Raw genomic sequence first — 242,933 nt, 5'->3', positions numbered from 1 at the left:
GCCTCCCAGGCTCAAGTGATTCTCCTGCCTCAGCCTCCGCAGTAGCTAGGATTACAGGCATGTACCACCATGCCCAGCTAATTTTTGTATTTTCAGTAGAGATGGAGTTTTGGCATGTTGGCCAGGCTGATCTTAAACTCCTGACCTCAAGGGATCCACCCGCTTCGGCCTCCCAAAGTGCTGAGATTATAAGCATGAGCCACCACACCCAGCCTGACAAATAATGACATTTATGATCCCTTACCTTGAGCCAGGCTATGGGTAGATTCTTCCCATTAAATTTTATCATTTAATCCTGACAGCAGCCTTATGAAGTGAGTATGATTATCTCATTTGAGAGATGAGGACACTGAGGCTCAGAGAGAGCATGTAACACACCCAGAATGACACTGGTGAGTGGCAGCTGGGGCTGTTGACTTGAAAGTGTTGACTACAGCTGGGTGTGGTGGCTCACACCTGTAATCCCAGCACTTTGGGAGGCAGAGGCGGGTGGATCACCTGAGGTCAGAAGTTTGAGACCAGCCTGGCCAACAATGGCAAAACCCTGTCTCTACTAAAAATACAAAAAATTAGCCAGGCATGGTGGCGGGCACTTGTAATCCCAACTACTTGGGAGGCTGAAGCAGGAGAATTGCTTGAACCCGGGAGGCAGAGGATGTGGTAAGTCGAGATCATGCCATTGCACTCCAGCCTGAGTGACCTGAGTGATAGAATGAGACTGTCTCAAAATAAATAAATAAATAAATAAATATTAAAAAAATAAACTGTTGACTACTAGTTAACTACAAGGCCTTATCACTGTGGACTGTGCACAACCTGAAGGCAAAGCCCAAGTCACTCTTCCTTCTCATCACACCTTTCCTGCGCATAATGCAGAAAAAGTAAAGGTAAGTTGGCTTAAAGTATAACCTTCCAAGTGTCTCAGAAGTCCTTCAGATCCAGAGAGCCAGAAAGTAAGTTAGTTATTACCTAGGGCTGAGGAGGGCCAGGGATGAGGACTGACTGCTAATGAGTACAGGGTTTTTTTGGGGGATGATGAAAATGTTCTAAACTTAGATTGTGGTAAGGGCTGCACAACTCTATGGGTATATTCAAAACACTGAACTGTACACTTTAAATGGATGAATTTTTATGTTATGTGACTTATATCTCAAATGTATAGATATATATGGTTTTTGTTTTTGTTTTTGTTTTTGTTTTTTGAGATGGAGTCTTGCTCTGTTGCCCAGGCTAGAGTGCAGTGGTGCAATCTCGGCTCACTGAAACCTCCGCCTCCAGGGCTGAAGCAATTCTGGTTCCTCAGCCTCCCAAGTAGCTGGGACTAAAGTCATCATACCCAGCTAATTTTTTGGATTTTTGGTAGAGACAGGGTCTTGCTATGTTGCCCAGGCTAGTCTTGAACTCCTGGCCTCAAGCAAACCACCTGCCTTGGCTTTCCAAAGTGCTGGGATTATAGGTATGAGCCACTGTGCCCAGCTCTCAAAGATTTTTTTTTTTTTTTTTTTTTTTTTTTTAAGATGGAGTCTCTCTATGTCCTCCAGGCTGGAGTACGGTGGCATGATCTCAGCTCATTGCAACTCTGCCTCCTGGGTTCCAGCCATTCTCCTGCTTCAGCCTCCCGAGTAGCTGGGATTACAGGTGAACGCCACCAGGCCTGGCTAATTTTTGTTATTTTTAGTAGAGACGGGGTTTCACCATGTTGGCCAGGCTGGTCTCAAACTCGACCTTAGGTGATCCACCTGCCTCAGCCTCCCACAGTGCTGGGATTACAGGTGTGAGCCACCGTGCTGGGCCAAATTTTTTTTTTTTAAGTCATTTAGACACCAGTGGAATTGGATTTGGGACTGCTTTAATCTAGGGATTTGTTTTCTTTTGTTTGTTTTTGTTTTTGTTTTTGTTTGAGACGGAGGTTCACTCTTCTTTCCCAGGCTGGAGTGCAATGGTGTGATCTCAGCTCACCGCACCCTCTGCCTCCGGGGTTCAAGCTGTTCTCCTGGGTTCAAGCAATTCTCCTGCCTCAGCCTTCCTGAGTAGCTGGGATTATAGGTGTGCACCACCACGCCCAGTTAATTTTGTATTTTTAGGAGAGACGGGGTTTCTCCATGTTGGTCAGGCTGTCTCGAACTCTCGACCTCAGGTGATCCGCTCACCTCAGCTTCGCAAAGTGCTGGCATTACAGGTGTGAGCCATCGCACCCGGCCATCTAGGGATTTCTATTCGTGTTTCTGGACCCCACACTATCTGCTTTGCATCATAAACACTCAGAGATGGCCAGGCGAGGTGGCTCACACCTGTAATTCCAACTCTAGAGGAGGCCAAAGCAGGAGGATTATTTGAGGTCAGGAGTTCAAGAACAGCCTGGGCAACATTGTGAGACCCTACCTCCAAAAAAATATATATATATATGTGTGTGTGTGTGTTTGTGTACATATGTATATATATATGCCAGGTGCAGTGGCTCACACCTGTAATCCCAGCACTTTGGGAGGCTGAGGCAGGCAGATCGCTTGAGGTCAGGAGTTCGAGACCAGCCTGGCCAACATGGTGAAACCCCATTTCTACTAAAAATACAAAAAATTAGCCAGGCACGGTGGCATGTGCCTATAGTCCCAGCTACTTAGGAGACTGAGACGGAATTGCTTGAACCCAGGAGGTGGAGGTTGCAGTGAGCCGAGATCACGCCACTGCACTCTAGCCTGGGTGACAGAGTAAGATCCTGTTTCTAAAAATAAATAAATATAATAAAAACAAAAATTAAAAATTTAGCAGGCATGGTGGTACACACCTGTAGTCCTAGCTACTTGGGAGACTGCGCCGAGAATATTCCTAGAGCCCAGGGGTTCCAGGCTGCAGTGAGCTGATTGTGACACTGCACTCCAGACTGGGTGATGGAACAAAATCCTGTTTCCAAAAATAAAAAATAAACACTCGGGGTAACCAAATCCCGTGAGCCCTTGAGATTGCCTTCCCATCTGTTATGTGCAAAAGGCCACCTATGTTCACGTGTCCTGTACCTGCATCCAGGTTTTCAAGAAATGCTCATCTGGTCCTAGGTATGTGGGGTGCTGCATCAGGGCAGCTTGGCACCTGACCTCTGGGGTCTTTCCCTGCTAGCCTTTCTCATTTTGTAGACTTCTAGTTCTGTAACTCCATGCCAAAACAGTGATCCCCTCGACTACCATGGCAGGACCCCTGCTAAGGGGACAATATTGGGAAAGTATTGGGGAACACATGATGGGACCAGAAGGATGAACAGTCCTGCTTAGGATTCCCCTCCATTCTCAATCCCTGGGGCAGGCAGTTGGGTTCTCACCTCCTTCACCAGATGCCCCTGTTGTTGCCCCCCACCCTAAGAATGCTCTGACACATGGACACAAGACACCCATCCATCTGAGAGATGTTTAATGTATCTTAGGTTCAAGGTACAAAACACAAGGCAGGTGCTGACCCTTGGAAAGTCACCTGCTGTCAGCCCCTGCTTAGCCAGGCATCCCAGCCCCCAGAGCAGTGGAGGTGGCCCTGAGATGCTAGGTTCCTTCTCTGTTTGGGGAATGTTCAGGTAGTGACATTGCAGCCCAGAGGCCACTATGTCCCCTCCTCAAAAAACCCAGACCCAAGGATCAGAAAGGTCCAGACTTAGACCAGAGCAGCAGATCCCAGGGTGACCCCAGTTAAGCAACAGGCCTGAACTGAAGCCTGACCCAGCCTCCTGGCCTTGGTCTTGGAAAAGGAGGAACTATTACCCCAATACCTGGCAGCAAAGGGAAGGGACTAAAGCAGGATGTGGAGACAGAAGTTCCCACCGCCCTTAAAAAATGGACTATGGGTAGCTGACCCAACAGGGCAGCAAAGCCCGAGGGTGAGGCCTGCCCGACCTCCCACCCCGGTTCCTCTCACGGAGCCTCACTGCCAGTGCTGGGGAGGGAGTGGGGGCAGGGAAGGCTGGCATCCACTGAAGAATAGGAATGATGCCCTTGCTTTGGGAGCAGGAGCAGCTGCCTATAGAGTCCCTGGAAAAACCCACTAGGGAAGGGAAAGCAGCAACCCAAGTCTCTGGGCCTAGCCCGTAGAAGGCCTGGACTGGGTCCTGAGCCACAGTAGAGGCCTTACTGAAACAGAAAGTGGCAGGGGTTAGGAGCAGGGAGGTGGTGAGAAAGGCCCCTGTGAAGACCAGCTCAGGTGACCCCTCTGACCAGCCCCAAGGAAGCCCAATTACTACTTCAAGCCAGGCCCCTCTGGCCCCATGTCAAGTTGCAAGGGCTCTACCCGTTGCCCAGGGAGCATTTCCTGCAGGGATTCCACCTTCTGCTCCTCCCTGAGACCCTGGGCTACAGCCGGCTGCCTCTGTTGAACTGGATGCACCAGTGGGAGGTAGTGGTGCCTGGGCTGAGATGGGTGTGGTCCTTGTGGCCCATGAGGGGCTGCAGCTCTTGCTGCTGGGGGAGGTCGGCGCTGCTCTCACTGCGGGAGCGGCCAGCCTTGGCCAGGCTTGGGGGGAAGGCAAAGCTAGGGCGTGGATCAGAAGGCAGGTGGAGAGGGGCCTGGGGCTCCTCAGCGCCCCGTGGATGGGGAGGCAGGCAGGTCAGAATTGGGGCCTGGTTACAGGGAGGGGATGCTAGGCTCTCCAGGGATGAGATGCTCTGGTTCCAACCGGTCTGCATGTCCACAGGCACAATCTTGGTGGTTTCCGAGGACACGTACACTGCCAGGTCCCCCTGCCCACTCTTCCAGGGGAGCTCCTTCTCTGCACAGGTTGGGGAGGGGGGAATGATTCGTGGGCTTGGACACACCTCAAGGTTTCCTGAGGACAGAGAGTACGCATGAACTCATTACCAATACAGTGGAAACCTCAAGTATAAGCACATTCTCACAAATTCATGCCACAGTTTCCATCTGCCGTCCATTTGTGCAATTATCTGATGAATGTCTTGCTGAGGGGAAGTACCACAGCCTGTTTTACTCTCCACTGTGTCTGCAACACCTAGCACAGGCCGGCCACACAGTAGTTGCTCAAGAAATCAAACATTATTTTCATCGAACAAATGAAAATAAGGAAAGTTGGCGGAGCGCCATGGCTCACGCCTGTAATCCCAACACTTCGGAAGGCCAAAGTGGTGGATCACCTGAGCTCAGGAGTTAGTGACCAGCCTGGCCAACATGATGAAAACCCATCTCTAGTAAAAATACAAAAATTAGCCGGGCATAGTGGCGCATGCCTGTAATCCCAGATACTCGGGAGGCTGAGGCAAGAGAATCGCTTGAACCCAGGAGGCAGAGGTTGCAGTGAGCTACAATCTCGCCACTGCACTCCAGCCTGGGTAAAAGAGTGAGACTCTATCTAAAAAATAAATAAATGGCCAGGTGTGGTGGCTCATGCCTGTAATCCCAGCACTTTGGGAGGCCGAGGTGAGTGGATCACAAGGTCAGGAGATCGAGACCATCATGGCTAACACAGCGAAACCCCATCTCTACTAAAAATATAAAAAATTAGCCAAGCACGGTGGCAAGCGCCTGTAGTCCCAGCTACTTGGGAGGCTGAGGCAGGAGAATGGCGTGAACCCAGGAGGTAGAGGTTGCAGTGAGCCGAGATTGCGCCACTGCACTCCAGCCTGGGCAACAGAGCAAGACTCCATCTAAAAAAAAAAAAATTAAAAAATAAATAAATAAATGAAAATAAGAAGAAGATAGCGAAAGCAGGAGCCAGGCATGAAGGAAGCCCCATCTCCAGTCCCCTCACCCTACTGTAGCACTGGTCTCTGAAACAGCCTCCTGCCAAGCCCCATCCCAGCCAACCAGCGAGGGAGAAATGCCAGCGACCAGGGAGGGAAAGAAACACCTGGAGGCTGCAGGCCAAAGGTTTTTCTGCTAGGCGTCCTGCCTGAGTACCCACCACAGCCCTTTGGTAGGACAAAGCCCAGGAGTGTGAGCTCATGCAAACCTAACAGGAGGCCAGAGCTTTGCCGCAAAGGGGATGACGAGGTATAGGGGACTTGAGTTAAGAATCCCAGAACTGCAGGGGTGGGGCTGAATTACAGGAAGCCTGAGGTTCTGCAGGAAGAAACCTGGAAAGAATCCCTGTGGCCACCAACCACCCCAGCTCTCCAAAGTAAAGCACAGCCTGTATCTGTTCATTGATAAAGTCCTGAGCAGCCCAGTAAGCTTCTTGCTTGAATACATGTGTGAAATGTATTGATGGTATGATTAAAAGTAAAATGGTATCTCTTGAAAGATCTGGCATATTAAAATGTAATAACAACAACAAAAAGTGTAAAACAAAAAAACTTTTGGTATTCACCTTTAGAGGCTGCTAGGGAATGAACTCTTTGGTCTGAAAACTGACAAATGAAAGAATCAAGCATTTACTGGGTGAACTGTACCTCAAAGTAACCAAATAATTCATGAGGTGAAGTTTTTTTGTTTGTTTGAGATGGAGTCTTGCTCTGTCACCTAAGCTAGAGTGTAGTGGCACGATCTCAGCTCACTACAGTCTCCACCTCCAAGGTTCAAGCTATTCTCCCGCCTCAGCCTCCAGAGTAGCTGGGATTACAGGCACCTGCCACCATGCCTGGCTAATTATTTTATTATTTTATTATTTTTATTTATTTTTATTTATTTTTATTTTTAATAGAAACAGGTTTTCACGGCCGGGCGCGGTGGCTCAAGCCTGTAATCCCAGCACTTTGGGAGGCCGAGACGGGCGGCTCACGAGGTCAGGAGATCGAGACCATCCTGGCTAACACAATGAAACCCCGTCTCCACTAAAAATACAAAAAAATTAGCCGGGCGTGGTGGCGGCGCCTGTAGTCCCAGCTGCTCGGGAGGCTGAGGCAGGAGAATGGCGGAGACCCGGGAGGCGGAGCTTGCAGTGAGCCGAGATCGTGCCACTGCACTCCAGCCTGGGCGACAGAGCGAGACTCCGCCTCAAAAAAAAAAAAAAAAAAAAAAAAAGAAACAGGTTTTCACCATGTTGGCCAGGCTAGTCTCGAACTCCTGACCTCAGGTGATCAGCACACCTTGGCCTCCCAAAGTGCTGAGATTATAGGTGTGAGCCTCTGCCTGTGGATTTACTGTTTTAAAGGAAATTTAAAGGACAGAGAAACATATTAAATGACACTTTGGGGATGCAATCAACAAAATCCAGACAGAGAAAGACTGTAGGACAAATAAGCAGGTTTCTTCAGTAAATACATTGTGAAGAAAAAAAGGAGGGGGTTGGGGGAACCTATGGATCAGGTTCATCAAACTTGATACTTGACATTTTGGGACAGCTACTCCTTTGCTGTGGGGGGTTATCCTGTGCATTGTAGGATGTTTAGCAGCATCCCTCGCCTCTACCCCTCAATCCAAGGCCATCCTCCCCAGTTGTGACAACCAAAAATGTCTCTGGGCGTTGCCAAATGTCCCCTGGGGGAGCAAAATCACTCCACCACCATCCGCCTTGAGAATCACTGCTATAGGTTAAAAGGGACATTGAACAAGCCTACTGTGAATATATATATATATATATATATATATATATATATATAGACAACCAGGGAAATTCGAACAATGATATTTGATGACAGATTTTAGATATGGTAAAAGCATTGTGGTTATATATTTTTAAAATAATCCTTTCCTTTTTTTGTCCCCCAAGAGACAGAGTCTTGTTCTGTTGCCCAGGATGGAGTGTAGTGGCGTGATCATAGCTCACTGCAGCCTCAGCCTCCTGGGCTCAGTTGACTATAGGCACACATCAAGAATCCTTATCTGAGGCCAGGTGGGGTGGCTTGAGCCCAGGAGGTTGAGGATGCAGTGAGTCATGATCTAGCCACTGCACTCTCGCCTGGTGTCAAAGAGAGATCCTAACTCAAAAAAAAAAAAAAAAAAAAAATCCTTATCTGGCTAGGTATGGTAGTTCACGTCTTTCATCTCATCACTTTAGGAGTCTAAGAAGTAAAGATACTTGAGCTCAGGAGTTTAAGACTAGCCTGGGCAACATAACAAGACCTCATCGCTACCAGAAAAAAAAAAAAAAAAAAACATAGCTGAGCATGATGGTGTGTGCCTGTAGTCCCAGCTCCTCGGGAGGCCGAGGCAAAAGGACTGCTTAAGCCGGGGCATTCAAGGCTGCAGTGAGCTATGATCGCACCACTGCACTCCAGCCTGGGTGACAGAGAGAGACCGTCTCAAAAGAAAAAAAAAAAAAGAATCCTTATCTTTTAGAGATACGTACTGAAGTATTTATTGATAAAGTGATATGATATTTGAGACTTGCATCAAAGGAATAGTTGAGGGAGGAGCTAGGTGAGGCTTAGGTGAAATAAGATTGGCTATGAGTAGGTAATTGTTGAAGCTGGGTAACGGATAGATGGGAGTTTATTTTATAGTTCTAAGATTGTATATTTTGAAATTTTCTATAATAAATTTTAAAGACACTTGAGGGTGCCAACCATCAGTGATCCTAACATTATGAGTGAATTAGGTCTCTATACGTACATAAACATGCTTATATACTGTATTTTTGTCCACAATAACTCCATTTTGACGAATTTAGGTTCCTCTCCCAGATCAGGCTGCCACCTTCACCTGGGGCTCTACTTGAGGGCATGGGTCTCAACAGAGCCCATGGTTTGCTCACCACCTCCTGTTCCTCACTAGACTATAAAGGGAAGCAGCATGGCCTTGAAAGGATATGAGTGGGCATGGTGGCTCATACCTGTAATCCCAGCATTTTGGGAGGCTAAGGAGGGAAGATTGCCAGGAGTTTGAGACCAGCCTGGGCAACACAGTGAAACCTCATCTCTACAAAAAATCTTAAAAAATCAACTGGGTGCCAAGCATGGTGGCTTATGCCTATAATCCCAGCACTTTGGGAGGCCAAGGCAGGCGAGTCACCTGAGGTCAGGAGTTCAAAACCAGCCTGATCAACATGGAGAAAACCCATCTCTACTAAAAGTACATTAGCTGGGCATGGTGGCACATGCCTGTAATCCCAGCTACTTGAGAGGCCAAAGCAGGAGAATCACTTGAACCCAGGAGGTGGAGGTTGCCATGAGCCGAGATCACGCCATTGCACTCCAGCCTGGGCAACAAGAGCGAAAACGCATCTCAAAAAAAAAAAAAAAAAAAAAAAAAAAAAAAGAGCTGGGTGTGCTAGTCCCAGCTACTCAGGAAGCTGAGGTGGGAGGATCACTTGAGCCCTGGAGATCAAGGCTGCAGTGAGCCATGATCATGCCATTGTGTAATCCATGATCCAGCCTGGGTGACAGAGTGAGATCCTGTCTCAAAAAAAAAAAAAAAAAAAAGATTATAGCAATGCAAAAATGGCATTAAAAAAAACAAAAAAAAAAAGGAAAAGAAAAGGCCGGGCATGGTGGCTGACACCTGTAATCCCAGAACTTTGGGAGGCCAAGGCAGGTGGATCACCTGAGGTCAGGAGTTCAAGACCAGCCTGGCCAATATGGTGAAACCCCATCTCCACTAAAAATATGAAAATTAGCCAGGCTTGGGGGTGCATGTCTGTAATCCCAGCTACTCGGGAGCCTGAGGCAGGAGAATTGCTTGAACCTGGGAGCTGGAGGTTGCAGTGAGCGGAGATTGCACCACTGCACTCCAGCCTGGATGACAAGAGCAAACTCTGTCTCAAATAAAATAAATAAATTTAAAAAAGAAAGGCTGTGGGCTTGGGAGTCAGATGAGTCAGCTTCAAATTCTGGTTCTACTGTGTGATGTTGGACAAGTCACAAGTCTCTTAATCTCTCTGAGCTCAGTTTCCCCATCTTGGTTGTTGTGAGAGTTGAATATCACCTATGTTGGGCATCTGGTATGAAGAAGATGCTCTGCAAATGCTGGCATGAATAAACTAGTGAAGAGGAAAACTATTCTAGGAAATAGGAAAACTAGTGAATAGGAATAAACTAGTGAATAGGAAAAGGGAGTTGTCTGGAGTAGAGGCCATGAGTGAAGAGAAAGGAAACCAGCTTGTTCCAGAAGGGAGGTGGGCAGGGAGGAAGCCATTACCTGAGACCTTGCCCTCTTGGAGAACCTCACTGGTGGCCCGAGCCACAAAGATGATCCCCTCATCGTCCTCCTTCTCTGTCTCTGAACTGTCGCTTTCCTCGTCCTCCTCCTCAGACTCCACGGTTAATATCACAGCAGCTGGACAGTGACAAGAGCAGAGTCAGGTGGCCTGGGTTGGCAGCTGCCTGTTGGGACTGCACAGTCCCAAGCCAGCTCGCTGTCTCCCTAGGCAGAACACATGTTGGCAGAGACACCTGCTTTCTCCTCTGGCTGTTTCAAGCACTGGCCTAAGAGGTGGGGACTTGGGAGGGAGAGAAGTTGACATTGCAGAGCCCAAGGAGGTGACCAGAGGAAGCTAAGTCCTCAGAGGAAGCCATGAGGACTACACTTTCCAGCTCCCCCATCCTCTTCTTTCAGCCCCAAATCCCACGATCCACTGGAAACATGAGCACTTGGATTGCTGGAAGGCCCATCAACATTCAGCTCATACAAAACTGGCTTTGCAGCCAGGTGCGGTAGCTCACGCCTGTAATCCCAACACTTTGGGAGGCTGAGGCGGGCGGATCACCTGAGGTCAGGCGTTCAAGACCAGTCAGGCCAGCAACGTGAAACCCTGTCTCTACCAAAAATACAAAAAAAAATTAGCCAGGTGTGGTGGCGTGCACATATAATCCTAGCTACTTGGGAGGCTGAGGCAAGAGAATCTCTTGAACCTGGGAGGCAGAGGTTGCAGTGAGCCAAGATGGCACCACTGCACTCCAGCCTGGGCATCAGAGTGAGACTCTATCTCAAAAAACAAAACAAAATTGGCTTTGCAGACAGGACCCTGGGCCCCAGGGTCCACCCATCCTCCAAGGCACAGACCAAGCTCCCCCTTCTCCATGACACCTTTTCCAAGTCCTCGGGGCCTATAACCCATAGTTAGCAATCAGATGACTCCTGTCACACATTGTCTAATTACTGCTTTGAACATTTCCAACTTGGAAATCAAGTCCCTGGAGGAAGAGCCCCAGTTCACAGTGCTTAATGCACCCTACAGCGGGTCATCCAGGATTCTGGCTGGCGAGCCCCAGCCCTTTCCCTCCTCCCTCCCATCCTCAATCCCACACTGCTCCCTGCTTGCCTGTGTCCTGAAAGCCCAGGTCTCGAGGTTTCCCATTTGTAGCCTCAGCATTTGCCACTCCATCCTTCTGAGGACCAAGAAAGAAAACTTGAGCCTCTGGCCCCAACTTCCCACCCCAACCCTGTCATCTGGTGGGGTCAACAGGACAAGTTTTCCTAACCCGAGGGAATTTGTGTCAGTCCCAGTGGTTCTACCATCCCTTGGCCAACCAGGCAAGAGTGACCCATGCCCCAGCAAGAAATCTGGATGCATCAGCCTGGGCTGACTTAGGAGCTCATGGAGCTGCCCCTCAAAGGAATCTCCTTTTCTCCTGCCTTTTTCATCTTTGGTAGGAGGCCCTGCTGCCTCCCAGCAGGTGACCACATGGCCAAGAGGCTGCTCTCCCTCTGAAGGTCTCACCTTACTTCTGGGGCTCCAGGAACATCTAAAAGGGAACTCAAACTGCTGTAGTCATCAAGTCCCTGAGGACTGTCCAACTGGGGGTCCCCCTAAGCTGGATCCTAATACTTGGGGGCTCAAATCTGCATGCTGTCAGCCTCCAGCTCCGAAGAGGAGTCCCTGAGGGAAGACGTGCCTTCCTGCGGCCATTCTTGCGGGGTCGCGGCTTGCTCTTGGTGAAGCAGATGTTGTGCTTGGTGGACTTAAAGGACTCCAGCCGCCGCTTCATGTTCTGCTGGAAGACCTCCTTGTCCTGCCGCTCCTGCGCATCCTCTGAGATGAAGTGGCGACTGCAGCTGGCTTTGTACTGGCAATGACAGCCCCGCCTGGCTATGAGCACGGATGCCTTGGCCTCCCACAGGAACCCCAGGCCACAGCCCCAACATATTCACCACAGGCCCTGCCAGCCCAGCTTTTCCAGAATTAACAATGGATTGAAAAACAAAACAAAAAATACAACAGGAACCCAGCCAGAGACACTGTGTTCTCAGTTCCCTGGGAAAAGCTTCCCTTTATCCCAGAACTTATTCCCCAAAACCTGGCCTTCCCCATCCCTTGCCAACCTTTCCCGATTCTCTCTGGTTTGAAGGTGACCCTCTGTCTTGTTCCGCTACTGTGACAACATAGGGGACATTTTCTTCTTTGTACCTCCATTTATCTGAGCTTCTCCCACACATCCAGCCTACCTGCCCCCTTCTAGTTACACCACAGGATCCTTTCTCCAGCTGGAATCTCCCATCTAGCCATTTCTACAACCACCACCATGATATTCTGGGCTGCACTTTGAACTTTCATAACTATTTCCCCTGACACCCTGGACCTTCTCAGTCCCAATAATTCAGGATCACCCCCATCATCTTTTTTTTTTTTTTTTTTTTTGAGACAGAGTTTTGCTCTTGTCACCCAGGCTGGAGTGCAATGGCATGATCTCTGCTCACTGCAGCCTCTGCCTCTGGGGTTCAAGCAATTCTCCTGCCTCAGCCTCCCAAGTAGCTGGGATTATAGGTGCCCACCACCACGCCCGGCTAATTTTTGTATTTTTAGTAGAGATAGGATTTCACCATGTTGCCAGGCTAGTCTCAAACTCCTGACCTCAGGTGATCCGCCTGCCTTGGCCTCCCAAAGTCCTGGGATTACAGGCATGAGCCACGGTGCCTGGCCATGCTCTTTTTAACCCTTATCAACACCAAGTCCACTACACACTCATCTAGACTGCCTCTGCCTCTACCCTCCCTGCTTAGGACCTTTTCATCATCTACTGGTAATCCCCTGAAATACTGCCCAGCACCTGCCAAATCATCTTATCTTGCCTCATATCCCAAGTCTGGTCCCTTTATCTCATATTTTTTGCTTCCCTGAACCAGTTCTAAGAGCCCCCTTCAAGTCTCCCATCTGTCCTCCTCCTCTAACTCTGCACCAGGAGGCACCCTCTCTCCTGGGGAGAAGGGGTCCATCTCCTTCACAAGGCTCATTGCTGCCCAGCCCCGGCCTCCACATTGCTCAGTTCCCTCCTTCCTGCCTCCAGCAGTTCCTGCTGCCTCCTATTTATCCACTCTCCTGTATCTTCACTCCTTCCCTCACCACTTGGTTCCCTCCCCTCTGTTTTCAAGCTCCTGCCCTTGCCTCCTTAAAGAATGTCTTCCCCTGAACACCATTGTCTCCATTTTGCTGCTACACTTTTATAATTTGATTCTGACACTTTCTCTCCTACCCACTACTTCCTTAAATACCAGAAATGCAACTCCAGGGTCCACAACTCCACAGTGCTGCCTTCTCGCTGGTCACCAGTGCTGTGGGCTCTGCCTAGGTGCTGGCCAGGCCTCTGCACAGCATCTAGCCCTCTTTCTGCCCCAGGCCTGAGGCACCACCTGCCACTGCTTCTCCAAGAGTTCCTTGTCTTTGGCTCTCTTTCCTTTTCCCGCATGTGCACTCCTCAGTGTTATCCTTAGCTCTCCTCCCGCCCCACGAAACACTCTCCCCAGAAAACTTATCCATTCTCTCCGCCCCAGATATCCCAGTGATACAGATCTGTGGTCCCCCAACATCAGTCATCAGACCAGCTGCATTTGAATCACCTGGGGAACTTAGTAAGAACACAGATTCTTAGTCCCACTCCAAACTACAGAATCAGAATCTCCAGGTGAAGCCAGGAAGTTCCCCAGGGGATTCTATGGTAGCCAGGTGACAAAACCTGATATGGAGCTTCCAAATCTCTCTCCAGCCCTTATCTCTCTATTAAACTGTAATCCTTCTAACTGCATACTAGATATCTCTGTCTCTCTCTAATGGTATTTCGATGAAGAACATGAGAAATTGTGGATTGTGTTATCATACTAAGTGGATTCAGAACTAGTTGAGTTACCATACCCCAAAAATGCTTGATCCATGTCAGTCTGGAGGAAAGTCTTTAGTAGCATGCCACAGGGCTCTGTCCTCAGCTCTATCCTGTTCAACATGTTTATGTGGATTTGGATGAATACAAAGTTAACAGTCTTTACAAATTTTCAGATGATATGAATCTAAGAAGGAGACATTTGGTGGCAGACATAGGAACCAAACAATGGGATGATGGACTAAAGCAAGTAAGATGACATTTAACAGGATACACACAAACTTATTCCAGATTTTTGAAAAACAGACTACACATGAACTGATTGGACTGAACCCATTGACCAATCTTATACACAAACACCACATACACACACACACACACCCCCCACACACCAAATCATTGTGTATTTCCTGATGTGACACCACAGAAAATATATAGCATACCTATTGAATGTCCCTGAATCTGATCAGGCCTCTAGATTTAACAACCAGGAAATATAGGGAATGGAGGAACATGTTAAACAACACCACTGGAACACAGTCAGCAAAATCTAGAAAATGTGCAATTCTCCAAGACAAAGTATCCAGCTTCTTCAATAAATAAATAGCAAGGGAGATAGAGAGGGGAAAAAGAACTATTACAGATTTTTTAAAACAAAGAGACATATTTCTCAAATGCTAAGTGTGGACTTATTTAGACCCTGATTTGAACATCCAGCTGGAAAAAAGATACTTATTGAATACTGACTGGATGTAAGAGTTCTTGCCACCTAGAGAGACATACTGAAATATTCTGAGATGATGTGATATGATGTCTGGAGTTTGTTTTAAGATAAAGTGTGGGCGGGATGTGGTAGGGCTGCAGAATGTAATAGAATTAATCATGCACTGATTTTTCAGAGCTAGTTGATAGATCAATATGAGTTATTTTATTCACTCTACTGGAATTTTGAATAAGAAATGTTTTTTAAAATCCCCATAGGCTGAGGTGAGTCAGGGTCTGCCAGCCATTAACTGAGGAAGACCTGGGAGTTTAGCAGCTTCTAAGGACAATGTGGGGCCCCAGAGTGGTGAGCCAAGGCTGGAGGGATCTTGGGCTCTGGGAAGAGAAATAGCAAGTTCTAGAACTAGAATGGTGAGAGAGCTTCTAGGTCCTTCCCTGGCCAGCCACAGCTAGAATAGCAACTTCCATTCTGGGTCTTGTTTTTTTAAGTCCAGAGAAGACATACCAGGAGGTAAGAGATGCTGGCCTGAGGGCAAGACAGCCTGTGTGAAAGGGAACTGTCTTGAAATTTTAGAAGATTTATTCTGCAGAGCTGCAAAGAGTCAAATCAGGACCAGTGGGTGCAAGTTAAAGGAGGCCAATTCTGTTTCAACAGTAGTAAGAGCTTTGATTATTGAAACTACCAGAACTGGTGACAGCCGGCTTCCCATTTTAGAAAGGTGCAAGGTAATGGCTTGCTGCCCTCTTGTGGGGTTGCAACAGATTCTCTCCTGGATGAGCTGGGCCTTTCCAGCTGTAAAGCTTCATGATCTGCATTGGACTAACTCCCATTATTTAAAACAGATGCCTACCTTCCATAGGCTAAGCTGGTCTAGGAGGCTTCCTCAGTGCTCTTGCTTCTGTCTGTGACCCCATCATTCTCCAGTGACCCTCAAGGGCCCCAGTACTCTGTCTCCTCCTCCTCCTCTCACCATCAGAGCCAATCACCTAGGCCTATGTGCCCCTTTCCCTTCCCACCGCCCAGCCCTAATCCACAATATTTCACTCCAGCTTCCCAACTGGCTCTCCCAGCTTCTCAACTCACCCCCTCCAATTTGATCTGCACTCTGCTACCAGAGAAGGTATCCTTAAACAGTGCTTGTATTACGTCAACCCTTTCTCCAAAAAATAAAAATAAAGCAGAGGTTTCTTATTACTGATGAGATAAAACCCACACTCTTTTTTTTTTTTTTTTTTTTGAGATGGAATCTTGCTCTGTTGCCCAGGCTGGAGTGCAGTGGTGAGACTTCAGCTCATTGCAACTTCTGCCTCCCGGGTTCAAGCGATTTTCCTGCTTCAGCCTCCCGAGTAGCTGGGATGACAGGCACGTGTCACCGCACCCAGCTAATTTTTGTATTTTTAGTAGAGATGGGGTTTCACTTTTACCATGTTGGCCAGGCTGGTCTCGAACTCCTGACCTTAAGTGATCCACTCACCTTGGCCTCCCAAAGTGCTGAGATTACAGGCGTGAGCCATTGCACCCGGCTGAAACCCACACTCTTTAGCTGGGCATCTGCAGCTCTCCAACAAGCTGGCACCAACTGCCTCTTAAGCTCTCCTCAGACCACCTCCACCCCCTCAAAATCCCGATGCTGCCTGCTCTCACCCTACGGCGCGGCTTGTAGAGGCCTCCGCAGAGCAGATGATGCATCACAGCATCCTCACGATCCCGGCCGCTGCGTACCGTGTCAATCACCTGCAGATCCAGACATGCTCCACTGCCACTCTCCCTCCTGCCGGAAGCAGGGGACACATGTGCTGGGGAGGGGGCAGGAGGCACAGGCCAGGAGAAGGGCAGATGCAAAGATGCTGACAAATCTCCCCCAGCAGGGATTCAGAGAAAGGGCACAATGGAGAGGAATATGAGGAAGGGGATGGGGCTCAAAGACTCACAGCAGGTTGGTGACAGAAGTCTCTGCCACAGAATTGCGGCTGGGCATAGAAGGCAGAGTGAGACCTGTGGAAGACAAGACGTGGCCTCCCTGCAGGCATCAGGACCAAGTTCAGCCGCCAATCAGATGGAGGGTTGCCCAGGAGTCAGGGGTAATAAAGAAAATAATAATAATGAACACTTAGTTTACTCTTTTGACATGCCAGGTACTGTGCTAGGCACTTTGCATATCGAATTCACAAAATCTATAACATAGGTACTCTTATGCCTGCTTTCTATCTTATTATTATTATTTATTATTATTTTTTTTTTTTTTTGAGACAGAGTCTTGCTCTGTCACCCAGGCTGGAGTGTAGTGGTACAATCTCGGCTCACTGCAACCTCTGCCTCCCGGGTTCATGCCATTCTCCTGCCTCAGCCGCACAAGTAGCTGGGACTACAGGTGCCCGCCACCACGCCCGACTAATTTTTTGTATTTTTAGTAGAGATGGGGTTTCACTGTGTTAGCCAGGATGGCCTCGATCTCCTGACCTCGTGATCCACCCGCCTCAGCCTCCCAAAGTGCTGGGATTACAGGCGTGAGCCACCGCACCCGGCCTATTATTATTTTTTGAGACAGAGTCACTCTGTCACCCAGGCTGGAGTGCAGTAGCACAATCCCGGCTCATTGAAACCTCTGCTTCCCGGATTTTTTTTTTTTTTTTTTTTTTTTTTTTTGAGACGGAGTCTCGCTCTGTCACATAGGCTAGAGTGCAGTGGTATAATCTCAGCTCACTGCATTCTCACTGCAAACTCCACCAGGGTTCAAGCAATTCTCCTGCCGCAGCTTCCCAAGTAGCTGGGTCTGCAGGTGCCCAGCACCATGCCTGGCTAGTTTTTGTATTTTTAGTAGAGACGGGGTTTCACTATGTTGGCCAGGCTGGTCTCGAACTCCTGACCTCATGATCCACCCGCCTTGGTCTCCCAAAGTGCTGGGATTACAGGTGTGAGCCACCGCACCCAGCCCGCTTCCCAGATTTAAGCGATTCTCCTGCCTCAGTCTCCCGAGTAGTTGGAATTACAGGCATGCAACACCACGCCTGGCTAGTTTTTGTATTTTTAGTAGAGACAGGATTTCACAATGTTGGCCAGGCTGGTCTCAAACTCCTGACCTCAAGTGATCTACCCACCTCAGGTTCCCACAGTGCTGGGATTACAGGCATGAGCCACCGTGCCCAGCCTCTTATGCCTGCTTTCTTACAGCTAAGGAAATAGGCTCAGAGAGTGTGACTTACCCAAGGTCACAAGCTTGGAAGTGATAATGGTTGAGCCACATCTGCTGACTCCAGAGTCCAGTTATTTCCCACCTCTCTGGACTGCCTGCCAGACTCTGAATGTCAGCACCAGTGGCAGCTGCTTCCTGCCACTGCCACTTCACCAGACCATGGAGCCAGCTGGGAGTTCCCAACTCCCTGCTCAGGGCCAGCCTGCTTACCACCCCTTTCTGTCCTGCTCTGCTGCCCATCTGCCTACCCACCACGGGCCCACCTGGTAGCTGCTGGCCCACCTGGTCCACAAAGCTGATGGCATCCCGGATGTTGAGCCTGTAGTACACATCCCAGATCTGGTCCCGGATGCGGTAAGCTGACCGTCGCATCAGTAGCTGACTCAGGTATTTCTTGTCAAACTGCTCCCACCTACAGAGGATGCCAGGCCCGGCCCTGAGTCCCATTCCCAAGGCCTGGCCAGGTGGCCCTTCCTCAGACGGGGCAAGGACACTGTCAGCACTGGCCTGGCTTTTTAGATATGGGCCTCAGCCAGAGAGAATCTCAAGGCTAGTCCCGCCCTCATGGAATTTACAGTGTCATGGGAAAGCCTGACAGTAATTGAAATTATTGCAAATTACTGTAAAATTGCAACCATGACAAGAACTACAAAGGATAATTAGAGAATATGACACAGGTATGTCCTAGCCAGGGAGGCCAGGGAAGGCCTCCCTAAACAATTGAAGCCTATGATGAGTTGTGAAGGATGAATCAAAGTTGAGTAAGTGAGAGGGAGGTGAAGGAGTGTTCTAGTAGAGAGAAGGTCCCAGTGGCCAGGCTGGGGGAACGTGGTGGGTCCTGAGGCTGTAAGGCAGGGTCCATGGAATTACAGGCAGACAGTTAAAGACAGAGCAGAGCACGATGAGGCTGGAGTCTGGCAGTTGCCAAACCATGCAGGGCCAAGCAGGCCACGCTGGGGAGCCTTGTCTTAACCTGAGAGCACTGGGATGCCACTGAGGGGTTTCAGGCAGAGGTCACCCAGCCTGAACCTGGCTCTGTCCCTTCTCAGAAGTGTGGCACATCCCCCGTGCTTCCCTGGCTGGTGGGGCTGCTGCTGCTGAAGGAGCCTCGGGGCAGCTCCCTCACCTGTCCCTCCAGTAGTGGTAGCCATGGTGCCCCACAACGTCCTCCACTGCAGCCAGAATGTGGTCAAAAGTCTAGAAGGGGGGTGGGTAGGGGGACTGGATCAGGACTCTGCCCAAAATAGGAGAAGGTCGAGAGGCACAGGCGAGGGCTGGGGTTCTGGTACCCACGTGCTCATGCAGCTCCTGGTTCAGGGTGGGTTTGTGATGCTCACTCCTCTTCACCTTCAGCCATTTGACCAGTGGCTTGATGGTCAAGCCCTATGGACAGGCAGGAGGTGAGCCCTGCCCTATTCCTATTCATTTCCCTGCTGCCTTTCTCTCCCCATAATGAGGCTTCAGCTTCAGTACCCCACCCCACTGCACTCAAGGTCTGGGAAGTCAGGGCCCTCCATCTCCCAGTGGGAAGAGAAGCCCCTGTCCCATAGGCTTCAAGACTCCCCCAGGGCCTGCCCAACCCTCTCCCTACCCAGCCTTGTGGGCACTCCCACCTGCACGATGACTGTGAAGAAGACCACTACAATAGTGGTGGCTACAAAGTAGTCCTTGGCAGGGACCTTGGTCCTATCCAGTAGGATGACGAGAGCAAAGGCCACAGCCCCCCGCAGGCCCCCATAGGACATCACCACTTGGTCAATCTTGTCCAGAGGGACTAGCCGGAACTGATTCAGCACCCAGGTCTGCAGGACTACGCCTACAGCGGGAGGGAGGCCAGTGGGAGCAAAGCGTTGGGAGTGGAGGACGCAGGAGTGGATGGCACCACGTATCTGGGCTGAAGTCTAACAGGGACTGGGACAAGTGAGCAACACGAGGAGGCTTAGGAATTGACAAGGATGTGGACCCAGATGGGGAGATGAGCTGCGGGGAGGGGCGGGACAGGACGGAGAGTGGGAAAGCAGAAGGTGCCAGCAATACCGAGGGCTCGGAAGAACAGGATGAAGATGAGGGTTCCAAGCACCAGCCCAGAATCCCAGGCCCACTTAGAAGAGTCCACAGCTGAGATGCCAAGCAGCATGAAGATGACGGTCTCAGCACAGCTGGCTAGAGTCTTCATTGTATATTTGACAGTTGTGCGTGACTTATGGGAGATGTTGGCCTCCACATACTTCTTACAGCCCAGGCCACACATGGTTACCCTGGGAGAGGATGGAGAGACAGGGCAAGTGGGGAAGGGTTCCAGGGTGCTTAGCCTCTGGGGTTTGAGCATACTGCAGGAGGGGGCATTGCCCATCACAGGATGTCAGACTCTCAAAGCTGAAGCCCAGGGAGGCCTGAAGACTGAGTGGTAGTGCTGGGCTAATCGTCCAGATCTCCAGGCTTCCCACTCAGTGTCTCCTGGAAGGGAAGGTGGGAGGAATGTGCTCTGACTAGCGGGCTCTCTGATGCACCTTCTGAAGTGCTATGGCCTCCAGAGCTGGCGGCCCCAGGCCTTGAAGTCTATTTCCAGCCCAGCCTATACCCAGAGAGTTTGAGGGTGCTGAGGACAGTTCTGGAGGCAGCTCCTGAAATATTGCCTGAGGTTTACTGACTCCCCAGGAGAGTTTGAGGCTCCCACTACCACAAGGGCTCAGGGAAACCTATGGACTCCTGAAGTTCCTGCCTGTGTCCCTATGAGGGGCAACCATCTCCAGTGCCCCCTCCCAGCTATCTGCCTGCAAGGCCCCCAGAACTCACGCAAGAATGGCGGAGAGCGAGGCCATTTCAGCAGTGAGGTAGGCTGCGTAGGCGAGGAGGAAGACCAGCAGCGGCTCGATGATGCGGACCCGCTTGGTGAAGCGTGTGGTCAGGGCCAGGAGGAAGGCAAAGACTAAGCCCACGGCTGCCCCGCCCAGACTGACCACAAACAGGGAGGCTGGGGGAGGAGTGGGTTGTCAGCATGACCCCTGGCCTGGACCCTACCTGGGCTGACAAGACTGCTGCCTGGCAGGGAGTGAGAGATGATGCCCACCGCACTTCCAGGAGCTCAAAACCCAGAGCCAGGATCCCTGGCAAGCCCCTCCCAGACCCCATTTATCTATAGAGGAGTGGAGGAGATGAGGCAACCCGAATAGCCTCCTCTGTCCTGATGTGGGGTGGGAGGGCCTCAGCAACCCAGGGGAGGCAGACCTCCAGTGCCAGCTGGGAGCAGGGAAATACTGACCGACTCCCTTCAGGTAGTCAGTGGCCTGCACGTTGGCAGAGCCCATCTCCACAAAGGAGTTGCAGACCTTGTACAGCACCTGAGCGAGAAGAGGAGAGTCAGCAGTGAGGTGGGAAGGCAGCAACTGGGACTGCTGGGAGACAGTGAAAGCAGACAGCATATTTCTGCCCCCAGGGGACCCACGGGAAGGGTCTGAGTCTGCACAGACCCCTAGCTGGTCAGAGCATGCAGCCTGGGGTCAGGGAATGGCAGTCAGCTGAGCACGCTCACCACGGTGACTGCATCGTTGAGCAGGGACTCGCCAAAGACGATGATAAAGAGAGTCTCATTGACGTGCACCTCCTCAAAGACAGCTAGCACGGCCACGGGGTCCACCGCCGAGATGAGGCTCCCAAACAGCAGAAAGTCCAGTAAGCCAGCCTGCACCCTAGGGGCTATTAAGGGACACATGTAGAACAGGCCAGTCATTGAAGACGACCCAGTCTCCTGCAGCACGCCCTGGGACAAGCCCAAGCTCCACCCCTGCTGATACAACAAGGAAGCCCAAAGAGGACTTGGGCTGGCAAAGACAGCATCAGCCTGCAGATCAAAAGACTACCTATGCCTAAGGCCTGGCTTTGCCACTTACCAACTGTATGATGCTGGTTCTGTCACTGTCATATGGCTTACCTTAAGCCATGCCTCCTCATCTGCCTGCCTCACAAGATTGTTTCAAAACTCAACCCAGCCATTTAGAATAGGGAAAAAGGCCAGGCACAGTGACTCACGACTATAATCCCAGCATTTTGGGAGGCCGAGGCCGGCTGGATCACCTGAGGTCAGGAGTTCAAGACCAGCCTGGCCAACATGGTGAAACCCTGTCTCTACTAAAAATACAAAAAGTAGCCAGGTGCAGTGGTGCATGCCTGTAATCCCAGATACCTGGGAGGCTGAGGCAGGAGAATCACTTGAACCAGGGAAGCGGAGGCTGCAGTGAGCCGAGATCGTGCCACTGCACTCCAGCCCAGGTGACAGAGTGAGACTCAGTCTCAAAAATAAATAAATAATAAAATAGGGAAAAAACACTGTAGCAACAGTAATAATGACTACCAGCAAATGGAAATTGGCTGCCAACTATTTTTGTTAGGGAGAATAACAAAAGAGTGCTTTCTCCCATACCTGTGGTTCCTAGCCAAAGGGATGTGACACAATTCTCAGCAGGGGTGGAGGACTGAATATAGTAAGAAAAGCACCACAGATGGGACTTGAATATGTCATATAATTTCTATGAGCCCCAGTTTCTCCATGAGTCTCCAATTGAGACTTACTAGTCTACAATTAAGACTAATAAAATTTCCTTAGTTAGCCAATGCCTAACATATAGTAAGCACCCAAAAGATATTATTATCTATTACTGTTATTATGATCTGATGTCCTCCCTTCCCTTCCTGCCCCAAATAGTTCACTACCTCAATAGGGAAACCAGGTTAGAGTCCCAGGTAGCAATTGTAAACGTTTTCTTGTAATACCTTGGAAAAAGTGTGAATCATCAACCTTGAGGGTTGAATGAATTTCTTGCGTTAGGAAATAAAGAAGGTAGCAAGAGAGGGCAACCTAAAGGCAAAGAGCCTCAGTAAAACAGACCTGATGCCAGGTGCGGTGGCTCACGCCTGTAATCGTAGCACTTTGAGAGGTCAAGGCGGGCAGATCACCTGAGCTCACGAGTTCAAGACTAGCCTGGCCAACATGGTGAAACCCCATCTCTACTAAAAATACAAAAATTAGCCAGGTGTGGTGGCACATGCTTGTAATTCCAGCTACTCAGGAGGCTAAGGCAGGAGAACTGCTTGAACCCAGGAGGTGGAGGTTGCAGTAAACCAAGATCATGCCATTGCACTCCAGCCTGGACAAGAGTGAGACTCCATCTCAAAAAAACAAGAAACAACAACAACAAAAAAAAAACAGACCTCTTCTGCTAACCTTGGACCTGATAGCAAACAAATATAAGGGGCTCTATTTCCTCATCCATTAAATGTGACAAACTACACAAAAGGTTTGCTATGAAGAGTCAGTGGGATAGGTAAGGAGAGAAAACCCAGTGTAGTGCCAGCATTTGATGGATTTATAATAGTTATTTATTTTTTAAATACCTATTATATTTATTTAAAAAATAAATGTTTTAAAATAATGAATTTATTCTAGACAACATATAGTTAAGAAAATAATAATAATAATAAAAACAGAAAACCACCCTGACCTGGACTGGGGAGAGCCAGGACAGAAGGCCCTTGCAGAAATGATGTGCAGCTGTGCCTCAGGGGAGCAGGGCTGGCAAGTGGCAATGTGGTAACAGAGGGCAGGAGGCAACAGAGTGGTAACGCAGGCTCCCCAGCCTTGGCAGCCCACACACAGCTGGGAGCCAGGCTCCTGCTCAGCTGTTATGCTGCAGAAGCCCAGACTGGCAGAGACCTAGATGAGGCCTGAACCCCATCGGGAGCACTGCCTTGCACTCCAGAGGGAGGGACCTAGGATGGAGTTTTCAGGGCATGGCTCACACCAGCATGGACCTCCAGAGCTTGAGGAGAAGGGAGAGGGGTGATGGGTCCGGCAAAGCCCAGGTCTTAGGGTCACTCACCTACAAGTCCAGCCTGCTGCAAGCCCCAGAGGGCAGCGCCTGTTGTGAAGGCATTCCAGAGTGTGCCTACCACGGCATAGGTGAGGATGGCACCCAAGTTGTCAAAGAACAGTCTGCTAGGCATGAAATAGCCTGAGTCCAACACAATAGGAGGCAGCAGGAAGAGGAAGAAGGTGCCTGGCTCCAGCTGGTACTCAGCTTTCTTGGCCACAGCCAAAACAATGCCCCCTAGCACCAGGCCCAGCAAAATCAGCAGGCAGCTCTCAGGGACCAGAGATGTTACTTTCCGAGACAGGTGAAATACTGCAATGCAAAAAGAGTACAGGATAGATCAGTTTATGGAATATCCTCCCACAAACAGGCCTATGACCTCCCAGGTTTTTTTTGTTTTGTTTTGTTTTTGTTTTTGAAACGAAGTCTCACTCTGTTGCCCAAGCTGGAGTGCAGTAGGGCGATTTCAGCTCACTGCAACCTTCACCTCCTGGGTTCAAGTGATTCTCTTGCCTCAGCCTCCCAAGTAGCTGGGACTACAGGCATGCGCCACCATGCCCAGATAATTTTTTTGTATTCTTAATAGAGACGGGGTTTCACTATGTTGGCCAGGCTGGTCTTGAACTCCTGACCTCATGATCCACCCGCCTTGGTCTCCCAAAGTGCTGGGATTACAGGCGTGAGCCACTGCGCCTGGCCAACCTTCTAAGACTGGGACCAAGGGAGGAGAAATATGTAAGATTTCTAGAATTTCCAATCTCCAGGGCTACAAACCCTCTCCTGCAGTCAAAGTCATCTGTTTCTTAGTGCTCCTGTCACACCATGGTAACCTAGGCCTTTACTGCTTTTTCCCCTTCTAGAAGTGTCCCTTCCTTTATACTTTCATCTTCAGGGGACCTCACCTTTCTCTGACATCCTTATCCATAGCCATTATTTGAACCTCAGCAAATGCTACCTGGTATCTTTTTATATATAAGATAGCTGTAAAAATCAGGGCCTTTGGAGACAAGTTGCTTGGATTCAAAGCCTAGTTCTGTGATCTTAGGGCAAATCACTTAACGTCTCTGACTCAGTTTTCTCATCAGCGAAATGGGAGTAAAAACAATAATGATCTCATGAGATTATTGTGACCACTAAAAAAGACAGTCTGCAGGTGGGGCGCAGTGGCTCACACCTGTAATCCCAGCACTTTGGGAGGCCAAGGTGGGCAGATCACTTGAGGTCAGGAGTTCTGGATCAGCCTGGCCAGCATGGCTAAACCCTGTCTCTACTAAAAATACAAAAATTAGCAGGGCGTGATGGTGGGTGCCTGTAGTCCCAGCTACTTGGGAGGCTGAGGCAGGAGAATCACTTGAATCTGGGAGGCAGAGGTTGCCATGAGCTGAGATCATGCCACTGCACTCCAGCCTGGGTGACAGAGTGAGACTCTGTCACAAAAAAAAAAAAAAAGAAAGACAATCTACTCAAATGCACTTAGCACACTAATTTACAGTAAGCACTCAATAAATGTTACCTATTATAATGTCCTCACTCCTTAACTGGACCAGAATGTATATTATACCTCCTAGGAGCTGTGTAGACTTCCTAGCCCAATGTGCCTTTCATTATATGGGCTCACTCAGGACTGCGTAGTTTTTTAAACTTTGGCTTTAGCAGTCAGAAGATCTCCAAGTCTTCTTCCAGCCTTAGCACATTCTGTGTGATCTCAGGCAAATTATTTAACTTACTTCAACTTCATTTTCTTCTTCTGTAACATAGGAAAAATACCCAGCATCAAGGGTGAGGATAAAATGATATAAAGTATGCAAATGTGCCTAGCATAATGTCAGACACATAGTATGTTAGACACACACCAAATGTTAATTAAATAGAATAGTTCTGTCTGTAGGAGGAGAGAGGAAAAGGGTTTCTAACACTATTGCCACTCCTACTTTTGTCCTCTAAAATAAACTCTTTGGCTCTCCTTTAAGTCCTCAGACCACAGGTGAACACATCTCTCTCTACATGATCCCTGGGGTGCTGGGGAAGCAGACCTCTAAATTAGCCTGTGTGAGACCCTATGCCAAGACAGTGCCCTTTGGAAGCTGTACCCAAAGGGCCTAGAACAGTGCCTGGCACATAGTGAGTTCTACGTAGATATTTGTTTAATAAAAGGGAAAAAGTCTAGCAATGAAGCTGGGGGAAGGTGTTCCTGAATGTTCTACCTTTTCTCTCATTCTAGGATTTTCTTTGGCTTGTGAAAACGAGGCTCTCTTCTCCCACTTCCATAGAAGATGTCATCCAAACTAGAAAAAGAACCATGATTTATGGGGAAAACTACAGTTGTTGCTATAAGCCCTAAGACAGGAACTCTTCTGCAACTCACAGACTTCTCAGCAAACCCAATTGCTGGCTCCAAATCTGAGGCTCCTTCCACTCTTACTGTCATTGCTGCTGGGCCTCTAAGGTAAACGTGGTCATAGATCTCTCTGTACTTGTTACTACTTTGGTCTTCCACTTCTCTCCTTCAGGGACCCCATTTTATCTTCATCTGTTTATGCATTAACCCCAGCCCTGTGATCTAAGCCCCACAGAACCATGCTCCCCGAAGGCATATTGAGTTCTACTTTCCATTATTAATCTTAGGCTGCCACAGCAGAGTGGAAAGTTCTGTTCCTGCCCAGCCCCCTTACCCCCGAGCAGTGTCCCTGTGGAGAATGGGGGCAATTTCTAGGCTCTGGGTGATTCCTCCATGAAGGCTGTATTGGTGAGATTGGAGTACAGGCTGTGCCGGCATCCATGGGGAGAGAGTAGCAACGCTCAGCTATAATTAGTCACCCCCACAGCAGAGCCTGCACAACAGAGAGAAGGAGGAGGGTCTCTGGTGGGAGGAGGGACCACTGGCTGCTCAGAAGGGAGGAGGAAGGAGCAGATGCAAGCAAAAGCAGCTCTATTCAGGGAAAAAGAAGTCTGAAGCACAGCCTTCAATGCTGTCAGGACTGAAGAGGTTGGATGTATGAAAGCATCTAGGGTAGGCAGCACACAGGAAGGCCCCCATACATGGAAGTTTCTTATACCCTGAAGTGGGAAGAATGTGGACCTGAACCGGGCTGGGGGGCCCCCACACACAGGCACAAGAAGGCAGCAGCTTTAAGTGGGCAGCAGGGGAGAGCTGGAGGAAAAGTGGCAGTGTAGTTTCCCAAGGGAATGGACACTCGGACGTGGTCTCCAGGGGAGGCTGCTTTTTCAGAATCAGGATGCCTGTGTTCGTGGGAGAACACCCTCCCCTCAATGTCCCCACACGTCCTCACCGGTGACAGAGGTTTCTGGGAGGCTGGGGATTGGTGGGGGAGAGACCAGACTGAAGAGGGCCTCCTGCAAGGGGAACAGGGGAGCGGAGAGGGCAAAGGAGCCTACAGATGGAGTTGGGGAGAGCGAGGGACAGCCCTTCAGAAAGGTAAATCCTCAGAGCTCCCAGGGGAGAAGACAGGGACCAGGGACCCACAGGAGGCGACGCAGGAACTGGGCGAGAGCTCGGATTTGTGGAATCCAAACCTAAGTCCCAGCACCGTGCAAGAAGCCAGCCCCAATCTGAGGACCGAGGAGGTGAGGGTGTTGGGGGCGGGTCCGCAGCTGACCGTCGACCTGGCGCACGCACACACGCACTCACCAATTTTGGCCAGGCTGGCCACCAGGATCCACAGGGCCACCAGGTAGGGCGCCTCGACCTCGTGCCACTGCCAGCGGAAGAGCTCCAAGCCTGGGGGAGGCTCGCCCGGGGACTCTGGCTTCTGGGTGGGCTCTTCGGCCGCCCCCGCCAGGGGCAGCGCGAGCAGGGACAGGGCGGCGCGCAGCATCCTGCAGCCTGCCCAGCCGCCCTCCCGGCACCGCACGGCCGCCGGCCCCGCGTCGCCGCCGCCACCTACCGGGCGCCCCCGCGTCACAGGCACGTGGGGCTCGCTCCCCCCAATCCCGGCTCCCATACCCCCAAGCCAGGTCCGGGCTCCGAGACCCTGCCCCGGACTCTCGTAGTCGGGGACTCCCTCCTCTTTCCTCCCTAAATCAGTCCCAGCTCCGGAAATTCCCCAGTGCAGCTCTCCCCCAAGTTCCACAACCTACTCCTTCGAGTCCGCGCCCCCAAACCTCCCCAAAACCGCTCCCACCAGATCCAGAGCGGTGCGCGGCCACGGCCCCCCCGGGCAGCCAGCAGCGTGAAGAGCGGGGGTCTGCGGGGGGCGCGGTCAAGATGGGAGGGGCACGGCTCCTCCTCGGCCAGCGCTGCTGGGCGGCGAGCAGCATCCCCCTGGGGCCCAGGCGTGGCCGGGTGCAAACGGCAGGGGACAGTGCTTGGCCGCCCTCCGCGCGGCGCTCCCAAGCTGGGGACCCCCTGCCGGCCCCCGCCCGGACCTGAGCTGCGCACGCGCACTGGACGCTCCCCAAAGCAGTGATGGACAACGCTGCCCCCAACGTCCCAGAAACCCCAAGGCCCAGACTGACCCAGCTCATTCCAGGCGAAGAGGGAGGCTGTTCTTCATCTCCCAAACCAAGGGGCACCTGGCCCGCCCTTTCCAGCACACTACAGAGAACTGTCTCATCTCTTTCATGAAGCTGACAGGAACCTATGGAAAACCCAGCCTCCTGATTCCCTTCAAACTAGGCGGGATGCACCCAACTTTTTCCAAATCTGAGGGGCATTCGGCTCCTCTCGCCCCAAACAGAGGAGGACCGTCTCCACTTTCATTCAAGCTGAGGGGCACCCATCCCACTTTTTCTCCAAAATTGAGGGGAACGTGTTCTATCTGCCCCCTCAAACTGACTCATCCCAATCTTTTCCCTGAAAACTGAAGGGCATCCTTCCCTCTTCCTCCCACAACTAAAGGGAACTGATCCCACCTCTTCCTTCAAACTGGGTGGAATCTACTCTCACTTCTTGCTCCAAATTGAAGGGACCCCTCTCACTGCTTTCCCTAAATGAGGAAACCATAAGCACTCATCCCTCAAATGGAAGGAATGAGGGCCATCTTGCCCCTCAACTGAGGGAGACCTGGCCGGCCACTATCTAAGGAAACTTCTGCCCCATCTGCCTTAACACCCCTCAGAGAGAACGCAGCCTCTCTACCCCCAGACCTAAGAAAGCCTTCCAGCCTTTTGCGCGTTCTCGAAAGCGGGGCGCGAGCTCGGCCTTTCCCGCCCTCCTAGCCAGTGAACTAACGGGATTCCCAGCGGGCCCTGTGAGTGGCTAGCGCCGGCCCCGCCTCCGGCAGTGGTTACCTCCACGCGCGCACTCGGGGACTAATCTTGGCTCCACCCCCTTCCTCGGCCCCGCCTCCGTCTGGCCCCGCCCCTCCAGCCGCGTCCGGTCCGGCCCGGCCCGAAGAGCGGAGCTATAGTGTGCTTGAGTAGAAGCTGCACTGGGGTCGGGACTCCGAGGCGCGCCGCGCGAGCCGGCCGCGGAGCCATGGCGGGCGGGGAAGATCGCGGGGACGAGGAGCCGGTATCAGTGGTGACCGTGAGGGTGCAGTACCTGGAAGACACCGACCCCTTCGCGTGTGCCAACTTCCCGGAGCCGCGCCGGGCCCCCACCTGCAGCCTGGACGGGGCGCTGCCCTTGGGCGCGCAGATACCCGCGCTGCACCGCCTGCTGGGAGCGCCGCTCAAGGTGAGGGGGGCCGGAGAAAGGTTGCGGCGATCGGGGGTTCAGGGTGGGCGCCATGAAAGCTGGTGGGAGGTGCCCCTCCTGAAGAGGCTGGAGCAAGTGTTCTCCTCCGGAAAAGTCTTGGGCTGGGGTCCCAGGGTCCACTCTGCCCCGCCTGCGGGGGAGTCCCCTCTCAAGTTGAGGGGAAACTGAAGAGGGGTGCTAGGAACTTGTCGAGCACCTGGGGAGGTGCTCGAGTTCCCCTCGCCGTCCGTCTGCCAGGGTGGCTTCCCTGGTCAGGATGACGGTAGCCGCTTGGGCCGTAGCGGACCCTGGAGGCGGAGCTGGGGAGGGACCAGCTTCCACCTGCTTCAGGTGAGGTGGGGGCGGGACCACGAGGAGGGGCGGGCCCGGCGCGGGCTACTAGAGGTGGCAGAGGTTTCCTGCGGTGTCAAGAAGCTGGATTGGGGCTTGACTCTGTAGGTCAATGGGAACTTGGGAGTGCCGGCCGAGGAGAGACTTCACGGGGTGAGGGGAGTCCCCGGGAAGCGGTCTGGCCCGGCATCCGCAGAGCGCAGGAGGCTGCACGGGTGGAAAAGCCCTTTGAGTCACCGCTCCCGCCCCCACCCCCGGACACTCGCCGCCCATCGGCCCGCGCCTGGAAGTGAGAGGGAGGGCCGGGCTAATTTTAAACCGCCGGCCTGCCCTACTTTGCTGCCGCCCCGAAGCCGACTTGTGCACAGTGCGGAAAGAGGCCCTTTTCCAGATGGCCAGCCTACCTCCTCTCCCCTCCTTCTCGCCGCCGTCAGCCCCCCGCAAGCAGCCCCTTCCGGCACGCTGTTTCCGGGCCAGGACTTTGGGAGGCGCACTACCACCCCCACAGGCTCCACACCAGCCCGGCCGCCTAGACTGCTGGGGAAGAGAACTGCTGGGGAAGAGAGAGAGTCGGGGTGGGTGCCCTCCCCTGCTCCCAGCCTCAGCTGGGCGCCGAGTTGCGTAAACTTGCCCCTTGGGCCCAGGGTCTCCCCTGGAATGTGCCCCGGGCCCCCAGCCCGCATTCCTCGCGCTGCGGCCAGCCCCGCCTCTGAGCGCTGGCGGGAGGGGGGGTGAGACTATTGGCCTGGGGGGTGGCGCGTGTCCAGGCCAGAACCCCGGCTTCAAGGCCATGGCTGGAAGAATGCAGCACACTGCTCACCGCCAGAGTTTTGACGCAGCCCCCGCTTGTCCTGCCCTATTCGGAGGGGCAAATTGAGGTGTGCCTGGAAGAAGCGTGTGCAGCTGGCGGCCACCTCCCATTCAGGATGGGGGCTGGGAAGACAGGAGTGCTGAACTAAGACTGGTTCCCGCTCCCAGGCTCCCAAAGTCCGGGTCCTGAAATAAGGGTGGAGCACTAGAGAAAATATGGTATTCCTCTTATCCTGCCACTCAAGGATTGGACCTAGCCCTGACACCACCCCTGCATTTTTTTTTTTTTTTTTTTTTAAGACGGATTCTGGCTGTGTCCCCCAGGCTGGCGTGCACTGGGGCTATCTTGGCTCACTGCAGCCTCCACCTCCCGGGTTCTAGCAATTCTCGTGCCTCAGCCTTCCAAGTAGCTGGGATTACAAGTGTGCACCACCACACCCAGCTAATTTTTGCATTTTTAGTAGAGACAGGGTTTCTCCATGTTGGCCAGCCTGGTCACAAACTCCTGACGGTGATCTGCCTACCTCAGCCTCCCAAAGTGCTGGGATTACAGACTTGAGCCATGGTGCCCGGCCCCTTGACACCCCTCTTCCCAACTGGGGGCAAGCCTGGTAGGTCAGCTGCAAGAAAGAGGCTCAGAACCACCCCTTCTATCTCCCTCTCATGGGACCCCTGTCTCCACCCAACCCCACCAGGTGCTCTGACCTGTGTTCCCTGCTCCTTAACTGAAGACACTACTGAGCTCTCGTGGAGAATATAAGTTCCTCATCCCCAATGCAGTCCTTCCTGGTCTCCCCGATTTAATGTTCTCCCACCTGGAGCACCTGAGGACTGCCTCCCCTCCCCCACAGGGATAAGGAGGCGGCACACTAGGTTACCACAAATGCCAGAAGCCAGGACTCCCTGGGGCTAGCAACTCTGCCAGGAATGGTCAGATGCACTGTGATGTGCTCAACCCAAATATAAACTGTGACCACAGCCCCAGAATAGAAGGCTGGAGGAAGAGGGGCTGAGAATAGGGCAGGGGCAGGGACATCAGAGAGCTGAGCGAGGGGGAGCAGGGCTCCTCCTTGCAGGAAATGTCAACAGCTTGTTCCTCCCGTAGTCCTGTAAGTGGGTGCCCCAGAGTCACAGACATGACTCAGGCCTGTCTTGCTGGCCCTCTAGAGGGGAGAGGTGGCCCAGAAACTGGGGCATCCCTGTCCCAAGCTGTAGGGCAGAAATAAGAGGAAGGGGTTCTCTACTCATTGCTTTGTCCTATGTACAGTTGTCCAGCAGAGGACAGGACACAGCCAAGTGGCCTCTGTCCTCCTGTGGGTACTGGCCCTGATCATCCCAGCAGATGAGCCCCGTCCCTGGGGATGTACAGAGGCCAGTCTGCTTTCTCCCTGGGGCTCCACCCACACACCCCATTGGGCAGAGCCTAACCCCTAGAGTTCCCTTGGGGGCTTCCTTCTTAAAGAGCTTTCAGATCTCAGAAACCCTTGCTCATTTCCTCCTAGTCTAGGAGGAAGCTCCTGGCCACAGCCTCTGACTCATCTCCTGGCCCTGGTTGGTGGAAGGGAGCCTGACAGTGCATTGGGCCAGGCCTAGTGTCCCTGGGGGAACTCAGGAGCGCCTTCCACCCCTCCAAAATATTCCCCCAGCTCAGGGACCTGCCTTTGCCCCAGGGGAGAATGTGTCCCTCTGGCCTTGCATCTCATCTCCTAATCTAGAGCTTCCCAGTTCTACCTTCCCTCTGGGAAGTGTCTCAGGAGCCTCTCCCTGATACTCAAGGTCTTACCACACCTGGTATAGCACCGACTTCTCCCTGAACTCCAGGTAGGGGGACCTGGGGTGCTTCTCTGACCCTGCTGCGAAGGCCAGGAAAGCCCTCTCCTCCTGGCAGTGGAGACAGCCCTATAAATCTGGTCATTACTAGCAACTTTGTTTCCCTAGCTATGGCTAAAAATAAGTAGGACAGGGGTGGCACTGTCCTGGAATGTTTCCTGACCCTATCCCAACCCACTCTAGCCTTTTTACATCTCAGGAGCCTTTGGGAGATTGTAGAAAATTGAGGTGTGGGCATGAGTCCTGGTCTCCTAGCCTCCCCTGGGGCTGGTCTATCCAATCTGCTGGTCATTCTGGAACAGAGTGGCTGAGCTGCAGCCTGGTGAGGGACCCTGACACCTAGGTTCTGGCAGAGGTAGATACTATTATCCTAGCTTGTATGGGGTGCGTGTATCTTGGTGTTCCCTTACTGGAACTGGGAAGACCAGTTTGGGGTATTTGCAGAGTCCAGAAAACTAAGAGGATGTCTTCAGCTCTTGGCAATCGTGCTGGCCGCAGCCCTCACTCCACCTCCCCTCTAAGGTTCCTTGGAGCATTTCCAGGGCCCATCTGCCCAAGATTTGGTCAATTAGCCCTGGCTCCTGGCTGTGCACCCTGGGGCAATGCGCTCATTTTCTGATTCTTGGTTTCCCTATCTGTAAAAGGATTATTGGTAGAATCAAATGAAATATGTGGCTCAGGCTGGGCATGGTGGCTCATGCCTGTCATCTCAGCACTTTGGGAAGCCAAGGCCAGAGGATTGCTTGAGGCCAGGAGTTCAAGAACAGTGGGTGATATAGCAAGAACCTATTTCTATTAAATTAAAAAAAAAAAAAAAAAAAAGAAAGAGGCAGCCCGGTGCCTGGCACAGAGGAAGCATAACAAAAGATAATAAAAGTGGATTTCCTTCCCCAAGGCCCATCCTTGTCATCTCATTCAGGAAGTCACACTCTAGTTGGAGACCCACGATAACAGGAAAGGAGGGTCTTCAGAACACAGGGTCCTGTGTTTATAGGAAAGGAGACAAAAGAGGCAATTAACCAATTATTTTCTAAAACAGAAGCCCTTCAGCCTATAATCCCGCCTCTTTTCCATCTTCCCTGTACCCTGCTCTGGTATGTTCAGTCTTACCTGATTACACTGTTATTAAAAATATTGGGTAAGACAGTCCAAAGAAACAAGGGAGAAAAAAATATATAATAGATATATGCAACAGATGTGTATATATAACAGATATATAGCTATATATAGATATAAATTATTGATATCTATAGATATCTACCTGTGTATTATAGATCTATATCTATATATTATATATAGATAGATAGATATCTAGAAAGAGACAGAGAAGTAGACACCATAGTCCCCTGAGCTTGACCCTGCATATAAAACCATATATAACCAGTTGGTTTTGGGTGCTCAGAAAAGCCTGAGCCTCAAGAGTCAAGAGAATAGTGGGCTGGAGGCCAAAGTGAGAAGCTGAGCCTGGGAAGAATGGGGGAAAGACTCCACCCCAAGACAGAGACCACAGAAGTGAGGAAGACAAGAGCCAGGCAGGTGTCAGGGATGTGGGCCCATACTACATGCTGACCTTAAGCCCTGTCAGCAAGGACCAGGGTTTGGGCTTATTCAGGCCTGGCCCAGCCACAGGGTGTGAGAAACAAGACCCAGAGGTTTGGCTCTCTCAGAAGGGTGACCTCAGGAAGGGGCCAGGGTTGTGAGGGACAAGTGCTATCCTGCTGGCAGGAAGTCTCCTGCTCTTTGCTGCTTGCCTGACTCTAGCCTACCACCCCACACTTCCACCCAGGACAGACAGCTGGGTGTGGGGAAACACTGTCCTGGAAGGCACTGGACTGCCTGTTTCCCAGGACCTCCCCAGAAATAGGGCCCTAGCAGGACTGGACAGGCAAAGTGGCTAAGGAGGACATTGCCACCACAGCGAAGGGACAGGGTTGAACCTGCTCAGCTGAGGAGACTAGAGAATGTGGACCGTTGGCCAGGCACGGTGGCTCACACCTGTAATCCCAGCACTTTGGGAGGCAGAAGCGAGCGGATCACTTGAAGTTAGGAGTTCAAGACCAGCCTGGATGACATGCTGAAACCCTGTCTCTACTAAAATTACAAAAATTAGCCAGGCATGGTGGTGCATGCCTGTAATCCCAGCTACTCGGGAGGCTGAGGTAGGAGAATCGCTTGAACCCAGGAGGCGGAGCTTGCAGTGAGCCGAGATCGCGCCACTGCACTCCAGCCTGGGAGACACAGCAAGACTTGGTATCTAAAAAAAAAAAAAGGTGGACCATTTAACCTTCAGGACCCTGCCCCAGATGGATGCAGGTGTCCTAGAAGGAGAGGGACATTCTCTGCTCCCTTGGGATTACAGTATGCAAGGAGGCAGGACAGCATGGTGGGCCTGACCTTTCTGGGGCTGTGCTGCTTCGGCCTGTGTTGGCCAGGGCATACCCGATCTTATACCTGGGTGTGTAAGCAGTTACCAGGTGTAACATGTTTTCCCTTCCCGTTTATCTTTATAGCACTCTGCCCCTCCCCTTTCTTAGCCCCCATGGAAGTTGTGATTCCACATTCATGAGCTTTTTCTGACTCAAATCTGTCTGTCTGCCCATCTGCCCCACTGGGCTGGAAGGGAAGGCAGAGGCAGTGTCTGATTCCTCCTAGGTCCTCTGCATCTAAAACCAGCCTGGTCATGAATGTTCAAATGAATGAGATGTTCTATATGTGTGTGATTCGAGGGGATCCCTGACGGGGGTGACTCTGGGGTAGATGTGTTCTTCTAGGGTCCCAGAATCTTCCAGGCCAAGGGAAGGAGATGTGGCTATGCCTGAATGGGGGTGGGGTGGTAGGCTGCTGAGTCACCATGTGGGAAGAGATCAGGAAGAATGTGGGCTGCCCTCAGCTGAGCTGGCCCTGGACAAGATACCCCAGCCCTCGGGCCTTGCTGCCCCTTCTCAGGCCTGTTCCCAGTAGGCCCTGGAGAAGATGACTCTGCTCCCAGGGAGGGGAAAGCCAGGCCCGCCCAAGGCACCCTGGGGAGGGCAGGCAGCCAGGCAGGAAGTGGGACAGAGAACAGGCTGGAGTGTTTGTCCTATGTCCCAGGTCCCAGGCGGGTGGGGAAAGGGGGTCACCCAAGGGCCCCACATGTTAAACTGTGGGGAAAGAGCCAGGTCAGGCTCTAAGGCAGGAGCAAGGGGTGCTAAACAGAGGCGGGGGCTGGGGCAGGAACTGGACTCCCTTTTTCTCCAGGGGACCAAGGCCAGTTGGAAGCCCTTGGGCGGGGTCCAGAAGAGGGCAGGGCTGACCAAACAGCAGGACAAATGTTGGAATTGACATTGCCTAGTAAGATGGAGACCAGAAGACCCCCTGCCTCTCCAGAGGTGGGCTCTCCCTGGGCCAAGGCATCTCAAGGGCCAGAGCCACTTAAGTTAAGGGGACTTTGCTGAACCTGCATGCCTGTACTGTGCAATGGGGGGAGGTGTCTGGGAGAGGCAGAGTGCCACCCTCTGACACACGGGAGTCACCTCCCTCAGGCTTCTCTACAGGCACTTCTCAAGGGGCTAAGTGCCATGCCCTGTGGTGGGGGAGGAGAGCCTGGGGAGGGAAACATGGACACGTGGATGGAGCATGTGCCTGCTTGTTACAAAGGCAGGCTTTGGGGTCCTACTGTAGACTGAGTCAGATTCTAAAGTGTTTTGTTTCATTTTGTTTTTTGAGATGGAGTCTCGCTCTGTCTCCCAGGCTGGAGTGCAATGGCATAATCTCGGCTCACTGCAACCTCTGCCTCCTGGATTCAAGCGATTCTCCTGCTTCAGCCTCCCCAGTAGCCGGGATTACAGGCACCTGCCATCTTGCCTGGCTAATTTTTGTATTTTTGTAGAGACAGGGTTTCACTATGTTGGCCAGGCTGGTCTCGAACTCCTGACCTCAGGCGATCCACCCTCCTTGGCCTCCCAAAGTGCTGAGATTACAGGCGTGAGTCACCACGCCTGGCCTAAAGTTGGTTTTTTAATAGGTCCCTTGGGTGTCTCTGAGGTCCAGCTAGGACCATTGTAACTGTAGCCCGCCTTGGGGGAGGGCAAAGACCCTGAAATCTGGTGGACTGGGAAGTCTATGGATCAGACACTGTCTTCACCCTCTTACTCACTGAGACACACGCACACACAGACACACTCTCCCAGGTGGGTTTGCGCCTCCCAGCCATCTTAACACTTTCTCTCTGGGGCTTCTTTGTGACTACAGCTTATCACCCCACAGGGCTGTGAGCTTCCTGGAAGGCAGGAACTTCCTCCCATCTTCTCTCCATTCCCCTTCCTCATCTGTGTTTATTAGCTCAACAAGTCCTAGTGAGTGCTTACTGTGTGTCGGGTGCTATGCCAGGCTCTACAGATAAAGCAAGGAGCAAGACAGACGGAGTGCCTGAACCCAGAGAATGAAGCTAGAGGAGGAGACCAGTGGCTCAGATATTAGAATGCTGTGTGGAAGGTCTCGGAGGGGAGCATACATACAGGGTGGAGTGGGTTGCATAGCAACCTAAAGAATAGGTAGGTGTCAGCCAAGAGAGGAGATGGTACAAACAAAGGCCAAGAAAGCCTGGTGCCTGACACAGATGGGCTTTGCACATAGTAGGCGCTTGAGAAGCAAATGCTGAAGGAATGCACAGCTGTAGTGCAGACCCTGTGTCTCTCTGCCACCCCCCAAGTGGTAGGTAAGAGGTCAGGGGTCTTCATACATTTCCCTGCCACCTCTTCCTCAGTCTCACAGCTGTTCCTTTTGCCCCCAGTTGGAGGATTGTGCTCTGCAAGTGTCTCCCTCTGGATACTACCTGGACCCTGAGCTGTCCCTGGAAGAGCAGCGGGAGATGCTGGAGGGCTTCTATGAAGAGATCAGGTCAGAACTGATGGGGCCAGGGAGGCAAGGTTACCCCCACCCTTGCCAGGGGCTGGCTCAAATGTCAGCAGCTGAGACACTCGATCACTAGCCTGGGCCATGGGTCACCTCCTGCCCCAGGGAAGTGTGCCAAGAGAATTCTAAAGCCTAGCCAGTGTTACCTGCTGCCCAAGGTGGGAGTCAGGGGCTCTCCCACATACCTGAGATACCTGTGTTTGCACCAACCCTCTTGTCTGACCAACCCTTGGGTCCTTGGAGGAGCAGCTGGGAGGAACAAGCTGGGCTGGGGCTGGCATGGGGAGGTCTTTGGCTCCCTTGGCTTGTGGGGAGGGATGCTGAGGGATGGGCTGGGAGCTGCTGACGGAGATCCTTGATTTCAGCAAAGGGCGGAAGCCCACACTGATCCTTCGGACCCAGCTCTCTGTGAGGGTCAACGCTATCTTGGGTGAGTGTGTGAGGGCATCCGTGTCCAGCAGCACCTCCTCCCCATAGCCCAGTTGGCTCACTTTCAGGCCTGTGCTGAACAGTGGGCAAAGTATGTTTAGCTGGATGTGCTCTCCCTCTCCCTATCCTGACCTCTCCTTCCAGGGCCAGGGTGGGAGTGGAGGGGGATTCAAGAATGTTAGAACAAGGCCGGGCACGGTGGCTCATACCTGTAATCCCAGCACTTTGGGAGGTCAAGGTAGGTGGATCACGAGGTCAGGAGATTGAGACCATCCTGGCTAACACGGTGAAACCCCATCTCTACTAAAAATAAAAAAAATTAGCCGGGCGTGGTGGCGGGCACCTGTAGTCCCAGCTACTTGGGAGGCTGAGGCAGGAGAATGCCGTGAACCCGGGAGTCGGAGCTTGCAGTGAGCTGAGATGGTGCCACTGCACTCCAGCCTGGGCAACAGAGCAAGACTCCATCTCAAAAAAAAAAAAAAGAATGTTAGAACAGACTGGGCGTGGTAGCTCATGCCTGCAATGCCAGTGTTTTGAGAGGTCAAGGTGGGAGAATTGCTTGAGGCTAGGAGTTTGAGGCTGCAGTGAGCTATGACTGTGCCACTGCACTCCACACTCCACCTGAGTGACAGAGTGAGACCTGTCTCTTAGACCAAAAAAAAGAAAATTATAGCCGGGCGCGGTGGCTCAAGCCTGTAATCCCAGCACTTTGGGAGGCCGAGACGGGCGAATCACGAGGTCAGGAGATCTAGACCATCCTGGCTAACACGGTGAAACCCCGTCTCTACTAAAAAATACAGAAAACTAGCCGGGCGAGGTGGCGGGCGCCTGTAGTCCCAGCTACTCGGGAGGCTGAGACAGGAGAATGGCGTGGACCCGGGAGGCGGAGCTTGCAGTGAGTTGAGGTCCGGCCACTGCACTCCAGCCTGGCCGACAGAGCGAGACTCCGTCTCAAAAAAAAAAAAAGAAAAAAGAAAATTATATATATATATATTAGACTATTCTTTGGTGGAGAGTTGTGGTTGTATCCAAGTAGAGGAAGACAGTGAGTCTGTGTCCCATTGACGGTTTCATACCCTACCTTTTGCAGAAAAGCTGTATGGCTCCAGTGGCCCTGAGCTCCGCCGCTCCCTCTTCTCATTGAAGCAGATCTTCCAGGTGAGGCCTCGCAGTGGGCTGGGAGTAAGTGTGTAGCCCAAGCCTCCCTAAACTCCCCCATGGTGCCTCCAGGAGGACAAAGACCTCGTGCCTGAATTCGTGCATTCGGAGGGGCTGAGCTGCCTGATCCGTGTGGGTGCTGCTGCCGACCACAACTACCAGAGCTACATCCTTAGAGGTCAGCCCCTCCCCTCCCCCATGACCCCTGCTCCAGCGACCCTCGCTGACTCTGCCCATCCCTGTGTCCCCAGCGCTCGGCCAGCTGATGCTCTTTGTGGATGGAATGCTGGGGGTGGTGGCCCACAGTGAGACTATTCAGTGGCTGTACACATTGTGTGCCAGCCTGGTAAGTGGCTCTCCACCCAGCCTTATACCCTTTGCCTAGTGCTTCTCTCTGGGCCTCAGTTTCCCATTCTGCAAAGTGGGCTGGAAGGGAGTGAATCTAAGCCTCTCTTAAGCCTAGAAGGCACTTCAGTGCCTGGGCCTGAAGCCAGGGTCATTCTGCCTAGATTCTCTCTGGGTCCAGCCCCAGCAGCCCTTCCCCTTCCCCAGCAACAGCTGGCACAGGTCTGGCCTAAGCCCCACTCATATGTGCTGACCTCTCCCCTCAGTCCCGCTTGGTGGTGAAGACAGCCCTGAAGCTGCTGTTGGTGTTTGTAGAATACTCCGAAAACAACGCACCGCTGTTCATCTGTGCAGTGAACTCTGTGGCCAGCGCCACCGGTCAGAGACTGTCCCTTCTCCCCCACCACTCAGAGCCCTCTCTCCTACCCATCCCCCCATGACTGCTCCACTTTCTGTGTGGCAGGCGCTCCTCCCTGGGCCAATCTGGTATCCATCCTGGAGGAGAAGAATGGCACTGACCCTGAGTTGTTGGTGTACACGGTCACCCTCATCAACAAGGTCTGGCCAAGGACTGGGTACCAGCTCTGGGATGCTCAGGCTCCTGACCTCCCCACCAACCTCAGCCTTGCCTTCTTATCCCTGCCCTCCAGACGCTGGCGGCCCTCCCGGACCAGGACTCCTTCTACGATGTGACAGATGCACTGGAGCAGCAGGGCATGGAAGCGCTGGTCCAGCGCCACCTGGGCACTGCAGGCACTGACGTCGACCTGCGCACGCAACTTGTGCTCTACGAGGTGGGCCGGGCCCTACGCTCTGAGGGGGATTGGAAGGAAGGAAGAGAGAAGCGCTGTCCCCAGCGCCCCACCCCACCTGCATGCATGTTAACCACTTTCTTACATCCTGGTGCACCTCTGCTAGAACGCCCTGAAATTGGAGGATGGAGACATCGAAGAAGCCCCAGGCGGCGGTGGGCGGCGGGAACGACGAAAGCCTTCTTCTGAGGAGGGCAAGAGGAGCCGCCGTTCGCTGGAAGGCGGGGGCTGCCCCGCGCGTGCCCTGGAACCTGGGTAAGTACGAGCCTCCGTAGATGGTGAAGGGTGGATCTACTAGCCAAGGCCCTGAGAGCTGTCAAGCCCTGACCCCAAACCCCTCAGGCCCCGCCCCACAGACAGCCCCACCTCCCCCACTGGCCCTGCCCTACCGACAGGCCCCACCTCCAGCCCCGCAGGCCCCACCCCACTGACAGCCCCCGCCTCCAGCTTCTCAGGCCCCAACCCACTGACAGCCCCTGCCTTCAGCCCCACAGGCCCCGCCTCACCGGTAGGCCCCACCTCTTTCACCAGCCCCGCCCCGCTGACAGGCCCCACCTCCAGCCCTGTGGGCCCTCCCTCCGGCCTCCGAGCTTCAGTGAACCTTTTTCCTACCATCTCTGTGGCACCCTCAGCTGACACCTCCAGCGAGAGGAGCATCTACAAGTAAGCAGGGAGACAGAAGTCACCCTGGAGTCCTCTCTCCCACTGTCCCTCCGCTTTGCGCCCCTCCATGGGCACTCAGCCTCCTCTGCCCAAACGCGTGCTTTCTCTCTCTTTCCAGACTTCACCAAACTGCTCCCGCTTGGTAAGTGACTGCCAGCGGGTGGGGTTAGGCTCTGACTAGATCTCCTCCTCCTGTGGTCTCCTCTCCTCCGACATTCTGCCTGTCTTTGCCTCTTGTCATGTCTCCCGCCCCCATCTGTCACTCCCTTGTTCTGCTGCCTCCATCTCTTCTGGCACCCTGTCCTGCTCCATGTCAGTCTCTCCCCTCCACTTCTAGTTTCCTCGTGTCATGCCTTGCCCCGCTTCCCACTGTGGCTGGGAAGGAACCCCAATATCACTGCCCAGCTCTGTGTGGGTATGAGCAACCACGGAGCTGGCACCACAGTTACCATCTCTTCTCTCATCCTCCCTACCCAGGGCCCCTGAGAGCCCACCTGTCCCCCAATCCCCTCCTGGGCAGGCCAGTTTGGAGTAAGTACAGAGGCCGGCCTGCCAGGCCTGCCATGTGCTCAGGGCTTCAGCATTGCTTCCCCCAGCAGGGGTTCCACGTGCCTGATGCAACCAAAGCTGGGGAACTCAGGCCTATCCTCTTCCAGACATATGCCCCCTCGGTAACCTAAAGGCTAAGCACTGGGAACAAATTCACTGGGGTCACAGTGGTCCCTGTGCTTCAATAGCAACACCTTAGCAGCCAGAGATGGGGATGTGGACGCCCAACCTGGGGCTCATTCTGCCATGTCCTCAGCTCAGGACCGAGGAGGGAGGGGACCTAGGGTGCTGTGTGGTGTAGGGGTAGAGGGGTAACCTAAGGCTGAGGGAAAGGCAGGGACTGAGAGCCAACAGAGGAAGGGCCAGAAAAGAGACACTGGATTGCACCCATTATTTCAGCATAAACTGAGGGTCCACTGTTTACCACCTCCTTTTTTTTTTTTTTATGAGACGGAGTCTTGCTCTGTCTCCAAGGCTGGAGTGCAGTGGTGTAATCTCAGTCCACTGCAACCTCTGCCTTCTAGGTTCAAGCAATTCTCCTGCCTCAGCCTCCCAAGTAGCTGGGATTATAGGCCTGCACCATGACACCTGGGTAATTTTTGTATTTTTAGTAGAGACAGGGTTTCACCATGTTGGCTAGGCTGGTCTCTAACTCCTGACTTCAAGTAATCCACCCACCTCTGCCTCCCAAAGTGCTGGGATTACAGGCGTGAGCCACCGCACCTGGCCTGTTTACCAGGCCCTTTCCTAGGCATAGGCTCCCAGAAGCTACCAGACATGCTAAGGGAGGGACAGCCTGATATGCCCATTGGGACAGCTATCCCCTTCCCCTGCTCTAAGAGTCCTTGTCTAGACTCAAGACACCAGCCTGGGCAACATAGCAAGACCTCATCTCTACAAAGAAATTTTTAAAAATTTGGCTGGGTGCATCATTCATACCTGTAATCCCAGCTCTTCAGGAGGCTGAGGTGGGAGGATTGGTTGAGGCCAGGAATTCAAGGGCAGCCTGAACAACATAGCGAGACCCTGTCTCCTCAAAAAAATTTAAAAATTAGCTGGGTGTGGTGGCACATGTCTGTAGTCCCAGCCACTTGGGAGGTTGAGGGTCAAGCCCAGGAGATTGAGGCTGCAGTGAGCTATGATCACACCACTGTACTCCAGCCTGGGTGACTGACAGACCCTGTCTCTAAAAAACAAACAAACAAACAAAAAATCAGGACAGTGAACATGAACGAGGTTGCAATTTAGATGTTAAGTAGAACTTCTCCCTGTATTTTCATCTGGGAATGCAGGGTTGGTAGTAATCCTCCCCAGATGTGGAGGACTGAAGAAGGGCTGGCCTTGCTGGGCACGGTTCTGGTCTGCTCAGTGCATGGACTGTTCCCCATGTGTCTGTGTGTGCCTGCAATTGGGGGTGGTGTCCAGGGGCTCAGCAAGGCATGTGTACCTGGGCTGGGGTGTGTCAGACACTGTCACTGACAAGCACCTTCCCTCAGAGCCCGGTTCCTGGAGAATGTGGCAGCAGCAGAAACAGAGAAGCAGGTTGCGCTGGCCCAGGGCCGGGCAGAGACATTGGCCGAGGCCATGCCCAGTGAGGCAGATGGACACCCAGGTGAGTAGGTGGGTGGGCAGGCAGAGCCTGCCTGTTGCTCTGTTGCCCCACAGGGGGCATGGCACTGACAGCTCCTTACCTTTCTTTAGATGCCCGGCAACTCTGGGACTCCCCAGAGACAGCACCTGCACCCAGAACACCCCAGAGCCCTGCCCCCTGTGTCCTGCTCCGGGCCCAGCGAAGCCTTGAGCCAGAGCCCAAGGAGCCACTGATACCAGCAAGCCCCAAGGCTGAGCCCATCTGGGAGCTCCCTACTCGTGCACCCAACCTCTCTATTGGGGACCTGGACTTTTCAGATCTAGGGGAGGAGGAAGACCAGGACATGCTGAATGTAGAGTCTGTGGAGGCTGGGAAAGAGGTCCCAGCTCCCGCACCCCCACTGCCCCTACTCTCGGGAGTCCCTCCACCTCCCCCACCTCCACCTCCCCCACCCATCAAAGGCCCGTTCCCACCACCTCCACCTCTACCTCTGGCTGCCCCTCTTCCCCATTCATTGCCTGACAGCTCAGCCCTCCCCACCAAGAGGAAGACGGTAAAACTTTTCTGGCGTGAGCTAAAGCTGGGTGGGGGCCATGGAGTCTCTGCAAGCCGCTTTGGGCCTTGCGCCACCCTCTGGGCTTCACTGGAGCCTGTCTCAGTGGACACAGCCCGGCTGGAACACCTCTTTGAGTCTCGTGCCAAAGAGGTGCTGCCCTCCAAGGTAAATCCACTCATCTGCAAGGCAGCCCCACTGGAGGCGGGAGGGAATCAGAGCTCAAGGATCTGACCTGTTGGAGCCAGTCACTCACTTCCCACATGGGGAAACTAAGACAAAGAAAGGAGTAGGGAATTGTCCAAGGTCTCCTAACAAGGGATCAGCAGTGCCCCAACTAGGATCTAAACTTGGCCGGGCATGGTGGCTCACGCCTGTAATCCGAGAGTTTGAGACCAGCCTGTGCAACATAGTGAGACCTTATCTCTACTAAAAGTTGGGCCGGGCGCAGTGGCTCATGCCTGTAATCCCAGGACTTTGGGAGGCCGAGGCAGGTGGATCATTTGAGTTCAGAAGTTTGACACCAGCTTGGTCAAACTGGCGAAACCCCATCTCTACTGAAAATAGAAAATTAGCCAGGCGTGGTGGTGGGCACCTGTAATCCCAGCTATCTGGGAGACTGAGGCAGGAGAATCGCTTGAACCCGGGAGGTAGAGGTTGCAGTGAGTCGAGATCGCGCCATTGCACTCCAGCCTGGGGGACAAGAGCAAGACTTCGTCTCAAAGATAAATAAGTAGGCCGGGCGCGGTGGCTCAAGCCTGTAATCCCAGCACTTTGGGAGGCCGAGGTGGGCGGATCACAAGGTCAGGAGATCGAGACCACAGTGAAACCCCGTCTCTACTAAAAATACAAAAAATTAGCCGGGCGCGGTGGCGGGCGCCTGTAGTCCCAGCTACTCAGGAGGCTGAGGCAGGAGAATGGTGTGAACCCAGGAGGCGGAGCTTGCAGTGAGCCGAGATCGCGCCACTGCACTCCAGCCTGGGCAACAGCGTGAGACTCCGTCTCAAAAAAAAAAAAAAAAAAAAAAAAAAGATAAGTAAATAAAAATAAATAAATAAATAAATGTTTAAAAAAAAAAAAATTGGCCGGGCATGGTGGCTCACCCCTGTAATCCCAGCACTTTGGGAGGCCAAGGCAGGCAGATCACTTGAGACCAGGAGTATGAGACCAGCCTGGCCAACATGGTGAAACCCTGTCTCTACTGAAAATATGAAAATTAGCTGGGTGTGGTGGCTCATGCCTGCAATGCCAGCTACTTGGGAGGCTGAGGCAGGAGAATTGCTTGAACCTGGGAGGCGGAAAAACAAAAAGTTAAAAAAAAAAAAAAAAAGTTGGTTATGGTGGTACACACCTGTAATCCCAGCTACTTGGGAGGCTGAGGCAGGAAGATCCCAGAAGCTAAGCTGCAGTGCGCTATGATGGCACCACTGCACTCCAGCCTGGGTGGTAGAGCGAGGTCCTGTCTCAAAAGAATCTAAGCTCATCCCCATGCCTTACACATTCCAGGTTGCCAGTTTGTCAGTTGTGGGATCATTTGGCAATCTAGAGGAGGACCTTGCAGTGCCCTCTTAGATTGCTGTCCCAGCTAGTCCCTTCCTCTGTCTTTTTTTTTTTTTTTTTTTTTTTTTGAGATGGAGTCTTGCTCAGTTGCCCAGGCTGGAGTGCAGTGGTGTGATCTCAGCTCACAGCTCACTGCAAGCTCCGCCTCCTGGGTTCACGCCATTCTCCTGCCTCAGCCTCCCGAGTAGCTGGGATTACAGGCACCAGCCACTACGCCCGGCTGATTTTTTTTGTATTTTTAGTAGAGATGGGGTTTCACCATGTTAGCCAGAATGGTCTCCATCTCCTGACCTCATGATCCAACTGCTTTGGCCTCCCAAAGTGCTGGGATTACAGGCATGAGCCACGGCGCCCGGCCCCCTTCCTCAGTCTTACACTGCCCTTCCCCCAACCATGCAGAAAGCTGGTGAGGGCCGCCGGACAATGACCACAGTACTGGACCCCAAACGCAGCAATGCCATCAACATCGGCCTAACCACACTGCCACCTGTGCATGTCATTAAGGCTGCCCTGCTCAACTTTGATGAGTTTGCTGTCAGCAAGGACGGCATAGAGGTGGGGTCACCCAGCTATGGGTGTGGGAGGGAGGTCTGGCCTTCTCCTTTGGTAGGTGGGCATTTCCTGTCCCTCTAGTGGTGGGCATGGGCTTGGCCTTTCTGCAGGGCAGTCCCCAGACTCTGGGGCCTCCCCTAGATGACTGAGGGTCAGGTCAAGACCAATGCCTGAGGCCTCAGGCCTGCACTGAGTGGGGCATGTCAGGCTCTGGCTACATCCTCAGAAGCTACTGACCATGATGCCCACGGAGGAAGAGCAGCAGAAGATTGAGGAAGCCCAGCTGGCCAACCCTGACATACCCCTGGGCCCAGCCGAGAACTTCCTGATAACTCTTGCCTCCATTGGCGGCCTCGCTGCTCGTCTACAACTCTGGGCCTTCAAGCTGGACTATGACAGCATGGAACGGGTACCTGGATCTTGGAGTGGGACAGACAGTAGGGACAGGTAAGCATCATGACCACGTAGTCTAAGAGTCCCTGGTCTCCCATACCAGGAAATTGCTGAGCCACTGTTTGACCTGAAAGTGGGTATGGAACAGCTGGTACAGAATGCCACCTTCCGCTGCATCCTGGCTACCCTCCTAGCTGTGGGCAACTTCCTCAATGGATCCCAGGTGAGTGAGAGTACATGGGGACTAGGGGGAGTCAGGGTTCTGGAGCCAACCAGGCCCAGGCTCAGAAAGGGTCCTTTCAGAGCAGCGGCTTTGAGCTGAGCTACCTGGAGAAGGTGTCAGAGGTGAAAGACACGGTGCGCCGACAGTCACTGCTACACCATCTCTGCTCCCTAGTGCTCCAGACTCGGCCTGAGTCCTCCGACCTCTATTCAGAAATCCCTGCCCTGACCCGCTGTGCCAAGGTTAGCACCTGCCAGAATCAACCAAGGCTGGACGAGGCATGAGAAGCGCTGCTTCCTGGGCCTGGCTCCTCCCTCTTCTCCCTATCTGGGCTGCTATGCCAGGGCTTCCTCCAGCCACCTGGGTGTGAGCTATGCCTTCTGCCAGAAATGCTTTCCTCTATTGGCCTGGCCACACCTACCCAGTCTTTGGGTCTGTTGAACTGCCACTTCCCCCAATAAACCTTCTGTTCCTCATTCAAATCAAATGGACTTGTGTCTCTTGCACTAGTCTATGAGCTTTTGAATGTCTGTGTCCTCAGGGCCCAAGCTGGCCAGTCTGGCTCAGAGGCAGCCTCGGGCCGTGTCTTATCTACAGGGTATTGGGGGACAGTATGTACACCCCCTTGCTTTCTCAGGTGGACTTTGAACAGCTGACTGAGAACCTGGGGCAGCTGGAGCGCCGGAGCTGGGCAGCTGAGGAGAGCCTGCGGAGCTTGGCCAAGCATGAGCTCGCCCCAGCCCTGCGTGCCCGCCTCACCCACTTCCTGGCCCAGCGTGCCCGCCGTGTTGCCTTGCTGAGGATAGTGCACCGCCGTGTCTGCAATAGGTAGGGGCATGGACCCAAGAGAGGCAGGACGGCCACCACCCTCCCTCAGACAACAAGCAGGACTCACCGTCCCTCCCCACTCTGACCTGCCTAGGTTCCATGCCTTCCTGCTTTACCTGGGCTACACCCCGCAGGCGGCCCGTGAAGTTCGCATCACGCAGTTCTGCCACACGCTGCGGGAATTTGCGCTTGAGTATCGGACTTGCCGGGAACGAGTACTACAGCAGCAGCAGAAGCGGGCCACATACCGTGAGCGTAACAAGACCCGGGGACGCATGATCACTGAGGTGGGTGCCCTTCCAGGTCTTAGTCTTCACTGCCACCTCCTTGGTTTCCTTCACTCCTCCTAGCTCACCCTTCTTCTTTCTTCAGACAGAGAAGTTCTCAGGTGTGGCTGGGGAAGCCCCCAACAACCCCTCTGTCCCAGTAGCAGTGAGCAGTGGGCCAGGCCGGGGAGATGCTGACAGTCATGCTAGTATGAAGAGTCTGCTGACCAGCAGGCCTGAGGACACCACACACAATCGCCGCAGCAGAGGTGAGGCTCATAGCTGCTGTGGGGAATGGGCTCCAGGGCCACCTTGGCCTGACCTTCCTATCTGGCCTCCCTCAGGCATGGTCCAGAGCAGCTCCCCAGTCATGCCCACAGTGGGGCCCTCCACTGTACCCCCAGAAGAACCCCCAGGCTCCAGTTTACCCAGTGATACATCAGATGAGATCATGGACCTTCTGGTGCAGTCAGTGACCAAGAGCAGTCCTCGTGCCTTAGCTGCTAGGGAACGCAAGCGTTCCCGCGGCAACCGCAAGTCTTGTAAGTAACCCCCCACAACCCCGCTGCCCACCTGAACCCCATCAACTCCCTCCAACCCTACTGTGTCCCTGCAGTGAGACGGACGTTAAAGAGTGGGCTCGGAGATGACCTGGTGCAGGCACTGGGACTAAGCAAGGGTCCTGGCCTGGAGGTGTGAAGGTGCTGCATCCCGGAAATCTATCTGGACCCTGGACTGCAGTGCAAGAGATGATAGAATGAGGAAGGCCCAGAGCAGAATTCTGGCCCCAGAACTCTGTGCCCAGGAGCCATGCCTTAAGCAGTATTAGCTGTGTGTGTGCATGTAAGTGTGTGTGTGTACGTGCATGTGCATGTGTGTGAGCTCCTTGAACTCACAGAGCAAAATAAAATTTTCTTAGCTAATCCAACAGGCTTTCTCTTCTTTCAGGGTCCCCACTAGGCTGGGTCTGTAGCAGGAGGGAAATCCCATAGGACCGGCTTTTCCTGCTTCATCCCTCATCACCCACACAGCCATCAGCCACACTCTAAGCCATTTATTCAACGACCCTATAAAGTATACCCAATACCTCAGACTGCTTTTGGCCCCTAGACTAGACCCTCATTGCTCCAGGCATGGGGGGCCGTGCACCTTGACAGAGTCAACCAGGGCCAGTGGCCTGTGGTCACAATGTCAATGGCTATAACCGCTTCATCTGCCGCCGCTCCTGTCGGCGCTGCCGTTTCTCATTGTGCTCTGGTGCTGGGGTGCCACTGTCTGCAGTGAACCAGGGGCCCAGCACATTCACCCACAGGAGGTAAAGGGCCCGGCCTGGAGCCTACAAGAGAAACGGTAACTTGAAGCAAGGTGCAGGGAATAAAAGATGGGGAGGGTTAGATGCCCCTTCTTGGGAGCGTCCCCAGCCCACGTACCAGAAGCCAGAAGGACCAGACATAGAGAGAGAAGCAGCTGAGCACCTGCACAATGGCTGTCAGTAGGATCACATCCTTAAGGTGCCTGTGGATAGAAATAAAGCTGCCAAAGACAGCAGATGGGCCCCAGTTCAACTCCCTTCCACCCTTTTCAAGTTGCAAGTAGCTGTGCTTCTTGGGCTATCTGGGCTCCAGCCCTGGGGCCGCTCACCTGGGCTGGCGGTGGGGGACACTCACTCTGCCATGCCCTGCTCCATGTTGAGGTCCATGCCACCATCCATCAGGGCCCCATCCTCAGAGAACGCTGCCCGTGCCATCGAGCTCATAGAGTGATAGCTGGCCCCATACACTGCCAGACTAAAGCCCAGGGCCAACTGCAGAGCAAGAATGAGGGTATCAAAGGTCAGCCACTGACCCTATGCACTCATCCACCTCCCAGGATGGAGATACTTACCCAGGCCCAAAATGAGGCAGATGAGTAAAAGAAGACCAACGTCACAAGACAGTAGATGGCCTGCAAGCAATCACAGGATCAGGTTGGGGTCAGAAGTTACCTCCAAACCATGGGTCTCCCTCAACTCTGACCAAGAATTAGGCCAGGCTGTGGGATGAGCAAGGTTGTTCTTACAGGGCTGAAGAAAGGGCCCTGCTCCCTGAATCCCAAATATCCAGGCTCTCCTCTAACACCCAACTCAGCCCAGGAAAGAAGCCTTTGTGTGCTTGGAGGTAGGAAGGGCTCTTAAATTCAGCTACGACTCACACCTTCATTTCCTTTGTGTTTTACTAGTCAGTACTTTCTCTGTGCCCAGATCTCTCATTTCTTTTTGACTGGAACTCTCTTCTACAGCCTTTTCGGGTACCACTACTTCTCACCAAGCAGTGCTGAGGACTAGGGGACTGACTATAAGCTGGCATAGAAGCAAGGAGGCAGGCACTTACATTGGCCCCCAGTATGATCCTCAGGTAGAACTTCAGGGTCTCTTTGTTCTCTTCAAATATCTGCTTCTTCCCTCTCGTGCCCACTTTGCCCTTGGGCTGCAGAGGGATGATGAGATGACGTCAGGAGGCCACGGTCCTCCTCATTCTCCCCACCAGCCCGGTTAGCTATAGAGCTCCAGCCGCAACTCAGCCAGGTCCCCGTAGTGCTGAAACCTAGCACAATCCCTGGAATGTCCACCCATCCTCCAGTCCATCCTATCTAGGGGCTGACGCCCTCTCTCCAGCACCCACAGCTAGGATCGCCTCCTGCTCGCCCTGGAATAATTCAACCCTAAGCTAATACCGCCTCTGGATCCCGTGGTAGTCTAGCTTTAGGCAACGACTCTTCCAAGGGTACTCCTGGGCGGAGTAGAATGATGCCTCCCTCAGGCCTCCGCTGGCGTAGTCCCGATCTGGGCTAACGCCCATCTCAGGTCACTTATATCTCTGGCCTGCTCTGGTACTGATGCCCAAGCCGCTCCGGCACTAGTCCTGGTATGGTCCTGCGCCGCCCTCCCCCAGCCCAGTTCTAGTACGGTCTGGCCAGGGGATGGTGCCCCCCTCCGGCCCACCCCGTATCCCTTAATGTCCTTTCTCAGTTTTCACTCTCACAACCCCTGGAGAGCTTGGCTGGTGCGGACTCCGCCCTACACATCCTCCTTACCGCCATGGTGCGAGGCAAATACTCAGCCCAGGGAACAAGGGAGAGCGACCGAAACCGCAATCACTGAGCACCACATCGGCAGCACATGTACTTCCGGCGCAGACCAAAGTGGTCAGATTCTGGGACGGAAATAGGGCTCACTTCCTTCCCAAACCCCTCCCCAAAGGGGCGAGACTACACTTCCCAGAAAGCCTTGCGCGGGGGGGGGGCGGAGGCGGCAGGGATGCGATGGCGGAGTCGCTGCCCCTGGAGGTGAGAGGAAGCCGCCCTCAGGCCTAGCTCCGGACAGGCCCCGCCCTCGGGGTCCCGAGCTTTGGGGAGGGGCTGTCAGATAGCTAGCCCGGCCCCTCCAGCCTGGCGGAAACGACCTGGCCTCCCGATCCCGCGACCTTCTAGCTCTGGGTAACGGCTACTCCTTTGGGCCACTCTGTCCCTTTAGCTTGAGGGACCGTCCTCCCCTCCCCTATCGGCCCCAGGAGATAGCTGCCCTGTCACCTCAGCAAGAACAGGCCCTCTACCCATCCCCTTCCCTTGAGGTGGCTGTCTCCTCCCCGCTTAGTTCTGGAAGATGTCCGCTCCATCTCATCGTCCCGAAGGGTAACTGATCTTATCCCCATTGGTCCCTTGGGATGATCTCTCCATTTCCTACGCCCCGACAGAGACGGCCGCCCCCTCTCCCTGGCAGTGGGAAACAGACTGCTCCCTACCTATCAACTGCAATGATCTCTGAATTCCTTTATCAAGGATAGGCCTGTTCCCCATTCCTAGGCCCCTAGTGATGGCCGCCTTTACCTCTTTCACTCCATGGGATGTTTGCTCCTTCCCCTTAGCCAGGGGCAAGACCACTCTGCCCCATCTGCCGAGGAGATAACAGGTTTTGTCTTCAGTGGCCTGTTGGAATGGCTTCTCCATCTCTTTTGTCCTGAAGGTTGGCAGCCCCCTCTCTCTGCCCATGGGAAACGGGCCACCCTTTCCCACCGGTCCTGGAATGATGCTCCCTATCCTTAGCAAAAATAGGCCTGTTCCCACCCCCTTTAGCTTGCAGTGCTATTCCTTTCCCCCTTAGCTTTAGGGGCTATTTCCATCCCCATAGACCCCATGAGTGACCAGTCATTATCTCCAGTAGCCCCCTTGAGATGGGACTCATGGGATGGCCACTCCATCCTCATCACTGCCTCCTCTCATCCCTCTAGAAAGGCCACCCTCTTCTTAGGTCAATGAATTGTGTCCCTCCCCCACTCACCCCAAGGGATGACAGGTTTGTTCCCCTCTCCCTTTGCTCTTGGGCTGGCTGCTTAGCCCCAGAAGACAAGATGGCCACTGTCTTAACTCAGCTCAAACAGGCTTCCCTGCCTCCCTGGAGGGATTGGGACATGGTCAGTCCCAGTCCCCATCAATACTGTCTTCCCTATGCCTAGCCTCCCTGGCTCAGAATTCTATTCTCCCAGTCATTGTCCTCTCAGTAATGACTACTTTTATTTCCCTGACCCCTTCCCTGAGCATACTCTTGGTGAAAATAGAGGTAGAGGACTGGACTGCCCAACCTTAATTTAATCCAGTAAGCACTGGCTGAGCACTGTGCCTGCGTGCTTGGCATCTGAGAAGGGAAGGAGAGATCACAATGGGTTGGTGAAGTCAAGCTTCAGGAAGGGGATCCCAGGGAAAAGGCCCGCATAGGCAAAAGGAAATAGACATGCTATGTTTGTAGGGCAGTAGGGAGACTGGATTGGGGAAGTTTGGGGACCAGCGAGTCCAATCAGCCACAGAGACCTGGCAGTGCTGATCCAGGAGTGAAGACTGTCCTGAGAGTACTGGTGAACCCTGAAGTTTTACAGCAGGGGTGAGCTGACACTGAAAACTGTTTTATAGGAAAAATTAACCTTGTGACAGTGTGCATAATGTATTAGCAAGGATGAACTTGGAGGTAAAGAGTTCAGGTGGGACATTGTGGAAGGAATCAAGGTTTGAGGTGGTAGAAATCTGAGCTACTGAGGTGGGAAAGTTGCAAAAGTAGAAATTTTAGTAACAGCAATCCAGCAACCATTTATGGAACATCTAGTTGTCACACACACACTATATATATGTAAAATTTAATCCCCATGAGGCTATGATCTAGATTTTTAAAAAGTATCCCTATTTTATAGATATAGAAACAAACCCAGACAGGTCAAATACCTTGTTTAAGGTCACACAGCAGCATGACAGGAAGTAGTGGAGCTGGAATTTGAATGAGTCTAGGTTAGCCTGGCCTAAAGCCTGTGCATTACACCTGTATCTAGGAGCAAGGGACAGAGGGGTTTGAATAGTAGAAAGTGTTATCAGGTAGATGCACTGTTGGCATTGAAAGGGGAATTTGGGAGGAGGGGCTGTTTGGGGCGGAGGGTAGAATATGAGTTTTGGTTGAGATTAAAGTGATGGCTAAACATTTGCATGGACAATTGGCAATATGGACTAGCACTTGGATAATAGGACAATATGGGAATATTGAATTGTTGGTTATTCCTGTGTTGGTAAACAGAAAACCAAAAGACCCAGGTCTGAGCCCTGGGAGCCACAGAAGAATCCAAAAACGAGGCAATTGGGATGCAGGGAGGAAGATTCCAGAAGAAAAAAATATTTAATATCAAATCATTCTAGACCTCACTGGCAACCCCTTCCCCAGTCCCATTTAGGACCTTGAACCTCACCACCCCCTAGGTGGGGGAAAGGCCTGAGCCTCCCAATCTAGGTCTTGCTGGGATCGCATCTTAACAACCAGTGGAGAGGGCATGGTGGCAGTGGAGAAGATGGAAAAAGAGCAGGGTCCCAGAGCCTGAGCCATGAGGGCAGGAGGACCAAGCATGACTTCCTGAGGACTAGAGTGAGCACACCTGGCCTGCTGTGCTCTCAGTCCTATGCAAGACACTTGACTGTGTTCTTCAATTCTCACAATAACCCATTTAAACCTCACTACAATTGCCATTTCGCAGATAAGGAAAACAAAGTTCTAGAGGTCAGTTGGCAGAGTAGAGAGTTGAACTAGGTTTATCTGGCCTCAGTGCCCAGGCTTTTTCTACTCAGCTAGGTGGGAAGTTTGATTGTTATCAGTCAGTGAAAGCCTTCACCCAGCTCAGGAAAGGTTTGTTCACAGGAAAGATACCTGAAGCCTGGAGCGGGGAAGTGAATGCTTTGTGAAACTTCACGTCCAAGATAAAATAGAAGCCAGTGCTCTGGTGCCCTCAGACCCATGGTGCTATCAGCTGGAGTCGGTTCCAAAGACCTCCCAGCTCTGACAGTCCCCAATGCCCTGTCTTTTCCCCTCAGATGCTCACATATATTCTGAGCTTCCTGCCTCTGTCAGATCAGAAAGAGGCCTCCCTCGTGAGTTGGGCTTGGTACCGTGCTGCCCAGAATGCCCTTCGGGAGGTAAGGCACCCACCCTCCCCCGTCCCACCCTCGGGTGTTTCTCACTTCAGCTTACTTGTGGCCCTGCTCATATGTCTCCATCCATCCATCCATCCATCCATCCATATATGCTCATATATGCACATGTATACATACATTCATACGTACTTGGCTCTTGGTACAGTGCTAGGGCTACACAGACGAATAAGACACAGTTCCCTAAGGAGCTCACATTCCAGTGAAGGAGAAAGACAAGTAATATGAATGATCATGCTATTGTGTGCTCAGTGCTATGACACTGGGAAGAAACAGTTTGAAGGGGACAGCCGGGCACAGTGGCTCACGCCTATAATCCCAGCACTTTGGGAGGCCAAGGCACATGGATCACCTGAGGTCAGGAGTTTGAGACCAGCCTGACCAATATGGTGAAACGCCGTCTCTACTAAAATTACAAAAATTAGCTGGGCGTGGTGGCATGGCGTGTGCCTGTAGTTCCAGCTACTCAGGAGGCTGAGGCAGGAGAATCGCTTGAACCCGGGAGGCAGAGATTGCAGTGAGCCGAGTTCGTGCCACTGTACCCTAGCCTGGGCAAGAGAGTGAGACTCTGCCTCAGAAAAAAAGGGTTTGATGGAACATGAAGAAGGACATCCAGAGGAGACTGGCAGCATCAGGGAAGGCTTTCTGAAGGAACAGGGTGAGAAGAAAGGTTGAGCTCTGTGATCAATAATAGCACAAGTGAAGGCACCATGGTGTGGAATAGTTCTGGAAACAATCGCACAAATTCCGTGTGGCTGGAACTGAGTGAGACATGGCAGGAGACGAGGCTAGAATGGGGTCAGGCTGCAAGCTGGCAGATGTGCCAGGCAGCAGAGTTTGGCTTTCTTCTGGTGACCATCAAGGAGCCCGTTAGGCAGGCAAGTGACACAGCGTGATTTGTATTAGAACTTTGCAGTGCAGAATGGACTGGGAGAGTGAGACAGCATAGGGAGGAGGCCAGCCAGGAGGTGAATGCAGACATCTGGGCTAGTTTAAAAGGCAGGCAGTGATGGCTCATTGTTTTAATTTTGATTTTTTTTTTTTTTTTTTGAGACGGGAGTCTCGCTCTGTCGCCCAGGCTGGAGTGCAGTGGTGCGATCTCGGCTCACTGCAAGCTCCGCCTCCCGGGTTCACGCCATTCTCCTGCCTCAGCCTCCCGAGTAGCTGGGACTACAGGCGCCCACAACCGCGCCCGGCTAATTTTTTGTATTTTTAGTAGAGACGGGGTTTCACCATGGTCTCGATCTCCGGACCTTGTGATCCGCCCGCCTCGGCCTCCCAAAGTGCTGGGATTACAGGCGTGAGCCACCGCGCCCGGCCTTAATTTTGATTTGTTTATTAGTGAGGTTGCACTGTTTTTCTCATTAGCTCACCCTTCGTATTTCCCCCTTTTGTTTATTCATGTTCTGTATCCATTTAACTATTAAGGTCTTAGTATTTTTCTGTTCCATTTGTATGGACTTTTTCTTTTTTCTTTTCTTTCTTTTTTTTTTTTTTTTTTTTGGAGATAGATCTCGCTCTGTTGCCCAGGCTGGAGTGCAGTGGCACTATCTTGGCTCACTGAAGGCTCTGCCTCCTGGGTTCAAGCAGTTCTCCTGCCTCAGCCTCCCAAGTAACTGGGATTACAGACACCTGCCACCATGCCCAGCTAATTTTTTTTTTTGAGATGGAGTCTTGCTCTGTCACCCAGGCTGGGGTGCAGTGGTGCAATCTCAGCTCACTGCAACCTCCGCCTCAGCAATTCTCCTGCCTCAGCCTCCCAAGTAGCTGGGATTACAGGTGCTCGCCACCATGCCTGGCTAATTTTTGTATTTTTAGTAGAGACGGGGTTTCACCATGTTGGCTAGGCTGGTCTCAAACTCCTGACTTCAAATGATCTGCCCGCCTTGGCCTCCTAAAGTGCTGGGATTACAGGCATGAGCCACCATGCCTGGCCTGAAATATATTCTTAGTATGTTTGCCTTTTAATTTGATTTGTAGATATGTGCTTTTATTTATGAGATACAGAAATTAAATTTTTTGGTATTTAATATATATATATATTTTTAGTGTGTGTGTGTGTGTATGTATATACATATATATATATATACTTTTTTTTTTTCGAGACAAGAGTCTCACTCTGTCGCCCAGGCTGGAGTACAGTGGCACCATCTCAGCTCGCTGAAACCTTTGCTTCCCAGGTTCAAGCAATTCTCATGCCTTAGCCTTTCAAGTAGCTGGGATTACAGGTGTGTGCCACCACACCCAGCTAATTTTTGTATTTTAGTAGAGATGGGGTGTCGCCATGTTGGCAAGGCTGGTCTCGAACTCCAGACCTCAAGTGATCTGCACCCCCTTGGCCTCCCAAAGTGCTGGGATTACAGGCGTGAGCCACTGTGCCTGGCTTCTTTTTTTATTTGTATTTATTTATTCTTTGAGATGGAGTCTCGCTCCGTTGCCAGGATGGAGTACAGTGGCGTGATCTCGGCTCACTGCAACCTCCGCCTTCTGGGTTCAGGCGATTCTCCTGCCTCAGCCTCCCGAGTAGCTGGGACTACAGGCGCCCGCCACCGCGCCCGGCTAATTTTTTCTATTTTTAGTAGAGACGGGGTTTCACCATGGTCTCGATCTCCTGACCTTGTGATCCGCCCGCCTCGGCCTCCCAAAGTGCTGGGATTACAGGCGTGAGCCACCGCGCCCGGCCCCAGCTAATTTTTATATTTTTAGTACAGATGGAGTTTCACCATGTTGGCCAGGATGGTCTGGATCTCTTGACCTCATGATCCGCCCATCTTGGCCTCCCAACATGCTGGGATTTCAGGTGTGAGCCACTGCACCTGGCCTCTTTTTTAAAATTTAATTTAATTTTTAATTAAATTTTTTAAAAATTTCATTTCTTTGTTTTTGAGAAAGGGTCTTGCTCTATTGCCAAGGCTAGAGTGCAGCGCGCAGTCACAGCTCACTGCAGCCTCGACCTCACCAGGCTCAGGTGATCCTTCCACCTCAGCCTCCTGAGTAGCTAGGACTACAGATGCATGTCACCATGCCCGGCTAATTTTTACATTCTTAGCAGAGACGAGATTTCACCATGTTGCCCAGGCTCATCTCAGACTCCTGGTCTCAAGAGATCTGCCCACCTTAGCTTCCCACAGTGCTGGGATTACAGGCATGAGCCACCATGCCTGGCCCAGAAGTTAAATTTCTCTGTTGTTGATTCTGAACATCCTTTTCTTTTTTACTTCTTCCATTGTTTTCTAAACTTAATGATTCCTTGTCCTGTTATACTGTTCTTCTGTTTTTCTTAAATAGACTCTTACTTAGAGCGGTTTTAGGTTTACAGCAAAACTGTCTCTTCTGCTTTCTGGTTTGAATTTTTGTGTTAATGTTTTTATTAGTAAAATTTATTTAGATTTATGTTATGAGGTAAGAAGCTAAACTGATTAATTTTCAAAGAGCCCAAACACCATTTACATCTAATCTTCTCCTTCTCTGGTTGGAATCCTCTATCCCATATTAAATATGGGTATATAAGTAGATTCTGTTTATACAGTGTCATTGATCTCATTGTCCAAAGGAATTTGATTTTGGACATGTTAAAAGTTTGAAGTGTGAGGATCTAGATGTTGAGATCCACTTGGTAGTTGCATTTCTGAGTGAGGAATTCAAGAGAAATGTCTGGGTAATAAATATAGATTTGGGTGTCATTAAAGAATGGGTGGCAGTTGAAGCCACAGATCTGAGTAACTTCCCCCAGAGAGAACATGCAGAGCCACAGAAGTGCAGGCCACAGAGAAGCCCCAGGGGAGGACACAAGTTCAAGGGCACAGAAAGGAGGAGACACCCAAAGAGGGGAATGAGGAGATCCCAGAGAGAGGAGGGCACAGACATCAAAGGCAGGAGAGCATTTAAAGGATTGAATGAGGCCAGATGTGATGGCTCATGCCTGTAGTCCCAACTCCTCAGGAGGCTGAGGCAGGAGAATCTCTTGAAACAGGGAGGCGGAGGTTGCAGTGATTCAAGATCTAGCCACTGTACTCCAGCCTGGGCGACAGAGCGAGATTCAGTCTCAAAAAAATAAATACATAAATAAAGGATTGAATGGATGATTAACAACGTCAGATACCACAAAAAGCCCAGCAAAATGAAGAACAAATAGTGTCCATGAGATTTGTTATCCAAGGAGGCCACCAATGGCTTCAGCGATATTTGGCATCTGAAGAAAAAGCCAGGTGGATTGAGGAGTGAATGAGAGAAGTAGGAAGTGTAGAGCGTGACCTCGTTGGCAAGAAATTTCTCCATGGAAAGAAGGAAATAAATAGTGCAGGCCAGGCACAGTGGCTCACACCTGTAATCTTAGAACTTTAGGAGGCCAAGACGAGTGCATCACCTGAGGTCAGGAGTTTGAGACAAGCCTGGACAACATGGCAAAACCCCCTCTACTAAAAATACAAAAATTAGCCAGGCATGGTGGTGGGTGCCTATAATCCCAACTACTCTGGAGGCTGAGGCAGGAGAATCACTTGAACCCAGGGGTGGAGGTTGCGGTGAGCCGAGATTGCTCCACTTCACTCCAGCCTAGGTGACAGAAAGAGACTCCTTCTCAAAAAAAACAAAAAAAAAAAAAAAAAGAGAGAGAGAGAAAAAGAAATAGGGCAGAAATGAGAAGTTTAGATGGATTTGACAAAAGGATTCTCTTCTGGAGAAATCTGAAATGTGTTTGGATTTATCAGGGAGACTGGGCGCAGTGGCTCACACCTGTAATCCCAGTACTTTGGGAGGCTGAGGCTGGTGGATCACTTGAGGCCAGGAGTTCAAGACCAGTCTGGCCAACAAGTTGAAACCCCGTCTCTACTAAAAATACAAAAATTAGCCAGGCGCAGTGGTGCGTACCTGTAATCCCAGCTACTCGGGAGACTGAGGCATGAGAATCTCTTGAACCTGGGAAGCAGAGGTTTCAGTGAGCAGAGATCACACCACCGCATTCTAACCTGGGTGACAGAGCAAGACCCTGTCTATAAATAAATGAATAAATAAATAAAGCTTCAGGGTGGTCCGGTGCAGTGGCACAAACCTGTAATCCCAGCATTTTGGGAGGCCAAGGCGGGTAGATCACTTGAGGTCAGGAGTTTGAGGCCACCCTGGCCAACATGGTGAAACCCCATCTCTACTAAAAATATATAAATTAGCTGGGCATGGTGGCGCATGCCTGTAATCACAGCTCTTTGGGAGGCTGAGGCAGGAGAATCGCTTGAACCTGGGAGGCGGGGGTTGCAGTGAACTGAGATTGTGTCACTGCACTCCAGCCTGGGCAACACAGCAAGACTCCATCTCAAAAAACAAACAAAACAAAACAAATCAAAACAAAAACATCCTGGCTAACACAGTGAAACCCTAGCTCTACTTAAAAAAAAAAAAAAAAAAAGTGCAAAAAATTAGCTGGGTGTGGTGGCGTTCACCTGTAGTCCCAGCTACTCGGTAGGCTGAGGCAAGAGAATGGCATGAACCCAGGAAGTGGAGCTTGCAGTCAGCCGAGATCGTGCCACTGCACTCCAGCCAGCCTGGGCGAGACTCCGTCTCGAAAAAAAAGAGGCCGGGCGCGGTGACTCACGCCTATAATCCCAGCACTTTGGGAGGCCAAGGCGGGTGGATCACAAGGTCAGGAGTTCAAGACCATCCTGGCCAAGATAGTGAAACCCCGTCTCTACTAAAAATACAAAAAAGTTAGCCGGGCGTGGTGGCGGGCACCTGTAATCCCAGCTACTCAAGAGGCTGAGGCAGAGAATTGCTTGAACCTGGAAGGAGGAGGTTGCAGTGACCTGAGATCGTGCCACTGCACTCCAGCCTGGGTGACAGAGCGAGACTCTGTCTCAAAAAAAAAGTAAATAAATAAATTAAATACATAAATAAATAAATGCTTCAGGGAGTCACTAGAGGAGGGGTGAAGTTTGAAGTTTGGGGGAGGAGAGAGGTCAGGTGTGGAAGATGGTGGCAGGGACAGGCTTCCATATACCAAGCTTGTCTGGGATAGGATGGAGAGGATATCACCTCTTCCGTTTTTTTTTTTTTTTTTTTTATGTGTGTGTGTGTGTGTGTGTGTTTCTTTTTTTGTTTTTTCAGCATCAGTTTGGTGAAAAAAAGGATGTCACCTCTTCCTGAGGAAGCAGAGAGGTGGGAGTGGAAACATGGAGCTATTTGCAGAGAAGTTCCTCAGAGGCGGCTCCTTCCTCAGCAGCCCCTTTGCTCAGTGGATTTGGAGACCAGGTTGTCTCAGGAGGAGAGTGAAAAGAGACATAGAGGTCAGGGCTTTGGCAGAGAGGACTGGCGCAGTCACAGGACAGGAGGAAGATGGAAAATTACCAGAGACACATGGAGAGTGTGTGGGCAGCCTTTCTCAAGTGTTTCTGCTGTGCCAGGCACTGTGCTGGGCACTGGCAAGGCAAAACTGAGGAAGGCACAGGGCTGGGGAGTGTGTAGTGAGCACAGATGAGTCAAAAGAGGCTGGGGTGCTGCATTTGACGTCTGTGTGAGGTACATCATGGGTGCAGAGAAAAGATCAGAAAAGACTCCATGGAGAAGGAGGTGTTTGGCCTGAGACTCGAGAGAGTAATAAACATTCGCCAAATAGACCAATAGGAGAAGGTGAGGGGTGAGACCCCCTAGAACAGAAAAATCAGCTGAGCAGAGGCATGCGGTACAGGACAGTGGTCAGAAGTGGCAGCCTCAGAACCAGGACTAGGAGGAAAGGGAACGGGCTTGGGAAGAGCTTGACTGAAGCCCTGGGTCCTAGAAGGGCTTGAATGCTTGCTTAGGAAGCTTAGCCTGTGTCCCGGAGGCATGCGGAACTGGCAGAGGGTCTGGAAAGCACAGGCAGAATCGCCTTTTGGAAGGGTCACCTGGTGACAAAACCCAGGGTGGATTGGAGCCAGAGAAACTGGAGGCCAGGACCTGATAAGGAGGAAGCTGGCATCATCTGAGCTTAGAGTAAGGGGACCTCAACTGGGCAGAAGCAGTGAGATTGGAGCAGAGGGACAGATTGATTGCACCATATTAGGAAAACAGAGTAGAAGGGACTTGGGTTATTGTGGATGTGGGGAGTGAGGGAGGATTCTAGAATCACTCTCAAATTTCCCACTTGGGTGACTGAATAGAGGGTGGGGAGAGTTTAGAAGGAGCAGAGTTGGAGGATGGGGTCATGAATTCAGATTTGGGCGTGCCGCATCTCCCTCTGGAGAGAGGTCAATCAGGCACTTGGCTCCCAGGGTCTGGTGTTCAGGAAAATGATGTGGATCGGAAAGACAGTAGTTGGAATGATGGCCCCATGGGGCAAAATGCAGTTGGCCAGGGTACACTTGGAGGGTCGCAAAGATCGTGTGCATATGTGCGCGTGCACACATGTATGTGTGTTGTTGGGTGGAACAAACCACGGGGAACCCACTCATCTGTGGACTGGATCTCTGTTCTTTGCTGACCCCAAAAGAGCCTGAAGAGGAGCAGTCTAGAAGGTAGCAGGAAAGCCAGGAGGGCAGAGTTGCAGAACCCCAGTGGGAGATGGCATCAAGGGGAGTGGTTGCTGGCCATGCAGAGCAGGAGACATGGCAGAGAGATCCCTGGTGGGAGGTCTGAGGTGAAGCCCCCACATGTTGGTGACCTTGCTGGAAGGGAGCCATTGCCAGGAATGCATGATCCTGGCCGGGCGCGGTGGCTCAAGCCTGTAATCTCAGCACTTTGGGAGGCCGAGACGGGCGGATCACGAGGCCAGGAGATCGAGACCATCCTGGCTAACACAGTGAAACCCCGTCTCTACTAAAAAAATACAAAAAACTAGCCGGGCGAGGTGGCGGGCGCCTGTAGTCCCAGCTACTCAGGAGGCTGAGGCAGGAGAATGACGTAAACCCGGGAGGCGGAGCTTGCAGTGAGCTGAGATCCGGCCACTGTACTCCAGCCCGGGCGACAGAGTGAGACTCTGTCTCAAAAAAAAAAAAAAAAAAAAAAAAAAGGAATGCATGATCCTGTGGGGACCAAGGTGGAGGAGTGAGCAGGTGAGGCGAAGGGCAACAAGTGGCCGGACAGCAGGCATGCCTGTGCCTGTGTGCTTCCAAGAAGTGTGGCTGTAGAGGGAGGGGAGAGAGGAGAGACAAGAGGAGGGGGTGCAGGATGAAAGGAGGCTTTTATTTGCAGTTTAAGACTCTGGGGTGTTTGTGGCCTCTGAAGAAGGAGCAGTGGAAAGGAAGAAACAGCAGGGTTCTCAGAGGAGAAGGTGCAGTGGGTAAAGGAGGCCAGAAGAGGTCTTCTGGAAGCAAAAGAGCAGGAGAAGGAGGAAAGTTCAGATGGGCCCTGCCTGGAGGCAGCTGGTGGACATGAACAGGGGAAAGGGAGGGACTTCCCACTTGATGGCCATCTCTGAGAATCCTGGGTGAGGGAGGGTGTATCAGTAGGGCCAGGAGCTGGAGTGGGAGGGGCTTGGAGAGAAAACTTGTCTGGGGTGGGAAGTGAGCAAGGAGGCCATGACTTCCTGGGCGGAGTTCTGTATCCCTGGTACAGACTCAGAGGAGGCAGCTGGTCTCACCAGTCCTGGCCAGGCCAGGAGAATGGGTACAGCAGCATGACTGAGGCAGGGCAACAAGGACCCCAAGGAGATGTCATCACAGGCAAAGCCTCATGGAGCCCAGCAAAGATGGGGCAGTCAGAGGAGCCCAAGGGGGGCAGCCAGGCCCTGAGGCGCAGATAGGATTGGAGTAGGGGTGAGGGCTGGAGGAAGGAGATGGAAGCCAGAGTCAGTGTTTTAGAGCGGGAGCTGCTCCAGCCAACTATGCTCTCCAGATAGAATGCGGACAGAGACAGATGACAGAGCCTTGGGATAACCAAAAACAAGAAAAAGAGAAAAGGAATGTTGACAAAGACCCTTTAGTGCCTCTGCAAAACTCAGCCCCACCTAGGCTGGGAGCACTGGGAGGCCAGGCCACAGGTACCTGGCATCACCCCTACCATGTGCCCGAGAGCACCTGCGGGACCCTGCAGGCAGGAACCATCTCCCAGGGCTCAGGCATGGGCAGGTGGATACTGAGACAGTACCAGTTAGGTGCCAGTTAGGTGCTATGGAAGACACAGGCCCAGCTAGGGTAGGACACTGGTCTTGGGGACTTACTGTCCCTGACCAGTCCCAGCTGTTCCCTTAATCCCAATTTTCTCAAATAAGGATGCCGGCAAAGGCAGCACCCTCCATTTACACCAGCCCTGTCCGTTCCTGTGGGGAGCCCTGGCTACCTGCTGCTGGTTGGTCCCCATGAAGCAATAGCTGAAGAGAGCTCTTTGCGCCCTCCCCTTCTGGAGGGATTGATGAAGTCCTGGAGCAGCCTCTGTATGACCCACCAGTCTGACTCCTCTCTAAAGACCAATGCCCTGGGTGCCAGGGCATACATTTCCCAACGGCCTCCTGGAGAACAGGCATGGTAGCTTTGGAGTCCTGTACTAGGCAGGATGAAGGGCCATTTTCTCTGTCACATGGCTTTCCAAGTCTGTACACAGGCCTGCAGTCTCAGTTCAGGGCTTCACTAGGTAAAACAAAACCCTGGTCTCCCACAGACAAGGTACATACATCAGGCCGGGTGCGGTGGCTCAAGCCTGTAATCTCAGCACTTTGGGAGGCCGAGATGGGCGGATCACGAGGTCAGGAGATCGAGACCATCCTGGCTAACGCGGTGAAACCCCGTCTCTACTAAAAATACAAAAAACTAGCCGGGCGAGGTGGCGGGCGCCTGTAGTCCCAGCTACTCGGGAGGCTGAGGCAGGAGAATGGCGTAAACCTGGGAGGCGGAGCTTGCAGTGAGCTGAGATCCGGCCACAGCACTCCAGCCTGGGCGACAGACCTAGACTCCGTCTCAAAAAAAAAAAAAGGGGCCGGGCGCGGTGGCTCAAGCCTGTAATCCCAGCACTTTGGGAGGCCGAGATGGGCGGATCACGAGGTCAGGAGATCGAGACCATCCTGGCTAACACGGTGAAACCCCGTCTCTACTAAGAAATATAAAAAATAGCCGGGTGAGGTGGCAGCGCCTGTAGTCCCAGCTACATTCTCAGGCTGAGGCCGGAGAATGGCATGAACCCGGGAGGCGGAGCTTGCAGTGAGCTGAGATCCGGCCACTGCACTCCAGCCTGGGCTACAGAGCGAGACTCCGTCTCAAAAAAAAAAAAAAAAAGGCACATACATTACTTGTAGCAGATTCAGAGCATTTCCCAAATGATTTTGCGATTACTCTTTTTTTTTTCTTTTTTTTTGTTTTTTGTTTTTTGTTTTTGAGATGGAGTCTCGCACTGTCACCCAGGCTGGAGTGCAGTGGCAGGATCTCGGCTCAGTGCAACCTCCGCCTCTTAGGTTCAAGAGATTCTCCTGCCTCAGCCCCCAGAGTAGCTGGGATTACAGGTATCTGCCACCATGCCCGGCTTTTTTGTATTTTTAGTAGAGATGGGGTTTCACCATGTTGGCCAGGGTGGTCTTGAACTCCTGACCTCAAGTGATCTGCCCGCCTTGGGGCAAAGTCCAGGGATTACAGGCATGAGCCACCATGCCCAGCCAGCGATTACTCTTAAGAGGCCAGCATCAGGAAGGGAGGACACCAGGGGGCAAGGTGCTCCCTCTGTAGATGGGGCAGCTAGAGCTAGAGCATGTGGCCATGCAGTCCTCTTTGGGTGGGTCTAGAAGCATCTTCCCAGGGCCCAGGAAGGGGGTGTCCTATACCAGGGCCAAAGTCCAGAACCCAGAAGGCCTGCTTCAGCCTGCTGCTGTGCCCTCACACAGAGAAATATCCCTGAAAGGATGTTCCTGGGCTCCGGCAGGTTATTTATTTATTTATTTAAGCTGGAGTCTTGCTCTGTTGCCCAGGCTGGAGTGCAGTGGCACGATCTCAGCTCACTGCAACCTCCGCCTCCTGGGTTCAAGCAATTCTTCTGCCTCAGCCTCCCGAGTAGCTGGGATTATAAGCTCCTGCCACCACACCCAGCTAATTTTTGTATATTTAGTAGAGATAGGGTTTTGCCATGTTGGCCAGGCTGGGCTCGAACTCCTGACCTTGTGATCCACCTGCCTTGGCCTCCCAAAGTGCTGGAATTATAGGAGTGAGCCACCACACCCGGCCAACTCCTGCAGTTTTAAATCCACATGACCTCAGGAGCAGGTGACCTCAGGAGCAGACCTCAGGAGGCACCTCTGAGGTGGCTTAGAGGCTGCTCCCATCCCACCAGCAAAAATGGTGGGGCCCGGAAATGGTCTCAAGCCTCTTCTGTACCCCCAGAGCTAGAAGTCCTTTAAACCAAGCCGTGCTTCTTTATCAGGTGGCCTTGCTGCCAGGAGCCAGCCCTGGACTTGGGCCCTGGGGGCACTGCCAGAGCCTTCCAAGGTCTTTTGTCCGCCTGGTTCATAGGGAGGCAGTGGGAGAGAAGAGACCCTTCCTGGCCAGCCAGGCTCCAGAATGAAGGGAAGGAAAGAAGTCAGGCTGAGCCCCTGAAGGTGCTGTGCCGCCGGAGCTGGGGCCTGCAGGACTTTCAGGGGTTCCTCAGTGATGTGTGAGTTGGGGAAGGAGGTGCTGCCTCACAGCCAGCTCTGCCCCAGCTGCCCCGGCTAGTTTCCTCTCATCTGCATCCGATGGAGTTGTCTAGCTTGCAGGGCTTGGGAATGGCTGGAGGTATGCCCTCCATTCCTCTCTGATATTTTATTGCCCTCTCCACCCTCACACAGTGGGATCTTCCCAGCCTCCCTTTCACCTGAGATCCCTGATCCACTGCCCACGAGGAGACCTGTGGTGAGTGCCCCTCTCATCTGGAATGACCATGTTCCAGAAGTAGGGGCTGGAAGGGGAACCTGGCTGACCCCTGGTTCCTGTGAAAGAGGCCAGGAGCTGGTTCCTGTCTCTTACACTGCTCGTTCCTGTCATTACAGCCATGGGTGCCACTTCTCTCTGGCAGAAGCCAGGCTGGTCTCTCCACACCTGGGAATGCGTCCTGTGTTTCTTAGGAGAATCCTGTTGATAAGCATCTTGCAGGAGCACATCCTGTGAGTCACTTCTACTTTTTGCATTCCTGTTTTTTTTTTTTTTTTTTTTGAGATGGAGTCTTGCTCTGTTGCCCAGGCTGGAGTGCAGTGGTGCAATCTCGGCTCACTGCAAGCTCCACCTCCCGGGTTCACGCCATTCTCCTGCCTCAGCCTCCCAAGTAGCTGGGACTACAGGCGCCTGCCACCATGCCCGGCTATTTTTTTTTTTCATTTTTAGTAGAGATGGGGTTTCACTATGTTAGCCAGGATGGTCTCGATCTCCTGACCTCATGATCTGCCTGCTTTGGCCTCCCAGAGTAATGGGATTACAGGTGTGAGCCACCGCGCCCAGTCTAATTTCTGTATTTTTAGTAGAGATGGGGTTTCGGCCGGGCGCGGTGGCTCAAGCCTGTAATCCCAGCACTTTGGGAGGCCGAGGCGGGTGGATCACGAGGTCAGGAGATCGAGACTATCCTGGCTAACATGGTGGAACCCCGTCTCTACTAAAAATACAAAAAACTAGCCGGGCGTGGTGGCGGGCGCCTGTAGTCTCAGCTACTTGGGAGGCTGAGGCGGGAGAATGGCGTGAACCCGGGAGGCGGAGCTTGCAGTGAGCCGAGATCACGCCACTGCACTCCAGCCTGGGCGACACAGCGAGACTCCGTCTCAAAAAAAAAAAAAAAAAAGAGATGGGGTTTCACCATGTTGGCCAGGCTGGTCTCAAACTCCTGACCTAAAGTGATCCACCCGCCTCAGCCTCCCAAAGTGCTGGGATTACAGGTGTGAGCCACCATGCCTGGCTTGGATTCCCTTTTGATGATGGTCTGTGGGGTACCAGCAGGGAACAGCAGGTTGTTTTTGCAGTTACTGACAAGACAGGTTTAGGGGAGCTTTCTTTTCTGCATCAGGACCATGTTGATTCATACAAGAGCCCTCTTTGAGTACCACTTGCCTGTAACATGGGCAAGAAGTAGGGAGATGGGGCAAGGATTTTAGAATCCAAGCCCTCCTCTCCCTCTCCCCAAAGATCTGTTCCACACAAATTTTACCAATTTCCCTTTGGCTCACTCCAGTGCAATATCAGGAAAAGTTATTTGAAGATATCTCCTTAGCTGGGAGCTCCTAAATGCCTGCACAAGCCAACTTATTCCCACCATGTAGCCCTGGCTTGTCTCTTGGGTCCCACCCGGCTCCAACTGTGCACTCCCCATTCTCACTCCCCTGTTTCTCTACGCACAGCCAGCTCAACTTCCTTGGCACGGGTGAGGTGTGTTCTGTTAGCTCCCATGCACGGAAATGGGAGGCTTCAGTGTCCTTACCTTGACAGATAGATGTCCTCTCCGGAGATATGCTGCAGGGATCACAAGCACATCTTGAACGCTGGAGCATCCAGGGCCCAATACCAGGCAGCTCTATGCACACACATGCACATGCACATACATACACAGACACATACACATATATGCACATGCACACATTTTTGCTTAAACACAGAATACAGTTTTCACATTTTGCTTAAACAGAGAATACATTTTGCAAACATTCATGTGACAGACTCTCTCAGGCCACCAGGGGACTTAGGCCTCACTGCCTGCCCCAGACCTCTGTCACCTGGGCCATAGAGGGTTGTGGTGAGTGACACCTACCTCACTTCTCTCGCCTTCCACTCTTCAGAGGGCTATGCTCTCTAGAAAGTTGGGGAAGCTGGCTGCTTAGCTCATGTCAAGTCCCTGGAGTAGGAGGCTGAGTCCATGGATCTCAGGGCCTCCTTCTGAAAGTCCCAAAGGTTGGGGTCTGGCATACTTTGCCCTCCCACGCCCTGGGGACTTCACTGGGTTTCCTCTAGGTCCCATCTCAGCCCTCCTGTGCTCAGCATGCCAACTCCCCACTCTGTCCCTGCCCCTCCCTCAGCATCCCGTCCTATCCATCACTAACCTTCCTGCCTTCCTCTGATGGTCATCTCATTTGAACCTCAGCTCCCACTTCCTACCCATGCCCAACATGACCACACATGATACCACACACCACGATGGGTCCCCGTTGTGGAAGGGCCCTTCCTTGACCTGCCCTCAACCTCTGGCCAGTGACTTGTCACCAAACCCAATGCCCAGCACCCTCTGAAGCCAGAGGGCTACCCCCAGGCCTGCTGCTGCTCCATAGACAGATGTGCGATACAACATCCCAGTGTCCTCTGCCTCCCTCTCGGCCATCAAGAGCCTGGGCCTCAGGGGCATCTGCTGCATCAGCCTGACCAACGTGGATGGCTCTCCGGCTTCGTACCAGGTGCTACAGTCTGTTGCTTACCATCTGGGCCCACACCTGCAGAGCTTGTCCCTGGGTGGAGGCAGCCCCACAGAGGCCTCCTTTGTGGCCCTGATCCTGGGATGCCCAGCCCTGTGTGTCCTTGATCTCAGTGGCTGCAACAGCCTCTTCACCTCTGGCACACTGCTGGCTCAGCCCGAGATGGCACAGAGCGTCCGGCAGGCCTTGAGCGGCCTCCGTGAGCTCAACCTGGCTGGCCTGCGAGACCTGGCTGACCTCAGCTTCAACCGGCTCAGCAGCTGTGCCCCCAGCCTGGAGCGCCTCTCCTTGGCATACTGCCACCTCACCTTCGAGCTAGGCCCAGTCCGAGGCTCCATCAGCCCCCAAGACTCCTCTCCCTCCCAGTTCTCCTTCCGCAACCTGCTGCGATTTGTGCAAGAGCGGGCTGGCAGGCTGCGTGCCCTGGACCTGAGTGGCACTGGCTTACCACCCGAGGCCCTGCAGGCCCTGGGCCAGGTAGCTGGGCTGCAACTGCAGGAGCTGAGCCTGCACAGCTGCCGGGACCTCTCCACAGAGGCTGTGGCTACCCTGTGCTTCCAGCAACCAGGCCTTACCTCCCTGGACCTCAGCGGCTGCTCAGAACTGACTGATGGGGCGCTCTTGGCTGTGAGCCGGGGCCTGCGGCACCTGCGGCGCCTGAGCCTGGGGAAGCTGCAGCGGCTGACAGACGCAGGATGTACAGCTCTGGGTGGCCTGCGGGAGCTGCAGAGCCTCAACATGGCTGAGTGCTGCCTGGTGAGAGGGCGGGAACTGGCCCAGGCCCTGGGCTCTGTGCACGGGGCTCCATCCCAGCTGGCCTGCCTCAGCCTGGCCCACTGCTCTTCGTTGAAGGTGAGCTCACCATCATCCCCTCCCTTCCTCTCCAGGGCTGAGGACAGCGGGAGGGGAACCGGGGTGGTGGTGGGCCTGTGGCACCAGGAAGGGACTCCCCAGTGTTCATGCCTATGATTGGCAGTTAGAAATGTACTTGGGACCCAATCTGGAGGAGGACAAGAGCCTAGACAGCTGCTGCTGCTGCCAGCACATCTCCCCAAAGCCCCCATTGTGGGCCTAGGAGGTCCAAGTGGCCAAGGTGACCCAGCCCACAAGGCGGCCAACAGCTCACATGCCAAGTGCATGTGGTCTGGGGAGGGGCGCTAAGGACGAGTGTTCCGAAGCTGGGAGGGCTGAAGAAAGGGGGTGATGGGCAAGGAAGGCAGGGAAGGAGCACTGAGGAAGGTGTTGGGGCAGGGCCTGTGAGGGTGATGTGACAGGAGCAGCAGGGTCATTTCGTAGCCAAGGCCAGGCCCTTTAGCGGGGCTCAGCGCTGTCCCTCTGGGTGGCGCCCCTGTCTTGGCAGTGTCAGTCTGTCCCTCTTTAGTGGATTATTTCTTCAGCCTGTCCATTTGACCAGGGCATTCCCAACCTAAAAACCATCTCTCCACCTTGTTACCCTCCAAGTGTCTCTCTTCCTGGCCTTACTCCTCCTTCTCTTTGGCACCAAGCATGTCAGATATGTGGTACAACATCCCCGTGTCCTCTCAGCTGCTGCCTCCAGGCCTCACGTTCTTTTGTCCCTCTGTGCCATCTCGGGCTGAGCCAGCAGTGTGCCAGAGGTGAAGAGGCTGTTGCAGCCACTGAGATCAAGGACACACAGGGCTGGGCATCCCAGGATCAGGGCCACAAAGGAGGCCTCTGTGGGGCTGCCTCCACCCAGGGACAAGCTCTGCAGGTGTGGGCCCAGGTGGTAAGCAACAGATTGTAGCACCTGGTACGAATCTGTTCCCCTCTGTGCATCTCTCTACAAACCAGCCTCCTCTACTCTGCCCTTAGCTCCTGCTCCCCATCCCTAACTGCCCTGTCAGCTGGCAGCTCTACCTCCATCTCATACTTCTGGTTCCAATTCTAGAGGGAGCGACTCCGATTGGCTTAGCAGAGTCAACTGGCTGGTCCAGTGAGCTGTGGTCTGAGGTGGCCTCATTCACTCTTTTGGCAGGGGCTGGGAGCATAGGCAGGGTGGCCACCCTAGGCCCTGCCACTTGCATCCTTCCTGCCCCAGCCACAGTCCAGGCCTTTTTCCTGCAGCAACCCCCATGGCCCACCCTGCCCACTCCCACCTTTCACTACCAGCACAGGGACCATGTTGCTTCCTTCCTTGGACCCTCTGGTAGCTCCCCTCCCTCCCTCCTGCCTGTGGGGTGAGAACCTTGAACAGACCCTTCTTAGCTACCCCTGCCAGGCCAGGTGGCATAGGCAACCAGCTGCTGCTCCATCCTGTCTCCTCCCTTCCTCCCTCCTAGGACGCTTCAGTGCTCTCCATGATCCCAGCGCTGGGCCTGAGCCTCAGGGTGCTAGACCTGTCCTCCTGTGTGGCCCTCACCAACCGGACCCTGCAGGCCATCTGCACCTACCTCACCCACCTCTCAGTCCTACGCCTGGCTTGGTGCAGGGAGCTGTGTGACTGGGGGCTTCTGGGGCTGGAGGAGCCTCTGCAGGGGACCCAGGTGCGGGACCCTCGAAGTCTTGGGAGGATGGGGTGGCCCCTGGGCTCAGCTGCCCTCCTGTCCCTTCCAAGTCTCTCTGTAGGAACATTTAAGGGCAAACTCAGGAGGAACCTGAGAAGCAAGGGCTTCTTCCTACAGCCACGCCCAGAGCTGGAGCATCAGGCCTCAGGCACCAAGGACCCCTGTCCGGAGCCACAGGGCCCCTCCTTGCTCATGCTTCGGGCCCTGCAGGAGTTGGACCTCACAGCCTGCAGCAAGCTGACTGATGCCAGTTTAGCCAAGGTGTGGGGCTGCGGGTGCGGGTAGGCTGAGGATCTTGGGGCTGAAGTCAGGGGTCTGGGCCAACCCACTTTTTGCTTGGAAAAAAGTTGACCTTGGAGTTCCTTTTTCATTGGCTTCTGCTGCCTCTAGTCATGCCCTGGCTGGGGTGGGAGGATCTGGAAAGGCCAAGGCTGTGGGCTCCAGTGGCATTTACTTCTCCCCGACCCTCCCCATCCTTGTAGGTGCTCCAGTTCCCCCAGCTGAGGCAGCTGTCCCTGAGCCTGTTGCCAGAACTTACAGACAAGGGCTTGTTGGCTGTGGCCGGGGGCTGTCCTAGCCTGGAGCACTTGGCGCTGAGTCACTGCACCCGCGTCAGTGACAAGGGCTGGGCCCAGGCAGCCAGCTCCTGGCCGAGGCTGCAGCACCTCAACCTGTCCAGCTGCAGTCAGCTCACAGAGCAGTGAGTGTGTCCGATGACACTGGGCAGATGGAGCCACAGTGCAGGGGCTGGGCTGGGTCCCACGCCGGGCCAGACACTCATCCAGTGGCCTCCCCACAGGACACTGGATGCCATTGGGCAGGCGTGCAGGCAGCTCCGGGTGTTGGATGTGGCCATGTGCCCTGGCATCAACATGGCCGCCATCAGACGCTTCCAAGCCCAGCTGCCCCAGGTGTCCTGCGTCCAGTCCCGCTTCGTGGGAGGGGCTGACCTGACCCTAACACTCTGAGGCCGGGTCAGTAACCAGCCCTGCAGCACAGCCTCCTTGACTCCCCCAGTCCCCAACCCTGGCCTTGACCTGGCTTGCCTCTTGCCTCCCTCTACTGCAGACCCTCTAGGACTGGGGGTGGGGCCAATCCAGGCAGCCCAGAGGGAACTTCCCGCCACACCACCTGACAGTAGCCTCTTTCCAGCTACACGTGGCTGCCACAGGCCCCTGGAAATGCTAGCTGCTTGTTTGCCGTCACAGGCTCCTGCTCTCTGGCCAAGCCCTGGGCGGGAGGCCAGGCCCCCAGCAGGCGGGGTCTGGTGCTGGGAGGAGCAGAGCCCCTGCCTCTTGCCTGCCCTCTTCTCAGACCTAAGGCCCAGCTCCACCTACTCCTGTGGGACTCTCCCAGCACCCTGTGTGCACTGAGCTTGAGCAGCTGAGCCCAGGTCTATGTTGTAAACCCTAAGATTAAACATTCCAGATAGTACCTCCTTGTCTTAAAATTCTGACTAAAGGGCCCCTCCCCTCCCAACTTCAGCTGAGGGCTCCCGCCCTGGCCTGACACTCCTAGCATCTTCCCCACACAGTAGGAGACCCCGCAGGCTTGGGTGTGTCCTGAGGCAAAGGCACAAGCTGTGTGCTTGTCTCAGCCAGATTCCAGGAACTACCGATGAATGATGCCTGAGTCAATGAGGGGGAAATAAGAGGAAAAGAATGAAAGAGGCCAGCATCTCTGGGTGAGAGGGTCACTAGAGGTCACCTAGTCCAGCCCCTTCAATGGTGCTGGTGACTTCTCCATGGCAGCTCTGGCCCTTGGTGTGTCCCCGCACCTCGTCCGTATTCGTGTTCACTGGTTGTAGCAGCGAGCCAGGGCTCCCTCGGTGCCTGCAGGGACTGTGCTTTTTGTGGGGATTCAGAGGGGTCAAAGCTTTCCCAGCCCCAGGGCCAGCTGGGGAGGCAGAGAAGCCAGCTAGCAGGGACAGTCCAGCGTGCAGGGTGCGGGTGAAGAGAGAGACAAGCACCTGGGACCAGAGCCCAGGGAGCAACAAATTGGGCTTGGAGGGTCCAGGAAGGAATCAGGGCAGTGAAAATGGCCAGAAGAAAGGAAGGGGGTGATCCAGGTAGAAGGCACTGTGGGGGTGCACACAGGCAGGCCACAGCTGTCACTGAGGGGGTAGTCTAGGCAGGGAGGATGCCAGCTCAGACCAAGCATCAAGAACACTGCAAGCCACAGGTGCTCAGGTGAAAGGGCTAAACCACGGTATGTCTGTGACTCACCTGGCTCAACTCAGGTTCAGTCATGGAAACTGTGGCCATTAACTCATGGACATGGATAGGGTGACATCAAATATATGGGATGTTTGTGTGTGTGTGTATGATAAGATTTATATCGGTGAAAGCAGTTGGGGTAGCTGGTATTGAGAGCATTAGAAGTGCAAGACAGGAGGCCGGAAGTCGGGAGGCTGTTGCTATGATGGTGGCACGCACAAGGGACTGGAAACATTAAGCAGGAGTAATTGACGGTTACAGGGAGGCCCCTAAAGGGCCCCTCCCCTCCCAACTTCAGCTGAAGTGGCCCTGGGGCAGGCGGAGAAAATCCTGAGACACACTCCCTCCTCAGGCCTGGCCCACAGTGTTGGGAAGGGAGGCCGACAGCATCAGGGATCCCTGCCCCCATTTCCACCTAGAACTCCATGGCTGACTGCTCCAACTGTGGTGGGAAGTCCTTAGGCATGGGCATGGTAGGCCCTGGATGCCCAAGGATCTGAAGCTTAGCTGGGGGAGGGGGAGCAAGTGCCCTCCAGCACACTCTCCAAAGGAAGTGCCATTTCATCAGTTCTCAAGGTCAGCCAGGTTGACGGTTAACAGTTAAAAACGTTATTGGGGCCAGGTGCGGTGGCTCATGCCTGTAATCTCAGCATTTTGGGAGGCCGAAGCGGGCATATCACCTGAGGTTGGGAGTTCGAGACCAGCCTGACCAACATGGAGAAACCCCTTCTCTACTAAAAATATAAAATTAGCCGGGCATGGTGGCGCTTGCCTATAATCCCGGCTACTCAGGAGGCTGAGGCAGGAGAATCGCTTGAACCCGGGAGGCGGAGGGTGCGGGGAGCTGAGATGGTGCCATTGCACTCCAGCCTGGGCAACAAGAGCAAAACTTCATCTAAAAAAAACAAAAACAAAAAACAAACAAACAGTATTGGAGCCAGGTGCGGTGGCTCATGCCTGTAATCCCAGCACTTTGGGAGGCTGAGGCAGGTGGATCACTTGAGGTCAGGAGTTAGAGACCAGCCTGACTAACATGGTGAAACCCTGTCTCTACTAAATACAAAAAATTTAGCCAGGTGTGGTGGTGCATGCCTGTAATCCCAGCTACTTGGGAGGATGAGGCAGGAGAATCGCTTAAACCTGGGAGGTGGAAGTTGCAGTGAGCCGAGATCACGCCACTGTACTCCAACCTGGGCAATAAGAGTGAAACTCTATCTCAAAAAAAAAAAAAAAGAAAGAAAGAAAGAAAAGAAATTGGAGGTGGCACTGGGGAGAGAGGAGGTGAATGGCAGGGAGAAGTCTGAGGGGCAGTGGCTTCAACCTATCCTGTGAACTCCACAGACTGATGGGCTCTTCTTTCCTCAAGGGCTTGGGGTCTGTGACCACAGCCTCTGCCCCGTGACCAAACCTCCAGCTGGACCCAATACTTCTCGCTGCTTCTGCCCCCAGGGGCTCTGGCCTGTCTCTGGCCCCCACCCTACCCATGGTTCTGAGTTAGGTTTTTAATTTCTTTTTTGAGATGGAGTCTTGTTCTGTCGCCCAGGCTGGAGTGCAGTGGTGCAATCTCAGCTCAGTGCAACCTCCACCTCCTGGGTTCAAGCGATTCTCCTGCCTCAGCCTCCTGAGTAGCTGGGATTACAGGTGTGTGCCACCATGCCCAGTTAATTTTTATATTTTTAGTAGAGACAGGGTTTCACCATATTGCCCAGGCTGGTCTTGAACTCCTAACCTCAGGTGATTGGCCTGCCCCAGCATCCCACAGTGCTGGGATTATAGGCGTGAGCCAAGCCAGGCCCTAAGTTAGGTTTTAATCAGAATCCGGGGCTTCCTGCACAGAAGTGGCTCTTGTCAGAATCAGCCCACATCCTCCCACTGGCCTGGGGATCTTGAGCCTGCCCTTCTGCCTCTCTCCCTTCAGGCCTCTCACCAGAGACCTCCAAGTCCTACAAAGGATACCAGGCAGGGCCATGCAAGCTTGAGGACTGAGGTCAGACTGTCAGGAGCCTTCTGGAGATGGCTCCCAGACTATGCCCCTGTTAATGCTGTCCAGGAAGGCATCCATTTGGAGCAGTGCCTCCTGCCCTGCCGCTTCTCCTGCAGCAGGCTGGCAGCCCAGCCTCTCCCTTGGCAGGTACCCCCAGACCACAGGCCAGCCCTCCCCGCAGGCCCAGCATGGAGGGAGGCTGAGGACTCATCTTGGAGAAGGGCAGCAGTCCCATCCTCTCCCCACCTGCTTCAAAACACCAGCCCCTCAACCGCAGCTGTCAAAGTTTGTGGCCTGGCCTGATGCCCCATCTTATCCACCAGCTAAGTTTGAAGGCAGAAGGGGAAGACTGTCACTGTCACTGTCACAGGCTCAGCCCACAAGGTTCAGAGCTGGCTCAACATATCCCAAAAGCCAAGCAGACTTTATTTCTGCAGCAGTCTCTGCTGGCCAGGGTGCCTGCACTCCTCTGCCCTCCGCCCTTCATGGCTGCTGCAGTGGCCGCAGCTGTGGCCCGTGGCCAGGCACATTGTCAAGGTTCAGCGATGCTGCAGTCATAGCAGAAGTTGAAGTTGGTGGGGGGTGGGGGCACAGGGGGTGGCTGCTCAGGGATGGGCACGTTCTCCAGCTCCAGCAGACGCAGCTTGGTCTCCATGGTCAGCAGCTGCTCCAGGTCCAGCCGTGTCTGCTCGCTGCTCATGGGACTGCCCAGCAAGGCACTGAGCCCGTCTGTCCACAGGTAGAACTGGGGGTGGCACAGAGCCATGAGGGTCTGCCCATCTGCCTCCCCTGCCCACCTGCTGACCTCAGCCTGGCGGACACTCACCTCCCGCTTGGAGGGGGCAATGAAGTTGAGGTATGCCTCCTCCTCCCCGCGGTCATAGCTGATCGAGAAGGCCAACTCATAGAGGTCCTGGGGAAGCAAGGGAGCGGGGACACTGAGCAGAGGACAGGGCAGGCAGAGGCGGGTGGGAAGGAGCCCCTGGCCTGCTGTACACACCTTGTTCTGCTTCCCGGAGCCCTTCTCCCGGACATGGGGGCAGTCCTTGCCTGTCAGGAGTGCCCTCATGTCGGCCACAGGGACTGCAGGAAGAAGGCTGGGCTGAGCACTGCGGCCCCGGCAGCCCCGGGGCCCAAGGAGGTCTGGGGAGAGCAGGTGTCTGGCCCCCGCCCCTGCCCGCCTTACGTTGCTCAGGTAGACTCTCCAGGGTAGGCGGGCTGGCGCCCTCCTCCATGTCTCCGTACTGCAGCAGCTTGTGGTTGGGGGACAGGCAGCAGAACCACAGCTTGTCTGTGGAGAAAAGGAAGAGGGCCAGAGTGCTGAGAGGTCCTGACACCAAGCCAGCTGCCCTCTGCCTGCCCTCTGCCCCCCACCCATGCCCACTCAGAGACCCTGGCGCCGCCGGCTGCTGATCTTGCGGAAGAGCGTCCCCTCACAGAGGCGGAGCAAGCGCTGCTGGCGGATCAGGCCCATGAGCTCTGGCTTCAGCTTCTCCCGCAGCTCCCTGATAGAGGGGTGTCACTGAGCACATCTGACTTGGGGAGTAGCCCAGGGGGCACCAGGGAAGGTGGGGCTAGGACTGAAGATCCATCCCCGCAAACTCACAGTATAGGGGGAGCCAGTGTGCCCTCTTGGTGCAGCCGTTCGGTCTGCCGCAGCCGCAGCACCTCCCCGTATGTGAGCGCATTCACCTTGGTTCGGAAGAGCTCCAGGGAGGTGGGCTTCAGGGCCAGAGTGCGGGCCAGCTGCTCCCGCACCACCTGCATGACCTGGGGCCGCCCAAGCTCAGCTCAGGGCCTGAGCTCTGTACCCAGATCAGCCCCCTGCCCTGGCCCAGGCCTCCCAGCTCCCACCCCACCCACCTTGTCGAAGTCCTCCTGTGTGGCCCGCATCTCCTTCCAGGTCTTATTCAACAGCTGGATACCCACACAGAAGAGCTCGTGGAAGCTCTGGTCTTGGCCGAAGAACATGGGTGAGAAGTCCTGGGCTGTCTCAGAGCCTGGAGCGGGGGGGCAGGAGGGGCTCAGGGAGAAAGTGCATGCAGCCCCTGGCCCTCTCTGCCCTTCCGTCCCCTGCTCTTAGCCATGCTGTGCCCAGTCCCGGCCACTCACAGGGCTCCCCAACGTGGAGCAGCTCACACAGCAGCACCGTCAGCTGGATACTGCCCCGGGCAAAGGGGCACTCGTGCTTGTCCTCGCGGCTGCTGTTCTCTAACACAAACTGGAGGGGGCAGAGAATGGGGCAAGGTGTCACAGCTAAGCCCATGGGGACCCTGCCTGGGGGATGCTGCCACCCCCCACCCTACCCTGTCACCAACCCGGCTGTACGCGCTGGGTGCATTTCTGGAGAAGTACAACATGTTATCCAGGGCCAGTAGACCGGGGGGCACGCGCTCCAGGTCCTGCGCTGGGTTGCTGTTCTGGGGGAAGTGGGCACAGGCAGTTCAAGAAGGGTCATAGCCCCCCGGAACAACAGCCCTGGGCTGAGGCAGGGTTGGGGAGTTGGGTAGGGGGGATACTCACAGAGAAGCCCAGTTTGCGGAACTCTCGGGCACAGAGGGAACGGCGACGGTCAGCACTCAGCCCGGTACCCGAGGACTCCCCCTCCACCTCGAAGGCAGCCTGGCGTAGGACCTGCAGCTGCTCCCGCTGCTCCTGGGGTCAGTGTCGGGTGGCAGGGGAAGGGATCAATATTATAGATTCAAGGCCAAACTCCAAGCCACCCCCGCCTTGTCCCCACTAAAGACACACACCTGGCTGTAGGGGTCCAGGGGCGTGCGCATACGCGGCTCCAGCAGCCCCAGCGTGAGGGCCTGCAGTACATACAGGTGATGAGCCATCTCGTCGCCCATTGGTGCTGCACTGTGGATGATGTTCTGCAGGACAGCCAGACCCAGGTTTGAGCAAGGGCTCACTGGGAGGGAGGGGCAGAGAGGTGCCCCTGGCCCACCACCTCCTACCTTATAGATGAACTGGCGAAGGTTCCTCTGCCAGAGATAGTCAAGCATGTGCTGAGGGGGTAGATAGAAAGGGGGCTTAGATTATTTAGCCCTAGGGTGGGGCGGTGCCTACCAGGTGCTGTCCACATCCAGCCACTGATCGACACTAACCTTGCGTTCTACAGGGCTGGCCCCCTGCAGCAAGGCTGTCAGCAGGGCCATGGCCTTGGTTTGCAGTTGCTGGTTCATCCTATGGCAAGAAGAGGGCTCAGTGGAACATTCAGGCTCCAGCCCTGCTCCCCACATCTGGACCCCAGCCCCAGAGGCTTACACTTGTAGGTGCACCAGCAGCCTATCCAAGGGCACCTCACTCTTGACCAGCTGGCCCAGGGCTGGGCTGCTCAAGGTCACACTCTCCAGCAGCCCAAGGGCCAGGGGTGGCACGGAGGCGTCCATGAGGTTCATGTTCACGTAGCACACCACCTGTAAGGGGTGGGGGTGTCACCACCTCACCCCCATGGAACCCGGGTCTACCACTGCCTCACTGCTCCACTGCCCCCACCCGCTGCCCTAGGAAAGCCCACCCACCTTCCTCACAAAGGGGATGCTCAGTGTCTCCCAGGACACCACGCCATGCTCCATGAGCTCCAAGAAGGCCCTCAGGCTGAGGGCCAGCACCTCTCCTAGGCTGGAGGGGGGACATCTGGGGCTGAGCAGGACCAGATCAGGACCAGAAAGCCCCACCATCTCCCCCAGCCCACACATCCCTGTGCTCACTCGTCCCCATCCTCAATGATGGTGCCTAGTCTCTGGAGCCCATTACGGCTGATGACCTCCCTGGCAAAGGTCATGTCCGAGGCCAGAGGGACGAGGTGTCTCAGGGCTTCCCGGCGCCCTTCACGACTGTCACTCTGCAGCCCACCCAAGAGCTGCTCAGCCTCAAGGTCCTGGCAGGAACGAAGCAGGAACAGAGGTGAAGAGGTTGGGCACAGTAAGGGTGGGACCTGGAAGTGTGCGGCCCCGGGTGTCAACTAGGTGGCTCAAGGCAGGTCTGGGGCGGCGGCCTCTGGGGTAGGGGCCTCCGGACCTGGGGCAAAGGGGCAGGGATGGGGTAGGCAGGCCGCGAGGGGGATTACTGGGGCCGTGCTGAGGCACAGGATGCTGCCATTCTTGATCTCCGCGCGGTTCTGGAGAAGACAGCAGAAAGGGCAGCGAGGTCAGGGAGGGCACCGAGGACTGATCAGCTGGGGTGTCGGTGAGGGCAGCTGGGGGTCAGTAAAATATCGCGCTCCGGTAGTGGGATGAAGAGCCAGAGATATCGGGGCCAGGTGGGTTAGCGGGGTCGGAAGGCGGAGGGTGGGGCGGGGGAGAGGGTACTCACATTCTCAGTGATGTATCTCCTGTGCCCATCCGCAAACTGCAGGGCGTAGCGCTCAGAGTGCGTCAGGCTCCACCTGCGGGGCACGAGGCTCAGCGAGGCTGAGCCTGTCCACCCGCCCTCCCGCCCTCCAGAGGCCCTGGCCCGGCAGCACTCACGCGTCGCACACCTCCTTCAGCACAGCGGCCAGGGGCTTCGCCTGCAAGTGGAGCGGTCATTCTCGCGGCTGGGGCAGGGAGGGATGGGGAGGAGCCTGGGGGGAGGGGTGGGGCGGGCTGCCCCGAGGGCCAGGGGGCTACTGGGAGGTGGGGCCGCGGGGCAGATGGAGGCGGGACCAGCCAGGTGACCTGGTCCAGCTGGATGAGCTGCGGGATGGCGTCACGCATCTGGATGGCAATCTTCACCACGTTCCGCGGAGGCGTCATGGTCCAGCCGGGGCACCTGCACTTTTCGGAGACCGTGCACCTCCGGCCAAGGGCACACCTGGCTTGGGGCCCCTGGGGACAAGGAGGTCCTCCCTCTTTCCGAGACCTGACCTTGGTGTCCCGCACTCGCGGCCCAGACTGACCTGGCCATGCAGTGCGGCCTTCCCATGAGAGCCGAGGTTAGTTCCGGGTTGGAGTCCGGGGATAGGAAGGTAGGACGGCTCTGCCTGCCCCGCCCCGCCTGCCCCGCCCCGCCGAGGCGTCCCCGCCCCACACCTACGTGCAGCAGGTGGGGGCGGGGAGGGCAGGCTGCCGGAGGCCGCCCCACACCCCCGGTTCCAGCAAGGTGACCCACCCAGTCACACTGCCAATCCAGCACAGTCCCAAGGAGGGTCCCGAAAGAACCACATCAGAGCTAGCCTTAGGCACGGTTTTTATTCACTTGGACACTGTACAAATATTACAATTTCCTTTTGCTGCAAAAAGTATAAAAATAATCTTTATATAGGAATCCATTCGTTACTGTAAATCTTTCTAAATCTCTGCAAATGGCTCTAAATGAGGGTAAATGAATAAGCAGAAATGAAAATAGGATATGGGGCAGCAGGAGGTGGGGTCAATCCTCAGGGCTGGACCACCCAGACTCCTCCTGAGACCTCTGTTCCTTCTTGGTAGCCACCCCCACCACCTGCAGGTTCTAGGGCTAAAGGCCCAGCAGAAGGGGGCACGTGAGAGGGCCAGGAGGAGCTGGAGGGTCAGGGGGTGGGGGACAGCGAAGGAAGCTAGGGGCAGTGCTGGCACGTGCCCAGTTCCATGCCACCCTTCACTCCTAGGGGAAGTAGCTGGCAGGAGCAAGACAGTGAGGCTGGACAAGCTGCCCTATGGGGGGGCGATGGCAGCTCCTCGGTTCTGTGCCACTGGGTGGCAGCCGAGCCTGGGCTGGGGAAGGCTGCAGAAAGGGAGAAGCAAACACTTTGGCTCCACGGTGATGGGGGCTGATTCCGTTCCCCTGCTCTGCAAGCACAGAAGTGCCAGCACAGGAGCCGGAGCTGTGGCCAGAACTGTGTGGTGAGGGGAGGCTGGAGAAGCCAGGCGTCTGTGGCTCTCAAGCTGTGTAGGGGTCGGATGGGGTAGGTCCCCAGGCAACCCCCAGGTCAGACAGTCTGGGTCCCAGCCACACAGGGCATGTCCCTGTCAGTCAGAGGTTGAGAACAGGCACATCAAAGAGGTCACAGACACCTTCACTCTCGTCCAGGTTGTAGATATAATCGTGGTCTCCGGGGGGTGGAGAAAGACGGAGCAGCGGGGCAAACACTGCAGAGAGCACTAGTCTCAGGCCCTGGGCCAGGGCTCCCCTAGCAGCAGCCCAACCCCTGCCCACAACCACTCCCACCTTCCAGGGCCACCCACCTTCTGAGGACATCAACTCCTCCAGCAGCTCCGAGCTCATGCACTCTGGGAATGGAGGGAGCTCAGTTACTAACATTCCAGCTCCCAACTCTCCAGCTACCAAAGCCCAGGAAAGGGAACCCCACCTGCCCATCAGGAACTTCACCCTTTGCCCCAGTTACCATAAGCGCCACCACAAGGTCCTCAAAAGGGCAAGAAAACAGCTGTAGGACCCAATGAGCTGTGTCCCTTACCCCTACCCCCAGGGAGGAATGCAGCAGCCTACCTCGTGTGGGATCAAAGATTTCTGACAGCTCTTTGGGGAGTTCCAAAACTGAAAAACAAGAAAGCCATGCTCAGGACACAAGAGGTCCAACCTGGCACCACTACAGCCCCGTGGCTTCCTCGGATCCTATACCACCCACCCTGAGGCTCCACACAGCTGAGATGTAGTAGGCCCTGCCTAGGCCAAGCTGGCACTGTCTGTTGGCCTCACTTGCTAAACCTGAATTCCTCAGTGCTGAGCCCAGGGCACCAAAGGCCCACTGCAAGTGATTGGTACAGCTTTTCTAACTCAGAAAGGTCACAGAAGCGTCTTTCTGGGCTCAGCATGCACCCCCTGTCTGATGGAAGGTACCCCATCTGTCCCACCCTTGCTGAGCATCTGCTCTGTGCAAGACTCAGAGACCAGACCCTGGGTCAGGTCACCAGGCAGAGGTGGTGGCGCTACAGGGTGATGACTCCACTACAAACCTCTGGCCAGGAGGACACAGGGGAAGCAGAAGAAAATGCAACCAGAGAGGACCATGAGGGATTTCACATGCCAGGCTCAGGAGTTCAGATCTTATCTGGTGGCCCTCAGGGAGTCATTAAAGGTACTTTTGCAAACAGAGAAATGCCACATTTTTCTGTCAGGCCTGCATTTCAGAAAGATTAGTCTGTCAGTCAGGGTAAAGAGAAAGATGCTGAAGAATCCAGGACAGAGGTGGCCAGGGGTCATCCTGAGTGCTGAGGATACCAGGGGATAGGAGAGGACATCTGGGACAGACCTCGCTTAGCTGGCATGGGGTGGGCAGCAGAAGGAGGAGGGAGAAGGAGCTGGAACTAAGAGTGAGAGCCAAGGATCAGGCCTGGATAAATAGGGCCGACGCTAGGGTGTGCAGAGGTGGAAAGCAAGCTTCAGGGAGAAACTAAGTTCAGTCGAGGACATGCAGGAATAAAGTGTCCATTGGATGTACAGAGGACGGCAGGTGGACACCAAAGTGCATATCGGGAAAAGATCTAGGCCAGGCGGAGGCTGGGGATTCATTCACCCAGAGCTACAGCCCTCTCCAGGAGTGGAATGGGACACAGCCCTCAAAAACAGCAATGTTTAAGGACATGCCAGGAAGAGTTCAAGAAGCCAGTGAGACAAGAGAGCCAAGAGCTGGCATAATTATGCCAAAAGAGGAAAGAATATTGACACGGACCAAGAGAGCACTAGCAAAACAGGCTGGAGGCTGCTGGGCTCGGCAGGCCTTTGGTAGCTTCTCAAGAGTGACACTGCTGTAACACTGGGGCTGGGGGAGTGACTGCTGCAACTTGAAAGGTGACTAGGAGACCAATGAGTGGAGATTACTTTTTCAAGGAGTCCAGACAGAAAGGAGACAGAGAAGATGAGAAAGAGTGATACAGAGAAGTGTCAATTAGTGAGGCGGTGCTCCAATGGGTGGCAGGAAAGGGCTTGAGAGAGGGCAGGGAGTTCTGTGTTAGCCTAGGATGGGGTACTAGAGGGGGCTCCAGCACTGACCCAGAGGTGCTGGCAGAGAGCTCTCGTGTCCGACAGGGTTGACGGGAGAGCTGGGTTCCATCCCCATTGTTTCTGACCTAGGACTGGACTGAGGCTAGACTCTCTCTCTCTGCCCCTAGGGGGCAGGTACTCACCACCTGTGGGGTCTGCCTTGATGGGCTCAAAGGAGGTAGAAGGGTTGGGTCCAGATAAACTGCTGCTGTTACTGCTGCTGCTGCTGCTGCTGCTACTGCTGCTGCTGCTGCTGCTGTCCAGCAGGGCAGAAGACTGCAGTGGCCGGGTGTCCAGTGCTGTTGGGCCCAGTGGGAGTGAACTGAGCTCACCACTGTCCTTGCTATCAGTTCCAGGGCCGCCACTCACTGCAATGATAGCCCCCAAACCCAGTCACACAAGGTCAAGAAAAGGTTGTTAAACCTGGCTGTGCTGGAACCCAGACCCAGGAGGACCCAAGCCTGGTTTCCAGAGCCAAGGAGAATTAGGCATTGCCAGTCACCCCCGAGGAAGTAACCTAAAATTTGTCACTACAGGAGACAGACAGGAACATAAGACCTACAGAAAGAGACTCGTGGTCAACATGTCTGCTGTGGCCGTACTTCAAGACAGGCTACCAGGGCAATTGAGACACCAGTGGATGTGGATCTGGGGGAGAAAACTGCCACCAGCAATGTCTCTTCCCACAGTCAGAGGTTCCCTATTAAAAAGGGCCCATTCAGGCGGGCATGGTGGTTCAAGCCTGTAATCCCAGCACTTTGGGAGGCCGAGGCAGGCGGATCATTTGAGGTCAGGAGTTCGAAACCAGCCTGGCCAACATGGTGAAACCCCGTCTCCACTAAAAGTACAAGAATTAGCTAGCTGCGTGTGGTGGTGGGTGCCTGTAATCCCAGCTACTCGGGAGGCTAAGACAGGAAAATTTCTTGAGCTCGGGAGGCGGACGTTGCAGTGAGCCAAGATTGCGCCACTGCACACTCCAGCCTGGGGGACACAGTGAGACACCGTCTCAATTTAAAAAAAAAAAGGCTCATTCATTACCATAGCAAGGGAAGGCTAGGTGGAGGTCAGGAAAAAGACAATCCCCATCTTGAAGGGTCTCTTCCAACTCTGAGTGTGGTGTTTCACAACACAGAGATACTGCCTCTTGGGCCTCTGTCACAAGCTCCCATGGTGCCTCACCTGTGATCTCAGCTGCTGGGCCAGCCATTCCCTGGACTTCTGCGCTGCCGGGGACAGGAGTGGGAGTGAGCTGAGGACTATTTGGACGTGAGGCTTCCTGGGATTGGGACTGGGCTAGGGCAGGCTTCGGCAGAGGTGGAGGCGTGGAAACAGCAGGTGGGTTCTGGAGCAGATCTTCAGGTGGTGGCACAGGCACAGCCACAGGGGGTGAGCTCCATGCCTCCTTGTTCACCAGCAGAACCTCAATGGGACCACTCACACTCTTCAGGTGAATCTGGTACTTCTTCTGCCCATTGAGACCCTAGAGATGGGTGGTAAGGGATGGGAGATGGGTAGAATTGGAAGCAGGCTTGGCTCCTGCCTGACTCTGTCAGGACCAGTGTCCTCTCCCACCCAGGATGCCCATCCTCCTAGATAACCCCAAACTCCAGGCCTCCCCTACCTGCCCCACCCGGGACTTATCAGTCTCCACAGCCAGCACCCGCCCTCAGCTGACCCCGCCTGCCTGGGCTAAGCACCCACCTCTGGGATGGGCACCTCCAGGCTGGTGCCTGATGGGGCCCGGATGGCCAAGAGGGTATCTCCTAGAATGACATGGAGAATGGGTCAGAGCCCATGGGCTCAATCTGAGCTGGGAACAGAGGTGCCTGTCTTTTGGAGCAAGGCAGGAGATCATGGTCTCTGAGGGACTAGACAGTGGACCTCACCCATTCCCCATAGTGGCCGGGCAGAGCTAAAGCTCTTCTCTTCCTGAGAGCCCAGAGTCAGTAACCAGGAAATCTGGGTTCAAGTATGTGGAGTCAAATATCACTGGCCGCCGGGCGCGGTGGCTCAAGCCTGTAATCCCAGCACTTTGGGAGGCCGAGACGGGCGGATCACAAGGTCAGGAGATCGAGACCATCCTGGCGAACCCAGTGAAACCCCGTCTCTACTAAAAAATACAAAAAAACTAGCCGGGCGAGGTGGCGGGCGCCTGTAGTCCCAGCTACTCGGGAGGCTGAGGCAGGAGAATGGCGTGAACCCGGGAGGCGGAGCTTGCAGTGAGCTGAGATCCGGCCACTGCACTCCAGCCTGGATGACAGGCACCTCACTCTTCTACCGATGGCTGTTCCCTAGGTGAAGGTATTCTAGCCAAGGCCAACATCCCTTTCCCATGACCAGTCAGGAGGATACATGATGGAGAAGAAACACATCAGCGGGGCACAGTGGCTCACGCTTATAATCCCAGCACTTTAGGGGGTTGAGCGGGGAAGACAGCTTGAGCTCAGGAGTTCAAGACCAGCCTGGGCAACACAGCAAGACCCTGTCTCTTTTTAAAAAAAAAAAAAAAAGAAAGAAAAAAAAGGAACATATCCTGCATTCACAATGCAATTTAACAAGTTGGAGGTGGGCACCCCCATGCCCTGCATGTAAGAGCCTGCACACAAGCAAATACACACATATCCTCTCTCCCTTTCTCCCCCTTGTACCTCTATCATACCCAAGAAGCCAAATCCAGGAAACAGTACAGTTGGGAACAGACCCAGGAACCCACTCCAGAATTCCTGTACCCTCTTGGTATAGCTGACCTCCACAGGGTCCCAGTGACACTCAGACAGAAGACTTACCCTCCCTGGTTCCTCTCTGAGCAGGCCCCAGAAACCCTCTTAAGAGACGGAACTCTCCTGAGACACTGAGCCCAGTGCTCAGGGATTTGGTTGAGCCCAGCCCACCCCCTCACCCCTACCCAGGCTCTGCTCACCAGCAAAGCATCTGCAGATGTCCTCATGAGTGACGTAGGCCAAAGTGTGAGGGTTAAGGAGAACGGCCGATGCCCTATGGTGACAGATGGCAGACTACAAAAAAGACCCAATTCTTTAGCCAAGGTCTGACACACAGGCCCCTCAGAGAAAGTTCTGGGGACTCAGGTCCACTGGGGGAGGGATCACAGGCTAAGACTGGAAGGGGAGAGGCTCTGAGGAGGGAGCCTGAGGCTGGGCCATGGCCAGGGGCTACAAGACAAGCTCCCAAGAGAACAGGCAGCTTGCCCAGGGCAAGTTGAACCAGAGGGCCCCTTGCCCACTCCCCCCAGGAGGGACCGCCAGGAGGATATCAGCTGTTCTGCACGTCCTCTGTGACGTTCCGGATGCTCTGCTGCACCCACACCTTGTGCTGGTCTAGTTCTTGCTCCCGCTGCTGCAGCTCCTCGATCTCTGCCTTGAGCTCAATCAGCTTGTCGGCAATCTCCCGGGTATTGCAGCCAGGCCCCACACCCCTGAGCCCAGGGAGTGGGGCTGAGAGGGACTGCTGAGAACTCTGAGTCCCACGGCCCCTGCCTTCTTTGGCACCCTCCACCCCACACCCGACACTTCTGGGTGGGAGACTCTACTACCCTCCCACTATCCCCACTCACTTCCACTGGATGCTGTTCTTGGACTTTTTCTCGATCAGCCCGATACCTTCCAAAACATTGGTAATGTCGTAAATCCGCCGCTTCTGGCGTACAGCTAGGGTGTCAGCTGCCTGGCAGACAGAGTGGAGAATGCTCAGCCCCACTCTCGGGTGTACCCCCAGCCACCCTGAGACGTGGTCTGGGAAGGGAGTAACCTGGATTCCAACCCTGTAGTGCCTGCCAGGCGCTACTGCAGCTCAGGCCCGCAGCTCTGTCCCATAGGCAGCTCTTCTCCTCGCCAGCCAGGAAGGGCCACGAGGACGAACACCTGGAGCCCCGAGCCTGGCCCATAGCTGTAGCTCAATGGCCTCGGCCGAATGAATGAAACATTCCCCGGCTTCTCTCCTGTGAGAAAGCACACGATGGCGGCCGGCTCTCGGAGGACCCAGCTGGGCCGCCCCCGGGGTTCCCGCTACCGGCCCAGGCCTGGTCCACCATCCTCCCTTGTCGCCCCTTAGCCCGGGCCGCACCAGCTTGAGGTCAAGCACGCCGTCCTTGGCCTCCTGCAGAAGAGACACGAACTTGGTGGTGAGTAGTCCCAGGCTCTTTTCGTGCCGGCTTGGAGTGCCCGGGGGCGGCGGCGCCTGCGGCCCGGCCTCCGCCATCGCGTCCGCCCGCCGCCTCCCCTCAGCCAGGCCAGGCCAGGCCGGCGCCGCCGCCACTTCCGCTTCCGTTCCTGGCCGTCCGGCAGCCGGAGCCAGCGTTGCTGCTTCCGCTTCCGCCCCGTGCGTCTTCCAGGGAACGCGGCGCTATTGCTGTCTGTGGGTGCAACCGCAAAACTTCAGGGACCATTAGCAAATGTCCAGCCGCCGAATAAGACGAAAACTACCTGGGTAGACCGGGAGTTGGGATGAAGTTAGGGAGGAATGAGGAGGGCGTCAGTGGGCAGCCCTGGCAGTAGAGAAAGGGATGCCATTGGAACTTTCCTTGCCAATCTGCCCCAACATCACTAACTCTGCCCAGTCCCCATCTCGGGAGACAAGACCACACTACCTGACTAATCCAATCTGTTCCCTCAAATCAGTTCCTTTTTAATTTTTTTCTCTTTATTTATTCTTTTATATTTCAAACTCATTTTACTGCCACATCAAAAATGTTCCTAAAGGTTCCCCTACTGTCTTGGGGTCACCCCATCTATTCCTGTCCCTCACTTCCTGCCAAACAGCAAGCACTAACTATATCTACCTTGTCCACCTCTCTCCATCCATGGTCCTAGCCTCATCTTTCGCTCATCTTGTCCTCCCGCTACAGTGCTCAGAGACTATGGGGTTATATACACTTCAGCCAATGCAAACGTATTTACCTATGTGTATATATCAGTAAAGCACTCAGAGTCATTTCTGGCATGTAGGAAAGTTTGCTAGGGTCATTTTGTTACTTTTAACATTGTTACTATTTATTATTGTTTCTTTTAGGTCAGGTTCTATGGGAAATGGGACTCGAGACAGGGTTTTGCAGCAAGTTTGTTGGGGATCCACACTTCTTTTTTTTTTTTTTTTTTTGAGACAGGATCTCACTCTGTTGCCCAGGCTGGAGTGCAGTGGCAAGATCAATGCCATCTCAGCTTCCTGGGCCCAAGCGATTCTCCCACCTCAGCCTCCCAAGTAGCTGGGACCACAGGTATGCACACACCATGCCTGGCTCATTTATTTTTAGTTTTTGTAGAGATGAGAGTCTCACTATATTGCCCAGGCTAGTCTCGAACTCATGGGCTCAAGCGATCCTCAGACCTCAGCCTCCCACAATGCTGGGATGACAGCGTGAGCCATCACACCTGGTCAGGATCCACACCTTTAAGGGAGTAAGACAAGCAGAATTGGGCAGATGCAATTATATTATAGGCCTCAGCCTATGCCACTAGGATCTCTGAAATTGGGGTAGCACTTCTGAAGAGTTTATGTTCACGTGATGGTACCATGCTTTTGCACCCCAATATTGATCTCAGCAGCCTATACTCCTGGCAGCTGGAGAATGAGCACTTCTGTCCTGAAGGGTGGATTTGGGTGGTGGACTGAACATCCACTAAATTATTACCACCTTATAGTCCCTTCCCTGGCTCCCTGTAACTCTCAAGATAAACACAGCTGCCCAGTTGCGGTGACTCACGCCTGTAATCCCAACACTTTGGGAGGCTGAGGCAGGCAGATCACTTGAGCCCAGAAGGCTGCCGTGAGCTATGATGGTGCCACTGTACTCCAGCCTTGGTGACAGATCGAGACCCTGTCTAAAACAAAACAAAAAAAAACACAGCTTTCATGACCCTCTCCTGCCATCCCCCACCACACCCCTCTTCACAACAGCCTGCCACCTCTCACTCCTCCACAGAGGTACACATCCTCCTCGGAGACTGACCAACACAGTTTTCATCCTGTGCTGTTGATGTCGTCTGCATCCATATCTACACACCCTGCCCACCACCCCAGCTTGAGGCCAAGTCTAGCAAATCCCTGTCTCCTCTCCTGAGCACTAAGAGGTTCTGGGTGGGCTGGTCAAGACTGGTTGAATACAATTACACCCCACCCCTCCACCCCTCAGGGAAGTGTCGCCCAGCCCTCCCCACCCTCCGTGCAGACACTCTTTCCTGTTGGGAATAAAATGCCAGCGACTCAGCTTCCTTCCTTTCTGTTGATGGCCTTGGGGAGGGAGGAGCTTTGGTGGGAAGAAGGGGCTTCTGGGCTGGGGAGTGGGAGAGAGATTTCTTTGGGGAGAGGAATTCAGCTGCACACTGGAGTCAGCTGGAGTTGCCCAGGCCCTGTGAGCAAGTGGCAGGCGTGCCCAGCTGCATCGGGGGAGAGGGCTGTTCTCAAGGCCAAGGTCATTTGTGGAGGGAGAACTGGACGCCTGATCAAATCTGGTAAGTTTTGTATCAAACTGTCCTGTGCAGCTCAGAGCAGGACCAGGGTCCAGTGGAGGCCTGTGCCCACCCTGACTCGCTTGACATCTGCAGTAGGCACGCCTGGGAAACCTAGCAGGCAAAGCCTCCCAGGTGCCCTCCGCATCACACCCCCTCCCTCTCACTTCCTGAGAGGGCCAGGAAGAACCTCCTTCCTCCTTCCCAGAAGGGCTTAGACAGAGGCAGCAGCTCAGAGGGGCATCTACTCTGCCTGCTTGCCCCGGGCCCACCTCAGCTCTGGCTCCTCCAGGCCGGCAATGGACTCAGCAGCCAAGGATGAGATGCAGCTGGAGTTGTCCCCTGGTATGAACCTTCTGGGTGGACTGGGGGAGGAATGATGGCAACAAAGATGGGACTGGCTGGGCGCAGTGGCTCACGCCTGTAATCCCAACACTTTGGGAGGTCAAGATGGGCGGATGACCTGAGGTCAGGAGCTCGAAACCAACCTGGCCAATATAGTGAAACCCTGTCTCTACTAAAAATACAAAAACTAGCTGGGGGTGATGGCGCACGCCTATAATCCCAGCTCCTCGGGAGGCTGAGGCAGGAGAATCACTTGAACCTGGGAGGCAGAGGTTGCAGGGAACCGAGATTGCACCACTGCACTCCAGCCTGGGCAACAGAGCGAGACTCCGTCTCAATAAACAAACAAAGAAATAAATAAGAAAGCTGGGACTGGGGGCACTGGGCCCTCCTTCCCTAACTACACGGCTGCCCAGGCTCTTCCTGCCCAGGGCCTGAGTGGCCGGAGCAGGAGCGGGCAGAGCAGCTGGCTCGGGGTGCAGCGCTTAAGTGGGCCTCGGGCATCTTCTACCGGCCGGAGCAGCTGGCCAGGCTAGGCCAGTACCGCAGCCGCGAGGTGCAGCGTACCTGCTCCCTGGAAGCACGCCTCAAGGTAGGCATGGGGTGGGGGGTGCCGGTGCTGGGACTGTGCTGCAGGGCTGGCCTGGTCTCACTGGCTCCATCTCTCCACAGTCAGTGGTGCAGTCATACCTGGAAGGCGTGCAGACTGGTGTGTGGCAGCTGGCCCAGGCCATTGAGGCGGTGCAGGGAACCCGGGAGGCCCTGAGCCAGGCCCGTGGGTTGCTCCAGGGCATGTCCCAGGCCTTACGGACTCTGCAGCCTCTACGGGAGCGGGTTGCCCAGTACAAGCAACTGCAGGCCATGTCTCACTTGCTGCCTCGGCTGCGGGCAGGTGAGCGTGCAGGGACCCTGGGCCTCAGCCTCCAATAGTCAGTCCACAAACACCCATCCCTAATGAAGGGGCTGGGGCACTAGATGGGGAACTGCATAGAGGGGCACACCAGGGACCTCCCAGAGAGTAGCCCGGGCTTCCCATGGCCTACGAGGCAGGGTGCAAATCAACTCATCCTGGGATTCCCACATGTGGGATGCTTGAGTCAGGACGGACACCCAGTCACATGACTCTGGCTACCTGGTTATCAGTATATTGAAACTTTTCCCTACAGAGTGGCTGAGTGAGTACTGGCAGGACCCCCCGATCTCCCCTGCCTTCCCTCTGGGATCCTCAGCTTCCTCATGTTCCATGAGCTCATGGGTTGACCTCTGGCCCACCAGGACATTGCCAAGATCCTCTTAGATTGGCCAGTACTCTACTGGTTATTTTTTTTAATGTATTTATGGTTTTTTGTTCATTTTTTGTTTTGTTTTGTTTTTGAGACAGTCTCACTCTGTCGCCCAGGCTGGAGTGCAGTGGTGCGATCTCAGTTCACTGCAACCTCCATATCCCAGGTTCAAGCGATCCTCCTGCCTCAGTCTCGCAAGTAGCTGGGATTACAGGCCGCTATGCCTGTCTAATTTTTGTATTTTTAGTAGAGATGAGATTTCACCATGTTGGCCAGGCTGGTCTCAAACTCCTGACCTCAAGTGATCTGCCCACCTTGGCCTCCCGAAGTGCTGGGATTACAGGCATGAGCCACTGTGCCCAGCTTACTCTACTCTACTGGTTATTAAATATTTTATACATCACCCCAGCCCTGGGCCTCAGTATCCCCTGCCGTACACATTGAGGCGGTGGGAAGGCTGAGACCCAGGGCCATCTCCTTTCCACTCTCATTAGTGCCAGCTGCAGTGGCCCACACACAGACCCTGATTGATGCCCAACAGTTCTTGGAGGCATATATGAGCCTTCGGGAGCTGGAGCAGCTGCGAGAGGATACGTGGGCACCCCTGGGGGGCCTGGAGTTGCCAGTCTTCCAGGGGCTGGACCTTCTGTTCGAGGCACTGGGCCAGGCTGTGGAAGCAGCTGCAGGGGCCGCAGGGAAGCTGGCACGGGAGGACCCAGCCCTGCTGGTGGCTGCTGTGCGTGTGGCGGAGGTGGAGACTGGACGAACAACCCCCCTGGGCCAGGTCCCCCGGGACTGGCGGCAGCGCTGTCTGAGGGCACTACAGGAGGGCCTGGAGCAGACCCACTTTGGGTCACCTCTGCTGCCTGCGCCAGGGGCCCTACCAGGGTGGCTGGAGGCTCTGCGAGTGGCCCTGCCAGTTGAGTTGGCCACAGCTGAGGCACTAGTAGCGCCTTGCTGCCCACCGCAGTACAATGTGGTCCAGCTATGGGCCCACACACTGCATAGCGGTCTGCGCCGCAGCCTGCAGCACCTCCTTGCAGGGCCTGAGCTGGAAGCTGCGGATGCCTTCGCCTTGCTGCACTGGGCACTGCATGTATACCTGGGGTCAGTGCCTTTGGGGCGGCGGGATGTGGGGGATCAGAGGCTGGGGACTTGGTGTGACACCAGGCCACCCATCTCCAGGCAGGAAATGATGGGGAGCCTGGAGTTGGGGCCTGAGGCTGATGTGTCGCAGCTGGAGCCCCTCCTGACCTTGGAGAACATTGAGCAGCTGGAGGCAACATTTGTGGCCAACGTCCAGGTGAGTAGTTGAGGCAAAGGTCCAGAGCAGTCCTATGCATCTGCTGTGGGGCCTTTATCTGCAGAGTGGAATGTCTACCCATCTCCGGCAGGGTCAGATCCCTGCTACATTCCTTTGCCCCTGGCCCCTCCCTCCAGGCAAGCGTGTCCCAGTGGCTGCAGAATGCACTGGATGGGGAGGTAGCTGAGTGGGGCCGGGAGCAGGGGCCCAACACGGACCCGTCTGGCTCCTATTACTCACCAATGCCAGCCATCGTGCTGCAGGTAGGTGGGAAGTGGCCAGACAGGCAGGCACCCTCCATGGGGCAATGGGGAGGAGAGAAAGGAGGGAGGCTTTGCTGATGGCTGCTCATTTCTGCCTGCAGATCCTGGAAGAGAACATTCGTGTGGCCAGCCTGGTCAGTGAGTCACTACAACAGCGAGTGCATGGCATGGCACTGTCAGAACTGGGCATATTCCTGAGGAGGTCTGTCGAGACACTGACCCATTCCTGATCCCTATCCCTGCTCCCCAGGCAGCCGAAAGGGACTCTGTGTGAATAAGACATATCACAGGGAAAGGGCTCTTTCAAACAAGGACTTGGGTATCTTGGAGATGGGACAGGAGTACCAGGGACTGGGGCTGTGGGGCTGCCAGCATAGCAGCAAGTCCAGGAGCCACCTCTGCCCATTGCAGCTTCAGTGACGCTCTGATCCGATTCTCCAGAGACCACCTCAGGGGAAAAGCAATGGTCCCTCATTACGTGCCCTACCTACTGGCCGCCCTCAACCACCAGTCAGCACTCAGGTACCAGAAGGCTCCCGGGGAACCCCACCTTCACTAACCCCCTATTGAGTACCTATTGTGTATGGGCCCAGCCCACACTAGGACACTAGGGACTTTGGACTCACATCGCCCTGGGGTTCCAATTCTAGTTCTGCTAATTACTAGTTATGTGACCTTGGATGGGTTACCTAATCTCTCTGAATCTCACTTTTCTCATTAGTATTATGTGGGTACTAATGGAATGTTCCGAGAATCACATGAGATAACATGTCAAGTGCCTACCATAGTGCCTGGCACATGATGTCAATTGCTCATTCGTCCAGCGAATATTTCAAGGCCCTACTCTGTGCCAGTAATATCTGGGGTTACAGCTGTGTGTACACACACACACACACACACACACTCCCTTCCTCTTGGGTGGTATGTTCTTTTTGGTGGGGGCAAGGAAAACAAGTTAGTGATGATTTTTACTCCCTCCTCACTGGGATAGTTCCCTCCCTTTACGAATGAGGAAACACAAACAGAAAGAATGTTTTGCTCAAGGTCGCACCGCGAATTAGAGGCAGGTCCCCGCTGGGCTGTGTCCTTTGTAGCTCGCCGAGCGCCGCCTCCCAGCCCTGGTCCATGCCTGAGACCAGAAGTGCAGGGAGCCGCTGTTCTCGCTCTCTCCTATCAACACTTGCCCCACAAGGTGGCGCCGGAGGGGCTGGACCACCGAGGGCCATGCGGGCCTTGGCCTTGGTCCTGAAGCCGTAGTTTTGCTCGGTCCAGCTCCTCAGTGTCTGCCCTGCAGCTGGAAGGGGCGCCTTCAGGGGCCTTGGCTCCGGTGGAAGCTGCGCTGGACAAGTTACAGAGGAGGATCTGCCGCCTGGTGTTGGAGGCGCTGCAGGTGGAGCTCCAGGTGAGGCCTCCTTCAGGTCAGGATGGGAGAAGGAGGTGGAGAGGTGGCGGTACAGCGTACAATGGAGGTCTCCGCGGCAATGCCAGGTCTGGATCATTTCCCCAGCCCCTGTTCGCGGACCTGCCCTCGCGCCAGTGGCTGTCGAGCCCTGAGCTGCTGGAAAGTGTGTGCGAACGGACGGGGCGCTTCTGCCGGGACTTCGGGCGCGTGCGGAACCCCACGGTTCAGGTGTGTTGGGGGAAAAGGCTGGGGAAGGGGCGGCGCGGGTGAGAGAGGCGACCTGCACCCACCTGATTGCCTCCCCGCAGCTGCTACTGGCTGAGGCCGAGCGCGCCGTGGTGCTCCAGTACCTGCGCGCGCTGATGCAAGGCCGCCTGGTGTGCCGCGGAGCGGACGAGAGGACCCAGGCGGCCGAGCGCCTGCGGCACGATGCTGCCCAGCTTCAGCAGCTTTTCCTCGGTTTGGTGAGAGCTTCTTGGCGGGCAGACGGGCGGGAGTCTCAGTGGTTGGGTGGGAGACGAGGGCTGGCGCGAGACCCTACCCCGACGTGCTCAGGGCCTGGAGGAGAACGCGCACTGCGCGCCGGTGCTGCTTGCCCTGAGAGAGCTGCTAAACCTCCGCGACCCCGCGCTGCTGGGCCTGGAGGTGGCTGGCCTGCAGCAACAGTTTCCCGACGTGAGGTGCGGACGGGGGTCCAGGAGGGAGGAGAAGCCGGAGGGCGGGGAGAACGGGGCTGACACGCCTCCTTGGTGCCCCTGCAGCGAGGACCACGTCTCCGCCCTCTTGGGCCTGCGCGGTGACTTGTCCCGGGAGCAGCAACTGGCTGCTCTCAGCTCGCTTCAGGCTGCGCTGCCGCCCTCGCCCCGCGCTAGCCGCCGCGCCCTCTTCAGCCTCGTGCCCGCCCCAGCACCCGCGCCGGCCTCCTGCCTGCCCTCGGGGTCCTGCGCCCGAGCCCGGCTGCTCTCAGAATAAACCACGGCTCCCGGACGCCTGAGTGTGTGTGTGTTGGGGAAGGTGGGATGGAATAAAAGTGCCCACGAGGGTTCAGGGAATCCTTGCACAGTGACACGCTTTAAGTATCCTGGCTCCCGACCTGGTACACGGGCTGCGCCCCGCCTATGCAGGCATTTGCCCTCTGTGCGGACTGCGTTCCCGAGGCCGCGGGCTACGCCCCCACGTCTCAGCGCCCAGGCCGTGAGCAAGAGTCTCGGCCGCCCTGGCCACCTGGGAGCCCCTGAAGCCCAGTAACTCGCTGGGGCCTCGGGAAGGGGGCGGGCCCAGGACCACGAACACCACCCCCTCAGGCCTGCCTGGCTTCGCTCCCAGCGGCTTCGGGGGCGCGCCGCCGTGGAGACTGACTAGAAGCTCCCCGCTTTCGTAAGAGCGTGCGCGCGCCCGAGGACTACGTCATCGGCGTCGGCTCCCGCCGGCCGGGCGGCCGGTGGCTGGTGTAGCAGAGCTGGAGCGGCGGGCGGCAAGATAAAGGGCGAACAGGTGGGGGCACCGCACGCGGACGGAACCCCCCAAACGCCGGGAGGAGGCGCGCGACGCGACCTTTCCTGATCTCCCGGAGAACCCTCCACTCCATTGTCTCCTGGCCCCACCCTCCATTGGACACGCCCTTCGCCTTATCCCCCACCGTTTATTGGCTACAGGTCACGCCCCTCCTCAATTCCTGGTTCCCCATTGGCTCTTCACCTTGTCCTCTCCCGGGGCTTCTTATCCGCACAGGCCACACCCTCTCATTTGTCACCAGACCCCGCCTTTAGTAGTCGAGGGCTCCTCCCCATCCATCCTTCATTCATTATGCACCTAGTGTTGGGTGCTTGGTACAGGGGTTTGAATCAGACCCCGTTCCTGCCTTCGGGGAGTTCAGGGGATGGTGGGAGAACACGGACCTAGGCTCCGACAGTGACAGCTCTGAGTAAAGAAGTCGCCGAAGCAGTGGGACACTAGATGCGGGGAAGGCTTCCTGGAGGAAGTGAGGCCTAAACTGAGCCTTGAAGAATGGTTGAGTTTGCTCCAGAAATATATTGCAAAGGCATTCTTGGCGGAAGGACCTGAGACGTGAAAGAAACAGGCGTATTCTGGTAATTTCGAGGAGGTATGTCGAATGAAAGAAGGGGAGATGGAGGGGACTGGGCCAGGCAGAAGCCTGTAAAGGGGTGAGGAGTCCAAAAAAGTGTACAGTTAGTTAAAGGGAGTGAAACCTGGGACCTGTAGTCTGTTCAAGCAGCTGGTCATTAGGCAGGGTAGAGGGGAGTGGAGAGGGGGAAGATGAGGTCTAGATAGGGAAGCAAAGTGCAGGGAAGGAATAATTCTAGTTCTGAAAGAAGGGCTCTTGGATTCATTTATTTATTGAGCAACTGCTGCGGGCCAGGCACTGTTCTGTGTTCTGGGGACATAGCTGTGAATGATGGAAAGGATAAAACAGATAACTATCAATATACCTATCATTCAAATATAAAGTGTACTGAAGTGATGGTGATGACTGCTAGAGAGAACAATAATTTGGGGAAGGGAAGATAGTGGAGAGGGGAGAGGAGATTTACTATTTTATAGAGGGTGTGTTAGAGAGGCTTTTCTAATAACATGGTATTGATACAGAGATTTGAGGAAAGTGAGAAAGTGACCCATGCCATTATATAGGGGGAGGAACATCCCAGACAGAGGACATATTCTGTTTGATATGCCTGTTAAACATTCAAGTGACGACAGTGCACTGAAGCTGGACATGATGGCATGTGCCTTTGGTTCCAGCTACTTGGAAAGCTGAGGTGGGAAGATCGCTTGAGGCCAGGAATTCAAGACCAGCCTGGGCAAATAGACACTATGTCAAATTGCACCAAAATTGGCAACACTGGTCTAAAGTTTTTATGGAAGAAGTCTGAGCTACTGTATTTAAAACCACGAGAGTGGATGAGAACACCTAGGGAGTGAACATAAATGGAGAAGTTTCCATAGACAAATCCTGGAGCGTTACAGTGTTAAAAGGTCAGGGAGATAGGGATGACCAGCAAGGTAGGAGGAGAACTAAGTTCGAGTGTCTTTGGAAAACCAAGTGGACAGCATGTTTCCAGGATGCAGTGAATTTTTTTTTTTTTTTTTGAGACGGAGTTTCGCTGTTGTTGCCCAGGCTGGAGTGCAGTGGTGCAATCTTGGCTCACTGCAACCTCCGCCTCCCAGGTTCAAGCGATTCTCTTACCTCAGCCTCCCGAGTAGCTAGGATTACAGACATGTGCCACCACGCCCAGCTAATTTTGTATTTTTAGTAGAGACGGGGTTTCTCCATGTTGGTCATGCTGGTCTCAAACTCCCAACCTCAGGTGATCCGCCCACCTCAGCCTCCCAAAGTGCTGGGATTACAGGCGTGAGCCACCCTGCCTGGCCTCCAGGATGCAGTGATTAACTGTATCGGGTGCTGATCAATATGAAGGTCATTGCTGGTCATTGGTGACCTTGATTAGATCAATTTGGATGGAGTGCCGGGAATAAAAGGCTAATTGGAGTGTATTTAAGAGAGAACAGGAAAGAAGGAACTGCAGACTGGGTATAGATGACTACAGGTATGTGCTGCAATAGCAGCAGATGGAGGAAGATGCAGTGGGGCTGTAGCTGGAGGAGTGTGGGTTCTAGTGAGGGTTTTGTTTTGTTTTTTAAGATGGAGAAATAACAGCATGTGTTTATGCTGATGGAAAGACTCCAGTAGAGAGGAAGAGATTGATGATGTAGGAAGTGATGGAAGTGAGTCGCTGAGCAGGCAAGGAAGCTCAGCAGCTGCAGCCTCTCTAGGCAGTCTCTGGGGAGAGACAAGATTGGACTGAGTCCTGGAACAGAGTCAGGGTGAGCGCCCTGACACTGGCTTTGGATGACCACTGGAAAGATTCCTCAGATAGGTGACAAGCCAGGGATTGGCTTGGATTTGCCGAAGCTTCCTTCTGTTCCCCAAAAGCAGATTCTAACTTGGATTTCAACAGATGGTTCAGAGGAGAGAAGGCATTCTGGGGGGTACTGGCGTAAGCATGGGGCCCTCAGACATTGAAACTGACTGACGCCAAATGGGCAGGATGATGTGGGTAAAGCCAGATGGGTGGGCAGGGGTGGCACTGAGAAGATGCCATAGGCAGAAGGCAGCCCCTGAGGCTTTCTCACCTACCTAATCTGCCCAGGCAGCTGAAGCCACACTGTACCACCTCCCAGATTAAGTGAGTGCTGAGTACAGAGGTTAGAATCACGAGTAAGGGGCTCAGTCCTTGCCTTCAGGAGCTCAGGCTGAAAGGATTCCAGTAACCACCATCTAGGTGGGTGTTTAAAACTTGCTTTCGGCTGGGTGCGGTGGCTCACGTGTTTAATTCCAGCACTTTGGGAGGCTGAGGCGGGAGGACTACTTGAGGCCAGGAGTTGGAGGCTGCAATGAGCTACGATCATTGCACTACACTCCACCTTGGGTGACAGAGCAAGACCCCGTCTCAAAGAGCAAAAACAAAAAAGTGCTTTCCCCCGGCCCAGCATACTCCGGTGAGTCTGCTGGAAGCAATGGACGCTACAGCCAATCAGACCCCTGGTAGCAGAGCCTGGGTCCACCAAGGGCCCAGCAGAGGCAATGTGGAGTACAGGGCCTGCTGGTTGTTTGGTCACACCCACTCATGCTGGTCTCCACATGCCCTTCTGTGTCCCCAGAGGTCAACAGTGTCGGGAGTTGGAGTGACCCGGCTGGATGTGACCCCCAAGACAGAATGGTGCTGGACTCCGGGGCTCAGGCGTATGATCAGGCACCCCCCAGCCCGCCTACCAGTCCCCCATCCCTGCGCCATAGGCTGAAGCCCTCAGACCGAGATGGGCCACCACTGTACCCCTGGTCTCAGTCCCTGGCCTTGCCCCTGGCTCTGGCAGTCCCCCCAGCACTGCAGCCCGAGCCTGAGCAGCAGCCCTTCTCACAGATGCACCTGGGCCACCGTGGCCACATGCGTCGCAGTGAGAGCACCTACTCTGTAAATAGTACTGGCCGGCGGGGACGTGGCACCCTGGGACGGCCTCCACCTGGACGGGGACAGAACCCAGGTGGGGGCACCCTGCGGCCTGCAGCCTCCCTGCCTCACATTGCTAAGACTCAAAGGGATGCAGGCCATAGTGCCAGCAAGAGCCCCTGCATGTTGGTGGCCCTGCGGCCAACCAATATGGACCGTGAGCGGGACAAGTTCTTCCAGTCCCATTACACCTACAATCCACAGTTCGAGTACCAGGAGCCCATGCCCACAGCTGTGCTGGAGAAGTACTGCGAGGCCTCTGGACAGTTCATCCATCAGGTCAGTCCAGCCTCCCCACCATACCCTGGCCCTGACCACCCAAGGGGCTTGTCCTGACCAGCCACTGTGGCCCCATGTACAGGCAGTTGGCATCATTGAAGCTGTTCTGGAGAAGTTTGGAACCTATGAACACTTTGAGGCTGCCACCGGGGGGCAGCTGCTCACCAAGTGCCAGATATGGTCCATTGTGCGCAAATACATGCAGAAGGAGGGCTGCGTCGGGGAGGTGAGCTTGCCTGCAGAGCCCTTCCTCTACATGCCCCAAATCAGGGTGTCTTGTGGGTGACCCCAGGTCCAGCTCCACACATAACCCACCCCTGCCCCTGCCCCAGTGAGGTGGGAGCTGGTTCTGAGCAGAGGTGATGAAGCGCGGGTGCCCTGGCCAATTGTCTGGCCCTGCTGCCCTGTGGCATCATTGGGTCCACCTGCACCCTGGCCCCAGGCTGGTGGCCATGGCTCAGAGCACTGCCACCTGCAGGTTGTGGTGCAGCTGAGTGAGGACCTGCTGTCCCAGGCAGTGATGATGGTGGAGAACAGCCGGCCCACATTGGCGATCAACCTGACCGGAGCCCGCCAGTACTGGTTGGAGGGCATGCTGCGGCATGAGATAGGTCAGGGTGTGGGTATCCGGGTGGATGGGTAGGCATGAAAGGGGCCTGGGAGCTGGGAGGGGTGGGAAGGAGGGGCCCCAATAACTCCCCCTTTTGTTTCCACCCCTTCCCTTCTGAGGTCAGGGCTTTCCCTTCCTGAGCAGCTACCTCCGCCCTCTGGCTCACAGAGGTAGGCCAGAACATGCCTGCCCATGCTCTGGGCTTGCCCTCATCTCTTGGTCCTTTCGGATATATTTTTCTCTCTCCACTTCCTCTCTGACTTCTCTCGACAGTGGGGGTAAGGCTGGTGAGGCCCTGACAGGCCAGAAGGAGAAGCCTCAGGGTCCCACCAGGCCACCTGCCACGCAGGCCCTCCAGGGTGGATGGAAGGCCAGATCCTGGGAATGGACTTGGCTTGAGGACACATGGCGCCTGGTTTAGGAGGGGACTGGCCAGGCTGGGCAGGAGGATGCAGGGCACTCACTGCTATTCCTCTCTGTTTGTCCCTCTTCCTCGAGAATCCTATTGCTCTGGGCAAGAGGTGTTTTTTACCGGGTGCATCAGCGTGACTGTTCAAGATGATGTGGGCACCCAGGATGTTGGGCAGGGTGGTATATGTATTCTTGTGCCCAGGAGGGCTGGGGGCAGTGTCAGTTCGGGAGAGTTCGTGCACGTGTGTGGGTGCGTGGGTGTAAGGTGGGGGACGGATGGGTGGGAGAGGATTCATGTATGTGAGCCTCTGTGGATCCTTGGGTGCGAGTCCACCGGAGGAGGAACTTCACGCTGCCTGGGGCTGGGAGAGCTTCTCTGCGAGCCTGAGTTTGGGAGCATGAGGATGGAAGTGTCGCGGCCAGAGCCCCGCCAGGTGGAGAGGGGCCAGGACTGGGCTCACAGGCGGGTCCCTGAACGCCCTACCCAGCGCCGCCTCCCCTCGCCTTCCCCGCAGGCACCCATTACCTGCGGGGCGTGAACAACGCGCGCCAGCCGTGGCACAACGCGGAGGGCCGGCTGCGGTACGGGCTGCGGCCGGCTAACCCCACGGAGGAGGGCCTGGCCAGCCTACACAGCGTGCTGTTCCGCAAGCAGCCGTTCTTGTGGCGCGCTGCGCTGCTCTACTACACCATCCACCGCGCCGCGCGCATGTCTTTCCGTCAGCTCTTCCAGGACCTGGCGCGCTACGTGCAGGACGCCGATGTGCGCTGGGAGTATTGCGTGCGCGCCAAGCGCGGCCAGACCGACACCTCGCTGCCAGGTGGGCGCCAGCGCAGGGGAGGTGCTTAGAGCGGGGTGGGGGCGGGGAGAGGGGCAGGGCCTCGGTCGAGGGGCTCACCGCCTTCCTGCGCTCCCAGGTTGTTTCAGCAAGGACCAGGTGTACCTGGACGGCATCGTGCGCATTCTGCGACATCGCCAGACCATCGATTTCCCGCTGCTGACCTCACTGGGCAAGGTGAGGGGCTGTGGACCTTCAGAGGTTCCGGCCAGCTCCCTGCCTCGCTGTAGAATTCCCTGAGCCTCGGATTGGTGCTAGACCGAGGGCTGGGTGCCAGGCCTCTGGTGGTGGGGGGAGTGTGGGTGGAAGTGAGAACAGGAGATGAAATGACTGGCAGCAAAACCAGGTGCTTAACGGAGGCTGCAGGTGTATGTAAATACTGCATCTCAAAGGAGGTGAGCATTCCAGGCCAAGGGAGCCATCAGGGGAAGGCCAGGGGAAGGAGGCCGCAGAAATGGCCAGGGAGCAACTCCCTGGCACTGGCATTTGTGCCAGGCCGAGGAAAGCAGACTTCATCTGAAGCAACGGGGAGTGGGAGGAGCTTTAAGCAGAGGACTGACACTGATACTTGCTTCAGAAGGCTCCTTCTGGACGTCATATGGGAGGTGGATTGGAGAAAGGACTAGGGAAGGGAGTGCAGGGGCATAGAGGAGGCCTTTCCTGTCACTCCTGCAGAAGGGATGGTGGTCTGGCCTAACCAGGCAGTGGCCATTGGGTTGGAGATGAAGGGACGAGCCGGAGAGCTCTTCAGAGAGGGGAATCCTTTTAACTCCGTGGCTACCATGATGGGAGGGTGAGAGTCCAAGCTCCCTCCCTGGAATCTGACCTGGGTGACTATGAAGAGGGTGGAGCTGGCATAAGCTGGAACTCAGGAGTTGATTGTTGGACATGGGGCCACCCTGAGGGCTATCCAGGGGATGACATTAAGGAGGCAGTTGGATGTCCATGTTTGGAGGTGAGGGGAGAGGCTGGGCTAGAGAGAGAAGTGGGGTTGTAGGGCATCTATGACAAAAAGAAACTATTGAGAGAAAGAGCAAAGACCAAGGATTGAGTCTAGAGGTATAAAACGTTGTAGCTAATTGTGGATCAGGAGGGGAGTCCTGGAGCAAAGGGCAGTGAGCCGTAAGCAGTGGGCTGGAACCCACTACCTAAAAGCCAGGGGCCGCTGCCTATGCCTGATGCCCAGCTTCCTCCTGCAGGTGTCCTATGAGGATGTGGACCACCTGCGGCCCCATGGGGTGCTGGATAATACCCGGGTGCCCCACTTCATGCAGGACTTGGCACGCTACCGGCAGCAGCTGGAGCACATCATGGCCACCAACCGGCTGGATGAGGCAGAGCTGGGTCGCCTGCTACCCGACTGATGCCCGTTGAGGGCTGCAGACAGAGGCCCTGGACAGAAGCTTCAGATAGGCCCCGAGAACATGAAGCTGTTTGCTCCGTGCTTCCACGGCCTGGGTGTTTCTTGGGGGTGTTGGGAGGGCAGGAGCATTCCTTGAGGAGGAGTGGCAACATCAAAGGGTTTGTGTCCCTTGCTAGCCTCCCTGGGGCCTGGGGACCTGCAGCAGCATGTCTGGCAAACTGAGTCCCCCTCCTGCCTCCAGCTCTCTGTTGAGCAGAGGGAAGCCATGGGGGCAGGAAGGGAGCTGAGCATTGATGGGGATGGGGGTGGTTTGGGAATAGAAACTTGTTCTTGCATGAGATGGCTTTGGTTGTCCCAGTACTCCAGTCTCCCTTCCCTCACCTGGCTCCTTGGTGCTCCTTCAGCAATCGTGCTGTCTACCTCTCACTGGGTCCTGGTAGGGGTTGGGATCTCTTCTCCTGGGGTGATTGATGGCCTGAGCCTGGGGTCCTGGTAGTAGAGACCCAGCTGGTCTGGGGTCTGCTTTCTGACATTTTGCATCTGTCACTGGTCATATATTTATTCCATATTTATATGGTCTACTTCCTGTGACTGGGAGCAGCAGCTCCTGAAGGTTTTGTGGGCGGGGGAACAGGACATTCCTTCCTGGAAGGCACCAATTTTCCCAGCCCCACTCCCATTACACACACACACACACACACACACACACACACACACACACACACACACACACACACACACACACACACACAGTGATTCAGGCCTTGAGAGTCAAGCCCAAGAGCTCCCTTGGCCCTGTCGCCACTCCCTCTACTGGCCTGTGCTGTTCTTGTCTTTGCTCACACCCTTACAGCTGGTCTCTGGCAGAGGTTGGCATAGCCTAGGAGCAGCTGCAATTGCGCCTGAGGGACAGGCCCTAGAGTTTGATGGCCCAAGTCCTGAACCCCTCTTGGACCAGGTGAGGTGCAGAGGTGGCTGCTGCTTCCAGTTTCCCTTCAGACTTAGCTGTATGAGCCCCACTCCTATCCTTTGGCCTTAGTTTTGCCATCTGTAAAACTCAGAAACACAGTTGGAAAGTCCTTGTTCATTTAGTCATTGAATATATTATAATATGTATAGAGCGCCTTTTGTGTAAGTTACTGGTCAGAGTCCTCACTGAGCTCCCAGTTCAGAGGGAAGCCAGACAATTAAAACAGTAATGACAATGACGTGTGTGGCCTCTGTCTACCCAAGGTCCCTTTCTGTTCCCCTCTTCTAATCTCACTTCCCAAGGCTGTGAGCTCTAAGCCCTCCCTACGTGGAGAGAAGTCACCCTCCCCTTGCTCCATGTTCAGCCCAGGGACTTGCATGGGGTTGAGCTGGTACCTACACAGGCTGCCAAGTGGCTCATGAGGGGAAATGGGTTGTGTATGTGGGCATGAGGGTCAGGTCCTTGTCCCACTAAGGGGATTAGTCTGGGATCTCCAGGGTGCAGCCTGGACTCCTAAGGGCAGATTAGGGCTGAGGACTGGATGATGCTTGTGGTAGGCTTGGGGCTGCCCAGGTCCCTGGGACTCAGAGGTACCCACCCTCTGTTCCTGGGCAAATAGCCAGAATCGTGGAGAGAGCCCAGGTCCCGGTGGACCCTCCGGAGTTTATTCACTTCCAGCAGTACTGGGCTGGACTGAGCCTTGGTGGCATCCGATTCGGCTCCAGCAGCATCCCAGGTCCTATCCAGGATGGGCGGAGCACGGCCAGTCAGAGTTCTGGCCTTCAGGAATCTAGAGATGACGGGAACAGTGGTCAAAGAGTTGGGGTCCCGCATCCACTTCCCAGGCCATGCCCTCCCGCCAAGCCGGCTCAGGGTTTGGGCGGCCTCACACCTTCCGACTCCTCCCCTTCCTCGAAGTCGGGCTCGGGCCCTGGGTCCGGTTCTGGCTCCAGTTCCGGCTCTGGTTCTGCTTCAGGCTCGGGTTCCAGCTCTGGCTCTGGCTCCAGTTCAGCCTCTTCAGAGGCCTCTGCTTCCAGCTCTGGCTCTGGTTCCTCTGGGGTCCCGGATTGCACCGCCTCGCAGCCCTCCAGGCCCCCGGCCTCGTCGGTGTCTGAAGCTCTGGGCAACCCAGGGCATGTGGTCCCCGAGCCGGGTGCCTCCGGCGTCCAGTGGCCTGGGCATGGAGGGTCATAGCTGCGGTCCCGGTAACCTGGGGCGGAAGTGGGAGTGACTGAGGCTCAATTTATCCCTGTGAGGTTTCACACTCTCCTACTTCTAGGGGAGACGACAACCCCGCCCTCCCCGGGCCTTTGGTCAGCCCCACCCCGTCCCCGCTCTGCCCTAGGCCCCGCCCGGAGCACTCACCCGGACCCACGTGCTGCCAGTCCCAGGCGGGGTCAGGCGCGCCCGCGGTACGCTGGGCACAGCGCAGCAGCTCCTGGCAGGCGGCCTCGCCCTTGCCCTGCACCAGCAGCAGTAGGCGGCGCACCCTGCGCTCGGCATCAGGCAGTGCATCCAATGCCTCGTACTCTGGCCCGGTGAGCACGCCTCGCGCCAACAGCGCGTCCAACAGCAGCCCCGAGTCCGCCTGCAATGTCTCGACCAGGCGTTTCCTTTCGCGGTCTATAGTCTCCGACGGCCGCTCCTGCGCGTTGCCCATTGTCAGGCCTGCATGGAGAAAGGGGAGAGAAGTAATAGAGGGCTGCCCTCCCCCCTGCCCTCGCCGCCTGTGACCTCTCTCTCATTACCCCCAGTGAACACCCGGGCTGGGGTCTAAGTTCACCTTGATTCCAGCCGCCAGTGGTCTCCGCAAGCACAGGACCTGGAGGCCAACACAGGGAACTCAGTGTCCTCCTGCCTCTCCAGACGCTTCTGTCCTGTCTCCTCCTCAGGCTCCTCCTTCTGTCCCCAAACGTCAGCTGTGAATCTCTTCTCCTCCCCTGCCTTTCCCAGGACTCTGTCTACTCTCTGAGTGCCCTCCCCAACCGGGACCTCCTGAGCTAATCAGAGGCGGGTTCAGACCCCGTTTATCCAAACTAAGGTCTTTCTCTCAAATCTGCTTCACCACCTAACCAGGCAGAAAAACCTAGGATTGATGCTGATACTCTACACCCAGCTTGCAGACAAGTCCTTTCCAGTCTGACTGCTGAATATTTCTCTCACTATCCTCACTACTTACTAAGTCCAGCCTTCTGCCTCCTGCTTTGGCCCTGCAGAACCCAGGACTAGAGCTCCCTGCTTCCATACTCTACCCTCCAGTCCCCTCTGCACCCAGAGCACAAAGTGCTGAGAGCCTCCCTGCCTTTCTCCCCTTACCTTGACCCTGAGATCCAACTTTCCATGACAAGCCCTGCCTCTACACCCTCCCACCAACACCACCACCATAATGCAACGCCAGTGTGGTCTCATGGCCCATCCTGGTCCCCTGATTCCTGAGCAGAGATACCAGAATCTTCTTCAGGCCTAGCTCTGACCGAGATGTCTTGACATCACCTGAGACCCACCTGTCTCCCTGCTGAAGCCCTAACTCCCAATGTGACTGTCTCCCTGCTGACCCACCTGGCTCCCTGCTGACCTCGGAATGACCTACAGACATTTGTTGTTTGATCTTGAAGTACCCAGGGCCTAGCTCACACAAGCTACCGACAAATGCTTGCTGAACTTGGACTGATTTTCCTCCATGGACTGCCCTATTTTGAGAGACCTTTTTTTTTTTTTTTTGAGATCAAGTTTTGCTGTTCCCAGGCTGGAGTGCAGTGCACAATCTCGGCTCACTGCAACCTCTGCCTCCTGGGCTCAAGTGATTCTTGTGCCTCAGCCTCCAGAGTAGCTGGGATTACTTGCGCATACCACTATGCCCGGCTAATTTTTGAATTTTTAGTAAAGACAGGGTTTCACCTTATTGGCCAGGCTGGTCTTGAACTCCTGCCTTCAAAAGATCCACCTGCCTTGGCCTCTCAAAGTGCTGGGATTACAGGTGTGAACCACCAAGCCCGACCTTTTTTTTTTTTTTTAATTTTTAAGAGATGGGGTCTTGCTATATATCTTTTGTATTTATTCTTTTATTTTTTTTAGTAGACACGGGGTTTCACTATGTTGGCCAGGCTGGTCTCAAACTCCTGACTTCGTGATCCACCTGCCTTGGGTTCCCAAAGTGCTGGGATTACAGGTGTGAGCCACCTGCCGGGCCTGGTCTTGCTATATTGACCAGGCTGGTCTCGAACTGCTGGCCTCGAGCGATCCTCCCATCTCAGCCTCCCAAAGTGCTGGGATTACTCTTGAGAGACTATCTCTACCAACAGCAGCTATTAGGGAGAATTAATTTGCTTTATCCTTTTTTTTTTTTTTTTTTTTTTTGAGACAGAGTCTCACTCTGTTGCCCAGGCTGGAGTGCAGTGGCACATTCTCTCCTCACTGCAACCTCCGCCTCTTGGGTTCAAGTGATTCTCCTACCTCAACCTCCCAAGTAGCTGAGACTACAGATGCCTGCCACCACGCTCAGCTAATTTTTTGTGTTTTTAGTAGAGACAGTGTTGGTGTTTCACAATGTTGGCTAGGCTGGTCTCGAACACCTGACCTTGTGATCCACCCACTTTGGCCTGCCAAAGTGTTGGGATTACAGACATGAGCCACCGCACTCAGTTGCTTTGTCCATTTATTGCCAACCAAGGATTATGGCCCATTCCTATGAGTGACTTTACCCAGCCAGCAAGACCCCCGGCATTAGGAGGCAAAGACATCAGGTCTTGGACCATGCCCTCAGCCCACCCCCACCCCCATAAAACCTCCCTTCCTCCCCGCCTTGGCTTTGTTCACAAGGCATCCTCCCATCTCTTCTTCCTTTTGCTGTCCCTCCTCCGCCTCTTTCCCTGGCTCTAGGAGGCTGGACCTTCTCTGGGAGAGAGGATTTGGTCCTAGCTGCCATCCTGCCTCCCAGGTCTCTCTCAGTACCCTCTGGTGTCATGCTATACCTCCCCCGTCACACCCTGGCTCCCTCCCATTGAAGCCCTTCCCCCGGGCCACCAAGCTGAGACCAGGACTACCCCCTGCCCTTCCATCTCCCTTTATGTCCCATCTGTGATGAGTATTGCTTCCCTTCTCAGTGAGTCTCCATCAGCTCCTGCCTTGCCACCCCACCATCGTCACCTCATGTCCTGTAACAGTTCCTCTGAGCCCCTCTCACTCCCATTCCACTAGGCCCTATAGCACAGTGATTTTGACAACTCTCTGGGCTAGGATTGCTGTTCCTGTTTTACAGATGAGGAAAGAGACAGGCTCAGAGATTCAGTGGTAAAACTGGAATCTTACTTGCTCCAGCCTGAACTATGAGGAACTTAACTATATTTTCCTGTCTAGCAGAATTCCATCCTAAATACCTATCTACCTCCCCCCGCCAACCCCACTGCCCATCTGAGAGAACCAAAAGTATCTGGTCTGGCTACTCTAGCCTCCTCCCACCACTCTGGACAGCCAGGCCCTTCCCAGCTTCCCCCCACGAGTCAGGGCTGGGAGAACTCACTATGCCTCTGGCACCTCGGAGCCTTTGCTGATGCTGATCGCTAAGACTGGAATCCTTTCCCCCTCCCTCCTCTTCATGAACCTATCCATCCTCCAGGACTCAAATGTTCCCTTGTCTACACCAATGTCTAAGTGTCCCAAGGGCAGGTGGTTCCTTCTTCTGTGTACCCAGTGAACAACATATGTCCTCACCACCGCATTAACTGACATCACTGCACTGTGTACGTGCAGATTATCTGCTTTCTTCAACTGAGGCTTCCTAAGAGTGTCCCTCTAATTGGTGGGCATAGGAAGGGAGAGGGGGACAGCACCTACTTGGGACAGACACAGGGAGGGTGCAGATTGGATTGCCCCCTCCTTCTCTCCAGCCTACGTTGTTTTCATGTTAGCCTCCTCCTCCTATGACCCCAAGTCCTGCCCTTTATCCTGTCTAGGGGTAGTGACTCCAGCTGGTCTGGGCCCTCCCTTTGAGGCTCTCAGAGCTCTCAATACCGAAGTTATTTAGCGGCCAGTCCTTCGAGGGTGACAGGTCCGATGCTTCCCAGAGAGCCACGTGGCGGGGTGTGGAGCTGGGTCCTAGCCCCCAAACCCAACTAGCAGCGCGGGCTCTTTGGCGGGGAAGCCAGGGTCTTGGGTCACTGAAGAGCCTTTGCGCATGTGCGGCCGCACGGATTCCCCGCCCCACGCCTTACCTCCCAGAGCTCACCCAGTCCCAGAGCTTGAGAGTCCTGCGGCAGGGCGGGGTCCACAGACCTCACCCCGAGGGCCGCAGCGGGTGACGGGGCGCTGATTTTGCCCAATCTCGGTTTCCCGTCCCTCCCACAGCCGGGAGTGGGGCTCCAGGTCTGGCCCGTTTTGGGCGGCCCCACTCACGGGTCGAGCCTCGGCGGGGCAGGAGATGACGGTGCAGAAAGGCCCGGGCAGGGTGGGGGTGGGTGCAGCAGCTGCGGCGGGGGCGGGGCGGCCAGGGCTGCTGGGAATAGGGAGGGTGAGGGCTTCTTCCCCGGGCACTGGGAGCCACGCCGCGGAAACCGCGCGCGGGCTGGGGACGTGCACGTAGTCAGCTTTCCCTTCCCACCCGGGGCGCACCAGGAGATGAGGCCGGGAGGGGGCAGTTCGGCCCGCGGCCCCACACGTCCAGTGCCCACTCAGGGCCTGCCAATTTCCAGGTGCTTTCCATCTATCTTGTCATCGACCCCTCTTCTCTGCCTGTCACAGACGAAGTTCACAGAAGGGTACCAACTCACCCAGGATCACAGAACGCATGCATTGCAGAGCTGAGTGCGACTCAGAAGCCCCCGCTTCCCAGAGATTGCAGCGGCGCCGCGCCAGCCCTGGATCCGGGCCTAAGCAAGGGAGCTAGACACCGGATCCCCAAGCACCTCCACCCTCCTGGGGTTCCTCTATTAAAGACCTAGTATCTGGACGCTTCTACAGTGCAAAATCACCCCCCACCCACAACTCCTGTGCTGCCTGGTCGATAGAGAAAAGAGACGCGAAACAGAAAAAAAAAATGGAGTTTATGTGCAGGGTTCGTCGGGGTAGTGGAGAGAGGCCGTTGAATAGTAGGGGCTTCGCTCACTCCCGCCAGGGGGCGCCAGGAAGCCAAGAAGGATGTGCAGCCGCGGACTGGTTCCAAGCCCCTTCAGAGGCGCGGGGTCTCAGGGGGAGGGACTGGCTTCAGAGCCCAAGTAGGAGGCGGTCCGGCTCTCAGGAGTGCTGTAAATGGTTAAAGCCCCAGGCAGGCCCAGGGCTGGGCCTCCCAAGGCTGCCTGGACATCCAGCAGGAGTGGGGCCCCGAGCGTGGGGTCCTTCCCTAGGAGAAGTGGGGCTGTGCTCACCAGGGGAAAGGTTCCCCCTCCTTTCTTCAGGGAAGGAGAGCCCTGCCTGCCTTCTGCTCAGTTAGGATGAAGCATCCATTCTTTTTTTTTTTTTTTTTTTTTGAGACGGAGTCTCGCTCTGCCGCGCAGGCTGGAGTGCAGTGGCCGGATCTCAGCTCACTGCAAGCTCCGTCTCCCGGGTTCACGCCATTCTCCTGCCTCAGCCTCCCGAGTACCTGGGACTACAGGCGCCCGCCACTGCGCCCGGCTAGTTTTTTGTATTTTTTAGTAGAGACGGGGTTTCACCGTGTTAGCCAGGATGGTCTCGATCTCCTGACCTCGTGATCCGCCCGTCTCGGCCTCCCAAAGTGCTGGGATTACAGGCTTGAGCCACCGCGCCCGGCCGAAGCATCCATTCTTAACCTCCCCACTCTCGCCCAATGGTGAGGGCACGGGTGGCTCAATGAACGCGCTCTGCAGGGCAGCCTGAACTCAGGATTTCCCTGCAAATTGCAGATTGCCCCCTCACTCAATCAAGGTAGCTCAGCCCAATCACGGCGTCCTCCCAGGTATGAGTCATCACAACCATTACCTGGGCTTGGAGAATTTAGCCCCTTGACCGCCAGCTCAGGCTCACCCGGCTCTGGAACCAAGGGCTGCATCTGCGTGAGAACCGCAGGGAGCAGCTGGGGAGGGGACCTAGCAGCTGAGGGGAACAGCTGGGAAATCACTGCGGCAATTCTCCTAGAGACATGGCTCTGGCTCACAGAGAACAGCTATGGACCAGAGGGCTTGGCTCAGCCACCCCTGGCCTCTGCCCTCCCGAATCCACTTCTTACCAAGGACAGCTCCATGTCCAAGTCCATCAGGGTCCATTCTCGCCCTTGGAGACTGGGGCCCAGCACCTGAGGAGAGCTCTGGGTCAGTGGTGCCCTCTCCAGGCTCCACAGAGAGCTAGACCCCACCAGGTCTCATGCCCCTGTTTCAGCAGAAGGGGTACTCACATCTAGAGCCCCTGCAGACTCCACACTTTCTTGAGGGGGCTGAAGCAGCATCGGAGGCAGCAGACTCTCTGGGCTCCTGTCCCCGCTCTCCAGGCCCAGAGGCCCCCTGTGCAGAGAGAACTGCTTTTGAGAGAACTGCTTTTGGCCTGCAGTGTACACCCTCCATTAAGTTCCCAAGGAACCCAGATGCATCAAGATTTAAATCCCCCAACATTTAGAAAATGATACGAGAGGACCCCCATCCTTTTTCTACCCCCAACCTCCCCACCCCTGCCATAAAGGGGCACAGAGAAAGTGCCTCTGCTTCCTACCTGGGACCTGGAGTTTGGGTGGTGGAGCTGGGGCTTTGGGACCCCTCCCCTCCCTATGTAAATGTCAATATCAATGCTTCTTTCTTTTCTTTTCTCTCTGTCTCGCTCTTTCTTCTTTCTTTCCTTCTTTCTCTTTCTTTTCTTTTTCTTTTTTTCTTTTTTTTTGAGACAGAGTTTGACTATGTCACACAGGCTGGAGTGCAGTGGCACCATCTGGGCTCACTGCAGCCTTCACCTCCCAAGTTCAAGTGACTCTCCTGCCTCAGCCTCCTGAGTAGCTGGGACTACAGGCAAATGCCACTACACCCAGCTAATTTTTGTATTTTTAGCAGAGGTGGGGGGGGGGGTCTCACCATGTTGGCCAGGCTGGTGTTGAACTCCTGACCTCAAGTGATCTGTCCACCTCAGCCTCCCAAAGTGCCAGGATTACAGGCATGAGCCATAATCATAGCCACCAATGCTTCTTAAACTATTGTGTATTTTACAATCACCCCAGGGAACTCATTTAATATGTAGGTTCCTAAGCCCTTCCACAGATGCTGAGTGCCCTGACTGGGAGGCTCTGCTTTCCACAGGACTCTGATGCTGGGGCCAAGAAATCAGGTGAGTATCATGGAGTCAAATGGCTAGGAAGCTTTGTGGGCTGGTAAGGGCTGTTCTATCACAGGGCTCATGGTCCAGCTGGGGCTCTGCTCACCTGTCAGGTATCTCCCTGGGATCCTCTGGTTCAGGCTGTTGGGCATTCCTGGGCCCCTCGGGGCTGAAGCTCCCTTTCCCTTCCAGGATGGCCTGCACCACAGCCACAGGCAGCGGTGGGGGGGCTGTCACGCAGAAGTCACACTCGTTTGGGGCCAGGGCCAGCCCGGCCTCGCCATCCCCCCCTGGACTGGCCGGCTCTTCTTTGAGCAGTGCCAGGCCCTTCTCCCTGCACCGGAGAAAAGCTTCAACCAGACCCTGGCACTGATTTCTCCCTTTACCCCCACAGCCATCTGGGCTGCCAGGCTCTCCCCCACAGGCCCCCCAGGGGCAGCCCTGTCCCCCTTACCTCCTGCCATCACTGGAGGGAGAAAGCCTGATCCCCTCAGGGGATGGAGAGTCTTCTGGGATGTCAGAGATGATGGGGCCCCTGGCCCTGTGAGGGCTGAGGCCCAAAGTCGTCTCTGGGAGGGGCTGTAAGTAGAAGGCTAGGCCCAGCCCTTGGCCTGTAGGTACAGGGAGAGCCAGAACCCCACCAACACCCACCTGGGCCAGGTGTAAGGGAAAAGGTTTGAGGGAAGAGGCTCAGTCCATGCTGGAGGGCCTGGGTCTGGTTGGGGGGAAGACTGGCTTCCATCTTCTCTTCCTTTTAGGGGATGGGGAGAAGGAACAGGCTCTCCATAAGCCCAGCCATGCCCTTGGGAAGGGGGAAGAAGACAAACCTACCGACTGGATGAAGTAGGGGTCCTGCAGAAGGGCACCAGGTAGAGGGCAGGTGTTGAACTTGGCAGGTGTTGGGCATGAGCTCCCCTCATCCAGCATCAGGGACCTGTGTGGTCGACCAGGGCACAGGCAGGCGTGGGGCAGGGTCAGCCCCCATGCCCCTCGGCCTGCACTTCCCTCCCTCCCTCAGGCCCCAGCAGCCAAGTCAGCAGAGCTGAGGCCTGTTGCCAGGGTGTCAGTCACATGCTGGAGGTGGAAGGGGCTCCCCCCAGAGATGGGGGCCCTTTGCGGGCAGAGAGGGGAGGGAGGGAACCTGGTTTGAGCCCCAGGCCCTCAGCTGTTGGGAAGCCTTGGGGGGAGGGGCAAGGGGCTGCTGGGGCAGGAATTTGGGAATAAGGTCCTGGAATGAGAGGATCTGGGAGTGGGGGTATCAGGTGGCAGAGTTTGGGGGAAGTGGATCCTAGATGGGGTGAGGAAGCCTGTAGTGCAGGGGGAGGAATGAGGATTCCTGATGAAGGAGTTTCTGGAGGAGAAGGGGTCCTTGCAAGGGGTCTTCTGGGGGGGTCTTGGAAGTGGGTGTGGGCCTTCTTGGCTTTCTCACTCACAGCTTTCTTTTGCCTCCTGCATTGCTCGGCCCCGCCTGAAGTGGCCCAAAGAGACACTGGATCAGCTGAAAAGAAAGCAAAGGGTTAATTCATACTTTGGACACCCCTCCCACCCCTGCACTTCCAGGTGAGGGAGGGAGGTTTAACCAGGGGCGCCGGGGGACTGGGCGGTGGAATGGGGTGTGGAGGAGTGGGAGGGAGAAGTGAGGCATGGGGAGAGGAACACCTTGCCAATGGCCCGGTGCTGCTGACCGTGGCTCTGCCGAAGTGTCACCACCTCCCTCCACAAGATCTCGTTCTGCCTGAGGAAGGGGTGGGAGGGTGCTGAGGCATCTGAGGGTTCGCCCAGTCACCACCCCCCACAGAATGGCGAGGCCGGGGACCCAGGAGACCACCCCGATGATTGGCCATCCTAGAGATCGCCCGTAAGCCTGGATGGAAGCGCCAAGGCCGGAGAGAGGAAGGGGCTGCCCAGAACCGCCTGCCGGCCAGTAATGGTCTCATCCCGAACCCTCCACCCCCCGTCCCCTCTTTCCCCACCCGCCCCCGCACTGCCTGAGCTCCCGCAGCCGCGCCTCGGTGCTCTCCTGCACTCCCCGCAAAGCCTGCACCTCGCCCAGTAGTCGACCCAGGTCCTCAGGGCGCCAGCGGCCGTCGTCGCCGCGCAGCGCAGGCACCTGCGGGCGGGAGGCACCGTCGGGACTGGGTCGCAGGAGCAAGGACGGCAGTCCCAGCACCCCTCCTCCGCTTTGCTCATTCCCACAGGCCGCCCCCACCTTGCGCCGCACGCGCTCCAGTAGCTGCTCGCGGCCGCGCACGAAGCTCGGGTGCTGGAACTCGACGTGGTCGCGCTCCGGCCTAAGCAGGCCGCCCTGCTCGATGCTCACCACCTTCCGAAAACCGTCTGGGGAGTGGGGCGTGGGGGCGTGGGTCGCCGCATCCCCGGCACCGAATCCCCCATCCCCGCTCCCTGCCCGGCCGTAGGGACTCACACATGTTGAGTTGGCGCACGAAGCTCGCCATGTTGCTATGCTTGAAATACTGGGGCAGCACTTCCTTGGCGAAGCGGCTCTGGTCGCTTACGAGGAAACTGGTCCCGCTCTACCAAGAACGCCGCCCGCCCACCGTGCGGGCGGAGACCAAGAGGGTGAGCGGTGCCCGCCCACGGCTAGTCCTGCGCTCCGGCGTGCGCACACACACTCACTCTGGGGTCCAGGCCTACCACTTACGGGGACATGGGTCGAGGCCAGGCCAGAATGGGCTCCGAGGCCTGGCCTGGAGCGACCACAGTGAGTCCCTATCCCCAGCCAGACCCTGACTCCATGCTCGGTTCTCAGAAAGGAGAGGCTGACGGGGTTGCAGCCTTGGACAGGCCCCAGCCCCGCAGTGTGCCCTGAACTAGACCAGCCCTTCCCATTTCCTGGCCTCTGTTTTCCCATCTGTCGGATGGGGTAGGGTGGGAACTAAATGGCCTCGAAGGTCCCTCGGGCTCTAGGTCTCCAGAAGGCTGCCTTCTTCGGCCGCAGAGGAAACCCCCGTCTCGCACGCCCCCTCCACGGTGAACTTCTCTGAATGGCTGAATCTGGGGATCCACGGCCAGTCCCACGCGGGGGTTGGGCGGGCATGGGTGTTCACTGGCGTGGAGGGACCCCGGGACCACTGGGGGAATGGAGGGGCCCCGGCCCTCACCGGGCTCCAGCGGATCAGGTGGTCTGTGCCTGGGTCCCCCACCAGCGCCCATAGCTTGCCGAGGAAGGCAGGCACGGGGCTGGGGCCTGGCTCCGTGGGCAGCGCTGCTGGCGCTTCCTGCATGGTGCAGTCTCGGCCCGGCTCAGCGCTCGGGCCCGGCCGCTGCGGGCTCGTCAAAGCCGCGGAAAGTGCTGCGTTTGCCGCCCGCTCCGCCCCACTCCGCCCCAGGGCGCCGGGTCAGGCGGGGGCCACGTGCAAGCCCGCGGGGCGGGGCTGGGACAGCGGCCGAGGCACCAGCAGGCAGAAAAGGCTGGCTGGATGGGATGTGTGGAGTGGAGTGGGGGTGGGGTGGGGTGGGGCGAGTGGGAGACTTGGGTTCGAGTCCCACCCTTCTCAGTCCCTCTATTTCCTTCTCTGTTCTACGGGAGAAATAGCCGGTGCGCGACCTGGTGTGGGCTGGGCAAGTGCTAGAAGGTAATGGCCAGAGGCACAGTGAAGCCCCAGGCAGGGGAAGTAGATAGGAAGGTGGGGCTCCCGCCCAAGCCCTTGGAGGTAGTCATTCCAAGGGTGCGAGTGTCCCGCCCCTGACCTCCCGCAGCTGTGTCAGTCCAGAGGACCCTGAGGAAACCCCACCTCTGCCGGGATGGCTCCTCCGGTCCCCCGTGAGTTCCCTGCCCTTCCCTTTCAGATCCGACCCCGCCTTTAACAGGACTCTCAGAAACACTGCAGGATTTGTTTATTTCACACTCACCCCTGAGGCCCGGCCCGCGCCCGTGCCCTCCCTCTCCCCGCGCCAGGGCCGCAGAGATGCAGAGTCCGCAGAGGGGTGGAGGCAAGAGGGGGGGCAGTGTGTCCAGGACCGAGCGGGTGGGGCGTCTGCAGAGGGTGAGAGCAGCGAGTGGTCTGAGGGCGCCCAGTACTGGTCCCGATGCCATCACAGTTCCCAACTCCGTAAAGACCCGGGCGGGCAACAATCCCGAAAGAAGGCACTAGCAGTCGGGGCGCGCCTGGGCACATCCGTCCCATCTCGGAGCGCTTACGTCTGCGGGGACGGGGGAGAGAAGTCGCCCAATCGCGCCACGAGCGTGGGCCGCCAGGGATGCGGCTCGCGCGTGAGCTTGAGGGTATAGGTGCGCAGGCGCGAACAGTGCGCGCGGAAGGCTTCCAGCACCGAGTGGCTCACCACGCAGAAGCAATGCACCTCGCGCAGGGCCGCGCAGCGCGCCGCCAGCTCCTCCAGCGCGGCGTTCAGCTCGGCTGAGGCGGCTGCGCGCACCTCGAGTGCGCGCAGGGTTGCGGCGTAGTGGTGCGCTGCGAAGCGCACTGGGCCTACGGTGTCGCCTGAGAGGTTGAGGCGCAGAGCAGCCACGGGGACCGCTGGCTGCAGGACGCGCGTCACGCTCTCAAAGGGCAGCGCGGGCTCCAGCTCCAGCTCCACTGCCAGCCCAGGGTGGCGGCGGCGCAACGCTGCCCAGGCTTCGTTGGGCAGCGGGGACGCGCGTGCATCCTCGGGGCACGCGCACCGCAGAGCCAGGAGCGCGAAAGGCGCGCGGTCTGGCGCCGCCAGCGCTTCGAGGATGGCGTGCGACAAACTGGCTAGGTGCAGGCCGAGAGCGCGCAGGCGCGGGCAGGCCTCCAGTAGCTCGAGCACTGAGCCGGGACCCACGCTGCCCACTAGGGTACTGTTGTCCAGAAAAAGGCTGTGGAGCTCGGGACAGCCGCGCGCCGCCTGCAGCACTAGCGCGTCGTCCAGTGTGAAGGGCAAGCGCCGCAGGTCGAGGTGGCGTAGCTTGCGGGCCGCCCCGCACACAGCGTGCACAGCCTCCAGGACGTCGCGGCCCGCGTCGAAGAGCGGCTTCTCTCCGCGGCACTCCAGGCGCAGGCCTCGCAGCCCCAGGGCACGGCCCGCCAGAACCATCAGCAGCTCGATAGCCGCCCGGCGGCTCGCCTCCCTCGATGGCTCAAATTCCAGCTGGAGGTTGTGAACGTGGTCCAGGCAGGTGGACAGATAAAGTGGCAGCATGCCTTCCAGCTCACATTCGCAACTTGAGTTAGAGCCGTGCAGAAAAGGCCTCGGCTGAGTCCCCGCGACCAGGGAAGAACCCTCTATCCACCCCTTAGCTGGGATTCCAGCTGCCATCCCATTTCCTGCCTCCCTCCCCACGTCTCTGTCCAGACCACGACTGTTGCCCCAAAGGAGGGAACTCGCATCCTATCCTTTTAGAAGATTTCAGTGGTGTCTGCCACAGGATGAAACCTGGACATGGAGAGCCAATGATATTTTAGGAACTGGGCTTTCTCAGCTGTCTCTAAGAAGTCTTGGCGTGGTTCGAATTCCGCCCCTGCCATTCCCTAGCTGAGTGACCTGTGGGAAGTGATTAAGGCTGTCTGCCTCAGCTTCCTATCTGGGCAATGGAGGTAATGATAATACCTATTTACCACACAGGTTTTCGTAAAGATTAAATCAGTTAATATATGTAAGGCACTTAAAAACAATGGTTGGTATATATTAGGTAGTCAATACATGTCAGCAATTATTATTATTACTATTATTATTATTTTGAGATAAAGTCTCACTCTGTCGCCAAGCTGTAGTGCAGTGGCGGGATCTTGGCTCACTGCAACCTCCGCCTCCCAGGTTCAAGCGATTCTCGTGCCTCAGCCTCCGAAGTAGCTGGGATTACAGGCGCCCGCCACCACACCCGGCTAGTTTTTGTATTTTAGTAGAGAGGGGATTTCAGCATGTTGGCCAGGGTGGTCTCAAACTCCTGACCTCAGGTGATCCACCCGCCTCGGCCTCCCAAAGTGCTGGGATTACAGGCATAAGCCACCGCACCCTGCCAGCAATTATTTTTTAATATGGGGGAGTCAACCTGAATCTCTAGCCCACGACTCCACAGAGAAGGTGAGTGGGCCATGGGGAGGGGAGTGTCGAGGAGCAGGCTCACCTGATTTTTGTGTCGTGCCACACAGTGCTGCAGGTAGCAGCGGCGGCCCAGGCCCTGCAGACCCTGGCGGCGGCAGCACGGTCTCTCAGGGGCAGGTGGCGGAAGATGAGTGCCAACACCTCCTCTGGCAGTCCCTCTCCAGTCTCGGCCATGGCCCGGATCCGGCTGGGGTGGGAGGATCCGCCACTCCCAATAGCTCCGGCCTGGAGAGAAAGGGACGTCTCTGGGCTTAGGAAGGCGCAAAGTGTTGCGGGAAGACCCATCTTAGGTGTACAAATGCTTGTGGCCTGAGTAACTGAGGGCCTCTCAGACAGCGTGGGGCATCAGATAACTGCTTTGTGAACACTTGTTCACAAAGCAGATTTCACAGCCTCACCTACTAAATCAGGCTCTCCGGAAAGGGTAAGGCCCAGGAATCTGCATTTCAACAAGTCCCCGGTGACTCCACAGGTTCCACGTTGAGAACTCACCCCCCAACCTTTTTTTTTTTTTTTTTTTGAGACAGGGTCTCCCACTTTACCCAGGCTGGAGTGCAGTGGTGGCGCAATCACAACTCACTGCACCCTCTGTATCCCGGGCTCAAGCAATCCTCCCACCTCAGCCTCCCGAGCAGCTGGGACTACAGGGGCACGCCACCACGCCTGGCTAATTTTTGTAATTTTGTTTCAGATACGAGGTCTCGCTTTGTTGCCCAGACTGACCTCGAACTCCTGGGCTCGAGCGATCGGCCCGCCTCGGCCTCCCAAAGTGATGGGATTACGGGGATGAGCCACGGCGCCCGGCCTGAGAAACCCCTTCTTAACCCGGCCGGTTAGTAGAAAGTGACTACAGGGTTAATAAGGCGGGAGCATTAATGTAGACTTTTCCTTGTCAGGGACCATGAGCCAATCAGGAAGCGAGGTGTGGGCGGGGCAAAGCTGGATCCGCCCCGGGAGGGGAGGCTCTTTCCCCGCCTCCTTCCCCGCCTCCGCCTCGCGGGGGAGATGTCCCCGGTGCTTCCTAAGACAGCCCCACAAGATGAAAAAAAACTTGGGGCTCTGGGACCTGACGGTTCTGGTGCCTGAGGGGCTCAAGTTTCAAGTGCCGACCCCTGAGCAGTACTGGCTCCCGCTGGGCACTTTGGGTTTGGCTGGAACTCCGCAGACCCACCCTGGAGAGCAGCCTTTAGAGGGGGATGGGTTATTGGAAAAGTGTGCGTCCTCTTTGAAGTTGCCAATCTTGTTTGTTTGTTTTTTCTTTTTGTTTTGTTTTGTTCTGAGACGGAATCTAGCTGTGTCGCCCAGGCTGGAGTGCAGTGGCGAGATCTCGGCTCACTGCAACCTCCACCTCGCGGGTTCAAGAGATTCTCCTGCCGCGGCCTCGCGAGTAGCTGGGACTACAGGCGCGCGCCACCACGTCCGGCTAATTTTTGTATTTTTAGTAGAGATGGGGCTTCACCATATTGGCCAGGCTGGTCCTGAACTCCTGATCTCAGGTGATCCACCTGCCTCGGCCTCTCAAAGTGCTGGGATTACAGGCGTGAGCCACTGCGCCCGGCCGCCAATCTTGTTTTAAGGTTCCTGAAGGTTTGCGTACACAAGGCTTCACACTACTCGCCAGTTAATGTTCCCATATCTTCCGGGCTAACAGTTTCTCCCGGAATTTGTGCCACGTGTTTCCTGGGGCTTCAGATACGCTCGGCTGGGCTTGTACCTGGGACACATGGGCACCCCGTTTTGAGTGCCCACTGGCAGCAGCGATCTTGAAGCCGGATCTCCAGGGGCACCAGAAAATTCTGGTCTCCAGGGGGCGCTCCCTTGATCTACCGAAATCTGGCAGCTCTCGCTCTTACGAGCCCCCGGCCTCGTAAGAATCGCAAATCCCCAAAGTCCCGGTCTTCCTGCCGTCTAACCTTGGGCGCTGGTGTCTTACCTGCTCAGCGGACCAGATGGGCTTTGCCCGGGACAGGGGACTGGCAGCAGAGGGCAGCGGGCGGGAAGCAGCCACCGGGAGCCCGCGGAGCAGGACGCACGGGCGGACTAGGAGGCTCGGGCTAGGGCACCGCCCCAGCGCCTCCGCGCACACCCGGAAGCGGCGCGAGTAGAGCGGAGCCTGGCGGGCGTGGGAACCCAGGCCCAGCCGAGGCGGCCAGGTTAGTGCAGTTGGTGGGTGGGTGTGTGGGTGGGCTCCCCAGTGCGGGCGGGAGCGGAGGTGGATCTTGGCTCCGAAGCGTGAGCGCGGCGCAGATGTCACCGGCGGCTGCTCCAGCCAGCTGGTGGCGGCGGCCTAGTGGGAGGCGGGGGGCGGTACTGAATTTGGCCCCCGCAGGCTCTTCGTCCCTGCCAGCGCTTTCGAGGGGCAGTAGGGCCCCGCAGGAGAGAGGGTGGGGGAGGAGGGGTGGTTCTGAACACCTCCTTGAGCGGAGACCCCCCTGTCCACCCCAGCCGATCGCACGTGCGAAACCCCAGCTTGAGGGTGGGCTAGTGGGAGCCTGGGAAGCTCCCCTCCAGCGCTCGGGAGCTGCGTAGCTGAGTAGGGGGTGTGGCCGGCGGGTCGCGAGGAGTCGCAGGCTTTCATTTCTGGGCCACGCCCACAGGCTGTCCCTGTCCACCCAGCCAGAGGTGGGGCTGCCCCCGGGACTGTTAAGTGTTCAAGGGGCACCGTGCGTGGCTCGCCCCTGGAAATAGCGGCAGACGTTGTTAGGTCGGTACCCAAGTGCCCCACAGTCTCCGGCCACCAAACGTTCTCAGGACCCAGCCTGGAAGCCTCAGCCCCTCCCAAAAAGGGACGACTACGGGTGGGTGGGGCGCGGGGCTTCCCAAGGAGGGGCTTCTGTGAAAGAACACGTTAGAAGAGCTGCCAATCGGCGGATGCGAAACTAGGGCCCTGGCCTCTTTACCCTGTTAACTCGACCTCCAGCCTGGCTTACCTCCCCCATGGGTCTGGTACTAGTGAGTGTGAGGAAGCATCCCCAGTCTCCAGGTTCCCAGTACTCCCTGCCTCCCCACCCTCCCCTGCAGACCTGATGGGCAGACATTGGTCCCGTTTGGTCCCCACTTCCACCCCTTGGGGTGGGACCACAACCATCGGGTCAGCACTCCCAAGTCAAGGGGCTAGGAAGACGGGAAAGAGGGAACGTTTCCAGGGGAGGTTCTCACTCTCTCCTACTCCCCAGGCCACTTTCCTAGGACTCCCCCTTATCTCACCTCCGTGGCTGGCTCCCTATCATGGACCCACTTGTCACCTGCAGAGTTTCCCACTTTTTCTTGTTTTGCTTTTAAAGAAAACAAATTTATTTTGCTCTTTTAATACAAAGAAAATGTCTCTACTTCACATAAAGCAGAAAATATTGCTAAATACAAAGAAAATAAAAATCACCCACAATCCTTCCCCACCCCTACCTCCCTCCCTCCATCCTGCCCAGAGATAAACAAAATGCAAATTTCCTGTTACTATCCAGACTGTGGTTTGGTGTAAGTACACAGTATTAATGTTTTCTATGCAAAGATTAGGAGGCCAGGTGTGGTGCCTCACACCTGTGATCCCAGCACTTTGGGAGGCTGAAGTGGGCAGCTCGCTTGAGCCCAGGAGTTTGAGACCAGCCTGGGCAACATGGTGAAACTCCATCTCTACTAAAAATACAAAAACTAGCCAGGCTTGGTGGCGCATGCCTAAAGTCCTAGCTACTTGAAAGGCTGAGGTGAGAGGATTGCTTGAGCCGGGAAGGTCAAGGCTGCAGTGAGCCGTGATAGTGCCACTGCACTCCAGCCTGGGTGACAGAGCAAGACCCTGTCTCAAAAACAAGAAAATTTAGAAAACAAAGGTCGAGAGTAGTGGCTTACTCCTGTAATTCCAGCACGTTGCGAGGCCAGGACAGGATAGCTTCCTGTTCCTCATGTAAACAGATGGCAGCTGGGGCCACCCCATCTGTCCTGCCCCATAGCTAACACTCAACACTCCTCCTAGCCCACCATATATAAACCCTGATGACTGGAGAGTGCAGGAGTGTGACTGATGGGGCAGGAGGTAGGGCCTTGATCCCATGATTCTAGGAAAAGGGTAAGGTGGGGAGAAAGAGGGAGGGCAGTTTCTTACTTGCTGTCTCATGGGGTAGTAACTGGGAGACCACTGAGCTGTGGGTCAGTGCAGTGGTTCCCTGGCTGGGAATTTTGCCTCCGCTGGTCCAGGGCTAGGTTTTTGTCAGAAGATGGAGAAAGGAGATACTATGCTAGCACCAAGGGGCCCTGGCTTTTTCTGGACAGGGAAGGAATAGAACAATTTGTGTTGGAAATGACCAGAGCCGAACTCCAAGGGCTTTACAACAAAAAAGGATTATTTAGCTCACATAACTGAAAAGTCCAGGGTGCAGTGGCTTCAGGAACAGCTGGATCCAGGGGCGTAGTATGGTTGGGAGTGCACTGCTCCATCTCTTGACTATTTCTTTCTGTGTCAGCTTCATTCCCAGCCAGACTCTTCCCAAGCAGTATTAAAGGAGAGCTACCTCTTCCTTCCAGTTCAGTCCCAAGGGAAGGGAAAGGAGTGCCTCTTTCCTATTGGCTCAACCAGAGTTGCAGGGTTGATTCTCATGGGTCCAACTTAAGTCCTACACCCTGCTCTGAACTAATCACTGCAGAAATGTGAATGGAATGTGCAGATTAGCCAGGTCTGGTGCACAAGCCCGACCTGAAACTAGGGAGTGGGACACAGGCACATGGATTGAGAAGAGGGAGGAGGGAAGTCCCTAAGGTAAGTCAGGCTTTCAGGAGGGAATCTGGGTAGATGCAAACTACAGGTGTCCTTCGAAGTGAAGACAGGAGGTTTAGTCTTAGGCTGAGGTCCTCCAGAGATGCTGGGCTCAAGTCTACTCAGAAGGCAAGGCCAGGAGCATATGGGTCTTGTTGGCTTTGGGGCATGAGCACCATCCAGCATGAAGATGCCTCTGGTCCATGTTGGTAAGAGACACACACAGGCCTGAGGAGGAGGCAGAGAAGCCCCATGGCAGAATCTGCCTCTGCTCCCCCTCCACTGTGACCCTGGGCTCTTTCGCTGAGAAGGCAGTGGAGGGACAGTCCTCACTGCAAGCCTGGGGTGGGTGGGACTCAGTACAGGGCCAGGAGCTCAAGGGGCTTCCTGTGAGATGGTGAACTCCTGTCCCAAGTATGCCAACCAGTGGTGGGGACAACTGAACCATGTGGGACTTGAGGTTACTGTGGAGACGCTGAACCACGTGGGGCTGGACGGTTGTCTCCAGGGCAGAGGGAGGGGGGATGAACTGGATACCCGACTGTCTGCATCTCCAGGAGGTGAGATGGCAGCTGGGCAAAATGGGCACGAAGAGTGGGTGGGCAGCGCATACCTGTTTGTGGAATCCTCGCTGGACAAGGTGGTCCTGTCGGATGCCTACGCGCACCCCCAGCAGAAGGTGGCAGTGTACAGGGCTCTGCAGGCTGCCTTGGCAGGTGCGTGGGTGGGCGGGCATGTGGAGAGGAAGGGGTGGCCTGGGGCATTTTGTGGGTGGGCCTGGGCTTAGCCACCTTTAAGGAGAAGATTTAGGGTGGGAGGAGCAAGACAGAGGACCCCTGGCTGTGCAGGCTCTCTTCTCTGCTTGTGGCATGACCTTGACGGTAGACGTGTGTCCTCGTCTGTGTATGATTTACCTATTTGTGCACTAACATCTCTTGCTCCATCCCCGCCCCCCTCCACCAGCTGGCTCACTCCTTTCTACTAATTGTGGGTGTCTCTCTCCTCTTTTCCTCTCTTACTCCAGCACTCCTTGCTCAAGACCCCTCCCCAGTACCTACCCTTCCAGGCCCCCCTTTCCCATCTCAGGGCAGAGGCCACAGGAGGCTGAAGCGGGTTGGGGGATCTGTTCGTGGCCTCAGAGCAGCAAGAGCCGCCGCTCTTCTTCCCGAGCAGTGGGAGCCGCGCTTGGTGGAGGCCGAAGACCTGAGACCTCCCGCCCTCCTCTGCCCTGCTGGCCGCCTACCCAGACGGCTTGGTTGCCCAGGGCACACGCCCCCTTTTCTGTGCTTCGAAGTCCCTCTCTTTTGTCAACCCTCATTTGGGACGTGAGAGCTTGGACTAGGTGGCACCCACTCTGTCTTGGGGTGCTCCCTGTGACAGGTCCTGGTCTTCTTTCTGGGTTGTTGCTGTTTGCATCCCAATTTTGCTTCCCAGCTGGGTACTCTGGGGTACCTGCACCCTAAGTCAGGGGATGGGACACGGGGCTTCACCACGGGCTTCACCCCTCCTCTGGCCGTTTGGAGAACGACCGAGCTTGGGGACCGCCAGGCGCCTGACTGCCCGCCTCCGCAGAGAGCGGCGGGAGCCCGGAAGTGCTGCAGATGCTGAAGATCCACCGCAGCGACCCGCAGCTGATCGTGCAGCTGCGATTCTGCGGGCGGCAGCCCTGCGGCCGCTTCCTCCGCGCCTACCGCGAGGGGGCGCTGCGCGCCGCGCTGCAGAGGACCCTGGCGGCCGCACTCGCCCAGCGTTCCGTGGCGCTGCAACTGGAGCTGCGCGCCGGCGCTGAGCGGCTGGACGCTTTGCTGGCGGACGAGGAGCGCTGTTTGAGTTGTATCCTAGCCCAGCAGGTGCGGCCCGGCTGGGGTCAGGATGGTGTAGGGCGGGAATCCACGGCTAAGTCCCCCGTGACGGCATGCTCCCTTCCCCTAGCCCGACCGGCTCCGGGATGAAGAACTGGCCGAGCTGGAGGATGCGCTGCGAAATCTGAAGTGCGGCTCGGGGACCCAGGGTGGCGACGGGGAGGTCACATCGGCCCCCTCGCAGCCCCCGGTGCCCTCTCTGTCGGATGTGAAGCCGCCACCTGCCCAGACTTTTCTGTTCCAGGGTCAGCCTGTAGGTGAGGCGCAGGCGGAGAGGCAGGGTCACCAGGAGGTTGGAGTCTGGGGAGGGGCAGGGGTCGTTGCCGGGTGGGGATGGGTGGGACCGGCGCTGGAGGTCCCCGCCCTCACCCGGCTTCCCACTCCCTCCGCAGTGAACCGGCCGCTGAGCCTGCAGGACCAACAGACGTTCGCGCGCTCCGTGGGCCTCAAATGGCGCAAGGTGGGGCGTTCGCTGCAGCGGGGCTGCCGGGCGCTGCGGGACCCGGCGCTGGATTCGCTGGCTTACGAGTACGAGCGCGAGGGACTGTACGAGCAGGCCTTCCAGCTGCTGCGGCGCTTCGTGCAGGCCGAGGGCCGCCGCGCTACGCTGCAGCGCCTGGTGGAGGCACTTGAGGAGAACGAGCTCACCAGCCTGGCAGAGGACTTGCTGGGCCTGACCGATCCCAATGGCGGCCTGGCCTAGACCAGGGGTGCAGCCAGCTTTTGGAGAACCTGGATGGCCCTAGGTTTCCTTCTGCTGCTATTGCTGAACCCCTGTCCATCCATGGGACCCTGAAACCCCATCTGGCCTATCTGCTGGACCTGCTGGGGCAGAGTTGATTGCCTTCCCCAGGAGCCAGACCAGCACCCACTGAGCCCGCTGGGGGTGCACCATTGGGGATTCTGCCTCAGGTACTTTGATAGAGTGTGGGGCGGGGGGGAGCTGCTTTGGAGATCAACCTCACCTTCTCCCACCCAGAAGCGGAGCTTACAACCAGCCCTTACAGTTTCACTCATGAAGCACCTTGACCTTTGGTGTCCTGGACTTCATCCTGGGTGCTGCAGATACTGCAGTGAAGTAAAACACGAATCAATCCTGACTGCCCCCAGCTCACACTCAGTGTGGGACCCCGAATGTAAAGCAATTATAATAAAGTATAACATGGGTTTTGATGTGAGACATACAAGTAGTAGTGGCTTACACCTGTAATCCCAACAATTTGGGAGGCAGAGGCGGGAGAATTGCTTGAGCTCAGGAGTTTGAGACCAGCCTGGGTAGTCCCAGCCACTTAGGAGGCTGAGGTGGGAGGATCCCTGGAGTGTGGAAGGTTGAGGCTGCAGTGAGATGTGATTGAGCCACTGCACTCCAGCCTGGGTGACAGAGTGAGACCCTGTCCCCGCCCCCCCCCCAAAAAAAAGAATTTGTGGAGGATGGAGGAAGGAGCCTAACCTGGACAGGGGACAGGTGGTAGGCTTCCTGGAGATGAGTGTGAGCAGGCATGGGGTGGGGTATCAAGAGAAGGGCAATGTTCAGGGCACCGACAGCCTTAGGCAAGAGCTTGAGGAAGATGACAGAGAGGGACATTAGAAGGACAGTTAAAAGTGTCTGGATCTGTGGTTTGGTGGATTTGCTGAGACCTGGAGCTGAGGCTGATCACGTGTGTGGGGGGATCTGATAAGCCATTTTACAGGGTGTGGGTTTTTCTTTTTTTTTTTTTTTTTTTTTTTTTGAGACGGAGTCTCGCTCTGTCACCCAGGCTGGAGTGCGGTGGCCGGACCTCTGCTCACTGCAAGCTCCGCCTCCTGGGTTTACGCCATTCTCCTGCCTCAGCCTCCCGAGTAGCTGGGACTACAGGCGCTCGCCACCTCGCCCGGCTAGTTTTTTGTATTTTTTTTTAGTAGAGACGGGGTTTCACCGTGTTAGCCAGGATGGTCTCGATCTCCTGACCTCGTGATCCGCCCGTCTCGGCCTCCCAAAGTGCTGGGATTACAGGCTTGAGCCACCGCGCCCGGCCAGGGTGTGGGTTTTTCAATGAGGCCAGTGAGAAGCCTTTGAAGGGTTTCGGAAGTTAAGACTGGGAGGTTTTTTTGTTTTGTTTTTGTCTTTTTTTTGAGATGGAGCTTCGCTCTTATTGCCCAGGCTGGAGTGTAATGGCACGTTCTTGGCTCACTGCAACCTCCACCTCCCATGTTCAAGCAATTTTCCTGCCTCAGCCTCCAAAGTAGCTGGGATTACACGCGCCCACCACCATGCCCAGCTAATTTTGTATTTTTAGTAGAAATGGGATTTCTCCATGTTGGTCAGGCTGGTCTCAAACTCCTGACCTCAGGTGATCCACCCTCCTTGGTCTCCCAAAGTGCTGGGATTACAGGCGTGAGCCATCGCACCTGGCCAAGACTGGGAGGTTGATGAGGATGGGGGTGGGGGAAATGGTGGCCCCAGGCTGGGGCAGCAGCAGCAGAGATGGGGGAAGGGGATTACCACCAAGAGCTGTGTGGGTGGAAGAGCAACAAGCCTGGTGACACTGAGTGAGGAATGGCTGAGAGAGGACCCCAAGTTTCTGCCTTTGCCAGTTGGATGGTGGGTGGGACTGCCTGCTGGGATGGGGCCCCGGGGGGAAGTGAAGTGCTTGCTCTGTTTGGGACAAGTTGAGCATGATGTTCCTGCAGGGCATCCAGGGAGAGAGTATGAGGGTAGTTGGGTCTGTAGTTCTGAGTTCAGGACAAGGGTCCAATCTAAAGATTGATGAATACACAAGTGGGAGTGGGTGGGGTGGCCCCAGGGGATGTCCTGAAGGACACTAACCAGAATGGGAACAGCCAAAGAGGAAGGAGGAAAACCAGGAGATTTGGAAACCAGGGGATTACCCACCCGCTATAATGGAGTGGGTAATTAGTCAAGACTGAGGAGCGTCTGTTGGACTCAGTTAAAAGGAGCTTACCAGGCAGGGGTCTTTCTGAGTCATGGTGGAGGCAGTCCGAAGCTTTATCATGGGAGGGAATGGGAGGTGAGGCCGTGGAGAAAGCTGGAGCAGAGGACTCCTGATTACTTCGTGACCAGAAAGAGTGAGGCTCAGGGTGGAGAGTTGGCTTTTTTTTTTTTTTTTGGGACAGTCTTACTCTGTCACCAGGTTGGAGTGCAGTGGCACGATCTTGGCTCATTGCAGCCTTCGTCTCCCAGGTTCAGGTGATTTTCCTGCTTCAGCCTCCCAAGTACCTGGGATTACAAGCACGTGCCACCACACCTGGCTAATGTTTATATTTTTAGCAGAGACAGGGTTTCTCCATGTTGGCCAGGAGGCTGGTCTCAAACTCCTGGCCTTAAGTGATCCACCTGCCCTGGCCTCCCAAAGTGTTGGGATTACAGGCGTAAGCCACCATGAATGGCCTTTTTTTTTTTTTGAGACAGTCTCGCTCTTTTGCGCAGGGTGGAGTGCAGTGGTGCGTTCTTGGCTCACTGCAACCTCCACTTCCCAGGTTCAAGCAATTCTCCTGCCTCAGCCCTCTGAGTCACTGGGATTACAGGTGCCCACCACCATGCCTGGCTAATTTTTGTATTTTTAGTACAGAAGAGTAGAGAAGGGGGTTTAGTAGAGAAGGGGGTTTCACCACGTTGGCCAGGCTGGTCTCGACTTCCTGACCTCAAGTGATCCACCTACCTCAGCCTCCCAAAGTGTTGAGGTCACAGGCATAAGCCATCACACCCAGCCAGAGAATTGGCTTTTTAAGGTTGAACGTTGGTGGGAAGAAGCCATCAGGAGCCATCCTTGAACAGAGGATGGGGCTGGGTTCTTAGAGACTGGTGGAGGCTGTCTATTCCAAGCTCCACCACATGGGCTGGGACCAAGAAAGAGAGAACTGGCAGCTGAGCTGGGCAAGGACTTAGCTCTCCATTGCAGAGCACCTCTGCCCACCTGGATCCCAGAGCAATCCCTAAGCCAAGGCCTCTGCCAGGAGTCTTCCCAAGCTGTCCCCATCCCTGCCAGCCCAGTCTGACCTGCAGCAGCACAGGCTGATTATTTCTACCTGCAGTAGGCTATGCTGGAGACCAGGGGACTCAGAACTGCACCTGGCTTGGGCTCGGGTCCATTAGTCCCCGGGGAGACAGGCTGAAGTGCTTGCCTGTGAAATTAAAGCAGACTGGGTTGGCCCCCTGTTCTGTATCCCAGTGGATGGATGAGCGGGGCAAGGACAGATGAAAGAATCCTGGGCGGAATTTCAGAAGACCTGGGGGTAGAGCTTTCTGGCCCTTTGATCCTGGGCAAGTCACTTAACTCCCTGAGGAGCCCCCAGTGTCCCCCATCTGGGCATGAATGAGAGCTGCTGGCAGGGTTGTCCTAAGGATTGGGTGGGCTGCCTTGTTTGTCTCGTGCGTGTGTTTACTGGGGGTGGGAAGCATGACAGTACCAGGAGTAAGAAGGCAGCCATATGTCTCGGGCAGCGTATGCACCCTGCCTCATGAAATCAGGGTTGCTGAGGAGAGGCTTGCAGGACGGGCCCGGGATGGTGGCCAGGTTCATGCGCATTTGGAACCGGCCCGCTCAGGGTCTCCTAGCAGCCCAGGCTCCGCCCCACTCCGGAGAGGCGGGAGTGGGGAGTGGAGAGTTGGGGGAGCTAACCAGAGGAGTTGATGCTTCTTCTCAACCCCGGAAAGGCGAATTTGGCATGTGAGCACCCAGATCAGCCCTTCCCAGAGGGACTGACCGTGAGGAGGCTCCCTCTCAGGGATTAGTCCCCCATTCGGAGGCCGAAGTGCTCCTGGCGCCGGGGCGGAGCTGAGCTCCAGAGGTCCGGGCGCGCACAGCTGGAGGGTCACGTGGCACGGCACCGGTCCCCCTTCCTGCCAACGCTGCATTTGGCTCAGGCCCCGTCCATGGCGGCCCCTGGGACCCTGCGCTGAGCCCCGGAGGCCAGGGCGTCCGGGGCTGCGCCACTTCCGAGGGCCAAGCGTGAGTGTAGGGACCCCAGGGCCCACGTTGAGGGGATGGCAGGGGTGGAAAGGATTCGGCCTCAGCACCAGGGAGGCGGGCGGGGGAGGGGCCGAGACTCCAGTCTCCCTGCCCGGTCCTGGGTCGCGGTCCTGGGCCGAAGCGAGGCTGCCAGGGAGTTGGCTACATGGGTGAACTTCTCGTCCCTTCAGGCTGCCCGTCCCGGCGGTGCGATACTGCCGGAAGGAGGAGAACGACGCGAAGGGCTCAACCGCCGGTCGCTGGAGCCCCCCGGGGCGTGGCCTCCCACCCCCTCATCTGGGGAGGGCGGGGCTCCTTGCCCCCTGCCGCCGACTGCGACCCTTACAGGGGAGGGAGGGCGCAGGCCGCGCGGAGATGAGGAGGCTGCGCCTACGCAGAGACGCTTCGCTCACGCTGCTCCTCTGCGCCTCCCTGGGCCTCCTACTCTATGCGCAGCGCGACGGCGCGACCCCGACGACTAGCGCGCCGAGAGCGCGAGGGAGGGCGGCACCAAGGCCCACTCCCCCGCCCCGCGCGTTCCAGTTACCCGACGCGGGTGCAGCCCCACCGGCCTACGAAGGAGACACACCGGTGCCGCCCACGCCCACGGGACCCTTTGACTTCGCCCGCTATTTGCGCGCCAAGGACCAGCGGCGGTTTCCGCTGCTCATTAACCAACCTCACAAGTGCCGCGGCGACGGAGCACCCGGTGGCCGCCCAGACCTGCTTATTGCTGTCAAGTCAGTGGCAGAGGACTTCGAGCGGCGCCAAGCCGTGCGCCAGACGTGGGGCGCGGAGGGTCGGGTGCAGGGGGCGCTGGTGCGCCGCGTGTTCTTGCTGGGCGTGCCCAGGGGCGCAGGCTCGGGCGGGGCCGACGAAGTTGGGGAGGGCGCACGAACCCACTGGCGCGCCCTGCTGCGGGCCGAGAGCCTTGCCTATGCGGACATCCTGCTCTGGGCCTTCGACGACACCTTTTTTAACCTAACGCTCAAGGAGATCCACTTTCTAGCCTGGGCCTCAGCTTTCTGCCCCGACGTGCGCTTCGTTTTTAAGGGCGACGCCGATGTGTTCGTGAACGTGGGGAATCTCCTGGAGTTCCTGGCGTCGCGGGATCCGGCGCAAGACCTGCTTGCTGGTGACGTAATTGTGCAGGCGCGGCCCATCCGCACGCGGGCTAGCAAGTACTACATTCCTGAGGCCGTGTACGGCCTGCCCGCCTATCCGGCCTACGCGGGCGGCGGTGGCTTTGTGCTTTCCGGGGCCACGCTGCACCGCCTGGCTGGCGCCTGTGCGCAGGTCGAGCTCTTCCCCATCGACGACGTCTTTCTGGGCATGTGTCTGCAGCGCCTGCGGCTCACGCCCGAGCCTCACCCTGCTTTCCGCACCTTTGGCATCCCCCAGCCTTCAGCCGCGCCGCATCTGAGCACCTTCGACCCCTGCTTTTACCGCGAGCTGGTTGTAGTGCATGGGCTCTCGGCCGCTGACATCTGGCTTATGTGGCGCCTGCTGCACGGGCCACATGGGCCAGCCTGTGCGCATCCACAGCCTGTCGCTGCAGGCCCCTTCCAGTGGGACTCCTAGCTCCCAATTACAGCCCCAAGGTCCTAACTCAGACCCAAGATGGAGCCGGTTTCCCAGGCAGATTATTGCCGTGTATGTGGTTCTTCCCCGATCACCAGGTGCCTGTCTCCACAGGATCCCAGGGGATGGGGGTTAAGCTTGGCTCCTGGTGGTCCACCCTGCTGGAACCAGTTGAAACCCGTGTAATGGTGACCCTTTGAGCGAGCCACGGCTGGGTGGTAGATGACCATCTCTTGTCCAACAGGTCCCAGAGCAATGGACATGTCTGGTCCTCCTAGTAGCACAGAGGTGTGTTCAGGTGGGGTGGCAGGGACTCATGGAATTCTACCACACTGCTGGATTTGGAACCTCTAGGCTGACGGGGACGCATGCAGAGGGTCTCAAGGCCAGGCCCCACAGAGAGGTGGAGGGGCTCCGGCCGCCACAGCCTTCATGAACCTGGCAGGCACTCTGCCACAGCTCATCTGAAAACAGACATTGTGCTTCTCACAACCTCTCCTGGGCCCAGGTGTGGCCGAGCACCAGGGATGGAGCCACACATAAGGGACAAATGAGTGCACGGTCCTACCTAGTCTTCCCCCACCTCCTGAACCCACACAACAATGCCAGTCTCCCACTGGAGGCTGTATCCCCTCAGAGGAGCCAAGGAATGTCTTCCCCTGAGACGCCACCACTATTAATTTCCCATATTCTTCACCCCCTTGCTCAAAAAACCAATACCCACACTTAGTACAAACATCCCAGCAACAGCACATGGCAGGCCATTGCTGAGGACACAGGTGCTTTATTGGAGAGGGGATGTGGGCACGGGATAAGGAAGGTTCCCACATTCCAGGAGGATGGGAACAGTCCTGGCTGCCCCTGACAGTGGGGGATATGCAAGGGGCTCTGGCCAGGCCACAGTCCAAATGGGAAGACACCAGTCAGTCACAAAGTCATGGGAGCGCCACACAAACCTGGCTATAAGGCCCAGGAACCATATAGGAGCCTGAGGCAGGTCCCCTGCACATTCATCATTAAACTACACAGGATGAGGCTGTACATGAGTTAATTACAAAAGAGTCATATTTACAAAAATCTGTACACACATTTGAAAAACTCACAAAATTGTCATCTATGTATCACAAGTTGCTAGACCAAAATATTAAAAATGGGATAAAATTATACATTTCTCTTCTCAATTCTTTTCAAAAGGATTAATATTTTTAAAGCACATAGATGCTACTTTCCATTAGCAAGACCCATGAAAGGACTGAGCAGCCCAGCCTTCCTTGAGCCCCCAGAGGCTTTGAGCCATGAAATGGCTCAGCCAGGGGCCAGTGCCCAGGGTTGGGGCAGGGAGCCAGCCCACAGTGCAGAACAGAATGCTGAAACACAACAGAAGTAGGAAGATGTCTTTGGCTAAAACTTTGGCATTAAATAAAAGAGGCAAACAGCATGGAAACATGCAGCCCTGCCAGCCAGGTTGGGGCAGAGCAGGGGCACAGGCAATCTTGAAAGCTGACTCCAACAGGGGTGAGAACCAGGCCTGGGCACGTACCTGGATGGTAGAAAGCTGTGTTTCAACCAGTTTGGTGTGCCCAGGCAGGGAGCACGTGCAAGAAAGGAACAGGGAAGGGCAGGTGGGTCACCCTGGCCACAGCCAGCTCATCAAGTAACTAAAGTGGATGTAGTGCAAATGTTGCAACCAAGTACTATGGACACGCTACCTGCTTGCCTTAAGGGTCATATGGCAATGTGGGGCCAAAGGCAGGACTTTGTCCTTATCCTGGGTGCCTACGTCCTCAGTCACAGAAAGAGCCCCAAGTCTTCCCAACGTGCATGGGACAAGGGTTGACGTGTCCTGCCTCCTTGCTTGTTTGTTGAGAGCTCCTGGGTCCAGGAATCAAGGCTCAAACTTTGTGCTTCTCTTTGCAGTCTGTGTCCCCTGCTGGCACCAGCAGGCCAAGGATGGACAGAGGAATATCTGGGCCACTCAGCCTATGGCAGAGCATGCAGCCTGAGCCCAACCTCAGAACATCACAACAGCCCTTCAACACTGGCCAGGTGTCCAAGAAAACCCACAGGGTGGTACAGAGGCCCACTGAGCAGGATGTGATGCACAGTTCCACGGGACAGAGGGGCATAGGTGGGGATGTCCCTAGGAGAGCTCCGCTGTTCTCAGGTGGCTACCAGGCCTAGGGGGGCCATACAGGGTCACTGAGGCAATGTGGTTGTTCTGCATGACCTGGTGTGAGAAGAGGACAGTGGGTCAAGGGGGAGGGGTAGAGGGATGTAGGCAGATCCTGTGCATGAGGGCTGGAGGTTGTGTGACACACCTGTACCTAAGGGCTAGGCTTCCCAACTCCTCAACCTCCCCTGGTTGCTAAGGGCCCCTCTCTACTTGAGATCTGCCTGTTTCTCAATGGTTATACGCAGCCTTTACCAGGGCCATGTGTCCAGTCCTTCTGGAACTGTTGGTGTCTGCTGGAGATACCGCATCCACAGGGAAAACAAGGGCAGCTCACTGTTCTCCCAAGTCAGTGGGGCCTCCAGAGCCACTCACTCCCCTACAATGCATTCGTTCACATGCCACTGGAGGGCCCCCAACACCCTCAGGTGGGCCCCACTTTCCCTGTGGTTCCCTTCCCTGCTATACTCATGTTTTCAGATAGAAACTTGGGATTCATTACCTCCCATCTTATTGGATACAGACCACTGCTTTGGCCTCTGTGACCCCAGATTTCTCAACATCATTTTTGAACCTTCACTGGTAAATGTGGGGAGGTCAGACATGCAGCAGACAGGGTTGCTGGAGAAGGATGAATCTGCCCACTATGGCAGTTAGGCCCTCCCCAGTTTCACTCCATCATTCACCTGGCTCTGCCATGACCAGCAACCCCCTAGGCAGTTTATTTCTAGGGCTTCCACAGCTTACCTCAAAGATCATTCGCTGAAGACCAAAACAGAATGTGGAACCAAATGGGTTGGTGTTGTTTGGGGAGGAAGACCTGAGGCCAGAGAATTCAGAATTAGAGGGGCAGACAGAGGCCACAGCCTTGAAACAAGGGATCCAGTGTTTTCTGGGGTGTGGGATACTGGCCAGTAGTCTCATGGCTGTGAGTGTATGTCTGTTTCCCACACAGGCCTGCAAGGTCCTAGGGGTAGGGATGGCCTCACTCAACTCAGAATTGTACATACAGAACCCAACAGGGCACAAAAAGTTACTGTGGAACTAGACTAGGGTGGGGAGGAGTCAAGAGGGCTCTCTTGAGTCAGAGAATCTCAGGCAGCATGGCAACCAGGAATGGGGCTGTGGACGTCAGCAGGCAGCAGCTTTGATGGGAAAAAGACAGCCCAGGCCAGCCAGCCAAGCCCTCCTTCCTTATGAATTCATAACTAAAGGTGAGAAGGCCCCCTACCTGGAAGTAGGGTTGAGAGACGGGAGCTACCCATGGGGACAGCCTCTCTAGCACAGGTGAACACAGAGAACAGTTGACTCACTCTTAATGTGGAATGGGGCAGGAATTATGCTTGTGGCAACACCAGAAACTTCTGTAATTTTTTTTTTTTTTTTTGAGACGGAGTCTTGCTCTTTCGCCCAGGCTGGACTGCAGTGGTGCTATTTCGGCTCACTGCAAGCTCCGCCTCCTGGGTTCACGCCATTCTCCTGCCTCAGCTTCCTGAGTAGCTGGGACCACAGGCGCCCGCCACCATGCCCGGCTAATTTTTTGTATTTTCAGTAGAGACGGGGTTTCACCGTGTTAGCCAGGATGGTCTCGATCTCCTGACCTCGTGATCCGCCCGCCTCGGCCTCCCAAAGTGCTGGGATTAGAGGCGTGAGCCAACGCGCCTGGGCAACTTCTGTAATTTTTAAGCAACATCCACTGTGCCAGGCTTCCCTGGACTTTCTGGGCTCTGAGGAGTCAGGTGGGATGGCCAGGGACATCAAACTCCCGCTCACCTGTGCAGAACAACAGGCTTCTCCACAGGGTGGCCCAGGAGCTCCTGGATGTTGTCCCACTGCAAGAGGGACAGAGGGGAGCAGGGGTTAGTAGGGACATGAACGTGCCTGTGACCAATGGCTGGCCTAGAGGACACAGCCCCATGCTGCCTGCAGGTTCATGTCCACCTCATTCTCAGGCTGTGCCAGGTAGGAAGATAGGTGCTCACCTTGCTGTAGGTCGTGCATGTTTCTGTCTGACCGTCTGCGTTTTCTGAAAGGAGAAGACAGCAGGGCAGATTGGTAGCTGGCCCAGCCTACCTGTGGCCCCAGCCCTAGGCAGGATCCAGACCTGGTGTCCCTTTGCACTAGGGTTGGAGTACATGGGGAGGACTAACAGGCTGTTTTGGAGTTCCAGGGTGGAAGAGGATGGAGGGGTGAAGGGAGGTCAGTCAGGTGTGAGCTACACCAACTGGCAGTGGGTGGCAGGCAACAAGGATAGGCTGGGGGCCCCTGGATGATCATCTGTAGATAAGAAACTCCCCCCTCCACAGGCCAGCAATCCCACAGTCAAAGGAAAAGGCCTCAAGGGCCTCTAGGAGACTCAGACCAAGAACACTGCAGCCCCCAGAACAATGAGTGCACCCCAGAGGAACTGAGGCCATGGGCAGAGGCTCTACACGCCCAACTACTGCTTCGATCTTTCTCCCTTCTCATAGTGGAAAACAGACTCTAAAACCCCTCCCTTACCCTGAGAGCTTTCATTACTCACCTTTCTTTATGGCTAGTGGGATCTTGAACTCACAGCGATGATAACTAGAGAGAAGGCAGATGGGTAAAGGCTAGGCCTCCTAGAAGGCCTGGCCACTCCCATATTCCAACCCCATACCCCAGGAGAAACAGAACCAAACACACCTGCCCAAAGACCTGGCTCTGAGCCCCTGACAGTGTTCACTGAGAGAGGCCAGATTTAGGCATGGAAGTCAAACAGAAAATATCTTGGCCCTGGGGTCTGGAGAGTCTATGACCTTGGATAAGACATCAAGCTTTCTGAACCGATTTCCCTATTTATAAAATGGGTTCAAATAGAGAGATATAAGGCACTGGACCCTGTGCCAGGAACACAGCAAGCACTCAGGAAATTCACTTCCCATGAAACAGCAAGAATTCAGATGTAGATAAATTAGTGAACACCCAAAGCCACAAGCTCTTTCCTGGGGTTTTCAGTCCAAAACTCACTTTACAGAGGGGAAGGTACAGACAGGTGTACTCACATGTTGAAATTATAATGCCCAGGGTAATTGGTGTGTAGAACAAACTTCTTCACTTTGTGTGTATTCGCATCAAAGAGGATGTCCTGGAATAGAAAACAAGGGTACTCAAGGAGGGAATGTTACCGAGGCAGGGCAGAGGCCTTTCCAAGGGCATGCCCAACTTGGGACATCCACTCCACTCCACAGTGAGAATGCCTGCAGGCATCACCTTTCTTCCAGACAACAGTCCAGGGGACAGGCCAACCAGCTTTTAGACATTTTCTTTTCTTTTTTTTTTTTAGACAGAGTCTCACTGTATCACCGAGGCTGGAGTGCAGTGGCACCGTGTCAACTCACTGCAACCTCCGTCTCCTGGGTTCAAGCAATTCTCCTGCCTCAGCCTCCCGAGGAGCTGGGATTACAGGTGCTCACCACCACGCCTAGCTAGTTTTTTTTTTTTAATTTTTTATTTTTAGTAGAGACGGGGTTTCACCAGGTTGACCAGGCTAATGAAGACGGGACCCAACCATCTACAGACCTGACAGGCACAGGGGCTGCAGCTACCAGTTCTTAGGAACAAAAACGTAAGGGAGATCCTTCCTGCCAATGGCACCTGATAAAAAAGAATCTAACTGAGAGCAGATTTTGGCTCTAAGGCTACCAAGAAGATTGAGAGTCACCTCTTTTTTTTTTTTTTTTTTTTGAGACGGAGTCTCACCTCTGTCGCCCAGGCTGGAGTGCAGTGGCACGATGTTGGCTCACTGAAACCTCTGCCTCCTGGGTTCAAGCGATTCTCCTGCCTCAGCCTCCCCAGTAGCTGAGAATACAGGCGCACACTACCATGTCCGGCTAGTTTTTGTAATTTTAGTGGAGATGGGGGTTTCACCATATTGGTCAGGCTGGTCTCGAACTCCTGACCTCAGGTGATCCACCCACCTTGGCCTCACAAAGTGCTGGGATTACAGGCGTGAGCCACCATGCTGGCCAAGTCACCTGGTTCTTGGCTCAAGGCCACCTGACTATTCTGAATTCCACGATCCATCAGATCCTTCTAGCTTCCATTACACACTCTGTGGGAGTCAGCAACTCCAGGAACTGAAGTTAGAGCCTGACCTCTTTCCAGGACTTGGACCTGGATTTGATGCCACCCAGTGAATACTTCCCTCCTATCCCCTACCCTTCCCAGCTTCATATCTATCTAACTGCTTGGGCCTGTGACCTCAGGGTCACCTCTGACTCTACCCCCATACCCACAGCCAACTAAGTCCTACTGTGGCCAGTCCCTTCTCTCCATCTTCCCTGTCACCTATTGATGGCGGCAATGGCCCATCTGGAGCGGCCGCTGTGAGGATGCTGACTGCAGCAGGAGAAGTGTGGCCAGGACCTGTTTTCCCATAGAACTGTGCAGAGTCTGTGGGAACTGGGAACAGGTGAGAGCCCTGCCCTCTACTGAGTTGGCAGGGCAGGAGCCCATGCTCCTCAGTGTAACTGCAGCCTCCCAGCTGCAGCTCCAGACCCTGGCATCCCTGCACTCTCAGGGCCCCAGAAGGCCCCTTGCCCTGGCAGGCTTGACAGTGTCTGCTTCTACTCCCTAGCCTCTCCCCACTCCCGGTGCCTGCTCTGGGGAGGAGCAAAGTTGTGGCTCAGCCCAGGTACTGTCGCAACCTGGCTGGGAGTACACACGCTCAGGGGGACACTGACACACACTAGCCCCCTGCTGCCTCGGCATGCACAGCATGGGCACCATGGATGGCATGTTGATGGCGGTAGGAAGCAGAAGGGCTCCTGGGCAGAAAGGGCTGGGTCCCAGGTGAAACCCCACCTTCAAGCCAGGGATGGCCTAAGGCCTGGGGGCCGGGCTGCCAGCTCTGGGTAGAATCTGTGGGTGGAGTGAGAATTTATGGTGCTTTTTGTGGGCCTGCTCATGGACCAATCAGCATGCACTTCCTCCCTTCTGAGCCCATAAAAACCCCAGATTCAGCCAGACTTGGACAGACGTCAAGACTACCAGCTGTGGGAAGGAGCTACCCACTTCAGGTCTCCTTGACTCCTCAGGACAACCTGCCTACAGAAAGAAGCTACCCACTATGGGTATTCTCTCTGCTGAGAGCTGGACACTCATAAGGATGACCTGCCTGTGGAAAGGAGCTGCCCACTATGGGTCTCCTCTGAACTGTTCTGTTGCTCAATAAAGCTCCTCTCCTTTTTGCTTACCCTCCAGCTGTTTGCATACCTCAATCTTCCTGGACGCAGGACAAGAACTTGGGACCCACTGAATGGTGGGACTGAAAGAAGTGTAACATAAATAGGGCTGAAATGCCCTGCCCCGCTTTCCCCATTGCGAGCAACAAGAAGAGCTGCAGCCCTTCAGGAAGCCCAGACCTAGGAGCTCCCCGAGCCAGAGCTGTGACACCCTGTTTGGGGCTCTGTGGTTCCTGGTGTCTCCAAGCTTCCGGGCGTCACTGCGTTCTCCTTGTCCAGACACAGGTGCCAGCAATGGAAGCTGCTTGCAGTACATGTGATCTAGCCTTACCCTTACATGGAGCCGGTGCCTATGCTGGCGCCTGGAGCCACTCGCCCCACCACAGCAGTCAGTGTGCCTGGCTGGGCGCAGTGGCCGGACGCCACATTCACTCGCTCACACCCCTTGCCATTCCATGCCTGGTTTGCCCTTGGCAGGCATGGGATCCAGGGCGGTAGCGTGAGCCAAGCGCAACCTGCCAGGCTGAGTGAGCAGAATGAGCCCAGTGGGACCAAGCAAAAATTGGGGCAAAGGCGCCACCGGCCACAGAAGTTTCCAGCTGGAAAAGCAACACCCTAAAGTTCTCGAGATACTATCATCACTGGCCCTTGAACCAGAGGTCCAGCTGCAACAGCACTGTTCCCTCCTGCCGCCATCCTACTCTCAGGAGTTCATGACCTGACAGCAGCTACACTACTACTCTTGGCTCCTGTGTTTGGTCTTTCCCACTTGGACAGACTCAGTCTCTCCTCACTCCCTCTCTGGAATCTACTCTTTGCTGCCTCAGGACCTCAGACCCTAGAAAACTCAAAGGTTACAAGACCCTGCCCTCTGAGATGTTTCCTGCTGAAACACTGTTTACACAATCATTTCTCATGTCTGCATCTTACCCACCAGCTGGACTGTCTGCACTGGCCAGCTACCAGCTACATCGAGCTCCCTGGGTCCAGAGCACAGGGATACAGCAATGCCTCTGGGGTGTCCTCTAAAAATATACAAGCACACCTCACACGTCTCCAAGCCTTTTCAGTCTCCATTTTGTGACTCAAGAAGAGGGTCCTATGCTTTACAAAAGGGCAGTTCCCCAAACAGCTTAATCTGAATGATTTCCAAGGCCTCCATCTGTGGAACGTATTTCTCTCAGAAAAGAAGTCAATATGTACCAGGGAACCTAGCGCTCCTGAGCAATCCTGGTTGCGGGAAAGGTCTACTTTGGAGTACCAGAGCCTATGCAAAACAACCCTGGGCAAAGCCAGCTGGCACTAGGTTCTCCAATGCCCATGGTTCCAGCTGCATGTGGACACACAAATCTGCAAAAGTGCACTGTCCACCCCAATAGAAATGAAGGGCTTCTCTGAGGAATCACAACTTACCACTCCAAGAGTGAAGTAGTTAAAAAAGTAGTCATTGCACTTCGATGGAACTTGTTTATGAGGGGAAGGAGAATGAATTTTCATCTGTAGGGAAAAAATAACCATAAATTAAAATCCATCCCTCTAATATAGTTCTGGATTAACATAAAGTCTACAAATTGTGTTCCATGAGTAACATTAAGCTGCGGTACAAGCAAGAGTGTGGGGAGTCTCAGCTCCTGGTGCTGACCAGTCTAGGAGGAGAGGGGGCCAGCTGTCATTGATTATGGACTGCCTTGGTCTCCAAGGAAAGGTAGGCACTATGGAGAGGGACAGAGTCAGGGTAATTAGACTACAGGGGTTAGAAAACAGTTTTCAATTTACTTTACCATTAGCTTTAATTAGAACAACTTCTATGGGAAAATAGCAAACAGTTTACTTTGGTGTTGATTTAAAAAAAGAGGGAGAGAGACTGCAACGTAATTCCCCTACCTTGTCTTCTGATTTATAGAAGACTTTGTGTGGAGAGCCAAGCATGCTAAGAACATCTTGGCAGGAATCACCAAAATACACTGAACGTTCAAATACCCGCATCTTGGCATCTGCTAATAGGCCAGGTCCACAACCTGCAAAAAACAAGAGAGAGGTTGTCAGGTTATGGTTAGGACCAGAGACCCTCTCTGGGGGCCCAAGAGAAGCTACTGGCTTCATGCTACATTATTAGGTCTGGCAAGGGGCAAGACTGCATGTAAGCAGAAACATCAGGTCACCAGGGCTTAAGACTGTACAAGAGATCACTATCTATTCAAAATAATGCCAGGGACTTATTCAATCCCCCACATGTGACATGAAGCTCTGAAGACTTCATTCACTTATTCATTCACTAACTATTTTATTGCCTACCATGTGCTAGGACATTGTGCTAGATGTTGAAGAAACAAAAGTGAACAAAAGCAGTGCAGTTTCTGACCAGACATGGTGGTTCACTCCTGTAATCCCAGCACTTTGGGAGGCCAAGGTGGATGGATTGTTTGAGCTCAGAGTTCGACACCAGCCTGGGCAACATGGTGATACCCTGTCTCTACAAAAACATACAATAATTAGCTGGGCATGGTGTTGGGTGTCTGTAGTCCCAGCTACTTGGGAGGCTGAGGTGGGAGGATCACTTGAGCCCGGGATGCAGAGGTTGCAGTGAGCCAAGATCACACCACTGCACTCTAGCCTGGGTGACAGAGACAGTCTCAAAAAAAAAAAAAAAAAAAAGGCAGTGCTGGCCGGGCGCGGTGGCTCACGCCTGTAATCCCAGCACTTTGGGAGGCCGAGACGGGCGGATCACAAGGTCAGGAGATCAAGACCACGGTGAAACCCCGTCTCTACTAAAAATACAAAAAATTAGCCGGGCGCGGTGGCGGGCGCCTGTAGTCCCAGCTACTCAGGAGGCTGAGGCAGGAGAATGGCGTAAACCCAGGAGGCGGAGCTTGCAGTGAGCCGAGATCGCACCACTGCACTCCAGCCTGGGCGACAGAGCGAGACTCCGTCTCAAAAAAACAAAAAACAAAAAACAAAAAACAAACAAACAAACAAAAAAGGCAGTGCTGTTTCTTCCCCATAAGCTCCATCACTGGAGCTTATGTGTGCTGGAGAAGACCTTAATCAGATCATCACACAACTATGGTAAGATGCAAAGATTTATGTTAAGAGGTACTTCTTGGCTGGGTGCGGTGGCTTCTGCCTATAATCCCAGCACTTTGGGAGGTCAAGCGGGGTGGATTACTTGAGCTCAGGCATTCAAGACCAGCCTGGGCAACATGGTGAAACCCCGGCTCTACAAAATATAATACAAAAATTAGCTAGGCGTGGTGGCACATTCCTGCAGTCCTAGCTACTTGGGAGGCTAAGGTGGGAGGATCACTTGAGCACCGGAGGCAGAGACTGCAGTGAGCTAAGATCACACCACTGCATTCCAGCCTGGGTGACAGAGTGAGACACTGTCTTTAAAAAAAAAAAACAAAAGAGGCCGGGCGCGGTGGCTCAAGCCTGTAATCCCAGCACTTTGGGAGGCCGAGACGGGCGGATCACAAGGTCAGGAGATCGAGACCATCCTGGCTAACACGGTGAAACCCCGTCTCTACTAAAAAATACAAAAAACTAGCCGGGCGAGGTGGTGGGTGCCTGTAGTCCCAACTACTCGGGAGGCTGAGGCAGGAGAATGGCGTGAACCCGGGAGGCGGAGCTTGCAGTGAGCTGAGATCCAGCCACTGCGCTCCAGCCTGGGAGACAGAGCGAGACTCCGTCTCAAAAAAAAAAAAAAAAAAAAAAAAAAAAACAAAAGAAAAGAAAAGAAAAAGAAAAAAGATACAAAAGTACTCTCAATGGTAACCCCTAATAGAGACACTGAACCTCTAAGACTGCTCTATCAACAAGTAGAGTGAAGCATGCATTACTTGACTCCCTAATTCTACAAAAACACCTGACAGAGCCCTCCAACCCAGACAAGAGCCATTATCACTCAAAAGGGACAAACGAGCTAAGTAGAGGAATAAAAGACCTTCTGATTTGCCAAAAGTTTATTCGTTGGGAAGAATCTTTAAGCTCTGACTTTTTCTAATACAACATTTCAGAAATGATTACAGTTAATGACACACACACAAACATACAGATGTAGAAGTGGTTGTAGCACAGTAATAGACACACCAACAGTAAACATTTCCCCATTTTGTGGAGGGGGAGACAAGGCGTTTTGCTCCCAGCCCCCAGCAAAAAAAAAAAGGAAGCAAAGAATCTGAGAAGGATTGTAATTCCTGGTGCCATGATAATCACTGACACCATCTTACTCAGCACAAGGCTTTACAGTTGTCAAAGTTCTCTCATGTGTAACAATCCATTTGCTATATACAGAAGGTTTAGAGAACCCAAATCTGAAATAACTAGGTACTGAGTTCAACTAACCCAAGAATCTCTATTCTCAGCAAGTATACACTGAGGGGCAAATAAAGGCTTAGGCAAGCCTGGGTGACCTATAGAACCCACCAAAAGTCCTGTCAAGCTGGACTGTGGGCCCAAAGTATCCAGTGGCCTAACACATTTCTTCAGGTGCCAGATACGTGTGGATGACAGATGGGGGCTGCAGGGAAGGAACCCTTTACAGGTGAGTCTTCTCTTTTGTCTCCCTCTGCTTGAAGTATATCTAGGTAGAATTACCCCCAGTTTCAGGCTACTTTTTAGATTGTGATTCCCCAGAGTGTATCTTTCTACAAATTATTGTGGAGACCCAGATGGCTGAACTGACTCCCTGCATTAAAACCATCACTGCAGCCATATTCCATAAGGAAGGATATGAGAAATGAGTGGGTCAAGAAACTTGTGCTTGCCACAGGAAACTCTCAGTGAAGACGATAACCCTCTGAGGCCCTGACTTAACAAATCGTTTGCCCTGCTGACAGTGTAAGCAGTGAGCAGTGTGACTGCTGGGAACGTGCTGTACAAGGTGGCAGATATAATCGGCTGGGAGTCCACCCTTAACAGGCTCCTCCTGCTGTCATCTGGGATGATTAATGACCCTGGTCCTTGACCACCCTGCTGTTTCAAGCAGTGATCCTCTTGGGCAAAAACATACTAAATCACTTGACCTTGCTGTCACATCTCAATTCTCTCAAAAACCATGGCTCATGCTGGGCGCGGTGGCTCACACCTGTAATCCCAGCACTTTGGGAGGCTGAGGCGGACAGATCACTTGATGTCAGGAGTTTGAAACTAGCCTGGTCAATATGGTGCAACCCCATCTCTACTAAAAATACAGAAACTAGCCTGGCGTGGTGGTACACGTCTGTAATCCCAGATACTTGGGAGGCTGAGGCATGAGAATTGCTTGAACCCAGAAGGTAGAGGTTGCAGTGAGCTGAGATCGTGCCACTGTACTCTAGCCTCAAAAAATAACAACGACAACAACAAAAAACCCCAAAACCACAGCTCAAGTGTGATACTCCTTTAAGTAGCTGTTCTGTGTTGGCTAGAAAAATCACATTTTAAGAAATTCTTAACCTGGAGGTTGTGAACTATCTAATCATTCACAGAAGTGGGCTCAGAGTTTATATACCAGATTCTTAATAATTAAGACCCATTTGGGAGGCTGAGGTGGGAGGACTGCTTAAGGCTAGGAGTTTGAGACCAGCCTGGGCAACACAGGGAGACCACATGTCTACAAAAAAATAGAATTAACTGAGTGTGGTGGTGATGTGTGCCTGTAGTCCCAGTTTCTTTGGAGGCTGAGGCAGGAGGATTCCTTGTACCCAGGAGTTAAAGGCTGCACTTAGCTATGATGGTGCCACCACATTCCAGTTTGGGTGACAGCGGGAGACCATGTCTCAAATAAAGAAAAAAGCAGCAAAAAAACCCCCCAAAAAAACAAAAAAAAAAACCCAATGCCTCAGAGACTGATGCAGGAAAACAAATGCTGGTTGGTTAGGCTATGAGCTCCATGAAGGTTCTCAGCTATCTTTATGGGAACAAACTCCACACTGAAGCTCCCAGTCCCGTTAAGCACAATTCACAACCAAAAGCAGCCGACATTGGCCAGGCATGGGAAAGTCACAAAATGAGGCATGGATCCTGGAGGGACCAGCTACTGAAGGTGACAACTCTTTTTTTCTTTTTTTTGTAAGATGAGGTTTCGCTCTTGTTGCCCAGGCTAGAGTGCAATGGCGCTATCTCGGCTCACTGCAACCTCCGCCTTCCAGGTTCAAGCGATTCTCCCATCTCAGCCTTCTGAGTAGCTGGGATTACAGGCACGCATTACCACGCTTGGCTAATTTTTGTATTTTTAGTAGATGGGGTTTCATCATATTGGTCAGGCTGGTCTTGAACTCCTGACCTCAGGTAATCCGCCTGCCTTGGCCACCCAAAGTGCTGGGATTACAGGCATGAGCCACCACGCTTGGCCAACTCTGTCTTTTCGTTGTTGTTGTTGTTGCTCATGGTTGGCAAAACTCTTGACAAAGTGTGGCCAAACCACAATTCAACAAGTCCCGTCTGCTTGCCTACGTTGAGAACTTAGCATTAAGGGTAGAAAAAGGGAGCCAGGCATGGTGGTGCGTGCCTGTAGCCTACTCAGGAGGTTAAGGCAGGATTGTTTGAGTCCAGGAGTTCAAGGCCACAGTATTCCACTGCAGCACACAGGCCTCGGCAATACAGGGAGAAAAGCTGGGTGTAGCGGCTTGCACCTGTAATCCCAGCACTTTGGAAAGCCAAGGAGGGAGGATTGATTGAGCCCGGGAGTTCAAGACCATTCTGGGTAACACAGAAAGACCCATCTCTACATGCACAAAAATTAACTGGGCATGGTAGCACATACCTATGGTCCTAGCTACTTGGGAGGCTTAGGTGAGATCACTTGAGCCCAGGAGTTTTGAGGCTGCAGTAAGCTATGATCACACCACTGCACTACAGCCTGGATGACAGAATGAGACCATCTCTTTTAAAACAAAACAAAACAAAAGGTAGAAAAAAGGGGAGAGCTGGCCAGGTGCAGTGGCTCATGCCTGTAATCCAGCACTTTGGGAGGCCGAGGCGGGTGGATCATGAGATCAGGAGTTCGAGACCAGACCAACATGGTGAAACCCCGTCTCTACTAAAAATACAAAAATTAGCTGGGTGTGGTAATGCGCGCCTGTAATCCTAGCTACTTGGAAGGCTGAGGCAGGAGAATTGCTTGAATCTGGGAGGCAGAGGTTGCAGTGAGCTGAGATCGCACCACTGCACTCCAGCCTCAGCGACAGAGCAAGACACTGTCTCAAAAAAAAGAAAAAAAAGAAAAAGGGGAGGCCGGGCGCGGTGGCTCAAGCCTGTAATCCCAGCACTTTGGGAGGCCGAGACGGGCGGATCACGAGGTCGGGAGATCGAGACCATCCTGGCTAACACGGTGAAACCCCGTCTCTACTAAAAAAATACAAAAAACTAGCCGGGCGAGGTGGCGGGCGCCTGTAGTCCCAGCTACTCGGGAGGCTGAGGCAGGAGAATGGCGTGAACCCGGGAGGCGGAGCTTGCAGTGAGCTGAGATCCGGCCACTGCACTCCAGCCTGGGCGACAGAGCGAGACTCTGTCTCAAAAAAAAAAAAAAAAAAAGAAAAAGGGGAGAGTAGTAGCACTGCAACCCACAGGATGCATCTTCAGGAAACATTTGGGAACTGCCACGAAGCTATATAAGCACACAGCAGGCCTATGTGCATGCTGAGAAAAGCAGTGCTGTTGCTTATTAAGATTTGCTAATTAAAAACTATGTCCAGTCCCTTGATAAAACTAAACAAAAGCTTTAACCATAAACATCTGCATAATTTGCCTTCTACCAACTATGTGGCAATGGACTGAATGCTTTTGTTCCCCTAAAATTCATATGTTGAAATCCTAACCCCCAAAGTGATGGTATTAGGAGGGGAGGGCTTTGGGAGGTGATTACATTATGGAAGCAGAGACCTCAGGATTGAGATCAGTGCCATTACAAAACAGACTCCACGGAGTTAGCTAGCCCCTTGCACCATATGAGGAAGTCTCTTCTATGAACTAGACTGCAGGTGCATCCAGATACTGAATCTGCCAGTGCTTTGATCTTGGACTTCCCAGCCTCCAGAACTGTAAGAAATACATTTCTGTTGTTTAGCAGCCACTCAGTTTATGGTATTTTGTTACAGCAGCCTGAATGGACTAAGACACATCCTAAATACATGGGATTTTAGACTGTCTCAACATAGGTATAATGGGGAATGTACCAACCTCAAAGCCAGTCACTGACCTGCAGCAAGTAGCCGAAGTCGTAAACCTGCAGGTCCAGTTCCATCTCGAAGAACATCTACACTCTCAGCATACACATTGCCCAGGAAACAGCTCAGAGGCATTATGGGAGCCCTGGGGACAGGCACAGAATGAGCAGAGGCTTGGTTCTTTCTCCTAGGCAGCCCAGGCCTTAGCATGAAACTCATGCTCCTTACACTTACTTGGTATCCTGTAGGCTGTTGCCACTGTAGATATACATTCGTTTTACAGTTGCTCCATGGGGTATCTGGAGAGAAGCCAGGCCATGGGCAAAATTGGGCTGCAAACAAAGGTCAAGAGTTTTACTTAGGGCACTACAGGTCATGGGACTCAGGCTCTGGTCTTCCCTGTCACTCATGGTCTTCAAGAGCTGCTCAGGTCAAAGGGTCAAAGCACATCCTCAAATCTGGCTCTCTGGCTCTGGGTCAGTAAACTCCCCAAAACCATGCAAGTCCACCTTTAATTCTGCTTGGTTTTCCTTTCCTTTTCTTTTTTTTTTTTTTTTTGAGACAGAGTCTCACTCTGTTGCCCAGGCTGGAGTACAGTGGCATGATCTCAGCTCACTGCAACCTCCACCTCCCGAGTTCAAGTGATTCTCCTGCCTCAGCTTCCCGAGTAGCTAGGACTATAAGCATGCACCACCACAACCGGCTAATTTTTTGAGATGGAGTCTTGCTCTGTCACCTAGGCTAGAGTGCAGTGGCACAATCTCGGCTCACTGCAAGCTCCGCCTCCCAGGTTCATGCCATTCTCCTGCCTCAGCCTCCTGAGTAGCTGGGACTACAGACGCCCACTACCATGCCCAGCTAATTTTTTTGTATTTTTAGTAGAGACAGAGTTTCACCATGTTAGCCAGGATGGTCTCGATCTCCTGACCTCATGATCCGCCCACTTCGGCCTCCCAAAGTGCTGGGATTACAGGCGTGAGCCACTGTGCCCGGCCTTTTTTTTTTTTTTTTTTTTTTTTTAAATATTTTTGGTAGAGACAGGGTTTCACCATGTTGGCCAAGCTGGTCTCCAACTCCTGACCTCAAGTGATCCTCCCGCCTTGGCCTCCCAAAGTGCTGAGATTACAAGCGTGAGCCACCACACCCGGTCAGTTTTCCTTTTCTTCATAGGGGAAAATGCAGAAATGCTTCCTTAATTAAAATAAGCATTATGAGGCCGGGCGCGGTGGCTCAAGCCTGTAATCCCAGCACTTTGGGAGGCCGAGACGGGCGGATCACGAGGTCAGGAGATCGAGACCATCCTGGCTAACACAATGAAACCCCGTCTCTACTAAAAATACAAAAAAATTAGCCGGGCGAGGTGGCGGGCGCCTGTAGTCCCAGCTACTTGGGAGGCTGAGGCAGGAGAATGGCGTAAACCCGGGAGGCGGAGCTTGCAGTGAGCCGAGATAGCGCCACTGCACTCCAGCCTGGGCGACAGAGCGAGACTCCGTCTCAAAAAAAAAAAAAAAAAAAAAAAAAAGCATTATGAAAGCTTATCATTTTCACAGCCCTAAGAATGAATGAAATATCTGCAAAAATAAAGGTAATTGAAAATCCAGAGGATGAAATCTCCAGATTCTAGGTAACCAGGAAAACTGCTGATTAGGAGTTTGAAAATAAGGAATGAATGAACTTATCTCTGAAAAGTGAGCCTGACCTCACTCCATGGTGGCAAATATCCTCTTCCTGGGAATGCCAGCCTGAGCATTGTTCTTCCTCTGTCAGTCCCACCCACTCTGCCCCTTCCTTGTCCCGTAAAGAGCTCAAATACATGGAAACCAAAGAAAGTCTGCCTATCTAATACCCACTCCTCTATCCCCATCCCATGACACCGTCTGCTGAGCCATACCACACAGACACTGGGCAACAAACACCAGGGGACAGGAAGGGCTAACCTCATACTTTGGAGCCTCGGTCCATGAGTCTAACTGAAAAGAGAAAGACAGTCCTCTGAAGTTGAGATGGAAGAGCTGCTCAGCGGAGTTGTACACTGTTGGGGGTGGGGGAGAAGAAAATAACATGGTTGACTGGCATCTGAAATGGCTAACATAAACCAGCCTGGCAGGGAGTGATGACTGACAACACCTTCCTTGTGGCTTGTTTCTGAACTGACCTACTGAGTTGAAAACAAGGGGGAGGATCTTTCCTTCACACCCAAGTACCAACCCCACAATCCTATGGGAGCCTGACTCCAGCAAGTGGGGTGGGATGGCACTACTGGGCAGGTTTATTGCTATGAACTGCCACTGATGACCAGAGGAATCAGATGGACTTGGCTTACCTCCAGGATGGGTTGCGCCAAAAGACTGGTCAATCTGTTCAATGGTAGGAGCTATGGCCTGAGAATTAAAATGCACGCCACTGAAAAACAAAAATATTTTTTAATACTAGGCTTCACAAGATGGGCTCACAGATCATGTGAGATGATAGTAGCTGGGAGAGTTATTTTTAAGATGCAGGCAGGTGAGTCTCTAATTATATCAAAATACAAAGTTTAATTAGAGAACTTTTAAATAAGAGAATGAGGTCAGAAGAAGGTCAATTCTCATGAGGCTGATACACACAGTTGATCCTCTGGGGCTTTAAGACACCAGTGACTCTTAAGAAGAGGGTAGAGAAGAGAAGCCACCAGACTCTGAGGTATGAAAGCCCCAGTAAAACTAAAAGACAACCAGAACCTGCAGGGGCCAGTGGTACCACACATTTGCTTGTCTACTCCTCTATCAGCAAAACTGCCTGAGCCTGCCCCAGGAATCAGGTCCTCTTCACACCCTCAAAAAGGGAAAGGGAAGCCAGTTAAGGAGACTTACTGAAAGGAGTATTCTATTGCTTGAACCCAGGAGGCAGAGGCTGCAGTGAGCCGAGATGGCGCCACTGCACTCCAGCCTGGGCGACAGAGAGAGACTCCGTCTCAAAAAAAAAAAAAAAAGAAAGGAGTATTCTAGATTTTTAGATGGGGCATGCTGCCTTGCCATAATGGGGGATCAACAACTTTGGATTGTGCATGTCATTCCCGCTGTAATTCTAAAAAGTACATTAGAGCTCTAAAATGGTGGTCTCTTTGGCATTCTCTTCAGCATAGGATTTGGAGTCAGACCTATCTGGTTTGTACCACCTCTATTACTCATGAAAACATGAAAAGAGGTGATAAGAGAGGCTGTCAGGGGGAGGGCAGCTATGACCGAGGAGATTCTCATATCACCTCTGAGCTGAGGTCTGGCTTTGTTGAGTGGATTAAGTTAGATGACATATACGTGAAGTGTTAAACACATCACGTATTCTTAATGAGGTTTACTTCTCTTCTCCAGGAAACTGAGCAGGCTTGAAGGTTGCCTCAGGAAATCATGGCACCAGGCTATAATTCACATCTGTGACAGATGTGAATCTTTACTAACTTAACGAAGGTAGTATATATGGACTGTCTATACCAAGTGTGACATATACCAGCAGGGGAGAAAACTTACCAATATTTTAACTTTACTTTAGTCAAATCATACACTTCGATCACCTAAAAAAAAGTTTAAGAGTTGTCAATGCTCTGAAGGTGATGAGAGACTAAAAACAATTAAAAATACATTTATAGAATAACTAGTAAAAAAAAAAAATCTATTACTAATAGAAATTTTATGGAAACACTGCATGTTGTCTTTTGTTCTCATTTAAAATTTTTAAAAAAACTTTTTGTAGAGATAGAATCCTAGCAAAACTAAAAGACTATGTTGCCCAGGCTGGTCTCAAACTCCTGGGTTCATATGATTCTCCTGTTTTAGCCTTCCAAAGTGCTGGGATTACAAGCATGAGCCACCACGACAGTCCTTTGTTCTCATTTTGAAACTGAGGAGAAAACACACAGCATAACCTCCTCGCCCTCTCCTAGTGGACTGCTCAACAGATGTCCATGGATGCTCTGGGTCAAGGCTCTTACATGCAATCCACTCCTGGGTCAGGCTGGAGCACACACCACCCTATAGGACAATGATCTCTTCCACAGACATGAAGCTTGTTAAGGCTCTGCTTTGGACACTAAGCTCCCTTCCTCCCATCTCATACTTTGCTGCATTTTAAAACCCAGGTCAGGTTGCTTTTGAAAATAGCTTATTTTCGCTGGGCACAGTGGCTCACGCCTGTAATCCTAGCACTTTGGGAGGCCCAGGTGGGTGGATCACATGAGGTCAGGAGTTCCAGACCAGCCTGACCAACATGGTGAAACCCTGTCTCTACTAAAAATACAAAAATGAGCTGGGTATGGTGGCACACGCCTGTAATCCCAGCTACTCAGGAGGCTGAGGCAGGAGAACTGCTTGAACCCGAGAGTTGGAGCTTGCAGTGAGCCGAGATCACACCACTTGCCCTCCAGCCTGTGCGACAGAGTGAGATGGATGGATGGATGGATGGAAGGATGGCAGGGAGGGAGGGAGGGAGGGAGGGAGGGAGGAAGGAAGGAAGCTTATTTTGAAGTTGATTTTGTTTACAAAACAAAAAGATGGAGGGGGAGGTCTATCCCGTTAGAAAGCAAGCCATAGTATTTGTCACACAAGTGTGACAGTATTCAGTTATGTCCCTGATGAAGAGGATCTGGTTGAAACAAGAAAGCCTCAGGACCTTTGTGAAGCTTGCTCTTTAACGGGTTCAGCCTCAGATGAAATTCAAAGAACTCAGGGCAGGGCAGAGATAAAGGAAAAGGCATCACCTAACACTCCGCCATCAGTGGTGCCAAGTAATAAGCACTATGAAGTCCTCCATGCAATGGTGTCAAGGGTTTGGCAGCCAGCAGCACAAGTAGGGGCTCAGAGCACCATCTACCATCCTCCAGCTGGGAGGTTTGGCTCTCATTGTGGAGACACAAGCAGAGCTGGCTCAATATGTTTGTCCTGCCAATCTGACCCTGATTGTAGAAGAGGCTGTGGGGCATTGTATGCAGGACTATCTGGCACTGCCACAGAAACTGAGACATAATAGATAGTAGGTTCACTTTTGGCCAGAGACCCTATCCGTAACTTTATTTAGAGACCACAACACTGAACCAAATTGGAAACTTCTTGCCTACAATGTAGCTCTTTTGATCCTATATGCTAGAAAGAACTGCTCCCTCTGCTAGGCCATCACAGCACTGGAATGAACCCTTTCCTCCCTACTTGTGTATTCTATTAACTGGTCCACTAAGTTAAGCCCCTTGAGGGACTCATTAATTTGCATAGGGAAGGTGTTCAATTCATGTTAGGCAATTCTGCCTGGTGTGAAGCTTGAAAGCATGAAAAGAAGTGCCAGAAGGGGCTGTGGAAGGAAGGGCAGGGGAACAGCTATGATTCAGAAGATAGCCACTGTTCCCTTCAGAATATCTGGGCATGGGAGTATACCATGCCAAACTGGCATGCCATTTTACTGAGGCTCGTCTAGCAGAGGGCCTCTACCTTCAGCCAGAAGGCTCATAGCAGGCGCAGGCACTCACCTCCCTCACTTCTATCCCTACAGCTGGCCAATCATCCCCCAAAGCTTCCCACCACCCGCCCTGTGCAAGTGAGACTGCACGATATTCCTCCTGTATCACTGGCACCCCACCTGCCAACAGCCATATGGATCCAACACATATAGGTGCTTCGACCCTGCCTGATCAACAGGAAAAGAGTGGACCAGAGCTAATCACAGGGCACGAAGCAGTACTTGTGGCAATGGACCCAGAGTGCTGGCCACCCTGGAGTCCTTCATGTCACCAGGAGCATGAATAAGCAGATTTCATCTCTTGGAGCTTGCTGCACTACAGGGACAAGCCCCTGGGAAGGTTAAAACCCATAATTTTCCACCTCTGGGCTACAGAAGCTCCTGATTTCCCCAGAGGGGATGAGATGTGGCAGCAGCCAAGATAAAAATGGAAAAGACAGGCCGGGCGCGGTGGCTCAAGCCTGTAATCCCAGCACTTTGGGAGGCCGAGATGGGCGGATCACGAGGTCAGGAGATCGAGACCATCCTGGCTAACACGGTGAAACCCCGTCTCTACTAAGAAATACAAAAAATAGCCGGGCGAGGTGGCAGCGCCTGTAGTCCCAGCTACTCGGGAGGCTGAGGCCGGAGAATGGCGTGAACCCGGGAGGCGGAGCTTGCAGTGAGCTGAGATCCGGCCACTGCACTCCAGCCTGGGCTACAGAGCGAGACTCCGTCTCAAAAAAAAAAAAAAAAAAAAAAAAAAAAAAAAAAAAAAAAAAAAAAAATGGAAAAGACAGGTGGCTGTAAAGGTTGTGACTTATAAAGCCTCATTCCACAGGGCTGTCTCTCTTAGGCTTGAGGCAGGGGGTGGGGAGCAACTGTAGGAGGCAGCATCAGAAGAGGCGGATTCTCAAGGTGTTGGATGGAAGGGCAGGAAGACAGGTCAGGTCACGCTGGTGCCAACCAAAAACATCTGGGTGATTACTTGCTCAGTTTCCAGAAGACTCAGGCAGGACCCCAGTCTCTCCTTCATGGGGATCCCACAGAAAGCAGAAGAGGATTGCCGGTTCGATTTTATCTCCTTTCCTATCCAAAGGTACTTCCCATTCCTCACACTTCTGTACATTTCTTCAGCTTTTCTCATTTATTTCCCAGACCCATCAACAGAGCCTAAGTGGTCAGCTACCACATATTGTCAATATTGAGTTAAAAGCCTGGCATCAGGTAGCCTACTTATCCTCTCTGTCCCTCGGTTGTCTTGCTAGTAAACAGTTCCTACTCACAGGTGTGTTAGGATTAAATTAGAAAATGCGTGTGAAACACCCAGCCATGTGCCTAGTATGTATACTAAGCACTCACTAAACATATGACATTGTCTTCACCATGCTGTGATTCTATGGGCTGCTGGCCATCCCTTTTGTTGCCCATTTAGGTTACTTCCAGCTTCTCATTACCATGAAATGCCATTACCTTCCCCCAGTGTTTCTGGGTTACATTTTCTAAAGTGGACTTTTACCAAGTCAAAGGGAAATGACTACTTGTAAAGGCATTTCCATGTTACTAGATTAATTTCCCCCCAATTAGTGATTATGCCATATTGATGATCATCCTCTGCCCTTTCCCAGTGTGGAACTTCTGGCCATGAAGACAGGATAGAATGAGGAATTCTAATTCCACATACTGATTTTCTTTCCACATTCTGTTTTCTCTCCTTAGCAGTTCACTTGTGACATGGATGATGAGAACTGGGAAGTACCCAAGTCTTTTGGAAAGGCTACTCCGTAACCCAAGGACAACAACTCTGGCATGCCACTGCCCAGGGCCCATTCAACCTCATGACTTTGAGGCATGACTCTGGTGTCACATGACTAACCTGTGAGGCCCAGGCATTTATAAACAGAGTATATATAAACAGACTGGGCTGGGTACGGTGGCTCACGCCTGTAATCCCAACACTTTGGGAGGCCAAGGCAGGTGGATCACGAGGTCAAGAGATCGAGACCAGCCTGGCCAACATGGTGAAACCCTGTCTCTACGAAAAACACAAAAAATTAGCCGAGCGTGTTGGCACGCACCTGTAGTCCCAGCTACTCAGGAGGCTGAGGCAGGAGAATTGCTTAAACCTGGGAGGCAGAGGTTGTAGTGAGCCAAGATTGCCCCACTGCATGCCAGCCTGGGCAACAGAGCGAGACTCTGTCTCAAAAAAAAAAAAAAAAAAAAGACTGGGCTGGGCACGGGGGCTCATGCCTGTAATCCCAGCACTTTGGGAGGCTGAGGCGGGCAGATCACAAGGTCAAGAGTTCGAGACCAGCCTGGTCAACATGGTGAAACCCCGTCTCTACTAAAAATACAAAAAATTAGCCAGGTGTGGTGGTGTGCACCTGTAGTCCCAGTTACTCAGAAGGCTGAGGCAGAAGATTGCTTGAACCCAGGAGGTGGAGGTTGCAGTGAGCCAAGATTGAGCCACTGCACTCCAGCCTGGGTGAAAGAGCTAGACCTCATCTCAAACAAAACAAAATAAAACAAAAAAATAGACTGGACTGAAACAGGTATTAGCAAATTGCACTCAAATGCCAATTAAGATAGCCCCACATATTAGTAAGTTGTTTTATTACATTTCCTCCTCAGGGTTAAAGAATCAACTCATTGCTGGTGGTGTTAACCCAAGCCCCAGCATTCTAGGAAGAACAGTTTCCATTTTCTAACCAAGTTACAGTGTTTGACAAAAGAATAAAGTAAAACTATCTTGTTTTCCTGGACATGAAAGCCCCTTCCCCACAGCATGTTTCCCAAATCTTCAACACTCTTTCACCTTCCCCTCTGGAGCCTGGGAAAGCAGCTCTTCCCAGCCTCTTTTTGACCATCCCAACCACTTCCATTTTCCCTCTTTTTAGGGGAACGGGCACAGCTTCAGTTCCCTACATTGTAGTGATCTCTGAACTAAAGAAGTCCACACCTACTTATAAGTTTTTGAAACATCTCACAATAGCACATACTAATCAGCTCCAGAAAGACTGGCCCAGCTGGACATGAAACATTAGTTGTCATTTATAGTTACCTTAAGTCTCTGATTGAAAGCATCAAACAGTAGTTTGATCCCGTCCTGAGTCAGGTTAAGAATGAGGTCATGGCTTAGAGGAGACTACAAAACAAAAATAAAACACATTCTGAGTAACTGATTTATTCACCGAACACCTACTGAAAGCCTTACAATATAAATGCAACACACAGGGAATATCTAAGTGCAGGCAGTCCCTCTCTCCTCCAGCTAATGATGCTTGGAAACCAGAAAAAAACTGCTGCATGAATACATGGTGTTTTTTTACTTCTAGCCTGCAGCTGCTGTTTCTTAATATCGGATGAAAAGAGCCTCTCCCTTCTGGGCTTGAGTAAAAATACCTGGGAAAAGGGACAAAGTTATATGAGTATACAGGTCATTTTCCTTTCAGGATCCAGGGTCCACATATGCGGTATGAAGTTCATTGCCATCGAACCTACAGAGCAGTTGGTGAGGAATACACGTCATGTGAAAAAGCCTAGTCCAGGATCTAAACTCAGTAGATACTGCTTACGCCTATCAGCTGAACCTACATCCATTCACACTCGGGCTGTTCGTACCATCCACAGGCAACACATTTTTATTCTTTGATGGTTTAGATCAAATTCTAGGACAAAGAAATATACTGTGATCTGATTATGAGATGACCCTCTTATCCCTCTTCTCTCTCCCACCAACCTCCCATCCCATTTCATATGTGCTTCTTCCTGAAAAGCCTAAATCTAAGATCTAAAGAGTCACATTTCTGCATTTGCCCCCTCTGAATCCTGGGGGAGGGGAGTAGCAGAACAAAGCAGTGAATAGAACCCTGGTGACCTTAGGTAACTCTCCAAACTTCTCTAAGCTCTGGTTTCTTCATAGGAATACCTTCATCCCTTCCCTCCAGGGTTGCTAGGAGGACAGAGACAGTAGGTCAGAAAACACCTAGCCCAATACCGAGCACACAGCACTCTCCTCTTGTGCCTGCCCCATCTGCGTCTTTCTGGTCCAATTCAATTAATTCAAGGATTCAATGTCTGAAGATTCTCCACAGCCCTGATCGAGGCTGCCCAATAGTAGAAAGAAAAACACCATCTAAAACCCCACCCTTCTTTAACACATAGCTGCTCAAAATATTTAGTTTCTTTCTTTTTTTTTTTTTTTTAGATGGAGTATTGCTCTGTTGCCCAGGCTGGAGTGCAGTGGTACAATCTCACTCACTGCAAGTTCCGCCTCCTGGGTTCACGCCATTCTCCTGCCTCCGCCGCCTGAGTAGCTGAGACTACAGGCGCCCGCCACCACGGCCAGCTAATTTTTTTGTATTTTTAGTAGAGACGGGGTTTCACTGTGTTAGCCAGGATGGTCTCGATCTCATGACCTCGTGATCCACCTGCCTCGGCCTCCCAAAGTGCTGGGATTACAGGTGTGAGCCACTGCGCCCAGCCAAAAGTTTAGTTTCTTTATAGAGCTTCTCAAGTTAGACAAAGTGAATGATGGAGATATGGCTATCAGAGACAAAGACACAGGCTGGAAGGCCACAAGTCACTGCTGGTGTTGGCCTTATTGGAGAAATTCTCTCCTAAGAGTCTTTTGGGATTAGTGCAGGTTGCTTCCTTCCATCCCAATGATCCCCACAAGGCAGCAGGCCCAGGTAGTACCATCATGCTTGACAAAAACTAAAGGAAGAATGTTATAATTTTCTAGTAGGTCTATATGAATGTCTAAACCATTAGGTCTCAAGCAAGATAATGGAACAATGAACTCTGACCTTGGATTACCAGTATCAACCCAGAACACAAAGTTCCATTTTGGAGAGAGCCATTCCATGGAAGTAAGCAGAGTGAAGCAACATTTTAGTCTCTCAGGAATCTTGCTTGGAGGAGGAATGTGCCAGGATCTGGATTTTCCTATACTTTCCCAAGATCTGATCTTTTTTTTTCCCTGGCATTGTTATAATTCAGGACATAACCTAGCAATTTTCAAAAGCAATCAAATTACTCTCAGAGTCAATGTTTTATTAAACTTTATATCTCTAAAACCAAAATACACATGTACTATGTGGCATTTAAGCAGGTTCTTCCAGTAACTTAGCTGTCCTCCATATGAAGCAGTTCAGAAAAAGCATCTGCTACTAGTTAATACCTTATCCCTCTAAGAAAGATGGGATGTACTTGACATTTCATTTCCAAGGTGTGATTTGCATACAGACAAGAAGATATTTCTGAAACGTTTAATGCAGACAAAATGTTTTCTGCATTTGGGAAACAAAGAGACAAATGGGTAAGGAAGGGAAGAAAGTAGGCAGAAGAAGAGAACAGGACCCAAATTAAAGAAGCATCACATTGGTTCAGTGCGGTGGCTCATGCCAGCACTTTGGGAGGCTGCGGCAGGTGGAATGCTTAAGGCCAGGAGTTTGAGACCAGCCTGGCCAACATGGTGAAACCGCATCTCTGCTAAAAATACAAAAATTAGCCAGGCATGGTGGCATATGCCTATAATCGCAGGTACTCAGGAGGCTGAGGCAGGAGAATTGCTTGAGCCTGGGAGGTGGAAGTTGCACTGAGCCGAGATCGTGACACTGCACTCCAGCCTGGGTGACACAGCGAGACTCTGTCTCAAAAACAAACAAACCCAAAGATTATTCTATTATCAAGAAACTATACTGTTTTACAGAAAGATAACTAGATTACTTATTAATATGCCACAACTCTCATGAATTACAAATGAGAAAAGCAGAGATCTAAATCAGGATTCAGACTCAAAACTCCCTTTTTTTTTTTTTTTGAGACAGGGTCTTGCTGTGTCACCTAGGCTGAAGTGCAATGACACAATCATACCTCACTGCTCATAATCCTCCCACCTCAGCCTCCCGAATAGCCAGGATTATAGGCGTGCGCCATCACTCCAGGTTAATTTTTAATTTTTAATTTTTTGTAGAGATGGGGAATTACTATGTTGCCCTGGCTGGTCTCAAACTCTTGGACTCAAGCAATCTTCCTGCCTCGGCCCTCCCAAAGTGTTGGGGTTAGTGGTGTGAGCCACGGTGCCTGGTCAAACCCATATTTGCTAATGTGTTAAAGTTGTTTAGAAGATATTGGGGGAAATCAGCTTAATGCTAGCACTGTTTATACCCAAATATTGGAATAACAAACAATGATGGTGGTGATATAAGAAATAAATTTTGGTGAAAACCCCGTCTCTACTAAAAATACAAAAAATTAGCTGGGTGCGGTGGCGGGCGCCTGTAGTCCCAGCTACTCAGGAGGCTGAGGCAGGAGAATGGCGCCAACCCAGGAGGCGGAGCTTGCAGTGAGCCGAGATCACACCACTGCACTCCAGCCTGGGCAACAGAGTGAAGACTCCGCTTCAAAAAAAAAAAAAAGAAAAGAAAAAAGAAAAAAATTTTGGCTGGTCATGGTGGCTCACACCTGTAATCCCAGCACTTTGGGAGGCCGAGGCGGGCGGATCACAAGGTCAGGAGATTGAGACTACGGTGAAACCCTGTCTCTACTAAAAATACAAAAAATTAGCCGGGCGCGGTTGTGGGCGCCTGTAGTCCCAGCTACTCGGGAGGCTGAGGCAGGAGAATGGTGTGAACCCGGGAGGCGGAGCTTGCAGTGAGCCGAGATCGCGCCACTGCACTCCAGCCTGGGCGACAGAGCGAGACTCCGTCTCAAAAAAAATAAAATAAAATAAAATAAATAAATAAAATTAATGAGAATCCACTTTGGCATTGAGAATTCACACTGGTTCAAGAAACCTTGCGCACTCCTACAAGTCCTCTGTTCTGTCACAGGCACCACATGAATACTCAAGCACTTGCTTGGAGACTAAGCATGTGTTCTCTCAGATCTCTCACCTGAGGGTCTCACTAGGCTGGTAGAGGGGTACAACATGGCAGAATGTAATCTCTGGGTATAGGTAACAGGCTCAATTCGACTCTGCTCCAAGCCAAACTGAGAAGCCTCTCAGAAATTTTGCCCACCTATAATTTATAACATTCTTCATGTCAGAAATAAGCTGTCATCTGTTTGCTTTAGGATCTGAAACTAATTGGAACAAATAGAACTGAAATAATCAAACTAGTATTCAAAGGGTCTCAGAGAAGTCATTGAGGACATCCTTTAGCCTCTGTAGGCTCAAAACTATTCCCTGAGGCTTGTGACACATAGGACACCACAAAGGCTGTTCAACATGGCGGCACATGGTCTGTGTCACAGAACTGCAGATTTCGGAGAGTCCAGTGGTGGGAAGACTACACTTTGAGAGAGATAAAGGGGTGAATTATATCTGTTTCCTTTCAAATCTGGTATGCTGTGCTCGCTAGAGATCTGCACTACAACAATCCTGAACACAAACTAACCAACAAAGCAGAAAAGACAATTTTAAACACGGAAGTGGACGGTAAGCACCCTAAAAGACCAGCGACAGCCTCTGAAGCAACCTACCACTGAAAAGTCCCTGTTTAAGGGCCTGTAGGCAAGTTGAGCACAGGTGAAACACAGGTTCAATTATTACTGCTCTTCCAAACCTAGCTGCACTAGATAATCAAGAGCAAAAGTTTCAGAATCAAAGAAAAGGTACTTGATAACTGGCTGGTGCTAGAGATTCTCCCATTCGAACACAGCTATCCTTGCCAGTCAGCCTTTCCCAAAGCATCAGCTCTGGAAGTGACTCACTGCCGAGGGATGCTATTTCAATAAACAAATCAGCCACCACTCACCTGTTCACTGTAGAGAACCTGGACGTTTTTGATGATGCGACAGTGCTTCTGAAGAATGGCTACTGCCTGAGCCAGAGGCATTCCTGAAATAAAGCAAGAAACCTGTGTGGTTATTTTGGCTATACATTTATTGACATCTACCACTTCACTAGGCACTGGTCCCTATAGTAAAGCCTGGGGATGTTTAGGGGCTACTAAGGTCTACAGATACATGAGTAAATAAGAGTTCAATAAGCAGTAAGAGCTACAATAAAGTTAAGCAGCAAGCACTAAGAGAATACTTGGACTGTGCACAGGTGTCCAACTCTTTGAATGCAAGGACTCTTTTGCTTATCTGTGGTGGTGGATATCACAAAAATCATGCATGGGCCAGGCATAGTGGCTTATGCCTGCAATCTCAGCACTTTGGGAGGCCAAGGCGGGAGGATCACTTGAGGTCGGGCATTCAAGACCAGCCTAGTCAACATGGTGAAACCCCGACCTTTTGGCTTCCCTGGGCCACAATGGAAGTCTTGAGTCACACATAAAAGAGACTAACACTAATGATAGTTAATAAGCTTTAAAAAAATAAAAATGTAAAATGTAAAAAAGGTCCATGCATCTTTTTTTTTTTTTTTTTTAAGATGGAGTTTTGCTCTGTTGCCCAGGTTGAGTGCAGTGGCATGATCTTGGATCACTGCAACCTCCGCCTCCCAGGTTCAAGCATTTCTCCTGCCTCAGCCTCCTGGGTAGCTGGGGCTGGGACTACAAGTGTAGCCACCTCACCCAGCTAACTTTTTTTTTTTTTTTTTTTTTACTTGGGGTCAGGAGTTCGAAACCAGCCTGGCCAACATGGTGAAATGCTGTCTCTACTAAAAATACAAAAATTAGCTGAGCGTGGTGGTACACGCCTATAGGACCAGCTACTCAGAAGGCTGAGGCAGGAGAATCACTTGAACCTGGAAGGCAGAGGTGGCAGTGAACCAAGATCATGCCATTGCACCCCCAGCCTAGGTGACAGATCGAGACTCTGTCTCAAAAAAAAAAAAAAATTGTGACAGGGGCTGGGTGCAGTGGCTCACGCGAACCTGTAATCCCAGCACTTTGGGAGGCCAAGGTGGGTGGATCGCTTAAGCTCAGCAGTTCGAGACCAGCCTGGGCAACAGGATGAAACGCTGTCTCTACAAAAAATCAAAAAAATTAGCCAGGCAGCCGGGCACAGTGGCTCACGCCTGTAATCCCAGCACTTTGGGAGGCCGAGGCGGGCAGATCACAAGGTCAGGAGATCCAGACCATCTTGGCTAATACGGCGAAACCCTGTCTCTACTGAAAAAAACAAACAAACAGAAAAAAAACAAAAACAAAAAATTAGCCGGGCGTGGTGGTGGGTGCCTGTAGTCCTGTAGCTACTTGGGAGGCTGAGACAGCAGAATGGCATGAACCTGGGAGGCAGAGCTTGCAGTGAGCCGAGATTGCACCACTGCACTCCAGCCTGGGTTAGAGTGAGACTCTACCTCAAAAAAAGAAAAAAAAATTAGCCAGGCATGATGGTGTGCCCCTGTAGTCCCAGCTACTCAAGAGGCTGAGGTGAAAGGATGTCTTGAGCTTGGGAGGTGGAGGCTGTACTCTGGCCTGGGTGACAGATCCAGATGCTGCCTCAGGAGGAAAAAAAAAAAAAGCGACAGGGTGAGGCATTCCTGAATATCTAACTCTTAACACTTGGTTCTTTAACTCATGGCCCATTATAAGCAGATTTACATATGCCTCCAGTTTAAGTAATCCAAATTCCAATGACATCTCCAACATTCTAAGGACTCACCGAGACCATCAAAAAGTTTGTTTCCAGGCTGGGTGCGGTGGCTCACGCCTGTAATCCCAGCACTTTGGGAGGCTGAGGCGGGCGGATCACGAGGTCAGGAGTTTGAGATCAGCCTGGCCAGCTTGGTGAAACCCCGTTTCTACTAAAAATACAAAAAAAAAAAAAAAAAAAAAAAATTCAGCTGGGCATGGTGGTGCGTGCCTGTAGTCCCAGCTACTCGGGAAGCTGAATCAGGAGAATTGCTTAAATCTGGCAGGCAGAGGTTGCAGTGAGCTGAGATCCCACCACTGCACTCCAACCTTGGTGACAGAGTGAGACTCCATCTCAAAAAAAAAAAAAAAAAATTGTTTCCAGAGTCCATTATAATTTAAACAAGTAGAAACACACATAGAGACAGGTCCTGGACAATCAAAAAACAAAGACTAATAGTTAAATGAATTTGAAAACAGTGTGTCTGCTGTTCACCACTCTCTGGATGCCTTGTACCCTGCTCAGAGCTAACCACCCAGTGACTGGTTTTGTTTTGTTTTGTTTTGAGACAGAATCTCACTCTGTCACCCAGGCTGGAGTGCAGTGGTACAATCTTAGCTCACTGAAACCTCTGTCTCCTAGGCTTAAGACATCCTCCCACCTCAGTCTCCCAAGTAGCTGGGACTACAGGCATGTGCCACCACAACTGGCTAATTTTCAAATTTTTGGTAGGGAAGAGGTCTCACTGTGTTGTCCAGACTGGTCTTGAACTCCTGGGCTCATGTAATCCTCCCACCTCCGCTTTCTAAAGTGCTAGAATTACAGGTGTGAGCCACCACACCTGGCCAATCCAGTGACTGTTGAATAAATATTTACTGAGTGGGACTGATGGATTGTAGGATGGGTGACAAGAGAAAGGAAGGAAAAGGGACCATGGCTTCATCCGATGGCAGCCAGTTCACATTTAAATCAGTTGGCCTCCAGGTCAAAGAGATGAGATGTGCAAAAAAGAGCTTACAAATGAAAAATTAATTAGAAGGTAAAAAGCTCATGGCTCATCTCATTTAAACAAACAATCTGATTCTGCCCTCATCTGAGAGGCCATTCTTCATTTGAAGAAAGTTGAAGGCAATCATCGCAAGGCTGACTTATAATCTTTAAAAAAGTAGGGCCGGGCGCGGTGGCTCAAGCCTGTAATCCCAGCACTTTGGGAGGCCGAGACGGGCGGATCACGAGGTCAGGAGATCGAGACCATCCTGGCTAACACGGTGAAACCCCGTCTCTACTAAAAAATACAAAAAACTAGCCAGGCGTGGTGGCGGGCGCCTGTAGTCCCAGCTACTCGGGAGGCTGAGGCAGGAGAATGGCGTAAACCTGGGAGGCGGAGCTTGCAGTGAGCTTAGATCCAGCCACTGCACTCCAGCCTGGGCGACAGAGCGAGACTCCGTCTCGAAAAAAAAAAAAAAAAAAAAAAAAAAAAAAAAATCTTTAAAAAGTACTTTTCAGCCTTTCATAGCATAAAACCTGGCACATAGTAGGGACTCAATAAATATTTGAGAATATGAACAAGCTGGATGCATCCCTCACCTTTGCCATTCCTAAATGGAGGAACATCTATGCTGTCAATCCCAGGAGGAATGGACAAACATCCATGTGCAGAAGACAGACAAGCTCAGTCAGTTAGATGTCAAGAAAGAGGAAGGCTGCATGGTTTCTCTGATCCACATGGCCAGTCTCTTTCTTTTTCTTTTTTCCAAAGAGACGGGGTCTTGCTATGCCACCAAGGCTGGTCTCAAACTCCTGAGCTCAAGCTATCCTCCCGTCTCGGCCTCTCAAAATGCTGGGATTATAGACCTGAGCCACCGCTCCCAGCCCATGCCAGTTTCTTGAGGGAGGATTCCACTTACCACATCAAAGGATGTCTCAGCATCTTAGGATCCTGAGTCACCCAAGAAGAAACTCACCCAGAGCAGATGAAGCAGCCATGATGACTGGTCATCACACAGCTACTGGTAAAGGAGGGCTACGAAAGATCTCTAAAGGGAACTAACTATATGAATGGCAAAGAAACAGGAGCACTATCCCAGCTCTAACAGAATGGTCAGCCTTCTAAACCGCACAAATCTTTGTCTCACAGATCTCATCACTTGCCTGCTTATAACCTCTCAATGGAAGGGCTTCCCATTGCAGGCAGATAAAACCCAAACAACATGTCATCACCAAAGGCCCTGAATATTCTGGATCTTAGCCATCTACATCTTCTTTTCACCGTTCACCCTTTGTTACTTGCATACATCAAGCTCTTTCTCACCTCAGGCCTTTGAATTAGCTCTTGTTGCTGCTGGAATCTGGAATGTTCTACCCAAAGCTGGCTCTTGTTTGCACTTTAGGTCTTGGTCACACCTCACTTCCCTAACCGCCTTATTCAATGAAGTCTCTCATACCATTTATTTGTTAGTCTCCCTTATATCCTCACAGAGGTAGGACCTTGTCTGTCTTGTTCACCTCAATACCTCCCAGCACCCAATCACTGTGCCAGGCACAACTGTCGGTGGTCATGCACATCTGTGAAACAAAGCAATTAGGTGAACACTTAGGTCCTATACCATGAATCCTGTTCACCACCCTCTTTCTCTGGAACTCCTATTGTCTCTCCACCAATACTACTCTCCTCTAACTTTTCCAAGTCTCTCCAATGGGCTATGTTTCTTCTGCTCATCCCTGGTTCAACTAACCACCCAGTTTCTGACTCATATCTCCATCTATTTTCTATATACATCTAAAGGCAAATAAACGTCAACAGATTAAAAGTGATCTTTTCATCTTCTCTGTATTCTAGGTCTCAATCTGTATGTCCAACATCTAACAGAGTTTCTCAAGTCAAAAACCTCTAGATTTCTCCTCCTTCCCCACCTTGCCAAATCCAGTTCTTCCTAAACCAATGCCCACAATACACTTCACTAATACATATCCTCTTTTCCACAGATTTGCACAGATTCCAGCACAAAGTATCCTTGATAGTATCCCAGGCAGCTAAAACCAAACATAATTGGGACTATGGGAAATCCATTTTCTTCTTCTACCAGTACATCATGCTCTAATTATAATACCAAATTGCTTATAGTTCCCTGCACACATCATTTATCTTTTCTCCTGTGTTTTTCTTTTCCTCTTTCACTTGACTAGAAGATTTCCAGCTCCTGTTGGTTGGCAGGAAGCCTTCTCTGAACTCCTACGTCAGGTTAAGTCCCTTCTTCCCCTCCACAGTACCCTATACATCTTCTACTTGATTATAATAAAACGAACTATTTCTACAATCCTTCTCTATCACTAGACTAAGTTCTTCAGGGAATAAGATCATTTTTTAAAAATTTTTTATTTATTTTTTATTTAAATAGAGACAGGGTCTCACTATGTTACCCAGGCTGGTCTCAAACTCTTGGCTCAAGTGATTCCCCCACCTCAGCCTCCTAAAGTGCTGGGATTACAAGCATGAATCACTGTGCACTGTTTATTACTTAATTTTCAATGTTTGTAAGCAATTCACAGAGGTAGATGATGCCTTCAACACACTGAGCCTTCAGTTTCTGTGGAACAAGGTAATCTCGGAGAAGGTATTTTCTCCACTGACCCTTTAAATCTACCTTTTTTAGTCCCTTTCAAGACTAATTTCAAAAACAAATTCAGAGACTTGCCTCTGCATCAATACATTCTGCAACTCTCATCGAAAACATTTCAGGGCCCAGCACAAACGCTCACGCCTATAATCCCAGCACTTTGGGAGGCCGAGGCGGGAGGATCACTTGAGGTCAGGAGTTCGAGACCAGCCTGGTAAACACTGTGAAACTCCATCTCTACTAAAAGTAAAAAATTAGCTAGTGGCACACATCTATAATTGCAAGAGGCAGAGGCTGCAGTGAGCCGAGATCGCGCCACTGCACTCCGCCTGGGCGACAGAGTAAGACTTTGTCTCAAAAAAAAAAAAAAAAAAAAGAAAAAAAAAAACCATTTCAAATCTGCACTGCCTTTACTCCACCGCTGGTCAAACCATCAGTGACATTCACATTCACAGAGATTCTGCTTGGCCCAGGTTTTCCTGTCCCTGTGTTGCTGGCATTTCCCTAATCATCCAACATTATACCACCAGGAAGGCAGCCAAGGAGCTGCCAGGATGCAGCTTCCCATTGTGATGCCAGGCAGATAATTGCATCTGCAATTGCACAGATTCCAATAAGAAACCTGGTGACAAAGTTGAGTCCACTCTCAGAAGGACAGAGCCGTGGGAAGCAGGAAATGCCTGTTTGCCAACTTTTATTTATCATCTCTCTCTCTGAACCTGTCCCTCACCTGGCAAAAAGAGATAACAACACCTATCTTACAAGCTTGTGGTGGCAAGAGGTAAGTTCTTCCTGGTTCACTAGCCTAGGCATGTAATTCTAAAACAGATTCCCTTCTGAGACCAATCCCTACCTAACAGCCCCAAATGTAGTTTGGATGTGTTCAGGGGTAGGGAGGAGATTGAAAGAGGTGGAAAATGACTTTCCTGATTGAAAGGGGTGGAAAATGACTGATAAAGTTAAATGACCACCATCTCTCAAGCAGACACCATGTAAAAATGAATTTTAAGACCCACGGGAATCATGAAGGCTCTGGGTCAGTCTATGAGCTTTCCCCTAAAATTCAATTCTGGACCTAATATACAGAAATGCCCTTCTCACTGTTTTTGGTTGCTATTTAGACAGTTTGAAAGAACTATGTAAATCCTTGATTCCTGGGAAACTACCAGAGCTAGGTGTCAGGGTTAGGGTGTCAAAACAACAGCTCCGAGAGAAGCCTTGCTCTCTCACTCAGTTTTCTGGAAATCCTGATCTCAATTAATATCCTAGTTAACTTTTTTTTTTTTTTTTTTTTTTTTTTTTGGTCTCTTTGAGACAGGGTCTCCCTCTGTCACCCAGGATCATGCCCAGTGGTGTGATCATGACCCATGGCAGCCTTGACCTCCCAGCCTCAAGTGATCCTTCCATCTCAGCCTCCCGAGTAGTTGAGACTACAGGCCTGACTAACCTAATTTTTTTTTTTTTTTTTTTGTAGAAACGAGGTCTCACCATGTTGCCTAGGCTGGTCTTGAACTCCTGGCTTCAAGCCATCCTCCTGTCTCAGCTTCCCAAAGTGTTGGGATTACAGCCATGAGTTACTGCACCCAGTCCCTAGCCACTACTTTTGACCAAGGGACTCTGAATGCTTGTACCACCAAGAGATCCACAACCTAGTCACACTATCAAGCACAGTTTGAAGCTATGGCTGTGGTTTTTACCCAGCCCTGGGAGGATCTTGCTTGGGTAGAAGCTGTCAAGGAGAGGGGAGGAAAGGAGTTAACTAAAAGCCAAACAGCATTAGCATGGTATCACTAGCCTCCCAACTAAGCTGTTAGTGCTTCACAAAAGAATGAAGCATTTTGTACCAGCTAATATTTTGGAAAGAACTCTGCAGGAGTGGTGTAAGTTATGAAAGAATTTGACCAAGACCCCTAAATTAAACCGGCTTTTATGGTTGGGCACGGTGGCTGACACCTGTAATCCTAGCACTTTGGGAGGCCAAGGCAGATCACTTGAGGTCAGGAGTTCAAGACCAGCCTAGCCAACATGGTGAAACCTGGTCTCCACTAAAAATACAAAAATTAGCCAGGCATGGTGGCAGATACCTGTAATCCCAGCTACTAGTCAGGAGGCTGAGGCAGGAGAATTGCTTGAACCTGGGAGGCAGAGGTTGCATTGAGCTGATATTGTGCCACTGCACTCCAACCTGGGCAACAGAGTGAGACTGTCTTAAAACAGAACACCAACAACAAAAACTGGCTCTTACAACACACAGGATGTATGTAGCCACTAAGTATCAGCAGGGCCCTACCAGCAATCTGTACCACCTGGTTTCTCCAATACACTGTCTCCACAGAATTGAGTCTTCCAGAGTCAAGGATAATATATAATCCAATGAAGCAGCTGATTTAGTCCAGTAGCTCACATTAGAGTGATTAAAGTTCAGGCCTGCATAAACAAACAGCACCAACACCTACCCCCACCCCCTTTTCTTAGTGCTGGAACATCAAAGTAAACACACAGGGGTTACTGAATACAAACATCCTTGTACACATAAAAGCAGTGATATTGGGAATGGAGAGGGTGAAGGGAGAAAGCTGGGCCAGCAAACCCCAAACGACCAAACTGCATCTTTTAGAAACTAAATGTTACGTCCCCCTAACTCCTATTTCATCCAACCTTCACCTGTCACAACTGAGGTCTGGGTTTAGGATTACAGCATCCGATACAGACTACATTTCAAAAGAGAGGGAAGCGGGGCCGGGTGCAGTGGTACACGCCTGTAATCCCAGCATTTTGGGAGGCCGAGGTGGCCGGATCACGAGGTCAGGAATTCGAAACCAGCCAGCCTGGTCAACATGGTGAAACCTCGTCTCTACTAAAAATACAAAAATTAGCCGGGTGTGGCGGCGCGTGCCTGTAATCCTAGCTACTGGGGAGGCTGAGGCAGGAGAATCGCTTGAACCCACGAGGCGTTAAGTTGCAGTGAGGCAACATCGCGCCACTGCACTCCAGCCTGGGCGACAGAGCCAGATTTCGTCTCAAAAAAAAAAAAAAAAAAAAAAAGAGGGAAGCAAGTCAGCTGTTCCTTTAACACACACAAACTCAACTCCCTTGACCAGAGCCCCAACATGGGTTCCAAACCTAGGTTTCCCATCCAAAAAAGGGGAAGGAAGCCACAGCCCAGAAAAGCAGTGAGAGACAGACCACAGGCCACAGTGGTGATCAGAGGGATCAGCCACTTCTCAGCCATTATTTAGTCTGTAAAATGGAAATGGGAATAACAATAGTACCTATCCTTAGGCGCCGGCGAAGGGTACTAGAGAGAATTACGTTCAAAAAGAGCAGGGCCGGGCATTAGGCATTTGGGGAGAGCCAGCTATTATTGTCTTTACTACTACTGTCCCACCGTCCCAGAAGAGACCCTGCTGAGACCCGAGATGAGCAACTGACAGGCAAATCGGGCCACTTGGAGCTGGTGTCTAGTGCCTGGAGCTCGGACAGCCGAGAGGACGAAAGAGGTGAGGAGCTGCGGGCGCAGGGGCGTGAGAGACTGAGAACAGAGGTGGGAAGAGCCCAGAAGAAAACAAGGATCAGCGAATGGGGTCCTGACAGAGGACCCCAAACTCACCCAGCGTGAATTCCCATTGCTCGTTCCCCAGAGAGCGTTCGGGCACCACCTCCAAGTCCAGCATTGGTTCGGCTCGCCTGGCCCGGGCGGCCTCCGTGCAGCAGCGCAGACTGGACCCGAGCTGAGGAGACAAAGCAGCGGCTGGCAGGCCGCCCCCGCCGGCCCGCCGCAGCCCCACTTTCCACCTCCTCCCCCGCGGCAGGGGCGGCGGCACCAGCGCAACACCACACCTCACCTCACTTCACTTCACCTGCAGCACAAGCTACGGTGGGGGCTACGGCGGCGGCGGGAGCGACTGCAGTAAAAGTGGCGTGCCGGGCCGTAAAGCGCGGGGAGGGCCGGCGAAGGCGGGAGTGCCAGCGCGGGGGAGGAGCCTGAGGCGGAGCCGCGCACGCGCAAACTCCGGGTTCCACCGCGGTTGCTGAGGAGGCTGAGCCGGGCAGGGCTGTAACGTCGGCAACCATCGGGGCTCTAGGAGCGCGGAGTCCGGTACTTCGTGAGCCCCTATATCCGTGCACCACAGCACACACACGTCACATATCTACACAAAGAACGGTTCACCACACAACACACACGTCACACAGCTGCACAACACCCGTCTGCAGTCCACACACACATCCGACTCACATTGGTCGCAGAAGGCAAGTACAGAGGGCACGCTGAGGCCCAGCTGGAGGGAGGACGCGGAGTCCCTAAGCCTTACGGCCCCCACCGTCTCCGCTGGGGCTGGAGGTGACGCTGGCCGCAGCAGCTTTTAGTTGTTCAGGAATGACGTCCCCACCCAGTCGCCCCTGGGGCAGGAGTCGAACCGAGTGAGGACTGTGGGCGTTAAGGGTTGGAATTGGTTAGGGGAGAGGACTCGGTAGAAGGGGAAGGGGCCGGGCCAGGCCTCCCTGCTGACCACATCCAAATGTGCGCAGTCCCCCGGGACCAGGATCCGAAGCCGCCCGCAGCAGCGTGGACCAAAGCTGTGGGGTCTTGACCAACCCCTATGGCACTTTCTGTGCCACAGTTTTCCTAATCTGCAAGGGAAAGGAAGGTTCCTCTAGCACGTTCAGCCTGAGGTTTTGGCCCGTGCCCCAGGACACCCTGAAACTAAAGGACAACCGAGGCCTCTGCTGATGCCAAGCCTTCACGGAGGCAGTTTCTGGGTTCTCACAACCAACCTGAGACGCAAGATTATACCGACTTTATGCAGGCGAATACATGAGGCCCAGAGAGGGTTAAAGACCCAAGGCTCCTTGGTTCTAGGCGGCAGAACCCAAGTCCTTTCCATTACATTGCCCCGGAAGGTTTTCAGCAGGGGAGAGTGGCATACTAAATTCTCAAACTGGCTTGATACTAGTTTATCTTGGGAGGCTCTATCAAAATTTGAAATCGCTGTTTGATAAACTACATAGAGAAGGTTGTCCACTGCAGCACTGTATGCCAAAACAACAGAACTGGGTCACTGAGATGTCCAGTAGGAAAGTGGATAAATAAACCCTGAGATATATAATTAGACATGTTTTTAAAGGTGAATGCTGAGAACAGTGCTCACAGCTGTAATCCCAGCACTTTGGGAGAATGAGGTGGGAGGATCGGTTGAGCCCAGGAGTTGAGACCACCTGGGTAACATAGCAAGACCCAGTCTGTATTAAAAAAAAAAAAAATTAGCTGGTGTGGTGGCAGTAGGTTGGGCCTGTAGTCCTAGCTACTCAGGAGGCTGAGAGGTGGGAGCATAGCTTGAGGATAGCTGCAGTGAGCTGTGATTATTGAGCCCTGGGGCTTCAGCCTGGATGACAGAGCGAGATCCTGTCTCTAAATAAATAAATAAATAATAAAAAGTGAAGTAGGTCTCTATGTTGATGTGGAAGGAATTCCAAGAGAAAAAAGTCAGATGCGGAAGTATGCATACTATGACCCCCCCCCCCCGCCGCTTTTTTTCTGTAAAAACAAAAATAAACATTTGCTGTACCAAAAAGGAAGAACATTTCTGGAAAAATAAAACATTGTCAATCATACCTAATAGAGTGGCAGAGGACAGGAATCAGGGGGTCATTATTCCTTACCATGACAAGCATTAAAGATATGTTTAGAAAAAGCCTAGTTGAGGCCGGGCGCAGTGGCTCACACTTGTAATCCCAGCACTTTGGGAGGCCAAGGCGGGCGGATCACGAGGTCAGGAGATCAAGACTATCCTGTCTAACACGGTGAAACCCCGTCTCTACTAAAAACACAAAAACGAAATTAGCCGGGCGTGGTGGCGGCACCTGTAGTCCCAGCTACTCGGGAGGCTGAGGCAGGAGAATGGCGTGAACCCGGGAGGCGGAGCTTGCAATGAGCCGAGATCTCACCACTGTAGTCCATCCTGGGCAACAGAGCCAGACTCCATCTCAAAAAAAAAGAAAAAAAAAAGAAAGAAAAAGAAAAAGCCTAGTTGCGCAGCTAGGCTAGATAGCTTGGGAAGGAAATCTGGGGAAAAAAGATTGGTGAGGAGCAATCTTAGTCAATTAAAAGTGTCTGGCTGGGCGTGGTGGCTCACGCCTGTAATCCCAGCACTTTGGGAGGCCGAGGCAGACAGATCACCTGAGGTCAGGAGTTTGAGACTACCCTGGCCAACATGGTGAAAACCCGTCTCTACTAAAAATAGAAAAAGTAGCTACGTGTGGTGGTGCATGCCTGTAGTCCCAGCTACTTGGGAGGCTGAGGCATGAGAATCACTTGAATCCGGGAGGTAGAGGTTGCAGTGAGCCAATTATCACCCCACTGCACGCCAGCCTGGGCAACAGAGCAAGACTCTCAAAACTTGGAGGGGACTTATTTCTGGAGGAGAAAGATGGGTGGGGCCTAAATTGGGGTGGGATAAGCCCAGTGGGATTGTGGGATAAGCCCAGTGGGGTTGTGGGAGAGGCAAGACAAAGAAGAAACCACATCATTCTGGATAACAAAGTGAAAATGATTTCTAATTTGGGTAATCCCCAAAACAGGAAGAACAAAGTTGTCAGGGAGAGCCTTAAGAAATTCCCTGTTGGGATACTAGGCAGATTTCTGTGAACAATGTCAGTCAACAACAAAAGTTTATCTAGCCAGGTATGGTAACTCATGCCTATAATCTCAGCACTTTGGGAGGCTGAAGTGGGAGGATTGCTTGAGGCCAGGAGCTTGAGACCAGCCTGTACAATATAGCAAGACCCCATTGACACACACAGACACAAGCCAGGTGTGGAGGCACATGCATGTAGTCCCAGCTACTTAGGAGGCTAAGGTGGGAAGATCACTTGAGCCTGGGAGTTTTGTTTTTTTTTTTCTTTTGAGACGGAGTCTTGCACTCTCACCCAGGCTGGAGTGCAGTGGCGCGATCTCGGCTCACTGCAAGCTCCGCCTCCTGGGTTCACACCATTCTCCTGCCTCAGCCTCCCGAGTAGCTGGGACTACAGGTGCCCACCACCACGCCCGGCTAATTTTTTGTATTTTTAGTAGAGACGGGGTTTCATCGTGTTACCCAGGATGGTCTCGATCTCCTGACCTTGTGATCCACCCCCCTTGGCCTCCCAAAGTGCTGGGATTACAGGCATGAGCCACCGTGCCCGGCCAAGCCTGGGAGTTTGAGGCTGCAGTGAGCTATGTTCGTGCCACTGCACTCCAGTCTGGGCAACACAATGAGATCCTATCTCTAAAAAAATAAAAAACAAAAGTTTATCTTTGCTCATTTAATGTTGATTCACCCAGGTTTTTATCCAAGGTGGGAGTAACAGCTTTGGGATGGTGATATTAGGAGGCCTTGGCCCAGAGCCGAATACACAGAGTAGAAGCAGAAGGTGCCTCGGAGGAGCAGGCCAACTCAGGAGAATGTCAGCAACAGCCATTCCCCCAAACTGAGGGTGGGGATGTTCAGAAATATGGAATTGGCTAATGAAGAGCATATTCAGGGAGGACAAGTAGTCATGGTAGCAGTCAAAGCCAGACATGTAAGGACAGCTTCAGGTCAGAGTTAAGCTCAGTTCTGCCACTTAATAGCTTTGTGCCTTGACAAGTTAATTAGCCTCTCCATGCCTGAGTTTCTTCTGTAAAATCTGTAACAATCTCACAGATTTGTTAGGAGGTCTGTACTTGTGTGTCTGGCTTACAGGTAAATGCTTTGTATACAATTAAAATTTTAAAAAATCCAATAGTAACAGAATTGATGGAATCCGCTGGCAGGATTTCCAGATTGGATGTGGGAGATGAGAGAGACTGGGAATCAAGAATAACGACATAGTTTTGCCAGCTTGGGTAGCTGGAAGGATGGTGATTGGTGGAACTGACATTGGTGTTTGGAAGGATGTCAGTCCTTCTGGTAAAACTGTCACATGTGATAACTTGGAAGGGAATAAATGTAACAAGCTTGAAACCTTACGTGAAGAACTTGGAAAACAATCTTAGTACCATGGTTGTTATTAACTGCATTTGCCAAGTTATTTTTTTCTCTTTTTTGGAGAGTCTCACTCTGTCACCCAGGCTGGAGTGCAGTGGCGTGATCTCGGCTCACTGCAACCTCCGCCTCCCAGGTTCAAGTGATTCTCCTGCCTCAGACTCCCCAGTAGCTAGGATTACAGGCACCTGCCACCACACCCAGCTAATTTTTGTATTTTTAGTAGAGATGAGGTTTCACCATGTTGGCCAGGCTGGTCTTGAACGCCTGTCCTCAGGTGATCCACCCACCTCAGCCTCCCAAAGTGCTAGGATTACAGGTGTGAGCCACCGCACCCAGCCAGATTTTTTAAAGCCAGTTTGAAAGCAGGAATGACAGGTAATGTGTACAGCAAATGAGGGATGGAGCTAAAAGTCATGCAAAATGGTGGAGCAGGGAACCCATCCTAATAGGCCTTACAAATACCACTCCCCTCTCTCAGGACAGAGGTCCCTCAAATGGTCTCCAGTGTCATTTCATAATTGTTACTGACCAGTGACTTCATTCTTCCCCTTTCTGAAGGCAAGTGCTTCCTGCAATTTTTCTGTTCTTGTCCCACCACTGTGTACTGGGTGTGTAGATCCTGGTCTCCACACACAATTTTAGCTCAATGCCTGACTAGTAGGCACTTTTAGGTTTTCTCCCATGATAAGTATATGTTCTTGAAGGAAGGAGAATAAAATTATTGAAAGAGTGGCCTGTTGTTGTCATTAGAGTGATTCACAAATACTGGACAAAAAGTAGGGTTGCAGTTCCCTGCACAACTGAAGTTGGGTGTGGCTATGAATTGCTTGGTCCATTGAAAACAGAAGTCACGTGTATCAATTTCAGGCGAGTTTTCAAAGCCAATGCCTGTTTCATTACCTGTTTTCTTTCTTGGTTCTGTCACAATGGCTGGTGATCTTCCAGTTCTGCTTTGTTAGCCTAGGTCAACCCCTGATGAGTATTTAGCATATAAGACATAAATCTTTAAGCCAATAATTTTTTTGGGTGTTTTAAAGCAACACACCAGGCTGGGCATGGTGGCTCACGCCTGTAATCCCTACATTTTGGGAGGCCAATGCGGGTGGATCACCTGAGGTTAGGAGTTCAAGACCAGCCTGGTCAATACGATGAAACCCCATCTCTACTAAAAATACAAAAAATTAGCCGGGTGTGGTGGTGGGCACCTGTCATCCCAGCTACTTGGGAGGCTGAGGCACGACAGTTGCTTGAACCCAGGAGGTGGAGGTTGCAGTGAGCTGAGATTGCGCCACTGCACTCCTGCCTGGGCAACAGAATGAGACTCTGTCTCAAAACAAACAAACAAACAAACAAAAAAACACAAAGCAACATAACCAGTCTATCCTGACTGATAAGAGAAATTGGGAAAACTGTCAATTATGCCTCCTGTACTGTTTTTAGCTTTGAAATGTCTCCATGCCCACAAAGCTACCCTTAATCTTCCTACTATGTTACCATATCATATGATCAGTGGGACGACGTTTCTGATTCCAGTCTTATTATTCTCCCCAAACAAAACTTGAGTTTTCTCAAGCACCGATTCCATCAAGGTCATAAGCCCTCAATGGCTTCCTATTCACCCTTGGGAATGGTCCAAATGTTTTGTTTTGTTTTTTTTTTCAGGTAGAGTCTCGCCGTCTCTCAGGCTGGAGTGCGGTGGCACAATCTCGGCTCACTGCAAGCTCCGCCTCCCAGGTTCATGCCATTCTCCTGCCTCAGCCTCCAGAGCAGCTGGGACTACAGGGGCCCGCCACTACACCCGGCTAATTTTTTTTGGTGTTTTTAGTAGAGATGGGGTTTCACCGTGTTAGCCAGGATGGTCTCGATCTCCTGACCTCGTGATCCGCCTGCCTCGGCCTCCCAAAGTGCTGGGATTACAGGCGTGAGCCACAGCGCCGGGCCCCACATGTTTTAAAACACAGTTGGAAAGGCCAGTCCAGCACTGCTGGTGACTCTTACCCTGCCCTCTGCTGGGTGGAATCTGTCCTTCTGGATTCATCTCACTGCTGCAGCCACCTTTTTTCTGTTCGTCATACTCAGCTGCTTTTAGCTTCTCAAAACTTGCCAAGCTATTGGCTAGCTACCTGCAATACCTTCTCTAGCTAGTGTAAGGTCTGCCATCCTTCAGATCTTAGCTCAAACATCTCTTTTTATTTTTTGAGACAGAGTCTCGCTCTTTCGCCCAGGCTGGAGTGCAGTGGTGCGATCTCGGCTCACTGCAAGCTTTGCCTCCTAGGTTCATGCCATTCTCCTGCCTCAGCCTCTGGAGTAACTGGGATTACAGGCACCCGCCACCACGCCCGGCTAATTTTTTGTATTTTTTAGTAGAGACGGGGTTTCACCGTGTCAGCCAGGATGGTCTCGATCTCCTGACCTTGTGATCCGCACGCCTCAGCCTCCCAAAGTGCTGGAATTACAGGTGTGAACCACCGCACCCACCCTCAAACGTCTCTTTAGGGAAGCTTTTATTCACCACCCAGACTAGATGCACTATAAGAGCCAGTACTTCTGATGTAACTTAAACGGTGTTACTGCCTTTGGTCAGCTGTTGAGCTAGACTGTACGTTGTGAGCAGGGAACATGTTTACTTTGGACACTGGATATTCCCCCCCCCAAACGATAACCATACTTTTAGTCTAAAAAAGAGCCTAAACATTTTCCATTTTTATAGGTAAGATCTTGCTCTGATGGCCCAGGATGGAGTCCAGTAGCTCACTGAAACCTCAAAATCCTTGGCGCCAAACGATCCTCCCACTCCAGCCAGAGGTGTGCACCACCATGCCTGGCTAATTAAAAAAATATTTTTGTGCAGATGAAGGTCTCGCTATGTTGCCCAGGCTGGTCTTGAGCTCCTGGTCTCAAGGAATCCTCCTGCCTCAGCCCCCAAAGTGCTGGGATTAAAGATATGAGCTACCGTGCCTGGCCTTTTATTTTTGTCTACTCACATTTTCGAAATCTGAATGAAGCCAATAACGACCTTAATTCTAAGTTGCTTAAATTTTCTAACCAAAAGCTGAGAGTTGACTAAAACAGTGACTTATGTTTTAGAATATTCTATATTTAAACAAACTAAACTGCCATTTCCATCCATGATTTCACCCTGTGACTATCATTTTTTAGCTATGGAACATTTTTGAAATGCCATATATGAATATATGATGGTGATGCAAGAAAACGGATTGATGCTATCTAGGGGGAATTATGCATTCAAATCTGTAAGACTGAAATCTTACCTTCAAAGAATGTTTAGGAGATTAAAACACCAAACATATCTTATACTCAGTTACATATATTTGGTAGTATTGTGTCCGGAATTGGTGGGTTCTTGGTCTCGCTGACTTCAAGAATGAAGCCACGGACCCTGGTGGTGAGTGTTACAGTTCTTAAAGATGGTGTATCCGGAGTTTGTTCCTTCAGATGTTCAGATGTGTCCGCAGTTTCTTCCTTCTGGTAGGTTTGTGGTCTCGCTGACTTCAGGAGTTGAAGCTGCAGACCTTCAAGGTGAGTGTTATGGCTCTTAAAGGCAGCGCATCTGGAGTTGTTCATTCTTCCTGGTGGGTTTATGGTCTGGCTAACTTCAGGAGTGAAGCTGCAGACTTTCCCGGTGTTACAGCTCATAAAGGCAGCATAAACCCAAAGAGTGAACAGATGCAAAACTTACTGTAAAGAGCAAAGAACAAATCCTCTACCATGTGGAAGGAGACCTGAGCAGGTTGCGACGGGCTAGGGGGCGAAGCCTGCTTTTAGTCCCTTATCTGACCACCGCCCACACCCTGCTGATTGGTCCATTTTAGAGAGAGCTGATTGGTCCATTTTGACAGAGTGCTGATTAGTGCGTTTACAATCCCTGAGCTAGACACAGAGTGCTGATTGGTAAGTTTACAATCTTTTAGCTAGACCGACAGCTAGACAGAAAAGTTCTCAAGTCCCCACTAGGTTCGCTAGATACCGAGTACTGATTGGTAATTTACAAACCTTGAACTAGACAGAGTGCTGATTTTTGCATTTATGATCCCTTAGCTAGACATAAAAGTTCTCCAAGTCCCCACTAGACTCGGGCTCAGCTGACTTCACCTAGCAGACTGCCCGCCAGTCCCAAGCCAGGCCTGCACTCCTCAGCCCTTGGGCGGTTGATGGGACCGGGCGCCACGGAGCAGGGGGCGGCGCCCATCGGAGACACTGGGGCGCGCGGGAGCCCGCCGCGGAGGGGAGGGCTCGGACATGACGGGCTGCGGGTCACGAGCCCTGCCCTGCGGGGAGGCGGCCGAAGCCCAGCGAGAATTCGAGCACGGTGCATGTGGGGGCCGGCAGTGCTGGGGGACCCGGCACAACCTCTGCAGCTGCTGACCCGGGTGCTAAGTCCCTCACTGCCCTGGGCCGGCGACGCCGGCTGGCACCTCCGAGTGCGGGGCCCGCCGAGCCCGCGCCCGCCAGAACTCACGCTGACCCGTGAGCGCCGCGCGCAGCCCCGGTTCCCGCCCGCGCCTCTCCCTCCACACCTCCCCGCAAGCAGAGGGAGCAGGCTCCAGCCTCGGCCAGCCCGGAGGCTTCCACAGTGCCGTGGCGGGCTGAAGGGCTCCTCAAGCGCGGCCAGAGTGGACGCTGAGGCCGAGGAGGCGCTGAGAGTGAGCTGCTAGCACATTGTCACCCCTCAATATCACTGCGGTGGTTTAGAAAGATGTCCAAAAACGCTTTGCCATCCCCGCCTTCAACAGATGAAGCTTAATATTCCTCCCACTGAGTGTGGGCCAGATCCAGCAACTAGATTCTAACATACAATATGGCAGCCCAAGATTCAGTTATAAGACTGTGCTTTTGGCTGGGCATGGTGGCTCAAGCCTGTAATCTCAGCACTTTGGGATGCCAAGGTGGGCATATCACTTGAGGTCAGTAGTTTGAGACCAGCCTGGCCAACATGGTGAAACCCCGTCTCTGCAAAATACGAAAATTAGCCGGGCATGTTGATGGGCACCTGTAATCCCAGCTACTCGGGAGGCTGAGGCAGGAGAATCGCTTGAACCCGGGAGGCAGAGGTTGCAGTGAACTGAGATCGCGCCACTGCACTCCCGTCTGGGCAACAGAGCAAGACTCCATCTCAAAAATCGCTTTCAACTTTGGTGTGTACTCTCTTGGATCACTTGCCTTGGGGGAAACCAGCTACCCTGCTGTGCACTGTCCTATGGAAAGACCCAAGTGGGCATGAAATGGAAGAAGGTCTCTGTCCAACACCTAGCAAGGAACATCTGCCTTTCATCTAGCAGGCTGCAAAGAACCGAGGCCAATTACCACATTAGTGGATTTGAAAGGGGACCTTTCATCCAGCCAATCCTTGAGATGACTGTAGCCCAGGATGACTCTAACCTTGTGAGGAACTCTGAACCAGAACCATTGATCTTAGCTACTTCCAGATTTGTGACTCACCTGTGGGATAATACGTATTCACAGTTTTAAGCTGCTAAGTTCTGGGGTAATGTCTTATGGATAATACAATGGCTTATAGCTTGAAAAGCTCCCTATTGCCAAATGAGGCATAAATCAAGGAAGATATTTTTCACCAAGCAGCCCCAAGATAGCATATTCAATTATGTTTTTAGAAGTGATATACTAAAACCACGCTGTTACTGCTCAATTTTTTGAAATTAAGGGCATGAATCCTCTTTGGAATTTCCCTTGATAGCGTCAATTCAGAATTTAAAGGCATTTTTGTCATTTGCAGTAAGTCTGGTGGTTAATGAGTAAATCTGTTTATTACGGGTCAATCTTAAGGTATACTTCCAAAGAAAAGGGCTTTTCTGTTGTAGGAAAATGCCATGAGTCTTAAGAATGTTTGATATAACACCAGCACAATCAAAATGGCTGTATATTTCCAAAACAACTAGCTTGAAAGATGGAACTAATTTGGATGTGTAATTTAAAATGCTTCCTCCCAACTATCACTATTATGGTCATATCTCACAGGATGGGTAAATCATGCCAGATTTTTTGAAAACCAAATAGACACTGGGGGATTTGTATACCTTGTGACATCTATATTTAAAGTAGTCTTCTTTGGAATCAACAGAAATTACCACTAGATGCCACTGTTGTTGCTTTCTTAGAAATCACTGGGTTAGGTCAGTAAAGAGCCAAGACCCTGTTTTTACTACACAGAAGTTTATTGTGAAAGTAAATTAAACAAACACACAGTATGGCTAATGGAGGCAAAAGCAATCTGGTAGCTTAAGGCAAGTTTTAATGGAGATGAATTTAGAAAAGATGATGCAATGATGTAATTTTGTTTAAATACAGATTATGAAAAAATATCAAACTGCATCAATAACTTAATAGAAGTAGTTTTCAAAGCCTGTACTACTGGAGAAAAAGGGCTCATGATCTTAATGCCAGCATTAAGACAGACAGAAGCAGCACGGTGCTAAATGACAGGAAAATCCAGTATTTACAGAAGGACGGTAATAGGAACATTTAATAGCATTTGATCTTATTTACTGGTGGACTGAAAGCCCTTAGCTAGACAACAGAGGAAAATGTACCATCATCATGTTATTTAAAAAAATTTAACTGCAGAAATAAAAAACCAAGGAGCTCTGTAATAAAGTAACATAAAACACCACTGTAAGGATCACTTAAAAAGCAATTCCCTCAGGGCAAATTAGGGCACTGAGTGTGTAAACATGTGAGCTGTACACCACCAAAACCAACCAAATTCATTCATAGTACTTATAGTTATGCAAGATCAGCATGGCCTTTAATGATGCATTATTGTTTATAACAATTTAAACACACTTCTTACCATGCATGACTTCAAATATATAACAAATATTTTTATTCTGATACAGGATATCTGTTTATGAAATAAGACCTATATACAATGAAAGTAACACCTCCCTCATCAATCAAGTACAGTTATATGCTTTTTAAATGCAATGACCTTATTCAGACTTCAGTTCATTTTCTGAATTGACTGTGTCAGTTTTTCACCCTTAAAATAATGCCATTTTATGATAAAATACATTTTTCAAAAATTCAGAAATGTAGTAACATTTAATAAATGTGACCATGAAAAATATTTGTAAAGAGGTGCCAAATGACTTAGCACTTTTTTCCAGTCTGTATCTAAAAAAAAAAGTTGCACTCAGTTTGACAGTAAGCCTATTTAAAAAATATTCTTACATTAATTTATCTTGAAAGGTTCTATTAATAGTCCTTTTGCAAAATACCATATATATAACTGTGAATGTTTTTTCCAGAATTAATGGAAGAAAATGTATCCTCTGCACAGATGAACATTTTCTCTCTAAAACTAATCTTTCATCATCACCCAGCATGTTTTTACAAAAGCATGCAATATAAAATACACATAAAAGCAGCTATCTTAAACATGATTTTAATATAGTATTACCTTTGTAGCTGATTCATCACTGTCTCCAGTTTAATATGCTGTTACATACATGAAGAAGCTCCAGTATCCCTTTTCTGATTGACTTTTTAAAAAAATCCCTGAATAAAACAGAAGCCAGCCTGTGACTTCTTTAGGCATTTCAGTAGAAGATCATCTATAGAGAATATCTCCAACCAAACTCATGATTACAGAACAGAAGCTAAAACAATCTGGGGCAGAGTACAGAGTTAATACCAATTTAAAACTTCTATGTTTAAAAATAAAGAGCCTGTAATCCCAGTACTCTGGGACGCTGACGCAGGAGGATCGCTTGATGCCAGGAGTTCGAGACCTGGGCAACACTGTGAGACCCTGTCTCTATTAAAAAAAGAAAGAAAGAAAGAAAGAAAGAAAGAGTGCTGATTACTAGCATTTAAAAGGATACTGCAACTTTAATAACTGTAAACTTTGTCAGAAGGCTGTGGCAGACAGCTCTATGCTACTAGGTTTTTAGCCTGTAAATAATGCAAACATCAGCAGTTTTAAAATGCTATAGACTATAAAAACACAAAAGGAAATGGGGCAAACAAAACAAAAAACAAGAATGCTTATCTAAAATGAAGCTGTATAACCAAAACATCTAGAAGTACAAAAAAAAAAATTAGAAAAAATGATTAGAGAAAACCCTCTGATATAATTTTAGTTTCTTGAACTGTTTTTAAATGACATGAACTTTTAAATTAAAGTGGAAGTAAAGGAGCTTTACAAGTAGATAGTTTTAACTCCCTAAAATAATGCCAACAAGGTAAGCTTGCATAGAAAAAAAACTTCAAATTATTACTGGCTACATGCTTAAAAAATCAGAAATGCAGGTATAATCATAGTGCAAAACCATGGCAGTTTGTGATGTCTATTACTGCCTAAGGTTGAGAAACAGACCGCAGTACCTCCAGTTATCACAGTTTCTGGTCTTTTAATCAATTATTTCTGCCAACTAGAAGCAATGTCTATGTAAAGATGGGTGGCACACATCTGCTGTGCTATTAATTAACGAAGTTTGAGGTCATCACCACCACCTAAATTGGAACCAGGACTAGGGTCTTGTTGTCTTCTTGCCTGCAATGACAAAAATCATAATTTGGGGTCAAAAAGTGTTTCGACAATAAAAATGCTAGATATATAAAATACAAGACAGTAGCACATAGAAAAACTTCATAACTAAAAAGTTTTCAACCAATATATTCACATGTAACAGGCAAAAAACAAAACAAAACAAAAAAACAATTAAAATAGTCAGACATATTTTACTAAAGTTTCCTTAACAATCAAGAATAAAAATCATTTTTATTCAAAAGACAATCACCATAAATATGTACTGCATATAAAAGAAGAATGAATCTAGCACTGGGCTCAGTGGCTCATGCCTGTAATCCCAGGACTTTGGGAGGCTGAGGTGGGCAGATCATTTGAGGTCAGGAGTTTGAGACCAGCCTGGCCAAAATGGTGAAACCCTGTCTCTATGAAAAATACAAAAAAATTAGCCGGACATGGTGGCAGGCACCTGTAATCCCAGCTGCTTGGGAGGTTGAGGCACGAGAATCCCTTGAACCTGGGAGGTGGAGGTTGCCGTGAGCTGAGATCACACCACTGCACTCCAGCCTGGATGACACGAGTGAGGTTCCATCTCAAAAAAACAAAAAACAAAAAACAAAAAAAACCAACAACAAATCTATATTTGCAGTTTTGGAAAAGAGTATTTAACACATTAGCCAAGTGCCTTAGAAGCAAACTCTTCCTTTTAGTAACAGCTGACATTTATTGAGTATCAGCTGTCTGCAGGCACTGTTCTAAGTACTTTCCATGAATTAAATAATTTTTTAGAGAGATGAGGTCTTGCTATGTTGCCTGGGCTGGACTACAGTGGCTATTCACAGGTAAGAACATAGCAAATTACAGCCTCAAACTCCTGGGCTCAACCAATCTTCCTGTCTCACTCAGCCTCCCAAGTAACTAGAACTATAGGCACATGCCATAGGATGTGGCTAGAACTAATTTAATCCCTCCCAACAACCTATGACATAAGTGCTATTATTTATCTCTATTTACAAATAAAAAAACTAAGTCACAGAGAAATATATGTTACACTAACTATATGACTGAAAACTGTAGCACTTTATTATGGATAAGGTATTGTCTCGTATGTTAAAAATAGAAATATAAAATTAGAGTCCTTGGTGTACTTATATTCCCAGATTTTTTTTTTTTTGAGACGGAGTTTTACTCTTGTTGCCTGGGCTGGAGTGCAATGGCGCAATCTCCACTCACTGCAACCTCGCCTCCCCGGTTCCAGCGATTCTCCTGCCTCAGCCTCCTCAGTAGCTGTGATTAAAGGCATGCGCCACCACGCCCGGCTAATTTTGTAGTTTACTATTAGTAGAGACGGGGTTTCTCCATGTTGGTCAGGCTGGTCTTGAACTTCCGACCTCAGGTGATCTGCCTGCCTTGGCCTCCCAAAGTGCTGGGATTACAGGTGTGAGCCACCGCGCCTGGCCCCAGATGTATTTTTTGTTTGTTTGTTGTTTTTTTGAGACAGGGTCTCACTCTATTGCCCAGGCTGGAGTGCAATGGCACAATCTCTGCTGACTGCAACTTCTGCCTCCCGGGCTCAAGCAATCCTCCCACCTCAGCCTCCTGAGTAGCTGGGACCACAGGCACACGCCACCACACCTGGCTAAATTTTGTATTCTTTGTAGAGACAGGGTTTCACCATGTAGACGGGGCTGGTCTTGAACTTCTGGGCTCAAGCCATCTGCCTGTCTTGGCCTCCCAAAATGCTGGAATTACAGGTGTGAGTCACCATGTACCACCCAGATTTTTTTTTTTTTTTTTGAGACGGAGTCTCGCTCTGTCGCCCAGGCTGGAATGCAGTGGTGCCATCTTGGTTCACTGCAAGCTCCACCTCCTGGGTTCACGCCATTCTCCTGCCTCAGCTGCCCAAGTAGCTGGGACTACAGGCGCCTACCACCACACCCGGCTAATTTTTTATATTTTTAGTAGAGACGGGGTTTCACCATGTTAGCCAGGATGGTCTCGATCTCCTGACCTCGTGATCCTCCCACCTCGGCCTCCCAAAGTGCTGGGATTACAGGTGTGAGCCACCGTGCCTGGCCCAGATATATTGTTATAACAATATTTAACAATTAAGAAGCTTCACTAGGTCTATGAAATAAAAATTAGAAAAAAAAAAAACCACTCCCTGTTGATCACACACCTCTGTTTTATAAAAAAAGAGGCTTGACAATTATAAACACCGAGATTTCAAGATTCACTTTAAACATTCCTATTTAAACCACTTAGGTAAATTACTTAATAGGGAGACTATATATATATATATAGTTTCCTTCTCAAATTCTAATATGTGGTTATTCTGTAAGTTTTCTTTACTGCCTCCAAATGTTGGCCAAGCACAAACATCTGTTTGTATCCAGAATCTGTACTAAGTACTTTCCATGAAAGTGGAAATATTATTATTATTATTATTTTGAGACAGAGTCTTCTCTGTTCCCCAGGCTGGAGTGCAGTAGTGCAATCTCAGCTCACTGCAACCTCCGCCTCCCAGGTTCAAGTCATTCTCCTGCCCAGCCTCCAGAGTAGCTGGGATTATAGGCGTGCACCACTACACCTGGCTAATTTTAAAAATATTTTTAGTAGAGATGGGGTTTTGCCATGTTGGCCAGGCTGGTCTCGAACTCCTGGGCTCAAGTGATCCACCCACATCAGTCTCCCCAAAGTGCTAGGATTACAGGCATGAGCCACCATGCCCGGCTGAACTAATTTTTTTTAAGAGATGACGTCGGCTGGGCACAGTGGCTCATGCCTGTAATCCCAGCACTTTGGGAGGTCAAGGTGGGCAGATCACCTGAGCTCAGGAGTTCGAGACCAGCCTGGCCAACATGGCAAAACCCCATCTCTATTAAAATACAAAAATTAGCTGGGTGTGGTCGTGGGCACCTGTAACCCCAGATACTCGGGAGGTTGAGGCAGGAGAATCTCTTGAACCTGGGAGGCGGAGGTTGTGGTGAGCCGAGATTGCGCCGTTACACTGCAGCCTGGTCAACAGAGTTGAAACTCTGTCTCAAAAAAAACCAAAAAAACAGAAACAAACAAACAAACGAAAGACAAAAAACAAAAAAAGAGATGAGGTCTTGCAGTGCTGCCCAGACCGGAGTGCAGAGGCTATTCACAGGCACAAACACAGCACCCTACAGCCTCCAACTCCTGGGCTCAAGTCCTCCTGCCTCACCTTCCCAAGTAGCAAGAGTTTTCCTATGTTAGATAACGGCAACTCCATTTTACCAGTTGTTTGAGCAAAAAGCTTTCCTCTGTCGCCAGGCTGGAGTGCAGTGGCACAATCTTGGCACACCGTAACCTCCGCCTCCTGGGTTTAAGCAATTCCTCTGCCTCAGCCTCCTAAGTAGCTGGAACTACAGGCATGCACCACCACGCCTGGCTAATTTTTTGTATTTTAGTAGAGATGGGGTTTCACTATGTTTGCCATGATGGTGGTCAGCCCTCCTCAGCCTCCCAAAGTGCTGGGATTATAGGCGTGAGTCACCGCGCCCAGCCTTTTTTTTTTGAGACAGAATTTCACGCTTGTTGCCCAGGCTGGAGTGCAATGGCCTGATCTCAACTCACTGTATGTAACCTCAGCCTCCCAGGTTCAAGCAATTCTCATGCCTCAGCCTCCTGAGAAGCTGGCATGTGCTACCATGCCCAACTAATTTTTTTTTTTTTAAGGAGAAACAGGGTTTCACCATTTTGGCCACGCTGATTTTGAACTCCTGACCTCAGGTGATCCGCCTGCCTCGGCTTCTCAAAGTACTGGAATTTACAGGCGTGAGCCACCAAACCCGGCCTCTTTCTTAAAATTTTGATATATTTCTCTAGCATGTTTTAACTGCTTTTGTAAGCAGAATGGACAATGACTAAATTTTAGCACATTCTTTTCAATTAAATAGGTTATAGTGCATAATCACAGACTGAAAGAGTTGCGGAATACATATGCATGAGAAAAGCAATTTATGTTCCATACACAATCAATGCTAAACGTAGTGTAAGGACAGATCAATTCTGCAAAATCAGAGATGGTGATATAAGCATCTGCTTTCAGTCAATGAAGGTTAGAAAGGGGCTGAGCAATGAAGAAACACTGAGAAAAAATCAATCCTAATTATATATGTACAAATCACTACTAACCTACCAACAATACTTTGTGAAAAGAGTATTTCAGCTTTTGTGTCTTGGGGCAAAAGTAATTTTCGAATTATTTTAATAATAACAGGATTACTCCAAATATATGACAAAGAACAGTCATCAGCAGCTGGAGCTTTCCCTACTCGTCACAGCTGCACAGAAATAGCCATGGATTTGTTTAAAATATTACATTTTTGATAAAAGCACAGAGAACAGGAGTAAAGAAAAGTTGTTTTGCTATTATTTTTGGGTTTCGTTTCTATTTACATTGTGAAGGCACTGAGGAAGATGTAAGGAAAGACACTGTGATGAAGAGTCAAGAGTAGGAACAAAAAGGAGGGGCCCGGGGGCATGGTGCCTCATGCTAGTAAATCCCAGCACTCTGGAGGCTGAGGTGGGAGGATTGCTTGAGCCCTGGAGTTTAAGACCAGCTTGGGCAACATAGTGAGATCCCCATCTCTTAAAAAAAAAAAAAAAAAAAAGAGGGAAGAAGTCTAACAGTACAAATGAGAGAAGAGGGAAGAATGAGATATCTGGGAGGACATTTAATGCTAGAAGGGAAGATGTATTGACTGTCATATGAAGGAAACAAATACAGACACAGATTTAGATTCAGTAAAATAGCTTCCATAGGACTAGAACTTAACAGCTGAATAAGCAGCTGCCTTAAGAAGCAGGACTTCTTACTGTGGCAGTTTTCTAATGAAGGCTGGATGTTTTTGAAGGATTTCCTCTATGGGTAAATAAACTACACTACATGATGGCAAGGAAACTCTGAACTCCATCATCCTAAAAGCATAAAGTTTGTAATTTCTAGTTTCCTTCTCCTTAGTCATAGGCCCTTGATTCTAACCTTTTAATAACAGTTATTTCAGAATTGGAGTTTTAATATAAAGCACACATCCATGAGTCTGATTTCAGAACACAAATCTGTTCTTAGTATTTATGAAGAATTAATCTCAACATTTTGTGCTACAGATCTCTTACTACCAGTTGCTCTCCTGTTTTCTCTCAGTATATCATCTCCCAGGAACAAGGCAAATAGAGTTGCTAGGAGGTAGTCATGAGATGACTCCAAATGAGATGAAAGAACAGACACTAGCAGCTTGAGTTTTCCCTACTGGCCAGAGCTATGCAGAAACAGCCACGAGGAGGGGGTATCCAGAATGAAGAAAATTTCTTGGTTGATCTCCATTCTTTTAATATTGAAATCTCAAAAAAAAAAAAAAAATTGCTGAAAACTCTTCATGGGAAAATCCCCTAACAACAACAACTACATTTTATTGAGTGTGTACTATGTCCAGATACTGCAGTATTCACTTTATGTTTGATACCTGGCTAAAAGAACGGCTGGGCGTGGTGGCTCATGCCTACAGTTCACAGCACTTTCGGAGTCTGAGGTGGAACAATTACTTGATCCCAGAAGTTCAAGACCAGCCTGAGTGACACAGTGAGATCCTGCCCCTACAAATAATTTTCAAAAGTTAGCTGGGCATGGTAGCACATGGCTGGAATTCCAGATACTTGGAAGGCTGAGGCATGAATTGCTTGAGCCCAGGATATTACGGCTGCAGTGAGCTGTAAGACTGCAACACTCGGCTCACGCCTGTAATCCCCACACTTTGGGAGGCCGAGGCGGGCAGATCACCTGAGGTGAGGAGTTCGAGATCAGCCTGGCCAACATGGTGAAACCCCATCTCTACTAAAAATACAACAATTACTCAGGCATGGTGGTGTGCACCTGTAATCCCAGCTACTTGGGAGGCTGAGGCAGGAGAATCACCTGAACCCAGGAGGCAGAGGTTTCAGTGAGCTGAGATCCGGCCACTGCACTCCAGCCTGGGAAGCTGAGTGAGACTTTATCTCAAAATAAACAAACAAATAAATAAATGAAATTCAGGGGGAAGGAAGGGAGAAAAACAAAATTCTGAACATAGAATTATAGAGTTTTAGAGTGGCAAAGTACTTGAGAGATCTAATTCAACTCTCACTGTGCAGATGACAGCCTAAGATTAAGGTTAAGTGATTTCCCCTAAGTAACATGGTTGGAGGCAGAGTTAGAACACAGAATGAGACCTATGGAAAAGATGAGCCTTTAACTTACAATTGGCATTAATGTCAGCCTCCTTAGTCACTGCTAGTTCTCCCTATTGCTAAGTCTGGAGGAGACGCACAGCACAATTTTTTTTTTTTTTTTTTTTTTGGAGACGGAGTCTCGCTCTGTCGCCCAGGCTGGAGTGCAGTGGCGCGATCTCGGCTCACTGCAAGCGACGCCTCCTGGGTTCACGCCTTTCTCCTGACTCAGCCTCCCGAGTAGCTAGGACTACAGGCGCCTGCCACCATACCCGGCTAATTTTTTGTATTTTTAGTAGAGATGGGGTTTTATTTACCATGTTAGCCAAGATGGTCTCGATCTCCTGACCTCATGATCCGCCCACCTCGGCCTCCCAAAGTGCTGCGATTACAGGCGTGAGCCACCGCGCCTGGCCTCAAAGCACAAATTTTAAGTCCCAACATGAGAGAAAGGAACGCACTTTCCCCAAACTCATTAAAAAGGTTAAAAAGCAGCCATAAAAAAGAATGAGTTCATGTCCTTTGCAGGGACATGGATGAAGCTGGAAGCCATCATTCTCAGCAAATTAACACAGGAACAGAAAACCAAATACTGCATGCTCACACTCATAAGTGGGAGTTGAACAATTAGAACACATGGACACAGGGAGGGGAACACCACACACAGGGGCCTATCGAGGGGTCGGGGGGAAGGGGAAGGAGAGCATCAGGAAAAATACCTAATGCATGCAGGGTTTAAAACCTAGATGATCGGGAGGCTGAGGCAGGGGAATCGCCTGAACCCGGGAAGTGGAGGTTGTGGTGAGCCGAGATGGTGCCATTGCACTCTGGCCTGGGCAACAAAAGTGAAACTCTCTCTCAAAACAACAACAACAACAACAACAACAACAAAAACCTAGATGATGGGTTGATAGGTGCAGCAAACCACCATGGCACAGGTATACCTATGTAACAAACCTGCACATTCTGCACATGTATCCCAGGAAAATTTTAAATATAAAGTAACATTTTAAAATGAAATAGTGGGAATTTACATTTCTGGGCTGGACCACGATGGCTCTATCACTTTAGCTATGTGACCTTAGGCAAGTTTCTTATCCTCTCTTAACTTCGGTTCCTCAAAATGAAGATGTAACTTACAAGAGCATTTAAAAAGCAAATATAAAGACAAAATTATAATGTATTTACTGCCTGGCATATAGGATGCACTCACGATGCTGTTATTATAATAAAGTTGCTCATCACTTCACATTTACATTTATGAACTTTTCAAATAACTACTCAAATGTTGAAAAATCCATATCCTGCAGATAAAGTTTTAGAAACTAAAACAAGGCTAAAACAAAATAAATCTTAATAAAGTCTATAGCTCCTCTGATAGAAAACCAAGACTCTCTTCCTCTGGTAGTGGGGGAAGTCAGATTTCGTATCCTTTTCCTCGTTCATTAATCCTCTTCCGATTCTCATTCTCAGTCTGAGTTCATACTCCCAGTTCATTCTCATCTATTGCCATTACCCAAAACACAATCCCAGGAAGGCCTAGTACAGACATGTTCTCATGTTGATTTGTCCATACACAAGAAAGAATAGAGTTAAATAATTTGAAAACTGAAGTCTTTGCAAATTTAAAATAAATAGAGGCTGAGATTTTTTTCTTGGACCACACAGAATTGAAGGCCCCAAAACTATGCAAAATACAAATACAAAAACCACATAAAACTTTTTGCCTGTTTTTATTTCCAAATAGTTTCCACATAAAATTCTCCTATGATTTGAATTGTATTAAAATTGCTTATAGTAGGATAAACAATAATTTACCCATTCTCTGACATTAAAGACAACCATTTATTTGCTGCCACTTTATAATCTAACCAAATGTAGGCATTTTTAAGATAATAGAGAAGATATCTTTAAGCACCCTGTCACCTTGGAGCTGAGTTAAAAGCCAAGAGTGCTATATCACAGTTTTAGGTCAAGAGGCCAATAAAGTTGAAGGCAGTCTCTAGAAACAGAGACTAGTGTACAAGTTGCTATCTTTCCAACTTAACTATGATCAGAGCGTGAAATCTGTCCTTTATTAACCTCAATCTTCCTTCACAAAAGACATCTGAATTAGTTATAGACATATATACCCCAAAAAGAAAGGCCATGGGAAACATGTCGACATTTTCAGATCAAGGAAGGATTCTCAGAAAAGGCACTAGGATGCTTCTATATGGCAACAGATGCCAATGGACAACATTTCACAAAAGTAACGTCTGTGATTATTTTTTCTTTTTAAAAGCCTTCTTTTTATACAAGTACAGATTAGCGCCCAAATTGTTAAGTATGTAATGATGAATTTTCACAAAGCGAACACACCCACCTAACTAGTATCCAGGTCAAGAACTAACATTACCAGAATGTGGGAAGTTCTTTTCATACCCACTTCTAGTCACTACTCAACCCCCAGAGTAACTGGTAGCCTCCAACAGAGCCAAGAAAAGTCCAAAATCCTTTACTGGTTGTTTCAAAAACCAAACCAACCAATCCACCAAACAAAAAACACCATAATCTAAAATAGCTTGGCAAAATAGTATCTTTGACTTTCGAAATCTAAAGTTAGGACGTGACTACTTTTACTGCTTTCCTGCCACTCCAGATATGTTGTGATCCAAGTGCACAGAAAGGAGGGGTAAAGAAACTGGCTTCCACTGAGTCCCCATTCTAAGCCTCAGATACTGAGCTCTGCAACAACCTGGGAGGGAGGTTTTAGTGATGAGGCTCAATGAGAATAAGCAACCTTCTCAAAGCTATGTGGCAACAAGTAGTGGAGCCGGGATGCAAAACCTTGTGCTCATTCCACTACATCCAGAGTCCTCGTTATGTTCTGCCACCCACTGGGTTCCATAAAAACACCCCCAGGGACACCGGAGGGACACCAGAACAATCCCTACCCTGGCTTTGCCCAGAGCAGTGCCTTTAAAAAAAATTATTTTATACAGTGGGGCTCTGTATACAATTTCAAATGAAGGAAGGGTTTCACATAAAAACAGCCTATATGCCAGAGAATATAGATAGCAAGATCTAGAATCTTCTGTTTTCATTATTCTGTGTAATACTAAAAGCAAATTCTGTTTTTTTTTTCTAAATAGGTAATTAATGATACAAAATTCATAAGGTATAGAAGATATACAGTGAAAAATAATAATTTGCTTATTTTGTCCCCCAGATATCTGGTTCTCCCCCATAGTTTCTAGTTCCAGTTTCTTACATATCCTACTAGAGAATGACTATGCACATTCAAACAAAAATCACCCACGGAGTAAGAAAAATACCCAGAGAGTAAGATATTATACACAGTATTCTGTACCTTGTGTATATCATTTTAATGTATATCAGTGATTTAAGAGTATTTGGTAAAGGTTACTAACATAAACAATGCTTCTGCATTTCACTATAGTTTCTCATTTCAAATTAATGATAATCTGCCATTACCTCTGAAAGGTAACGAAAATATTGTACGGCCGGGCGCGGTGGCTCAAGCCTGTAATCCCAGCACTTTGGGAGGCCGAGACGGGCGGATCACAAGGTCAGGAGATCGAGACCATCCTGGCTAATATGGTGAAACCCCGTCTCTACTAAAAATACAAAAAAACTAGCCGGGCGAGGTGGCGGGCGCCTGTAGTCCCAGCTACTCTGGAGGCTGAGGCAGGAGAATGGCATGAACCCGGGAGGCGGAGCTTGCAGTGAGCTGAGACCTGGCCACTGCACTCCAGCCTGGGCGACAGAGCGAGACTCCGTCTCAAAAAAAAAAAAAAAAAAAAAAAAAAAGAAAATATTGTACTACTGAAATAGGCGTTTCCAGAAAAATGAGAAGAAGAAAACACTAAATCCTATCATGAAGGATTGAAAACTTTCTAAATTTTACACATGGTGAAACGGAAGCATGCTCAAGGAATTTTAGAATTAGTTTCAGGTTAAAAGACACTGGTGAAAATTAAAACCCCTTGGGCCACCAACCACTTGGAGTTCTACTTCCCCCTCTTAGTAATCTTAACCTTACACATAGATTAAATACTCAGGAGCACCACTGTTACAAGTTTAGAATGGCAGGGCTGGAGGCCTCAGAGGTTATCCAAACAGTGGAGGACATCCCTAAGCCTCTGTGCTGCCAGGATCTCAAGCTTCCACAGGCCGTTTACTGAGTTGCTGCCACCCACGAGTTACCACTGTTCTCTGGCCCTCCTCTCCAGCCAGGCATCAGGACCACCCACTAGAACCATTATTATTCTTTTCTGCCTCAGCCTTTTCTATTCCAGGCAAAACGGTTCTTAATCCCTCCTGGCAGATTTTATTTTTTGGCTTAAGCATCTTTATGGGTGGTGTGGAAATTAATTTGCCAGCACTAAGCTGTATTTGTGCAGGCCTCCTGGTTAGGAAACTGGTTTAAATACTCACTTTTTCTTCCATTAACCAAATATTTGAGGGAGAGCAAGTCAATTAATTTTTTGGAGATTCTCAGTTTCATCAACTGTAATAATGTTAGATTAGATGACGTTTGAATCTCTAAAGATACCTGAATTACAGAGGGGAAATAACATTTTTCTCCGATATTCTCTTTTTAGGGAAAAAAAGGTAAACTGCAAGAAAATAAGCTGACATTAGGAATTTTTTATGGATGGAAAAAAAAGAGAAGCAAAATACATACACACAAAGTGCCAAAAGACACACAAACCCCAAATTCCACTATGTGATTGCCAGTGCATGCGCTGGAATCAGATTCCAGCCCAATTTTCTAGATGACAGTTCTCTACAAGAACTGATGTTTTAAATTACTGCCATAAGGGACTACAGGATCTTAAATCATTGATGAAAATATAACTGTTTTCTCTATGCTCTAGGTCATAATGCAGGGAAAGTGCTCTGAAACACTTCAGAGAACTAAAAGGATGTTCTTGTTAGCCGAATAATTCAATTAACTGGAACCAGCATTATGGTGGAGCTTTTAGTGCTAAAGAAGTACTTTAGAGCTATTATTTACTGTAGGCATACACATACCAACCATCATACTAAGTGCTTTACAAGCATTTTCCCATTTAATACTCAATTTCTGTGAGAAAATTAGGGCTCGAGGCAAGTGATAGAGCAGGAATCTCAACTAGGCCTGACTACAAAGCCCATGCTCTCAATTACTGACCAAAAAACAAGTAGAAACAATCTATCTGAGCAAGAAATTATGTGACATTTCTATCAACAGACTATATTTCTGTTCATATATACATATAAACTCACATACCAAAATATACTTCCAACATTTTAAATTAGAAAAATCAAATTAACCATGTATTTATTTTATTTTTTTTTTTTGTGGGGTCGGGGAGACAGGGTCTTGACCTGTTGCCCAGGCTGGAGTGCAGTGTCACAGTCATAGTTCACTATAGCCTTGACCTCCTGGGCTCAAGCGATCTCCCACCTAGCCTCCCAAGTAGCTGGGAACACAGGCACACGCTACCATGCCCAGCTAGTTTTTAAATTTTTTATAAAGACAAAGTCTTGCTATGTTGCCCAGGCTGGTCTTGAACTCCTGGGCTCAAGCAATCCTCCCTCAGCCTCCCAAGGTGCTGAGATTAAAGGTGTGAGCCACTGCAATTTAGAAGAGACAATTCTTAGTCAATTAATCTAGAGTTTTACGTAAAGCAAAATATATACAAAAGCTTTCAATAGTTGTTCCATTAATTGTCAAATAGTTAATCTCCAAATATAATACAGCTGAAGAGCACTTTTTAGAAAATGATTCCTATATTCATTTAAGGCCATGTTAGCTTGCTCCAGAAATACTGACCAATCACACTCTCTGACTTGGCAGGCTCTCTTACTCCTCCATGCCTTTGCATACACTGTTTGTCCTGCCCAGAATGCTTTCCCCAACTTGTCCAGCTGGCAAAACACATTCTTCCTTCAAATCCCTCTAAATGTACTATCCTGTGAATCTCCCAAGCAGAGGCAGACTTAAGCTTCCTCTACACTGCCGCTGTCCCCTTTTTGAACCTCCATTATGTACGGTGGTTGCAAAAGTACACTGCAATGATCTGTTTATCCATCATTTTCCCTCAAGACTGAGAGTTGATCAAAGACAGAAACAATGCATTTTAATCTATATATTTCTCAGTCCCTAATGCAGAATACAGCCCAACACACTTGGGGTTTATTACTTTACTTAACTAGTTAATATAAACCAACAGATTATATTTAGAATCTTTCCCGACACCATCAATATGTATTATCTACTTGAACTATCCTAGCAGGCTCTCCTATAATTCTAGTTTTCAGACAGTCAGGATAGGGGCTGTTTTTTGAAGATACAATGAACAACTAAGCAGTGTACAAAGCATTGTGGTAGGTAATGTGGAAGACACAAAAATCAGGGGCTCCATCTCATGGGATTGCCATAAAGTGGAGGGCACTAATGTTTATAATTGTTTCAACATGTTATAGTAGAAATAAAAAGTGCTACAGAGTGGAAGGGCTTTATGATTATGATTAAGAAGACTGAGAAAGGTCTGACATTTAACGACAACATTCAGGTTGGGCCTTGACGGACAGAAAAGAACATTCTACATCAGGGAACAAATGGCATGAGCAAAAAGGTTCAGAATTATAAAAAATGTATATTATACATTTTAAAGCTTCTAAATTTTACAGATATAGAATGAAAGGGCATGGTGTGGAAGTCTTGTATTCACATATGAAAATCACAAGAATTATAACAGCATCAAAGAAAACAAATATATCACATATATCCCTCCATTTTCTTCCCTCAGCTAACAAGTATTCTTGGGGACATCCTCAGCTGCTATCAGCCCATTAGATTAACTAACTCACTGACAAAGAGATCTAGCAATCACTAAAAGATACTAAATTTTAGGCTGTGTGCAGTGGTTCACACCAGTAATCCCAGCACTTTGGGAGATCAAGGAGGGAGAACCGCTTGAGCCCAGGAGGTTGAGGCTACAGTGAGTCGTGTTCGCACCACTGCACTCCAGCCTGGGCAACAGAGTGAGACCCTATCTCCCCCCCCCCCAAAAAAAAAGATCCTAAATTTTATTTCAAGGCTGGGCATGGCAGCTCACTCCTGTAATTCCAGCACTTTGGGAGGCTGAGGCAGGTAGATCACCTGAGGTCAGGAGTTTGAGACCAGCCTGGCCAACATGGTGAAACCTCGTCTCTACTAAAAATACAAAAATTAGCCAGGTGTGGTGGTGGGAACCTGTAATCCCAGCTACTCAGGAGACTGAGGCAGGATCATCGCTTGAACCCGGGAGGCAGAGGTTGCAGTGAGCCGACATTGTGCCACTGCACTCCAGCCTGGGCGACAGAGTGAGACTCCATCACACATACACACACACACACACAATTTATTTCATACACTAAACACTAAATAGGCTTGATTTTTAAATGTATTCTTAGTAAATATATTTTAACACACAACCAGAAATTTTATGTAGTACTTTAAATAATATTAACAATAATAATAGCACGACACCTAGTCAGTGGCACATACTCAAAGTGGTTTCACATGTATCTACTCATTTAAAATCCTCACAATGACCATATGACAGGCAGGATTATTACACCTATTCTGTAAATGAGGAACCTCAGTCATAGAAAAGTGAAGTAAGCTGTCCAAGCTGACAAAGTAAATGACAGAGCCAGATTCAGACTTCTGTCTGGCTGTAGAGTCTGGGCTCTTAGCCACTGTCTGTCCACACACACACACACCTTAATTTAAATAATAGTGTACATATAATTTTGTGCTTGGAAAAAACCCACAAATTTTCTTCATTATGTAACATTGACTTTAAAACTTTAAAAAAGTGGTAAAATATATGTATCATAAAACTTACCATCTTAGCCATTTTTAAAGCATACATTCAGTAGTGTTAAGTACATTCACACTGTTGTGCAACCAACTAGAACTCTCTTCATCTTGCAAAACTGAAACTTTATATCCTTTAAATAACTAACTCCCATTTCCCCTGGCAACCACTATTCTACTATCTGTAGATTCCAAAAGTATGTAGGACATGAATTTAACAATCTTAGGTACATAATATTGATTTTTAACACCTGAAATGGTTCTATTTAGTTGATGTACTGTAATTATATTTTAATGTGTTTTGATTACCAAAGATGAATGTGTGCTTTTTCTATTTCTTCTTGTATGAAATGTTCATGTTGATACAAAGTTTATAAACTTGAAGCATAATATACAGTAACATCTGACATTCTTCTTCAAACACATTAGTTCTTATCTTGATTATTTTTGCTAGAATATACTTTTTTTTTTTTTTTTTTTTTGAGACAGAGTCTCGCTCTGTCGCCCAGGCTGGAGTGCAGTGGCCGGATCTCAGCTCACTGCAAGCTCCGCCTCCTGGGTTTACACCTATTCTCCTGCCTCAGCCTTCCGAGTAGCTGGGACTATAGGCGCCCGCCACCTCGCCCGGCTAGTTTTTTGTATTTTTTAGTAGAGACGGAGTTTCACCGTGTTAGCCATGATGGTCTCGATCTCCTGACCTCGTGATCCACCGTCTCGGCCTCCCAAAGTGCTGGGATTACAGGCTTGAGCCACCGCGCCCAGCCTTTTTTTTTTTTTTTTTTTTGAGGTAGGGTTCTGCTCTGTCATCCAGGCTGGAGTACAGTGGCATGATCATAGCTCCTGCAGCCTTAAGCTCCTAGGCTCAAGCTACCCTCTTGCCTCAGCCTCCTGAGTAGCTAGGACGACAGGCATGTGCCACTATGCTGGCTAATTTTTTATATTTTGCAAAGATGGGAGCTTGCTATTTTGCCCAAGATGGTCTCAAATTCCCAGCCTCAAGCAATCCTCCCGCCTCAGCCTCCCAAAGTGCTGGGATTAAAAGTGTGAGCCATGGCACCTGGCCCTAGAATATACTTTTTAAAGAAAATCTGTATTTCTGAACAATTTGTATATACTTTGAATATTAATTTTTGTAATTGAGGTCTGCTTAAAGCAGGGTACAATTTTGTGTAAAAAAGGTTAAAATTCCATTGTCAATTAAAAGACACATCAAAATTCAGAAACCAACATGGTAGATTTAAAAAAGCAGGGGACAAAAGATCAAATTTTAAAACTGGGCAAGACTAAACTTCAATGGGTACTAAAACTAAAGAAATACAAGAAATTAACTATAGGCCGGGCGCGGTGGCTCAAGCGTGTAATCCCAGCACTTTGGGAGGTCGAGACGGGTGGATCACGAGGTCAGGAGATAGAGACCATCCTGGCTAACCCGGTGAAACCCCGTCTCTACTAAAAAATACAAAAAACTAGCCAGGGGAGGTGGCGGGCGCCTGTAGTCCCAGCTACTCGGAAGGCTGAGGCAGGAGAATAGGTGTAAACCCGGGAGGCGGAGCTTGCAGTGAGCTGAGATCCGGCCACTGCACTCCAGCCTAGGTGACAGAGCAAGACTCCGTCTCAAAATAAACAAACAAACAAACAAACAAACAAAATAACTATAAAAATTGAAATAGGCCAGCCGCGGTGGCTCATGCCTGTAATCGCAGCACTTTGGGAGGCCGAGGTGGGCAGATCATGAGGTCAGGAGATCGAGACCATCTTGGCTAACACGATGAAACCCCATCTCTACTAAAAATACAAAAAATTAGCCGGGCATGGTGGCAGGTGCCTGTAGTCCCACCTACTCCAGAGGCTGAGGCAGGAGAATGGCATGAACCCAGGAGGCAGAGCTTGCAGTGAGCTGAGATCTCGCCACTGCACTCCAGTCTGGGCGACAGAGGGAGACTCCATCTCAAAAAAAAAAAAAAAAAATTGAAATAATGGGCTGGACGCAGTGGTTCACGCCTGTAATCCCAGCACTTTGGGAGGCCCAGGCAGGTGGATCATGAGGTCAGGAGTCTGAGACCAGCCTGACCAACATGGTGAAACCCTGCCTCTACTAAAAATACACAAATTAGCTGGGCGTGGTGGTGTGCACCTGTAATCCCAGCTATTCAGGATGCTCAGGCAGGAGAATCACTTGAACCTGGGAGCGGCTGCAGTGAGCCGAGATCACGCCACTATACTCCAGCCTGGGCAACAAAGGAAGATTCCATCTCAAAAAAAAAAAAAAAAAAAAAAATCGAAATAATGATTACTTTTGAGCAGAAATCATGAGAAAGTCATGATTAGATGTATATATGGAAGGGGCTGCTAGGGTAGCTGTCAAAGTTTTATTTATGTTTTATTTATTTATTTTCTAGAGGCAGGATCTCACTCTGTCATCCAGGCTGGAATACAGGGGCACAATTACTGCTCACTGTAACCTCAAACTCCATGGCTCAAGTGATTCTCCTACCTTGGCCTACCAAGTGACTAAAGCTACAGGCATGTGCCACCACACCCAGGTAATTTTCTTACTTTTTATAGAGACAGAGTTGCTCAGGCTCGAAGTTTTATTTTCTGACCAAACTGCAGTTGTAAGGATGTTAGCCTTACAATAATTCATTCAGCTATAGATTTATTATTATTATTTTTAATAATTTGTCCTAAGTAAACCAGCAAAGGAAGCTACAGATTTGTTAATGTTGATTTCTGTTTCCGTATTTTCCAATTGAAAGGTTAAAAGAAAGTTTGTTAATTCCGTTCTTTGTAATAGTTTGAAAATATTAAATTTTCCTTTAAAAATCACACAAATGACCGACAATTATAGCTACAAAATCAAGATAAATATTCATAGGAAAATGGAAAGTAATATTACTCCAAAGAGTTTTAATAATGTTCTAAAAATATGCAGTCTATGTTAACATAAGCCAGTTTTTACAAATAATTTGAAAAACAAGAAAAAAAAATAGGTGAGATTTTGGGTAAATGAATTAAGAGAAAATATACCTTATTATAGTAAATGATTTTTATGAAGATCAATGAATGAGGAATTGATGTACAACCTTAAAATTAGAATAAATTTCTTTACAGCAATTACATTTAATAAATACAAAGTCAGAGAATACAACTTTTTAAAAAGAAAAGACAAAATTAAACCATTAAAAAGCATTATGCACAAACATCACAAACACAGCCTGAGAGTTTGGGGGAAAGTACTAACCAGTTACTGCCAGCAGCTGTGAAACTCTCACCTCCATTTCCTCCCGATGAGACCTGTCTCTATCTTCAAATTCGCGTGTCCTTCTCCGAGCCTCTTCAAAGGCCTGTTGTGCTAATGCATCCTCCTGCTGTCAGAATACATGAAATACCTATTTTAATTTTGATTTATAAAAAAAATACAAGATCTGGGGTGTTTTTTTTTTTTCCTGAAACAGCGGCTGGGCACAATGGCTCACGCCTGTAATCCCAGCACTTTGGGAGGCCAAGGCGGGCAGATCACTTGAGGTCAGGAGTTTGAGACCAGCCTGACCAACATGGTGAAACCCCATCTCTACTAAAAATACAGTAATTAACTGGATGTTGTGGCGCATGCTTGTAAACCCAGCTACTTGGGAGGCTGAGGCAGGAGAATAGCTTAAAACCCGGGAGGCGGAGGTTGCAGTGTGCCAATATTGCGCCACCGCACTCCAGCCTAGGCAACAAGAGCGAAACCCTGTCTCAAAAAAAAGGAAAAGAAAATAAAAACAAACAAACAAAAAACAGCGTACCACTCTGTTACTCAGGCTGGAGTACAAGTGCAGTGGTGGAATCACGGCTCACCACAACCTGAAAATCCAAGGCTTAACCCCATTACACCAATTCTCCTGCCTCAGCCTCCCAAGCAGCTGGGAATACAGGCACGCACCACTGCGCCTGGTTAATTTTTTTTTTTAGTTTTTGTAGATACTGGGTCTTGCTATGTTGACCAGGCTGGTGTCAAACTCCTGGCCTCAAGAGATCCTCGTCTCGGCCTCCCTAAGTGCTGGGATTACAAGTGCAAGCCACCTTGTCCAGCCTTTTTAATTCTGACAGAAACAAACAGCAGAGTATTTCTGAAACATCAACAGCATTAAAAAAAAAAATGTCAGAGGTACTTTTAAAAGAAAAATTCAGTATTTCATATTTTATACTACACCTTGGAAACGAAGTCATGTTAATCATATTCTAACAATTGAAAATGCTCTTCCGTTTTCTTTACTTACTTAATCCTACTCATCAAAATAAAATCCTGATCAATCAACATTTAAGGCAGAGAAGAACAAGAAAAAAATGTGGTAAATACTTCTATCATTTGGGGAAAAGAAAGGCTCTATGAACTAAAGCCAGAAATATAAATGAAGATGAACAGCACTGACTACACAAATGTTGGAAACTTCTGGACAACAAAAAGCAAATAAAAATCTCAAGGGAAATTATTAAGGAAAATATATTTGTTAACATATAACGAATCTGTCTTTTCCCAGTTAGTGGCTAAAGATCTGCACATGAAAGAAACCCATATACCTCAGGACTCATTGTGTCTAAAAAGGTAACCAACTTAAACTTTCTCCTCTACTCTTTTTTGGTCTCTGTTGGTGGCACCATTTTTTTTTTTTCTGCTAGAAACCTGAGCCATCATCTGACTCTTCTTCACTCTCTCCTTATCTCTACAGTCAACCAACCACTGAGTCCTACCCACTTGATGTCCTACATATTTTGGAATCTTCAGTCTCCTCTTCATTCCTATAAAAAGCTTCCTAGTTCAGGCCCCTAAAAATCTCACTTAGACCATTGCAAAACTCTCCTCAACAGTCTCTCCTTGCTTCCATTTGGTCACCCCTCAACCCAATCTACCACACAGCCATCGGAGTATGCCTTTAAAGCACAATCTGACCACAATGCCCCCAACTTAAAAGAGCTCCCGTACTGTGTACAGCCTAGGATGCCTGGCCTTTGCCGTCACACACTTCTGAAAACTAGATTTTTCTTTTCTGAGACAGAGTCTCACTCTGTTGCCCGGGCTGGAGTGCAGCGGTGTGTTCTCTGCTCACTGCAACCACGCAAGTTCAAGCAATTCTCCTGCCTCAGCCTCCTGAGTAGCTGGGACTACAGGTGCGCGCCACCATGGCCAGCTGGTCTTGAACTCCTGACCTCAAGTGATTTGCCTGTCTTTGCCTCCCAAAATCCTGGGCTTACAGGCGTGAGCCACTGCGCCTGGTCAGAATACTAGGATTTTTGATGGTACACTTGAAGAAACTAAAAGATCCAAAACAATACCAGAAAAGTCATCAATACTACTCACTTTCCTAGATTCACTGCAGCAAGGGGTGGCCACGTAACTCAGTTGTAGCCAATGACACAGAAACATAAGTCACCTAATGGGGCTTCCAAGAAAGTTTGAGACATTTCACCATTCTACCTTCTTAGGAACTGATGCAGTGTTCAGAGATGCAGCAGCCATCTTGCAAACATAATAATGAAGACATAGTCACACAGTGAGCATGCTACAGCAGCAAGACTAAGAGACCTTATATCATGTCAGGGTCCAAAAAAAAAAAAAGGCCTTGGGCCACTGGTAACGTAATTAAGTGCTATACCAGGCCTGGACTGTGTACTGCTGGATATCTTGTTCTGTGTGATAAATCCTTTATTTGTCACTGTCAGTGGGGTTTTCTAATACTCCAAATTTTCAGTGACAATGTCTATAACGTAAACAGAATGGAAAGATGTAATTCAAACATTTGACTGAACATCATGACATGGACCTACTATATTCTCATGACATACTATATAAGCCAGAGGTATCCACAAAATAATGCTGTTCCCAATTTCCCAGGGCTTTCTATACACTTAGGTATCAACTGGGACACATGTGCTCATGACAGGAAAAAACTGTGGGCCTGGCGTGGTGGCTCACACCTGTAAGCTCAAGCACTTTGGGAGGCCAAGGCCGGTGGATCACCTGAGGTTGGGAGTTCAAGAAACCAGCCTGGCCAACATGGTGAACCCTGTCTCTACTAAAAAACAAATACAAAAAATTACCCAGGCATGGTGGCAGGCCCCTGTAATCCCAGCTACTCAGGAGGCTGAGGCAGAAGAATCACTTGAACCCAGGAGGCGGAGGCTGCAGTGAGCTGAGATCACAGCATTGCACTCCAGCCTGGGCAACTCCATTTCAAAAAAAGAATAAAAAGTATTATTATTAATATTTGCAGCAAAATAAGCCAGGAGATATTTGGTAGCCCTCACTTTCTTGTTTCATCTTCTGTTTTGATCTTTTCTTTCCTCTTTTTTTTAGAGAAGGGGTCTCGCTCTTAAGCTCAGGCTGGAGTGCAGTGGCATGATCACAGCTCATCGCAGCCTCAACCTCCCAGGCTCAAGTGATCCTCCTGCCTCAGGCTCCCAAGTAGCAGGAACTATAGGTGTGTGCCACCAGAGCTAATTTTTAAAATTTTTTATATAGAGATGGGGTCTCGCTGTGTTGCCCAGGCTGGTCTTGAACTCCTGGTATCAAGTGATTCTCCTGCCTCCACCTCCCAAAGTGCTCGGATCACAGGCATAAGCCACCGTGACCAGCTTGTCTTGGTATTTTCTAATGACAAGTGAGATGTATGTGCAGTGAACAGAATTCACACTTTAACAAACGGTAAAATGGAAAGACAATCAGCAATTACCAGTATTATCCTGATCCTTTCCTGCTGCAATCTAACACCTCCCTTTCAAGGACAGCATAAAGGGCATCTGCTAATAAAAACCACGTGCTCACCAACAAAGTAGGCTCAAACGGCTAGGAACAACTAACTCCATTCAGGTTTGGGTGGGATAAGGTTTTCAATTCTCCTGTCCCCACCAGCCACTTGTTATACTACTAGTCTGTTATTCCAAAGTCTATACCACAATCTGCATAATGTAGCCAGGTGGGGTCATCATAAAACATGGTTGGGTGTAAATGAAATCCACGTGGAAAATAAAGGCTTAGCAGTTCTGTCATAGAGCATACACAAAATATTCTGACCACTCTTGTACTAATTCTCTCTTCACTGTATTTAAATTGTGTCTTTATTTATTGTCTAAATCTACAACTATATATATTTTACAGTTTGGTAACACTTACCTTTCTGCAGCAGAGGTTAAAAACTAGAAGTTCATGCTTAATTAAAAAATTAAGAATCAAATTTGTTTCCAAGAAAGTTGACGATGAACATCTCATTTGCACAAAATATCGACCTTTACTATTCTCTTTGGGGACCAGAATGATATCACTGATCACATGAAAACCAAAAGAAATAAATCTGCTGAAGAAGCATCAGTATTTACATAAAAGACAATCAGTATGTGCAGCTGCAAATGGTACATTTAATGTATCAATCTGTAGAGCCTAACTTTTCACTTAAATGACTCTTCCAAATTAATTTCAGCCACATTTTTTTGCATATGTAAAAAGTAAAGCTGTTTATTTGTTGCTTCATGAACAGAAAAACCTTGCAAACAAAAAGACACTAATTTTACAGCAGTGTCATCAGGTACTTCAAATAGAAAACTCATCAATTCCAATAACGGTTCAATTTTTCTAATCCAATCATGGAATCAAATAAAACTTTGCAGGGTCATTATACTGAAGGTGAAATATCATTTTGTGATTGCCAAAACAAAGTCATTTAAAAAGTACCACAATGAAGATAAAATTATTGGCTTACATTGATAATACAAATGGTGGAACACACTGTATAAAAAATAACATTCTCATTGAATTAGAAATTTACTAGGAACTAGTAGTGGTACACATGTAATTTATAACTGCATCCAAAGAAATGAAACATTCTATCATTTAGAAGTTATAGTTTATATAGGCCAGGCATGGTGGCTCACACCTGTAATCCCAGCACTTTGGGAGGCTGAGGCAGGTGAATCATGAGGTCAGGAGATCAAGACCATCCTGGCTAACACGGTGAAACCCCGTCTCTACCAAAAATACAAAAAATTAGCTGGGCGTGGTGGCGGGCGCCTATAGTCCCAGCTACTGGGGAGGCTGAGGCAGGAGAATGGCGTGAACCCGGGAGGTGGAGCTTGCAGTGAGCCGAGATCATGCCACTGCACTCCAGCCTGGGCGACAGAGCAAGACTCCGTCTCAAAAAAAAAAAAAAAAAAAAGTTATAGTTTATATAACTTAACAAATATCTTTATATATCCATAGTTAAAGTAACTGAACTGTAGAATTGTGACAAAGCTAACGATGAATTAAAAAAATAATCTCATGACAGTACACACTGGATTTTAAAAAAACTTGAGTCTCTGAAGAACTATGCTAAACAACCTAGTTCCTATTTTGGTAAATGAGTCTTTGTAGTAACATTTTATTTAAAATTAGTTGGAAATCTCTGATTACTCAATGGTGAAGTACCAAAATTTTCATGTTTTTCAAGTTTTTAGAGAATTATATTAAAAAACCAAGTGTGGCAGATCATCTGAGGTCAGGAGTTCGAGACCAGTGTGGCCAACACGGTGAAACCCTGTCTCTACTAAAAATACAAAAGTTAGCTGGGCATGATGGAGGGTGCCTGTAATCTCAGTTATTCGGGAGGCTGAGGCAGGAGAATGGCTTGAACCCAGAAGCCGGAGGTTGCAGTGAGCTGAGATTGTGCCACTGCACTCCAGTCTAGGAAATGGAAAAAGACTCCATCTCAAAAACAAACAAAAAACAACCAAGTGTGTAAAGAACACATTCAAACTTAAAGACACTAAAAGATGAAAATACAATTTAAATTTGAATCTTTATAACTGTACTCAGAAATATCTTCATCTATAGAAAAACCTTTGAAATATTTATTTCAGTATTTTATACATACAAAAAAGTACATGTATCTTAAGGCTATGCTGTCCAATATGACAGCCACATACCACAGATAACTACTGCACACCTGAAATATGAATAGTCTATTGGGTACAGTGGCACACACCTGTAGTACCAGGCTGAGGTGGGATGATCAGTTGAGCCCAGGAGTTTGTGGTATAGCGAGACCTTGTCTCAAAAAAGAAACAAAGATTAATCTGAGTTGAGAAGCGAAGTAAGCAGACTATACCCCCTGAATTTCAAATACTCAATACTAAAATAATATATCTCAATAAATTTTTATATTGGTTATATGTTCAAATAATACTTTTGGGTATACTGGGTTAAATAAAATGTAAAAATCACACTTGTTTCTTTTTCTAACTTTTAAAATGGGCTTCTAGAAAATTTTACTCCAGAACTTTGGGAGGCCGAGACGGGCGGATCACGAGGTCAGGAGATCGAGACCATCCTGGCGAACACGGTGAAACCCCGTCTCTACTAAAAAAAATACAAAAAACTAGCCGGGCGAGGTGGCGGGCGCCTGTAGTCCCAGCTACACAGGAGGCTGAGGCAGGAGAATGGCGTAAACCCGGGAGGCGGAGCTTGCAGTGAGCTGAGATCCGGCCACTGCGCTCCAGCCCCGGCGACAGAGCAAGACTCCGTCTCAAAAAAAAAAAAAAAAAAAAAAAAGAAAATTTTACTTTATTTTTTCCTAGAAAAATTTAAATTACAGTATATGGCTTATATATTAATTCTACAGGACTGCACTGTCCTAAACCTAGCTTGATGAATTTTCACAAATTGAACTCACCCACATAACTAGAACCATATGAAGACACAAAACAGTATCAGCACCCTGGAAGTCTCCTGCTCCATTCCAGTAATTAGCCCCCTCCACCCAAGAGGGCACCATAACCCTTACTTCTTTTTTTTTTTTTTTTTTGAGACGGAGTCTCGCTCTGTCGCCCAGGCTGGAATGCACTGGCCGGATCTCAGCTCACTGCAAGCTCCGCCTCCCGGGTTTACGCCATTCTCCTGCCTCAGCCTCCCGAGTAGCTGGGACTACAGGCGCCCGCCACCTCGCCCGGCTAGTTTTTTGTATTTTTAGTAGAGACGGGGTTTCACCGGGTCAGCCAGGATGGTCTCGATTTCCTGACCTCGTGATCCGCCCGTCTCGGCCTCCCAAAGTGCTGGGATTACAGGCTTGAGCCACCGCGCCCGGCCTCATAACCCTTACTTCTAAAGCATGTGTTAACGATGAATAGACCTTGGGCATTTCAGTTTCTGTGCTGCTCTACCCTGTTTCCCTCTTGTTCCTAGAGGTGACCACTATCCATAATTTTGTGAATACTACTTATGGCTTTCCTATTATTTATTACCAAGAGGCGTTTTGCTTAATTTTGCCTCTTGTTTACTTTCTATAGAAATAAATAAATGGAGGGTTAAAAAGCATATATTGGTTTTACCCAACTTTGTACTTTTACATAAATCTATTCATATAACATGTGCTATTTTTAAAATTATTTATTTTTTTGAGACAGTCTGTCGCCCAGACTGAAGTGCAATGGCGCAATCATGGCTCACTGCAGCCTTGACCACCCAGGCTCAAGCGACCCACCTACCTTAACCTCCCAAGTAACTAGGACTACAAATGTGTGCCGCCATGCATGGCTAATTTAAAAAAAAAATTTTTTTTTTTTTTTTTTTAGATGGAGTCTAGCTCTGTCACCCAGGCTGGAGTGCAGTGGCACAATCTCAGCTCACTGCAACCTCTGCCTGCCGGGTTCAAGCGATTCTCCTGCCTCAGCCTCCCAAGTAGCTTGGACTACAGAAACCCACCACCATACCCAGCTAATTTTTTAGCTGAGACAGGGTTTCACCATACTGGCCAAGCTGGTCTCGAACTCCTGACCTTGTGATCTGCCTGCCTCAGCCTCCCAAAGTGCTGAGATTACAGGCATGAGCCACTGTGCCCAGTCAATTTTTAAAATTTTTTGAGATTTTAAAATTTTAGGCTCTTGAACTCCTGGCCTGAAACAACCCTCCTGCCTTGGCCTCCCAAAGTGCTGGGATTACAAGAGTTAAGGCACAATAACTGGCCTGTTCTGTACCCTCAATATTTTTGAGGAACTCACACATATTGGTGTTAGTTGTAGCTTTTCATTCTCATTGTATTTGTGTGACCACGCACTTTACAAATTTCACTGTTAATGGCCATTTGCGCAGTTTACAATTTCTAGCTATTATTAATAATACTGTTACAAATGTCCTAGTACATATTTTGTGATGAATATGCATATTCACTCCTGTTGCCGTCATGCCTTGGAGTAGAACTGCTAGATCACGGTTTATATTATATACATACATATGCATATATATATGTGTGTGTGTGTGCATGCACAGCTTGCGTATTTACAGCCAGTTTTCCAAATGTTGTGCCAATCTTACACAACCAACACACCAACTGCTGCTCTACATTCTTGTCAATGTTTGATACTGTCTTTTTCATTTTAACCATTCTGATGACTGTGTGGTAGTACTGTAGTTTTGATAATTATTTTTCTGATGACCCAATAAAGTTGAATCCTTTTCATTTGTATAGCCTGTTTGTGAACTGCCTGTTAAATGTCTTTTGCCAATTTCTTTTAGGTTGTACTGTGTTTTCTTTCAATGAAAATACTTTCTCACTGAAATGTAAGAGTTCTTTATGCACACACACACACATACACACACATTTTTTTTGAGATGGAGTTTCGCTCTGTTGCCCAGGCTGGAGTACAGTGACGTGATCTCGGCTCACTGAAACCTCTGCCTCCCAGGTTCAAGCAATTCTCCTGCCTCAGACTCCTGAGTAGCTGGGATTACAGGTATGTGCCACCACACCTGGCTAATTTTTTTGTTTTTTTGTAGAGATGGGGTTTTGCCATAATGGCCAGGCTGGTCTCGAACTCCTGGACTCAAGTGATCTGCCTGCCTTGGCCTCCCAAAGTGTTGGGATTACAGGCGTGAGCCACTGCGCCTGGCCTCTACATATTTTATGTAAGTCCTTTGCCAGAAAACATTTTCCACCACTGTTCAGGTTGCCTTTACATTCTCTTAATACTGTCTTTTGATAAACAGTTCTTGGTTTTGCCATAATTCATTATTTATCCATTTACTTACAGTTTAGCATGTTTTGTGTCCTGTTCAAGTTTTTGCCTACTCCAAGGTCACAAAATGATCTTCTCATTTTCCTTTAAAAAGCTTTACTGTTTTGGCTGAGCGCAGTGGCTCATGTCTATAATCCCAGCACTTTTGGGAGGCCAAGGTGGGTGCATCATGAGGTCAAGAGATCCGAGACGATCCTGGCCAACATGGTGAAACCCCGTCTCTACTAAAAATACACAAATTAGCAGGGCATGATGGTGCGCACCTGTAGTCCCAGCTACTCGAGAGGCTGAGGCAGGAGAATCGCTTGAACCCGGGAGGCAGAGGTTACAATGAGCCGAGATCATGCCACTGCACTCCAGCCTGGTGAGAGCTAGACTCCATCTCAAAATAAAAAAAAAGCTTTACTGTTTCACATTTTATAAACTGCTATCCATCTGAAATTGATTTCTGTGAACGGTATAAGGGGCTCTGAAATATTTTCCCCTCACAGAAATGTTTTATTGTCCCAGCGCCATTTACTGAAGAGACCTACTCCCCGTCCCCCTGCCCTTGTCTGCACTGCAGTATTACCTTTGTCTTTGTTTATTGCTGGTATATAGAAATGTAACTGATGGTGTACTGACCTTGTATTACATCTAATACCCTGTGAAATTCATGTGTTAGTTTTCTTTTTTTTTTTGAGATGGAGTCTCGCTTTGTCGCCCAGGCTAGAGTGCAGTGGTGCCATCTGGGCTCACTGCAAGCTCCGCCTCCCAGGTTCACGCCATTCTCCTGCCTCAGCCTCTGAGTAGCTGGGACTACAGGCGTGCACCACCACGCCCGGCTAATTTTTTGTATTTTTAGTAGAGACGGGGTTTCACCGTGTTAGCCAGGATGGTCTCGATCTCCTGACTTCGTGATCCGCCCGCCTCGGCCTCCCAAAGTGCTGGGATTACAGGCGTGAGCCACCGCATCCAGCTAGTTTTCTCAATAGTTTGTAAATTATCTTAGATTTTCTAAGTACATGCATTTTCTGCAAATAACAGTTTGGTGTTTTGTTTTGTTCTGTTTTGTTTTTAAGATGGAGTCTTGCTCTGTCGCCCAGGCTTGGAGTGCAGTGGCAGGATCTCAGCTCACTGCAAGCTCCGCCTCCTGGGTTCACGCCATTCTCCTGCCTCAGCCTCCGAGTAGCTGGGACTACAGGCATGCACCACCATGCCCAGCTAATTTTTTGTATTTTTAGTAGAGGCGGGGTTTCACCATGTTAGCCAGGATGGTCTCAATCTCCTGACCTCGTGATCCGCCCGCCTCGGCCTCCCAAAGTGCTGGGATTACAGGTGTGAGCCACCGTGCCCGGCTAGTTTTCTTAATAGTTTGTAAATTATCTTAGATTTTCTAAGTACATGCATTTTCTACAAATAACAGTTTGGTGTTTTGTTTTGTTCTGTTTTGTTTTTAAGACGGAGTCTCGCTCTGTCGTCCAGGCTTGGAGTGCAATGGCAGGATCTCAGCTCACTGCAAGCTCCGCCTCCTGGGTTCACGCCATTCTCCTGCCTCAGCCTCCCAAGTAACTGGGACCACAGGTGTCCTCCATCATGCCCGGCTAATTTTTGTAGTTTTGGTTGAGAAAAGTTTCACCATGTTGGCCAGACTGGTCTCGAACTCCTTACCTCGGGTGATTTGACTGCCTCAGCTTTCCAAAGTGCTGGGATTACAGGCATGAACCATTGCGCCCGGCCTCATGTTTTTTGAGATGGAGTCTCACTCTGCTACCCAGGCTGGAGTGCAGTAGCACGATCTTGGCTCACTGCAACCTCCACCTCCTGGGTTTAAGTAATTCTCCCACTTCAGCCTCCTGAGTAGCTGGAACCACAGACACGCGCCGCTATGGCATATTTTTGAATTTTCAGTAGAGACGTGGTTTCACCAAGTTGGCCAGGCTGGTCTCGAACTCCTGACCTCAAGTGATCCACCTGTCTCAGCCTCTCAAGAGTGCAGGGATTACAGGTGTGACCCACCACACCTGGTCACATGTCTTCTGTTTCTTTTTGGGAAAAGAATCTTGGATGGAATTCCTATTTTTAACTGAAAATGATTTGATTCTGAAGTAACAGAACTTGGCAAAAATTTCAGAAGAATCATAAATAGAGACAGAATAATAAATAGAGACAGCTTCAACAGGTTTTTTTCTTATATCAAACTTGTCAAAGAAAGGTACTCTGGACAAAAGCAGAGACAATACCTGTGGAAATATTTCAGCTGAAATATATATACAATTTATCTTTCAAAAATGGAATTGACTCTCTTCCATTTAGCTTAGTTTACCAGATACTTCAGCATTTGTTAGAGAGTATTTTGTCAATTTTTTACATGTTTACAGACACTCAATTGAAGATGTCAACAGTTCCAAATTTACTAATTATAACATGCAATTCTGAAGCATATTGCAGGCACTTTTATGAAGAAAATAAAAGAGGCTAGATGCAGTGGCTCATGCCTATAATACCAGTGCTTTGGGAGGCTGAGGCAGGAGGATCATTTGAAGCCAGCAATTCAAGACCAGCCTGGCCAACATGGTAAGACCTTGTCTTTGCAAAAAATAAAAAAAACTTAGCCAAGCATGACAGGAGCTTGAAGCTGTAGTGAGCTGTCATTATACCACTGCACTCCGGCCTGAGCAACAGAGCAAGATTCTGTCACTAAAAAAAAAAAAAAGAAAAGAAAAAAGGGGCCGGACATGGTGGCTCACACCTGTAATCCCAGCATTTTGGGAGGCCGAGGTGGGTGGATCACCTGACATCAAGACCAGCCTTCAAGCCTGTAATCCCAGCACTTTGGGAGGCCGAGACGGGCGGATCACGAGGTCAGGAGATCGAGAGACGATCCCGGCTAACACGGTGAAACCCCGTCTCTACTAAAAAATACAAAAAAATAGCCGGGCGAGGTGGCAGGCGCCTGTAGTCCCAGCTACTCGGGAGGCTGAGGCAGGAGAATGGTGTAAACCCGGGAGGCGGAGCTTGCAGTGAGCTGAGATCCGGCCACTGCACTCCAGCCTGGGTGACAGAGCAAGACTCCGTCTCAAAAAAAAAAAAAAAAAAAAAAAAAAAAAAAAAAAAAAAAAAGACCAGCCTGATCAACATGGAGAAACCCATCTCTACCAAAAATACAAAATTAGCTGGGCATGGTGGCACATGTCTGTAATCCCAGCTACTCAGGAGGCTGAGGCAGGAGAATCACTTGAACCCAGGAGGCGGAGGTTGCGGTGAGCCCAGATTGTGCCATTGCACTCCAGCCTGGGCGACAAAGCAAGACTCTGTCTGAAAAAAAGGAAAAAGAAAAAAGAGAAGAAAAACAAGACCATATTGAAAAATCTATATATTCTTCAGAAAAATACTGGATACAGATATGAGACTAATAAAGTGCAAAAGTATCAAGACTAAGTATTCTGCTTATTAATCTTAATGTTCAGAAGATTAACATAAAGATGTAACTTTTATTTTGCGTTAATGTGTACATATTTTATTTAAAAACATTTTTGAAAGTGTTTTTTGAATGAAACAATTTTTCTAGGGCTAGCAATATAATAAAATCAATTTGTGGGTCAATAAATTTGTGGGTCAAAATGTTACATAATTTCAGTTATTTTAAACAAGACCTTCTTTTAGAAGTAATTCGGTGACAATAAGTAATATGGTCACTCTCATCCTATATCAAATTATATTAATTATGAATGATAAAATATTAACCATCAACTTAAGTAACTTTTCAAAAAACTGTTTTCTGGTTAATTTAGAAGAGTAATTTCTGCCTGTGTGATCAGCAGAGAGAAACAAAGCTGTGTTGGGACATGGAAGTGAGGCTGCCACCAGGCTCACTTGCTAGAGATCGGGCCTATTCCAGCCCAATGAAAGAGGGCTGAAATCCATGCTTTGTGATTTTACACTCTTACTACACAAGACAGACATCTGCAGAAGAGTGGAAACCCTAAGTATAAAATGCTGAAGTACAAGCAGTAACAAACAAGAGTCTTTGTTTAGGAACTGTACTGTATGCCAGATACTGTGCTAGGCATGGCCCTTTACATATGCTATCCCATTCAACAGCCCACAATTTTGTGGGCAGTATTATCCCATCTTAGGAAGGAGAAATCTGAGGCCTGGAGAGATTTAATAACTTGCCAGCATCACAAAGCTGGTGTTTTAGTCATCTCAGGATGCCATACTAAAATACCATAAATGGTGTGGATTAAACAACAGAAATTTATTTTCTCACATTTCTGGAGACCAGCAGTCCCAGATCAAGGTGCCAGCCAATTTGGTTCCCCATGAGGAACCTCCTTCTGGCTTGCAGACATCCATCTTCTCACTGTGTCCTCATATGGCAGAGAGAGAGCGAGCTCCTCCTGTCTGTTCTCATAAGGACACTAACCCTACTGGATCAGAGCCCCACTCTTATGCCTTTATCTAACCTTAATTACCTCCATAAATGCCCTATCTTCAAGTACAGTAACAACAGAATAGGGCTTCAACATATCAATTTGGGGATGGGATACATAAACATTCAGTCCATAAGAGCTAGTAAGTGATGGGGCCAGGATTCACATTATACGACTATGAACTTCTGCCCCTAGTATCTACATTTCATTCCCTCTTTACTTATATTATCTTGCAGATGACCTGGGGACAAGGAGAGCTACAGGGAAGTACTGATTGCTACCTAAATAGTTGGAGTCACCTGCTTTCAATTTTTTTATTATACACTGTATAACTCCTATTATCATAAGAATTATGTAACTCCGTTGTGATAGCAGTAAACTATCATAATAGATGGCACTTAATTTGTAATGATATAGTTCAATTTGGGGACTATGGAAATAAGGCTTGGAAAACTCCAAGTATAAAAAAATGTTAAAAATTTTAACCTATCATCTTAATAAAATACTTTAGTTTTTGTTGTTTGTTTTTGAGACAGGGTCTTGCTCTGTCACCCAGGCTGGAGTGCAGTGGTGCAACTCGGTTCATTGCAATCTCTGCCTCCTGGGTTCAAGCAACCATCCCACCTCAGCTTCCTGAGTAGCTGGGACTACAGGTGCACACCACCACAGTTGGCTAATTTTTTTCTTTTTTTGGTAGAGACAGGGTTTTGCCACATTGCCCAGGTTGGTCTCAAACTCCTGGGACCAAGCAATGCTCCTGCCTCTGCCTTCCCAAGTGTTGGAATTACAGTGTGAGCCACTGCACCTTGTCAAAATAATTCAGTTTTAAAAGTCAATCCAATCTGAATTTTCCTTATATAAATAAAGTCTGCTTTATCACTTCTTAATAGAAAATAGTCTTCTAGATTGCTGGTTATTATTTTTCTGCAAGAACTGGGAACTGATTAGCATTGTGGAAATCAAGGTAGAGCACAGATTCTTTATTTTTATGTTAGAGATGAAGGTCTCATTATGTTGCCTAGGCTGGGCTGGAACTCCTGGGATCAAGGGATCCTCCCGCCTCAGTCTCCCAAGTAGCTAGGACTACAGACATGTGCCACTGGGATGACCCGGGCCAGACCAAGGATTCTTTCTTAAGAATTTTCACTTTGAATCTTAAACTTTTCACTAGGAAGTTTTCGTTTTTTGATCCCCTTTAAAGAAAATTCTTACATTTCCATAAATAAAGAACTATATGGAAAGAGACAACAAAGAAACAACAAAGAGTTTCTTTATATTCCTGTTACTATTTTAACTTTGTTAAGAAGGTTAATATCAGGGAAACAATTAAAAGACATTAATATCTGCTAATAATCAGGTGCTTTTACATTTTCGTTGTTTTTAAAGAGACAATGACTCACTCTGTCACCCAGGCTTGAGTGCAGTGGTGCGATCATAGCTCACTGCAGCCTCAAACTCCTGGGCTCAAGTGATCCTCCCACCTCAGTCTCCCAAAGTGCTGGGATTACAGGTGTGAGCCACAGCACCCGATCTGCTTTTACATTTTCTTTCAGTGTTTTTAATATGTCACCCCACAACTTTCTGGCCTCCGTGATTTCAAAAGAAGTCAGCTGTTAATCTTTTTTTTTTTTTTTTTTTTTTTTTGAGATGGAGTCTCGCTCTGTCGCCCAGGCTGGAGTGCAGTGGCCTGATCTCAGCTCACTGCAAGCTCCGTCTCCCGGGTTCACGCCATTCTCCTGCCTCAGCCTCCCGAGTAGCTGGGACTACAGGCGCCCGCCACCTCGCCTGGCTAGTTTTTTGTAGTTTTAGTAGAGACGGGGTTTCACTGTGTTCACCAGGATGGTCTCGATCTCCTGACCTCGTGATCCACCCGTCTCGGCCTCCCAAAGTGCTGGGATTACAGGCTTGAGCCACCGCGCCCAGCCCAGCTGTTAATCTTACTGTGGTTCCTTTACATGTGAAGAATCCTCTTTCTTGCTGCTTTCATGATTCCTTGTCTTTCAACAGTTTATAATGTGACTAGGTATGGATTTCTGTTTATCCTACTTTGTCCACTGAGCTTCTTGGACAATGTAGATTAACATTTTTCATCAAATGTGAGAGTTTTTGGCTATTATTTCTTAAAATGTATCTTCAATCTCTTTCTTTCCTTTCCCAAACTTTCATTACATTTATGTTAATATGTGTACTGATGTCCCACAGGTCCCCAAAACTCTGTTCATTTTTTTTGTTCATATGTCAGCTCTTATCTGCCATTTAGTCTGTGAACTTTTTGTTACTACTATACTTTCCAACTCCAGAATTTCTTTCTTTCTTTCTTTTTTTTTTTTTTTTGAGATGAAGTCTTGCTCTGTTGCCCAGGCTGGAGCAGAGTGATGCGATCTTGGCTCGCTGCAACCTCTGCCTCCTGGGTTCAAGCTATTCTCCTAACTCAGCCTCCTGAGCAGTTCTGATGGCAGGCATATGCCACAACACCCAGCTTTTTTTTTTTTTTTTGAGATGGAGTTTCACTCTTGTTGCCCAGGCTGGAGTACAATGGTACAAACTCAGCTCACTGCAACCTCCACCTCCCGGGTTCAAGTGATTCTCGAGCCTCAGCCTCCTGAGTAGCTGGGATTACAGGCATGCGCCACCACGCCTGGCTAATTTTGTATTTTTAGTAGAGACAGGTTTCACCACGTTAGCCAGGCTGGTCTTTAATTCCTGACCTCAGGTGATCTGCCCGCCTTGGCCTCTCAAAAAGCGCTGGGATTATAGGAGTGAGCCACCGCACCCAGCCTCAACTCCAGAATTTCTATTTGATACTTCTTAATAATTTAGATCTGGGCCGGGCGCGGTGGCTCACACCTGTAATCCCAGCACTTTGGGAGGCCGAGGCGGGCGGATCACAAGGTCAGGAGATCGAGACCACGGTGAAACCCCGTCTCTACTAAAAATACAAAAATTAGCCGGGCGCAGTGGCGGGCGCCTGTAGTCCCAGCTACTCAGGAGGCTGAGGCAGGAGAATGGCGTAAACCCAGGAGGCGGAGCTTTCAGTGAGCCGAGATCGCGCCACTGCACTCCAGCCTGGGCGACAGAGCGAGACTCCGTCTCAAAAAACAAAACAAAACAAAATAATTTAGATCTGTTTATTGATATACTCTACTTGATGAGCCACTGCCATCATAATTTCCTTTAATATTAAAAGGAAAGAATTTTCCTTTAGTTCTTTGAGCATATTTACAATAACTACTTTGAAGTCTTTCTCACTAAGAACCAACATTTGCGCCCCCTCAAAGACAGTTTATATTGCTTGCTTTTTCCCCTTTGTATAAGTCGCATTTTCATATTTGCATGTCTCATAACTTTTTGTTGAAACCTAGACAATTTAGATAATATACTGTAGCAACTCTGATTTCTGATCCTTGCTTTCAGCTTGTTGTTGGCACTTGTTTGTTTACTGACTTGCCTGGACTAATTCTGAGGAGTCTGTTTTCCTCAGCAGTGTATAGCCTCTGATGTCACTGCTCAGTTTTTCTTTTTTTTTCTTTTCAGAGAAAGGATCTCACTCTGTTGCCCAGACTGCAGTGCATTGGCATGATCATAGTTCACTACTGCAGCCTTGAACTCCTGGACCCAAGCGATCCCTCCACCTCAGCGTCCTAAGTAGCTAGGACTACAGACACATACCACCAAACCTGGTTAATTTTTAAAACTGTGGAGATGGGGTCTCACCATGTTGCCCAGGCTGGTCTTTAACTCTTGGGCTCATGTGATCCTGCCATCTTGGCCTCCCCAAATGCTGGGATTATCAGCGGGAGTCACTGTGCACAGCTGTCTTTTTAAGTCTTGCTTTCTGGGGGGTTGTCCCTGGATCAGCATAGTTCAGCTGTCAGCCAATGATTGGTCAGAGGTTTTACACAAACACCTTGAGCCAGCAGACTTCCACCTTTTGTCACTGGACTTGTGTGTGGCTTGGGGAAATGCTTTCAAAGTTCAGGGAGTTTGTCAGTCTATTTTGTGTTCACCCAGGGAAAAGTAGCATGCAAGGGCCTTCTGTGTTCTCTTCAGAGCAGATGTAGCCTTGTACGTGCATACAGCTTTCTGGATGACATGAGTGTAATCTTACTAGGGTCTACTTTACCTATCTCTTTCCCTGAATCTCCCTGATAAATTTCTGGCTGGTCTGCCATTTCGTTGCTTTCTGCAACATTAGCTTTGCCAGATTGTTTGCAAATGAGACCTCTATCATTTTAAACAATATGCCTGGGCATGGATTTTTTTTTCCCAAGCCCTACTTTTAATAAAGTCAGCTCTCTTTGGCAGGACAACAGATCTATCAGTGCTCATGGCTTACCCTGCCTGCCCAGGAAGAACTTGAGGGACCACACAGCTGGGGAATGGGAGCAGCTCCTGACTAAAATGCCACAGTCACTGATCTTACTGAGATTCAATAGCTTCCATGAGGCCTTAAATGGGTGTGGTTTGTTGTTGTTGTTTTTGAGACAGACTTTTGTTCTGTTGCCCAGCCTGGAGTGCACTGGCACCATCTTGGCTCACCGCAATCTCTGCCTCCTGGGTTCGAGCGATTCTTGTGCCTCAATCTCCCAAGCAGCTGGGATTACAGGTGTGCACCACACCTGGATAATTTTTATATTTTTAGTAGAGACAGGGTTTCACCATGTTGGCCAGGCTGGTCTTGAAATCCTGACCTCAAGTCTCAGGTGATCTGTCTGCCTTGGCCTCCCAAAGTACTGGGATTATAGGTGTGAGCCACCACGTCCAGCTCTTTTTTTTTTTTTTTTTTTTAAACAATTTTTGTCAAGTTGTATCATTGCTTTCTGGGGAGAGGACTTGTTGAGCTCCTCACTCAAGCATTCCAAAAGCGCGGCTCCTACATTTTATTTTGAACTGCTTTTTCTTTTTTCCCTATTCATAATATTCTAGAGATCAAGAACAAATATTTTAAAGAACTACTTACTGGACTTTGGAGCCCCCCACTGAGCAGATACGAATAACCCATGAAATTTAGAACTGCTAAAGAAAAAAGTTTCCCAAAATCAGGATCAGAATTTGAGTCTCAACATTTTCAGGATTCCTCAATATTGCTTCAACATAATACTTTCTATACTTAAAGATTGGGTAAAATAGGTCCCCAGACAAAGGCAAGATTAGGGACTACAAATAAAGGGACCATGCTCAATAAAGCCTGACGTCACCCTACCTGGGCTCGCTCCTCATCAAACTCCAGACAGCCCATACCATCCAGTCTCTGGAGATCAATCCAGCCTTTCCAGATAACACAGACTCCATTCAGAATCATGGGAGCCTTCAAATACACCTAAGACACAGAAAAGGACGAAAATCATTGAAAAGCATCAGACACATGAAAATAAAAAGATTAAACTTACTTATATAAACTCTGTAGAAAAGATGAATAAAATTACGATTGATTGATTGACTGAGATGGAGTTTCGCTGTGCTCCCCAGGCTGGAATGCAGTGGCACGATCTCAATTCACTGCAACCTCTGCCTCCCAGGTTCAAGCAATTCTCCTGCCTCAGACTCCCCCCAAGTAGCTGGGATTACAGGTGCTCAAGCACCATGCGTGGCTAATTTTTTTTTTTTTTTGGTATTTTTAGTAGAGATGGGGTTTCACCATGTTGCCCAGGCTGGTCTCGAACTCCTGAGCTAGGCAATCCGCCCGCCTTGGCCTCCGAAAGTGCTAGGATTACAGGCATGAGCTACCACGCCTGGCCAGACACTTTGATTTTTGAATGTTGGGTAGAAAGATGGGAAACAATTGGAAGCCACCACCCGCTGAAGAGAGCATGCACTGCTTCCCTCAACGTGGGTTCCTGGAGCCATGCAGGATCAGGCTCTTGATATTCCCTTCAGTTTTATAAGCTATCTCATAGATTCCTGATAATTAATCTTTTTTTCTTTTTATTTTTTTGTCTTGTTAGCCAGAGTTGATTTCTACTGCGTTTAACCAAAGAACTTGAACTGGTATAATATTTACTATTATATCACGTTAAGTAGTATGTGGTTATCTTTAGGTGTCTATAAATAATTCGGAACAAAACACTGCTATCCTTTATATGGGATTATGAAATTTAATTCAAGTTATTTCACAGTCTTTTACTTATTTTTACTTTTCCCAATATGCAATAGTAAGCTGAATCAGTCTTTTAAATACAGTAGAAAAGTTATAAAGTCACAGGGTTTGACTACATGTAGTATGAATCATTGATCTCGAAACTGGTAAGTTAACCCAAAATCTACTTCTTTCAATTCCCTGTTGAAATTCTTAAATACTATAACAAAATCAACTAAGACAATAAGGCTAGGCACCAGTGGCTAATGCCTGTTATCCCAGTACTTTGTGAGGCCAAGGTGTGAGGATCACTTGAGGCCAGGAGTTCAAGACCTGCCTGGGCAACATAGAGAGACCTCACCTCTAAAAAGTTAAAAAATAAAAATAACAAAATGAATAAACTTAACCAAGCATCTTGAATTCTTAATGGAAATGTGTTTATTCCTTACACATAATACCTTTAGATAAGAAAATTAGCCAGACTTCCTATTGTTTCACATCCAACAAGTATATATGCTTATACATTAGAGAAATATCAAAAATGAGTATCCTAGGATATGGTAACATCTCAAGTCACTGACAAATATGTTCACTATACTTTATACACTGAGGTTTAAAAAAGTACCAACAAATTTTAAAAAGATCTTCAAAATTGCTGAAACCAAAAGTATCTCCCATCTGGTGAACCTTCAGCTTTATGATAAAACTCCTACATCCTGGCTAGGTGCAGTGGCTCACACCTGTAATCCCAATACTTCGGGAGGCCAAGGCGGGCGAATCACCTGAAGTCAGGAGTTTGAGACCAGCCTGGCCAACACGGCAAAACCCCATCTCTACTGAAAATACAAAAATTAGCCAGGCATGGTTGCAACCACAGCTATAATCCCAGCTACTCAGGAGGCTGAGGCAAGAGAACCACTTGAATTCGGGAGGCGGAGAGTGCAGTGAGCTGAGATAGTGCCACTGCACTCCAGTCTGGGTGACAGTGGAGACAAAAAAAAAAAAGAGAGAGGAAAAAAAAAAGAAAGAAAACTTCTGTTTCACATTTTAACTTTTCTTCTGGAAAAACAAAAAACAAACACACACAAAAAAACAGTTTCTTCACCATTCTTTTTCAAGTAAATAACTCTAGATTAAAAATTGCTTTAGGTATACATCATACCCAAATTTAGATCATTTTGATCACCAAATTAATTCTCATATTGGCTCAAAATACAATTGTTCCCAAAAGTATCCACCCAGAAAGGATGGTGCTAATTCTATTATCCTGAGGTGAATATTTTATTGTGATAAACAATATAAGAGAAATTTATTACAGGTTCTACAATCTTTCCACTCCTAATACTACACCATTCTAATAGTTACTTTTAAAAACATAATTTTAGAGCCGTGTGCGGTGGCTCATGCTTGTAATCCCAACACTTTGGGAGGCCAAGGCAGGTGGATCACAAGGTCAGGAGTTCGAGACCAGCCTGGCCAACAAAGTGAAACCCTGTCTCTACTAAAAACACAAAAATTAGCTGGGTATGGTGGCAGGCACCTGTAAACCCAGGTACTTGGGAGGCTGAGGCAGGAGAATCACTTGAACCCAGGAGGCAGAGATTGCAGTAAGCTGAGATGGTGCGACTACACTCCAGCCTGGGTGAAAAAGCTAGACTCTGTCTCAAAAACAAACAAACAAATAAACAAAACACATAATTTTAGGTGTTCTCTACCTCGTTTAACATGAGTTTCTGAATAAACCAGCATAGGTTAATATTTACTGCATTGGTTAATATTTACTGCATTGAACAAGATATTTTTAATGCAGAGGAAGCAGGAATTCTTCAGTGAGTTTTCAAAACTGCAGATTATCAAATATGTCTTTATTAACGAGGCTTTTCATTTACCTGCACCAAATGTATTTTCTTTGGGAAATCCAGTGCTTTGTGAGCTAAAATCTGACATTATTTATTACCTGTTTAATTACATAAAAATTTGTAAAATAGTTTCTCATTTTGAGGAAAAGCTGCAAGCATCTTTTTAAAAAACTCATTTCAGTAGTCTCTTCAGTCTCTTGGATTCTTTTTCTTTTAGAGATGTCTAATAAGAATAACTGACTGCCAATAATTATAAACACAATAAAAAATTACCTCTGAGATACCTTTGAAATAGTACTTATAGAATTTATGCCCTCTGGCAGGGCGCAGGGGCTTATGCCAGTAATCCTAGCCCTTTAGGAGGCCGAGGCAGGAGGTCAGGAGGTCAGGAGTTCAAGATCAGCCTGGCCAACATGGAGAAACCCCGTCTCTACTAAAAACAAAAAAATCAGCTGGGCATGGTGTGCGTGCCTGTAGTCTCAGCTACTAGGGAGGCTGATACAGGAGAAGCGCTTGAACCTGGGAGGCAGAGGTTGCGGTGAACTGAGGTCGCACCACTGCACTCTAGCCTGGGAGACAGAGTAAGACTCTGTCTCAAAAAAATAAATAAATAAATAAAAATTTATGCTTTCCTGGTACATATTTGTGTCATTCCCCTTCACTACTGAACCCAATCATTTCTGCTAAGGGCTGCAATGAACCACACTGAACCAATTTCTACTTATACTGGAAAATAACCAAAATACAAAAGGTTCCATTTCTCCTCCTATTTGGACCAAGGGAAATAGTCTTCAGTTACTACTGAAACCGTTTAACCACACATTTCCTTCTGTTCTGATAAGTGCTCATTCCCTTCCACACTGTGCATTTAAAACTCCACCAATGTGCACCAAATCAAACAAGTGACTATGCCGACCTCTGCTCAACCCCTCACAAAACCTAAAAACAATACCCCTTATTTCATCTCAGTGAAACGTGATTTACCACCTCTCATGAAGATTTCCATCCAGAAATCTTCATTAATCTTAAATCCTGTTAGAAGGCTATTTAGAAGGCTAACGGTGGACAGGGTAGCATGCACTGGGGACTGTCATTTCACCTATTAGCACACCTCATTATAAATTCTAACCATGAAGACATCTTTTCTAATAGCAAAGTCAACTTTACACCACTTTAATTGGATTTTATATTAGTCATCAATGATTTACATTCTTTAGAATTGAAGATTCCACAATCTCTTAGCTTATTCTTTTTTAAAAAATTATTATTATTTTTGAGACAGTCTCACTCTGTCTCCCAGGCCAAAGTGCAATGGCATGATCTTGGCTCACTGCAACCTCCACCTCCCAGGTTCAAGCGACTCTCCCTGCTCAGCCTCCCAAGTGGTTGGGATTACGGGCGCACGCCACCACGCCCCACTTAACTTTTCTATTTTTAGTAGAGACAGGGTTTTGCCATGTTGGCTGGGCTGGTCTCGAACTCCTGACCCAGCCAGCTTATTCATATTAATGTCCATAGTCAAAAACATTTTCCTGGCTGGGCGTGGTGGCTCACACCTGTAATCCCAGCACTTTGGGAGGCTGAGGCAGGGCAGATCACCTGAGGTCAGGAGTTCGAAACCAGCCTGGCCAACATGGCAAAACCCCGTCTCTACTAAAAATACAAAAAATTAGCCAGGTGTGGTGGTGGGCACCTGTAATCCCAGCCACTCAGGAGGCTGAGGCAGGAGAATCGCTTGAACCCGGGAGACAGAGGTTGCAGTGAGCCAAGAAAAAAAAAATTTCCTTATAAATTACTAAACTTTTTTAAAGCCCATTTATTATTTATTTATAAATGTTCCTTCACGACAAAGAAAACCAATGATCTATTTTGGGAAAATTCTAAATGGTTTCAGAAAATGAGTAAAATTCTTTGTTTTATGAGATGGAGTTTTGCTTTTAACGCCCAGGCTGGAGTGCAGTGGTGCAATCTTGGCTCACTGCAACCTCCACCTCCCGGGTTCAAGGGATTCTCCTGCCTCAGCCTCCTAAGTATCTGGGATTACAGGCGCCCACCACCACGCACTGCTAATTTGTGTATTTTCAGTAGAGATGGGATTTCATCATATTTGCCAGGCTAGTCTTGAACTCCTCACCTGAGGTGATCCGACTGCCTCAGCCTCCCAAAGAGTTGGGATTACAAGTGTGAGTCACTGCGCCCAGCCAGAAAATGACGACAATTTTTAATCAAGACTAATGTCTGCAATTATAATTAAAAATAATATTTAGATGATCCTAGTGATTTATTTAGATGTTCTTATTCAAATAAATACAGTTTTATGTGTACATCTTCAAAGTAAATGTTTGGTGCTTTCATGTATTCATGAATACCAAACTTCAAAGTATAAAGAAAATAAAATTCTGTCTCTTAACAGTTTGGCATTTTATAATGTAATTCAATAATGTCATTTAATACACAGTGAAATGCTTCTGTCAAAAAAAAATAATGTCAGGCCGGGCGCGGTGGCTCAAGCCTGTAATCCCAGCACTTTGGGAGGCCGAGACGGGCGAATCATGAGGTCAGGAGATCGAGACCATCCTGGCTAACACAGTGAAACCCCATCTCTACTAAAAATACAAAAAAAAACTAGCCAGGCGAGGTGGCGGGCGCCTGTAGTCCCAGCTACTCGGGAGGCTGAGGCAGGAGAATGGCGGGAACCCGGGAGGCGGAGCTTGCAATGAGCCGAGATCGCGCCACTGCACTCCAGCCTGGGCGACAGAGCGAGACTCCGCCTCAAAAAAAAAAAAAAAAAAAAAAGTCATTTAAGCACAAAGACAGTTTTTCACTGAAAATGATTCCTTATTTCAAACTTTAAGAAGAAAAGTTATTAGAATATGAATTAGGGATTAAACCTATTGTCCTAGAACAATGAAATATTTTATACAAAATGAATTTAAAATGGGTAAACAGATGCAGCTAACCATACATGAGAAAAACAAGAAAACAGTTTATCTTTCCAAAAGTAAAATATCACAAATATGTTTGAGACTTCACAGAAGGTTAAAAAGTGACTATAGTCTCATATCTTGTGTTCTTCTGGAAAAGGTGAAAGCTAGTTTAACACAATTTTTAATCATCTCAAACTCTAAATATAAGTATGTGTGATGTTATATTCAATCTAAATTACACATATCACCTAATTTTCACATTCTGTAGCTTTAAATTTCCCACCACTAATGCAGTAGAGCTTCAGCAAAATATGTTTGTACCATCAACTGTGGTATCACCTATACAATGGAATATTACTTGGTCATAAAAAGGAATGAAATGTTCATACACACAACAACACAGAACGAACCTTGAAAACACAATACTAAGTGAATGAAGCTAGAAAAAGGCTACATATTATTTGAAATGTCCAGAAAGCTGGCCGGAGTGGTGGCTCATGCCTGTAATCCCAGCACTGTGGGAGGCCAAGGTGGGCGGATCATCTGAGGTTGGGAGTTCGAGATCAGCCTGACCAACATGGAGAAACCCCGTATCTACTAAAAAAACAAAATCAGCTGGGCGTGGTGGCGCATGCCTGTAACCCCAGCTACTCGGAAGGCTGAGGCAGGAGAATTGTTTGAATTCGGGAGGTGGAGGTTGCGGTGAGCCAAGATCGCGCCACTGCACTCAAGCCTGGGCAACAAGAATGAAACTCCGTCTCAAAAAACAAACAAACAAAAACAAACAAACAAACAAAACCCCAGAAACATCCAGAAAGCTGAATCTAGAGCGACAGATAGTAGGTAAGTAGTTGCCAGCGGCACAGGGGAGTGGCAAATGAGGAGTAATTGCTACTATATATGGGATTTCTTTACGGTGTGATGAAAATGTTTTGAAATTAAATAGTAATGATGGTTGCAGAACTCTCAACGTATTAAAAACCAATGAAATGTACACTCTAAAAGAGTGAATTTTATGGTATGTGAATTATATCCCAATGAGCTGTCATTTTTAAAAGTTTGCTGCTAGGCATGGTGGCTCACACCTGTAATCTTAGCACACTTTGGGAGGCCACAGTGGGAGGACTGTTTGAGCTCAGGAGTTCAAGACCAGCCAGGGCAACATAGTGAGCCCTCATCTCTACAAAAAATTAGCCAGGTGTGGTGTTACACACCTGCAGTCCCCGAAACTCTCTGCAGGCTGAGGGTGGAGGATCACCTAAGCCCAGGAGGTTGAGGCTGCAGTGAGCCATGATCGTGCCACTGCACTCCAGATTGGGCAACAGAGCAAAATCCTGTCAAAAAAAAAAAAAGAAAGAAAGAAAGAAAAGAAAAATGAAAAGTTTGCAACAATTTTTATCTGCCACATGTAAGTGACATCTATGAGATATCCAAATCAAGATTTTGAGGAGGCAGTTACATATGGGATTCCAGCATTCTCAGAATAGATCTGGGCTGTTATGAATCTGGCAGCCATCAACAATAGCATGGTATTTAAATCCAGAGGAAAGGAAGAGACCCTGGAGTAAGCAGGGGAAAAGCAGGGGACCCAGGAAGAATCTGGAGGAAGTCCAACTTTTAGATGGTTGGGTAGAAGAAAAAACCCCAGCAGAGCAGGCTATGAACAGCCAGTGAAGAAACCTGTAAGGAGCGCAGGTTAAAGGTTGTTACAGGTCCCCATTTAAAATTTCCCCTTTGTTGGCTGCATTAGATGGAGTTCAGAAAACCTACAGCGGTTTGGGCTTACAGAGATGTTTCAAGAAGACCAGAAACTTCTCTGTGCAAAAATGTGTTTGAGCCCATGTGCATTTTTCTAATGAAGTCCACTGCTTTCATTAGATGCTCCAAAGGGGTGTGCAAGGCAAAAAGGATTCAATTATGATAGAAAAACTCCATTTTTTCCTTTCCCTCATAGACACAAAGATCTTTCTAATATAGAGCCTGAGATGGTAAATGTTCATTTAGTAAATGAACCAAACTTAAGTAGCTCAGTATTACTAATCCTGTGTTTTGAAATGTAAGTATCAAAGGAATAACCTAAGTCAACTTCTCATGTATTAACCTGTACAAACAGTTCTTTGAGGGTCTGGAAGGTACTTATTCTATGAATATCTAAATTTGGAATAAGCAGTGGCATCCTTACCTGTCTTTTCCTCTACAATACTATGTAACTTACAGAAAAGATCATGGTTTCTAGGTAGCCGAGATATGAGAGAGAAATTGAAGGTACAAAGGGATGGCAAAGTTCCCTTTTTTGAGTGATTCTAAAGAAGAGAATTTCAAGGCAATTAAAACAGAGTAACTATAGATTTGCAAACAAGACCCCCATGCATGTCAGTACTGAGTCATAAAATCAATACACACAGAAACCAGGTGTCAAAGCTACTGACAAAAGCAAGAAGCTGAAACTTCACTGTCAAAAAATTCCTTTTAACTAGAAAGGATATCTCACTTCTCTGTAATAAGTTGTTAGAGCTTAAACATTTGTGGCTCTAGTCTATAAACTGATGTCTTTTTTTTTTTTTTTTTTTTTTTGAGACGGAGTCTTGCTCTGTCGCCCAAGCTGGAGTGCAGTGGCGCCATCCTGGCTCACTGCAAGCTCCGCCTCCTGGGTTCAGGCCATTCTCCTGCCCCAGCCTCCCGAGTAGCTGGGACTACAGGCGCCCGCCACCTCGCCCAGCTCATTTTTTGTATTTTTAGTAGAGACAGGGTTTCACCGTGGTCTCGATCTCCTGACCTTGTGATTCGCCTGCCTCGGCCTCCCAAAGTGCTGGGATTACAGGTGTGAGCCACCGCGCCCGGCCTAAACTGATGTCTTAAGAAAACATAATGGCCGGGCGCGGTGGCTCAAGCCTGTAATCCCAGCACTTTGGGAGGCCGAGGCGGGCGGATCACAAGGTCAGGAGATCGAGACCACAGTGAAACCCCGTCTCTACTAAAAATACAAAAAATTAGCCGGGTGCGGTGGCGGGCGCCTGTAGTCCCAGCTACTCAGGAGGCTGAGGCAGGAGAATGGCGGGAACCCGGGAGGCGGAGCTTGCAGTGAGCCGAGATCGCGCCACTGCACTCCAGCCTGGGCAACAGCGTGAGACTCCGTCTCAAAAAAAAAAAAAAAAAAAGAAAACATAAGAGGGTGTGATCATTCATTACTCCTTAGGTTCTCAGTAAATATTTAAATACTGATTAATAGAAGAACAGAAAACAGCTAGAATTTAGAATTTTTTTCTTGTAAGTTTCCAATAATAATTTCCATTTGAAATTATCCCCCTATTCAACAAATGTTTATTACATAGGTTGGGCGTGGTTCACGCCTGTGATCCTAGCACTTTGGGAGGCTGAGGCAGGTGGATCACTTGTCAGGAGTTCAAGACCCAACCTGGCCACATGGTGAAATCCCATCAACACTAAAAATACAAAAATTAGTTGGACATGTTGGCATGCACCTGTAATCCCAGCTACTCAGGAGGCTGAGGCAGGAGAATCACTTGAACCCAGGAGACAGAGGTTGCAGTGAGTCAAGATGGTGCCATTGCACTCCAGCCTGGGCAACAGAGCAAGACTCCATCTCAAAAAAAAAAAAAAAATTTTTTGAGTAACTAGTGTGACGTCATATTCATGAATGGAAAGACTACAAATGACAATTTATCCCAAAGTAATCTTAAACGAAATTCCAATGAAATATCTGAAATATCAAAATAATGTATTTTAGAATTTGGGAAGTCTACAGTTCATATAAAAGAATCAGGCCATCCATGAAAAATTAGAGAAAGAATAATTTTTTGTTCTTTCGGATATTAAAACATAACACAATCAGTAAATATATAGGAGTGCTGTGGCAGTCAGCTATAACTTAATGGAACAACCAAAAAATTCAAAAATGAAACCAAGTATATAAACACTTAATACATGAAAAAGGCATCACTTAAAATCAATAGTAAAAGGATATTTAACCAGTGGAGTTGAAAAAACTGGCTAACCATGTGGAAAAGAACAGTTTAGAACAAAACTAACATAACTAACCAAAAATTGTGGAAAAAAGTTCACTAACAAATATATTAAATCAGAATAAATATTTTAAAACAAATATTAAAATAAATTGAAAAACATTTTAATAACATGTATCAGGAGGGAAAACAGGTTATATTACATTGTCAGGGGGAGGGTAAACTGGCTAATGATTTTGGGAAGGCAATTTGGGGGAATAAGTGTGCATCTTCCTTTGACCCAGCAATGCCATGTCTGTGAATGTAGCCTAAAACTTAATTAAAGATGTACAAAAAATATTCTATTACAAGAATGTTCATTCTCAAGGGATTTTTGTAAATGCCAAATGATCAGAAATAGCCTAGACGCCCAACGATAATGAGCTGAATAAATCAACTTCCGAATTGAACAATGACCTTTAAAAAGCCTACTACAGGCCGGGCGCGGTGGCTCAAGCCTGTAATCCCAGCACTTTGGGAGGCCGAGACGGGCAGATCACAAGGTCAGGAGATCGAGACCATCCTGGCTAACACAGTGAAACCCCGTCTCCACTAAAAATACACAAAAATCTAGCCGGGAGAGGTGGCGGGCGCCTGTAGTCCCAGCTACTCGGGAGGCTGAGGCAGGAGAATGGCGTAAACCTCGGAGGCGGAGCTTGCAGTGAGCTGAGATCCGACCACAGCACCCCAGCCTGGGCGACAGAGCGAGACTCCGTCTCAAAAAAAAAAAAAAAAAAAATTAAAAAGCCTGCTAGAGGCTAGGCGCGGGGGCTCACACCTGTAATCCCTGCACTTTGGGAGGCCGAGGCGGGTGGATCACCTGAGGTCAGAAGTTTGAAACCAGCCTGGCCAACATGGTGAAACTCCGTCTCTACTAAAAATACAAAAATTAGCCAGGCATGGTGACAGGCACCTGTAATCCCACCAACTTGGGACGCTGAGGAAGGAGAATCGCTTGAATCCAGGAAGCAAAGGTTGCAGTGACCCAAGATTGCGCCACTGCACCCTAGCCTGGGTGAAAGAGTGACACTCCATCTCAAAAATAAAAAGCCTGCTAGAGGCCGGGCATGGTGGCTCACGCCTGTAATCCCTGCACTTTGGGAGGCCAAGGCGGGCGGATCACGAGGTCAAGAGATCGAGACCATCCTGGCCAACACGGTGAAACCCCGTCTCTACTAAAAATACAAAAATTAGCTGGGTGTGGTGGCACGCACCTGTAGTCCCAGCTACTCAGGAGGCTGAGGCAGGAGAGTTGCTTGAACCTGGGAGGCCAAGGTTGGAGTGAGCTGAGATCATGCCACTGCACTCCAACCTGGTGACAGAGCAAGACTCTGTCCAAAAAAAAAAAAAAAAAAAAGGTCTGCTAGAATCCAGGCAGGTCTGCTGATCGTTGACCACCAAAAACAAGCATCCCTCACCACCAAAAACAAGCATGTTACATGGGATGTTTATACTATGCTGTTAATGGGAAAAGACACAATACAATACTAGGTAAAGAAAATGATTAAGCCTATGTGCGCGTGCACACACACACAGACTTGCCATTGTTATACTCTATCAAGTCTATATAAACACTGAATTAGTGAACACTAAACCACTGTTCCTAAGGGAAATGCAGAGGTAGGTTCCTTCTAGCCTAACATCTTCCTCAACTGATCAATACATAATCTTGTTTTATGTATGCTTCTGTTCAGACACTGTCTTCAATATATATTGCTGATTCACTAACACTGAACTCACGGCTGACAGCACTGTAACTCATGACTGAAGGGAACTTAGCTAACATACACATTTTCTCCATAAGGCACATTACGGCCTTCTTGCATTTAAGGAATACTAGAGAGCACTTTAACATTATGCTTGTGGGCCATTTTAAACAGTGAAATCACCAACAAAAAGCACAAAATGAAAAATCTGAATAGACCTCGAAAAAGACATGTATTTACAGTATAAAAGCTGAGACAAGAAGGCAGCGCACCACTTTTGTTCTACCTCAACTGGGAACGTGCTCTGAATGTAACTCATTTTTTTGCCACTCTGTACAAGTTTGCGCTTGGCCACCAACGATCCTTGTTCTTTGTGGATTCTGTATCTGCAAATTCATCCACTACAATTTCTTTGTAAACTCAAACTCAATACTCACAGCGCTTTCACAGTGATTCACAAATATGCCCACGTGTATTGTGTTGTGTTGTGTGGTATTTCACTCTGTCACCCCAGCTGGAATGCCGTGGTGCAATCATGGCTTACTGCAACCTCAACTTGCTGCCTCTCAAGTAGTTGGGACTACAGGTGCGTGCTACCATACCCAGCTAATTTTTACATTTTTTGTAGAGATGGTGGTCTCGCTATGTTGTCCAGGCTGGTCTTGAACTACTGGACTCAAGCAATCCTCCCGCCTTGGCCTCCCAAAGTACAGAAATTATAGGCGTGAGCCACTATGCCTAGCCATATATGTTTTGTTTTGTTTTTTTTTTGAGACAGAGTCTTGCTCTGTCGTCCAGGCTGGAGTGCAGTGGCACAATATTGGCTCACTGGAACCTCTGCCTCTCCAGTTCAAGCAATTCTCCTGGCTCATCCTCCTGAGCAGCTGGGACTACAGGCACCCACCACCATACCTGGCTAATTTTTGTATTTTTGGTAGAGATAGAATTTCACCATGTTGGCCAGGCTGGTCTCGAACTCCTGACCTCAGGTGATCCACCTGCCTTGGCCTCTCAAAGTGCTGGGATTACAGGCGTGAGTGAGCCATTCATTTTTAAAAGAAAGAAAATAATATCCACTATGCTTACCTCAAGACAGCATGGGAAGAGTGAAAACAAAATGTGCTTTGGAATTTAAAAAAAATGTGAGTTTAAATTCTAGCTCTATTAAATGTGTCTGGGGCAAAGATGTCTTACATATAAAAAAATCGGGTTAAATAATACTCCTTCATAGGTGACAATAAAAATCAGACAGCTCAATGTACATAAAACTTGTGAAACATAGAGAACATTACAGCAACACTGACAGTAATTTCTTTCCAAAGGAGAGTCACTGTTTTTTCCCTGACAATGAAGAGTTGTTCCTACCCACAGACCAATGAATCAGCCAACAGTAATACTGGGATGGCCATAGGCACCCAAGAAAACAAGATATTCCACTGAAGAAGTATGTACTCTGTCGTTTGCTATAATCATTTCTGTAGTCTATTCAACAGATTCCTTTAGAAGATACTTGGTTCTGACTCATCCTCCTTTAGCCACATGCACCTCCCTGTTCATAAATGCACAGTCAGCTGCTCAACTGCCAGATAATCTCTACAGTCACTCAATCTTGTTTGCCTCTGAATCATAACTGGGTTGCAGGTATGGGTAAAAATGGCTTCTTCTATAGTGATTTAATGTAATTTACCAATCTTCTTATAGTTCAAAAGATAAATCATAAAATGAAAAACTAAAGAAACTGGAGGCCGGGTGCGGTGGCTCACGCCTGTAATCCCAGCACTTTGGGAGGCCAAGGCAGACGGATCACAAGGTCAGGAGATGGAGACCATCCTGGCTAACACAGTGAAACCCTGTCTCTACTAAAAAAAAAAAAAAATACAAAAAAATCAGCCGGGCATGGTGGTGGGTGCCTGTAGTCCCAGCTACTTGGGAGGCTGAGGCAGGAGAATGGCATGAACCCGGGAGGCGGAGCTTGCAGTGAGCCGAGATGCGCCACTGCACATCCAGCCTGGGCGACAGAGCGAGACTCCGTCTCAAAAAAAAAAAAACAAAAAAAAAATTAGATTTAATTTTAATAGATTTAATAAACTGTGTGTATATACACATATAAATATTCAATAAATGGATACTAAGACTTTTGTCAAGAATAAATTAGACCTTCCGAAAAGTCCTAAAAATGTATTAACATGCCACCAATATGCTCTCCACATAATTATTTTAATTTGGTTTCACTGTATTTTTCTTTTCTTAAATGAAAAGCTGAGCCAAGATAAATTCTGACTTTCACACTTCAGTTGCAGCCCCCGTTTCCTCTGAAGCGATGTAAAGTGGTAAATATCTACCAGCTAGATTCTCAGATAAAATGCACCCAATAAACAAGAAGGGGATACTAACAAAAAAGGAACATTTGTAGCACACACAAAAAAAGAGCTCAGGCCGGGCGCGGTGGCTCACGCCTGTAATCCCAGCACTTTGGGAGGCCGAGGCGGGCGGATCACAAGGTCAGGAGATCGAGACCACAGTGAAACCCCGTCTCTACTAAAAATACAAAAAATTAGCCGGGCGCGGTTGTGGGCGCCTGTAGTCCCAGCTACTCGGGAGGCTGAGGCAGGAGAATGGTGTGAACCCGGGAGGCGGAGCTTGCAGTGAGTCGAGATCGCGCCACTGCACTCCAGCCTGGGCAACAGAGCGAGACTCTGTCTCACAAAAAAAAAAGAAAGCTCTATTTGAAATATAAATATGATAGTAGGAATTAAGACCCAATAAAATACTTTGAAGATAAAGTAGAGGAAATCTTCTGGAAGGTAAACCAAAAAGACAAAAGAGAAAATAAGAAAATAAGATAACAGTATCATTCCTGTGGGTCTAACATCCAAATAGTAGATGTTCCAGAAAAGAATAGAAAAAATATAAGAAAGGAAGTCATCAAATAATATAAGAAAATTTCCTTATGAAGGACACAGCTGCCATACTGTAAAGGGCTGGCAAGTACCCTGCACAAGGAATGACTGTGGACTGACACTAGGTTACATCATAGATAAATACCAAAACATGGAGACAGGAGATTTTACAAACTTCCAAAGATGAGGGAAATTGGTCACAAACAGATCAGGAAACAGAATGACTTCAGAGATTTTCAACTGCAACATTTAAACCAAGACAATGAAACAAGGCCTTCTTAATGAAAATAATCTCTAACTTCAAACTCTAGAACAAGACAAACTTACAATAAAGTATGGTAGAATAAAGACACTTCAAACATGCAAGGACTCTGTTATCCACAAAAAGACTGTAAACCAAGAAACAGGAAGACAGAAAAATTGAAAAAGAAACAAAAACAAAAACAAAAAAAAACAAAAAAAGAAGCCCCTCACAGCAGAAGATGAACACAGAAGCCAGTATGAAAGCAGTGCACTGGATATAGAGGATAATCAGTCTAGATTCAAGAGACGGACATTCTAAGGATGGTCATCACCAAGATCCTGAGGGCAAAATGCTCACATATAAGCCTTCCCCACTGCTGGGACCAGCTAAGGACACTTATTTGAGCTGACAGAGGTGATGTGCTTTGACTTACTCCTGTGAAAAGAAAGTAGGTCTGGAATGAGACATCAATTTTGACACAAGAATTTAAAAAAAAAAAAAAAAAAAGGATAAAAGAAGGTAAAGGTCATGGTGAGCCTAGAAGCAGAAAATACCAGAGCAGCTAATTCCCTCTGACTATATTCCTCCAGATCTCTGGCACACTGTAAGCAAAGGTTTTACAGTGTGCCAGACGCCCTAACTCCAGTGTGAGCCCTAGGTTTCCCATAATCCACTCACGACTCTGCTCACAAGCTTCCCCAGGGAGGCTCTAAAAATTCACAGGGAAGCTGAATCCAGACTTGACCCTAAGATTCTGTTCAGCTCATCTTCTAGGAGCTGCATTTGAAAGTGACATTAGAAGGCCAGGAGCGGTGGCTCACGCCTGTAATCCCAACACTTTGGTAGGCTGAGGAGGGTGGATCACGAGGTCAGGAGATTGAGACCATCCTGGCTAACATGGTGAAACCCCGTTTCTACTAAAAACACAAAAAATTAGCTGGGTGTCGTGGTGGTGGGTGCCTGTAGTCCCAGCTACTCAGGAGGCTGAGGCAGGAGAATGGCGTGAACCCAGGAGGCGGAACTTGCAGTGAGCCAAGATTGTGCTACTGCACTCCAGCCTAGGTGACAGAGCAAGACTCCTCTCACGAAAAAAAAAAAAAAAAAAAAGGAAAGCGACATTAGAGTCCTTTGTTTACACCGCCCTGAAGTGTGTGCTTCCTATTTTCATGTTTTTAAAAACGAAACAATGCATTATTCAGAGATATATGCATAGGAAATAAAATGACAAAGTAAGGGAATAAATACATTAATCAGGATAATGATTATTTTGTGGGGGCAGACGGGTTGAGGAAAAGAACTCTAAAGTTTTCTTTTCCTTTTTTTTTTTTTTTTTTGAGATAGCATCGTGCTCTGTGGTATGAAAACAGCTCACTGCAGCCTTGATTTCCAGGACTCAAGGGATCCTCCTGCCTCAGCCTCCCAAGTAGCTGGGACTACAGGCCTGTGTCACCACACCTGGCTAATTATTTTATTTTTTTGTAGAGATGGGGTCTCACTTTGTTGCCCAGGCTGGTCTGTAACTTCTCGGCTCAAGTAATCCTCCCTCCTTAGCCTCCGAAAGTGCTGCAATTATAGGTGTGAGCCACCATACCTGGCCAACTGTGGAGGCAGTGCTATTCAATAGAAATATATAATGTGAATCACAAATGCAAGTCACATTTATAACTATAAATTGTCTAGCAGGTTTTTTTTTTTTTTTTTTAAGAGACAGGGTCAGCTGGGCACGGTGGCTCAAGCCTGTAATCCCAGCACTTTGGGAGGCCGAGATGGGCGGATCACGAGGTCAGGAGATCGAGACCATCCTGGCTAACACGGTGAAACCCCCTCTCTACTAAAAAATACAAAAAACTAGCCGGGCAAGGTGGCGGGCGCCTGTAGTCCCAGCTACTCGGGAGGCTGAGGCAGGAGAATGGCGTGAACCCGGGAGGCGGAGCTTGCAGTGAGCTGAGATCCGGCCACTGCACTCCAACCTGGGCGACAAAGCGAGACTCCGTCTCAAAAAAAAAAAAAAAAAAAGAGACAGGGTCTCCCTCCTTCACCCAGATTGGACTGCAGTGGCACCACCACAGGTCATTACAGCCTTGAACTCCTGGGCTCAAGCAAACCTCCCACTTTAGTCTCACCAGGAGCTAGGACTATAGGCACACCCCACTATGTCCAGTCACTTAAAAAATGTTTTTATTTTGTAAGGATGAGGTCTCACTATGCTGACCTGGCTGGTCTCAGACTCCTGGCTTCATGCAGTCTTCACACCTTGGCCTCCCAAAGTGCTAGGATTACAGGCATGAGCAACTGCACCCAGCCTAGTAGGCATTTTTTAAAAAGTAAAAAGAGGTGAAATAAATTTTAATGTTACTTAATTCAAAACATCTAAAATTTTCAACATGGTATCAAGTAAGCAATATCTTGGGTCAGGCACAGTGGCTCACACCTGCAATCCCAGCACTTTGGGAGGCTAAGGCAGGTGGATCGCTTGAGCTCACAAGTTCGAGACCAGCCTGGGCAACATGGGAGGATGGCTTGAGCCTGGGAGGCAGAGGTTGCAGAGAGCTGAGATCGTGTCACAGAACTCCAGCTTGGGTGATACAGCCAGAACTCATCTCAAAATACATTATCTATTCCTATTGCTATATGTGGGTGTATATATATTCCTATTGCTATATATATTTCTATTACTATATAAATATATATATACACACACACATATATATGCCTGTAGCTATTGCTATAGGAATATATATATACACACACACACACACATATATATATATATGCCTGTAATCCCAGCTACTCAGGAGGCTGAGGCAGGAGAATAGCTTAAAACCCAGGAGGTGGAGGTTGCAGTGAGCCAAGATCATGCCACTGCACTCCAGTCTGGGCAACAGAGCAAGACTCTATCTCAAAAAAAAAAAAAAAAAAATCACCAAAATCATATAATACATTTAACGTAGAAATAAGGCTCGCAGTTTAAACATTTTACCTATATATGTTGGTCATTTAGACATTTCTCATGTTTTACATAAAAGTGGCAGGTTATGCTATTCATGACACTTAGAAAACTAATTCAGTAAGTTGACAGAAACAGGTACAAAAACACACTGTGAAACAAACCCAGAAAAAATAGTAAGTATAAAACTGGATCCACATATATATATATATATAAAACAATATATTACATTATTTTGGATATATATTTTGGATCCATATATATAGCAATACATTGTATTATTTTTGTTTTTCATACTGAGTTTCAAAATCTGGTTTGTGCTTTTCCACACACCTCACATGTGAATTCACACTAGCCACATTACAAGTGTTCAATAGTCACATGTGGATTGTATAATAGCTACCACACTGAACATCAGTCCTAATATACATATGTTCCTTTTATTATTATTCCTAAAATGTACATGTTTTTATCTATTCTTTGTAAGACACATCTAACAAATGAAAAATGATTTAGCAGAATTCCTAAAAGGAAAAATGTATCAAGTACAGTAGTCCCCACTTAGCCACAGTTTTGTTCTTCATGGTTTCAGTTACTCCCACGGTTACTAATCACGGTCCAAAAATATTATATGAAAAATTCCAGAAATAAACAATTTGTAAGTTTTAAATTGCACTCCTCTCCAGAGAGATGAATCATCTCTTTGCCCAGCACATCCACGCTATATAAGGAATGTGTCTATTAGTTACTTAGTAGCCATCCTGCTGCAGTATGGCAGTGCTTATGTTCAAATAACCTTCATTTTACATTTATTACAGCATATTGTTATTAGTGTTCCACTTTGTTTTTTTAAACTTTTAATTTTTTTGGAGACAGGGTTTTGCTCTATTGCTCAGGCTAGTGTCATCACTCAATCATAATTCACTGCAGCCTCAAACTCCCAGGTTCATGCAATTCTCGCACCTCAGCCTCCCAAATAGCTAGGACTACAGGTGCATGCCACCATACCCGGCTAATTTTTAAACTTTTTTGTATGGACAGGGTTTCATATTGCCCAGGCTGGTCTCAAACTCCTGGACTCAAGCAATCCTACTGCCTTGGTCTCCCAAAACACTGGGATTATAGTTGTGAGCAGCCTTGCCTGGCCATATTCTACTTTATTATTAGTTATGGTTGTTAATCTCTTACTGTGCCTAATTTATACATTAAACTTTATCATAGGTATATATCTGTATAGGAAAAAATAGCACATATATAGGATTTGGTACTATCAAATCCTGTACTCAGGAATCCCCGAGAGTCTTAGAACATATTACATATATATATAAAAAAATAAGTCTTAGAACATAATGCTATACGTATATAGATATAATATATATCTTATATATTAGATATGATATATAAACATATATAAGACAATCATACATAATACAGATTACATTATATAATATATACAAATTGTATGTAATTTATATATTATAAATTATAAATATATACATTATATATTAAATATATAATTACATATTACATATTAAATATATTTTTATATATAGATATATAAAAATTATAATCTAATATGTATAATTTATATACATATATCAGTAGAGTAACTTGGTGGGCCAAAATAACTTTAAATAAGGCTTCGGAAAGTGGTATGTGGAGTTAGCATCAACTTCCCTAATGATTACTTATTAGCAGTAGTGTAGCATACAAAGAACAGACTTGGTGGTAAAAAAAAGAAGTAGGTCGGGGTCCTGGCTCTACCAGGAAACAGATAACATGACTTCTGAAGGTTTACTTAGCCTCTCTGGCCTCAGTTTCCTCAGCTGTAAAATCAAGCTATCACCAGATATGTTCTAAAATTAAACACTTCTATATAGTGCAGTATTAAGATAATTAGTGATAATGTAAACTATTATCACTACCACAGTGTCTGGTGGTGGCGATCACCATAAAAACTGCTTTGCAGTTTTCAAAAAGCATTTAAAATGGTTCATGGGAGGCCAAAGTGGGAGGATCATTTGAACCCAGCCAGGAGTTCGAGACCACCCTAAGCAACATAGTGAGACCCCTTCTCTACAAAAAGTAAAACAAAACAAAACAAACAGCTGGTGCAGTGGCATGTGCCTACAGTCCCAGTGAGGTGGAAGAATTGCTTGAGCCTGGGAGGTTGAAGCTGCAGTGAGCCATGGTTGTGCTACTGCATTCCAGCTTGGGCAACAGAGCGAGACTGTCTCAAAAATAGCATGGGGCAAGGCACGGTGGCTCACGCCTGTAATCCCAGCACTTTGGGAGGCCAAAGTGGGCAGATCACCTGAGGTCAGGAGTTCCAGACCAGCCTGGCCAACATGGCGAAACCATCTCTATTAAAAGTACAAAAATCAGCTGGGCGTGGTGGCGGGCTCCTGTAATCCCATCTACTCAGGAGGCTGAGGCAGGAGAATAGCTTGAACCTGGGAGGCAGAGGTTGCAGTGTGCCGAGATCGCACCACTGCACTCCAGCCCAGCAGACAAGAGACTCCGTCTCTAAAATATTCACAAATTAGGTAATGGTGATGGTTGTGACTATATTAAAAACCACTCAGTGGCCGGGTGTGGTGGCTTACACTTGTAATCCCAGCACTTCAGGAGGCCGAGGTGGGCAGATCACCTGAGGTCAGGAGTTCGAGACTAGCCTGACCAACATGGAGAAACCCCGTCTCTACTAAGAATACAAAACATTAGCCAAGCATGGTGGCACATGCCTGTAATTCCAGTTACTCGGGAGGCTGACGTAGGGAACTGCATGAACCCGGGAGGTGGAGGTCGCCGTGAGCTGAGATCGCGCCACTGCACTCCAGTCTAGACAACAAGAGCGAAACTCCATCTCAAAAAAAAAAAAAAAAAAAAAAAAAAGGCTGGGTGCGGTGGCTCACACCTGTAATCCCGGCACTTTGAGAGGCTGAGACGGGCAGATCACAAGGTCAGGAGATCGAGACCATCCTATCCTGGCTAACATGGTGAAAACCCATCTCTACTAAAAAAATACAAAAAAATTAGTCAGGCGTGGTGGCAGGCGCCTGTAGTCCCAGCTACTCGAGAGGCTGAGGCGGGAGAATGGCGTGAACCCGGGACGTGGAGCTTGCAGTGAGCCAAGATCATGCCACTGCACTCCAGCCTGGGCAACAGAGCGAGACTCTGTCTCAAAAAAACAAACAAACAAAAAACACCATTCAGTTGTGCAATTGGTGAATTTAAGATGCTGACTTTCGTTTCAATTTTTAACTTTATGTAATATCTTAATATTTTATAAATAGCTTTTTAAAAAGTGAGTATAGTCTCATTGAGAAGAAGTGTTAGGAAGAACCAAAAACCTTGATTCTCCCCCCTGGTCAACTGCCCGAATTTTCTTTTTTTCTTCATATCCAATGTTTTCATACAGAATATTCAGGATGAATATTTTAACCTTGGCCAATACGCTTAAGGAAAATAAGAAATCTTTTAGGGTTTTTTTTTGTTGTTGTTATTTGTTTGGAGACTGGGCCTCGCTCTGCCACAGGATGGAGTGCCATGGTGCAATCTCTGCTCACTGCAACCTCTGCCTCCCAGGCCCAAGCAACTCTCCTGCCCCAGCCTCCCGAGTAACTGGAACCAGAGGCATGCGACACCACGCCTGACCAATTTCTGCATTTTTATTTTTATTATTATTTTTTGAGATGGAATTTTGTTCATTTCCCAGGCTGAGTGCAGTGGCGCAATCTCGGCTCACTCTGCCTCCCAGGTTCAAGCGATTCTCCTGCCTTAGCCTCCAGAGCAGCTGGGACCCACAGGCACCTGCCACCATGCCCAGCCAATTTTGGCATTCTTAGTAGAGACTTCACCATGCTGGCCATGCTAGTCTTGAACTCCTAACCCTAGGCGATTCACCTGCCCTGGCCTCCCAAAGCACTGGGACCACAGGCACGAGCCACGGCACCTGGCTCAGTAAAAAATGGCCCAGAAATGTTCTGGATAGCAAAGGGATTGAAACTCAGGACTAAAAAGCTGGTGTGAATAAACAATATCCCAAAAAAACAATTGAGAGGGTTCTCCCAAAGTGCTCATTACTTAGAACAATGTTCTGCAAATGGGGCCACACAATTATTAGAAAATATGATTGTTGTTATACAGAACAAACTTTGAACATCTATGATATGGGCAGAAGATTTGTTTATTTGAAAACATCTAAATTCTTCTAATGTAAATGTCGAAGTCACCAGTTTCTATGCCATCTTTTTGTTTTAATCTGAAGGTTAACCTGCCTTTACATCTGAAGTTTTAAAACACAAAAAGGCTCAGTACTGGCTGCATACATGGGTAAAAAGTTTTTCATCCCCAAAAACAACCTGCCAACCATTCCCAGACTCAGCCCTTTCCTTCTTAGGTACACTCTGCATTAGAGTACTGAAAGCACAGCAATACTGCCAAGGGGCAAGTTTTATTTTTTTAAATACAGTTTCTACACACAGCATTAAAGTACATTTCAAATGCTATTTATTTATTTAATTAATTTATTTTTTTTGAGACAGAGTCTTGCTGTGTCTCCCAGGCTGGAGTGCAGTGGCTCAATCTCTGCTCACTGTAACCTCCACCCCCCGGGTTCAAGCGATTCTCCTGCCTCAGTCTCCCAAGTAGCTGGGACTACAGGCGCCCACCAACACTCTCAGCTAATTTTTTTTTTTTTTGGTATTTTTAGTAGAGACAGGGTTTCACTATGTTGGCCAGGCTGTTCTTGAACTCCTGATCTTGTGATCTGCCTGCACTGGTCTCCCAAAGTGCTGGGATTACAGGCGTGAGCTACTGCGCCCGGCCCTTCAAATGTTATTTAAAATTCTTAGTTCCTAAATACACATCAATTTGAGCAGGCCCACCTTAAACTGAAAAGCTTATAATAGATAATACTTTCCAACTGTTTACATTGTATACTTTCATAAAAATAGGTAAAAATTAAAGTCTACCATATCACTATTATACTTTAGCTTGTCTGTAGCTTCCAATCCTCTGTAGAAAACTATCAAAGAATAATATTGAAGAAACAAAGTCTCTGCACCTGAAGGTAAACAACATTTTTATGCTGTTAAAAAGAAATTACAAACGTTTTCTTCCCTGTAAGATGAGGATCACGAAAGTATCAGTGCATGTATGTCTTCATCAATTAGAACACTATCTGCAAGGGGGCATGAGGGAACTTTTTGAAGCAATGGAAATATTCTATATCTTAACTTTGGTGGTGGTTATACTGCTGAATACACAGTTGTCACGGACTTGTACAGTTAAAATAGGTGAACTGTACTGTATGTAAAGTATACCTCAGTAATGCTGATTGAAAAATTACAAGTGAAAATGGGAAACAGTAAAACCAGGGCATAGCAGTGCTACAAAATTAACATCTTCAGTCAACATTTCAATAGTGTATCCTGGTAGTATTTGAATTAACCATTAAAAAAAAATGATGAGTACACGCCTGTAATCCCAGCACTTTGAGAGGCCAAGGCGAGTGGATTACTTGAGTCCAGAAGTTTGAGATCAGCTTGGGCAACACGGTGAGACCCCGTATCTACAAAAAAAATTACCTGGGCATGGTGGCGCATGCCTGTGGTTCCAGCTACTTGGGAGGCTGAGGTGGGAGGATCGCTTGAGCCCAGGAGGCAGAGGTTGCAATAAGCCAAGATCACACCACTGCACTCCAGCCTGGGTGACAGAGAGAGATCCAGTTTCAAAAAAAAAAAGAAAAAGGCCAGGCACAGTGGCTCATGCCTGTAATCCCAGCACTTTGGGAGGCCACGGTGGGCAGATCACCTGAGGTCAGGAGTTTGAGACCAGTCTGGCCAAAATGGTGAAACCCCATCTCCAATAAAAACACAAATATTAGCCAGGCGTGGTGGCAGGTGCCTGTAATCCCAGCTACTCGGAGGCTGAGGCTGGAGAATCCCTTGAACCCAGGAGGTGGAGGCTGCAGTGAGCCAAGATTACACCACTGCATTCCAGCCTAGGTGACAGAGCAAGACACCATCTCAAAAAAAAAAAAAAAAAAAAGGTCGGGCACAGTGGCTCACGCCTGTAATCCCAGCACTTTGGGAGGCTGAGGAGGGCGGATCACGAGGTCAGGAGATCGAGACCATACTGGCTAACACAGTGAAACGCCATCTCTACTAAAAATACAAAAAATTAGCCGGGCACAGTGGCGGGCGCCTATAGTCCTAGCTACTCGGGAGGCTGAGGCAGGAGAATGGTGTGAACCCGGGAGGCAGAGTTTACAGTGAGCTGAGATCGCGCTACTGCACTCCAGCCTGGGCGATAGAGCGAGACTCCGTCTCAAAAAAAAGGTAGAAAGTAGAAGCAAGAAGGGGAAGAGTGAAAGATGCTCTTCTCAGACACATTATTTCTGCCTTCTCTCACTTGGACTATGTAATTCAGGAAAGGTCATGAATGAGAATTTCACCTTTACACTAAAATGGAAATAATGCAATCCAAAAGAAGGGAAAAAGGGACTACACAATCTTCAAGTGCTTCAGAGGTGCATTTACCATATATTCAGATTCATGTACTCTTTAACTGGAAGGTACTATGACATACTAATTTTAAAACATTCTAATTTTTTTTTTTTTCAGACAGAATCTTGCTCTGTTGCCCAGGCTGGAGTACAGTGGTGCAATCTTGGCCCACTGCAACCTCTGCCTCCCGGGTTCAAGCAATTCTCCTGCCTCAGCCTCCCAAGTAGCTGGGATTACAGGCACATGCCACCATACCTGGCTAATTTTTTGTATTTTTAGTAGAGGTGGGATTTCATCACACTGACCAGGCTGGTCTTGAACTTCTGACCTCAGGTGATCCACCTGCCTCAGCCTCCCAAAGTGCTGGGATTACAGGCATGAGCCACCACACCCAGCCAAAACATTTTACTTTTTTCAGAAAGTCGACTTGCTCTCTTAGATTGAAAAATAACGAAAAGAAAAACTTTTCTTTAAAAATACAAACGTTTTTCTAGATACAAAGGTGTCTTTTATATATATATAAGCTCGCAGCTACCAGTTCTAAATTGTATGATTCAGTTATTATTAGAGTATTACAGTATACCTAAAACATTTTTTAAAACCAGATTTCAATACACTAAACTGTCAATAACAAAGTGCTGTCAATTCATATTTTAGTTGAACTGAAATACTTAAAATCCAGATGTGACAAGGTATTTGTAAAGTTGCCTCAATCTCTCTCAAAGAAAATCACACTCCAAAGCTTTACCACAGAGATCTTTTATTTGGAATGTCTGGGCTATCTACAGAGAAGGAACTTCTTGAGTTTAAATAGGGATTTCTCAAAGCTAACATCAAGAAGTCCTGTAAACTGTGCCAAATTGTGGATGGTATATAAACAAACACAATATTTATTTTGGGACAAAGATCCTGCAGGCAAGTGCGTAAAAGGTTCCAGAAGAAGCAGAGTCATAGACTTTTATTAGAAAAGGCCATTTAAAATAAAATTCTGTCCTTACTCATTAAATCCAATGTTGTTAGATTTTGCTTTATTTTATGCTCATAAAAATAAATTAAAAGACTTTTAAGTATAAAAGTCCACAAAGAAAAAATATATAACTTATCAAAATTTTTCAAAGTAGCTACTCTAATGATATATACTTTATAAATACTTCTGGATGTCTGATATTAATGTATTTGACTATCAATTAAAATCACAAGCTATAAACAGGAATATAAACCATAAAAAAGTGTAACCTCTCTTTTTCTGAGGTCAATGTGGTAAAAACTAGATAGCATATTCAATTTCTACACAAAAAAAATGAACAGTACCACTGTAAAGTTCATTTTTTTCCTTTTATGAAATGATTTTCATACCCCTTATCTTTAAAGTCATAAACTGGGATCGCAAAGTCAGTACATACAATCATTATTTCAAAATACCAATGAAGCTTTATGAGATACAGAATACATGTAAAAACCATTAATCTGACCACTCAAGACTAACAATTTATGGTCAACCATAATCACTTGCATTTATTTGAAATAAAAGTAAATGGAAATAAGTCCTAAGAGGAAAGAAAAAAGGAATTGGAGTTGTTTGGTCTATACAATTTTAAGAATGATTTAACTTCTGATTAGTTGCTTTTCCCTTGTCTTTTGACAGCTAAATTAATGTAAAGAAGGATTAAGAACATTTTGGCTGCCAGTGTTTGTAACACATCAGGATGGAACACTTGGGAAAGATGTAGTGTTCCAACATTTTTCAACTACCTGACATGAAGTTTACCTAAGGCACGCTATAGCACAAACACTCTATCAATCAGTTAGCTATAATCTCACCCTACAGAACCATTAAATAGTCTAACTGTGGATAGGGGTTTACAATTTAAAAGGCATTTTCACATATTCCGGTACTACATTTAATTCTCACGAGGCACATGAATAGGGCAGACATTCTGATCCTCATTTACATGTTAAGGAAAATAGTTATGGTTGTCTTGACTCAAATCTAGAGCTCTTTCTACTATATTGTATTAGTTTAAACCGTTT

General features: G+C 50.2%; 15 protein-coding genes across 68 annotated transcripts in view; 6 read left to right on the top strand and 9 right to left on the bottom strand.

The window, feature by feature from the left end:
• Window positions 1-3,385: 3,385 nt before the first annotated feature.
• LOC105491428 (solute carrier family 9 member A5) lies at window positions 3,386-28,893 on the bottom strand. 4 transcript variants are annotated; one of them, XM_011757849.3, is made up of 18 exons: window positions 28,786-28,854; window positions 28,156-28,277; window positions 27,329-27,580; window positions 23,689-23,991; window positions 21,345-21,508; window positions 21,075-21,153; window positions 20,609-20,786; window positions 19,850-20,070; window positions 19,426-19,628; window positions 19,106-19,195; window positions 18,939-19,009; window positions 18,095-18,224; window positions 16,551-16,639; window positions 16,264-16,390; window positions 11,700-11,870; window positions 11,126-11,192; window positions 10,003-10,140; window positions 3,386-4,801 (listed from the first exon to the last, which is right to left on the bottom strand). In XM_011757849.3, the coding sequence occupies exons 3-18, from the start codon at window positions 27,513-27,515 to the stop codon at window positions 4,329-4,331; spliced, it is 2,691 nt and encodes an 896-aa protein (XP_011756151.2). In that variant the 5' UTR covers window positions 27,516-27,580; window positions 28,156-28,277; window positions 28,786-28,854; the 3' UTR covers window positions 3,386-4,328. The 4 variants fall into 4 exon arrangements, with proteins under 4 accessions (XP_011756151.2, XP_011756152.2, XP_070940827.1 ...); XM_011757850.3 differs by having other exon boundaries at window positions 11,126-11,189; window positions 28,156-28,893; XM_071084726.1 differs by lacking the exons at window positions 27,329-27,580; window positions 28,156-28,277; window positions 28,786-28,854 and adding exons at window positions 25,241-25,426; window positions 26,352-26,459.
• A 138-nt stretch (window positions 28,894-29,031) lies between these two features.
• On the top strand, window positions 29,032-48,046 carry LOC105491431 (formin homology 2 domain containing 1). 5 transcript variants are annotated; one of them, XM_011757860.3, is made up of 24 exons: window positions 29,032-29,317; window positions 37,080-37,186; window positions 37,567-37,631; window positions 38,721-38,788; window positions 38,861-38,966; window positions 39,040-39,134; window positions 39,400-39,511; window positions 39,597-39,691; window positions 39,784-39,927; window positions 40,052-40,200; window positions 40,477-40,608; window positions 40,727-40,750; window positions 41,086-41,139; window positions 42,654-42,769; window positions 42,859-43,469; window positions 45,261-45,416; window positions 45,640-45,822; window positions 45,910-46,029; window positions 46,110-46,271; window positions 46,667-46,857; window positions 46,952-47,144; window positions 47,230-47,392; window positions 47,468-47,665; window positions 47,740-48,046. In XM_011757860.3, exons 1-24 carry the CDS (start codon window positions 29,117-29,119, stop codon window positions 47,820-47,822), a joined length of 3,528 nt encoding a protein of 1,175 aa, XP_011756162.1. In that variant the 5' UTR covers window positions 29,032-29,116; the 3' UTR covers window positions 47,823-48,046. The 5 variants fall into 5 exon arrangements, with proteins under 5 accessions (XP_011756162.1, XP_011756161.1, XP_011756163.1 ...); XM_011757859.3 differs by having other exon boundaries at window positions 40,432-40,608; XM_011757864.3 differs by having other exon boundaries at window positions 29,033-29,317; window positions 40,432-40,608; window positions 42,859-43,127.
• A 116-nt stretch (window positions 48,047-48,162) lies between these two features.
• LOC105491434 (transmembrane protein 208) lies at window positions 48,163-50,332 on the bottom strand. The gene is made up of 6 exons (XM_011757893.2): window positions 50,196-50,332; window positions 49,493-49,588; window positions 49,008-49,067; window positions 48,791-48,927; window positions 48,554-48,638; window positions 48,163-48,459 (listed from the first exon to the last, which is right to left on the bottom strand). Exons 1-6 carry the CDS (start codon window positions 50,199-50,201, stop codon window positions 48,322-48,324), a joined length of 522 nt encoding a protein of 173 aa, XP_011756195.1. The 5' UTR covers window positions 50,202-50,332; the 3' UTR covers window positions 48,163-48,321.
• A 35-nt stretch (window positions 50,333-50,367) lies between these two features.
• On the top strand, window positions 50,368-71,876 carry LOC105491432 (Leucine-rich repeat-containing protein 29). 20 transcript variants are annotated; one of them, XM_071084734.1, is made up of 9 exons: window positions 50,454-50,597; window positions 51,026-51,123; window positions 51,904-52,035; window positions 53,499-53,600; window positions 67,777-68,769; window positions 70,218-70,421; window positions 70,560-70,703; window positions 70,925-71,142; window positions 71,242-71,876. In XM_071084734.1, the coding sequence occupies exons 4-9, from the start codon at window positions 53,499-53,501 to the stop codon at window positions 71,408-71,410; spliced, it is 1,830 nt and encodes a 609-aa protein (XP_070940835.1). In that variant the 5' UTR covers window positions 50,454-50,597; window positions 51,026-51,123; window positions 51,904-52,035; the 3' UTR covers window positions 71,411-71,876. The 20 variants fall into 20 exon arrangements, with proteins under 20 accessions (XP_070940837.1, XP_070940848.1, XP_070940832.1 ...); XM_071084736.1 differs by lacking the exons at window positions 50,454-50,597; window positions 51,026-51,123 and adding an exon at window positions 50,368-50,447 and having other exon boundaries at window positions 51,909-52,035; XM_071084747.1 differs by lacking the exons at window positions 50,454-50,597; window positions 51,026-51,123; window positions 51,904-52,035 and adding an exon at window positions 50,371-50,447 and having other exon boundaries at window positions 67,777-67,899; window positions 68,479-68,769.
• Window positions 71,877-75,027: 3,151 nt separating this feature from the next.
• LOC105491435 (engulfment and cell motility 3) lies at window positions 75,028-79,613 on the bottom strand. 2 transcript variants are annotated; one of them, XM_011757894.3, is made up of 20 exons: window positions 79,307-79,613; window positions 79,118-79,158; window positions 78,963-79,035; window positions 78,718-78,768; window positions 78,359-78,528; window positions 78,170-78,269; window positions 77,913-78,064; window positions 77,753-77,831; window positions 77,603-77,653; window positions 77,396-77,518; window positions 77,166-77,297; window positions 76,961-77,062; window positions 76,755-76,863; window positions 76,506-76,642; window positions 76,249-76,412; window positions 76,035-76,147; window positions 75,829-75,933; window positions 75,643-75,725; window positions 75,469-75,555; window positions 75,028-75,387 (listed from the first exon to the last, which is right to left on the bottom strand). In XM_011757894.3, exons 1-20 carry the CDS (start codon window positions 79,382-79,384, stop codon window positions 75,175-75,177), a joined length of 2,163 nt encoding a protein of 720 aa, XP_011756196.2. In that variant the 5' UTR covers window positions 79,385-79,613; the 3' UTR covers window positions 75,028-75,174. The 2 variants fall into 2 exon arrangements, with proteins under 2 accessions (XP_011756196.2, XP_011756197.1); XM_011757895.3 differs by having other exon boundaries at window positions 79,528-79,608.
• Window positions 79,614-79,800: 187 nt separating this feature from the next.
• LOC105491436 (E2F transcription factor 4) lies at window positions 79,801-86,842 on the bottom strand. 2 transcript variants are annotated; one of them, XM_011757897.3, is made up of 11 exons: window positions 86,634-86,771; window positions 86,319-86,508; window positions 86,125-86,230; window positions 85,825-85,986; window positions 85,474-85,517; window positions 84,255-84,316; window positions 83,733-84,033; window positions 82,697-82,921; window positions 81,060-81,107; window positions 80,795-80,839; window positions 79,801-80,698 (listed from the first exon to the last, which is right to left on the bottom strand). In XM_011757897.3, the coding sequence occupies exons 2-11, from the start codon at window positions 86,452-86,454 to the stop codon at window positions 80,583-80,585; spliced, it is 1,245 nt and encodes a 414-aa protein (XP_011756199.1). In that variant the 5' UTR covers window positions 86,455-86,508; window positions 86,634-86,771; the 3' UTR covers window positions 79,801-80,582. The 2 variants fall into 2 exon arrangements, with proteins under 2 accessions (XP_011756199.1, XP_011756198.1); XM_011757896.2 differs by lacking the exon at window positions 86,319-86,508 and having other exon boundaries at window positions 86,125-86,234; window positions 86,634-86,842.
• Window positions 86,540-94,582, top strand: LOC105491439 (exocyst complex component 3 like 1). 2 transcript variants are annotated; one of them, XM_011757907.3, is made up of 16 exons: window positions 86,540-86,691; window positions 87,673-87,783; window positions 88,489-89,017; window positions 89,307-89,359; window positions 89,791-89,951; window positions 90,032-90,251; window positions 91,137-91,749; window positions 91,828-91,945; window positions 92,083-92,208; window positions 92,310-92,410; window positions 92,620-92,730; window positions 93,481-93,610; window positions 93,716-93,838; window positions 93,919-94,074; window positions 94,166-94,290; window positions 94,372-94,582. In XM_011757907.3, exons 4-16 carry the CDS (start codon window positions 89,314-89,316, stop codon window positions 94,580-94,582), a joined length of 2,241 nt encoding a protein of 746 aa, XP_011756209.2. In that variant the 5' UTR covers window positions 86,540-86,691; window positions 87,673-87,783; window positions 88,489-89,017; window positions 89,307-89,313. The 2 variants fall into 2 exon arrangements, with proteins under 2 accessions (XP_011756209.2, XP_070940828.1); XM_071084727.1 differs by lacking the exons at window positions 94,166-94,290; window positions 94,372-94,582 and having other exon boundaries at window positions 88,489-89,359; window positions 89,776-89,951; window positions 93,503-93,610; window positions 93,919-94,056.
• A 992-nt stretch (window positions 94,583-95,574) lies between these two features.
• On the top strand, window positions 95,575-103,347 carry MATCAP1 (microtubule associated tyrosine carboxypeptidase 1). Of its 3 annotated transcripts, none has more exons than XM_011757905.3 (7): window positions 95,575-95,714; window positions 98,291-98,916; window positions 98,999-99,142; window positions 99,395-99,527; window positions 100,453-100,758; window positions 100,856-100,953; window positions 101,976-103,347. In XM_011757905.3, the coding sequence occupies exons 2-7, from the start codon at window positions 98,347-98,349 to the stop codon at window positions 102,138-102,140; spliced, it is 1,416 nt and encodes a 471-aa protein (XP_011756207.1). In that variant the 5' UTR covers window positions 95,575-95,714; window positions 98,291-98,346; the 3' UTR covers window positions 102,141-103,347. The 3 variants fall into 3 exon arrangements, with proteins under 3 accessions (XP_011756207.1, XP_024651704.1, XP_011756208.1); XM_024795936.2 differs by lacking the exon at window positions 95,575-95,714 and adding an exon at window positions 97,325-97,453; XM_011757906.3 differs by lacking the exon at window positions 95,575-95,714 and having other exon boundaries at window positions 98,533-98,671; window positions 98,842-98,916.
• Window positions 103,348-103,739: 392 nt separating this feature from the next.
• Window positions 103,740-109,047, bottom strand: LOC105491437 (nucleolar protein 3). Of its 6 annotated transcripts, none has more exons than XM_011757903.3 (5): window positions 108,320-108,448; window positions 104,893-104,931; window positions 104,475-104,777; window positions 104,002-104,319; window positions 103,740-103,899 (listed from the first exon to the last, which is right to left on the bottom strand). In XM_011757903.3, the coding sequence occupies exons 3-5, from the start codon at window positions 104,767-104,769 to the stop codon at window positions 103,892-103,894; spliced, it is 621 nt and encodes a 206-aa protein (XP_011756205.2). In that variant the 5' UTR covers window positions 104,770-104,777; window positions 104,893-104,931; window positions 108,320-108,448; the 3' UTR covers window positions 103,740-103,891. The 6 variants fall into 6 exon arrangements, with proteins under 6 accessions (XP_011756205.2, XP_011756202.2, XP_011756203.2 ...); XM_011757900.3 differs by having other exon boundaries at window positions 104,893-105,011; window positions 108,320-108,403; XM_011757901.3 differs by lacking the exon at window positions 108,320-108,448 and adding an exon at window positions 108,120-108,222 and having other exon boundaries at window positions 104,893-105,011.
• An 85-nt stretch (window positions 109,048-109,132) lies between these two features.
• Window positions 109,133-114,735, bottom strand: LOC105491440 (heat shock transcription factor 4). 4 transcript variants are annotated; one of them, XM_011757913.2, is made up of 13 exons: window positions 114,476-114,735; window positions 113,779-113,887; window positions 113,563-113,690; window positions 113,339-113,463; window positions 113,013-113,088; window positions 112,787-112,851; window positions 112,185-112,287; window positions 111,808-111,946; window positions 111,460-111,583; window positions 110,452-110,557; window positions 110,287-110,352; window positions 110,040-110,109; window positions 109,133-109,443 (listed from the first exon to the last, which is right to left on the bottom strand). In XM_011757913.2, exons 1-13 carry the CDS (start codon window positions 114,596-114,598, stop codon window positions 109,289-109,291), a joined length of 1,389 nt encoding a protein of 462 aa, XP_011756215.1. In that variant the 5' UTR covers window positions 114,599-114,735; the 3' UTR covers window positions 109,133-109,288. The 4 variants fall into 4 exon arrangements, with proteins under 4 accessions (XP_011756215.1, XP_011756213.1, XP_011756214.1 ...); XM_011757911.2 differs by having other exon boundaries at window positions 111,460-111,687; window positions 111,808-111,932; window positions 114,476-114,734; XM_011757912.2 differs by having other exon boundaries at window positions 109,133-109,346; window positions 111,460-111,687; window positions 111,808-111,932; window positions 114,476-114,734.
• A 459-nt stretch (window positions 114,736-115,194) lies between these two features.
• Window positions 115,195-119,441, bottom strand: LOC105491442 (F-box and leucine rich repeat protein 8). Of its 2 annotated transcripts, none has more exons than XM_011757916.2 (3): window positions 119,335-119,441; window positions 117,424-117,626; window positions 115,195-116,520 (listed from the first exon to the last, which is right to left on the bottom strand). In XM_011757916.2, the coding sequence occupies exons 2-3, from the start codon at window positions 117,573-117,575 to the stop codon at window positions 115,512-115,514; spliced, it is 1,161 nt and encodes a 386-aa protein (XP_011756218.1). In that variant the 5' UTR covers window positions 117,576-117,626; window positions 119,335-119,441; the 3' UTR covers window positions 115,195-115,511. The 2 variants fall into 2 exon arrangements, with proteins under 2 accessions (XP_011756218.1, XP_070940851.1); XM_071084750.1 differs by lacking the exon at window positions 119,335-119,441 and adding an exon at window positions 118,125-118,727.
• LOC105491441 (TNFRSF1A associated via death domain) lies at window positions 119,419-125,194 on the top strand. Of its 2 annotated transcripts, XM_011757914.3 has the most exons (5): window positions 119,419-119,554; window positions 122,703-122,861; window positions 123,718-123,995; window positions 124,078-124,264; window positions 124,400-125,194. In XM_011757914.3, the coding sequence occupies exons 2-5, from the start codon at window positions 122,711-122,713 to the stop codon at window positions 124,708-124,710; spliced, it is 927 nt and encodes a 308-aa protein (XP_011756216.1). In that variant the 5' UTR covers window positions 119,419-119,554; window positions 122,703-122,710; the 3' UTR covers window positions 124,711-125,194. The 2 variants fall into 2 exon arrangements, with proteins under 2 accessions (XP_011756216.1, XP_024651705.1); XM_024795937.2 differs by lacking the exon at window positions 119,419-119,554 and having other exon boundaries at window positions 122,367-122,861.
• Window positions 125,195-128,045: 2,851 nt separating this feature from the next.
• On the top strand, window positions 128,046-131,701 carry LOC105491445 (UDP-GlcNAc:betaGal beta-1,3-N-acetylglucosaminyltransferase 9). 2 transcript variants are annotated; one of them, XM_011757924.3, is made up of 2 exons: window positions 128,046-128,674; window positions 129,148-130,737. In XM_011757924.3, the coding sequence occupies exons 1-2, from the start codon at window positions 128,436-128,438 to the stop codon at window positions 130,535-130,537; spliced, it is 1,629 nt and encodes a 542-aa protein (XP_011756226.2). In that variant the 5' UTR covers window positions 128,046-128,435; the 3' UTR covers window positions 130,538-130,737. The 2 variants fall into 2 exon arrangements, with proteins under 2 accessions (XP_011756226.2, XP_011756227.1); XM_011757925.3 differs by having other exon boundaries at window positions 128,572-128,956; window positions 129,148-131,701.
• PHAF1 (phagophore assembly factor 1) lies at window positions 131,264-168,889 on the bottom strand. Of its 4 annotated transcripts, none has more exons than XM_011757920.3 (17): window positions 168,512-168,889; window positions 168,277-168,397; window positions 159,282-159,364; window positions 154,580-154,663; window positions 149,565-149,608; window positions 148,382-148,461; window positions 147,996-148,090; window positions 146,293-146,390; window positions 146,091-146,203; window positions 139,799-139,932; window positions 139,328-139,411; window positions 135,734-135,816; window positions 135,232-135,275; window positions 134,690-134,733; window positions 134,481-134,539; window positions 133,455-133,527; window positions 131,264-132,077 (listed from the first exon to the last, which is right to left on the bottom strand). In XM_011757920.3, exons 2-17 carry the CDS (start codon window positions 168,338-168,340, stop codon window positions 131,769-131,771), a joined length of 1,491 nt encoding a protein of 496 aa, XP_011756222.1. In that variant the 5' UTR covers window positions 168,341-168,397; window positions 168,512-168,889; the 3' UTR covers window positions 131,264-131,768. The 4 variants fall into 4 exon arrangements, with proteins under 4 accessions (XP_011756222.1, XP_011756225.1, XP_024651706.1 ...); XM_011757923.3 differs by having other exon boundaries at window positions 131,264-132,764; window positions 168,512-168,883; XM_024795938.2 differs by having other exon boundaries at window positions 131,264-132,764; window positions 168,527-168,883.
• Window positions 168,890-178,921: 10,032 nt separating this feature from the next.
• LOC105491446 (core-binding factor subunit beta) overlaps window positions 178,922-242,933 on the bottom strand; it is a 79,626-nt gene continuing 15,614 nt past the window's right edge. For 2 of the 9 annotated variants that reach the window (XM_071084719.1, XM_071084718.1), the window contains 4 exons: window positions 216,913-217,029; window positions 198,546-198,641; window positions 186,677-186,806; window positions 178,922-181,205 (listed from right to left, as the gene is read on the bottom strand). In XM_071084719.1, the coding sequence (XP_070940820.1) occupies window positions 186,720-186,806; window positions 198,546-198,641; window positions 216,913-217,029 (300 nt within the window). In that variant the 3' untranslated portion in view covers window positions 178,922-181,205; window positions 186,677-186,719. Of the gene's footprint in view, window positions 181,206-186,676; window positions 186,807-198,514; window positions 198,642-216,912; window positions 217,030-242,933 lie in introns of all 9 variants that reach the window. The other 7 variants (XM_011757928.2, XM_071084722.1, XM_011757926.2 and 4 more) reach the window with 5 other exon arrangements.

The sequence above is a fragment of the Macaca nemestrina genome, chromosome 18, assembly GCF_043159975.1.
Source record: "Macaca nemestrina isolate mMacNem1 chromosome 18, mMacNem.hap1, whole genome shotgun sequence".
Taxonomy (NCBI): domain Eukaryota; kingdom Metazoa; phylum Chordata; class Mammalia; order Primates; family Cercopithecidae; genus Macaca; species Macaca nemestrina.
Note: the sequence above shows the minus strand (reverse complement) of the source record. Positions and strands in the feature narration are given on the sequence as shown.

Coding starts and splice junctions, on each gene's coding strand:
- LOC105491434 (XM_011757893.2), bottom strand. Junction 48,639..48,790: donor ATGGAGCAGGGCATGGCAGA/GTGAGTGTCCCC, acceptor TTCTATCCACAG/GCACCTTAAGGATGTGATCC. Junction 48,460..48,553: donor TCTGGTCCTTCTGGCTTCTG/GTACGTGGGCTG, acceptor TTTCTCTTGTAG/GCTCCAGGCCGGGCCCTTTA.
- LOC105491439 (XM_011757907.3), top strand. CDS start 89,314: ATGGACTCAGCAGCCAAGGATGAGATGCAGCTGGAGTTGTCCCCTG. Junction 89,360..89,790: donor GCAGCTGGAGTTGTCCCCTG/GTATGAACCTTC, acceptor CTTCCTGCCCAG/GGCCTGAGTGGCCGGAGCAG. Junction 90,252..91,136: donor GCTGCCTCGGCTGCGGGCAG/GTGAGCGTGCAG, acceptor CACTCTCATTAG/TGCCAGCTGCAGTGGCCCAC.
- LOC105491432 (XM_071084731.1), top strand. CDS start 50,424: ATGGCGGAGTCGCTGCCCCTGGAG. Junction 68,770..70,217: donor CCCACTGCTCTTCGTTGAAG/GTGAGCTCACCA, acceptor CCTCCCTCCTAG/GACGCTTCAGTGCTCTCCAT. Junction 71,143..71,241: donor TGCAGTCAGCTCACAGAGCA/GTGAGTGTGTCC, acceptor GCCTCCCCACAG/GACACTGGATGCCATTGGGC.
- LOC105491441 (XM_024795937.2), top strand. CDS start 122,540: ATGGTGAACTCCTGTCCCAAGTATGCCAACCAGTGGTGGGGACAACTG. Junction 122,862..123,717: donor TCTGCAGGCTGCCTTGGCAG/GTGCGTGGGTGG, acceptor CCGCCTCCGCAG/AGAGCGGCGGGAGCCCGGAA. Junction 124,265..124,399: donor GTTCCAGGGTCAGCCTGTAG/GTGAGGCGCAGG, acceptor CTCCCTCCGCAG/TGAACCGGCCGCTGAGCCTG.
- LOC105491442 (XM_011757916.2), bottom strand. CDS start 117,575: ATGGCCGAGACTGGAGAGGGACTGCCAGAGGAGGTGTTGGCACTCATC. Junction 116,521..117,423: donor TGGCACGACACAAAAATCAG/GTGAGCCTGCTC, acceptor CTCTAACTCAAG/TTGCGAATGTGAGCTGGAAG.
- LOC105491435 (XM_011757894.3), bottom strand. CDS start 79,384: ATGACGCCTCCGCGGAACGTGGTGAAGATTGCCATCCAGATGCGTGAC. Junction 76,643..76,754: donor GCTCCACGTTGGGGAGCCCT/GTGAGTGGCCGG, acceptor CCCCCGCTCCAG/GCTCTGAGACAGCCCAGGAC. Junction 76,413..76,505: donor CACAGGAGGACTTCGACAAG/GTGGGTGGGGTG, acceptor GGGCGGCCCCAG/GTCATGCAGGTGGTGCGGGA.
- LOC105491440 (XM_011757911.2), bottom strand. CDS start 114,598: ATGCAGGAAGCGCCAGCAGCGCTGCCCACGGAGCCAGGCCCCAGCCCC. Junction 113,888..114,475: donor ACCTGATCCGCTGGAGCCCG/GTGAGGGCCGGG, acceptor CGTTCTTGGTAG/AGCGGGACCAGTTTCCTCGT. Junction 113,089..113,338: donor CGGCTGCGGGAGCTCAGGCA/GTGCGGGGGCGG, acceptor CCCCTTCCTCAG/GCAGAACGAGATCTTGTGGA.
- LOC105491436 (XM_011757896.2), bottom strand. CDS start 86,768: ATGGCGGAGGCCGGGCCGCAGGCGCCGCCGCCCCCGGGCACTCCAAGC. Junction 84,317..85,473: donor CATCTGCAGATGCTTTGCTG/GTGAGCAGAGCC, acceptor ATGTCATTCTAG/GAGATACCCTCTTGGCCATC. Junction 80,699..80,794: donor GGAGTTGATGTCCTCAGAAG/GTGGGTGGCCCT, acceptor TGCTCTCTGCAG/TGTTTGCCCCGCTGCTCCGT.
- MATCAP1 (XM_011757905.3), top strand. CDS start 98,347: ATGGTGCTGGACTCCGGGGCTCAGGCGTATGATCAGGCACCCCCCAGC. Junction 99,528..100,452: donor CATGCTGCGGCATGAGATAG/GTCAGGGTGTGG, acceptor CCTTCCCCGCAG/GCACCCATTACCTGCGGGGC. Junction 100,954..101,975: donor TGCTGACCTCACTGGGCAAG/GTGAGGGGCTGT, acceptor TTCCTCCTGCAG/GTGTCCTATGAGGATGTGGA.
- LOC105491437 (XM_011757899.3), bottom strand. Junction 104,320..104,474: donor CTGGCAGCACGTGGGTCCGG/GTGAGTGCTCCG, acceptor CTTCCGCCCCAG/GTTACCGGGACCGCAGCTAT.
- LOC105491445 (XM_011757924.3), top strand. CDS start 128,436: ATGTCTCGGGCAGCGTATGCACCCTGCCTCATGAAATCAGGGTTGCTG. Junction 128,675..129,147: donor CGGAAAGGCGAATTTGGCAT/GTGAGCACCCAG, acceptor TCGTCCCTTCAG/GCTGCCCGTCCCGGCGGTGC.
- LOC105491428 (XM_011757849.3), bottom strand. CDS start 27,515: ATGCTGCGCGCCGCCCTGTCCCTGCTCGCGCTGCCCCTGGCGGGGGCG. Junction 16,391..16,550: donor ACTTCTGTCACCAACCTGCT/GTGAGTCTTTGA, acceptor TGCTTCCGGCAG/GAGGGAGAGTGGCAGTGGAG. Junction 10,141..11,125: donor CCTGGGCTTTCAGGACACAG/GCAAGCAGGGAG, acceptor GTCACTGTCCAG/CTGCTGTGATATTAACCGTG.
- LOC105491431 (XM_011757859.3), top strand. CDS start 29,117: ATGGCGGGCGGGGAAGATCGCGGGGACGAGGAGCCGGTATCAGTGGTG. Junction 29,318..37,079: donor TGCTGGGAGCGCCGCTCAAG/GTGAGGGGGGCC, acceptor TTTTGCCCCCAG/TTGGAGGATTGTGCTCTGCA. Junction 39,928..40,051: donor CGCAACTTGTGCTCTACGAG/GTGGGCCGGGCC, acceptor CACCTCTGCTAG/AACGCCCTGAAATTGGAGGA.
- PHAF1 (XM_011757920.3), bottom strand. CDS start 168,340: ATGCTGGACTTGGAGGTGGTGCCCGAACGCTCTCTGGGGAACGAGCAA. Junction 154,664..159,281: donor AGGTTCTCTACAGTGAACAG/GTGAGTGGTGGC, acceptor TTTGTTTTGTAG/TCTCCTCTAAGCCATGACCT. Junction 135,817..139,327: donor ACTACTTCACTCTTGGAGTG/GTAAGTTGTGAT, acceptor TTTCTATTCCAG/GACATCCTCTTTGATGCGAA.